We start from the raw sequence: 288,358 nt of genomic DNA on the forward strand, positions 1-288,358 counted from the left end.
GCTGCCGAGAAGAATTACTCAGTATCGGAGAGGGAATGTCTCGGAATCGTGTTCGGCATATCACGGTTCGAGCGATACCTATATGGACGTAAGTTCATATTGGAGACCGACCACCAACCACTCGCCTATCTGGCGCAGGCAAAGTTGTCCAATGGTCGATTGATGCGATGGTCGCTGTTTTTACAGCAGTACCAGATGCAGATCAGATACGTGAAAGGATCTGAAAACGTAGGCGCAGATTTCATGAGTAGAAGCGCCGAAATGATATAGATCATTTGTTATATTTTCGTGTTCATACTCAGTTTAGCATTTAGTTCATTTTGCTGATTTTGTTCTTTATATCGTGTAACACTTTTGCTTTTTTAGTTTGAGTGAATAAAATCCTGATTTTATTCTCAAGCGTGGGGGGATGTGATGTTTTACCCCAACCCCCTGTATTATACATGTATTTATAAGTCTGTAAGTGGAGCCAGGTAAGCTTTGTTTTTCCAAGTACCTAAGTTGGCTGATCCTCTTACGTAACCCAGTCTTTGTTTGAGCTCTTGAGTGGAAATCTGGCGGGAATCTTTGTACATGGGAACACGTGACGTAGACAACTTCAAAGAGCCGGAAGCCGACAATGGTAGGCTGGACAGTACATGGGGACACACAGACTGACATTTTATGATTGACAGTTCGATCAAATGACCAGAGTCCGTCGCCATCCAATCGGGATGCGTTGTAGGTGGGACTTGATTCGAGGAACTGGCATAAGACTTGTACAAGCCTGAAATTCGTCAGTTGGTGTTTAAGAGTCGCAGTGACACACACTCCGTTAGCCATTCGTAAAAATTGGCGGAATTTAGGAAATTCATGAAATAGCTTCGATCAGGTAAGTTTGATGTTACGTTGATTCTGCTTGATACGACTGCTGTTAATTGAAGAGAATTTGTCGTATGTATACATTTTACTTGTATTGAAGTATGAATAGTTAATTATGACCTTAATATTTTGCATTTTTTTCATGACTTTAGCTAGTACTTTTGTTTACGATTGATTACGATGTTGATTCGTTGCATCATTATTCATAATGTTACTATGTACACCTTATTGGTGAGGCGAAAATGTTCTCTTCTTTCGCTAGTAATATGTGTGCATATTATTCCGTGGATTATTACGTTTACGCCCTTTTGAAAGGACGATTTGTATTTGTGAAGAATTGTATTGCTTGCTAGCCGCTATAAGAATTAATATTGTAATTCTTTGCGTAGTTATATTTTGGTAGACAAGAAATTTGTTTTTTTTGCCATTGAGTAACGGATTGCCGTTTATCACCCTTTGAATGTGAATATTGTGGATTTGGTACGCTTGTGTAGGAAATATATATAAATATATATAAATATATAGATAGTCATATTACTAATCGTAGTAATATTTTAGTACAATCATATTTGAAATATTTTGTATGTATATACTGATAGGGCTCAGTATGTAGATATTTGAATCCTTTGTGTGATTGTGTTATGGCGCCATTTTTGTAAGCGGCGGAAGTGTATGGGAATTTCGATGTGTGCGCATGCGCGACCCAAATGTCCCGCCTTAAACTGATGGTTCAGTTCAGTGACGTAGTGTGAGGGAAGATTTTTATAACCCTATGCTAATGCATTATACCTTTCAACAGGAAGCTTTCGGGGGACGAAAGAATTTCAGAGAATTTCGGGGGACGAGAGAAGTTCAGAGAATTTCGGGTGACGGTGAGAGATACCGAGTGAATTTCGGGTGACCTCAAGGGATACCGTCAAGGGTTCCGGATACTAGAAGAGGAACCGGAAGTCAAGATAACGGCAAGGAACAAGGATTATAGAAGAGGAAGCGGAAGTGGAGATCACGAAAGAAGAGAAAGACAAGGGAACGAAGAGATTTAGATGAGTAGCACTCAAGAAGGGAAAAATCTCCTCACACTGTGAACTTAAATGATGATCAAAGGGATCATTGGGTGAAAGAGAGACATTGATTACTTTAAATTCTTTTAAATTTCATTTATTAAATTGTTATTGTTTAAATTTCATCTTTGTATTTCTTTTAATTTAACTGTCGGCATTGCTGACTGGGGGCTCGTAGCCATAAATATATTTAGTCAATAAATAATATAGTGTCCAGAATTAACCTTCTGAATAAGGACCAGGGAACTTCTCATAACTCGTTAAAGTCTATAAGAAGAACCCCACCCCTAGACAACCAGGACACCCCCACAGTGGGCGCTTCGTCCGGGATATGAATTAGACATATATATTATTTTGGGACTTAAAGTTATTGGTAGAAGTATTAGTGAACAGTGTGAGATATTTTCCATTCTTTGTATTTGAAATTTTGTGATTTTCTCATCTTGTATTTTATTGTCATATGTGCAGGCTTTGTAGATCTTCCATTCATAGCAGTACGTGTGAAGCGGATATCGAACAAATATCTTACCTGAACGAAACTAGTTGTTGTCGACAGGTAAGTATTTAAACTGGTATTACAAATATCTGTATATTGTTTGAATTTTGAGACAAGGTATCACTTTACATTAGTATAATGGCTACCGAACGACAAATGATAAAGGAATACCGCGCCATGGGGTCGGAAGATCTGGGATACGAGGGAGATCGCCTGGCAACCTTTATAGAAGAAAGGATCAAGGAATGGAAGGGCGAAAAAGCAGCGGAAAGAGAAGCCCAGAGAGAACTAGCCAAGATAGCAGCGGACCAAGAGCTAGCCAAGATAGCAGCGGACCAAGAGTTAGCCAAGATAGCAGCGGACCAAGAGTTAGCCAAGATAGCAGCGGACCGAGACGCCCAGAAAGAGCTGGAGCTAGCCAGACTCGCTCACACTCTGGAGATGGAAAGGGTCAGAGTTGAAGCTAGGACCAACGGACGGGACGACGCCAGTACAAGCTCTGGAACAACCGGCCGACCTTTCATCGACCACCGGATAGTCCAGATCAACATGTCACGCTTCAATGATAGGGAGGAGGCTATTGACGATTTTCTCGTCCAGTTTGAGAAACTCGCACGCGCTCATCAGGTCCCTGAACAGCACTGGGCCATTAATGTCTCAGCCTTTTTGCAAGGTGCAGCTCGGGAAGTCTACCACGGCTTAACTGCAGAAGAGGCTGATGACTACACTGCCCTCAAGAAGGCGCTTCTCTGCCATTACCGGCTGACCGCCGAGACTTACCGGAAACTTTTCCGGGACTCGGTGAAAAGGGTAACAGAGACCCACTCTCAATTCCACAACCGTGTTCGAGGTTTATTTGAGAAGTGGATGAAAATGGCCGAAGTCGAACGCATGTACGAAGGGCTACGCGAGGTAATACTCAAGGAACATGTCCTTGGTACTTACCGTCGCGAGTTGACAGTTTTCTTAGCAGAAAGAGAACACCGGACGCTCGAAGAGATCGCTAACATGGCGGAGCGATACGAGCAGGCGCACTCGAAGAGTGGAGGTTCCGGGGTTGCTGACCGACCCCGACCCTCTGAGTCGCGTCGTATGGGGGAGGTTGAGCCGGCTGTTCGTAACCGTCAGGGCGACGGGAAGGTCGGAGGGGCACCTACAGGTAGGGCTGCCGCCTATCGACCTGGACAGGCCTCACCCACGAAACCAGGACTTGCAAGTCGGCGAGGGCCGCCGACATGTTTTAATTGCAAGCGCCTGGGGCATTTTGCCAGGGACTGTCCCAAGGGCAGGCAGACCCAGGTGAATGTCGTAGCTAAGAAGGAATGTGTGCCGGAAGCGAGTCGCAACCCAGCCAACCTTGCGGCCGCAACTGTCAATGGTGAAGGCGCCACCATCTTGTATGACACTGGGTGTAGCGTCCCCGCGCTTGTCGACAAGAAATATGTCAAGCCGGAGGACTATACAGGGGAGGTGATAGAAGTTCAGTACGCGAACTGCGCGCGTGACTCATTACCAGTAGCTGTCATTGACCTCGATTCACCATACGTGAAGGGGAAAATTGAAGCTGCTTGCTTGGAGGGGCTATCACATGACGTCATATTGGGTTGCCGTTATGTGTTACCCCAGCCGAACCCCGAAACCTGCACACCTATGCCAGTGAGTGCTGTTGAAACCAGGGCCATGAGTCGACAGCCGAAACAAAAGCCAATCCAAGTTACATCGACACCGGTTAGTAATCTTATTCCAGCGGAGTTAAGGAAGCTGCAACAGGAGGACGCAACTCTGGCGCAGTTGCACAAACACGCAGAAGCGGGAACAGAAAGGGAAACTCCGAACGGCGCGGTGAAGTTTGTCTACAAGAAGGGAATCTTGTATCGCCACGCCAGGAAACACAACGAACACTTCAAGCAAGTCGTCGTGCCAAAGGAAAAGCGTTGCGAAGTACTGAAACTTGCACACGAGAGTCTCATGGGTGGACACATGGGAATTGCTAAGACGCGTGACCGTCTTGTAAAAGAGTTTTACTGGCCAGGGGTCCAGGGAGACGTAAAACGGTTCTGTCTCTCCTGTGACAAATGCCAGAGAATGGCACCGAAAACGGATCAGCGACCCATCCCTTTGGGGAGTACGCCCCTTATCGATGAACCATTTAGACGTGTTGCCATGGATTTAATCGGACCGATAAAACCCGCGTCTGCGCACGAAAATCGATATATTTTAACGGTTGTCGATTATGCTACACGCTATCCGGAGGCCGTTGCGTTGCGTAACATTGACACGGAAACCGTCGCGGAAGCTCTGTTTGCGATCTGGTCAAGAGTCGGAGTGCCCGACGAGATCTTGACCGATCAAGGAACACAATTTATGAGTCGGGTGATGGCGGAGGTGAATCGTCTCATGTCGATTAAACACCTCACGACTACACCGTATCACCCCCAATGTAACGGATTGGTCGAACGGTTTAATGGGACCTTGAAAAACACGCTCAAGAAATTGTGCGAAGGCCGCCCCAAGGATTGGGACCGGTATATTCCGGCCATGCTTTTTGCATACCGGGAAGTACCGCAAGCGAGTTTGGGGTTCTCTCCCTTTGAACTCTTGTACGGGAGAACCGTACGCGGCCCAATCGCCGTACTGAGACAGCTGTGGACAGACGACCACGCTGTAGAGGAAGTACGCACTACCTACCAGTACGTCGCGGACTTGCGCAACAAACTGGAAGAGGTTTGTTCTCTCGCGCAAGAAAATCTCAAACGAGCTAAGGCGCAACAGGCGAAAAATTACAATAAGCGCGCAAAACCACGTCAGTTTGAGGTAGGGGACAAAGTGTTGTTGTTGTTGCCCCAGGAACACAACAAGTTGCAAGTTTCCTGGAGGGGTCCATACGTCGTCACCAAGAAGGTCGGAGGTCAAACCTACCGGATACAGCTACCGACGAAAGAGAAATTGTACCATGCCAATTTGCTCAAGAGGTACCGGGAAAGGGAGACCGCCAGCGATTTTGTTGTCGCAGCAATAGTCACCGAGGATATCGAAGGCGATACGGAAGGTGCTAACACTGTCCCGAGCTGTCCATTAACGAGGGCCGAGACTCCGTCGGACGTGGAGTGTGACCCCATGTTAACTGAAGGGCAGCTGAACGAGATAGAGACCTTGCTGGCCGGATATTCCGACGTGCTAACAGAAAAACCCGGGAGGACGACGCTTGTCGAGTTCGGGTTAAAGATGGTGGACGACCGACCAGTTCAGCGTAAACCCTACCCCTTGCCCCACGCGAAACGACAAGTTGTAAGGGAAGAAATCGAGCAGATGATTGCTCTGGGAGTAATCGAACCTGCCGACTCTCCGTACAGCTCACCAGTAGTCTTAGTGCAGAAGAAGGACGGCACCCATCGGTTCTGCGTCGACTACCGGAAGCTGAATCAGGTGACAGAATTTCAAGTTGAAATGCTACCTGACCCCGAACATATCTTCGCTTCGGTCTCGAAAGCGGAATATTTTTCCAAACTGGATTTGTCCAAGGGGTATTGGCAAATTCCGGTAAGGAAAGAAGACCGACCGAAGCTTGCTTTTGCTACTCCCGACGGGACATACCAATGGTTGGTGATGCCGTTCGGGGTACAAAACGCGCCCAGCGTCTTTACCAGAATGATGCGGAAGTTGTTGGAGCCCTTGCGCGATAGGGGTGTCCACAACTTCATGGATGACCTTTTGTTAGCTACAGAGACATGGGGTGAATACCTCGCTCTGTTAGCTGACGTTTTGGAGCGGCTACGTCAGGAGGGCTTGACAGCCCGCCCTTCCAAATGTCACCTTGGTTTCAGGACATTAGACTATTTAGGACATACCTTGAGCCAAGGCACGCTGTCTCCAGAGAAGTCGAAGGTGGAGCAGTTGAGAAACGCCGCACGCCCCACCACGAAAACGGAAGTGAGGTCATTCCTGGGACTGGCCGGATATTACCGGAGGTATGTCGCTAATTTCAGCGCGATTGCGGGCCCGTTGTCTGACCTAACCAAGAAACGGACCCCGAGTAAGTTCGTTTGAACAGATGCGTGTGAGCACGCATTCCAAACGCTAAAGGATAGACTTACATCCGACGCCGTTGTTCGCCTACCGGACTTGGATAAAGAATTCGTTCTGCGCACCGATGCATGCGACACGGGACTGGGAGCAGTACTGCTCCAGGAGCATGACAAGACGCTTTTTCCTGTCGCATACGGCAGCCGGAAGTTGTCTGCTGCCGAGAAGAATTACTCAGTATCGGAGAGGGAATGTCTCGGAATCGTGTTCGGCATATCACGGTTCGAGCGATACCTATATGGACGTAAGTTCATATTGGAGACCGACCACCAACCACTCGCCTATCTGGCGCAGGCAAAGTTGTCCAATGGTCGATTGATGCGATGGTCGCTGTTTTTACAGCAGTACCAGATGCAGATCAGATACGTGAAAGGATCTGAAAACGTAGGCGCAGATTTCATGAGTAGAAGCGCCGAAATGATATAGATCATTTGTTATATTTTCGTGTTCATACTCAGTTTAGCATTTAGTTCATTTTGCTGATTTTGTTCTTTATATCGTGTAACACTTTTGCTTTTTTAGTTTGAGTGAATAAAATCCTGATTTTATTCTCAAGCGTGGGGGGATGTGATGTTTTACCCCAACCCCCTGTATTATACATGTATTTATAAGTCTGTAAGTGGAGCCAGGTAAGCTTTGTTTTTCCAAGTACCTAAGTTGGCTGATCCTCTTACGTAACCCAGTCTTTGTTTGAGCTCTTGAGTGGAAATCTGGCGGGAATCTTTGTACATGGGAACACGTGACGTAGACAACTTCAAAGAGCCGGAAGCCGACAATGGTAGGCTGGACAGTACATGGGGACACACAGACTGACATTTTATGATTGACAGTTCGATCAAATGACCAGAGTCCGTCGCCATCCAATCGGGATGCGTTGTAGGTGGGACTTGATTCGAGGAACTGGCATAAGACTTGTACAAGCCTGAAATTCGTCAGTTGGTGTTTAAGAGTCGCAGTGACACACACTCCGTTAGCCATTCGTAAAAATTGGCGGAATTTAGGAAATTCATGAAATAGCTTCGATCAGGTAAGTTTGATGTTACGTTGATTCTGCTTGATACGACTGCTGTTAATTGAAGAGAATTTGTCGTATGTATACATTTTACTTGTATTGAAGTATGAATAGTTAATTATGACCTTAATATTTTGCATTTTTTTCATGACTTTAGCTAGTACTTTTGTTTACGATTGATTACGATGTTGATTCGTTGCATCATTATTCATAATGTTACTATGTACACCTTATTGGTGAGGCGAAAATGTTCTCTTCTTTCGCTAGTAATATGTGTGCATATTATTCCGTGGATTATTACGTTTACGCCCTTTTGAAAGGACGATTTGTATTTGTGAAGAATTGTATTGCTTGCTAGCCGCTATAAGAATTAATATTGTAATTCTTTGCGTAGTTATATTTTGGTAGACAAGAAATTTGTTTTTTTGCCATTGAGTAACGGATTGCCGTTTATCACCCTTTGAATGTGAATATTGTGGATTTGGTACGCTTGTGTAGGAAATATATATAAATATATATAAATATATAGATAGTCATATTACTAATCGTAGTAATATTTTAGTACAATCATATTTGAAATATTTTGTATGTATATACTGATAGGGCTCAGTATGTAGATATTTGAATCCTTTGTGTGATTGTGTTATGGCGCCATTTTTGTAAGCGGCGGAAGTGTATGGGAATTTCGATGTGTGCGCATGCGCGACCCAAATGTCCCGCCTTAAACTGATGGTTCAGTTCAGTGACGTAGTGTGAGGGAAGATTTTTATAACCCTATGCTAATGCATTATACCTTTCAACAGGAAGCTTTCGGGGGACGAAAGAATTTCAGAGAATTTCGGGGGACGAGAGAAGTTCAGAGAATTTCGGGTGACGGTGAGAGATACCGAGTGAATTTCGGGTGACCTCAAGGGATACCGTCAAGGGTTCCGGATACTAGAAGAGGAACCGGAAGTCAAGATAACGGCAAGGAACAAGGATTATAGAAGAGGAAGCGGAAGTGGAGATCACGAAAGAAGAGAAAGACAAGGGAACGAAGAGATTTAGATGAGTAGCACTCAAGAAGGGAAAAATCTCCTCACACTGTGAACTTAAATGATGATCAAAGGGATCATTGGGTGAAAGAGAGACATTGATTACTTTAAATTCTTTTAAATTTCATTTATTAAATTGTTATTGTTTAAATTTCATCTTTGTATTTCTTTTAATTTAACTGTCGGCATTGCTGACTGGGGGCTCGTAGCCATAAATATATTTAGTCAATAAATAATATAGTGTCCAGAATTAACCTTCTGAATAAGGACCAGGGGAACTTCTCATAACTCGTTAAAGTCTATAAGAAGAACCCCACCCCTAGACAACCAGGACACCCCCACAGTGGGCGCTTCGTCCGGGATATGAATTAGACATATATATTATTTTGGGACTTAAAGTTATTGGTAGAAGTATTAGTGAACAGTGTGAGATATTTTCCATTCTTTGTATTTGAAATTTTGTGATTTTCTCATCTTGTATTTTATTGTCATATGTGCAGGCTTTGTAGATCTTCCATTCATAGCAGTACGTGTGAAGCGGATATCGAACAAATATCTTACCTGAACGAAACTAGTTGTTGTCGACAGGTAAGTATTTAAACTGGTATTACAAATATCTGTATATTGTTTGAATTTTGAGACAAGGTATCACTTTACATTAGTATAATGGCTACCGAACGACAAATGATAAAGGAATACCGCGCCATGGGGTCGGAAGATCTGGGATACGAGGGAGATCGCCTGGCAACCTTTATAGAAGAAAGGATCAAGGAATGGAAGGGCGAAAAAGCAGCGGAAAGAGAAGCCCAGAGAGAACTAGCCAAGATAGCAGCGGACCAAGAGCTAGCCAAGATAGCAGCGGACCAAGAGTTAGCCAAGATAGCAGCGGACCAAGAGTTAGCCAAGATAGCAGCGGACCGAGACGCCCAGAAAGAGCTGGAGCTAGCCAGACTCGCTCACACTCTGGAGATGGAAAGGGTCAGAGTTGAAGCTAGGACCAACGGACGGGACGACGCCAGTACAAGCTCTGGAACAACCGGCCGACCTTTCATCGACCACCGGATAGTCCAGATCAACATGTCACGCTTCAATGATAGGGAGGAGGCTATTGACGATTTTCTCGTCCAGTTTGAGAAACTCGCACGCGCTCATCAGGTCCCTGAACAGCACTGGGCCATTAATGTCTCAGCCTTTTTGCAAGGTGCAGCTCGGGAAGTCTACCACGGCTTAACTGCAGAAGAGGCTGATGACTACACTGCCCTCAAGAAGGCGCTTCTCTGCCATTACCGGCTGACCGCCGAGACTTACCGGAAACTTTTCCGGGACTCGGTGAAAAGGGTAACAGAGACCCACTCTCAATTCCACAACCGTGTTCGAGGTTTATTTGAGAAGTGGATGAAAATGGCCGAAGTCGAACGCACGTACGAAGGGCTACGCGAGGTAATACTCAAGGAACATGTCCTTGGTACTTACCGTCGCGAGTTGACAGTTTTCTTAGCAGAAAGAGAACACCGGACGCTCGAAGAGATCGCTAACATGGCGGAGCGATACGAGCAGGCGCACTCGAAGAGTGGAGGTTCCGGGGTTGCTGACCGACCCCGACCCTCTGAGTCGCGTCGTATGGGGGAGGTTGAGCCGGCTGTTCGTAACCGTCAGGGCGACGGGAAGGTCGGAGGGGCACCTACAGGTAGGGCTGCCGCCTATCGACCTGGACAGGCCTCACCCACGAAACCAGGACTTGCAAGTCGGCGAGGGCCGCCGACATGTTTTAATTGCAAGCGCCTGGGGCATTTTGCCAGGGACTGTCCCAAGGGCAGGCAGACCCAGGTGAATGTCGTAGCTAAGAAGGAATGTGTGCCGGAAGCGAGTCGCAACCCAGCCAACCTTGCGGCCGCAACTGTCAATGGTGAAGGCGCCACCATCTTGTATGACACTGGGTGTAGCGTCCCCGCGCTTGTCGACAAGAAATATGTCAAGCCGGAGGACTATACAGGGGAGGTGATAGAAGTTCAGTACGCGAACTGCGCGCGTGACTCATTACCAGTAGCTGTCATTGACCTCGATTCACCATACGTGAAGGGGAAAATTGAAGCTGCTTGCTTGGAGGGGCTATCACATGACGTCATATTGGGTTGCCGTTATGTGTTACCCCAGCCGAACCCCGAAACCTGCACACCTATGCCAGTGAGTGCTGTTGAAACCAGGGCCATGAGTCGACAGCCGAAACAAAAGCCAATCCAAGTTACATCGACACCGGTTAGTAATCTTATTCCAGCGGAGTTAAGGAAGCTGCAACAGGAGGACGCAACTCTGGCGCAGTTGCACAAACACGCAGAAGCGGGAACAGAAAGGGAAACTCCGAACGGCGCGGTGAAGTTTGTCTACAAGAAGGGAATCTTGTATCGCCACGCCAGGAAACACAACGAACACTTCAAGCAAGTCGTCGTGCCAAAGGAAAAGCGTTGCGAAGTACTGAAACTTGCACACGAGAGTCTCATGGGTGGACACATGGGAATTGCTAAGACGCGTGACCGTCTTGTAAAAGAGTTTTACTGGCCAGGGGTCCAGGGAGACGTAAAACGGTTCTGTCTCTCCTGTGACAAATGCCAGAGAATGGCACCGAAAACGGATCAGCGACCCATCCCTTTGGGGAGTACGCCCCTTATCGATGAACCATTTAGACGTGTTGCCATGGATTTAATCGGACCGATAAAATCCGCGTCTGCGCACGAAAATCGATATATTTTAACGGTTGTCGATTATGCTACACGCTATCCGGAGGCCGTTGCGTTGCGTAACATTGACACGGAAACCGTCGCGGAAGCTCTGTTTGCGATCTGGTCAAGAGTCGGAGTGCCCGACGAGATCTTGACCGATCAAGGAACACAATTTATGAGTCGGGTGATGGCGGAGGTGAATCGTCTCATGTCGATTAAACACCTCACGACTACACCGTATCACCCCCAATGTAACGGATTGGTCGAACGGTTTAATGGGACCTTGAAAAACACGCTCAAGAAATTGTGCGAAGGCCGCCCCAAGGATTGGGACCGGTATATTCCGGCCATGCTTTTTGCATACCGGGAAGTACCGCAAGCGAGTTTGGGGTTCTCTCCCTTTGAACTCTTGTACGGGAGAACCGTACGCGGCCCAATCGCCGTACTGAGACAGCTGTGGACAGACGACCACGCTGTAGAGGAAGTACGCACTACCTACCAGTACGTCGCGGACTTGCGCAACAAACTGGAAGAGGTTTGTTCTCTCGCGCAAGAAAATCTCAAACGAGCTAAGGCGCAACAGGCGAAAAATTACAATAAGCGCGCAAAACCACGTCAGTTTGAGGTAGGGGACAAAGTGTTGTTGTTGTTGCCCCAGGAACACAACAAGTTGCAAGTTTCCTGGAGGGGTCCATACGTCGTCACCAAGAAGGTCGGAGGTCAAACCTACCGGATACAGCTACCGACGAAAGAGAAATTGTACCATGCCAATTTGCTCAAGAGGTACCGGGAAAGGGAGACCGCCAGCGATTTTGTTGTCGCAGCAATAGTCACCGAGGATATCGAAGGCGATACGGAAGGTGCTAACACTGTCCCGAGCTGTCCATTAACGAGGGCCGAGACTCCGTCGGACGTGGAGTGTGACCCCATGTTAACTGAAGGGCAGCTGAACGAGATAGAGACCTTGCTGGCCGGATATTCCGACGTGCTAACAGAAAAACCCGGGAGGACGACGCTTGTCGAGTTCGGGTTAAAGATGGTGCACGACCGACCAGTTCAGCGTAAACCCTACCCCTTGCCCCACGCGAAACGACAAGTTGTAAGGGAAGAAATCGAGCAGATGATTGCTCTGGGAGTAATCGAACCTGCCGACTCTCCGTACAGCTCACCAGTAGTCTTAGTGCAGAAGAAGGACGGCACCCATCGGTTCTGCGTCGACTACCGGAAGCTGAATCAGGTGACAGAATTTCAAGTTGAAATGCTACCTGACCCCGAACATATCTTCGCTTCGGTCTCGAAAGCGGAATATTTTTCCAAACTGGATTTGTCCAAGGGGTATTGGCAAATTCCGGTAAGGAAAGAAGACCGACCGAAGCTTGCTTTTGCTACTCCCGACGGGACATACCAATGGTTGGTGATGCCGTTCGGGGTACAAAACGCACCCAGCGTCTTTACCAGAATGATGCGGAAGTTGTTGGAGCCCTTGCGCGATAGGGGTGTCCACAACTTCATGGATGACCTCTTGTTAGCTACAGAGACATGGGGTGAATACCTCGCTCTGTTAGCTGACGTTTTGGAGCGGCTACGTCAGGAGGGCTTGACAGCCCGCCCTTCCAAATGTCACCTTGGTTTCAGGACATTAGACTATTTAGGACATACCCTGAGCCAAGGCACGCTGTCTCCAGAGAAGTCGAAGGTGGAGCAGTTGAGAAACGCCGCACGCCCCACCACGAAAACGGAAGGGAGGTCATTCCTGGGACTGGCCGGATATTACCGGAGGTATGTCGCTAATTTCAGCGCGATTGCGGGCCCGTTGTCTGACCTAACCAAGAAACGGACCCCGAGTAAGTTCGTTTGGACAGATGCGTGTGAGCACGCATTCCAAACGCTAAAGGATAGACTTACATCCGACGCCGTTGTTCGTCTACCGGACTTGGATAAAGAATTCGTTCTGCGCACCGATGCATGCGACACGGGACTGGGAGCAGTACTGCTCCAGGAGCATGACAAGACGCCTTTTCCTGTCGCATACGGCAGCCGGAAGTTGTCTGCTGCCGAGAAGAATTACTCAGTATCGGAGAGGGAATGTCTCGGAATCGTGTTCGGCATATCACGGTTCGAGCGATACCTATATGGACGTAAGTTCATATTGGAGACCGACCACCAACCACTCGCCTATCTGGCGCAGGCAAAGTTGTCCAATGGTCGATTGATGCGATGGTCGCTGTTTTTACAGCAGTACCAGATGCAGATCAGATACGTGAAAGGATCTGAAAACGTAGGCGCAGATTTCATGAGTAGAAGCGCCGAAATGATATAGATCATTTGTTATATTTTCGTGTTCATACTCAGTTTAGCATTTAGTTCATTTTGCTGATTTTGTTCTTTATATCGTGTAACACTTTTGCTTTTTTAGTTTGAGTGAATAAAATCCTGATTTTATTCTCAAGCGTGGGGGGATGTGATGTTTTACCCCAACCCCTTGTATTATACATGTATTTATAAGTCTGTAAGTGGAGCCAGGTAAGCTTTGTTTTTCCAAGTACCTAAGTTGGCTGATCCTCTTACGTAACCCAGTCTTTGTTTGAGCTCTTGAGTGGAAATCTGGCGGGAATCTTTGTACATGGGAACACGTGACGTAGACAACTTCAAAGAGCCGGAAGCCGACAATGGTAGGCTGGACAGTACATGGGGACACACAGACTGACATTTTATGATTGACAGTTCGATCAAATGACCAGAGTCCGTCGCCATCCAATCGGGATGCGTTGTAGGTGGGACTTGATTCGAGGAACTGGCATAAGACTTGTACAAGCCTGAAATTCGTCAGTTGGTGTTTAAGAGTCGCAGTGACACACACTCCGTTAGCCATTCGTAAAAATTGGCGGAATTTAGGAAATTCATGAAATAGCTTCGATCAGGTAAGTTTGATGTTACGTTGATTCTGCTTGATACGACTGCTGTTAATTGAAGAGAATTTGTCGTATGTATACATTTTACTTGTATTGAAGTATGAATAGTTAATTATGACCTTAATATTTTGCATTTTTTTCATGACTTTAGCTAGTACTTTTGTTTACGATTGATTACGATGTTGATTCGTTGCATCATTATTCATAATGTTACTATGTACACCTTATTGGTGAGGCGAAAATGTTCTCTTCTTTCGCTAGTAATATGTGTGCAAATTATTTCGTGGATTATTACGTTTACGCCCTTTTGAAAGGACGATTTGTATTTGTGAAGAATTGTATTGCTTGCTAGCCGCTATAAGAATTAATATTGTAATTCTTTGCGTAGTTATATTTTGGTAGACAAGAAATTTGTTTTTTTGCCATTGAGTAACGGATTGCCGTTTATCACCCTTTGAATGTGAATATTGTGGATTTGGTACGCTTGTGTAGGAAATATATATAAATATATATAAATATATAGATAGTCATATTACTAATCGTAGTAATATTTTAGTACAATCATATTTGAAATATTTTGTATGTATATACTGATAGGGCTCAGTATGTAGATATTTGAATCCTTTGTGTGATTGTGTTATGGCGCCATTTTTGTAAGCGGCGGAAGTGTATGGGAATTTCGATGTGTGCGCATGCGCGACCCAAATGTCCCGCCTTAAACTGATGGTTCAGTTCAGTGACGTAGTGTGAGGGAAGATTTTTATAACCCTATGCTAATGCATTATACCTTTCAACAGGAAGCTTTCGGGGGACGAAAGAATTTCAGAGAATTTCGGGGGACGAGAGAAGTTCAGAGAATTTCGGGTGACGGTGAGAGATACCGAGTGAATTTCGGGTGACCTCAAGGGATACCGTCAAGGGTTCCGGATACTAGAAGAGGAACCGGAAGTCAAGATAACGGCAAGGAACAAGGATTATAGAAGAGGAAGCGGAAGTGGAGATCACGAAAGGAGAGAAAGACAAGGGAACGAAGAGATTTAGATGAGTAGCACTCAAGAAGGGAAAAATCTCCTCACACTGTGAACTTAAATGATGATCAAAGGGATCATTGGGTGAAAGAGAGACATTGATTACTTTAAATTCTTTTAAATTTCATTTATTAAATTGTTATTGTTTAAATTTCATCTTTGTATTTCTTTTAATTTAACTGTTGGCATTGCTGACTAGGGGCTCGTAGCCATAAATATATTTAGTCAATAAATAATATAGTGTCCAGAATCAACCTTCTGAATAAGGACCAGGGGAACTTCTCATAAATCGTTAAAGTCTATAAGAAGAACCCCACCCCTAGACAACCAGGACACCCCCACAGTGCTAAACGTCATGTGATACAAACATGGCCGCGCCCTTTAAATATGTAATGGAAAGGGCTACGCAGCAAAATCCGAGACTGACAAACTGACAGAATTTGGATGAGTAGTGCCCCAATCTCAGTCGCTAGAGCATCCGACATTTAATCTAAGGGTCATGGGTGAAAGTCCGAGGGTAGGTGGTTATGATTTAGCTTCCACTGATTTTCAATTGTTGTCAAAATGAATATAGATATACCTGCAAGTATTTCTCTCCTTTCCTAAAATGTCCCTAAATGAGAGCGTATCCACATGTCCATGCGAACGGGATAGAGTACCCAATTTAATCAACTCTAAGATATGTTGATCATTCTGTCAGCATTTCTTCTTGATTCCAGTAAATCTAACGCATCCACTATATCATATGCAAATTGAATGCATTCATATTATGATACGAATATTATTAAAATATACGGACAGAAGCACAAAAGTCAACGCCAGTCTAAAAGCTCCACCTAACAGACAATATGTTTAAAGTAATGAGACACTACCACTGCAAGCTACTATCAGTTGTTTCGTGTTCTAAAGAGTTTACTCAAACGTTGTAACGGAGACAAAACGAAGAATGCACCGTGAAGACGTATAAAGACTTCTCGGTTCAATCAACAATAACTGCATGAGATATGCATGCAGGATGTGTTCACGGTTTTAATGGAGGTACGATCACCGCCTCTCGGACACCTGAATTCGGTGGTCACAACATCGCGGTATAGAATGCGATGATTGTATTGATGAAAATACTAAGTCTTAAAATTAAATTGCTGCCGTCCAGTTTCGGATGCTCAATCTAAATGAATGAAAATATGGATCTTTTTAAAATGATTTATCAATTGCGAGTTTTGATAATAGTTCTCGATTTAAGTAAGCTAAAGAATGCAATGCATCGTTTGAGAATTAAATGCATTAATCTTACGATTCAAACAATAACATAATATATAATTCGCAATGTAACACAAATCTCAAAGGAATTTTAAAATCTGCGACTAAAAGTTAATATGTCTTAAAATGAAGAGAAGAAAAGAGACTAGCACTGCAAGGTACTGTCAGTTCTTTCCTGTTCTGATGAGTTAGATGAAACTTTGCAACGTGGAGAAAATAAAGACTGCACCGTACATATGTGAAAGAAACCTATCTTAGATCAAGTCATGAAGGTTACAATAATGAGTTCACAGTTTTGTGGGAAGTATGATTACAGGCTATCGGACACTCGAAAGCAGTGGCCACAAGGATCTCGCAATCCGGTGCGGTGATATTAATGGTTAAAACACAAAAAAGAAGAATAAAAAAAAATGACCAAAAAAAAAAAGCAAAGAAAGAAAGATGATAGTCCTTAAAATGAATTTTTGCTGACTTACAATTTTAGTTGCTAAATCAAAATGAAGAAATAATTGGGAAGAATTGTTTATCAGTATTTTGGAAATTCCCACAATTGATAATAATACTAATAATAATAATAATAATAATAATAATAATGATAATAATAATAATAATTATGTGGACTTAGTACAGCGCCTAAGACGTAAAAGCGCTAAGAGCTCGAAAATATTAGATAACAAACAAAAATATACACCAGTACAAGGATAGGATAGAAAAATCCCAACACTATTGAATTACAAAACAAAAGGCTTCAATAGAAGTATATAGAATATGTAAATGAACTTACATATTTCATTCACTTTTTATCTGGATGGGTACATACAGGGTCACTACCATAATCAGTACCTTTATGAGGGCTGTGTCGAAACCAGAAAGACATTGACAAGCTAATGAATTTGAAGAAGAGGATATCAAAATTCAACATAAAAATGATTATATGAGAAAAGAAAACGTTTCTGTGGGACATTTACCATCACACCTATTTGTAGCCAAATAGACGCGTGTACAAAGTGTAGTATAAATTTGTAATGGTATTAAAAATTGTACGCCCACCGTGGGACTCGAACTCACGACCCTCAGATTAAAAGTCTGATGCTCTACCGACTGAGCTAGGCGGGCTACTTGTTAATGCATGGTCGAATGTTGGCTCGGGTAGTTATGCGCAACATGGTTAATCGTTATCTCATCAACTTCACATAGCTAGCGTCTAGGATTGATTGGATCTTAGATGTTAGCCCCTTATGGAAACAATAATCCAGTTTATATGGCAATCAACCATTCACGGAGGAATTTAAATTTTGCTGCCTAAGGAAATGCACAAATGTGTCATTAGCCGAGGAAGTTGCTAAAGTTAAGACAAGTCATTGTTTCTTTGTGTTAACAGTTATGATTTTACAGTCCGGACAACACAAACACTATCCTTCTGCTCTTCTCTTAAATCTTCGCATTCTTTCCTTAATTTCTCTCAGTTAATTACACATGTGAAAATCACCTATCTTGAAATTTTTTGTTTCCAGAGAAAGCAATGCTTACACACTACATAATCAATTAAATAGTACCTGTAAGTTGATAAAGTTGATAAACTTGCTTCCAATTAATTGTTCTCTATACATATTTGTGATTTTCTTCTATGGATCGGTACAGGAGAAAATACATAAATACGGAAGGTGTTGTGTTAGATGTGGTGGTTTTATTTCTACGACATGGGAGATTTGTGTGTGTGTGTGTGTGTGTGTGTGTGTGTGTGTGTGTGTGTGTTTGTGTGTGCATGTGATTTGTATTTTTAAGGTAGCTTTTAAGAATTTTTCAGTCATATCGCTACGATGTCTGCAGTGTGGCAGTTTATAGTGATGGCTAGCACTGGGGCATCATGCCGCAGACATGTGGCATGATGTCCCACCCAGTCACTTTATCCTGAGATCCGGCCGACCAGTCCTAACACTAACCTCTTAATGCTGAGCCCCAAGCAAGGCAGCTGTTAGTACCATATTTGTAAGTCTTTGGTATGACTCGGCCGGGGATCGATCCCACGAACTCCCGCATCCGAGGCGTACGCTGTAATTACTAGGCCACCGGAGCTTTTAGGGATATTTGTTCATTGTCACGTAGTGAGTAGTAGCTAATGAGTTTTCACTCCTTATTGTCTTTATTTAAGTACGTGGAGTTGGACTATTTGGTCAGTCATATTTTGTATGTTCTTCTTGTAACATTATTCTTCAGGTATATTTATTGTTGTGTTTAGATATTATTTGGAAGCAAACATTTGTTTGAATTATTCATTGGAGCCACAAAATGCTACGTGGGTTAAAATATTATTTTTGGCCTATTGTGAATTATTTCTAAAGAATTCTTGAAAATGCCATTGTGATATATCAGAACTGTTGGTAGACCAATGCATTTGAGGATGTAGATTTTATTCGGAACATTCTATTCCTTTGGACTTGAAGATAACATTTTGGGATGATTTTGGATGCAATTCATAATGCTGTAAGTCCCTCTTATATTTTCATTTTACAATTTTGTTAACTGAATTATTTGTTCAGTATTAGAAACCGTTTTGGTTTTGCTTATGTTTGTTTTTTAGTGTATGACCATAGATTCGTAATACTATTGGGTAATTATGACTCATTCATTTCTCAGTTAACGAACTAATATGCAGCATTACTGGAAATGCAAATATGATGGCAGCAGTGGGGGACGCATTTACTGAATTTTGTTTTCATAACAAAAAACTCTTAATTCCAAAGACTTGTGCAATTAAATGATATTAACGTGAAATGTAAAGAAAAGCATTTTCGTTTGAACCGAGCTCTGGGCATCTATCTGCACCATAAGTGCTAAACGTCATGTGATACAAACATGGCCGCGCCCTTTAAATATGTAATGGAAAGGGCTACGCAGCAAAATCCGAGACTGACAAACTGACAGAATTTGGATGAGTAGTGCCCCAATCTCAGTCGCTAGAGCATCCGACATTTAATCTAAGGGTCATGGGTGAAAGTCCGAGGGTAGGTGGTTATGATTTAGCTTCCACTGATTTTCAATTGTTGTCAAAATGAATATAGATATACCTGCAAGTATTTCTCTCCTTTCCTAAAATGTCCCTAAATGAGAGCGTATCCACATGTCCATGCGAACGGGATAGAGTACCCAATTTAATCAACTCTAAGATATGTTGATCATTCTGTCAGCATTTCTTCTTGATTCCAGTAAATCTAACGCATCCACTATATCATATGCAAATTGAATGCATTCATATTATGATACGAATATTATTAAAATATACGGACAGAAGCACAAAAGTCAACGCCAGTCTAAAAGCTCCACCTAACAGACAATATGTTTAAAGTAATGAGACACTACCACTGCAAGCTACTATCAGTTGTTTCGTGTTCTAAAGAGTTTACTCAAACGTTGTAACGGAGACAAAACGAAGAATGCACCGTGAAGACGTATAAAGACTTCTCGGTTCAATCAACAATAACTGCATGAGATATGCATGCAGGATGTGTTCACGGTTTTAATGGAGGTACGATCACCGCCTCTCGGACACCTGAATTCGGTGGTCACAACATCGCGGTATAGAATGCGATGATTGTATTGATGAAAATACTAAGTCTTAAAATTAAATTGCTGCCGTCCAGTTTCGGATGCTCAATCTAAATGAATGAAAATATGGATCTTTTTAAAATGATTTATCAATTGCGAGTTTTGATAATAGTTCTCGATTTAAGTAAGCTAAAGAATGCAATGCATCGTTTGAGAATTAAATGCATTAATCTTACGATTCAAACAATAACATAATATATAATTCGCAATGTAACACAAATCTCAAAGGAATTTTAAAATCTGCGACTAAAAGTTAATATGTCTTAAATTGAAGAGAAGAAAAGAGACTAGCACTGCAAGGTACTGTCAGTTCTTTCCTGTTCTGATGAGTTAGATGAAACTTTGCAACGTGGAGAAAATAAAAACTGCACCCTACATATGTGAAAGAAACCTATCTTAGATCAAGTCATGAAGGTTACAATAATGAGTTCACAGTTTTGTGGGAAGTATGATTACGGGCTATCGGACATTCGAAAGCAGTGGCCAAAAGGACCGCGCAATCCGGTGATGTGATATCAATGGTTAAAACAAAAAAAGAAGAACAAAAAAAAAAAAAAATGACCAAAAAAAAAAAAAAGCAAAGAAAGTAATATGTTAGTCCCAAAAATGAATTTTTGCTGACTTACAATTCTGGTTGCAGAATCAAAATGAAGAAATAATTGGGATGAATTATTTATCATTATTTTGGAAATTGCCACAATTGATAATAATAATAATAATAATAATAATAATAATAATAATAATAATTATGTGGATTTAGTACAGCGCCTGAGACGTTAAAGCGCTAAGAGCTCGAAAATATTAGATAACAAACAAAAATATACACCAGTACAAGGATGGGATAGAAAAATCCCAACACTATTGAATTACAAAACAAAAGGCTTCAATAGAAGTATATAGAATATGTAAATGAACTTACATATTTCATTCACTTTTCATCTGGATGGGTACATACAGGGTCACTACCATAATCAGTACCTTTATGAGGGCTGTGTCGAAACCAGAAAGACATTGACAAGCTAATGAATTTGAAGAAGAGGATATCAAAATTCAACATAAAAATGATTATATGAGAAAAGAAAACGTTTCTGTGGGACATTTACCATCACACCTATTTGTAGCCAAATAGACGCGTGTACAAAGTGTAGTATAAATTTGTAATGGTATTAAAAATTGTACGCCCACCGTGGGACTCGAACTCACGACCCTCAGATTAAAAGTCTGATGCTCTACCGACTGAGCTAGGCGGGCTACTTGTTAATGCATGGTCGAATGTTGGCTCGGGTAGTTATGCGCAACATGGTTAATCGTTATCTCATCAACTTCACATAGCTAGCGTCTAGGATTGATTGGATCTTAGATGTTAGCCCCTTATGGAAACAATAATCCAGTTTATATGGCAATCAACCATTCACGGAGGAATTTAAATTTTGCTGCCTAAGGAAATGCACAAATGTGTCATTACCCGAGCAAGTTGCTAAAGTTAAGACAAGTCATTGTTTCTTTGTGTTAACAGTTATGATTTTACAGTCCGGACAACACAAACACTATCCTTCTGCTCTTCTCTTAAATCTTCGCATTCTTTCCTTAATTTCTCTCAGTTAATTACACATGTGAAAATCACCTGTCTTGAAATTTTTTGTTTCCAGAGAAAGCAATGCTTACACACTACATTATCAATTAAATAGTAGCTGTAAGTTGATAAACTTGCTTCCAATTAATTGTTCTCTATACATATTTGTGATTTTCTTCTATGGATCGGTACAGGAGAAAATACATAAATACGGAAGGTGTTGTGTTAGATGTGGTGGTTTTATTTCTACGACATGGGAGATTTGTGTGTGTGTGTGTGTGTGTGTGTGTGTGTGTGTGTGTGCATGTGATTTGTATTTTTAAGGTAGCTTTTAAGAATTTTTCAGTCATATCGCTACGATGTCTGCAGTGTGGCAGTTTATAGTGATGGCTAGCACTGGGGCATCATGCCGCAGACATGTGGCATGATGTCCCACCCAGTCACTTTATCCTGAGATCCGGCCGACCAGTCCTAACACTAACCTCTTAATGCTGAGCCCCAAGCAAGGCAGCTGTTAGTACCATATTTGTAAGTCTTTGGTATGACTCGGCCGGGGATCGATCCCACGAACTGCCGCATCCGAGGCGTACGCTGTAATTACTAGGCCACCGGAGCTTTTAGGGATATTTGTTCATTGTCACGTAGTGAGTAGTAGCTAATGAGTTTTCACTCCTTATTGTCTTTATTTAAGTACGTGGAGTTGGACTATTTGGTCAGTCATATTTTGTATGTTCTTCTTGTAACATTATTCTTCAGGTATATTTATTGTTGTGTTTAGATATTATTTGGAAGCAAACATTTGTTTGAATTATTCATTGGAGCCACAAAATGCTACGTGGGTTAAAATATTATTTTTGGCCTATTGTGAATTATTTCTAAAGAATTCTTGAAAATGCAATTCTGATATATCAGAACTGTTGGTAGACCAATGCATTTGAGGATGTAGATTTTATTCGGAACATTCTATTCCTTTGGACTTGAAGATAACATTTTGGGATGATTTTGGATGCAATTCATAATGCTGTAAGTCCCTCTTATATTTTCATTTTACAATTTTGTTAACTGAATTATTTGTTCAGTATTAGAAACCGTTTTGGTTTTGCTTATGTTTGTTTTTTAGTGTATGACCATAGATTCGTAATACTATTGGGTAATTATGACTCATTCATTTCTCAGTTAACGAACTAATATGCAGCATTACTGGAAATGCAAATATGATGGCAGCAGTGGGGGACGCATTTACTGAATTTTGTTTTCATAACAAAAAACTCTTAATTCCAAAGACTTGTGCAATTAAATGATATTAACGTGAAATGTAAAGAAAAGCATTTTCGTTTGAACCGAGCTCTGGGCATCTATCTGCACCATAAGTGCTAAACGTCATGTGATACAAACATGGCCGCGCCCTTTAAATATGTAATGGAAAGGGCTACGCAGCAAAATCCGAGACTGACAAACTGACAGAATTTGGATGAGTAGTGCCCCAATCTCAGTCGCTAGAGCATCCGACATTTAATCTAAGGGTCATGGGTGAAAGTCCGAGGGTAGGTGGTTATGATTTAGCTTCCACTGATTTTCAATTGTTGTCAAAATGAATATAGATATACCTGCAAGTATTTCTCTCCTTTCCTAAAATGTCCCTAAATGAGAGCGTATCCACATGTCCATGCGAACGGGATAGAGTACCCAATTTAATCAACTCTAAGATATGTTGATCATTCTGTCAGCATTTCTTCTTGATTCCAGTAAATCTAACGCATCCACTATATCATATGCAAATTGAATGCATTCATATTATGATACGAATATTATTAAAATATACGGACAGAAGCACAAAAGTCAACGCCAGTCTAAAAGCTCCACCTAACAGACAATATGTTTAAAGTAATGAGACACTACCACTGCAAGCTACTATCAGTTGTTTCGTGTTCTAAAGAGTTTACTCAAACGTTGTAACGGAGACAAAACGAAGAATGCACCGTGAAGACGTATAAAGACTTCTCGGTTCAATCAACAATAACTGCATGAGATATGCATGCAGGATGTGTTCACGGTTTTAATGGAGGTACGATCACCGCCTCTCGGACACCTGAATTCGGTGGTCACAACATCGCGGTATAGAATGCGATGATTGTATTGATGAAAATACTAAGTCTTAAAATTAAATTGCTGCCGTCCAGTTTCGGATGCTCAATCTAAATGAATGAAAATATGGATTTTTTAAAATGATTTATCAATTGCGAGTTTTGATAATAGTTCTCGATTTAAGTAAGCTAAAGAATGCAATGCATCGTTTGAGAATTAAATGCATTAATCTTACGATTCAAACAATAACATAATATATAATTCGCAATGTAACACAAATCTCAAAGGAATTTTAAAATCTGCGACTAAAAGTTAATATGTCTTAAATTGAAGAGAAGAAAAGAGACTAGCACTGCAAGGTACTGTCAGTTCTTTCCTGTTCTGATGAGTTAGATGAAACTTTGCAACGTGGAGAAAATAAAGACTGCACCGTACATATGTGAAAGAAACCTATCTTAGATCAAGTCAAGAAGGTTACAATAATGAGTTCACAGTTTTGTGGGAAGTATGATTACGGGGTATCGGACATTCGAAAGCAGTGGCCAAAAGGATCGCGCAATCCGGTGAGGTGATATCAATGGTTAAAACACAAAAAAGAAGAAGAAGAAAAAAAAATGACCAAAAAAAAAAAGCAAAGAAAGAAAGATGTTAGTCCTAAAAATGAATTATTGCTGACTTACAATGTTAGTTGCTAAATCAAAATGAAGAAATATTTGGGAAGAATTGTTTATCAGTATTTTGGAAATTCCCACAATTGATAATAATAATGATAATAATAATAATAATAATAATAATAATAATAATAATAATAATAATTATGTGGACTTAGTACAGCGCCTAAGACGTAAAAGCGCTAAGAGCTCGAAAATATTAGATAACAAACAAAAATATACACCAGTATCGGTACAGGAGAAAATACATAAGAGCAGAAGAGCAGGATCAATTATGGGAATTTCCAAAATACTGATAAACAATTCTTCCCAAATATTTCTTCATTTTGATTTAGCAACTAACATTGTAAGTCAGCAATAATTCATTTTTAGGACTAACATCTTTCTTTCTTTGCTTTTTTTTTTGGTCATTTTTTTTTCTTCTTCTTCTTTTTTGTGTTTTATGTGGACTTAGTACAGCGCCTGAGACGTTAAAGCGCTAAGAGCTCGAAAATATTAGATAACAAACAAAAATATACACCAGTACAAGGATGGGATAGAAAAATCCCAACACTATTGAATTACAAAACAAAAGGCTTCAATAGAAGTATATAGAATATGTAAATGAACTTACATTTTTCATTCACTTTTCATCTGGATGGGTACATACAGGGTCACTACCATAATCAGTACCTTTATGAGGGCTGTGTCGAAACCAGAAAGACATTGACAAGCTAATGAATTTGAAGAGGAGGATATCAAAATTCAACATAAAAATGATTATATGAGAAAAGAAAACGTTTCTGTGGGACATTTACCATCACACCTATTTGTAGCCAAATAGACGCGTGTACAAAGTGTAGTATAAATTTGTAATGGTATTAAAAATTGTACGCCCACCGTGGGACTCGAACTCACGACCCTCAGATTAAAAGTCTGATGCTCTACCGACTGAGCTAGGCGGGCTACTTGTTAATGCATGGTCGAATGTTGGCTCGGGTAGTTATGCGCAACATGGTTAATCGTTATCTCATCAATTTCACATAGCTAGCGTCCAGGATTGATTGGATCTTAGATGTTAGCCCCTTATGGAAACAATAATCCAGTTTATATGGCAATCAACCATTCACGGAGGAATTTAAATTTTGCTGCATAAGGAAATGCACAGATGTGTCATTAGCCGAGCAAGTTGCTAAAGTTAAGACTAGTCATTGTTTCTTTGTGTTAACAGTTATGATTTTACAGTCCGGACAACACGAACACTATCCTTCTGCTCTTCTCTTAAATCTTCGCATTCTTTCCTTAATTTCTCTCAGTTAATTACACATGTGAAAATCACCTATCTTGACATTTTTTTGTTTCCAGAGAAAGCAATGCTTACACACTACATAATCAATTAAATAGTACCTGTAAGTTGATAAACTTGCTTCCAATTAATTGTTCTCTATACATATTTGTGATTTTCTTCTATGGATCGGTACAGGAGAAAATACATAAATACGGAAGGTGTTGTGTTAGATGTGGTGGTTTTATTTCTACGACATGGGAGATTTGTGTGTGTGTGTGTGTGTGTGTGTGTGTGTGTGTTTGTGTGTGCATGTGATTTGTATTTTTAAGGTAGCTTTTAAGAATTTTTCAGTCATATCGCTACAATGTCTGCAGTGTGGCAGTTTATAGTGATGGCAAGCACTGGGGCATCATGCCGCAGACATGTGGCATGATGTCCCACCCAGTCACTTTATCCTGAGATCCGGCCGACCAGTCCTAACACTAACCTCTTAATGCTGAGCCCCAAGCAAGGCAGCTGTTAGTACCATATTTGTAAGTCTTTGGTATGACTTGGCCGGGGATCGATCCCACGAACTCCCGCATCCGAGGCGTACGCTGTAATTACTAGGCCACCGGAGCTTTTAGGGATATTTGTTCATTGTCACGTAGTGAGTAGTAGCTAATGAGTTTTCACTCCTTATTGTCTGTATTTAAGTACGTGGAGTTGGACTATTTGGTCAGTCATATTTTGTATGTTCTTCTTGTAACATTATTCTTCAGGTATATTTATTGTTGTGTTTAGATATTATTTGGAAGCAAACATTTGTTTGAATTATTCATTGGAGCCACAAAATGCTACGTGGGTTAAAATATTATTTTTGGCCTATTGTGAATTATTTCTAAAGAATTCTTGAAAATGCCATTGTGATATATCAGAACTGTTGGTAGACCAATGCATTTGAGGATGTAGATTTTATTCGGAACATTCTATTCCTTTGGACTTGAAGATAACATTTTGGGATGATTTTGGATGCAATTCATAATGCTGTAAGTCCCTCTTATATTTTCATTTTACAATTTTGTTAACTGAATTATTTGTTCAGTATTAGAAACCGTTTTGGTTTTGCTTATGTTTGTTTTTTAGTGTATGACCATAGATTCGTAATACTATTGGGTAATTATGACTCATTCATTTCTCAGTTAACGAACTAATATGCAGCATTACTGGAAATGCAAATATGATGGCAGCAGTGGGGGACGCATTTACTGAATTTTGTTTTCATAACAAAAAACTCTTAATTCCAAAGACTTGTGCAATTAAATGATATTAACGTGAAATGTAAAGAAAAGCATTTTCGTTTGAACCGAGCTCTGGGCATCTATCTGCACCATAAGTGCTAAACGTCATGTGATACAAACATGGCCGCGCCCTTTAAATATGTAATGGAAAGGGCTACGCAGCAAAATCCGAGACTGACAAACTGACAGAATTTGGATGAGTAGTGCCCCAATCTCAGTCGCTAGAGCATCCGACATTTAATCTAAGGGTCATGGGTGAAAGTCCGAGGGTAGGTGGTTATGATTTAGCTTCCACTGATTTTCAATTGTTGTCAAAATGAATATAGATATACCTGCAAGTATTTCTCTCCTTTCCTAAAATGTCCCTAAATGAGAGCGTATCCACATGTCCATGCGAACGGGATAGAGTACCCAATTTAATCAACTCTAAGATATGTTGATCATTCTGTCAGCATTTCTTCTTGATTCCAGTAAATCTAACGCATCCACTATATCATATGCAAATTGAATGCATTCATATTATGATACGAATATTATTAAAATATACGGACAGAAGCACAAAAGTCAACGCCAGTCTAAAAGCTCCACCTAACAGACAATATATTTAAAGTAATGAGACACTACCACTGCAAGCTACTATCAGTTGTTTCGTGTTCTAAAGAGTTTACTCAAACGTTGTAACGGAGACAAAACGAAGAATGCACCGTGAAGACGTATAAAGACTTCTCGGTTCAATCAACAATAACTGCATGAGATATGCATGCAGGATGTGTTCACGGTTTTAATGGAGGTACGATCACCGCCTCTCGGACACCTGAATTCGGTGGTCACAACATCGCGGTATAGAATGCGATGATTGTATTGGTGAAAATACTAAGTCTTAAAATTAAATTGCTGCCGTCCAGTTTCGGATGCTCAATCTAAACGAATGAAAATATGGATTTTTTAAAATGATTTATCAATTGCGAGTTTTGATAATAGTTCTCGATTTAAGTAAGCTAAAGAATGCAATGCATCGTTTGAGAATTAAATGCATTAATCTTACGATTCAAACAATAACATAATATATAATTCGCAATGTAACACAAATCTCAAAGGAATTTTAAAATCTGCGACTAAAAGTTAATATGTCTTAAATTGAAGAGAAGAAAAGAGACTAGCACTGCAAGGTACTGTCAGTTCTTTCCTGTTCTGATGAGTTAGATGAAACTTTGCAACGTGGAGAAAATAAAGACTGCACCGTACATATGTGAAAGAAACCTATCTTAGATCAAGTCAAGAAGGTTACAATAATGAGTTCACAGTTTTGTGGGAAGTATGATTACGGGGTATCGGACATTCGAAAGCAGTGGCCAAAAGGATCGCGCAATCCGGTGAGGTGATATCAATGGTTAAAACACAAAAAAGAAGAAGAAGAAAAAAAAATGACCAAAAAAAAAAAAGCAAAGAAAGAAAGATGTTAGTCCTAAAAATGAATTATTGCTGACTTACAATGTTAGTTGCTAAATCAAAATGAAGAAATATTTGGGAAGAATTGTTTATCAGTATTTTGGAAATTCCCACAATTGATAATAATAATAATAATAATAATAATAATAATAATAATAATAATAATAATAATAATTATGTGGACTTAGTACAGCGCCTAAGACGTAAAAGCGCTAAGAGCTCGAAAATATTAGATAACAAACATAAATATACACCAGAACAAGGATAGGATAGAAAAATCCCAACACTATTGAATTACAAAACAAAAGGCTTCAATAGAAGTATATAGAATATGTAAATGAACTTACATATTTCATTCACTTTTTATCTGGATGGGTACATACAGGGTCACTACCATAATCAGTACCTTTATGAGGGCTGTGTCGAAACCAGAAAGACATTGACAAGCTAATGAATTTGAAGAAGAGGATATCAAAATTCAACATAAAAATGATTATATGAGAAAAGAAAACGTTTCTGTGGGACATTTACCATCACACCTATTTGTAGCCAAATAGACGCGTGTACAAAGTGTAGTATAAATTTGTAATGGTATTAAAAATTGTACGCCCACCGTGGGACTCGAACTCACGACCCTCAGATTAAAAGTCTGATGCTCTACCGACTGAGCTAGGCGGGCTACTTGTTAATGCATGGTCGAATGTTGGCTCGGGTAGTTATGCGCAACATGGTTAATCGTTATCTCATCAACTTCACATAGCTAGCGTCTAGGATTGATTGGATCTTAGATGTTAGCCCCTTATGGAAACAATAATCCAGTTTATATGGCAATCAACCATTCACGGAGGAATTTAAATTTTGCTGCCTAAGGAAATGCACAAATGTGTCATTAGCCGAGCAAGTTGCTAAAGTTAAGACAAGTCATTGTTTCTTTGTGTTAACAGTTATGATTTTACAGTCCGGACAACACAAACACTATCCTTCTGCTCTTCTCTTAAATCTTCGCATTCTTTCCTTAATTTCTCTCAGTTAATTACACATGTGAAAATCACCTGTCTTGAAATTTTTTGTTTCCAGAGAAAGCAATGCTTACACACTACATAATCAATTAAATAGTACCTGTAAGTTGATAAACTTGCTTCCAATTAATTGTTCTCTATACATATTTGTGATTTTCTTCTATGGATCGGTACAGGAGAAAATACATAAATACGGAAGGTGTTGTGTTAGATGTGGTGGTTTTATTTCTACGACATGGGAGATTTGTGTGTGTGTGTGTGTGTGTGTGTGTGTGTGTTTGTGTGTGCATGTGATTTGTATTTTTAAGGTAGCTTTTAAGAATTTTTCAGTCATATCGCTACAATGTCTGCAGTGTGGCAGTTTATAGTGATGGCAAGCACTGGGGCATCATGCCGCAGACATGTAGCATGATGTCCCACCCAGTCACTTTATCCTGAGATCCGGCCGACCAGTCCTAACACTAACCTCTTAATGCTGAGCCCCAAGCAAGGCAGCTGTTAGTACCATATTTGTAAGTCTTTGGTATGACTTGGCCGGGGATCGATCCCACGAACTCCCGCATCCGAGGCGTACGCTGTAATTACTAGGCCACCGGAGCTTTTAGGGATATTTGTTCATTGTCACGTAGTGAGTAGTAGCTAATGAGTTTTCACTCCTTATTGTCTGTATTTAAGTACGTGGAGTTGGACTATTTGGTCAGTCATATTTTGTATGTTCTTCTTGTAACATTATTCTTCAGGTATATTTATTGTTGTGTTTAGATATTATTTGGAAGCAAACATTTGTTTGAATTATTCATTGGAGCCACAAAATGCTACGTGGGTGAAAATATTATTTTTGGCCTACTGTGAATTATTTCTAAAGAATTCTTGAAAATGCAATTCTGATATATCAGAACTGTTGGTAGACCAATGCATTTGAGGATGTAGATTTTATTCGGAACATTCTATTCCTTTGGACTTGAAGATAACATTTTGGGATGATTTTGGATGCAATTCATAATGCTGTAAGTCCCTCTTATATTTTCATTTTACAATTTTGTTAACTGAATTATTTGTTCAGTATTAGAAACCGTTTTGGTTTTGCTTATGTTTGTTTTTTAGTGTATGACCATAGATTCGTAATACTATTGGGTAATTATGACTCATTCATTTCTCAGTTAACGAACTAATATGCAGCATTACTGGAAATGCAAATATGATGGCAGCAGTGGGGGACGCATTTACTGAATTTTGTTTTCATAACAAAAAACTCTTAATTCCAAAGACTTGTGCAATTAAATGATATTAACGTGAAATGTAAAGAAAAGCATTTTCGTTTGAACCGAGCTCTGGGCATCTATCTGCACCATAAGTGCTAAACGTCATGTGATACAAACATGGCCGCGCCCTTTAAATATGTAATGGAAAGGGCTACGCAGCAAAATCCGAGACTGACAAACTGACAGAATTTGGATGAGTAGTGCCCCAATCTCAGTCGCTAGAGCATCCGACATTTAATCTAAGGGTCATGGGTGAAAGTCCGAGGGTAGGTGGTTATGATTTAGCTTCCACTGATTTTCAATTGTTGTCAAAATGAATATAGATATACCTGCAAGTATTTCTCTCCTTTCCTAAAATGTCCCTAAATGAGAGCGTATCCACATGTCCATGCGAACGGGATAGAGTACCCAATTTAATCAACTCTAAGATATGTTGATCATTCTGTCAGCATTTCTTCTTGATTCCAGTAAATCTAACGCATCCACTATATCATATGCAAATTGAATGCATTCATATTATGATACGAATATTATTAAAATATACGGACAGAAGCACAAAAGTCAACGCCAGTCTAAAAGCTCCACCTAACAGACAATATATTTAAAGTAATGAGACACTACCACTGCAAGCTACTATCAGTTGTTTCGTGTTCTAAAGAGTTTACTCAAACGTTGTAACGGAGACAAAACGAAGAATGCACCGTGAAGACGTATAAAGACTTCTCGGTTCAATCAACAATAACTGCATGAGATATGCATGCAGGATGTGTTCACGGTTTTAATGGAGGTACGATCACCGCCTCTCGGACACCTGAATTCGGTGGTCACAACATCGCGGTATAGAATGCGATGATTGTATTGGTGAAAATACTAAGTCTTAAAATTAAATTGCTGCCGTCCAGTTTCGGATGCTCAATCTAAACGAATGAAAATATGGATTTTTTAAAATGATTTATCAATTGCGAGTTTTGATAATAGTTCTCGATTTAAGTAAGCTAAAGAATGCAATGCATCGTTTGAGAATTAAATGCATTAATCTTACGATTCAAACAATAACATAATATATAATTCGCAATGTAACACAAATCTCAAAGGAATTTTAAAATCTGCGACTAAAAGTTAATATGTCTTAAATTGAAGAGAAGAAAAGAGACTAGCACTGCAAGGTACTGTCAGTTCTTTCCTGTTCTGATGAGTTAGATGAAACTTTGCAACGTGGAGAAAATAAAGACTGCACCGTACATATGTGAAAGAAACCTATCTTAGATCAAGTCAAGAAGGTTACAATAATGAGTTCACAGTTTTGTGGGAAGTATGATTACGGGGTATCGGACATTCGAAAGCAGTGGCCAAAAGGATCGCGCAATCCGGTGAGGTGATATCAATGGTTAAAACACAAAAAAGAAGAAGAAGAAAAAAAAATGACCAAAAAAAAAAAGCAAAGAAAGAAAGATGTTAGTCCTAAAAATGAATTATTGCTGACTTACAATGTTAGTTGCTAAATCAAAATGAAGAAATATTTGGGAAGAATTGTTTATCAGTATTTTGGAAATTCCCACAATTGATAATAATAATAATAATAATAATAATAATAATAATAATAATAATAATAATAATAATTATGTGGACTTAGTACAGCGCCTAAGACGTAAAAGCGCTAAGAGCTCGAAAATATTAGATAACAAACATAAATATACACCAGAACAAGGATAGGATAGAAAAATCCCAACACTATTGAATTACAAAACAAAAGGCTTCAATAGAAGTATATAGAATATGTAAATGAACTTACATATTTCATTCACTTTTTATCTGGATGGGTACATACAGGGTCACTACCATAATCAGTACCTTTATGAGGGCTGTGTCGAAACCAGAAAGACATTGACAAGCTAATGAATTTGAAGAAGAGGATATCAAAATTCAACATAAAAATGATTATATGAGAAAAGAAAACGTTTCTGTGGGACATTTACCATCACACCTATTTGTAGCCAAATAGACGCGTGTACAAAGTGTAGTATAAATTTGTAATGGTATTAAAAATTGTACGCCCACCGTGGGACTCGAACTCACGACCCTCAGATTAAAAGTCTGATGCTCTACCGACTGAGCTAGGCGGGCTACTTGTTAATGCATGGTCGAATGTTGGCTCGGGTAGTTATGCGCAACATGGTTAATCGTTATCTCATCAACTTCACATAGCTAGCGTCTAGGATTGATTGGATCTTAGATGTTAGCCCCTTATGGAAACAATAATCCAGTTTATATGGCAATCAACCATTCACGGAGGAATTTAAATTTTGCTGCCTAAGGAAATGCACAAATGTGTCATTAGCCGAGCAAGTTGCTAAAGTTAAGACAAGTCATTGTTTCTTTGTGTTAACAGTTATGATTTTACAGTCCGGACAACACAAACACTATCCTTCTGCTCTTCTCTTAAATCTTCGCATTCTTTCCTTAATTTCTCTCAGTTAATTACACATGTGAAAATCACCTGTCTTGAAATTTTTTGTTTCCAGAGAAAGCAATGCTTACACACTACATAATCAATTAAATAGTACCTGTAAGTTGATAAACTTGCTTCCAATTAATTGTTCTCTATACATATTTGTGATTTTCTTCTATGGATCGGTACAGGAGAAAATACATAAATACGGAAGGTGTTGTGTTAGATGTGGTGGTTTTATTTCTACGACATGGGAGATTTGTGTGTGTGTGTGTGTGTGTGTGTGTGTGTGTGTGTGTGTGTGTGTGTGTTTGTGTGTGCATGTGATTTGTATTTTTAAGGTAGCTTTTAAGAATTTTTCAGTCATATCGCTACAATGTCTGCAGTGTGGCAGTTTATAGTGATGGCAAGCACTGGGGCATCATGCCGCAGACATGTAGCATGATGTCCCACCCAGTCACTTTATCCTGAGATCCGGCCGACCAGTCCTAACACTAACCTCTTAATGCTGAGCCCCAAGCAAGGCAGCTGTTAGTACCATATTTGTAAGTCTTTGGTATGACTTGGCCGGGGATCGATCCCACGAACTCCCGCATCCGAGGCGTACGCTGTAATTACTAGGCCACCGGAGCTTTTAGGGATATTTGTTCATTGTCACGTAGTGAGTAGTAGCTAATGAGTTTTCACTCCTTATTGTCTGTATTTAAGTACGTGGAGTTGGACTATTTGGTCAGTCATATTTTGTATGTTCTTCTTGTAACATTATTCTTCAGGTATATTTATTGTTGTGTTTAGATATTATTTGGAAGCAAACATTTGTTTGAATTATTCATTGGAGCCACAAAATGCTACGTGGGTGAAAATATTATTTTTGGCCTACTGTGAATTATTTCTAAAGAATTCTTGAAAATGCAATTCTGATATATCAGAACTGTTGGTAGACCAATGCATTTGAGGATGTAGATTTTATTCGGAACATTCTATTCCTTTGGACTTGAAGATAACATTTTGGGATGATTTTGGATGCAATTCATAATGCTGTAAGTCCCTCTTATATTTTCATTTTACAATTTTGTTAACTGAATTATTTGTTCAGTATTAGAAACCGTTTTGGTTTTGCTTATGTTTGTTTTTTAGTGTATGACCATAGATTCGTAATACTATTGGGTAATTATGACTCATTCATTTCTCAGTTAACGAACTAATATGCAGCATTACTGGAAATGCAAATATGATGGCAGCAGTGGGGGACGCATTTACTGAATTTTGTTTTCATAACAAAAAACTCTTAATTCCAAAGACTTGTGCAATTAAATGATATTAACGTGAAATGTAAAGAAAAGCATTTTCGTTTGAACCGAGCTCTGGGCATCTATCTGCACCATAAGTGCTAAACGTCATGTGATACAAACATGGCCGCGCCCTTTAAATATGTAATGGAAAGGGCTACGCAGCAAAATCCGAGACTGACAAACTGACAGAATTTGGATGAGTAGTGCCCCAATCTCAGTCGCTAGAGCATCCGACATTTAATCTAAGGGTCATGGGTGAAAGTCCGAGGGTAGGTGGTTATGATTTAGCTTCCACTGATTTTCAATTGTTGTCAAAATGAATATAGATATACCTGCAAGTATTTCTCTCCTTTCCTAAAATGTCCCTAAATGAGAGCGTATCCACATGTCCATGCGAACGGGATAGAGTACCCAATTTAATCAACTCTAAGATATGTTGATCATTCTGTCAGCATTTCTTCTTGATTCCAGTAAATCTAACGCATCCACTATATCATATGCAAATTGAATGCATTCATATTATGATACGAATATTATTAAAATATACGGACAGAAGCACAAAAGTCAACGCCAGTCTAAAAGCTCCACCTAACAGACAATATATTTAAAGTAATGAGACACTACCACTGCAAGCTACTATCAGTTGTTTCGTGTTCTAAAGAGTTTACTCAAACGTTGTAACGGAGACAAAACGAAGAATGCACCGTGAAGACGTATAAAGACTTCTCGGTTCAATCAACAATAACTGCATGAGATATGCATGCAGGATGTGTTCACGGTTTTAATGGAGGTACGATCACCGCCTCTCGGACACCTGAATTCGGTGGTCACAACATCGCGGTATAGAATGCGATGATTGTATTGGTGAAAATACTAAGTCTTAAAATTAAATTGCTGCCGTCCAGTTTCGGATGCTCAATCTAAACGAATGAAAATATGGATTTTTTAAAATGATTTATCAATTGCGAGTTTTGATAATAGTTCTCGATTTAAGTAAGCTAAAGAATGCAATGCATCGTTTGAGAATTAAATGCATTAATCTTACGATTCAAACAATAACATAATATATAATTCGCAATGTAACACAAATCTCAAAGGAATTTTAAAATCTGCGACTAAAAGTTAATATGTCTTAAATTGAAGAGAAGAAAAGAGACTAGCACTGCAAGGTACTGTCAGTTCTTTCCTGTTCTGATGAGTTAGATGAAACTTTGCAACGTGGAGAAAATAAAGACTGCACCGTACATATGTGAAAGAAACCTATCTTAGATCAAGTCAAGAAGGTTACAATAATGAGTTCACAGTTTTGTGGGAAGTATGATTACGGGGTATCGGACATTCGAAAGCAGTGGCCAAAAGGATCGCGCAATCCGGTGAGGTGATATCAATGGTTAAAACACAAAAAAGAAGAAGAAGAAAAAAAAATGACCAAAAAAAAAAAAGCAAAGAAAGAAAGATGTTAGTCCTAAAAATGAATTATTGCTGACTTACAATGTTAGTTGCTAAATCAAAATGAAGAAATATTTGGGAAGAATTGTTTATCAGTATTTTGGAAATTCCCACAATTGATAATAATAATAATAATAATAATAATAATAATAATAATAATAATAATAATAATTATGTGGACTTAGTACAGCGCCTAAGACGTAAAAGCGCTAAGAGCTCGAAAATATTAGATAACAAACATAAATATACACCAGAACAAGGATAGGATAGAAAAATCCCAACACTATTGAATTACAAAACAAAAGGCTTCAATAGAAGTATATAGAATATGTAAATGAACTTACATATTTCATTCACTTTTTATCTGGATGGGTACATACAGGGTCACTACCATAATCAGTACCTTTATGAGGGCTGTGTCGAAACCAGAAAGACATTGACAAGCTAATGAATTTGAAGAAGAGGATATCAAAATTCAACATAAAAATGATTATATGAGAAAAGAAAACGTTTCTGTGGGACATTTACCATCACACCTATTTGTAGCCAAATAGACGCGTGTACAAAGTGTAGTATAAATTTGTAATGGTATTAAAAATTGTACGCCCACCGTGGGACTCGAACTCACGACCCTCAGATTAAAAGTCTGATGCTCTACCGACTGAGCTAGGCGGGCTACTTGTTAATGCATGGTCGAATGTTGGCTCGGGTAGTTATGCGCAACATGGTTAATCGTTATCTCATCAACTTCACATAGCTAGCGTCTAGGATTGATTGGATCTTAGATGTTAGCCCCTTATGGAAACAATAATCCAGTTTATATGGCAATCAACCATTCACGGAGGAATTTAAATTTTGCTGCCTAAGGAAATGCACAAATGTGTCATTAGCCGAGCAAGTTGCTAAAGTTAAGACAAGTCATTGTTTCTTTGTGTTAACAGTTATGATTTTACAGTCCGGACAACACAAACACTATCCTTCTGCTCTTCTCTTAAATCTTCGCATTCTTTCCTTAATTTCTCTCAGTTAATTACACATGTGAAAATCACCTGTCTTGAAATTTTTTGTTTCCAGAGAAAGCAATGCTTACACACTACATAATCAATTAAATAGTACCTGTAAGTTGATAAACTTGCTTCCAATTAATTGTTCTCTATACATATTTGTGATTTTCTTCTATGGATCGGTACAGGAGAAAATACATAAATACGGAAGGTGTTGTGTTAGATGTGGTGGTTTTATTTCTACGACATGGGAGATTTGTGTGTGTGTGTGTGTGTGTGTGTGTGTGTGTGTGTGTGTTTGTGTGTGCATGTGATTTGTATTTTTAAGGTAGCTTTTAAGAATTTTTCAGTCATATCGCTACGATGTCTGCAGTGTGGCAGTTTATAGTGATGGCTAGCACTGGGGCATCATGCCGCAGACATGTAGCATGATGTCCCACCCAGTCACTTTATCCTGAGATCCGGCCGACCAGTCCTAACACTAACCTCTTAATGCTGAGCCCCAAGCAAGGCAGCTGTTAGTACCATATTTGTAAGTCTTTGGTATGAGTCGGCCGGGGATCGATCCCACGAACTGCCGCATCCGAGGCGTACGCTGTAATTACTAGGCCACCGGAGCTTTTAGGGATATTTGTTCATTGTCACGTAGTGAGTAGTAGCTAATGAGTTTTCACTCCTTATTGTCTGTATTTAAGTACGTGGAGTTGGACTATTTGGTCAGTCATATTTTGTATGTTCTTCTTGTAACATTATTCTTCAGGTATATTTATTGTTGTGTTTAGATATTATTTGGAAGCAAACATTTGTTTGAATTATTCATTGGAGCCACAAAATGCTACGTGGGTTAAAATATTATTTTTGGCCTATTGTGAATTATTTCTAAAGAATTCTTGAAAATGCCATTGTGATATATCAGAACTGTTGGTAGACCAATGCATTTGAGGATGTAGATTTTATTCGGAACATTCTATTCCTTTGGACTTGAAGATAACATTTTGGGATGATTTTGGATGCAATTCATAATGCTGTAAGTCCCTCTTATATTTTCATTTTACAATTTTGTTAACTGAATTATTTGTTCAGTATTAGAAACCGTTTTGGTTTTGCTTATGTTTGTTTTTTAGTGTATGACCATAGATTCGTAATACTATTGGGTAATTATGACTCATTCATTTCTCAGTTAACGAACTAATATGCAGCATTACTGGAAATGCAAATATGATGGCAGCAGTGGGGGACGCATTTACTGAATTTTGTTTTCATAACAAAAAACTCTTAATTCCAAAGACTTGTGCAATTAAATGATATTAACGTGAAATGTAAAGAAAAGCATTTTCGTTTGAACCGAGCTCTGGGCATCTATCTGCACCATAAGTGCTAAACGTCATGTGATACAAACATGGCCGCGCCCTTTAAATATGTAATGGAAAGGGCTACGCAGCAAAATCCGAGACTGACAAACTGACAGAATTTGGATGAGTAGTGCCCCAATCTCAGTCGCTAGAGCATCCGACATTTAATCTAAGGGTCATGGGTGAAAGTCCGAGGGTAGGTGGTTATGATTTAGCTTCCACTGATTTTCAATTGTTGTCAAAATGAATATAGATATACCTGCAAGTATTTCTCTCCTTTCCTAAAATGTCCCTAAATGAGAGCGTATCCACATGTCCATGCGAACGGGATAGAGTACCCAATTTAATCAACTCTAAGATATGTTGATCATTCTGTCAGCATTTCTTCTTGATTCCAGTAAATCTAACGCATCCACTATATCATATGCAAATTGAATGCATTCATATTATGATACGAATATTATTAAAATATACGGACAGAAGCACAAAAGTCAACGCCAGTCTAAAAGCTCCACCTAACAGACAATATATTTAAAGTAATGAGACACTACCACTGCAAGCTACTATCAGTTGTTTCGTGTTCTAAAGAGTTTACTCAAACGTTGTAACGGAGACAAAACGAAGAATGCACCGTGAAGACGTATAAAGACTTCTCGGTTCAATCAACAATAACTGCATGAGATATGCATGCAGGATGTGTTCACGGTTTTAATGGAGGTACGATCACCGCCTCTCGGACACCTGAATTCGGTGGTCACAACATCGCGGTATAGAATGCGATGATTGTATTGGTGAAAATACTAAGTCTTAAAATTAAATTGCTGCCGTCCAGTTTCGGATGCTCAATCTAAACGAATGAAAATATGGATTTTTTAAAATGATTTATCAATTGCGAGTTTTGATAATAGTTCTCGATTTAAGTAAGCTAAAGAATGCAATGCATCGTTTGAGAATTAAATGCATTAATCTTACGATTCAAACAATAACATAATATATAATTCGCAATGTAACACAAATCTCAAAGGAATTTTAAAATCTGCGACTAAAAGTTAATATGTCTTAAATTGAAGAGAAGAAAAGAGACTAGCACTGCAAGGTACTGTCAGTTCTTTCCTGTTCTGATGAGTTAGATGAAACTTTGCAACGTGGAGAAAATAAAGACTGCACCGTACATATGTGAAAGAAACCTATCTTAGATCAAGTCAAGAAGGTTACAATAATGAGTTCACAGTTTTGTGGGAAGTATGATTACGGGGTATCGGACATTCGAAAGCAGTGGCCAAAAGGATCGCGCAATCCGGTGAGGTGATATCAATGGTTAAAACACAAAAAAGAAGAAGAAGAAAAAAAAATGACCAAAAAAAAAAAGCAAAGAAAGAAAGATGTTAGTCCTAAAAATGAATTATTGCTGACTTACAATGTTAGTTGCTAAATCAAAATGAAGAAATATTTGGGAAGAATTGTTTATCAGTATTTTGGAAATTCCCACAATTGATAATAATAATAATAATAATAATAATAATAATAATAATAATAATAATAATAATTATGTGGACTTAGTACAGCGCCTAAGACGTAAAAGCGCTAAGAGCTCGAAAATATTAGATAACAAACATAAATATACACCAGAACAAGGATAGGATAGAAAAATCCCAACACTATTGAATTACAAAACAAAAGGCTTCAATAGAAGTATATAGAATATGTAAATGAACTTACATATTTCATTCACTTTTTATCTGGATGGGTACATACAGGGTCACTACCATAATCAGTACCTTTATGAGGGCTGTGTCGAAACCAGAAAGACATTGACAAGCTAATGAATTTGAAGAAGAGGATATCAAAATTCAACATAAAAATGATTATATGAGAAAAGAAAACGTTTCTGTGGGACATTTACCATCACACCTATTTGTAGCCAAATAGACGCGTGTACAAAGTGTAGTATAAATTTGTAATGGTATTAAAAATTGTACGCCCACCGTGGGACTCGAACTCACGACCCTCAGATTAAAAGTCTGATGCTCTACCGACTGAGCTAGGCGGGCTACTTGTTAATGCATGGTCGAATGTTGGCTCGGGTAGTTATGCGCAACATGGTTAATCGTTATCTCATCAACTTCACATAGCTAGCGTCTAGGATTGATTGGATCTTAGATGTTAGCCCCTTATGGAAACAATAATCCAGTTTATATGGCAATCAACCATTCACGGAGGAATTTAAATTTTGCTGCCTAAGGAAATGCACAAATGTGTCATTAGCCGAGCAAGTTGCTAAAGTTAAGACAAGTCATTGTTTCTTTGTGTTAACAGTTATGATTTTACAGTCCGGACAACACAAACACTATCCTTCTGCTCTTCTCTTAAATCTTCGCATTCTTTCCTTAATTTCTCTCAGTTAATTACACATGTGAAAATCACCTGTCTTGAAATTTTTTGTTTCCAGAGAAAGCAATGCTTACACACTACATAATCAATTAAATAGTACCTGTAAGTTGATAAACTTGCTTCCAATTAATTGTTCTCTATACATATTTGTGATTTTCTTCTATGGATCGGTACAGGAGAAAATACATAAATACGGAAGGTGTTGTGTTAGATGTGGTGGTTTTATTTCTACGACATGGGAGATTTGTGTGTGTGTGTGTGTGTGTGTGTGTGTGTGTGTGTGTGTGTTTGTGTGTGCATGTGATTTGTATTTTTAAGGTAGCTTTTAAGAATTTTTCAGTCATATCGCTACAATGTCTGCAGTGTGGCAGTTTATAGTGATGGCAAGCACTGGGGCATCATGCCGCAGACATGTAGCATGATGTCCCACCCAGTCACTTTATCCTGAGATCCGGCCGACCAGTCCTAACACTAACCTCTTAATGCTGAGCCCCAAGCAAGGCAGCTGTTAGTACCATATTTGTAAGTCTTTGGTATGACTTGGCCGGGGATCGATCCCACGAACTCCCGCATCCGAGGCGTACGCTGTAATTACTAGGCCACCGGAGCTTTTAGGGATATTTGTTCATTGTCACGTAGTGAGTAGTAGCTAATGAGTTTTCACTCCTTATTGTCTGTATTTAAGTACGTGGAGTTGGACTATTTGGTCAGTCATATTTTGTATGTTCTTCTTGTAACATTATTCTTCAGGTATATTTATTGTTGTGTTTAGATATTATTTGGAAGCAAACATTTGTTTGAATTATTCATTGGAGCCACAAAATGCTACGTGGGTGAAAATATTATTTTTGGCCTACTGTGAATTATTTCTAAAGAATTCTTGAAAATGCAATTCTGATATATCAGAACTGTTGGTAGACCAATGCATTTGAGGATGTAGATTTTATTCGGAACATTCTATTCCTTTGGACTTGAAGATAACATTTTGGGATGATTTTGGATGCAATTCATAATGCTGTAAGTCCCTCTTATATTTTCATTTTACAATTTTGTTAACTGAATTATTTGTTCAGTATTAGAAACCGTTTTGGTTTTGCTTATGTTTGTTTTTTAGTGTATGACCATAGATTCGTAATACTATTGGGTAATTATGACTCATTCATTTCTCAGTTAACGAACTAATATGCAGCATTACTGGAAATGCAAATATGATGGCAGCAGTGGGGGACGCATTTACTGAATTTTGTTTTCATAACAAAAAACTCTTAATTCCAAAGACTTGTGCAATTAAATGATATTAACGTGAAATGTAAAGAAAAGCATTTTCGTTTGAACCGAGCTCTGGGCATCTATCTGCACCATAAGTGCTAAACGTCATGTGATACAAACATGGCCGCGCCCTTTAAATATGTAATGGAAAGGGCTACGCAGCAAAATCCGAGACTGACAAACTGACAGAATTTGGATGAGTAGTGCCCCAATCTCAGTCGCTAGAGCATCCGACATTTAATCTAAGGGTCATGGGTGAAAGTCCGAGGGTAGGTGGTTATGATTTAGCTTCCACTGATTTTCAATTGTTGTCAAAATGAATATAGATATACCTGCAAGTATTTCTCTCCTTTCCTAAAATGTCCCTAAATGAGAGCGTATCCACATGTCCATGCGAACGGGATAGAGTACCCAATTTAATCAACTCTAAGATATGTTGATCATTCTGTCAGCATTTCTTCTTGATTCCAGTAAATCTAACGCATCCACTATATCATATGCAAATTGAATGCATTCATATTATGATACGAATATTATTAAAATATACGGACAGAAGCACAAAAGTCAACGCCAGTCTAAAAGCTCCACCTAACAGACAATATATTTAAAGTAATGAGACACTACCACTGCAAGCTACTATCAGTTGTTTCGTGTTCTAAAGAGTTTACTCAAACGTTGTAACGGAGACAAAACGAAGAATGCACCGTGAAGACGTATAAAGACTTCTCGGTTCAATCAACAATAACTGCATGAGATATGCATGCAGGATGTGTTCACGGTTTTAATGGAGGTACGATCACCGCCTCTCGGACACCTGAATTCGGTGGTCACAACATCGCGGTATAGAATGCGATGATTGTATTGGTGAAAATACTAAGTCTTAAAATTAAATTGCTGCCGTCCAGTTTCGGATGCTCAATCTAAACGAATGAAAATATGGATTTTTTAAAATGATTTATCAATTGCGAGTTTTGATAATAGTTCTCGATTTAAGTAAGCTAAAGAATGCAATGCATCGTTTGAGAATTAAATGCATTAATCTTACGATTCAAACAATAACATAATATATAATTCGCAATGTAACACAAATCTCAAAGGAATTTTAAAATCTGCGACTAAAAGTTAATATGTCTTAAATTGAAGAGAAGAAAAGAGACTAGCACTGCAAGGTACTGTCAGTTCTTTCCTGTTCTGATGAGTTAGATGAAACTTTGCAACGTGGAGAAAATAAAGACTGCACCGTACATATGTGAAAGAAACCTATCTTAGATCAAGTCAAGAAGGTTACAATAATGAGTTCACAGTTTTGTGGGAAGTATGATTACGGGGTATCGGACATTCGAAAGCAGTGGCCAAAAGGATCGCGCAATCCGGTGAGGTGATATCAATGGTTAAAACACAAAAAAGAAGAAGAAGAAAAAAAAATGACCAAAAAAAAAAAAGCAAAGAAAGAAAGATGTTAGTCCTAAAAATGAATTATTGCTGACTTACAATGTTAGTTGCTAAATCAAAATGAAGAAATATTTGGGAAGAATTGTTTATCAGTATTTTGGAAATTCCCACAATTGATAATAATAATAATAATAATAATAATAATAATAATAATAATAATAATAATTATGTGGACTTAGTACAGCGCCTAAGACGTAAAAGCGCTAAGAGCTCGAAAATATTAGATAACAAACATAAATATACACCAGAACAAGGATAGGATAGAAAAATCCCAACACTATTGAATTACAAAACAAAAGGCTTCAATAGAAGTATATAGAATATGTAAATGAACTTACATATTTCATTCACTTTTTATCTGGATGGGTACATACAGGGTCACTACCATAATCAGTACCTTTATGAGGGCTGTGTCGAAACCAGAAAGACATTGACAAGCTAATGAATTTGAAGAAGAGGATATCAAAATTCAACATAAAAATGATTATATGAGAAAAGAAAACGTTTCTGTGGGACATTTACCATCACACCTATTTGTAGCCAAATAGACGCGTGTACAAAGTGTAGTATAAATTTGTAATGGTATTAAAAATTGTACGCCCACCGTGGGACTCGAACTCACGACCCTCAGATTAAAAGTCTGATGCTCTACCGACTGAGCTAGGCGGGCTACTTGTTAATGCATGGTCGAATGTTGGCTCGGGTAGTTATGCGCAACATGGTTAATCGTTATCTCATCAACTTCACATAGCTAGCGTCTAGGATTGATTGGATCTTAGATGTTAGCCCCTTATGGAAACAATAATCCAGTTTATATGGCAATCAACCATTCACGGAGGAATTTAAATTTTGCTGCCTAAGGAAATGCACAAATGTGTCATTAGCCGAGCAAGTTGCTAAAGTTAAGACAAGTCATTGTTTCTTTGTGTTAACAGTTATGATTTTACAGTCCGGACAACACAAACACTATCCTTCTGCTCTTCTCTTAAATCTTCGCATTCTTTCCTTAATTTCTCTCAGTTAATTACACATGTGAAAATCACCTGTCTTGAAATTTTTTGTTTCCAGAGAAAGCAATGCTTACACACTACATAATCAATTAAATAGTACCTGTAAGTTGATAAACTTGCTTCCAATTAATTGTTCTCTATACATATTTGTGATTTTCTTCTATGGATCGGTACAGGAGAAAATACATAAATACGGAAGGTGTTGTGTTAGATGTGGTGGTTTTATTTCTACGACATGGGAGATTTGTGTGTGTGTGTGTGTGTGTGTGTGTGTGTGTGTTTGTGTGTGCATGTGATTTGTATTTTTAAGGTAGCTTTTAAGAATTTTTCAGTCATATCGCTACGATGTCTGCAGTGTGGCAGTTTATAGTGATGGCTAGCACTGGGGCATCATGCCGCAGACATGTAGCATGATGTCCCACCCAGTCACTTTATCCTGAGATCCGGCCGACCAGTCCTAACACTAACCTCTTAATGCTGAGCCCCAAGCAAGGCAGCTGTTAGTACCATATTTGTAAGTCTTTGGTATGAGTCGGCCGGGGATCGATCCCACGAACTGCCGCATCCGAGGCGTACGCTGTAATTACTAGGCCACCGGAGCTTTTAGGGATATTTGTTCATTGTCACGTAGTGAGTAGTAGCTAATGAGTTTTCACTCCTTATTGTCTGTATTTAAGTACGTGGAGTTGGACTATTTGGTCAGTCATATTTTGTATGTTCTTCTTGTAACATTATTCTTCAGGTATATTTATTGTTGTGTTTAGATATTATTTGGAAGCAAACATTTGTTTGAATTATTCATTGGAGCCACAAAATGCTACGTGGGTTAAAATATTATTTTTGGCCTATTGTGAATTATTTCTAAAGAATTCTTGAAAATGCCATTGTGATATATCAGAACTGTTGGTAGACCAATGCATTTGAGGATGTAGATTTTATTCGGAACATTCTATTCCTTTGGACTTGAAGATAACATTTTGGGATGATTTTGGATGCAATTCATAATGCTGTAAGTCCCTCTTATATTTTCATTTTACAATTTTGTTAACTGAATTATTTGTTCAGTATTAGAAACCGTTTTGGTTTTGCTTATGTTTGTTTTTTAGTGTATGACCATAGATTCGTAATACTATTGGGTAATTATGACTCATTCATTTCTCAGTTAACGAACTAATATGCAGCATTACTGGAAATGCAAATATGATGGCAGCAGTGGGGGACGCATTTACTGAATTTTGTTTTCATAACAAAAAACTCTTAATTCCAAAGACTTGTGCAATTAAATGATATTAACGTGAAATGTAAAGAAAAGCATTTTCGTTTGAACCGAGCTCTGGGCATCTATCTGCACCATAAGTGCTAAACGTCATGTGATACAAACATGGCCGCGCCCTTTAAATATGTAATGGAAAGGGCTACGCAGCAAAATCCGAGACTGACAAACTGACAGAATTTGGATGAGTAGTGCCCCAATCTCAGTCGCTAGAGCATCCGACATTTAATCTAAGGGTCATGGGTGAAAGTCCGAGGGTAGGTGGTTATGATTTAGCTTCCACTGATTTTCAATTGTTGTCAAAATGAATATAGATATACCTGCAAGTATTTCTCTCCTTTCCTAAAATGTCCCTAAATGAGAGCGTATCCACATGTCCATGCGAACGGGATAGAGTACCCAATTTAATCAACTCTAAGATATGTTGATCATTCTGTCAGCATTTCTTCTTGATTCCAGTAAATCTAACGCATCCACTATATCATATGCAAATTGAATGCATTCATATTATGATACGAATATTATTAAAATATACGGACAGAAGCACAAAAGTCAACGCCAGTCTAAAAGCTCCACCTAACAGACAATATATTTAAAGTAATGAGACACTACCACTGCAAGCTACTATCAGTTGTTTCGTGTTCTAAAGAGTTTACTCAAACGTTGTAACGGAGACAAAACGAAGAATGCACCGTGAAGACGTATAAAGACTTCTCGGTTCAATCAACAATAACTGCATGAGATATGCATGCAGGATGTGTTCACGGTTTTAATGGAGGTACGATCACCGCCTCTCGGACACCTGAATTCGGTGGTCACAACATCGCGGTATAGAATGCGATGATTGTATTGGTGAAAATACTAAGTCTTAAAATTAAATTGCTGCCGTCCAGTTTCGGATGCTCAATCTAAACGAATGAAAATATGGATTTTTTAAAATGATTTATCAATTGCGAGTTTTGATAATAGTTCTCGATTTAAGTAAGCTAAAGAATGCAATGCATCGTTTGAGAATTAAATGCATTAATCTTACGATTCAAACAATAACATAATATATAATTCGCAATGTAACACAAATCTCAAAGGAATTTTAAAATCTGCGACTAAAAGTTAATATGTCTTAAATTGAAGAGAAGAAAAGAGACTAGCACTGCAAGGTACTGTCAGTTCTTTCCTGTTCTGATGAGTTAGATGAAACTTTGCAACGTGGAGAAAATAAAGACTGCACCGTACATATGTGAAAGAAACCTATCTTAGATCAAGTCAAGAAGGTTACAATAATGAGTTCACAGTTTTGTGGGAAGTATGATTACGGGGTATCGGACATTCGAAAGCAGTGGCCAAAAGGATCGCGCAATCCGGTGAGGTGATATCAATGGTTAAAACACAAAAAAGAAGAAGAAGAAAAAAAAATGACCAAAAAAAAAAAGCAAAGAAAGAAAGATGTTAGTCCTAAAAATGAATTATTGCTGACTTACAATGTTAGTTGCTAAATCAAAATGAAGAAATATTTGGGAAGAATTGTTTATCAGTATTTTGGAAATTCCCACAATTGATAATAATAATAATAATAATAATAATAATAATAATAATAATAATAATAATAATTATGTGGACTTAGTACAGCGCCTAAGACGTAAAAGCGCTAAGAGCTCGAAAATATTAGATAACAAACATAAATATACACCAGAACAAGGATAGGATAGAAAAATCCCAACACTATTGAATTACAAAACAAAAGGCTTCAATAGAAGTATATAGAATATGTAAATGAACTTACATATTTCATTCACTTTTTATCTGGATGGGTACATACAGGGTCACTACCATAATCAGTACCTTTATGAGGGCTGTGTCGAAACCAGAAAGACATTGACAAGCTAATGAATTTGAAGAAGAGGATATCAAAATTCAACATAAAAATGATTATATGAGAAAAGAAAACGTTTCTGTGGGACATTTACCATCACACCTATTTGTAGCCAAATAGACGCGTGTACAAAGTGTAGTATAAATTTGTAATGGTATTAAAAATTGTACGCCCACCGTGGGACTCGAACTCACGACCCTCAGATTAAAAGTCTGATGCTCTACCGACTGAGCTAGGCGGGCTACTTGTTAATGCATGGTCGAATGTTGGCTCGGGTAGTTATGCGCAACATGGTTAATCGTTATCTCATCAACTTCACATAGCTAGCGTCTAGGATTGATTGGATCTTAGATGTTAGCCCCTTATGGAAACAATAATCCAGTTTATATGGCAATCAACCATTCACGGAGGAATTTAAATTTTGCTGCCTAAGGAAATGCACAAATGTGTCATTAGCCGAGCAAGTTGCTAAAGTTAAGACAAGTCATTGTTTCTTTGTGTTAACAGTTATGATTTTACAGTCCGGACAACACAAACACTATCCTTCTGCTCTTCTCTTAAATCTTCGCATTCTTTCCTTAATTTCTCTCAGTTAATTACACATGTGAAAATCACCTGTCTTGAAATTTTTTGTTTCCAGAGAAAGCAATGCTTACACACTACATAATCAATTAAATAGTACCTGTAAGTTGATAAACTTGCTTCCAATTAATTGTTCTCTATACATATTTGTGATTTTCTTCTATGGATCGGTACAGGAGAAAATACATAAATACGGAAGGTGTTGTGTTAGATGTGGTGGTTTTATTTCTACGACATGGGAGATTTGTGTGTGTGTGTGTGTGTGTGTGTGTGTGTGTGTGTGTGTGTGTGTGTGTGCATGTGATTTGTATTTTTAAGGTAGCTTTTAAGAATTTTTCAGTCATATCGCTACAATGTCTGCAGTGTGGCAGTTTATAGTGATGGCAAGCACTGGGGCATCATGCCGCAGACATGTAGCATGATGTCCCACCCAGTCACTTTATCCTGAGATCCGGCCGACCAGTCCTAACACTAACCTCTTAATGCTGAGCCCCAAGCAAGGCAGCTGTTAGTACCATATTTGTAAGTCTTTGGTATGACTTGGCCGGGGATCGATCCCACGAACTGCCGCATCCGAGGCGTACGCTGTAATTACTAGGCCACCGGAGCTTTTAGGGATATTTGTTCATTGTCACGTAGTGAGTAGTAGCTAATGAGTTTTCACTCCTTATTGTCTGTATTTAAGTACGTGGAGTTGGACTATTTGGTCAGTCATATTTTGTATGTTCTTCTTGTAACATTATTCTTCAGGTATATTTATTGTTGTGTTTAGATATTATTTGGAAGCAAACATTTGTTTGAATTATTCATTGGAGCCACAAAATGCTACGTGGGTTAAAATATTATTTTTGGCCTACTGTGAATTATTTCTAAAGAATTCTTGAAAATGCAATTCTGATATATCAGAACTGTTGGTAGACCAATGCATTTGAGGATGTAGATTTTATTCGGAACATTCTATTCCTTTGGACTTGAAGATAACATTTTGGGATGATTTTGGATGCAATTCATAATGCTGTAAGTCCCTCTTATATTTTCATTTTACAATTTTGTTAACTGAATTATTTGTTCAGTATTAGAAACCGTTTTGGTTTTGCTTATGTTTGTTTTTTAGTGTATGACCATAGATTCGTAATACTATTGGGTAATTATGACTCATTCATTTCTCAGTTAACGAACTAATATGCAGCATTACTGGAAATGCAAATATGATGGCAGCAGTGGGGGACGCATTTACTGAATTTTGTTTTCATAACAAAAAACTCTTAATTCCAAAGACTTGTGCAATTAAATGATATTAACGTGAAATGTAAAGAAAAGCATTTTCGTTTGAACCGAGCTCTGGGCATCTATCTGCACCATAAGTGCTAAACGTCATGTGATACAAACATGGCCGCGCCCTTTAAATATGTAATGGAAAGGGCTACGCAGCAAAATCCGAGACTGACAAACTGACAGAATTTGGATGAGTAGTGCCCCAATCTCAGTCGCTAGAGCATCCGACATTTAATCTAAGGGTCATGGGTGAAAGTCCGAGGGTAGGTGGTTATGATTTAGCTTCCACTGATTTTCAATTGTTGTCAAAATGAATATAGATATACCTGCAAGTATTTCTCTCCTTTCCTAAAATGTCCCTAAATGAGAGCGTATCCACATGTCCATGCGAACGGGATAGAGTACCCAATTTAATCAACTCTAAGATATGTTGATCATTCTGTCAGCATTTCTTCTTGATTCCAGTAAATCTAACGCATCCACTATATCATATGCAAATTGAATGCATTCATATTATGATACGAATATTATTAAAATATACGGACAGAAGCACAAAAGTCAACGCCAGTCTAAAAGCTCCACCTAACAGACAATATATTTAAAGTAATGAGACACTACCACTGCAAGCTACTATCAGTTGTTTCGTGTTCTAAAGAGTTTACTCAAACGTTGTAACGGAGACAAAACGAAGAATGCACCGTGAAGACGTATAAAGACTTCTCGGTTCAATCAACAATAACTGCATGAGATATGCATGCAGGATGTGTTCACGGTTTTAATGGAGGTACGATCACCGCCTCTCGGACACCTGAATTCGGTGGTCACAACATCGCGGTATAGAATGCGATGATTGTATTGGTGAAAATACTAAGTCTTAAAATTAAATTGCTGCCGTCCAGTTTCGGATGCTCAATCTAAACGAATGAAAATATGGATTTTTTAAAATGATTTATCAATTGCGAGTTTTGATAATAGTTCTCGATTTAAGTAAGCTAAAGAATGCAATGCATCGTTTGAGAATTAAATGCATTAATCTTACGATTCAAACAATAACATAATATATAATTCGCAATGTAACACAAATCTCAAAGGAATTTTAAAATCTGCGACTAAAAGTTAATATGTCTTAAATTGAAGAGAAGAAAAGAGACTAGCACTGCAAGGTACTGTCAGTTCTTTCCTGTTCTGATGAGTTAGATGAAACTTTGCAACGTGGAGAAAATAAAGACTGCACCGTACATATGTGAAAGAAACCTATCTTAGATCAAGTCAAGAAGGTTACAATAATGAGTTCACAGTTTTGTGGGAAGTATGATTACGGGGTATCGGACATTCGAAAGCAGTGGCCAAAAGGATCGCGCAATCCGGTGAGGTGATATCAATGGTTAAAACACAAAAAAGAAGAAGAAGAAAAAAAAATGACCAAAAAAAAAAAAGCAAAGAAAGAAAGATGTTAGTCCTAAAAATGAATTATTGCTGACTTACAATGTTAGTTGCTAAATCAAAATGAAGAAATATTTGGGAAGAATTGTTTATCAGTATTTTGGAAATTCCCACAATTGATAATAATAATAATAATAATAATAATAATAATAATAATAATAATAATAATTATGTGGACTTAGTACAGCGCCTAATAAGACGTAAAAGCGCTAAGAGCTCGAAAATATTAGATAACAAACATAAATATACACCAGAACAAGGATAGGATAGAAAAATCCCAACACTATTGAATTACAAAACAAAAGGCTTCAATAGAAGTATATAGAATATGTAAATGAACTTACATATTTCATTCACTTTTTATCTGGATGGGTACATACAGGGTCACTACCATAATCAGTACCTTTATGAGGGCTGTGTCGAAACCAGAAAGACATTGACAAGCTAATGAATTTGAAGAAGAGGATATCAAAATTCAACATAAAAATGATTATATGAGAAAAGAAAACGTTTCTGTGGGACATTTACCATCACACCTATTTGTAGCCAAATAGACGCGTGTACAAAGTGTAGTATAAATTTGTAATGGTATTAAAAATTGTACGCCCACCGTGGGACTCGAACTCACGACCCTCAGATTAAAAGTCTGATGCTCTACCGACTGAGCTAGGCGGGCTACTTGTTAATGCATGGTCGAATGTTGGCTCGGGTAGTTATGCGCAACATGGTTAATCGTTATCTCATCAACTTCACATAGCTAGCGTCTAGGATTGATTGGATCTTAGATGTTAGCCCCTTATGGAAACAATAATCCAGTTTATATGGCAATCAACCATTCACGGAGGAATTTAAATTTTGCTGCCTAAGGAAATGCACAAATGTGTCATTAGCCGAGCAAGTTGCTAAAGTTAAGACAAGTCATTGTTTCTTTGTGTTAACAGTTATGATTTTACAGTCCGGACAACACAAACACTATCCTTCTGCTCTTCTCTTAAATCTTCGCATTCTTTCCTTAATTTCTCTCAGTTAATTACACATGTGAAAATCACCTGTCTTGAAATTTTTTGTTTCCAGAGAAAGCAATGCTTACACACTACATAATCAATTAAATAGTACCTGTAAGTTGATAAACTTGCTTCCAATTAATTGTTCTCTATACATATTTGTGATTTTCTTCTATGGATCGGTACAGGAGAAAATACATAAATACGGAAGGTGTTGTGTTAGATGTGGTGGTTTTATTTCTACGACATGGGAGATTTGTGTGTGTGTGTGTGTGTGTGTGTGTGTGTGTGTGTGTGTTTGTGTGTGCATGTGATTTGTATTTTTAAGGTAGCTTTTAAGAATTTTTCAGTCATATCGCTACGATGTCTGCAGTGTGGCAGTTTATAGTGATGGCTAGCACTGGGGCATCATGCCGCAGACATGTAGCATGATGTCCCACCCAGTCACTTTATCCTGAGATCCGGCCGACCAGTCCTAACACTAACCTCTTAATGCTGAGCCCCAAGCAAGGCAGCTGTTAGTACCATATTTGTAAGTCTTTGGTATGAGTCGGCCGGGGATCGATCCCACGAACTGCCGCATCCGAGGCGTACGCTGTAATTACTAGGCCACCGGAGCTTTTAGGGATATTTGTTCATTGTCACGTAGTGAGTAGTAGCTAATGAGTTTTCACTCCTTATTGTCTGTATTTAAGTACGTGGAGTTGGACTATTTGGTCAGTCATATTTTGTATGTTCTTCTTGTAACATTATTCTTCAGGTATATTTATTGTTGTGTTTAGATATTATTTGGAAGCAAACATTTGTTTGAATTATTCATTGGAGCCACAAAATGCTACGTGGGTTAAAATATTATTTTTGGCCTATTGTGAATTATTTCTAAAGAATTCTTGAAAATGCCATTGTGATATATCAGAACTGTTGGTAGACCAATGCATTTGAGGATGTAGATTTTATTCGGAACATTCTATTCCTTTGGACTTGAAGATAACATTTTGGGATGATTTTGGATGCAATTCATAATGCTGTAAGTCCCTCTTATATTTTCATTTTACAATTTTGTTAACTGAATTATTTGTTCAGTATTAGAAACCGTTTTGGTTTTGCTTATGTTTGTTTTTTAGTGTATGACCATAGATTCGTAATACTATTGGGTAATTATGACTCATTCATTTCTCAGTTAACGAACTAATATGCAGCATTACTGGAAATGCAAATATGATGGCAGCAGTGGGGGACGCATTTACTGAATTTTGTTTTCATAACAAAAAACTCTTAATTCCAAAGACTTGTGCAATTAAATGATATTAACGTGAAATGTAAAGAAAAGCATTTTCGTTTGAACCGAGCTCTGGGCATCTATCTGCACCATAAGTGCTAAACGTCATGTGATACAAACATGGCCGCGCCCTTTAAATATGTAATGGAAAGGGCTACGCAGCAAAATCCGAGACTGACAAACTGACAGAATTTGGATGAGTAGTGCCCCAATCTCAGTCGCTAGAGCATCCGACATTTAATCTAAGGGTCATGGGTGAAAGTCCGAGGGTAGGTGGTTATGATTTAGCTTCCACTGATTTTCAATTGTTGTCAAAATGAATATAGATATACCTGCAAGTATTTCTCTCCTTTCCTAAAATGTCCCTAAATGAGAGCGTATCCACATGTCCATGCGAACGGGATAGAGTACCCAATTTAATCAACTCTAAGATATGTTGATCATTCTGTCAGCATTTCTTCTTGATTCCAGTAAATCTAACGCATCCACTATATCATATGCAAATTGAATGCATTCATATTATGATACGAATATTATTAAAATATACGGACAGAAGCACAAAAGTCAACGCCAGTCTAAAAGCTCCACCTAACAGACAATATATTTAAAGTAATGAGACACTACCACTGCAAGCTACTATCAGTTGTTTCGTGTTCTAAAGAGTTTACTCAAACGTTGTAACGGAGACAAAACGAAGAATGCACCGTGAAGACGTATAAAGACTTCTCGGTTCAATCAACAATAACTGCATGAGATATGCATGCAGGATGTGTTCACGGTTTTAATGGAGGTACGATCACCGCCTCTCGGACACCTGAATTCGGTGGTCACAACATCGCGGTATAGAATGCGATGATTGTATTGGTGAAAATACTAAGTCTTAAAATTAAATTGCTGCCGTCCAGTTTCGGATGCTCAATCTAAACGAATGAAAATATGGATTTTTTAAAATGATTTATCAATTGCGAGTTTTGATAATAGTTCTCGATTTAAGTAAGCTAAAGAATGCAATGCATCGTTTGAGAATTAAATGCATTAATCTTACGATTCAAACAATAACATAATATATAATTCGCAATGTAACACAAATCTCAAAGGAATTTTAAAATCTGCGACTAAAAGTTAATATGTCTTAAATTGAAGAGAAGAAAAGAGACTAGCACTGCAAGGTACTGTCAGTTCTTTCCTGTTCTGATGAGTTAGATGAAACTTTGCAACGTGGAGAAAATAAAGACTGCACCGTACATATGTGAAAGAAACCTATCTTAGATCAAGTCAAGAAGGTTACAATAATGAGTTCACAGTTTTGTGGGAAGTATGATTACGGGGTATCGGACATTCGAAAGCAGTGGCCAAAAGGATCGCGCAATCCGGTGAGGTGATATCAATGGTTAAAACACAAAAAAGAAGAAGAAGAAAAAAAAATGACCAAAAAAAAAAAAGCAAAGAAAGAAAGATGTTAGTCCTAAAAATGAATTATTGCTGACTTACAATGTTAGTTGCTAAATCAAAATGAAGAAATATTTGGGAAGAATTGTTTATCAGTATTTTGGAAATTCCCACAATTGATAATAATAATAATAATAATAATAATAATAATAATAATAATAATAATTATGTGGACTTAGTACAGCGCCTAAGACGTAAAAGCGCTAAGAGCTCGAAAATATTAGATAACAAACATAAATATACACCAGAACAAGGATAGGATAGAAAAATCCCAACACTATTGAATTACAAAACAAAAGGCTTCAATAGAAGTATATAGAATATGTAAATGAACTTACATATTTCATTCACTTTTTATCTGGATGGGTACATACAGGGTCACTACCATAATCAGTACCTTTATGAGGGCTGTGTCGAAACCAGAAAGACATTGACAAGCTAATGAATTTGAAGAAGAGGATATCAAAATTCAACATAAAAATGATTATATGAGAAAAGAAAACGTTTCTGTGGGACATTTACCATCACACCTATTTGTAGCCAAATAGACGCGTGTACAAAGTGTAGTATAAATTTGTAATGGTATTAAAAATTGTACGCCCACCGTGGGACTCGAACTCACGACCCTCAGATTAAAAGTCTGATGCTCTACCGACTGAGCTAGGCGGGCTACTTGTTAATGCATGGTCGAATGTTGGCTCGGGTAGTTATGCGCAACATGGTTAATCGTTATCTCATCAACTTCACATAGCTAGCGTCTAGGATTGATTGGATCTTAGATGTTAGCCCCTTATGGAAACAATAATCCAGTTTATATGGCAATCAACCATTCACGGAGGAATTTAAATTTTGCTGCCTAAGGAAATGCACAAATGTGTCATTAGCCGAGCAAGTTGCTAAAGTTAAGACAAGTCATTGTTTCTTTGTGTTAACAGTTATGATTTTACAGTCCGGACAACACAAACACTATCCTTCTGCTCTTCTCTTAAATCTTCGCATTCTTTCCTTAATTTCTCTCAGTTAATTACACATGTGAAAATCACCTGTCTTGAAATTTTTTGTTTCCAGAGAAAGCAATGCTTACACACTACATAATCAATTAAATAGTACCTGTAAGTTGATAAACTTGCTTCCAATTAATTGTTCTCTATACATATTTGTGATTTTCTTCTATGGATCGGTACAGGAGAAAATACATAAATACGGAAGGTGTTGTGTTAGATGTGGTGGTTTTATTTCTACGACATGGGAGATTTGTGTGTGTGTGTGTGTGTGTGTGTGTTTGTGTGTGCATGTGATTTGTATTTTTAAGGTAGCTTTTAAGAATTTTTCAGTCATATCGCTACGATGTCTGCAGTGTGGCAGTTTATAGTGATGGCTAGCACTGGGGCATCATGCCGCAGACATGTAGCATGATGTCCCACCCAGTCACTTTATCCTGAGATCCGGCCGACCAGTCCTAACACTAACCTCTTAATGCTGAGCCCCAAGCAAGGCAGCTGTTAGTACCATATTTGTAAGTCTTTGGTATGAGTCGGCCGGGGATCGATCCCACGAACTGCCGCATCCGAGGCGTACGCTGTAATTACTAGGCCACCGGAGCTTTTAGGGATATTTGTTCATTGTCACGTAGTGAGTAGTAGCTAATGAGTTTTCACTCCTTATTGTCTGTATTTAAGTACGTGGAGTTGGACTATTTGGTCAGTCATATTTTGTATGTTCTTCTTGTAACATTATTCTTCAGGTATATTTATTGTTGTGTTTAGATATTATTTGGAAGCAAACATTTGTTTGAATTATTCATTGGAGCCACAAAATGCTACGTGGGTTAAAATATTATTTTTGGCCTATTGTGAATTATTTCTAAAGAATTCTTGAAAATGCCATTGTGATATATCAGAACTGTTGGTAGACCAATGCATTTGAGGATGTAGATTTTATTCGGAACATTCTATTCCTTTGGACTTGAAGATAACATTTTGGGATGATTTTGGATGCAATTCATAATGCTGTAAGTCCCTCTTATATTTTCATTTTACAATTTTGTTAACTGAATTATTTGTTCAGTATTAGAAACCGTTTTGGTTTTGCTTATGTTTGTTTTTTAGTGTATGACCATAGATTCGTAATACTATTGGGTAATTATGACTCATTCATTTCTCAGTTAACGAACTAATATGCAGCATTACTGGAAATGCAAATATGATGGCAGCAGTGGGGGACGCATTTACTGAATTTTGTTTTCATAACAAAAAACTCTTAATTCCAAAGACTTGTGCAATTAAATGATATTAACGTGAAATGTAAAGAAAAGCATTTTCGTTTGAACCGAGCTCTGGGCATCTATCTGCACCATAAGTGCTAAACGTCATGTGATACAAACATGGCCGCGCCCTTTAAATATGTAATGGAAAGGGCTACGCAGCAAAATCCGAGACTGACAAACTGACAGAATTTGGATGAGTAGTGCCCCAATCTCAGTCGCTAGAGCATCCGACATTTAATCTAAGGGTCATGGGTGAAAGTCCGAGGGTAGGTGGTTATGATTTAGCTTCCACTGATTTTCAATTGTTGTCAAAATGAATATAGATATACCTGCAAGTATTTCTCTCCTTTCCTAAAATGTCCCTAAATGAGAGCGTATCCACATGTCCATGCGAACGGGATAGAGTACCCAATTTAATCAACTCTAAGATATGTTGATCATTCTGTCAGCATTTCTTCTTGATTCCAGTAAATCTAACGCATCCACTATATCATATGCAAATTGAATGCATTCATATTATGATACGAATATTATTAAAATATACGGACAGAAGCACAAAAGTCAACGCCAGTCTAAAAGCTCCACCTAACAGACAATATATTTAAAGTAATGAGACACTACCACTGCAAGCTACTATCAGTTGTTTCGTGTTCTAAAGAGTTTACTCAAACGTTGTAACGGAGACAAAACGAAGAATGCACCGTGAAGACGTATAAAGACTTCTCGGTTCAATCAACAATAACTGCATGAGATATGCATGCAGGATGTGTTCACGGTTTTAATGGAGGTACGATCACCGCCTCTCGGACACCTGAATTCGGTGGTCACAACATCGCGGTATAGAATGCGATGATTGTATTGGTGAAAATACTAAGTCTTAAAATTAAATTGCTGCCGTCCAGTTTCGGATGCTCAATCTAAACGAATGAAAATATGGATTTTTTAAAATGATTTATCAATTGCGAGTTTTGATAATAGTTCTCGATTTAAGTAAGCTAAAGAATGCAATGCATCGTTTGAGAATTAAATGCATTAATCTTACGATTCAAACAATAACATAATATATAATTCGCAATGTAACACAAATCTCAAAGGAATTTTAAAATCTGCGACTAAAAGTTAATATGTCTTAAATTGAAGAGAAGAAAAGAGACTAGCACTGCAAGGTACTGTCAGTTCTTTCCTGTTCTGATGAGTTAGATGAAACTTTGCAACGTGGAGAAAATAAAGACTGCACCGTACATATGTGAAAGAAACCTATCTTAGATCAAGTCAAGAAGGTTACAATAATGAGTTCACAGTTTTGTGGGAAGTATGATTACGGGGTATCGGACATTCGAAAGCAGTGGCCAAAAGGATCGCGCAATCCGGTGAGGTGATATCAATGGTTAAAACACAAAAAAGAAGAAGAAGAAAAAAAAATGACCAAAAAAAAAAAAGCAAAGAAAGAAAGATGTTAGTCCTAAAAATGAATTATTGCTGACTTACAATGTTAGTTGCTAAATCAAAATGAAGAAATATTTGGGAAGAATTGTTTATCAGTATTTTGGAAATTCCCACAATTGATAATAATAATAATAATAATAATAATAATAATAATAATAATAATAATTATGTGGACTTAGTACAGCGCCTAAGACGTAAAAGCGCTAAGAGCTCGAAAATATTAGATAACAAACATAAATATACACCAGAACAAGGATAGGATAGAAAAATCCCAACACTATTGAATTACAAAACAAAAGGCTTCAATAGAAGTATATAGAATATGTAAATGAACTTACATATTTCATTCACTTTTTATCTGGATGGGTACATACAGGGTCACTACCATAATCAGTACCTTTATGAGGGCTGTGTCGAAACCAGAAAGACATTGACAAGCTAATGAATTTGAAGAAGAGGATATCAAAATTCAACATAAAAATGATTATATGAGAAAAGAAAACGTTTCTGTGGGACATTTACCATCACACCTATTTGTAGCCAAATAGACGCGTGTACAAAGTGTAGTATAAATTTGTAATGGTATTAAAAATTGTACGCCCACCGTGGGACTCGAACTCACGACCCTCAGATTAAAAGTCTGATGCTCTACCGACTGAGCTAGGCGGGCTACTTGTTAATGCATGGTCGAATGTTGGCTCGGGTAGTTATGCGCAACATGGTTAATCGTTATCTCATCAACTTCACATAGCTAGCGTCTAGGATTGATTGGATCTTAGATGTTAGCCCCTTATGGAAACAATAATCCAGTTTATATGGCAATCAACCATTCACGGAGGAATTTAAATTTTGCTGCCTAAGGAAATGCACAAATGTGTCATTAGCCGAGCAAGTTGCTAAAGTTAAGACAAGTCATTGTTTCTTTGTGTTAACAGTTATGATTTTACAGTCCGGACAACACAAACACTATCCTTCTGCTCTTCTCTTAAATCTTCGCATTCTTTCCTTAATTTCTCTCAGTTAATTACACATGTGAAAATCACCTGTCTTGAAATTTTTTGTTTCCAGAGAAAGCAATGCTTACACACTACATAATCAATTAAATAGTACCTGTAAGTTGATAAACTTGCTTCCAATTAATTGTTCTCTATACATATTTGTGATTTTCTTCTATGGATCGGTACAGGAGAAAATACATAAATACGGAAGGTGTTGTGTTAGATGTGGTGGTTTTATTTCTACGACATGGGAGATTTGTGTGTGTGTGTGTGTGTGTGTGTGTTTGTGTGTGCATGTGATTTGTATTTTTAAGGTAGCTTTTAAGAATTTTTCAGTCATATCGCTACGATGTCTGCAGTGTGGCAGTTTATAGTGATGGCTAGCACTGGGGCATCATGCCGCAGACATGTAGCATGATGTCCCACCCAGTCACTTTATCCTGAGATCCGGCCGACCAGTCCTAACACTAACCTCTTAATGCTGAGCCCCAAGCAAGGCAGCTGTTAGTACCATATTTGTAAGTCTTTGGTATGAGTCGGCCGGGGATCGATCCCACGAACTGCCGCATCCGAGGCGTACGCTGTAATTACTAGGCCACCGGAGCTTTTAGGGATATTTGTTCATTGTCACGTAGTGAGTAGTAGCTAATGAGTTTTCACTCCTTATTGTCTGTATTTAAGTACGTGGAGTTGGACTATTTGGTCAGTCATATTTTGTATGTTCTTCTTGTAACATTATTCTTCAGGTATATTTATTGTTGTGTTTAGATATTATTTGGAAGCAAACATTTGTTTGAATTATTCATTGGAGCCACAAAATGCTACGTGGGTTAAAATATTATTTTTGGCCTATTGTGAATTATTTCTAAAGAATTCTTGAAAATGCCATTGTGATATATCAGAACTGTTGGTAGACCAATGCATTTGAGGATGTAGATTTTATTCGGAACATTCTATTCCTTTGGACTTGAAGATAACATTTTGGGATGATTTTGGATGCAATTCATAATGCTGTAAGTCCCTCTTATATTTTCATTTTACAATTTTGTTAACTGAATTATTTGTTCAGTATTAGAAACCGTTTTGGTTTTGCTTATGTTTGTTTTTTAGTGTATGACCATAGATTCGTAATACTATTGGGTAATTATGACTCATTCATTTCTCAGTTAACGAACTAATATGCAGCATTACTGGAAATGCAAATATGATGGCAGCAGTGGGGGACGCATTTACTGAATTTTGTTTTCATAGCAAAAAACTCTTAATTCCAAAGACTTGTGCAATTAAATGATATTAACGTGAAATGTAAAGAAAAGCATTTTCGTTTGAACCGAGCTCTGGGCATCTATCTGCACCATAAGTGCTAAACGTCATGTGATACAAACATGGCCGCGCCCTTTAAATATGTAATGGAAAGGGCTACGCAGCAAAATCCGAGACTGACAAACTGACAGAATTTGGATGAGTAGTGCCCCAATCTCAGTCGCTAGAGCATCCGACATTTAATCTAAGGGTCATGGGTGAAAGTCCGAGGGTAGGTGGTTATGATTTAGCTTCCACTGATTTTCAATTGTTGTCAAAATGAATATAGATATACCTGCAAGTATTTCTCTCCTTTCCTAAAATGTCCCTAAATGAGAGCGTATCCACATGTCCATGCGAACGGGATAGAGTACCCAATTTAATCAACTGTAAGATATGTTGATCATTCTGTCAGCATTTCTTCTTGATTCCAGTAAATCTAACGCATCCACTATATCATATGCAAATTGAATGCATTCATATTATGATACGAATATTATTAAAATATACGGACAGAAGCACAAAAGTCAACGCCAGTCTAAAAGCTCCACCTAACAGACAATATATTTAAAGTAATGAGACACTACCACTGCAAGCTACTATCAGTTGATTCGTGTTCTAAAGAGTTTACTCAAACGTTGTAACGGAGACAAAACGAAGAATGCACCGTGAAGACGTATAAAGACTTCTCGGTTCAATCAACAATAACTGCATGAGATATGCATGCAGGATGTGTTCACGGTTTTAATGGAGGTACGATCACCGCCTCTCGGACACCTGAATTCGGTGGTCACAACATCGCGGTATAGAATGCGATGATTGTATTGGTGAAAATACTAAGTCTTAAAATTAAATTGCTGCCGTCCAGTTTCGGATGCTCAATCTAAACGAATGAAAATATGGATTTTTTAAAATGATTTATCAATTGCGAGTTTTGATAATAGTTCTCGATTTAAGTAAGCTAAAGAATGCAATGCATCGTTTGAGAATTAAATGCATTAATCTTACGATTCAAACAATAACATAATATATAATTCGCAATGTAACACAAATCTCAAAGGAATTTTAAAATCTGCGACTAAAAGTTAATATGTCTTAAATTGAAGAGAAGAAAAGAGACTAGCACTGCAAGGTACTGTCAGTTCTTTCCTGTTCTGATGAGTTAGATGAAACTTTGCAACGTGGAGAAAATAAAGACTGCACCGTACATATGTGAAAGAAACCTATCTTAGATCAAGTCAAGAAGGTTACAATAATGAGTTCACAGTTTTGTGGGAAGTATGATTACGGGGTATCGGACATTCGAAAGCAGTGGCCAAAAGGATCGCGCAATCCGGTGAGGTGATATCAATGGTTAAAACACAAAAAAGAAGAAGAAGAAAAAAAAATGACCAAAAAAAAAAAAGCAAAGAAAGAAAGATGTTAGTCCTAAAAATGAATTATTGCTGACTTACAATGTTAGTTGCTAAATCAAAATGAAGAAATATTTGGGAAGAATTGTTTATCAGTATTTTGGAAATTCCCACAATTGATAATAATAATAATAATAATAATAATAATAATAATAATAATAATAATAATTATGTGGACTTAGTACAGCGCCTAAGACGTAAAAGCGCTAAGAGCTCGAAAATATTAGATAACAAACATAAATATACACCAGAACAAGGATAGGATAGAAAAATCCCAACACTATTGAATTACAAAACAAAAGGCTTCAATAGAAGTATATAGAATATGTAAATGAACTTACATATTTCATTCACTTTTTATCTGGATGGGTACATACAGGGTCACTACCATAATCAGTACCTTTATGAGGGCTGTGTCGAAACCAGAAAGACATTGACAAGCTAATGAATTTGAAGAAGAGGATATCAAAATTCAACATAAAAATGATTATATGAGAAAAGAAAACGTTTCTGTGGGACATTTACCATCACACCTATTTGTAGCCAAATAGACGCGTGTACAAAGTGTAGTATAAATTTGTAATGGTATTAAAAATTGTACGCCCACCGTGGGACTCGAACTCACGACCCTCAGATTAAAAGTCTGATGCTCTACCGACTGAGCTAGGCGGGCTACTTGTTAATGCATGGTCGAATGTTGGCTCGGGTAGTTATGCGCAACATGGTTAATCGTTATCTCATCAACTTCACATAGCTAGCGTCTAGGATTGATTGGATCTTAGATGTTAGCCCCTTATGGAAACAATAATCCAGTTTATATGGCAATCAACCATTCACGGAGGAATTTAAATTTTGCTGCCTAAGGAAATGCACAAATGTGTCATTAGCCGAGCAAGTTGCTAAAGTTAAGACAAGTCATTGTTTCTTTGTGTTAACAGTTATGATTTTACAGTCCGGACAACACAAACACTATCCTTCTGCTCTTCTCTTAAATCTTCGCATTCTTTCCTTAATTTCTCTCAGTTAATTACACATGTGAAAATCACCTGTCTTGAAATTTTTTGTTTCCAGAGAAAGCAATGCTTACACACTACATAATCAATTAAATAGTACCTGTAAGTTGATAAACTTGCTTCCAATTAATTGTTCTCTATACATATTTGTGATTTTCTTCTATGGATCGGTACAGGAGAAAATACATAAATACGGAAGGTGTTGTGTTAGATGTGGTGGTTTTATTTCTACGACATGGGAGATTTGTGTGTGTGTGTGTGTGTGTGTGTGTTTGTGTGTGCATGTGATTTGTATTTTTAAGGTAGCTTTTAAGAATTTTTCAGTCATATCGCTACGATGTCTGCAGTGTGGCAGTTTATAGTGATGGCTAGCACTGGGGCATCATGCCGCAGACATGTAGCATGATGTCCCACCCAGTCACTTTATCCTGAGATCCGGCCGACCAGTCCTAACACTAACCTCTTAATGCTGAGCCCCAAGCAAGGCAGCTGTTAGTACCATATTTGTAAGTCTTTGGTATGAGTCGGCCGGGGATCGATCCCACGAACTGCCGCATCCGAGGCGTACGCTGTAATTACTAGGCCACCGGAGCTTTTAGGGATATTTGTTCATTGTCACGTAGTGAGTAGTAGCTAATGAGTTTTCACTCCTTATTGTCTGTATTTAAGTACGTGGAGTTGGACTATTTGGTCAGTCATATTTTGTATGTTCTTCTTGTAACATTATTCTTCAGGTATATTTATTGTTGTGTTTAGATATTATTTGGAAGCAAACATTTGTTTGAATTATTCATTGGAGCCACAAAATGCTACGTGGGTTAAAATATTATTTTTGGCCTATTGTGAATTATTTCTAAAGAATTCTTGAAAATGCCATTGTGATATATCAGAACTGTTGGTAGACCAATGCATTTGAGGATGTAGATTTTATTCGGAACATTCTATTCCTTTGGACTTGAAGATAACATTTTGGGATGATTTTGGATGCAATTCATAATGCTGTAAGTCCCTCTTATATTTTCATTTTACAATTTTGTTAACTGAATTATTTGTTCAGTATTAGAAACCGTTTTGGTTTTGCTTATGTTTGTTTTTTAGTGTATGACCATAGATTCGTAATACTATTGGGTAATTATGACTCATTCATTTCTCAGTTAACGAACTAATATGCAGCATTACTGGAAATGCAAATATGATGGCAGCAGTGGGGGACGCATTTACTGAATTTTGTTTTCATAGCAAAAAACTCTTAATTCCAAAGACTTGTGCAATTAAATGATATTAACGTGAAATGTAAAGAAAAGCATTTTCGTTTGAACCGAGCTCTGGGCATCTATCTGCACCATAAGTGCTAAACGTCATGTGATACAAACATGGCCGCGCCCTTTAAATATGTAATGGAAAGGGCTACGCAGCAAAATCCGAGACTGACAAACTGACAGAATTTGGATGAGTAGTGCCCCAATCTCAGTCGCTAGAGCATCCGACATTTAATCTAAGGGTCATGGGTGAAAGTCCGAGGGTAGGTGGTTATGATTTAGCTTCCACTGATTTTCAATTGTTGTCAAAATGAATATAGATATACCTGCAAGTATTTCTCTCCTTTCCTAAAATGTCCCTAAATGAGAGCGTATCCACATGTCCATGCGAACGGGATAGAGTACCCAATTTAATCAACTGTAAGATATGTTGATCATTCTGTCAGCATTTCTTCTTGATTCCAGTAAATCTAACGCATCCACTATATCATATGCAAATTGAATGCATTCATATTATGATACGAATATTATTAAAATATACGGACAGAAGCACAAAAGTCAACGCCAGTCTAAAAGCTCCACCTAACAGACAATATATTTAAAGTAATGAGACACTACCACTGCAAGCTACTATCAGTTGATTCGTGTTCTAAAGAGTTTACTCAAACGTTGTAACGGAGACAAAACGAAGAATGCACCGTGAAGACGTATAAAGACTTCTCGGTTCAATCAACAATAACTGCATGAGATATGCATGCAGGATGTGTTCACGGTTTTAATGGAGGTACGATCACCGCCTCTCGGACACCTGAATTCGGTGGTCACAACATCGCGGTATAGAATGCGATGATTGTATTGGTGAAAATACTAAGTCTTAAAATTAAATTGCTGCCGTCCAGTTTCGGATGCTCAATCTAAACGAATGAAAATATGGATTTTTTAAAATGATTTATCAATTGCGAGTTTTGATAATAGTTCTCGATTTAAGTAAGCTAAAGAATGCAATGCATCGTTTGAGAATTAAATGCATTAATCTTACGATTCAAACAATAACATAATATATAATTCGCAATGTAACACAAATCTCAAAGGAATTTTAAAATCTGCGACTAAAAGTTAATATGTCTTAAATTGAAGAGAAGAAAAGAGACTAGCACTGCAAGGTACTGTCAGTTCTTTCCTGTTCTGATGAGTTAGATGAAACTTTGCAACGTGGAGAAAATAAAGACTGCACCGTACATATGTGAAAGAAACCTATCTTAGATCAAGTCAAGAAGGTTACAATAATGAGTTCACAGTTTTGTGGGAAGTATGATTACGGGGTATCGGACATTCGAAAGCAGTGGCCAAAAGGATCGCGCAATCCGGTGAGGTGATATCAATGGTTAAAACACAAAAAAGAAGAAGAAGAAAAAAAAATGACCAAAAAAAAAAAAGCAAAGAAAGAAAGATGTTAGTCCTAAAAATGAATTATTGCTGACTTACAATGTTAGTTGCTAAATCAAAATGAAGAAATATTTGGGAAGAATTGTTTATCAGTATTTTGGAAATTCCCACAATTGATAATAATAATAATAATAATAATAATAATAATAATAATAATTATGTGGACTTAGTACAGCGCCTAAGACGTAAAAGCGCTAAGAGCTCGAAAATATTAGATAACAAACAAAAATATACACCAGTACAAGGATAGGATAGAAAAATCCCAACACTATTGAATTACAAAACAAAAGGCTTCAATAGAAGTATATAGAATATGTAAATGAACTTACATATTTCATTCACTTTTTATCTGGATGGGTACATACAGGGTCACTACCATAATCAGTACCTTTATGAGGGCTGTGTCGAAACCAGAAAGACATTGACAAGCTAATGAATTTGAAGAAGAGGATATCAAAATTCAACATAAAAATGATTATATGAGAAAAGAAAACGTTTCTGTGGGACATTTACCATCACACCTATTTGTAGCCAAATAGACGCGTGTACAAAGTGTAGTATAAATTTGTAATGGTATTAAAAATTGTACGCCCACCGTGGGACTCGAACTCACGACCCTCAGATTAAAAGTCTGATGCTCTACCGACTGAGCTAGGCGGGCTACTTGTTAATGCATGGTCGAATGTTGGCTCGGGTAGTTATGCGCAACATGGTTAATCGTTATCTCATCAACTTCACATAGCTAGCGTCTAGGATTGATTGGATCTTAGATGTTAGCCCCTTATGGAAACAATAATCCAGTTTATATGGCAATCAACCATTCACGGAGGAATTTAAATTTTGCTGCCTAAGGAAATGCACAAATGTGTCATTAGCCGAGCAAGTTGCTAAAGTTAAGACAAGTCATTGTTTCTTTGTGTTAACAGTTATGATTTTACAGTCCGGACAACACAAACACTATCCTTCTGCTCTTCTCTTAAATCTTCGCATTCTTTCCTTAATTTCTCTCAGTTAACTACACATGTGAAAATCACCTGTCTTGAAATTTTTTGTTTCCAGAGAAAGCAATGCTTACACACTACATAATCAATTAAATAGTACCTGTAAGTTGATAAACTTGCTTCCAATTAATTGTTCTCTATACATATTTGTGATTTTCTTCTATGGATCGGTACAGGAGAAAATACATAAATACGGAAGGTGTTGTGTTAGATGTGGTGGTTTTATTTCTACGACATGGGAGATGTGTGTGTGTGTGTGTGTGTGTGTGTGTGTGTGTGTGTGTTTGTGTTTGTGTGTGCATGTGATTTGTATTTTTAAGGTAGCTTTTAAGAATTTTTCAGTCATATCGCTACGATGTCTGCAGTGTGGCAGTTTATAGTGATGGCTAGCACTGGGGCATCATGCCGCAGACATGTAGCATGATGTCCCACCCAGTCACTTTATCCTGAGATCCGGCCGACCAGTCCTAACACTAACCTCTTAATGCTGAGCCCCAAGCAAGGCAGCTGTTAGTGCCATATTTGTAAGTCTTTGGTATGAGTCGGCCGGGGATCGATCCCACGAACTGCCGCATCCGAGGCGTACGCTGTAATTAATAGGCCACCGGAGCTTTTAGGGATATTTGTTCATTGTCACGTAGTGAGTAGTAGCTAATGAGTTTTCACTCCTTATTGTCTGTATTTAAGTACGTGGAGTTGGACTATTTGGTCAGTCATATTTTGTATGTTCTTCTTGTAACATTATTCTTCAGGTATATTTATTGTTGTGTTTAGATATTATTTGGAAGCAAACATTTGTTTGAATTATTCATTGGAGCCACAAAATGCTACGTGGGTTAAAATATTATTTTTGGCCTATTGTGAATTATTTCTAAAGAATTCTTGAAAATGCCATTCTGATATATCAAAACTGTTGGTAGACCAATGCATTTGAGGATGTAGATTTTATTCGGAACATTCTATTCCTTTGGACTTGAAGATAACATTTTGGGATGATTTTGGATGCAATTCATAATGCTGTAAGTCCCTCTTATATTTTCATTTTACAATTTTGTTAACTGAATTATTTGTTCAGTATTAGAAACCGTTTTGGTTTTGCTTATGTTTGTTTTTTAGTGTATGACCATAGATTCGTAATACTATTGGGTAATTATGACTCATTCATTTCTCAGTTAACGAACTAATATGCAGCATTACTGGAAATGCAAATATGATGGCAGCAGTGGGGGACGCATTTACTGAATTTTGTTTTCATAACAAAAAACTCTTAATTCCAAAGACTTGTGCAATTAAATGATATTAACGTGAAATGTAAAGAAAAGCATTTTCGTTTGAACCGAGCTCTGGGCATCTATCTGCACCATAAGTGCTAAACGTCATGTGATACAAACATGGCCGCGCCCTTTAAATATGTAATGGAAAGGGCTACGCAGCAAAATCCGAGACTGACAAACTGACAGAATTTGGATGAGTAGTGCCCCAATCTCAGTCGCTAGAGCATCCGACATTTAATCTAAGGGTCATGGGTGAAAGTCCGAGGGTAGGTGGTTATGATTTAGCTTCCACTGATTTTCAATTGTTGTCAAAATGAATATAGATATACCTGCAAGTATTTCTCTCCTTTCCTAAAATGTCCCTAAATGAGAGCGTATCCACATGTCCATGCGAACGGGATAGAGTACCCAATTTAATCAACTCTAAGATATGTTGATCATTCTGTCAGCATTTCTTCTTGATTCCAGTAAATCTAACGCATCCACTATATCATATGCAAATTGAATGCATTCATATTATGATACGAATATTATTAAAAATACGGACAGAAGCACAAAAGTCAACGCCAGTCTAAAAGCTCCACCTAACAGACAATATATTTAAAGTAATGAGACACTACCACTGCAAGCTACTATCAGTTGTTTCGTGTTCTAAAGAGTTTACTCAAACGTTGTAATGGAGACAAAACGAAGAATGCACCGTGAAGACGTATAAAGACTTCTCGGTTCAATCAACAATAACTGCATGAGATATGCATGCAGGATGTGTTCACGGTTTTAATGGAGGTACGATCACCGCCTCTCGGACACCTGAATTCGGTGGTCACAACATCGCGGTATAGAATGCGATGATTGTATTGGTGAAAATACTAAGTCTTAAAATTAAATTGCTGCCGTCCAGTTTCGGATGCTCAATCTAAACGAATGAAAATATGGATTTTTTAAAATGATTTATCAATTGCGAGTTTTGATAATAGTTCTCGATTTAAGTAAGCTAAAGAATGCAATGCATCGTTTGAGAATTAAATGCATTAATCTTACGATTCAAACAATAACATAATATATAATTCGCAATGTAACACAAATCTCAAAGGAATTTTAAAATCTGCGACTAAAAGTTAATATGTCTTAAATTGAAGAGAAGAAAAGAGACTAGCACTGCAAGGTACTGTCAGTTCTTTCCTGTTCTGATGAGTTAGATGAAACTTTGCAACGTGGAGAAAATAAAGACTGCACCGTACATATGTGAAAGAAACCTATCTTAGATCAAGTCAAGAAGGTTACAATAATGAGTTCACAGTTTTGTGGGAAGTATGATTACGGGGTATCGGACATTCGAAAGCAGTGGCCAAAAGGATCGCGCAATCCGGTGAGGTGATATCAATGGTTAAAACACAAAAAAGAAGAAGAAGAAAAAAAAATGACCAAAAAAAAAAAAGCAAAGAAAGAAAGATGTTAGTCCTAAAAATGAATTATTGCTGACTTACAATGTTAGTTGCTAAATCAAAATGAAGAAATATTTGGGAAGAATTGTTTATCAGTATTTTGGAAATTCCCACAATTGATAATAATAATAATAATAATAATAATAATAATAATAATAATAATTATGTGGACTTAGTACAGCGCCTAAGACGTAAAAGCGCTAAGAGCTCGAAAATATTAGATAACAAACAAAAATATACACCAGTACAAGGATAGGATAGAAAAATCCCAACACTATTGAATTACAAAACAAAAGGCTTCAATAGAAGTATATAGAATATGTAAATGAACTTACATATTTCATTCACTTTTTATCTGGATGGGTACATACAGGGTCACTACCATAATCAGTACCTTTATGAGGGCTGTGTCGAAACCAGAAAGACATTGACAAGCTAATGAATTTGAAGAAGAGGATATCAAAATTCAACATAAAAATGATTATATGAGAAAAGAAAACGTTTCTGTGGGACATTTACCATCACACCTATTTGTAGCCAAATAGACGCGTGTACAAAGTGTAGTATAAATTTGTAATGGTATTAAAAATTGTACGCCCACCGTGGGACTCGAACTCACGACCCTCAGATTAAAAGTCTGATGCTCTACCGACTGAGCTAGGCGGGCTACTTGTTAATGCATGGTCGAATGTTGGCTCGGGTAGTTATGCGCAACATGGTTAATCGTTATCTCATCAACTTCACATAGCTAGCGTCTAGGATTGATTGGATCTTAGATGTTAGCCCCTTATGGAAACAATAATCCAGTTTATATGGCAATCAACCATTCACGGAGGAATTTAAATTTTGCTGCCTAAGGAAATGCACAAATGTGTCATTAGCCGAGCAAGTTGCTAAAGTTAAGACAAGTCATTGTTTCTTTGTGTTAACAGTTATGATTTTACAGTCCGGACAACACAAACACTATCCTTCTGCTCTTCTCTTAAATCTTCGCATTCTTTCCTTAATTTCTCTCAGTTAATTACACATGTGAAAATCACCTGTCTTGAAATTTTTTGTTTCCAGAGAAAGCAATGCTTACACACTACATAATCAATTAAATAGTACCTGTAAGTTGATAAACTTGCTTCCAATTAATTGTTCTCTATACATATTTGTGATTTTCTTCTATGGATCGGTACAGGAGAAAATACATAAATACGGAAGGTGTTGTGTTAGATGTGGTGGTTTTATTTCTACGACATGGGAGATTTGTGTGTGTGTGTGTGTGTGTGTGTGTGTGTGTGTGTGTGTGTTTGTGTGTGCATGTGATTTGTATTTTTAAGGTAGCTTTTAAGAATTTTTCAGTCATATCGCTACGATGTCTGCAGTGTGGCAGTTTATAGTGATGGCTAGCACTGGGGCATCATGCCGCAGACATGTAGCATGATGTCCCACCCAGTCACTTTATCCTGAGATCCGGCCGACCAGTCCTAACACTAACCTCTTAATGCTGAGCCCCAAGCAAGGCAGCTGTTAGTACCATATTTGTAAGTCTTTGGTATGAGTCGGCCGGGGATCGATCCCACGAACTGCCGCATCCGAGGCGTACGCTGTAATTACTAGGCCACCGGAGCTTTTAGGGATATTTGTTCATTGTCACGTAGTGAGTAGTAGCTAATGAGTTTTCACTCCTTATTGTCTGTATTTAAGTACGTGGAGTTGGACTATTTGGTCAGTCATATTTTGTATGTTCTTCTTGTAACATTATTCTTCAGGTATATTTATTGTTGTGTTTAGATATTATTTGGAAGCAAACATTTGTTTGAATTATTCATTGGAGCCACAAAATGCTACGTGGGTTAAAATATTATTTTTGGCCTATTGTGAATTATTTCTAAAGAATTCTTGAAAATGCCATTGTGATATATCAGAACTGTTGGTAGACCAATGCATTTGAGGATGTAGATTTTATTCGGAACATTCTATTCCTTTGGACTTGAAGATAACATTTTGGGATGATTTTGGATGCAATTCATAATGCTGTAAGTCCCTCTTATATTTTCATTTTACAATTTTGTTAACTGAATTATTTGTTCAGTATTAGAAACCGTTTTGGTTTTGCTTATGTTTGTTTTTTAGTGTATGACCATAGATTCGTAATACTATTGGGTAATTATGACTCATTCATTTCTCAGTTAACGAACTAATATGCAGCATTACTGGAAATGCAAATATGATGGCAGCAGTGGGGGACGCATTTACTGAATTTTGTTTTCATAACAAAAAACTCTTAATTCCAAAGACTTGTGCAATTAAATGATATTAACGTGAAATGTAAAGAAAAGCATTTTCGTTTGAACCGAGCTCTGGGCATCTATCTGCACCATAAGTGCTAAACGTCATGTGATACAAACATGGCCGCGCCCTTTAAATATGTAATGGAAAGGGCTACGCAGCAAAATCCGAGACTGACAAACTGACAGAATTTGGATGAGTAGTGCCCCAATCTCAGTCGCTAGAGCATCCGACATTTAATCTAAGGGTCATGGGTGAAAGTCCGAGGGTAGGTGGTTATGATTTAGCTTCCACTGATTTTCAATTGTTGTCAAAATGAATATAGATATACCTGCAAGTATTTCTCTCCTTTCCTAAAATGTCCCTAAATGAGAGCGTATCCACATGTCCATGCGAACGGGATAGAGTACCCAATTTAATCAACTGTAAGATATGTTGATCATTCTGTCAGCATTTCTTCTTGATTCCAGTAAATCTAACGCATCCACTATATCATATGCAAATTGAATGCATTCATATTATGATACGAATATTATTAAAATATACGGACAGAAGCACAAAAGTCAACGCCAGTCTAAAAGCTCCACCTAACAGACAATATATTTAAAGTAATGAGACACTACCACTGCAAGCTACTATCAGTTGATTCGTGTTCTAAAGAGTTTACTCAAACGTTGTAACGGAGACAAAACGAAGAATGCACCGTGAAGACGTATAAAGACTTCTCGGTTCAATCAACAATAACTGCATGAGATATGCATGCAGGATGTGTTCACGGTTTTAATGGAGGTACGATCACCGCCTCTCGGACACCTGAATTCGGTGGTCACAACATCGCGGTATAGAATGCGATGATTGTATTGGTGAAAATACTAAGTCTTAAAATTAAATTGCTGCCGTCCAGTTTCGGATGCTCAATCTAAACGAATGAAAATATGGATTTTTTAAAATGATTTATCAATTGCGAGTTTTGATAATAGTTCTCGATTTAAGTAAGCTAAAGAATGCAATGCATCGTTTGAGAATTAAATGCATTAATCTTACGATTCAAACAATAACATAATATATAATTCGCAATGTAACACAAATCTCAAAGGAATTTTAAAATCTGCGACTAAAAGTTAATATGTCTTAAATTGAAGAGAAGAAAAGAGACTAGCACTGCAAGGTACTGTCAGTTCTTTCCTGTTCTGATGAGTTAGATGAAACTTTGCAACGTGGAGAAAATAAAGACTGCACCGTACATATGTGAAAGAAACCTATCTTAGATCAAGTCAAGAAGGTTACAATAATGAGTTCACAGTTTTGTGGGAAGTATGATTACGGGGTATCGGACATTCGAAAGCAGTGGCCAAAAGGATCGCGCAATCCGGTGAGGTGATATCAATGGTTAAAACACAAAAAAGAAGAAGAAGAAAAAAAAATGACCAAAAAAAAAAAAGCAAAGAAAGAAAGATGTTAGTCCTAAAAATGAATTATTGCTGACTTACAATGTTAGTTGCTAAATCAAAATGAAGAAATATTTGGGAAGAATTGTTTATCAGTATTTTGGAAATTCCCACAATTGATAATAATAATAATAATAATAATAATAATAATAATTATGTGGACTTAGTACAGCGCCTAAGACGTAAAAGCGCTAAGAGCTCGAAAATATTAGATAACAAACAAAAATATACACCAGTACAAGGATAGGATAGAAAAATCCCAACACTATTGAATTACAAAACAAAAGGCTTCAATAGAAGTATATAGAATATGTAAATGAACTTACATATTTCATTCACTTTTTATCTGGATGGGTACATACAGGGTCACTACCATAATCAGTACCTTTATGAGGGCTGTGTCGAAACCAGAAAGACATTGACAAGCTAATGAATTTGAAGAAGAGGATATCAAAATTCAACATAAAAATGATTATATGAGAAAAGAAAACGTTTCTGTGGGACATTTACCATCACACCTATTTGTAGCCAAATAGACGCGTGTACAAAGTGTAGTATAAATTTGTAATGGTATTAAAAATTGTACGCCCACCGTGGGACTCGAACTCACGACCCTCAGATTAAAAGTCTGATGCTCTACCGACTGAGCTAGGCGGGCTACTTGTTAATGCATGGTCGAATGTTGGCTCGGGTAGTTATGCGCAACATGGTTAATCGTTATCTCATCAACTTCACATAGCTAGCGTCTAGGATTGATTGGATCTTAGATGTTAGCCCCTTATGGAAACAATAATCCAGTTTATATGGCAATCAACCATTCACGGAGGAATTTAAATTTTGCTGCCTAAGGAAATGCACAAATGTGTCATTAGCCGAGCAAGTTGCTAAAGTTAAGACAAGTCATTGTTTCTTTGTGTTAACAGTTATGATTTTACAGTCCGGACAACACAAACACTATCCTTCTGCTCTTCTCTTAAATCTTCGCATTCTTTCCTTAATTTCTCTCAGTTAATTACACATGTGAAAATCACCTGTCTTGAAATTTTTTGTTTCCAGAGAAAGCAATGCTTACACACTACATAATCAATTAAATAGTACCTGTAAGTTGATAAACTTGCTTCCAATTAATTGTTCTCTATACATATTTGTGATTTTCTTCTATGGATCGGTACAGGAGAAAATACATAAATACGGAAGGTGTTGTGTTAGATGTGGTGGTTTTATTTCTACGACATGGGAGATGTGTGTGTGTGTGTGTGTGTGTGTGTGTGTGTGTGTTTGTGTTTGTGTGTGCATGTGATTTGTATTTTTAAGGTAGCTTTTAAGAATTTTTCAGTCATATCGCTACGATGTCTGCAGTGTGGCAGTTTATAGTGATGGCTAGCACTGGGGCATCATGCCGCAGACATGTAGCATGATGTCCCACCCAGTCACTTTATCCTGAGATCCGGCCGACCAGTCCTAACACTAACCTCTTAATGCTGAGCCCCAAGCAAGGCAGCTGTTAGTGCCATATTTGTAAGTCTTTGGTATGAGTCGGCCGGGGATCGATCCCACGAACTGCCGCATCCGAGGCGTACGCTGTAATTAATAGGCCACCGGAGCTTTTAGGGATATTTGTTCATTGTCACGTAGTGAGTAGTAGCTAATGAGTTTTCACTCCTTATTGTCTGTATTTAAGTACGTGGAGTTGGACTATTTGGTCAGTCATATTTTGTATGTTCTTCTTGTAACATTATTCTTCAGGTATATTTATTGTTGTGTTTAGATATTATTTGGAAGCAAACATTTGTTTGAATTATTCATTGGAGCCACAAAATGCTACGTGGGTTAAAATATTATTTTTGGCCTATTGTGAATTATTTCTAAAGAATTCTTGAAAATGCCATTCTGATATATCAAAACTGTTGGTAGACCAATGCATTTGAGGATGTAGATTTTATTCGGAACATTCTATTCCTTTGGACTTGAAGATAACATTTTGGGATGATTTTGGATGCAATTCATAATGCTGTAAGTCCCTCTTATATTTTCATTTTACAATTTTGTTAACTGAATTATTTGTTCAGTATTAGAAACCGTTTTGGTTTTGCTTATGTTTGTTTTTTAGTGTATGACCATAGATTCGTAATACTATTGGGTAATTATGACTCATTCATTTCTCAGTTAACGAACTAATATGCAGCATTACTGGAAATGCAAATATGATGGCAGCAGTGGGGGACGCATTTACTGAATTTTGTTTTCATAACAAAAAACTCTTAATTCCAAAGACTTGTGCAATTAAATGATATTAACGTGAAATGTAAAGAAAAGCATTTTCGTTTGAACCGAGCTCTGGGCATCTATCTGCACCATAAGTGCTAAACGTCATGTGATACAAACATGGCCGCGCCCTTTAAATATGTAATGGAAAGGGCTACGCAGCAAAATCCGAGACTGACAAACTGACAGAATTTGGATGAGTAGTGCCCCAATCTCAGTCGCTAGAGCATCCGACATTTAATCTAAGGGTCATGGGTGAAAGTCCGAGGGTAGGTGGTTATGATTTAGCTTCCACTGATTTTCAATTGTTGTCAAAATGAATATAGATATACCTGCAAGTATTTCTCTCCTTTCCTAAAATGTCCCTAAATGAGAGCGTATCCACATGTCCATGCGAACGGGATAGAGTACCCAATTTAATCAACTCTAAGATATGTTGATCATTCTGTCAGCATTTCTTCTTGATTCCAGTAAATCTAACGCATCCACTATATCATATGCAAATTGAATGCATTCATATTATGATACGAATATTATTAAAAATACGGACAGAAGCACAAAAGTCAACGCCAGTCTAAAAGCTCCACCTAACAGACAATATATTTAAAGTAATGAGACACTACCACTGCAAGCTACTATCAGTTGTTTCGTGTTCTAAAGAGTTTACTCAAACGTTGTAATGGAGACAAAACGAAGAATGCACCGTGAAGACGTATAAAGACTTCTCGGTTCAATCAACAATAACTGCATGAGATATGCATGCAGGATGTGTTCACGGTTTTAATGGAGGTACGATCACCGCCTCTCGGACACCTGAATTCGGTGGTCACAACATCGCGGTATAGAATGCGATGATTGTATTGGTGAAAATACTAAGTCTTAAAATTAAATTGCTGCCGTCCAGTTTCGGATGCTCAATCTAAACGAATGAAAATATGGATTTTTTAAAATGATTTATCAATTGCGAGTTTTGATAATAGTTCTCGATTTAAGTAAGCTAAAGAATGCAATGCATCGTTTGAGAATTAAATGCATTAATCTTACGATTCAAACAATAACATAATATATAATTCGCAATGTAACACAAATCTCAAAGGAATTTTAAAATCTGCGACTAAAAGTTAATATGTCTTAAATTGAAGAGAAGAAAAGAGACTAGCACTGCAAGGTACTGTCAGTTCTTTCCTGTTCTGATGAGTTAGATGAAACTTTGCAACGTGGAGAAAATAAAGACTGCACCGTACATATGTGAAAGAAACCTATCTTAGATCAAGTCAAGAAGGTTACAATAATGAGTTCACAGTTTTGTGGGAAGTATGATTACGGGGTATCGGACATTCGAAAGCAGTGGCCAAAAGGATCGCGCAATCCGGTGAGGTGATATCAATGGTTAAAACACAAAAAAGAAGAAGAAGAAAAAAAAATGACCAAAAAAAAAAAAGCAAAGAAAGAAAGATGTTAGTCCTAAAAATGAATTATTGCTGACTTACAATGTTAGTTGCTAAATCAAAATGAAGAAATATTTGGGAAGAATTGTTTATCAGTATTTTGGAAATTCCCACAATTGATAATAATAATAATAATAATAATAATAATAATAATAATAATAATTATGTGGACTTAGTACAGCGCCTAAGACGTAAAAGCGCTAAGAGCTCGAAAATATTAGATAACAAACAAAAATATACACCAGTACAAGGATAGGATAGAAAAATCCCAACACTATTGAATTACAAAACAAAAGGCTTCAATAGAAGTATATAGAATATGTAAATGAACTTACATATTTCATTCACTTTTTATCTGGATGGGTACATACAGGGTCACTACCATAATCAGTACCTTTATGAGGGCTGTGTCGAAACCAGAAAGACATTGACAAGCTAATGAATTTGAAGAAGAGGATATCAAAATTCAACATAAAAATGATTATATGAGAAAAGAAAACGTTTCTGTGGGACATTTACCATCACACCTATTTGTAGCCAAATAGACGCGTGTACAAAGTGTAGTATAAATTTGTAATGGTATTAAAAATTGTACGCCCACCGTGGGACTCGAACTCACGACCCTCAGATTAAAAGTCTGATGCTCTACCGACTGAGCTAGGCGGGCTACTTGTTAATGCATGGTCGAATGTTGGCTCGGGTAGTTATGCGCAACATGGTTAATCGTTATCTCATCAACTTCACATAGCTAGCGTCTAGGATTGATTGGATCTTAGATGTTAGCCCCTTATGGAAACAATAATCCAGTTTATATGGCAATCAACCATTCACGGAGGAATTTAAATTTTGCTGCCTAAGGAAATGCACAAATGTGTCATTAGCCGAGCAAGTTGCTAAAGTTAAGACAAGTCATTGTTTCTTTGTGTTAACAGTTATGATTTTACAGTCCGGACAACACAAACACTATCCTTCTGCTCTTCTCTTAAATCTTCGCATTCTTTCCTTAATTTCTCTCAGTTAATTACACATGTGAAAATCACCTGTCTTGAAATTTTTTGTTTCCAGAGAAAGCAATGCTTACACACTACATAATCAATTAAATAGTACCTGTAAGTTGATAAACTTGCTTCCAATTAATTGTTCTCTATACATATTTGTGATTTTCTTCTATGGATCGGTACAGGAGAAAATACATAAATACGGAAGGTGTTGTGTTAGATGTGGTGGTTTTATTTCTACGACATGGGAGATTTGTGTGTGTGTGTGTGTGTGTGTGTGTGTGTGTGTGTGTGTTTGTGTGTGCATGTGATTTGTATTTTTAAGGTAGCTTTTAAGAATTTTTCAGTCATATCGCTACGATGTCTGCAGTGTGGCAGTTTATAGTGATGGCTAGCACTGGGGCATCATGCCGCAGACATGTAGCATGATGTCCCACCCAGTCACTTTATCCTGAGATCCGGCCGACCAGTCCTAACACTAACCTCTTAATGCTGAGCCCCAAGCAAGGCAGCTGTTAGTACCATATTTGTAAGTCTTTGGTATGAGTCGGCCGGGGATCGATCCCACGAACTGCCGCATCCGAGGCGTACGCTGTAATTACTAGGCCACCGGAGCTTTTAGGGATATTTGTTCATTGTCACGTAGTGAGTAGTAGCTAATGAGTTTTCACTCCTTATTGTCTGTATTTAAGTACGTGGAGTTGGACTATTTGGTCAGTCATATTTTGTATGTTCTTCTTGTAACATTATTCTTCAGGTATATTTATTGTTGTGTTTAGATATTATTTGGAAGCAAACATTTGTTTGAATTATTCATTGGAGCCACAAAATGCTACGTGGGTTAAAATATTATTTTTGGCCTATTGTGAATTATTTCTAAAGAATTCTTGAAAATGCCATTGTGATATATCAGAACTGTTGGTAGACCAATGCATTTGAGGATGTAGATTTTATTCGGAACATTCTATTCCTTTGGACTTGAAGATAACATTTTGGGATGATTTTGGATGCAATTCATAATGCTGTAAGTCCCTCTTATATTTTCATTTTACAATTTTGTTAACTGAATTATTTGTTCAGTATTAGAAACCGTTTTGGTTTTGCTTATGTTTGTTTTTTAGTGTATGACCATAGATTCGTAATACTATTGGGTAATTATGACTCATTCATTTCTCAGTTAACGAACTAATATGCAGCATTACTGGAAATGCAAATATGATGGCAGCAGTGGGGGACGCATTTACTGAATTTTGTTTTCATAACAAAAAACTCTTAATTCCAAAGACTTGTGCAATTAAATGATATTAACGTGAAATGTAAAGAAAAGCATTTTCGTTTGAACCGAGCTCTGGGCATCTATCTGCACCATAAGTGCTAAACGTCATGTGATACAAACATGGCCGCGCCCTTTAAATATGTAATGGAAAGGGCTACGCAGCAAAATCCGAGACTGACAAACTGACAGAATTTGGATGAGTAGTGCCCCAATCTCAGTCGCTAGAGCATCCGACATTTAATCTAAGGGTCATGGGTGAAAGTCCGAGGGTAGGTGGTTATGATTTAGCTTCCACTGATTTTCAATTGTTGTCAAAATGAATATAGATATACCTGCAAGTATTTCTCTCCTTTCCTAAAATGTCCCTAAATGAGAGCGTATCCACATGTCCATGCGAACGGGATAGAGTACCCAATTTAATCAACTCTAAGATATGTTGATCATTCTGTCAGCATTTCTTCTTGATTCCAGTAAATCTAACGCATCCACTATATCATATGCAAATTGAATGCATTCATATTATGATACGAATATTATTAAAATATACGGACAGAAGCACAAAAGTCAACGCCAGTCTAAAAGCTCCACCTAACAGACAATATATTTAAAGTAATGAGACACTACCACTGCAAGCTACTATCAGTTGTTTCGTGTTCTAAAGAGTTTACTCAAACGTTGTAACGGAGACAAAACGAAGAATGCACCGTGAAGACGTATAAAGACTTCTCGGTTCAATCAACAATAACTGCATGAGATATGCATGCAGGATGTGTTCACGGTTTTAATGGAGGTACGATCACCGCCTCTCGGACACCTGAATTCGGTGGTCACAACATCGCGGTATAGAATGCGATGATTGTATTGGTGAAAATACTAAGTCTTAAAATTAAATTGCTGCCGTCCAGTTTCGGATGCTCAATCTAAACGAATGAAAATATGGATTTTTTAAAATGATTTATCAATTGCGAGTTTTGATAATAGTTCTCGATTTAAGTAAGCTAAAGAATGCAATGCATCGTTTGAGAATTAAATGCATTAATCTTACGATTCAAACAATAACATAATATATAATTCGCAATGTAACACAAATCTCAAAGGAATTTTAAAATCTGCGACTAAAAGTTAATATGTCTTAAATTGAAGAGAAGAAAAGAGACTAGCACTGCAAGGTACTGTCAGTTCTTTCCTGTTCTGATGAGTTAGATGAAACTTTGCAACGTGGAGAAAATAAAGACTGCACCGTACATATGTGAAAGAAACCTATCTTAGATCAAGTCAAGAAGGTTACAATAATGAGTTCACAGTTTTGTGGGAAGTATGATTACGGGGTATCGGACATTCGAAAGCAGTGGCCAAAAGGATCGCGCAATCCGGTGAGGTGATATCAATGGTTAAAACACAAAAAAGAAGAAGAAGAAAAAAAAATGACCAAAAAAAAAAAAGCAAAGAAAGAAAGATGTTAGTCCTAAAAATGAATTATTGCTGACTTACAATGTTAGTTGCTAAATCAAAATGAAGAAATATTTGGGAAGAATTGTTTATCAGTATTTTGGAAATTCCCACAATTGATAATAATAATAATAATAATAATAATAATAATAATAATAATAATAATAATAATAATTATGTGGACTTAGTACAGCGCCTAAGACGTAAAAGCGCTAAGAGCTCGAAAATATTAGATAACAAACATAAATATACACCAGAACAAGGATAGGATAGAAAAATCCCAACACTATTGAATTACAAAACAAAAGGCTTCAATAGAAGTATATAGAATATGTAAATGAACTTACATATTTCATTCACTTTTTATCTGGATGGGTACATACAGGGTCACTACCATAATCAGTACCTTTATGAGGGCTGTGTCGAAACCAGAAAGACATTGACAAGCTAATGAATTTGAAGAAGAGGATATCAAAATTCAACATAAAAATGATTATATGAGAAAAGAAAACGTTTCTGTGGGACATTTACCATCACACCTATTTGTAGCCAAATAGACGCGTGTACAAAGTGTAGTATAAATTTGTAATGGTATTAAAAATTGTACGCCCACCGTGGGACTCGAACTCACGACCCTCAGATTAAAAGTCTGATGCTCTACCGACTGAGCTAGGCGGGCTACTTGTTAATGCATGGTCGAATGTTGGCTCGGGTAGTTATGCGCAACATGGTTAATCGTTATCTCATCAACTTCACATAGCTAGCGTCTAGGATTGATTGGATCTTAGATGTTAGCCCCTTATGGAAACAATAATCCAGTTTATATGGCAATCAACCATTCACGGAGGAATTTAAATTTTGCTGCCTAAGGAAATGCACAAATGTGTCATTAGCCGAGCAAGTTGCTAAAGTTAAGACAAGTCATTGTTTCTTTGTGTTAACAGTTATGATTTTACAGTCCGGACAACACAAACACTATCCTTCTGCTCTTCTCTTAAATCTTCGCATTCTTTCCTTAATTTCTCTCAGTTAATTACACATGTGAAAATCACCTGTCTTGAAATTTTTTGTTTCCAGAGAAAGCAATGCTTACACACTACATAATCAATTAAATAGTACCTGTAAGTTGATAAACTTGCTTCCAATTAATTGTTCTCTATACATATTTGTGATTTTCTTCTATGGATCGGTACAGGAGAAAATACATAAATACGGAAGGTGTTGTGTTAGATGTGGTGGTTTTATTTCTACGACATGGGAGATTTGTGTGTGTGTGTGTGTGTGTGTGTGTGTGTGTGTGTGTGTGTTTGTGTGTGCATGTGATTTGTATTTTTAAGGTAGCTTTTAAGAATTTTTCAGTCATATCGCTACGATGTCTGCAGTGTGGCAGTTTATAGTGATGGCTAGCACTGGGGCATCATGCCGCAGACATGTAGCATGATGTCCCACCCAGTCACTTTATCCTGAGATCCGGCCGACCAGTCCTAACACTAACCTCTTAATGCTGAGCCCCAAGCAAGGCAGCTGTTAGTACCATATTTGTAAGTCTTTGGTATGAGTCGGCCGGGGATCGATCCCACGAACTGCCGCATCCGAGGCGTACGCTGTAATTACTAGGCCACCGGAGCTTTTAGGGATATTTGTTCATTGTCACGTAGTGAGTAGTAGCTAATGAGTTTTCACTCCTTATTGTCTGTATTTAAGTACGTGGAGTTGGACTATTTGGTCAGTCATATTTTGTATGTTCTTCTTGTAACATTATTCTTCAGGTATATTTATTGTTGTGTTTAGATATTATTTGGAAGCAAACATTTGTTTGAATTATTCATTGGAGCCACAAAATGCTACGTGGGTTAAAATATTATTTTTGGCCTATTGTGAATTATTTCTAAAGAATTCTTGAAAATGCCATTGTGATATATCAGAACTGTTGGTAGACCAATGCATTTGAGGATGTAGATTTTATTCGGAACATTCTATTCCTTTGGACTTGAAGATAACATTTTGGGATGATTTTGGATGCAATTCATAATGCTGTAAGTCCCTCTTATATTTTCATTTTACAATTTTGTTAACTGAATTATTTGTTCAGTATTAGAAACCGTTTTGGTTTTGCTTATGTTTGTTTTTTAGTGTATGACCATAGATTCGTAATACTATTGGGTAATTATGACTCATTCATTTCTCAGTTAACGAACTAATATGCAGCATTACTGGAAATGCAAATATGATGGCAGCAGTGGGGGACGCATTTACTGAATTTTGTTTTCATAACAAAAAACTCTTAATTCCAAAGACTTGTGCAATTAAATGATATTAACGTGAAATGTAAAGAAAAGCATTTTCGTTTGAACCGAGCTCTGGGCATCTATCTGCACCATAAGTGCTAAACGTCATGTGATACAAACATGGCCGCGCCCTTTAAATATGTAATGGAAAGGGCTACGCAGCAAAATCCGAGACTGACAAACTGACAGAATTTGGATGAGTAGTGCCCCAATCTCAGTCGCTAGAGCATCCGACATTTAATCTAAGGGTCATGGGTGAAAGTCCGAGGGTAGGTGGTTATGATTTAGCTTCCACTGATTTTCAATTGTTGTCAAAATGAATATAGATATACCTGCAAGTATTTCTCTCCTTTCCTAAAATGTCCCTAAATGAGAGCGTATCCACATGTCCATGCGAACGGGATAGAGTACCCAATTTAATCAACTCTAAGATATGTTGATCATTCTGTCAGCATTTCTTCTTGATTCCAGTAAATCTAACGCATCCACTATATCATATGCAAATTGAATGCATTCATATTATGATACGAATATTATTAAAATATACGGACAGAAGCACAAAAGTCAACGCCAGTCTAAAAGCTCCACCTAACAGACAATATATTTAAAGTAATGAGACACTACCACTGCAAGCTACTATCAGTTGTTTCGTGTTCTAAAGAGTTTACTCAAACGTTGTAACGGAGACAAAACGAAGAATGCACCGTGAAGACGTATAAAGACTTCTCGGTTCAATCAACAATAACTGCATGAGATATGCATGCAGGATGTGTTCACGGTTTTAATGGAGGTACGATCACCGCCTCTCGGACACCTGAATTCGGTGGTCACAACATCGCGGTATAGAATGCGATGATTGTATTGGTGAAAATACTAAGTCTTAAAATTAAATTGCTGCCGTCCAGTTTCGGATGCTCAATCTAAACGAATGAAAATATGGATTTTTTAAAATGATTTATCAATTGCGAGTTTTGATAATAGTTCTCGATTTAAGTAAGCTAAAGAATGCAATGCATCGTTTGAGAATTAAATGCATTAATCTTACGATTCAAACAATAACATAATATATAATTCGCAATGTAACACAAATCTCAAAGGAATTTTAAAATCTGCGACTAAAAGTTAATATGTCTTAAATTGAAGAGAAGAAAAGAGACTAGCACTGCAAGGTACTGTCAGTTCTTTCCTGTTCTGATGAGTTAGATGAAACTTTGCAACGTGGAGAAAATAAAGACTGCACCGTACATATGTGAAAGAAACCTATCTTAGATCAAGTCAAGAAGGTTACAATAATGAGTTCACAGTTTTGTGGGAAGTATGATTACGGGGTATCGGACATTCGAAAGCAGTGGCCAAAAGGATCGCGCAATCCGGTGAGGTGATATCAATGGTTAAAACACAAAAAAGAAGAAGAAGAAAAAAAAATGACCAAAAAAAAAAAAAGCAAAGAAAGAAAGATGTTAGTCCTAAAAATGAATTATTGCTGACTTACAATGTTAGTTGCTAAATCAAAATGAAGAAATATTTGGGAAGAATTGTTTATCAGTATTTTGGAAATTCCCACAATTGATAATAATAATAATAATAATAATAATAATAATAATAATAATAATAATAATTATGTGGACTTAGTACAGCGCCTAAGACGTAAAAGCGCTAAGAGCTCGAAAATATTAGATAACAAACATAAATATACACCAGAACAAGGATAGGATAGAAAAATCCCAACACTATTGAATTACAAAACAAAAGGCTTCAATAGAAGTATATAGAATATGTAAATGAACTTACATATTTCATTCACTTTTTATCTGGATGGGTACATACAGGGTCACTACCATAATCAGTACCTTTATGAGGGCTGTGTCGAAACCAGAAAGACATTGACAAGCTAATGAATTTGAAGAAGAGGATATCAAAATTCAACATAAAAATGATTATATGAGAAAAGAAAACGTTTCTGTGGGACATTTACCATCACACCTATTTGTAGCCAAATAGACGCGTGTACAAAGTGTAGTATAAATTTGTAATGGTATTAAAAATTGTACGCCCACCGTGGGACTCGAACTCACGACCCTCAGATTAAAAGTCTGATGCTCTACCGACTGAGCTAGGCGGGCTACTTGTTAATGCATGGTCGAATGTTGGCTCGGGTAGTTATGCGCAACATGGTTAATCGTTATCTCATCAACTTCACATAGCTAGCGTCTAGGATTGATTGGATCTTAGATGTTAGCCCCTTATGGAAACAATAATCCAGTTTATATGGCAATCAACCATTCACGGAGGAATTTAAATTTTGCTGCCTAAGGAAATGCACAAATGTGTCATTAGCCGAGCAAGTTGCTAAAGTTAAGACAAGTCATTGTTTCTTTGTGTTAACAGTTATGATTTTACAGTCCGGACAACACAAACACTATCCTTCTGCTCTTCTCTTAAATCTTCGCATTCTTTCCTTAATTTCTCTCAGTTAATTACACATGTGAAAATCACCTGTCTTGAAATTTTTTGTTTCCAGAGAAAGCAATGCTTACACACTACATAATCAATTAAATAGTACCTGTAAGTTGATAAACTTGCTTCCAATTAATTGTTCTCTATACATATTTGTGATTTTCTTCTATGGATCGGTACAGGAGAAAATACATAAATACGGAAGGTGTTGTGTTAGATGTGGTGGTTTTATTTCTACGACATGGGAGATTTGTGTGTGTGTGTGTGTGTGTGTGTGTGTGTGTGTGTGTGTGTGTTTGTGTGTGCATGTGATTTGTATTTTTAAGGTAGCTTTTAAGAATTTTTCAGTCATATCGCTACGATGTCTGCAGTGTGGCAGTTTATAGTGATGGCTAGCACTGGGGCATCATGCCGCAGACATGTAGCATGATGTCCCACCCAGTCACTTTATCCTGAGATCCGGCCGACCAGTCCTAACACTAACCTCTTAATGCTGAGCCCCAAGCAAGGCAGCTGTTAGTACCATATTTGTAAGTCTTTGGTATGAGTCGGCCGGGGATCGATCCCACGAACTGCCGCATCCGAGGCGTACGCTGTAATTACTAGGCCACCGGAGCTTTTAGGGATATTTGTTCATTGTCACGTAGTGAGTAGTAGCTAATGAGTTTTCACTCCTTATTGTCTGTATTTAAGTACGTGGAGTTGGACTATTTGGTCAGTCATATTTTGTATGTTCTTCTTGTAACATTATTCTTCAGGTATATTTATTGTTGTGTTTAGATATTATTTGGAAGCAAACATTTGTTTGAATTATTCATTGGAGCCACAAAATGCTACGTGGGTTAAAATATTATTTTTGGCCTATTGTGAATTATTTCTAAAGAATTCTTGAAAATGCCATTGTGATATATCAGAACTGTTGGTAGACCAATGCATTTGAGGATGTAGATTTTATTCGGAACATTCTATTCCTTTGGACTTGAAGATAACATTTTGGGATGATTTTGGATGCAATTCATAATGCTGTAAGTCCCTCTTATATTTTCATTTTACAATTTTGTTAACTGAATTATTTGTTCAGTATTAGAAACCGTTTTGGTTTTGCTTATGTTTGTTTTTTAGTGTATGACCATAGATTCGTAATACTATTGGGTAATTATGACTCATTCATTTCTCAGTTAACGAACTAATATGCAGCATTACTGGAAATGCAAATATGATGGCAGCAGTGGGGGACGCATTTACTGAATTTTGTTTTCATAACAAAAAACTCTTAATTCCAAAGACTTGTGCAATTAAATGATATTAACGTGAAATGTAAAGAAAAGCATTTTCGTTTGAACCGAGCTCTGGGCATCTATCTGCACCATAAGTGCTAAACGTCATGTGATACAAACATGGCCGCGCCCTTTAAATATGTAATGGAAAGGGCTACGCAGCAAAATCCGAGACTGACAAACTGACAGAATTTGGATGAGTAGTGCCCCAATCTCAGTCGCTAGAGCATCCGACATTTAATCTAAGGGTCATGGGTGAAAGTCCGAGGGTAGGTGGTTATGATTTAGCTTCCACTGATTTTCAATTGTTGTCAAAATGAATATAGATATACCTGCAAGTATTTCTCTCCTTTCCTAAAATGTCCCTAAATGAGAGCGTATCCACATGTCCATGCGAACGGGATAGAGTACCCAATTTAATCAACTCTAAGATATGTTGATCATTCTGTCAGCATTTCTTCTTGATTCCAGTAAATCTAACGCATCCACTATATCATATGCAAATTGAATGCATTCATATTATGATACGAATATTATTAAAATATACGGACAGAAGCACAAAAGTCAACGCCAGTCTAAAAGCTCCACCTAACAGACAATATATTTAAAGTAATGAGACACTACCACTGCAAGCTACTATCAGTTGTTTCGTGTTCTAAAGAGTTTACTCAAACGTTGTAACGGAGACAAAACGAAGAATGCACCGTGAAGACGTATAAAGACTTCTCGGTTCAATCAACAATAACTGCATGAGATATGCATGCAGGATGTGTTCACGGTTTTAATGGAGGTACGATCACCGCCTCTCGGACACCTGAATTCGGTGGTCACAACATCGCGGTATAGAATGCGATGATTGTATTGGTGAAAATACTAAGTCTTAAAATTAAATTGCTGCCGTCCAGTTTCGGATGCTCAATCTAAACGAATGAAAATATGGATCTTTTTAAAATGATTTATCAATTGCGAGTTTTGATAATAGTTCTCGATTTAAGTAAGCTAAAGAATGCAATGCATCGTTTGAGAATTAAATGCATTAATCTTACGATTCAAACAATAACATAATATATAATTCGCAATGTAACACAAATCTCAAAGGAATTTTAAAATCTGCGACTAAAAGTTAATATGTCTTAAATTGAAGAGAAGAAAAGAGACTAGCACTGCAAGGTACTGTCAGTTCTTTCCTGTTCTGATGAGTTAGATGAAACTTTGCAACGTGGAGAAAATAAAGACTGCACCGTACATATGTGAAAGAAACCTATCTTAGATCAAGTCAAGAAGGTTACAATAATGAGTTCACAGTTTTGTGGGAAGTATGATTACGGGGTATCGGACATTCGAAAGCAGTGGCCAAAAGGATCGCGCAATCCGGTGAGGTGATATCAATGGTTAAAACACAAGAAAGAAGAAGAAGAAAAAAAAATGACCAAAAAAAAAAAAGCAAAGAAAGAAAGATGTTAGTCCTAAAAATGAATTATTGCTGACTTACAATGTTAGTTGCTAAATCAAAATGAAGAAATATTTGGGAAGAATTGTTTATCAGTATTTTGGAAATTCCCACAATTGATAATAATAATAATAATAATAATAATAATAATAATAATAATAATAATAATAATAATAATTATGTGGACTTAGTACAGCGCCTAAGACGTAAAAGCGCTAAGAGCTCGAAAATATTAGATAACAAACATAAATATACACCAGAACAAGGATAGGATAGAAAAATCCCAACACTATTGAATTACAAAACAAAAGGCTTCAATAGAAGTATATAGAATATGTAAATGAACTTACATATTTCATTCACTTTTTATCTGGATGGGTACATACAGGGTCACTACCATAATCAGTACCTTTATGAGGGCTGTGTCGAAACCAGAAAGACATTGACAAGCTAATGAATTTGAAGAAGAGGATATCAAAATTCAACATAAAAATGATTATATGAGAAAAGAAAACGTTTCTGTGGGACATTTACCATCACACCTATTTGTAGCCAAATAGACGCGTGTACAAAGTGTAGTATAAATTTGTAATGGTATTAAAAATTGTACGCCCACCGTGGGACTCGAACTCACGACCCTCAGATTAAAAGTCTGATGCTCTACCGACTGAGCTAGGCGGGCTACTTGTTAATGCATGGTCGAATGTTGGCTCGGGTAGTTATGCGCAACATGGTTAATCGTTATCTCATCAACTTCACATAGCTAGCGTCTAGGATTGATTGGATCTTAGATGTTAGCCCCTTATGGAAACAATAATCCAGTTTATATGGCAATCAACCATTCACGGAGGAATTTAAATTTTGCTGCCTAAGGAAATGCACAAATGTGTCATTAGCCGAGCAAGTTGCTAAAGTTAAGACAAGTCATTGTTTCTTTGTGTTAACAGTTATGATTTTACAGTCCGGACAACACAAACACTATCCTTCTGCTCTTCTCTTAAATCTTCGCATTCTTTCCTTAATTTCTCTCAGTTAATTACACATGTGAAAATCACCTGTCTTGAAATTTTTTGTTTCCAGAGAAAGCAATGCTTACACACTACATAATCAATTAAATAGTACCTGTAAGTTGATAAACTTGCTTCCAATTAATTGTTCTCTATACATATTTGTGATTTTCTTCTATGGATCGGTACAGGAGAAAATACATAAATACGGAAGGTGTTGTGTTAGATGTGGTGGTTTTATTTCTACGACATGGGAGATTTGTGTGTGTGTGTGTGTGTGTGTGTGTGTGTGTGTGTGTGTGTGTGTTTGTGTGTGCATGTGATTTGTATTTTTAAGGTAGCTTTTAAGAATTTTTCAGTCATATCGCTACGATGTCTGCAGTGTGGCAGTTTATAGTGATGGCTAGCACTGGGGCATCATGCCGCAGACATGTAGCATGATGTCCCACCCAATCACTTTATCCTGAGATCCGGCCGACCAGTCCTAACACTAACCTCTTAATGCTGAGCCCCAAGCAAGGCAGCTGTTAGTACCATATTTGTAAGTCTTTGGTATGAGTCGGCCGGGGATCGATCCCACGAACTGCCGCATCCGAGGCGTACGCTGTAATTACTAGGCCACCGGAGCTTTTAGGGATATTTGTTCATTGTCACGTAGTGAGTAGTAGCTAATGAGTTTTCACTCCTTATTGTCTGTATTTAAGTACGTGGAGTTGGACTATTTGGTCAGTCATATTTTGTATGTTCTTCTTGTAACATTATTCTTCAGGTATATTTATTGTTGTGTTTAGATATTATTTGGAAGCAAACATTTGTTTGAATTATTCATTGGAGCCACAAAATGCTACGTGGGTTAAAATATTATTTTTGGCCTATTGTGAATTATTTCTAAAGAATTCTTGAAAATGCCATTGTGATATATCAGAACTGTTGGTAGACCAATGCATTTGAGGATGTAGATTTTATTCGGAACATTCTATTCCTTTGGACTTGAAGATAACATTTTGGGATGATTTTGGATGCAATTCATAATGCTGTAAGTCCCTCTTATATTTTCATTTTACAATTTTGTTAACTGAATTATTTGTTCAGTATTAGAAACCGTTTTGGTTTTGCTTATGTTTGTTTTTTAGTGTATGACCATAGATTCGTAATACTATTGGGTAATTATGACTCATTCATTTCTCAGTTAACGAACTAATATGCAGCATTACTGGAAATGCAAATATGATGGCAGCAGTGGGGGACGCATTTACTGAATTTTGTTTTCATAACAAAAAACTCTTAATTCCAAAGACTTGTGCAATTAAATGATATTAACGTGAAATGTAAAGAAAAGCATTTTCGTTTGAACCGAGCTCTGGGCATCTATCTGCACCATAAGTGCTAAACGTCATGTGATACAAACATGGCCGCGCCCTTTAAATATGTAATGGAAAGGGCTACGCAGCAAAATCCGAGACTGACAAACTGACAGAATTTGGATGAGTAGTGCCCCAATCTCAGTCGCTAGAGCATCCGACATTTAATCTAAGGGTCATGGGTGAAAGTCCGAGGGTAGGTGGTTATGATTTAGCTTCCACTGATTTTCAATTGTTGTCAAAATGAATATAGATATACCTGCAAGTATTTCTCTCCTTTCCTAAAATGTCCCTAAATGAGAGCGTATCCACATGTCCATGCGAACGGGATAGAGTACCCAATTTAATCAACTCTAAGATATGTTGATCATTCTGTCAGCATTTCTTCTTGATTCCAGTAAATCTAACGCATCCACTATATCATATGCAAATTGAATGCATTCATATTATGATACGAATATTATTAAAATATACGGACAGAAGCACAAAAGTCAACGCCAGTCTAAAAGCTCCACCTAACAGACAATATATTTAAAGTAATGAGACACTACCACTGCAAGCTACTATCAGTTGTTTCGTGTTCTAAAGAGTTTACTCAAACGTTGTAACGGAGACAAAACGAAGAATGCACCGTGAAGACGTATAAAGACTTCTCGGTTCAATCAACAATAACTGCATGAGATATGCATGCAGGATGTGTTCACGGTTTTAATGGAGGTACGATCACCGCCTCTCGGACACCTGAATTCGGTGGTCACAACATCGCGGTATAGAATGCGATGATTGTATTGGTGAAAATACTAAGTCTTAAAATTAAATTGCTGCCGTCCAGTTTCGGATGCTCAATCTAAACGAATGAAAATATGGATTTTTTAAAATGATTTATCAATTGCGAGTTTTGATAATAGTTCTCGATTTAAGTAAGCTAAAGAATGCAATGCATCGTTTGAGAATTAAATGCATTAATCTTACGATTCAAACAATAACATAATATATAATTCGCAATGTAACACAAATCTCAAAGGAATTTTAAAATCTGCGACCAAAAGTTAATATGTCTTAAATTGAAGAGAAGAAAAGAGACTAGCACTGCAAGGTACTGTCAGTTCTTTCCTGTTCTGATGAGTTAGATGAAACTTTGCAACGTGGAGAAAATAAAGACTGCACCGTACATATGTGAAAGAAACCTATCTTAGATCAAGTCAAGAAGGTTACAATAATGAGTTCACAGTTTTGTGGGAAGTATGATTACGGGGTATCGGACATTCGAAAGCAGTGGCCAAAAGGATCGCGCAATCCGGTGAGGTGATATCAATGGTTAAAACACAAAAAAGAAGAAGAAGAAAAAAAAATGACCAAAAAAAAAAAAGCAAAGAAAGAAAGATGTTAGTCCTAAAAATGAATTATTGCTGACTTACAATGTTAGTTGCTAAATCAAAATGAAGAAATATTTGGGAAGAATTGTTTATCAGTATTTTGGAAATTCCCACAATTGATAATAATAATAATAATAATAATAATAATAATTATGTGGACTTAGTACAGCGCCTAAGACGTAAAAGCGCTAAGAGCTCGAAAATATTAGATAACAAACAAAAATATACACCAGTACAAGGATAGGATAGAAAAATCCCAACACTATTGAATTACAAAACAAAAGGCTTCAATAGAAGTATATAGAATATGTAAATGAACTTACATATTTCATTCACTTTTTATCTGGATGGGTACATACAGGGTCACTACCATAATCAGTACCTTTATGAGGGCTGTGTCGAAACCAGAAAGACATTGACAAGCTAATGAATTTGAAGAAGAGGATATCAAAATTCAACATAAAAATGATTATATGAGAAAAGAAAACGTTTCTGTGGGACATTTACCATCACACCTATTTGTAGCCAAATAGACGCGTGTACAAAGTGTAGTATAAATTTGTAATGGTATTAAAAATTGTACGCCCACCGTGGGACTCGAACTCACGACCCTCAGATTAAAAGTCTGATGCTCTACCGACTGAGCTAGGCGGGCTACTTGTTAATGCATGGTCGAATGTTGGCTCGGGTAGTTATGCGCAACATGGTTAATCGTTATCTCATCAACTTCACATAGCTAGCGTCTAGGATTGATTGGATCTTAGATGTTAGCCCCTTATGGAAACAATAATCCAGTTTATATGGCAATCAACCATTCACGGAGGAATTTAAATTTTGCTGCCTAAGGAAATGCACAAATGTGTCATTAGCCGAGCAAGTTGCTAAAGTTAAGACAAGTCATTGTTTCTTTGTGTTAACAGTTATGATTTTACAGTCCGGACAACACAAACACTATCCTTCTGCTCTTCTCTTAAATCTTCGCATTCTTTCCTTAATTTCTCTCAGTTAATTACACATGTGAAAATCACCTGTCTTGAAATTTTTTGTTTCCAGAGAAAGCAATGCTTACACACTACATAATCAATTAAATAGTACCTGTAAGTTGATAAACTTGCTTCCAATTAATTGTTCTCTATACATATTTGTGATTTTCTTCTATGGATCGGTACAGGAGAAAATACATAAATACGGAAGGTGTTGTGTTAGATGTGGTGGTTTTATTTCTACGACATGGGAGATTTGTGTGTGTGTGTGTGTGTGTGTGTGTGTGTGTGTGTTTGTGTGTGCATGTGATTTGTATTTTTAAGGTAGCTTTTAAGAATTTTTCAGTCATATCGCTACGATGTCTGCAGTGTGGCAGTTTATAGTGATGGCTAGCACTGGGGCATCATGCCGCAGACATGTAGCATGATGTCCCACCCAGTCACTTTATCCTGAGATCCGGCCGACCAGTCCTAACACTAACCTCTTAATGCTGAGCCCCAAGCAAGGCAGCTGTTAGTACCATATTTGTAAGTCTTTGGTATGAGTCGGCCGGGGATCGATCCCACGAACTGCGCATCCGAGGGGTACGCTGTAATTAATAGGCCACCGGAGCTTTTAGGGATATTTGTTCATTGTCACGTAGTGAGTAGTAGCTAATGAGTTTTCACTCCTTATTGTCTGTATTTAAGTACGTGGAGTTGGACTATTTGGTCAGTCATATTTTGTATGTTCTTCTTGTAACATTATTCTTCAGGTATATTTATTGTTGTGTTTAGATATTATTTGGAAGCAAACATTTGTTTGAATTATTCATTGGAGCCACAAAATGCTACGTGGGTTAAAATATTATTTTTGGCCTATTGTGAATTATTTCTAAAGAATTCTTGAAAATGCCATTGTGATATATCAGAACTGTTGGTAGACCAATGCATTTGAGGATGTAGATTTTATTCGGAACATTCTATTCCTTTGGACTTGAAGATAACATTTTGGGATGATTTTGGATGCAATTCATAATGCTGTAAGTCCCTCTTATATTTTCATTTTACAATTTTGTTAACTGAATTATTTGTTCAGTATTAGAAACCGTTTTGGTTTTGCTTATGTTTGTTTTTTAGTGTATGACCATAGATTCGTAATACTATTGGGTAATTATGACTCATTCATTTCTCAGTTAACGAACTAATATGCAGCATTACTGGAAATGCAAATATGATGGCAGCAGTGGGGGACGCATTTACTGAATTTTGTTTTCATAACAAAAAACTCTTAATTCCAAAGACTTGTGCAATTAAATGATATTAACGTGAAATATAAAGAAAAGCATTTTCGTTTGAACCGAGCTCTGGGCATCTATCTGCACCATAAGTGCTAAACGTCATGTGATACAAACATGGCCGCGCCCTTTAAATATGTAATGGAAAGGGCTACGCAGCAAAATCCGAGACTGACAAACTGACAGAATTTGGATGAGTAGTGCCCCAATCTCAGTCGCTAGAGCATCCGACATTTAATCTAAGGGTCATGGGTGAAAGTCCGAGGGTAGGTGGTTATGATTTAGCTTCCACTGATTTTCAATTGTTGTCAAAATGAATATAGATATACCTGCAAGTATTTCTCTCCTTTCCTAAAATGTCCCTAAATGAGAGCGTATCCACATGTCCATGCGAACGGGATAGAGTACCCAATTTAATCAACTCTAAGATATGTTGATCATTCTGTCAGCATTTCTTCTTGATTCCAGTAAATCTAACGCATCCACTATATCATATGCAAATTGAATGCATTCATATTATGATACGAATATTATTAAAATATACGGACAGAAGCACAAAAGTCAACGCCAGTCTAAAAGCTCCACCTAACAGACAATATGTTTAAAGTAATGAGACACTACCACTGCAAGCTACTATCAGTTGTTTCGTGTTCTAAAGAGTTTACTCAAACGTTGTAACGGAGACAAAACGAAGAATGCACCGTGAAGACGTATAAAGACTTCTCGGTTCAATCAACAATAACTGCATGAGATATGCATGCAGGATGTGTTCACGGTTTTAATGGAGGTACGATCACCGCCTCTCGGACACCTGAATTCGGTGGTCACAACATCGCGGTATAGAATGCGATGATTGTATTGATGAAAATACTAAGTCTTAAAATTAAATTGCTGCCGTCCAGTTTCGGATGCTCAATCTAAATGAATGAAAATATGGATCTTTTTAAAATGATTTATCAATTGCGAGTTTTGATAATAGTTCTCGATTTAAGTAAGCTAAAGAATGCAATGCATCGTTTGAGAATTAAATGCATTAATCTTACGATTCAAACAATAACATAATATATAATTCGCAATGTAACACAAATCTCAAAGGAATTTTAAAATCTGCGACTAAAAGTTAATATGTCTTAAATTGAAGAGAAGAAAAGAGACTAGCACTGCAAGGTACTGTCAGTTCTTTCCTGTTCTGATGAGTTAGATGAAACTTTGCAACGTGGAGAAAATAAAGACTGCACCGTACATATGTGAAAGAAACCTATCTTAGATCAAGTCAAGAAGGTTACAATAATGAGTTCACAGTTTTGTGGGAAGTATGATTACGGGGTACCGGACATTCGAAAGCAGTGGCCAAAAGGATTGCGCAATCCGGTGAGGTGATATCAATGGTTAAAACACAAAAAAGAAGAAGAAGAAAAAAAAATGACCAAAAAAAAACGCAAAGAAAGAAAGATGTTAGTCCTAAAAATGAATTATTGCTGACTTACAATGTTAGTTGCTAAATCAAAATGAAGAAATATTTGGGAAGAATTGTTTATCAGTATTTTGGAAATTCCCACAATTGATAATAATAATAATAATAATAATAATAATAATAATAATAATAATTATGTGGACTTAGTACAGCGCCTAAGACGTAAAAGCGCTAAGAGCTCGAAAATATTAGATAACAAACAAAAATATACACCAGTACAAGGATAGGATAGAAAAATCCCAACACTATTGAATTACAAAACAAAAGGCTTCAATAGAAGTATATAGAATATGTAAATGAACTTACATATTTCATTCACTTTTTATCTGGATGGGTACATACAGGGTCACTACCATAATCAGTACCTTTATGAGGGCTGTGTCGAAACCAGAAAGACATTGACAAGCTAATGAATTTGAAGAAGAGGATATCAAAATTCAACATAAAAATGATTATATGAGAAAAGAAAACGTTTCTGTGGGACATTTACCATCACACCTATTTGTAGCCAAACAGACGCGTGTACAAAGTGTAGTATAAATTTGTAATGGTATTAAAAATTGTACGCCCACCGTGGGACTCGAACTCACGACCCTCAGATTAAAAGTCTGATGCTCTACCGACTGAGCTAGGCGGGCTACTTGTTAATGCATGGTCGAATGTTGGCTCGGGTAGTTATGCGCAACATGGTTAATCGTTATCTCATCAACTTCACATAGCTAGCGTCTAGGATTGATTGGATCTTAGATGTTAGCCCCTTATGGAAACAATAATCCAGTTTATATGGCAATCAACCATTCACGGAGGAATTTAAATTTTGCTGCCTAAGGAAATGCACAAATGTGTCATTAGCCGAGCAAGTTGCTAAAGTTAAGACAAGTCATTGTTTCTTTGTGTTAACAGTTATGATTTTACAGTCCGGACAACACAAACACTATCCTTCTGCTCTTCTCTTAAATCTGCGCATTCTTTCCTTAATTTCTCTCAGTTAATTACACATGTGAAAATCACCTGTCTTGAAATTTTTTGTTTCCAGAGAAAGCAATGCTTACACACTACATAATCAATTAAATAGTACCTGTAAGTTGATAAACTTGCTTCCAATTAATTGTTCTCTATACATATTTGTGATTTTCTTCTATGGATCGGTACAGGAGAAAATACATAAATACGGAAGGTGTTGTGTTAGATGTGGTGGTTTTATTTCTACGACATGGGAGATTTGTGTGTGTGTGTGTGTGTGTGTGTGTGTGTGTGTTTGTGTGTGCATGTGATTTGTATTTTTAAGGTAGCTTTTAAGAATTTTTCAGTCATATCGCTACGATGTCTGCAGTGTGGCAGTTTATAGTGATGGCTAGCACTGGGGCATCATGCCGCAGACATGTGGCATGATGTCCCACCCAGTCACTTTATCCTGAGATCCGGCCGACCAGTCCTAACACTAACCTCTTAATGCTGAGCCCCAAGCAAGGCAGCTGTTAGTACCATATTTGTAAGTGTTTGGTATGACTCAGCCGGGGATCGATCCCACGAACTCCCGCATCCGAGGCGTACGCTGTAATTACTAGGCCACCGGAGCTTTTAGGGATATTTGTTCATTGTCACGTAGTGAGTAGTAGCTAATGAGTTTTCACTCCTTATTGTCTTTATTTAAGTACGTGGAGTTGGACTATTTGGTCAGTCATATTTTGTATGTTCTTCTTGTAACATTATTCTTCAGGTATATTTATTGTTGTGTTTAGATATTATTTGGAAGCAAACATTTGTTTGAATTATTCATTGGAGCCACAAAATGCTACGTGGGTTAAAATATTATTTTTGGCCTATTGTGAATTATTTCTAAAGAATTCTTGAAAATGCCATTGTGATATATCAGAACTGTTGGTAGACCAATGCATTTGAGGATGTAGATTTTATTCGGAACATTCTATTCCTTTGGACTTGAAGATAACATTTTGGGATGATTTTGGATGCAATTCATAATGCTGTAAGTCCCTCTTATATTTTCATTTTACAATTTTGTTAACTGAATTATTTGTTCAGTATTAGAAACCGTTTTGGTTTTGCTTATGTTTGTTTTTTAGTGTATGACCATAGATTCGTAATACTATTGGGTAATTATGACTCATTCATTTCTCAGTTAACGAACTAATATGCAGCATTACTGGAAATGCAAATATGATGGCAGCAGTGGGGGACGCATTTACTGAATTTTGTTTTCATAACAAAAAACTCTTAATTCCAAAGACTTGTGCAATTAAATGATATTAACGTGAAATGTAAAGAAAAGCATTTTCGTTTGAACCGAGCTCTGGGCATCTATCTGCACCATAAGTGCTAAACGTCATGTGATACAAACATGGCCGCGCCCTTTAAATATGTAATGGAAAGGGCTACGCAGCAAAATCCGAGACTGACAAACTGACAGAATTTGGATGAGTAGTGCCCCAATCTCAGTCGCTAGAGCATCCGACATTTAATCTAAGGGTCATGGGTGAAAGTCCGAGGGTAGGTGGTTATGATTTAGCTTCCACTGATTTTCAATTGTTGTCAAAATGAATATAGATATACCTGCAAGTATTTCTCTCCTTTCCTAAAATGTCCCTAAATGAGAGCGTATCCACATGTCCATGCGAACGGGATAGAGTACCCAATTTAATCAACTCTAAGATATGTTGATCATTCTGTCAGCATTTCTTCTTGATTCCAGTAAATCTAACGCATCCACTATATCATATGCAAATTGAATGCATTCATATTATGATACGAATATTATTAAAATATACGGACAGAAGCACAAAAGTCAACGCCAGTCTAAAAGCTCCACCTAACAGACAATATGTTTAAAGTAATGAGACACTACCACTGCAAGCTACTATCAGTTGTTTCGTGTTCTAAAGAGTTTACTCAAACGTTGTAACGGAGACAAAACGAAGAATGCACCGTGAAGACGTATAAAGACTTCTCGGTTCAATCAACAATAACTGCATGAGATATGCATGCAGGATGTGTTCACGGTTTTAATGGAGGTACGATCACCGCCTCTCGGACACCTGAATTCGGTGGTCACAACATCGCGGTATAGAATGCGATGATTGTATTGATGAAAATACTAAGTCTTAAAATTAAATTGCTGCCGTCCAGTTTCGGATGCTCAATCTAAATGAATGAAAATATGGATCTTTTTAAAATGATTTATCAATTGCGAGTTTTGATAATAGTTCTCGATTTAAGTAAGCTAAAGAATGCAATGCATCGTTTGAGAATTAAATGCATTAATCTTACGATTCAAACAATAACATAATATATAATTCGCAATGTAACACAAATCTCAAAGGAATTTTAAAATCTGCGACTAAAAGTTAATATGTCTTAAATTGAAGAGAAGAAAAGAGACTAGCACTGCAAGGTACTGTCAGTTCTTTCCTGTTCTGATGAGTTAGATGAAACTTTGCAACGTGGAGAAAATAAAGACTGCACCGTACATATGTGAAAGAAACCTATCTTAGATCAAGTCAAGAAGGTTACAATAATGAGTTCACAGTTTTGTGGGAAGTATGATTACGGGGTATCGGACATTCGAAAGCAGTGGCCAAAAGGATCGCGCAATCCGGTGAGGTGATATCAATGGTTAAAACACAAAAAAGAAGAAGAAGAAAAAAAAATGACCAAAAAAAAAAAAAAGCAAAGAAAGAAAGATGTTAGTCCTAAAAATGAATTATTGCTGACTTACAATGTTAGTTGCTAAATCAAAATGAAGAAATATTTGGGAAGAATTGTTTATCAGTATTTTGGAAATTGCCACAATTGATAATAATAATAATAATAATAATAATAATAATAATTATGTGGACTTAGTACAGCGCCTAAGACGTAAAAGCGCTAAGAGCTCGAAAATATTAGATAACAAACAAAAATATACACCAGTACAAGGATAGGATAGAAAAATCCCAACACTATTGAATTACAAAACAAAAGGCTTCAATAGAAGTATATAGAATATGTAAATGAACTTACATATTTCATTCACTTTTTATCTGGATGGGTACATACAGGGTCACTACCATAATCAGTACCTTTATGAGGGCTGTGTCGAAACCAGAAAGACATTGACAAGCTAATGAATTTGAAGAGGAGGATATCAAAATTCAACATAAAAATGATTATATGAGAAAAGAAAACGTTTCTGTGGGACATTTACCATCACACCTATTTGTAGCCAAATAGACGCGTGTACAAAGTGTAGTATAAATTTGTAATGGTATTAAAAATTGTACGCCCACCGTGGGACTCGAACTCACGACCCTCAGATTAAAAGTCTGATGCTCTTTTTTTTTTTTTTTTTTTTTTTTTTTTTTTTCTTTCTTTATTTAAAAAAAGCTTTGTACAGTATATAAGTTAAAAATATACAGTCAGTATGTACATAGTAGTTTGTAATGCTATATTACAAAACAATGATTCTACAATAGTATTTTATTAAGCTATATTACAGAACAATGATTCTAAAAATTTTTTTTGTAATGCTATAGTACAAAACAATGATTCTACAATGTAATAAACACTTTATCCTCTTCTATTCTCATTAAAGGATTATCTTTTACAAAATACTTCGTAATCAAAGTCTGATTTTTGTCTTTGTAATGTTGATACGCATATAATATATATTTTCTAGTCAAATATTGGAACAATCTTTCGATGTCTATTTGTTTCCCTAATAAAGACATAATGTTTCTTCTTTTGTAAATGCACAATCGAGCAATGCTCAGAATGTAGTTCAAAAAATAACTATTTACTGATTTTGTTTCTTTGTTATATCCTATCATGAGCATTTGTTCAAAAGAAGTGCTATTGAGAACACCAACTCTACAATTTTTAAAAAGAATCTCAACTATATATACAATATAATTCTTAAAAGAGCTTAATTCAGGACATTTCAAAAACATGTGAAATAAATCCTCTGTTTCCAATTGGCACACTGGACATAAGTCATTATCAATTTTGCCATAGTATTTTAGTCTCTCTTTTGTAAATATTCGATTGTGCATTATTCTGTAATCCAAATCTATACAATCTGGGGTCTTGAAAGGTAGGTGTATCAATTTCCAGTATTTATGCTTTTCCAAACTAAATATCTTACTCCAAAAGGAAACAGAAGCTGGTTCTTGAAAAATCAACGTACATAAAAGCTTGTAAAATAGTTGTGTTGTACATAAACAGAGGTCATATAATTTTGTATCAACTCTGAGAAACATATTATTTCTCCCATTGGTTACAGTGGGTTTTGACTCTGTTGCAACAATATTTCTCCAGCCTAATGGTATACTTTCTATTATGCAATTATAGTCTTTTTTTATCTTATCTGTTTTGATCTCAGAATTTGATTTGTATATCATTTCTTGAATAGCTCTATAAGGTAGTATTCCAGGTACAAATTCATATGTAATATCCTGAACACGAACAATTCCTGCTTCTATAAATTCTGCGAAAAACAACGTTTTACCAGCACATGTAATATTAGGATTTAAAAAGAGAGGTTGTTCAAAAACATTCCTCACATCAATATTTGTATCGATATTATTTCTAAGTTTTTCCCATGCATGAAACATTTCTCTGTAAAATATAGGTAGGGTATTCAATTGTTGCTTATTTAAAGACATGAGAAACAACTCTTTGGTCAACCTCATGTTCAGGACAGTAGATAAAAAGTGATCAAAGGTATTTTTCCACATAGCATGGCAATTCACATCAAAGTATCTTTTTAAAAATTTTAGTCTGAATGCATACATTTTCATCTTTATATCAGTTAACTGTAGTCCGCCATTTCGCTTATCACCAATTATTGTATAATAGTGAACCAAATGGGACTTTCCTGACCAGATAAATCTGAGAAATAATTGCTTCAATTCATCAGCAATCATATCAGGAAGAGGCTGAACTGACACTATGTACAATACTCTAGAAACTAATAAGTTATTAACAACTGTTACTTTTCCTTGTATTGTCAAATATCTCTGTGACCACAGTTGCAATAAGTTTTTAATTTTAGACAATCTATCATTCCAGTTCAGTTGCTCACATAACTTTGCACATTTTCCCACATAAGCTCCCAAAATTAAGATGACTTGATCACACATTTGAATTTGTAATTGTTTGCAATAATCATCAGTAAGTTTACCAGATCCAATACACAGAAGTTCTGTCTTTTCCTTGTTCACCTTTGCACCAGATCCTTTACAATACAAGTCAAGTACATTAAAAGATTGATTAATGGATTGTGTGTCCGCTAATGTCAAGGTTGTATCATCTGCATGTTGAAAAACTTTACTTGTATTACTAGACAGTGGGAGTGGAATACCTTTGATAGTGGGATTTGCTTTGATAGCGAGTCCTAAGGGTTCTGCTGCTAATACATATAACATTGCTGATATAGGACAACCTTGTCTGACTGAATTTTTAATTAAAAAGGGTTTCGTTAGATGACCATTGCATTTAACACTACTTTTAATTTCATTATAAAATATCTTTATCCACTGAATAAAATTGTCACCAAAACCGAACTTTCGTAAAACAGAAATCAAATATGAGTGGCAAACTCTGTCAAACGCTTTTTCTTGATCAATTTTTAAGATATATCCCTCAAGATTGTCTCTCTCAACCATATCTATAATATCTCTTACAGTGACTATAGTATCAGCAATATCTCTCCCAACTATACAACATGTCTGAGTTTGAGAAATAATTTTGGGTAATACCATTTTTAAACGTGTAGACAAAATCCTTGCCAAAATTTTATAATCTACATTAAGTAAACTGATAGGACGCCAATTTTGCAATCTTCTATTATCCCCCTTATTTTTATAAATAAGTGATATAACCCCAAATCTCATTGATCTCGACATAATATTGTCATTCTTAACACTCTGAAAGATGTGCAACAGAATATCATATATACAATCATAAAATTTACAATACCACTCTACTGTCAATCCGTCCGGGCCGGGGCTTTTATTTTTAGCCATCCCTTTTATAGCTGTATGTATTTCATCAACTGTTATTATGGCATCACACATATCTTTATCCTCATCAGATACAGAACAGTTTACAAAATTTAAAAGTGAATCAGTACAATTATCATCAACAGTTACCGAAGAATATAAATGACTATAAAACTGATGTATTTCATCTAAGATTCCGCTTGTATTTGAAATAATTACACCATCATCATCAATCAATTCATTGATTACATTTTTGTTGTGTCGATATTTCTCAAGATTTAGAAAATATTTAGTATTTCTATCGCTTTCAATTGCCCATTTGGCCTTAGATCTCAATATAGCACCCCGACAAAAATCAGTTTCATAGTCACTTAGCTGATGTTTTAGTTCTTCATATTTGTTAATGTCATATGGTTCTTTATTTGCGACTTTTTCTGAAAATGATTTTAATTTATTTTGCAATGTAAAGTATTCTTGTAATCTTTCCTTATTTCTTCTTGTACAGTATACTTGGGAAAATTTTTTAATTTTGTATTTTACATTATCCCACCAAATGAGTGGTTCACTGAAATACATTTGGTCAGTTTTTCCCTCGGTAAGAATTGATTTCCAGTCTGATGCTCTACCGACTGAGCTAGGCGGGCTACTTGTTAATGCATGGTCGAATGTTGGCTCGGGTAGTTATGCGCAACATGGTTAATCGTTATCTCATCAACTTCACATAGCTAGCGTCTAGGATTGATTGGATCTTAGATGTTAGCCCCTTATGGAAACAATAATCCAGTTTATATGGCAATCAACCATTCACGGAGGAATTTAAATTTTGCTGCCTAAGGAAATGCACAAATGTGTCATTAGCCGAGCAAGTTGCTAAAGTTAAGACAAGTCATTGTTTCTTTGTGTTAACAGTTATGATTTTACAGTCCGGACAACACAAACACTATCCTTCTGCTCTTCTCTTAAATCTTCGCATTCTTTCCTTAATTTCTCTCAGTTAATTACACATGTGAAAATCACCTGTCTTGAAATTTTTTGTTTCCAGAGAAAGCAATGCTTACACACTACATAATCAATTAAATAGTACCTGTAAGTTGATAAACTTGCTTCCAATTAATTGTTCTCTATACATATTTGTGATTTTCTTCTATGGATCGGTACAGGAGAAAATACATAAATACGGAAGGTGTTGTGTTAGATGTGGTGGTTTTATTTCTACGACATGGGAGATTTGTGTGTGTGTGTGTGTGTGTGTGTGTGTGTGTGTGTGTGTTTGTGTGTGCATGTGATTTGTATTTTTAAGGTAGCTTTTAAGAATTTTTCAGTCATATCGCTACGATGTCTGCAGTGTGGCAGTTTATAGTGATGGCTAGCACTGGGGCATCATGCCGCAGACATGTAGCATGATGTCCCACCCAGTCACTTTATCCTGAGATCCGGCCGACCAGTCCTAACACTAACCTCTTAATGCTGAGCCCCAAGCAAGGCAGCTGTTAGTACCATATTTGTAAGTCTTTGGTATGAGTCGGCCGGGGATCGATCCCACGAACTGCCGCATCCGAGGCGTACGCTGTAATTACTAGGCCACCGGAGCTTTTAGGGATATTTGTTCATTGTCACGTAGTGAGTAGTAGCTAATGAGTTTTCACTCCTTATTGTCTGTATTTAAGTACGTGGAGTTGGACTATTTGGTCAGTCATATTTTGTATGTTCTTCTTGTAACATTATTCTTCAGGTATATTTATTGTTGTGTTTAGATATTATTTGGAAGCAAACATTTGTTTGAATTATTCATTGGAGCCACAAAATGCTACGTGGGTTAAAATATTATTTTTGGCCTACTGTGAATTATTTCTAAAGAATTCTTGAAAATGCCATTGTGATATATCAGAACTGTTGGTAGACCAATGCATTTGAGGATGTAGATTTTATTCGGAACATTCTATTCCTTTGGACTTGAAGATAACATTTTGGGATGATTTTGGATGCAATTCATAATGCTGTAAGTCCCTCTTATATTTTCATTTTACAATTTTGTTAACTGAATTATTTGTTCAGTATTAGAAACCGTTTTGGTTTTGCTTATGTTTGTTTTTTAGTGTATGACCATAGATTCGTAATACTATTGGGTAATTATGACTCATTCATTTCTCAGTTAACGAACTAATATGCAGCATTACTGGAAATGCAAATATGATGGCAGCAGTGGGGGACGCATTTACTGAATTTTGTTTTCATAACAAAAAACTCTTAATTCCAAAGACTTGTGCAATTAAATGATATTAACGTGAAATGTAAAGAAAAGCATTTTCGTTTGAACCGAGCTCTGGGCATCTATCTGCACCATAAGTGCTAAACGTCATGTGATACAAACATGGCCGCGCCCTTTAAATATGTAATGGAAAGGGCTACGCAGCAAAATCCGAGACTGACAAACTGACAGAATTTGGATGAGTAGTGCCCCAATCTCAGTCGCTAGAGCATCCGACATTTAATCTAAGGGTCATGGGTGAAAGTCCGAGGGTAGGTGGTTATGATTTAGCTTCCACTGATTTTCAATTGTTGTCAAAATGAATATAGATATACCTGCAAGTATTTCTCTCCTTTCCTAAAATGTCCCTAAATGAGAGCGTATCCACATGTCCATGCGAACGGGATAGAGTACCCAATTTAATCAACTCTAAGATATGTTGATCATTCTGTCAGCATTTCTTCTTGATTCCAGTAAATCTAACGCATCCACTATATCATATGCAAATTGAATGCATTCATATTATGATACGAATATTATTAAAATATACGGACAGAAGCACAAAAGTCAACGCCAGTCTAAAAGCTCCACCTAACAGACAATATATTTAAAGTAATGAGACACTACCACTGCAAGCTACTATCAGTTGTTTCGTGTTCTAAAGAGTTTACTCAAACGTTGTAACGGAGACAAAACGAAGAATGCACCGTGAAGACGTATAAAGACTTCTCGGTTCAATCAACAATAACTGCATGAGATATGCATGCAGGATGTGTTCACGGTTTTAATGGAGGTACGATCACCGCCTCTCGGACACCTGAATTCGGTGGTCACAACATCGCGGTATAGAATGCGATGATTGTATTGGTGAAAATACTAAGTCTTAAAATTAAATTGCTGCCGTCCAGTTTCGGATGCTCAATCTAAACGAATGAAAATATGGATTTTTTAAAATGATTTATCAATTGCGAGTTTTGATAATAGTTCTCGATTTAAGTAAGCTAAAGAATGCAATGCATCGTTTGAGAATTAAATGCATTAATCTTACGATTCAAACAATAACATAATATATAATTCGCAATGTAACACAAATCTCAAAGGAATTTTAAAATCTGCGACTAAAAGTTAATATGTCTTAAATTGAAGAGAAGAAAAGAGACTAGCACTGCAAGGTACTGTCAGTTCTTTCCTGTTCTGATGAGTTAGATGAAACTTTGCAACGTGGAGAAAATAAAGACTGCACCGTACATATGTGAAAGAAACCTATCTTAGATCAAGTCAAGAAGGTTACAATAATGAGTTCACAGTTTTGTGGGAAGTATGATTACGGGGTATCGGACATTCGAAAGCAGTGGCCAAAAGGATCGCGCAATCCGGTGAGGTGATATCAATGGTTAAAACACAAAAAAGAAGAAGAAGAAAAAAAAATGACCAAAAAAAAAAAAGCAAAGAAAGAAAGATGTTAGTCCTAAAAATGAATTATTGCTGACTTACAATGTTAGTTGCTAAATCAAAATGAAGAAATATTTGGGAAGAATTGTTTATCAGTATTTTGGAAATTCCCACAATTGATAATAATAATAATAATAATAATAATAATAATAATAATAATAATAATTATGTGGACTTAGTACAGCGCCTAAGACGTAAAAGCGCTAAGAGCTCGAAAATATTAGATAACAAACATAAATATACACCAGAACAAGGATAGGATAGAAAAATCCCAACACTATTGAATTACAAAACAAAAGGCTTCAATAGAAGTATATAGAATATGTAAATGAACTTACATATTTCATTCACTTTTTATCTGGATGGGTACATACAGGGTCACTACCATAATCAGTACCTTTATGAGGGCTGTGTCGAAACCAGAAAGACATTGACAAGCTAATGAATTTGAAGAAGAGGATATCAAAATTCAACATAAAAATGATTATATGAGAAAAGAAAACGTTTCTGTGGGACATTTACCATCACACCTATTTGTAGCCAAATAGACGCGTGTACAAAGTGTAGTATAAATTTGTAATGGTATTAAAAATTGTACGCCCACCGTGGGACTCGAACTCACGACCCTCAGATTAAAAGTCTGATGCTCTACCGACTGAGCTAGGCGGGCTACTTGTTAATGCATGGTCGAATGTTGGCTCGGGTAGTTATGCGCAACATGGTTAATCGTTATCTCATCAACTTCACATAGCTAGCGTCTAGGATTGATTGGATCTTAGATGTTAGCCCCTTATGGAAACAATAATCCAGTTTATATGGCAATCAACCATTCACGGAGGAATTTAAATTTTGCTGCCTAAGGAAATGCACAAATGTGTCATTAGCCGAGCAAGTTGCTAAAGTTAAGACAAGTCATTGTTTCTTTGTGTTAACAGTTATGATTTTACAGTCCGGACAACACAAACACTATCCTTCTGCTCTTCTCTTAAATCTTCGCATTCTTTCCTTAATTTCTCTCAGTTAATTACACATGTGAAAATCACCTGTCTTGAAATTTTTTGTTTCCAGAGAAAGCAATGCTTACACACTACATAATCAATTAAATAGTACCTGTAAGTTGATAAACTTGCTTCCAATTAATTGTTCTCTATACATATTTGTGATTTTCTTCTATGGATCGGTACAGGAGAAAATACATAAATACGGAAGGTGTTGTGTTAGATGTGGTGGTTTTATTTCTACGACATGGGAGATTTGTGTGTGTGTGTGTGTGTGTGTGTGTGTGTGTGTGTGTGTGTTTGTGTGTGCATGTGATTTGTATTTTTAAGGTAGCTTTTAAGAATTTTTCAGTCATATCGCTACAATGTCTGCAGTGTGGCAGTTTATAGTGATGGCAAGCACTGGGGCATCATGCCGCAGACATGTGGCATGATGTCCCACCCAGTCACTTTATCCTGAGATCCGGCCGACCAGTCCTAACACTAACCTCTTAATGCTGAGCCCCAAGCAAGGCAGCTGTTAGTACCATATTTGTAAGTCTTTGGTATGACTTGGCTGGGGATCGATCCCACGAACTCCCGCATCCGAGGCGTACGCTGTAATTACTAGGCCACCGGAGCTTTTAGGGATATTTGTTCATTGTCACGTAGTGAGTAGTAGCTAATGAGTTTTCACTCCTTATTGTCTGTATTTAAGTACGTGGAGTTGGACTATTTGGTCAGTCATATTTTGTATGTTCTTCTTGTAACATTATTCTTCAGGTATATTTATTGTTGTGTTTAGATATTATTTGGAAGCAAACATTTGTTTGAATTATTCATTGGAGCCACAAAATGCTACGTGGGTTAAAATATTATTTTTGGCCTACTGTGAATTATTTCTAAAGAATTCTTGAAAATGCAATTCTGATATATCAGAACTGTTGGTAGACCAATGCATTTGAGGATGTAGATTTTATTCGGAACATTCTATTCCTTTGGACTTGAAGATAACATTTTGGGATGATTTTGGATGCAATTCATAATGCTGTAAGTCCCTCTTATATTTTCATTTTACAATTTTGTTAACTGAATTATTTGTTCAGTATTAGAAACCGTTTTGGTTTTGCTTATGTTTGTTTTTTAGTGTATGACCATAGATTCGTAATACTATTGGGTAATTATGACTCATTCATTTCTCAGTTAACGAACTAATATGCAGCATTACTGGAAATGCAAATATGATGGCAGCAGTGGGGGACGCATTTACTGAATTTTGTTTTCATAACAAAAAACTCTTAATTCCAAAGACTTGTGCAATTAAATGATATTAACGTGAAATGTAAAGAAAAGCATTTTCGTTTGAACCGAGCTCTGGGCATCTATCTGCACCATAAGTGCTAAACGTCATGTGATACAAACATGGCCGCGCCCTTTAAATATGTAATGGAAAGGGCTACGCAGCAAAATCCGAGACTGACAAACTGACAGAATTTGGATGAGTAGTGCCCCAATCTCAGTCGCTAGAGCATCCGACATTTAATCTAAGGGTCATGGGTGAAAGTCCGAGGGTAGGTGGTTATGATTTAGCTTCCACTGATTTTCAATTGTTGTCAAAATGAATATAGATATACCTGCAAGTATTTCTCTCCTTTCCTAAAATGTCCCTAAATGAGAGCGTATCCACATGTCCATGCGAACGGGATAGAGTACCCAATTTAATCAACTGTAAGATATGTTGATCATTCTGTCAGCATTTCTTCTTGATTCCAGTAAATCTAACGCATCCACTATATCATATGCAAATTGAATGCATTCATATTATGATACGAATATTATTAAAATATACGGACAGAAGCACAAAAGTCAACGCCAGTCTAAAAGCTCCACCTAACAGACAATATATTTAAAGTAATGAGACACTACCACTGCAAGCTACTATCAGTTGTTTCGTGTTCTAAAGAGTTTACTCAAACGTTGTAACGGAGACAAAACGAAGAATGCACCGTGAAGACGTATAAAGACTTCTCGGTTCAATCAACAATAACTGCATGAGATATGCATGCAGGATGTGTTCACGGTTTTAATGGAGGTACGATCACCGCCTCTCGGACACCTGAATTCGGTGGTCACAACATCGCGGTATAGAATGCGATGATTGTATTGGTGAAAATACTAAGTCTTAAAATTAAATTGCTGCCGTCCAGTTTCGGATGCTCAATCTAAACGAATGAAAATATGGATTTTTTAAAATGATTTATCAATTGCGAGTTTTGATAATAGTTCTCGATTTAAGTAAGCTAAAGAATGCAATGCATCGTTTGAGAATTAAATGCATTAATCTTACGATTCAAACAATAACATAATATATAATTCGCAATGTAACACAAATCTCAAAGGAATTTTAAAATCTGCGACTAAAAGTTAATATGTCTTAAATTGAAGAGAAGAAAAGAGACTAGCACTGCAAGGTACTGTCAGTTCTTTCCTGTTCTGATGAGTTAGATGAAACTTTGCAACGTGGAGAAAATAAAGACTGCACCGTACATATGTGAAAGAAACCTATCTTAGATCAAGTCAAGAAGGTTACAATAATGAGTTCACAGTTTTGTGGGAAGTATGATTACGGGGTATCGGACATTCGAAAGCAGTGGCCAAAAGGATCGCGCAATCCGGTGAGGTGATATCAATGGTTAAAACACAAAAAAGAAGAAGAAGAAAAAAAAATGACCAAAAAAAAAAAAGCAAAGAAAGAAAGATGTTAGTCCTAAAAATGAATTATTGCTGACTTACAATGTTAGTTGCTAAATCAAAATGAAGAAATATTTGGGAAGAATTGTTTATCAGTATTTTGGAAATTCCCACAATTGATAATAATAATAATAATAATAATAATAATAATAATAATAATAATAATAATAATTATGTGGACTTAGTACAGCGCCTAAGACGTAAAAGCGCTAAGAGCTCGAAAATATTAGATAACAAACATAAATATACACCAGAACAAGGATAGGATAGAAAAATCCCAACACTATTGAATTACAAAACAAAAGGCTTCAATAGAAGTATATAGAATATGTAAATGAACTTACATATTTCATTCACTTTTTATCTGGATGGGTACATACAGGGTCACTACCATAATCAGTACCTTTATGAGGGCTGTGTCGAAACCAGAAAGACATTGACAAGCTAATGAATTTGAAGAAGAGGATATCAAAATTCAACATAAAAATGATTATATGAGAAAAGAAAACGTTTCTGTGGGACATTTACCATCACACCTATTTGTAGCCAAATAGACGCGTGTACAAAGTGTAGTATAAATTTGTAATGGTATTAAAAATTGTACGCCCACCGTGGGACTCGAACTCACGACCCTCAGATTAAAAGTCTGATGCTCTACCGACTGAGCTAGGCGGGCTACTTGTTAATGCATGGTCGAATGTTGGCTCGGGTAGTTATGCGCAACATGGTTAATCGTTATCTCATCAACTTCACATAGCTAGCGTCTAGGATTGATTGGATCTTAGATGTTAGCCCCTTATGGAAACAATAATCCAGTTTATATGGCAATCAACCATTCACGGAGGAATTTAAATTTTGCTGCCTAAGGAAATGCACAAATGTGTCATTAGCCGAGCAAGTTGCTAAAGTTAAGACAAGTCATTGTTTCTTTGTGTTAACAGTTATGATTTTACAGTCCGGACAACACAAACACTATCCTTCTGCTCTTCTCTTAAATCTTCGCATTCTTTCCTTAATTTCTCTCAGTTAATTACACATGTGAAAATCACCTGTCTTGAAATTTTTTGTTTCCAGAGAAAGCAATGCTTACACACTACATAATCAATTAAATAGTACCTGTAAGTTGATAAACTTGCTTCCAATTAATTGTTCTCTATACATATTTGTGATTTTCTTCTATGGATCGGTACAGGAGAAAATACATAAATACGGAAGGTGTTGTGTTAGATGTGGTGGTTTTATTTCTACGACATGGGAGATTTGTGTGTGTGTGTGTGTGTGTGTGTGTGTGTGTGTGTGTGTGTTTGTGTGTGCATGTGATTTGTATTTTTAAGGTAGCTTTTAAGAATTTTTCAGTCATATCGCTACGATGTCTGCAGTGTGGCAGTTTATAGTGATGGCTAGCACTGGGGCATCATGCCGCAGACATGTAGCATGATGTCCCACCCAGTCACTTTATCCTGAGATCCGGCCGACCAGTCCTAACACTAACCTCTTAATGCTGAGCCCCAAGCAAGGCAGCTGTTAGTACCATATTTGTAAGTCTTTGGTATGAGTCGGCCGGGGATCGATCCCACGAACTGCCGCATCCGAGGCGTACGCTGTAATTACTAGGCCACCGGAGCTTTTAGGGATATTTGTTCATTGTCACGTAGTGAGTAGTAGCTAATGAGTTTTCACTCCTTATTGTCTGTATTTAAGTACGTGGAGTTGGACTATTTGGTCAGTCATATTTTGTATGTTCTTCTTGTAACATTATTCTTCAGGTATATTTATTGTTGTGTTTAGATATTATTTGGAAGCAAACATTTGTTTGAATTATTCATTGGAGCCACAAAATGCTACGTGGGTTAAAATATTATTTTTGGCCTATTGTGAATTATTTCTAAAGAATTCTTGAAAATGCCATTGTGATATATCAGAACTGTTGGTAGACCAATGCATTTGAGGATGTAGATTTTATTCGGAACATTCTATTCCTTTGGACTTGAAGATAACATTTTGGGATGATTTTGGATGCAATTCATAATGCTGTAAGTCCCTCTTATATTTTCATTTTACAATTTTGTTAACTGAATTATTTGTTCAGTATTAGAAACCGTTTTGGTTTTGCTTATGTTTGTTTTTTAGTGTATGACCATAGATTCGTAATACTATTGGGTAATTATGACTCATTCATTTCTCAGTTAACGAACTAATATGCAGCATTACTGGAAATGCAAATATGATGGCAGCAGTGGGGGACGCATTTACTGAATTTTGTTTTCATAACAAAAAACTCTTAATTCCAAAGACTTGTGCAATTAAATGATATTAACGTGAAATGTAAAGAAAAGCATTTTCGTTTGAACCGAGCTCTGGGCATCTATCTGCACCATAAGTGCTAAACGTCATGTGATACAAACATGGCCGCGCCCTTTAAATATGTAATGGAAAGGGCTACGCAGCAAAATCCGAGACTGACAAACTGACAGAATTTGGATGAGTAGTGCCCCAATCTCAGTCGCTAGAGCATCCGACATTTAATCTAAGGGTCATGGGTGAAAGTCCGAGGGTAGGTGGTTATGATTTAGCTTCCACTGATTTTCAATTGTTGTCAAAATGAATATAGATATACCTGCAAGTATTTCTCTCCTTTCCTAAAATGTCCCTAAATGAGAGCGTATCCACATGTCCATGCGAACGGGATAGAGTACCCAATTTAATCAACTCTAAGATATGTTGATCATTCTGTCAGCATTTCTTCTTGATTCCAGTAAATCTAACGCATCCACTATATCATATGCAAATTGAATGCATTCATATTATGATACGAATATTATTAAAATATACGGACAGAAGCACAAAAGTCAACGCCAGTCTAAAAGCTCCACCTAACAGACAATATATTTAAAGTAATGAGACACTACCACTGCAAGCTACTATCAGTTGTTTCGTGTTCTAAAGAGTTTACTCAAACGTTGTAACGGAGACAAAACGAAGAATGCACCGTGAAGACGTATAAAGACTTCTCGGTTCAATCAACAATAACTGCATGAGATATGCATGCAGGATGTGTTCACGGTTTTAATGGAGGTACGATCACCGCCTCTCGGACACCTGAATTCGGTGGTCACAACATCGCGGTATAGAATGCGATGATTGTATTGGTGAAAATACTAAGTCTTAAAATTAAATTGCTGCCGTCCAGTTTCGGATGCTCAATCTAAACGAATGAAAATATGGATTTTTTAAAATGATTTATCAATTGCGAGTTTTGATAATAGTTCTCGATTTAAGTAAGCTAAAGAATGCAATGCATCGTTTGAGAATTAAATGCATTAATCTTACGATTCAAACAATAACATAATATATAATTCGCAATGTAACACAAATCTCAAAGGAATTTTAAAATCTGCGACTAAAAGTTAATATGTCTTAAATTGAAGAGAAGAAAAGAGACTAGCACTGCAAGGTACTGTCAGTTCTTTCCTGTTCTGATGAGTTAGATGAAACTTTGCAACGTGGAGAAAATAAAGACTGCACCGTACATATGTGAAAGAAACCTATCTTAGATCAAGTCAAGAAGGTTACAATAATGAGTTCACAGTTTTGTGGGAAGTATGATTACGGGGTATCGGACATTCGAAAGCAGTGGCCAAAAGGATCGCGCAATCCGGTGAGGTGATATCAATGGTTAAAACACAAAAAAGAAGAAGAAGAAAAAAAAATGACCAAAAAAAAAAAAGCAAAGAAAGAAAGATGTTAGTCCTAAAAATGAATTATTGCTGACTTACAATGTTAGTTGCTAAATCAAAATGAAGAAATATTTGGGAAGAATTGTTTATCAGTATTTTGGAAATTCCCACAATTGATAATAATAATAATAATAATAATAATAATAATAATAATAATAATAATTATGTGGACTTAGTACAGCGCCTAAGACGTAAAAGCGCTAAGAGCTCGAAAATATTAGATAACAAACATAAATATACACCAGAACAAGGATAGGATAGAAAAATCCCAACACTATTGAATTACAAAACAAAAGGCTTCAATAGAAGTATATAGAATATGTAAATGAACTTACATATTTCATTCACTTTTTATCTGGATGGGTACATACAGGGTCACTACCATAATCAGTACCTTTATGAGGGCTGTGTCGAAACCAGAAAGACATTGACAAGCTAATGAATTTGAAGAAGAGGATATCAAAATTCAACATAAAAATGATTATATGAGAAAAGAAAACGTTTCTGTGGGACATTTACCATCACACCTATTTGTAGCCAAATAGACGCGTGTACAAAGTGTAGTATAAATTTGTAATGGTATTAAAAATTGTACGCCCACCGTGGGACTCGAACTCACGACCCTCAGATTAAAAGTCTGATGCTCTACCGACTGAGCTAGGCGGGCTACTTGTTAATGCATGGTCGAATGTTGGCTCGGGTAGTTATGCGCAACATGGTTAATCGTTATCTCATCAACTTCACATAGCTAGCGTCTAGGATTGATTGGATCTTAGATGTTAGCCCCTTATGGAAACAATAATCCAGTTTATATGGCAATCAACCATTCACGGAGGAATTTAAATTTTGCTGCCTAAGGAAATGCACAAATGTGTCATTAGCCGAGCAAGTTGCTAAAGTTAAGACAAGTCATTGTTTCTTTGTGTTAACAGTTATGATTTTACAGTCCGGACAACACAAACACTATCCTTCTGCTCTTCTCTTAAATCTTCGCATTCTTTCCTTAATTTCTCTCAGTTAATTACACATGTGAAAATCACCTGTCTTGAAATTTTTTGTTTCCAGAGAAAGCAATGCTTACACACTACATAATCAATTAAATAGTACCTGTAAGTTGATAAACTTGCTTCCAATTAATTGTTCTCTATACATATTTGTGATTTTCTTCTATGGATCGGTACAGGAGAAAATACATAAATACGGAAGGTGTTGTGTTAGATGTGGTGGTTTTATTTCTACGACATGGGAGATTTGTGTGTGTGTGTGTGTGTGTGTGTGTGTGTGTTTGTGTGTGCATGTGATTTGTATTTTTAAGGTAGCTTTTAAGAATTTTTCAGTCATATCGCTACGATGTCTGCAGTGTGGCAGTTTATAGTGATGGCTAGCACTGGGGCATCATGCCGCAGACATGTAGCATGATGTCCCACCCAGTCACTTTATCCTGAGATCCGGCCGACCAGTCCTAACACTAACCTCTTAATGCTGAGCCCCAAGCAAGGCAGCTGTTAGTACCATATTTGTAAGTCTTTGGTATGAGTCGGCCGGGGATCGATCCCACGAACTGCCGCATCCGAGGCGTACGCTGTAATTAATAGGCCACCGGAGCTTTTAGGGATATTTGTTCATTGTCACGTAGTGAGTAGTAGCTAATGAGTTTTCACTCCTTATTGTCTGTATTTAAGTACGTGGAGTTGGACTATTTGGTCAGTCATATTTTGTATGTTCTTCTTGTAACATTATTCTTCAGGTATATTTATTGTTGTGTTTAGATATTATTTGGAAGCAAACATTTGTTTGAATTATTCATTGGAGCCACAAAATGCTACGTGGGTTAAAATATTATTTTTGGCCTATTGTGAATTATTTCTAAAGAATTCTTGAAAATGCCATTGTGATATATCAGAACTGTTGGTAGACCAATGCATTTGAGGATGTAGATTTTATTCGGAACATTCTATTCCTTTGGACTTGAAGATAACATTTTGGGATGATTTTGGATGCAATTCATAATGCTGTAAGTCCCTCTTATATTTTCATTTTACAATTTTGTTAACTGAATTATTTGTTCAGTATTAGAAACCGTTTTGGTTTTGCTTATGTTTGTTTTTTAGTGTATGACCATAGATTCGTAATACTATTGGGTAATTATGACTCATTCATTTCTCAGTTAACGAACTAATATGCAGCATTACTGGAAATGCAAATATGATGGCAGCAGTGGGGGACGCATTTACTGAATTTTGTTTTCATAACAAAAAACTCTTAATTCCAAAGACTTGTGCAATTAAATGATATTAACGTGAAATGTAAAGAAAAGCATTTTCGTTTGAACCGAGCTCTGGGCATCTATCTGCACCATAAGTGCTAAACGTCATGTGATACAAACATGGCCGCGCCCTTTAAATATGTAATGGAAAGGGCTACGCAGCAAAATCCGAGACTGACAAACTGACAGAATTTGGATGAGTAGTGCCCCAATCTCAGTCGCTAGAGCATCCGACATTTAATCTAAGGGTCATGGGTGAAAGTCCGAGGGTAGGTGGTTATGATTTAGCTTCCACTGATTTTCAATTGTTGTCAAAATGAATATAGATATACCTGCAAGTATTTCTCTCCTTTCCTAAAATGTCCCTAAATGAGAGCGTATCCACATGTCCATGCGAACGGGATAGAGTACCCAATTTAATCAACTCTAAGATATGTTGATCATTCTGTCAGCATTTCTTCTTGATTCCAGTAAATCTAACGCATCCACTATATCATATGCAAATTGAATGCATTCATATTATGATACGAATATTATTAAAATATACGGACAGAAGCACAAAAGTCAACGCCAGTCTAAAAGCTCCACCTAACAGACAATATATTTAAAGTAATGAGACACTACCACTGCAAGCTACTATCAGTTGTTTCGTGTTCTAAAGAGTTTACTCAAACGTTGTAACGGAGACAAAACGAAGAATGCACCGTGAAGACGTATAAAGACTTCTCGGTTCAATCAACAATAACTGCATGAGATATGCATGCAGGATGTGTTCACGGTTTTAATGGAGGTACGATCACCGCCTCTCGGACACCTGAATTCGGTGGTCACAACATCGCGGTATAGAATGCGATGATTGTATTGGTGAAAATACTAAGTCTTAAAATTAAATTGCTGCCGTCCAGTTTCGGATGCTCAATCTAAACGAATGAAAATATGGATTTTTTAAAATGATTTATCAATTGCGAGTTTTGATAATAGTTCTCGATTTAAGTAAGCTAAAGAATGCAATGCATCGTTTGAGAATTAAATGCATTAATCTTACGATTCAAACAATAACATAATATATAATTCGCAATGTAACACAAATCTCAAAGGAATTTTAAAATCTGCGACTAAAAGTTAATATGTCTTAAATTGAAGAGAAGAAAAGAGACTAGCACTGCAAGGTACTGTCAGTTCTTTCCTGTTCTGATGAGTTAGATGAAACTTTGCAACGTGGAGAAAATAAAGACTGCACCGTACATATGTGAAAGAAACCTATCTTAGATCAAGTCAAGAAGGTTACAATAATGAGTTCACAGTTTTGTGGGAAGTATGATTACGGGGTATCGGACATTCGAAAGCAGTGGCCAAAAGGATCGCGCAATCCGGTGAGGTGATATCAATGGTTAAAACACAAAAAAGAAGAAGAAGAAAAAAAAATGACCAAAAAAAAAAAAGCAAAGAAAGAAAGATGTTAGTCCTAAAAATGAATTATTGCTGACTTACAATGTTAGTTGCTAAATCAAAATGAAGAAATATTTGGGAAGAATTGTTTATCAGTATTTTGGAAATTCCCACAATTGATAATAATAATAATAATAATAATAATAATAATTATGTGGACTTAGTACAGCGCCTAAGACGTAAAAGCGCTAAGAGCTCGAAAATATTAGATAACAAACAAAAATATACACCAGTACAAGGATAGGATAGAAAAATCCCAACACTATTGAATTACAAAACAAAAGGCTTCAATAGAAGTATATAGAATATGTAAATGAACTTACATATTTCATTCACTTTTTATCTGGATGGGTACATACAGGGTCACTACCATAATCAGTACCTTTATGAGGGCTGTGTCGAAACCAGAAAGACATTGACAAGCTAATGAATTTGAAGAAGAGGATATCAAAATTCAACATAAAAATGATTATATGAGAAAAGAAAACGTTTCTGTGGGACATTTACCATCACACCTATTTGTAGCCAAATAGACGCGTGTACAAAGTGTAGTATAAATTTGTAATGGTATTAAAAATTGTACGCCCACCGTGGGACTCGAACTCACGACCCTCAGATTAAAAGTCTGATGCTCTACCGACTGAGCTAGGCGGGCTACTTGTTAATGCATGGTCGAATGTTGGCTCGGGTAGTTATGCGCAACATGGTTAATCGTTATCTCATCAACTTCACATAGCTAGCGTCTAGGATTGATTGGATCTTAGATGTTAGCCCCTTATGGAAACAATAATCCAGTTTATATGGCAATCAACCATTCACGGAGGAATTTAAATTTTGCTGCCTAAGGAAATGCACAAATGTGTCATTAGCCGAGCAAGTTGCTAAAGTTAAGACAAGTCATTGTTTCTTTGTGTTAACAGTTATGATTTTACAGTCCGGACAACACAAACACTATCCTTCTGCTCTTCTCTTAAATCTTCGCATTCTTTCCTTAATTTCTCTCAGTTAATTACACATGTGAAAATCACCTGTCTTGAAATTTTTTGTTTCCAGAGAAAGCAATGCTTACACACTACATAATCAATTAAATAGTACCTGTAAGTTGATAAACTTGCTTCCAATTAATTGTTCTCTATACATATTTGTGATTTTCTTCTATGGATCGGTACAGGAGAAAATACATAAATACGGAAGGTGTTGTGTTAGATGTGGTGGTTTTATTTCTACGACATGGGAGATTTGTGTGTGTGTGTGTGTGTGTGTGTGTGTGTGTGTGTGTGTGTTTGTGTTTGTGTGTGCATGTGATTTGTATTTTTAAGGTAGCTTTTAAGAATTTTTCAGTCATATCGCTAAGATGTCTGCAGTGTGGCAGTTTATAGTGATGGCTAGCACTGGGGCATCATGACGCAGACATGTAGCATGATGTCCCACCCAGTCACTTTATCCTGAGATCCGGCCGACCAGTCCTAACACTAACCTCTTAATGCTGAGCCCCAAGCAAGGCAGCTGTTAGTACCATATTTGTAAGTCTTTGGTATGACTTGGCCGGGGATCGATCCCACGAACTGCCGCATCCGAGGCGTACGCTGTAATTACTAGGCCACCGGAGCTTTTAGGGATATTTGTTCATTGTCACGTAGTGAGTAGTAGCTAATGAGTTTTCACTCCTTATTGTCTGTATTTAAGTACGTGGAGTTGGACTATTTGGTCAGTCATATTTTGTATGTTCTTCTTGTAACATTATTCTTCAGGTATATTTATTGTTGTGTTTAGATATTATTTGGAAGCAAACATTTGTTTGAATTATTCATTGGAGCCACAAAATGCTACGTGGGTTAAAATATTATTTTTGGCCTATTGTGAATTATTTCTAAAGAATTCTTGAAAATGCAATTCTGATATATCAGAACTGTTGGTAGACCAATGCATTTGAGGATGTAGATTTTATTCGGAACATTCTATTCCTTTGGACTTGAAGATAACATTTTGGGATGATTTTGGATGCAATTCATAATGCTGTAAGTCCCTCTTATATTTTCATTTTACAATTTTGTTAACTGAATTATTTGTTCAGTATTAGAAACCGTTTTGGTTTTGCTTATGTTTGTTTTTTAGTGTATGACCATAGATTCGTAATACTATTGGGTAATTATGACTCATTCATTTCTCAGTTAACGAACTAATATGCAGCATTACTGGAAATGCAAATATGATGGCAGCAGTGGGGGACGCATTTACTGAATTTTGTTTTCATAACAAAAAACTCTTAATTCCAAAGACTTGTGCAATTAAATGATATTAACGTGAAATGTAAAGAAAAGCATTTTCGTTTGAACCGAGCTCTGGGCATCTATCTGCACCATAAGTGCTAAACGTCATGTGATACAAACATGGCCGCGCCCTTTAAATATGTAATGGAAAGGGCTACGCAGCAAAATCCGAGACTGACAAACTGACAGAATTTGGATGAGTAGTGCCCCAATCTCAGTCGCTAGAGCATCCGACATTTAATCTAAGGGTCATGGGTGAAAGTCCGAGGGTAGGTGGTTATGATTTAGCTTCCACTGATTTTCAATTGTTGTCAAAATGAATATAGATATACCTGCAAGTATTTCTCTCCTTTCCTAAAATGTCCCTAAATGAGAGCGTATCCACATGTCCATGCGAACGGGATAGAGTACCCAATTTAATCAACTGTAAGATATGTTGATCATTCTGTCAGCATTTCTTCTTGATTCCAGTAAATCTAACGCATCCACTATATCATATGCAAATTGAATGCATTCATATTATGATACGAATATTATTAAAATATACGGACAGAAGCACAAAAGTCAACGCCAGTCTAAAAGCTCCACCTAACAGACAATATATTTAAAGTAATGAGACACTACCACTGCAAGCTACTATCAGTTGTTTCGTGTTCTAAAGAGTTTACTCAAACGTTGTAACGGAGACAAAACGAAGAATGCACCGTGAAGACGTATAAAGACTTCTCGGTTCAATCAACAATAACTGCATGAGATATGCATGCAGGATGTGTTCACGGTTTTAATGGAGGTACGATCACCGCCTCTCGGACACCTGAATTCGGTGGTCACAACATCGCGGTATAGAATGCGATGATTGTATTGGTGAAAATACTAAGTCTTAAAATTAAATTGCTGCCGTCCAGTTTCGGATGCTCAATCTAAACGAATGAAAATATGGATTTTTTAAAATGATTTATCAATTGCGAGTTTTGATAATAGTTCTCGATTTAAGTAAGCTAAAGAATGCAATGCATCGTTTGAGAATTAAATGCATTAATCTTACGATTCAAACAATAACATAATATATAATTCGCAATGTAACACAAATCTCAAAGGAATTTTAAAATCTGCGACTAAAAGTTAATATGTCTTAAATTGAAGAGAAGAAAAGAGACTAGCACTGCAAGGTACTGTCAGTTCTTTCCTGTTCTGATGAGTTAGATGAAACTTTGCAACGTGGAGAAAATAAAGACTGCACCGTACATATGTGAAAGAAACCTATCTTAGATCAAGTCAAGAAGGTTACAATAATGAGTTCACAGTTTTGTGGGAAGTATGATTACGGGGTATCGGACATTCGAAAGCAGTGGCCAAAAGGATCGCGCAATCCGGTGAGGTGATATCAATGGTTAAAACACAAAAAAGAAGAAGAAGAAAAAAAAATGACCAAAAAAAAAAAAGCAAAGAAAGAAAGATGTTAGTCCTAAAAATGAATTATTGCTGACTTACAATGTTAGTTGCTAAATCAAAATGAAGAAATATTTGGGAAGAATTGTTTATCAGTATTTTGGAAATTCCCACAATTGATAATAATAATAATAATAATAATAATAATAATAATAATAATAATTATGTGGACTTAGTACAGCGCCTAAGACGTAAAAGCGCTAAGAGCTCGAAAATATTAGATAACAAACATAAATATACACCAGAACAAGGATAGGATAGAAAAATCCCAACACTATTGAATTACAAAACAAAAGGCTTCAATAGAAGTATATAGAATATGTAAATGAACTTACATATTTCATTCACTTTTTATCTGGATGGGTACATACAGGGTCACTACCATAATCAGTACCTTTATGAGGGCTGTGTCGAAACCAGAAAGACATTGACAAGCTAATGAATTTGAAGAAGAGGATATCAAAATTCAACATAAAAATGATTATATGAGAAAAGAAAACGTTTCTGTGGGACATTTACCATCACACCTATTTGTAGCCAAATAGACGCGTGTACAAAGTGTAGTATAAATTTGTAATGGTATTAAAAATTGTACGCCCACCGTGGGACTCGAACTCACGACCCTCAGATTAAAAGTCTGATGCTCTACCGACTGAGCTAGGCGGGCTACTTGTTAATGCATGGTCGAATGTTGGCTCGGGTAGTTATGCGCAACATGGTTAATCGTTATCTCATCAACTTCACATAGCTAGCGTCTAGGATTGATTGGATCTTAGATGTTAGCCCCTTATGGAAACAATAATCCAGTTTATATGGCAATCAACCATTCACGGAGGAATTTAAATTTTGCTGCCTAAGGAAATGCACAAATGTGTCATTAGCCGAGCAAGTTGCTAAAGTTAAGACAAGTCATTGTTTCTTTGTGTTAACAGTTATGATTTTACAGTCCGGACAACACAAACACTATCCTTCTGCTCTTCTCTTAAATCTTCGCATTCTTTCCTTAATTTCTCTCAGTTAATTACACATGTGAAAATCACCTGTCTTGAAATTTTTTGTTTCCAGAGAAAGCAATGCTTACACACTACATAATCAATTAAATAGTACCTGTAAGTTGATAAACTTGCTTCCAATTAATTGTTCTCTATACATATTTGTGATTTTCTTCTATGGATCGGTACAGGAGAAAATACATAAATACGGAAGGTGTTGTGTTAGATGTGGTGGTTTTATTTCTACGACATGGGAGATTTGTGTGTGTGTGTGTGTGTGTGTGTGTGTGTGTGTGTGTGTGTGTTTGTGTGTGCATGTGATTTGTATTTTTAAGGTAGCTTTTAAGAATTTTTCAGTCATATCGCTACGATGTCTGCAGTGTGGCAGTTTATAGTGATGGCTAGCACTGGGGCATCATGCCGCAGACATGTAGCATGATGTCCCACCCAGTCACTTTATCCTGAGATCCGGCCGACCAGTCCTAACACTAACCTCTTAATGCTGAGCCCCAAGCAAGGCAGCTGTTAGTACCATATTTGTAAGTCTTTGGTATGAGTCGGCCGGGGATCGATCCCACGAACTGCCGCATCCGAGGCGTACGCTGTAATTACTAGGCCACCGGAGCTTTTAGGGATATTTGTTCATTGTCACGTAGTGAGTAGTAGCTAATGAGTTTTCACTCCTTATTGTCTGTATTTAAGTACGTGGAGTTGGACTATTTGGTCAGTCATATTTTGTATGTTCTTCTTGTAACATTATTCTTCAGGTATATTTATTGTTGTGTTTAGATATTATTTGGAAGCAAACATTTGTTTGAATTATTCATTGGAGCCACAAAATGCTACGTGGGTTAAAATATTATTTTTGGCCTATTGTGAATTATTTCTAAAGAATTCTTGAAAATGCCATTGTGATATATCAGAACTGTTGGTAGACCAATGCATTTGAGGATGTAGATTTTATTCGGAACATTCTATTCCTTTGGACTTGAAGATAACATTTTGGGATGATTTTGGATGCAATTCATAATGCTGTAAGTCCCTCTTATATTTTCATTTTACAATTTTGTTAACTGAATTATTAGTTCAGTATTAGAAACCGTTTTGGTTTTGCTTATGTTTGTTTTTTAGTGTATGACCATAGATTCGTAATACTATTGGGTAATTATGACTCATTCATTTCTCAGTTAACGAACTAATATGCAGCATTACTGGAAATGCAAATATGATGGCAGCAGTGGGGGACGCATTTACTGAATTTTGTTTTCATAACAAAAAACTCTTAATTCCAAAGACTTGTGCAATTAAATGATATTAACGTGAAATGTAAAGAAAAGCATTTTCGTTTGAACCGAGCTCTGGGCATCTATCTGCACCATAAGTGCTAAACGTCATGTGATACAAACATGGCCGCGCCCTTTAAATATGTAATGGAAAGGGCTACGCAGCAAAATCCGAGACTGACAAACTGACAGAATTTGGATGAGTAGTGCCCCAATCTCAGTCGCTAGAGCATCCGACATTTAATCTAAGGGTCATGGGTGAAAGTCCGAGGGTAGGTGGTTATGATTTAGCTTCCACTGATTTTCAATTGTTGTCAAAATGAATATAGATATACCTGCAAGTATTTCTCTCCTTTCCTAAAATGTCCCTAAATGAGAGCGTATCCACATGTCCATGCGAACGGGATAGAGTACCCAATTTAATCAACTCTAAGATATGTTGATCATTCTGTCAGCATTTCTTCTTGATTCCAGTAAATCTAACGCATCCACTATATCATATGCAAATTGAATGCATTCATATTATGATACGAATATTATTAAAATATACGGACAGAAGCACAAAAGTCAACGCCAGTCTAAAAGCTCCACCTAACAGACAATATGTTTAAAGTAATGAGACACTACCACTGCAAGCTACTATCAGTTGTTTCGTGTTCTAAAGAGTTTACTCAAACGTTGTAACGGAGACAAAACGAAGAATGCACCGTGAAGACGTATAAAGACTTCTCGGTTCAATCAACAATAACTGCATGAGATATGCATGCAGGATGTGTTCACGGTTTTAATGGAGGTACGATCACCGCCTCTCGGACACCTGAATTCGGTGGTCACAACATCGCGGTATAGAATGCGATGATTGTATTGGTGAAAATACTAAGTCTTAAAATTAAATTGCTGCCGTCCAGTTTCGGATGCTCAATCTAAACGAATGAAAATATGGATTTTTTAAAATGATTTATCAATTGCGAGTTTTGATAATAGTTCTCGATTTAAGTAAGCTAAAGAATGCAATGCATCGTTTGAGAATTAAATGCATTAATCTTACGATTCAAACAATAACATAATATATAATTCGCAATGTAACACAAATCTCAAAGGAATTTTAAAATCTGCGACTAAAAGTTAATATGTCTTAAATTGAAGAGAAGAAAAGAGACTAGCACTGCAAGGTACTGTCAGTTCTTTCCTGTTCTGATGAGTTAGATGAAACTTTGCAACGTGGAGAAAATAAAGACTGCACCGTACATATGTGAAAGAAACCTATCTTAGATCAAGTCAAGAAGGTTACAATAATGAGTTCACAGTTTTGTGGGAAGTATGATTACGGGGTATCGGACATTCGAAAGCAGTGGCCAAAAGGATCGCGCAATCCGGTGAGGTGATATCAATGGTTAAAACACAAAAAAGAAGAAGAAGAAAAAAAAATGACCAAAAAAAAAAAAGCAAAGAAAGAAAGATGTTAGTCCTAAAAATGAATTATTGCTGACTTACAATGTTAGTTGCTAAATCAAAATGAAGAAATATTTGGGAAGAATTGTTTATCAGTATTTTGGAAATTCCCACAATTGATAATAATAATAATAATAATAATAATAATAATAATAATAATAATAATAATTATGTGGACTTAGTACAGCGCCTAAGACGTAAAAGCGCTAAGAGCTCGAAAATATTAGATAACAAACATAAATATACACCAGAACAAGGATAGGATAGAAAAATCCCAACACTATTGAATTACAAAACAAAAGGCTTCAATAGAAGTATATAGAATATGTAAATGAACTTACATATTTCATTCACTTTTTATCTGGATGGGTACATACAGGGTCACTACCATAATCAGTACCTTTATGAGGGCTGTGTCGAAACCAGAAAGACATTGACAAGCTAATGAATTTGAAGAAGAGGATATCAAAATTCAACATAAAAATGATTATATGAGAAAAGAAAACGTTTCTGTGGGACATTTACCATCACACCTATTTGTAGCCAAATAGACGCGTGTACAAAGTGTAGTATAAATTTGTAATGGTATTAAAAATTGTACGCCCACCGTGGGACTCGAACTCACGACCCTCAGATTAAAAGTCTGATGCTCTACCGACTGAGCTAGGCGGGCTACTTGTTAATGCATGGTCGAATGTTGGCTCGGGTAGTTATGCGCAACATGGTTAATCGTTATCTCATCAACTTCACATAGCTAGCGTCTAGGATTGATTGGATCTTAGATGTTAGCCCCTTATGGAAACAATAATCCAGTTTATATGGCAATCAACCATTCACGGAGGAATTTAAATTTTGCTGCCTAAGGAAATGCACAAATGTGTCATTAGCCGAGCAAGTTGCTAAAGTTAAGACAAGTCATTGTTTCTTTGTGTTAACAGTTATGATTTTACAGTCCGGACAACACAAACACTATCCTTCTGCTCTTCTCTTAAATCTTCGCATTCTTTCCTTAATTTCTCTCAGTTAATTACACATGTGAAAATCACCTGTCTTGAAATTTTTTGTTTCCAGAGAAAGCAATGCTTACACACTACATAATCAATTAAATAGTACCTGTAAGTTGATAAACTTGCTTCCAATTAATTGTTCTCTATACATATTTGTGATTTTCTTCTATGGATCGGTACAGGAGAAAATACATAAATACGGAAGGTGTTGTGTTAGATGTGGTGGTTTTATTTCTACGACATGGGAGATTTGTGTGTGTGTGTGTGTGTGTGTGTGTGTGTGTGTGTGTGTGTGTGTTTGTGTGTGCATGTGATTTGTATTTTTAAGGTAGCTTTTAAGAATTTTTCAGTCATATCGCTACGATGTCTGCAGTGTGGCAGTTTATAGTGATGGCTAGCACTGGGGCATCATGCCGCAGACATGTAGCATGATGTCCCACCCAGTCACTTTATCCTGAGATCCGGCCGACCAGTCCTAACACTAACCTCTTAATGCTGAGCCCCAAGCAAGGCAGCTGTTAGTACCATATTTGTAAGTCTTTGGTATGAGTCGGCCGGGGATCGATCCCACGAACTGCCGCATCCGAGGCGTACGCTGTAATTACTAGGCCACCGGAGCTTTTAGGGATATTTGTTCATTGTCACGTAGTGAGTAGTAGCTAATGAGTTTTCACTCCTTATTGTCTGTATTTAAGTACGTGGAGTTGGACTATTTGGTCAGTCATATTTTGTATGTTCTTCTTGTAACATTATTCTTCAGGTATATTTATTGTTGTGTTTAGATATTATTTGGAAGCAAACATTTGTTTGAATTATTCATTGGAGCCACAAAATGCTACGTGGGTTAAAATATTATTTTTGGCCTATTGTGAATTATTTCTAAAGAATTCTTGAAAATGCCATTGTGATATATCAGAACTGTTGGTAGACCAATGCATTTGAGGATGTAGATTTTATTCGGAACATTCTATTCCTTTGGACTTGAAGATAACATTTTGGGATGATTTTGGATGCAATTCATAATGCTGTAAGTCCCTCTTATATTTTCATTTTACAATTTTGTTAACTGAATTATTTGTTCAGTATTAGAAACCGTTTTGGTTTTGCTTATGTTTGTTTTTTAGTGTATGACCATAGATTCGTAATACTATTGGGTAATTATGACTCATTCATTTCTCAGTTAACGAACTAATATGCAGCATTACTGGAAATGCAAATATGATGGCAGCAGTGGGGGACGCATTTACTGAATTTTGTTTTCATAACAAAAAACTCTTAATTCCAAAGACTTGTGCAATTAAATGATATTAACGTGAAATGTAAAGAAAAGCATTTTCGTTTGAACCGAGCTCTGGGCATCTATCTGCACCATAAGTGCTAAACGTCATGTGATACAAACATGGCCGCGCCCTTTAAATATGTAATGGAAAGGGCTACGCAGCAAAATCCGAGACTGACAAACTGACAGAATTTGGATGAGTAGTGCCCCAATCTCAGTCGCTAGAGCATCCGACATTTAATCTAAGGGTCATGGGTGAAAGTCCGAGGGTAGGTGGTTATGATTTAGCTTCCACTGATTTTCAATTGTTGTCAAAATGAATATAGATATACCTGCAAGTATTTCTCTCCTTTCCTAAAATGTCCCTAAATGAGAGCGTATCCACATGTCCATGCGAACGGGATAGAGTACCCAATTTAATCAACTGTAAGATATGTTGATCATTCTGTCAGCATTTCTTCTTGATTCCAGTAAATCTAACGCATCCACTATATCATATGCAAATTGAATGCATTCATATTATGATACGAATATTATTAAAATATACGGACAGAAGCACAAAAGTCAACGCCAGTCTAAAAGCTCCACCTAACAGACAATATATTTAAAGTAATGAGACACTACCACTGCAAGCTACTATCAGTTGATTCGTGTTCTAAAGAGTTTACTCAAACGTTGTAACGGAGACAAAACGAAGAATGCACCGTGAAGACGTATAAAGACTTCTCGGTTCAATCAACAATAACTGCATGAGATATGCATGCAGGATGTGTTCACGGTTTTAATGGAGGTACGATCACCGCCTCTCGGACACCTGAATTCGGTGGTCACAACATCGCGGTATAGAATGCGATGATTGTATTGGTGAAAATACTAAGTCTTAAAATTAAATTGCTGCCGTCCAGTTTCGGATGCTCAATCTAAACGAATGAAAATATGGATTTTTTAAAATGATTTATCAATTGCGAGTTTTGATAATAGTTCTCGATTTAAGTAAGCTAAAGAATGCAATGCATCGTTTGAGAATTAAATGCATTAATCTTACGATTCAAACAATAACATAATATATAATTCGCAATGTAACACAAATCTCAAAGGAATTTTAAAATCTGCGACTAAAAGTTAATATGTCTTAAATTGAAGAGAAGAAAAGAGACTAGCACTGCAAGGTACTGTCAGTTCTTTCCTGTTCTGATGAGTTAGATGAAACTTTGCAACGTGGAGAAAATAAAGACTGCACCGTACATATGTGAAAGAAACCTATCTTAGATCAAGTCAAGAAGGTTACAATAATGAGTTCACAGTTTTGTGGGAAGTATGATTACGGGGTATCGGACATTCGAAAGCAGTGGCCAAAAGGATCGCGCAATCCGGTGAGGTGATATCAATGGTTAAAACACAAAAAAGAAGAAGAAGAAAAAAAAATGACCAAAAAAAAAAAAGCAAAGAAAGAAAGATGTTAGTCCTAAAAATGAATTATTGCTGACTTACAATGTTAGTTGCTAAATCAAAATGAAGAAATATTTGGGAAGAATTGTTTATCAGTATTTTGGAAATTCCCACAATTGATAATAATAATAATAATAATAATAATAATAATAATAATAATAATTATGTGGACTTAGTACAGCGCCTAAGACGTAAAAGCGCTAAGAGCTCGAAAATATTAGATAACAAACAAAAATATACACCAGTACAAGGATAGGATAGAAAAATCCCAACACTATTGAATTACAAAACAAAAGGCTTCAATAGAAGTATATAGAATATGTAAATGAACTTACATATTTCATTCACTTTTTATCTGGATGGGTACATACAGGGTCACTACCATAATCAGTACCTTTATGAGGGCTGTGTCGAAACCAGAAAGACATTGACAAGCTAATGAATTTGAAGAAGAGGATATCAAAATTCAACATAAAAATGATTATATGAGAAAAGAAAACGTTTCTGTGGGACATTTACCATCACACCTATTTGTAGCCAAATAGACGCGTGTACAAAGTGTAGTATAAATTTGTAATGGTATTAAAAATTGTACGCCCACCGTGGGACTCGAACTCACGACCCTCAGATTAAAAGTCTGATGCTCTACCGACTGAGCTAGGCGGGCTACTTGTTAATGCATGGTCGAATGTTGGCTCGGGTAGTTATGCGCAACATGGTTAATCGTTATCTCATCAACTTCACATAGCTAGCGTCTAGGATTGATTGGATCTTAGATGTTAGCCCCTTATGGAAACAATAATCCAGTTTATATGGCAATCAACCATTCACGGAGGAATTTAAATTTTGCTGCCTAAGGAAATGCACAAATGTGTCATTAGCCGAGCAAGTTGCTAAAGTTAAGACAAGTCATTGTTTCTTTGTGTTAACAGTTATGATTTTACAGTCCGGACAACACAAACACTATCCTTCTGCTCTTCTCTTAAATCTTCGCATTCTTTCCTTAATTTCTCTCAGTTAATTACACATGTGAAAATCACCTGTCTTGAAATTTTTTGTTTCCAGAGAAAGCAATGCTTACACACTACATAATCAATTAAATAGTACCTGTAAGTTGATAAACTTGCTTCCAATTAATTGTTCTCTATACATATTTGTGATTTTCTTCTATGGATCGGTACAGGAGAAAATACATAAATACGGAAGGTGTTGTGTTAGATGTGGTGGTTTTATTTCTACGACATGGGAGATTTGAGTGTGTGTGTGTGTGTGTGTGTGTGTGTGTGTTTGTGTTTGTGTGTGCATGTGATTTGTATTTTTAAGGTAGCTTTTAAGAATTTTTCAGTCATATCGCTACGATGTCTGCAGTGTGGCAGTTTATAGTGATGGCTAGCACTGGGGCATCATGCCGCAGACATGTAGCATGATGTCCCACCCAGTCACTTTATCCTGAGATCCGGCCGACCAGTCCTAACACTAACCTCTTAATGCTGAGCCCCAAGCAAGGCAGCTGTTAGTGCCATATTTGTAAGTCTTTGGTATGAGTCGGCCGGGGATCGATCCCACGAACTGCCGCATCCGAGGCGTACGCTGTAATTAATAGGCCACCGGAGCTTTTAGGGATATTTGTTCATTGTCACGTAGTGAGTAGTAGCTAATGAGTTTTCACTCCTTATTGTCTGTATTTAAGTACGTGGAGTTGGACTATTTGGTCAGTCATATTTTGTATGTTCTTCTTGTAACATTATTCTTCAGGTATATTTATTGTTGTGTTTAGATATTATTTGGAAGCAAACATTTGTTTGAATTATTCATTGGAGCCACAAAATGCTACGTGGGTTAAAATATTATTTTTGGCCTATTGTGAATTATTTCTAAAGAATTCTTGAAAATGCCATTCTGATATATCAAAACTGTTGGTAGACCAATGCATTTGAGGATGTAGATTTTATTCGGAACATTCTATTCCTTTGGACTTGAAGATAACATTTTGGGATGAGTTTGGATGCAATTCATAATGCTGTAAGTCCCTCTTATATTTTCATTTTACAATTTTGTTAACTGAATTATTTGTTCAGTATTAGAAACCGTTTTGGTTTTGCTTATGTTTGTTTTTTAGTGTATGACCATAGATTCGTAATACTATTGGGTAATTATGACTCATTCATTTCTCAGTTAACGAACTAATATGCAGCATTACTGGAAATGCAAATATGATGGCAGCAGTGGGGGACGCATTTACTGAATTTTGTTTTCATAACAAAAAACTCTTAATTCCAAAGACTTGTGCAATTAAATGATATTAACGTGAAATGTAAAGAAAAGCATTTTCGTTTGAACCGAGCTCTGGGCATCTATCTGCACCATAAGTGCTAAACGTCATGTGATACAAACATGGCCGCGCCCTTTAAATATGTAATGGAAAGGGCTACGCAGCAAAATCCGAGACTGACAAACTGACAGAATTTGGATGAGTAGTGCCCCAATCTCAGTCGCTAGAGCATCCGACATTTAATCTAAGGGTCATGGGTGAAAGTCCGAGGGTAGGTGGTTATGATTTAGCTTCCACTGATTTTCAATTGTTGTCAAAATGAATATAGATATACCTGCAAGTATTTCTCTCCTTTCCTAAAATGTCCCTAAATGAGAGCGTATCCACATGTCCATGCGAACGGGATAGAGTACCCAATTTAATCAACTCTAAGATATGTTGATCATTCTGTCAGCATTTCTTCTTGATTCCAGTAAATCTAACGCATCCACTATATCATATGCAAATTGAATGCATTCATATTATGATACGAATATTATTAAAATATACGGACAGAAGCACAAAAGTCAACGCCAGTCTAAAAGCTCCACCTAACAGACAATATATTTAAAGTAATGAGACACTACCACTGCAAGCTACTATCAGTTGTTTCGTGTTCTAAAGAGTTTACTCAAACGTTGTAATGGAGACAAAACGAAGAATGCACCGTGAAGACGTATAAAGACTTCTCGGTTCAATCAACAATAACTGCATGAGATATGCATGCAGGATGTGTTCACGGTTTTAATGGAGGTACGATCACCGCCTCTCGGACACCTGAATTCGGTGGTCACAACATCGCGGTATAGAATGCGATGATTGTATTGGTGAAAATACTAAGTCTTAAAATTAAATTGCTGCCGTCCAGTTTCGGATGCTCAATCTAAACGAATGAAAATATGGATTTTTTAAAATGATTTATCAATTGCGAGTTTTGATAATAGTTCTCGATTTAAGTAAGCTAAAGAATGCAATGCATCGTTTGAGAATTAAATGCATTAATCTTACGATTCAAACAATAACATAATATATAATTCGCAATGTAACACAAATCTCAAAGGAATTTTAAAATCTGCGACTAAAAGTTAATATGTCTTAAATTGAAGAGAAGAAAAGAGACTAGCACTGCAAGGTACTGTCAGTTCTTTCCTGTTCTGATGAGTTAGATGAAACTTTGCAACGTGGAGAAAATAAAGACTGCACCGTACATATGTGAAAGAAACCTATCTTAGATCAAGTCAAGAAGGTTACAATAATGAGTTCACAGTTTTGTGGGAAGTATGATTACGGGGTATCGGACATTCGAAAGCAGTGGCCAAAAGGATCGCGCAATCCGGTGAGGTGATATCAATGGTTAAAACACAAAAAAGAAGAAGAAGAAAAAAAAATGACCAAAAAAAAAAAAGCAAAGAAAGAAAGATGTTAGTCCTAAAAATGAATTATTGCTGACTTACAATGTTAGTTGCTAAATCAAAATGAAGAAATATTTGGGAAGAATTGTTTATCAGTATTTTGGAAATTCCCACAATTGATAATAATAATAATAATAATAATAATAATAATAATAATAATTATGTGGACTTAGTACAGCGCCTGAGACGTAAAAGCGCTAAGAGCTCGAAAATATTAGATAACAAACATAAATATACACCAGTACAAGGATAGGATAGAAAAATCCCAACACTATTGAATTACAAAACAAAAGGCTTCAATAGAAGTATATAGAATATGTAAATGAACTTACATATTTCATTCACTTTTTATCTGGATGGGTACATACAGGGTCACTACCATAATCAGTACCTTTATGAGGGCTGTGTCGAAACCAGAAAGACATTGACAAGCTAATGAATTTGAAGAAGAGGATATCAAAATTCAACATAAAAATGATTATATGAGAAAAGAAAACGTTTCTGTGGGACATTTACCATCACACCTATTTGTAGCCAAATAGACGCGTGTACAAAGTGTAGTATAAATTTGTAATGGTATTAAAAATTGTACGCCCACCGTGGGACTCGAACTCACGACCCTCAGATTAAAAGTCTGATGCTCTACCGACTGAGCTAGGCGGGCTACTTGTTAATGCATGGTCGAATGTTGGCTCGGGTAGTTATGCGCAACATGGTTAATCGTTATCTCATCAACTTCACATAGCTAGCGTCTAGGATTGATTGGATCTTAGATGTTAGCCCCTTATGGAAACAATAATCCAGTTTATATGGCAATCAACCATTCACGGAGGAATTTAAATTTTGCTGCCTAAGGAAATGCACAAATGTGTCATTAGCCGAGCAAGTTGCTAAAGTTAAGACAAGTCATTGTTTCTTTGTGTTAACAGTTATGATTTTACAGTCCGGACAACACAAACACTATCCTTCTGCTCTTCTCTTAAATCTTCGCATTCTTTCCTTAATTTCTCTCAGTTAATTACACATGTGAAAATCACCTGTCTTGAAATTTTTTGTTTCCAGAGAAAGCAATGCTTACACACTACATAATCAATTAAATAGTACCTGTAAGTTGATAAACTTGCTTCCAATTAATTGTTCTCTATACATATTTGTGATTTTCTTCTATGGATCGGTACAGGAGAAAATACATAAATACGGAAGGTGTTGTGTTAGATGTGGTGGTTTTATTTCTACGACATGGGAGATTTGTGTGTGTGTGTGTGTGTGTGTGTGTGTGTGTGTGTGTTTGTGTGTGCATGTGATTTGTATTTTTAAGGTAGCTTTTAAGAATTTTTCAGTCATATCGCTACGATGTCTGCAGTGTGGCAGTTTATAGTGATGGCTAGCACTGGGGCATCATGCCGCAGACATGTAGCATGATGTCCCACCCAGTCACTTTATCCTGAGATCCGGCCGACCAGTCCTAACACTAACGTCTTAATGCTGAGCCCCAAGCAAGGCAGCTGTTAGTACCATATTTGTAAGTCTTTGGTATGAGTCGGCCGGGGATCGATCCCACGAACTGCGCATCCGAGGGGTACGCTGTAATTAATAGGCCACCGGAGCTTTTAGGGATATTTGTTCATTGTCACGTAGTGAGTAGTAGCTAATGAGTTTTCACTCCTTATTGTCTGTATTTAAGTACGTGGAGTTGGACTATTTGGTCAGTCATATTTTGTATGTTCTTCTTGTAACATTATTCTTCAGGTATATTTATTGTTGTGTTTAGATATTATTTGGAAGCAAACATTTGTTTGAATTATTCATTGGAGCCACAAAATGCTACGTGGGTTAAAATATTATTTTTGGCCTATTGTGAATTATTTCTAAAGAATTCTTGAAAATGCCATTGTGATATATCAGAACTGTTGGTAGACCAATGCATTTGAGGATGTAGATTTTATTCGGAACATTCTATTCCTTTGGACTTGAAGATAACATTTTGGGATGATTTTGGATGCAATTCATAATGCTGTAAGTCCCTCTTATATTTTCATTTTACAATTTTGTTAACTGAATTATTTGTTCAGTATTAGAAACCGTTTTGGTTTTGCTTATGTTTGTTTTTTAGTGTATGACCATAGATTCGTAATACTATTGGGTAATTATGACTCATTCATTTCTCAGTTAACGAACTAATATGCAGCATTACTGGAAATGCAAATATGATGGCAGCAGTGGGGGACGCATTTACTGAATTTTGTTTTCATAACAAAAAACTCTTAATTCCAAAGACTTGTGCAATTAAATGATATTAACGTGAAATGTAAAGAAAAGCATTTTCGTTTGAACCGAGCTCTGGGCATCTATCTGCACCCATAAGTGCTAAACGTCATGTGATACAAACATGGCCGCGCCCTTTAAATATGTAATGGAAAGGGCTACGCAGCAAAATCCGAGACTGACAAACTGACAGAATTTGGATGAGTAGTGCCCCAATCTCAGTCGCTAGAGCATCCGACATTTAATCTAAGGGTCATGGGTGAAAGTCCGAGGGTAGGTGGTTATGATTTAGCTTCCACTGATTTTCAATTGTTGTCAAAATGAATATAGATATACCTGCAAGTATTTCTCTCCTTTCCTAAAATGTCCCTAAATGAGAGCGTATCCACATGTCCATGCGAACGGGATAGAGTACCCAATTTAATCAACTCTAAGATATGTTGATCATTCTGTCAGCATTTCTTCTTGATTCCAGTAAATCTAACGCATCCACTATATCATATGCAAATTGAATGCATTCATATTATGATACGAATATTATTAAAATATACGGACAGAAGCACAAAAGTCAACGCCAGTCTAAAAGCTCCACCTAACAGACAATATGTTTAAAGTAATGAGACACTACCACTGCAAGCTACTATCAGTTGTTTCGTGTTCTAAAGAGTTTACTCAAACGTTGTAACGGAGACAAAACGAAGAATGCACCGTGAAGACGTATAAAGACTTCTCGGTTCAATCAACAATAACTGCATGAGATATGCATGCAGGATGTGTTCACGGTTTTAATGGAGGCACGATCACCGCCTCTCGGACACCTGAATTCGGTGGTCACAACATCGCGGTATAGAATGCGATGATTGTATTGATGAAAATACTAAGTCTTAAAATTAAATTGCTGCCGTCCAGTTTCGGATGCTCAATCTAAATGAATGAAAATATGGATTTTTTAAAATGATTTATCAATTGCGAGTTTTGATAATAGTTCTCGATTTAAGTAAGCTAAAGAATGCAATGCATCGTTTGAGAATTAAATGCATTAATCTTACGATTCAAACAATAACATAATATATAATTCGCAATGTAACACAAATCTCAAAGGAATTTTAAAATCTGCGACTAAAAGTTAATATGTCTTAAATTGAAGAGAAGAAAAGAGACTAGCACTGCAAGGTACTGTCAGTTCTTTCCTGTTCTGATGAGTTAGATGAAACTTTGCAACGTGGAGAAAATAAAGACTGCACCGTACATATGTGAAAGAAACCTATCTTAGATCAAGTCAAGAAGGTTACAATAATGAGTTCACAGTTTTGTGGGAAGTATGATTACGGGGTATCGGACATTCGAAAGCAGTGGCCAAAAGGATCGCGCAATCCGGTGAGGTGATATCAATGGTTAAAACACAAAAAAGAAGAAGAAGAAAAAAAAATGACCAAAAAAAAAAAAAAGCAAAGAAAGAAAGATGTTAGTCCTAAAAATGAATTATTGCTGACTTACAATGTTAGTTGCTAAATCAAAATGAAGAAATATTTGGGAAGAATTGTTTATCAGTATTTTGGAAATTGCCACAATTGATAATAATAATAATAATAATAATAATAATAATAATAATAATAATAATTATGTGGACTTAGTACAGCGCCTAAGACGTAAAAGCGCTAAGAGCTCGAAAATATTAGATAACAAACAAAAATATACACCAGTACAAGGATAGGATAGAAAAATCCCAACACTATTGAATTACAAAACAAAAGGCTTCAATAGAAGTATATAGAATATGTAAATGAACTTACATATTTCATTCACTTTTTATCTGGATGGGTACATACAGGGTCACTAGCATAATCAGTACCTTTATGAGGGCTGTGTCGAAACCAGAAAGACATTGACAAGCTAATGAATTTGAAGAGGAGGATATCAAAATTCAACATAAAAATGATTATATGAGAAAAGAAAACGTTTCTGTGGGACATTTACCATCACACCTATTTGTAGCCAAATAGACGCGTGTACAAAGTGTAGTATAAATTTGTAATGGTATTAAAAATTGTACGCCCACCGTGGGACTCGAACTCACGACCCTCAGATTAAAAGTCTGATGCTCTTTTTTTTTTTTTTTTTTTTTTTTTTTTTTTTTCTTTCTTTATTTAAAAAAAGCTTTGTACAGTATATAAGTTAAAAATATACAGTCAGTATGTACATAGTAGTTTGTAATGCTATATTACAAAACAATGATTCTACAATAGTATTTTATTAAGCTATATTACAGAACAATGATTCTAAAAATTTTTTTTGTAATGCTATAGTACAAAACAATGATTCTACAATGTAATAAACACTTTATCCTCTTCTATTCTCATTAAAGGATTATCTTTTACAAAATACTTCGTAATCAAAGTCTGATTTTTGTCTTTGTAATGTTGATACGCATATAATATATATTTTCTAGTCAAATATTGGAACAATCTTTCGATGTCTATTTGTTTCCCTAATAAAGACATAATGTTTCTTCTTTTGTAAATGCACAATCGAGCAATGCTCAGAATGTAGTTCAAAAAATAACTATTTACTGATTTTGTTTCTTTGTTATATCCTATCATGAGCATTTGCTCAAAAGAAGTGCTATTGAGAACACCAACTCTACAATTTTTAAAAAGAATCTCAACTATATATACAATATAATTCTTAAAAGAGCTTAATTCAGGACATTTCAAAAACATGTGAAATAAATCCTCTGTTTCCAATTGGCACACTGGACATAAGTCATGATCAATTTTGCCATAGTATTTTAGTCTCTCTTTTGTAAATATTCGATTGTGCATTATTCTGTAATCCAAATCTATACAATCTGGGGTCTTGAAAGGTAGGTGTATCAATTTCCAGTATTTATGCTTTTCCAAACTAAATATCTTACTCCAAAAGGAAACAGAAGCTGGTTCTTGAAAAATCAACGTACATAAAAGCTTGTAAAATAGTTGTGTTGTACATAAACAGAGGTCATATAATTTTGTATCAACTCTGAGAAACATATTATTTCTCCCATTGGTTACAGTGGGTTTTGACTCTGTTGCAACAATATTTCTCCAGCCTAATGGTATACTTTCTATTATGCAATTATAGTCTTTTTTTATCTTATCTGTTTTGATCTCAGAATTTGATTTGTATATCATTTCTTGAATAGCTCTATAAGGTAGTATTCCAGGTACAAATTCATATGTAATATCCTGAACACGAACAATTCCTGCTTCTATAAATTCTGCGAAAAACAACGTTTTACCAGCACATGTAATATTAGGATTTAAAAAGAGAGGTTGTTCAAAAACATTCCTCACATCAATATTTGTATCGATATTATTTCTAAGTTTTTCCCATGCATGAAACATTTCTCTGTAAAATATAGGTAGGGTATTCAATTGTTGCTTATTTAAAGACATGAGAAACAACTCTTTGGTCAACCTCATGTTCAGGACAGTAGATAAAAAGTGATCAAAGGTATTTTTCCACATAGCATGGCAATTCACATCAAAGTATCTTTTTAAAAATTTTAGTCTGAATGCATACATTTTCATCTTTATATCAGTTAACTGTAGTCCGCCATTTCGCTTATCACCAATTATTGTATAATAGTGAACCAAATGGGACTTTCCTGACCAGATAAATCTGAGAAATAATTGCTTCAATTCATCAGCAATCATATCAGGAAGAGGCTGAACTGACACTATGTACAATACTCTAGAAACTAATAAGTTATTAACAACTGTTACTTTTCCTTGTATTGTCAAATATCTCTGTGACCACAGTTGCAATAAGTTTTTAATTTTAGACAATCTATCATTCCAGTTCAGTTGCTCACATAACTTTGCACATTTTCCCACATAAGCTCCCAAAATTAAGATGACTTGATCACACATTTGAATTTGTAATTGTTTGCAATAATCATCAGTAAGTTTACCAGATCCAATACACAGAAGTTCTGTCTTTTCCTTGTTCACCTTTGCACCAGATCCTTTACAATACAAGTCAAGTACATTAAAAGATTGATTAATGGATTGTGTGTCCGCTAATGTCAAGGTTGTATCATCTGCATGTTGAAAAACTTTACTTGTATTACTAGACAGTGGGAGTGGAATACCTTTGATAGTGGGATTTGCTTTGATAGCGAGTCCTAAGGGTTCTGCTGCTAATACATATAACATTGCTGATATAGGACAACCTTGTCTGACTGAATTTTTAATTAAAAAGGGTTTCGTTAGATGACCATTGCATTTAACACTACTTTTAATTTCATTATAAAATATCTTTATCCACTGAATAAAATTGTCACCAAAACCGAACTTTCGTAAAACAGAAATCAAATATGAGTGGCAAACTCTGTCAAACGCTTTTTCTTGATCAATTTTTAAGATATATCCCTCAAGATTGTCTCTCTCAACCATATCTATAATATCTCTTACAGTGACTATAGTATCAGCAATATCTCTCCCAACTATACAACATGTCTGAGTTTGAGAAATAATTTTGGGTAATACCATTTTTAAACGTGTAGACAAAATCCTTGCCAAAATTTTATAATCTACATTAAGTAAACTGATAGGACGCCAATTTTGCAATCTTCTATTATCCCCCTTATTTTTATAAATAAGTGATATAACCCCAAATCTCATTGATCTCGACATAATATTGTCATTCTTAACACTCTGAAAGATGTGCAACAGAATATCATATATACAATCATAAAATTTACAATACCACTCTACTGTCAATCCGTCCGGGCCGGGGCTTTTATTTTTAGCCATCCCTTTTATAGCTGTATGTATTTCATCAACTGTTATTATGGCATCACACATATCTTTATCCTCATCAGATACAGAACAGTTTACAAAATTTAAAAGTGAATCAGTACAATTATCATCAACAGTTACCGAAGAATATAAATGACTATAAAACTGATGTATTTCATCTAAGATTCCGCTTGTATTTGAAATAATTACACCATCATCATCAATCAATTCATTGATTACATTTTTGTTGTGTCGATATTTCTCAAGATTTAGAAAATATTTAGTATTTCTATCGCTTTCAATTGCCCATTTGGCCTTAGATCTCAATATAGCACCCCGACAAAAATCAGTTTCATAGTCACTTAGCTGATGTTTTAGTTCTTCATATTTGTTAATGTCATATGGTTCTTTATTTGCGACTTTTTCTGAAAATGATTTTAATTTATTTTGCAATGTAAAGTATTCTTGTAATCTTTCCTTATTTCTTCTTGTACAGTATACTTGGGAAAATTTTTTAATTTTGTATTTTACATTATCCCACCAAATGAGTGGTTCACTGAAATACATTTCGTCAGTTTTTCCCTCGGTAAGAATTGATTTCCAGTCTGATGCTCTACCGACTGAGCTAGGCGGGCTACTTGTTAATGCATGGTCGAATGTTGGCTCGGGTAGTTATGCGCAACATGGTTAATCGTTATCTCATCAACTTCACATAGCTAGCGTCTAGGATTGATTGGATCTTAGATGTTAGCCCCTTATGGAAACAATAATCCAGTTTATATGGCAATCAACCATTCACGGAGGAATTTAAATTTTGCTGCCTAAGGAAATGCACAAATGTGTCATTAGCCGAGCAAGTTGCTAAAGTTAAGACAAGTCATTGTTTCTTTGTGTTAACAGTTATGATTTTACAGTCCGGACAACACAAACACTATCCTTCTGCTCTTCTCTTAAATCTTCGCATTCTTTCCTTAATTTCTCTCAGTTAATTACACATGTGAAAAATCACCTATCTTGAAATTCTTTGTTTCCAGAGAAAGCAATGCTTACACACTACATAATCAATTAAATAGTACCTGTAAGTTGATAAACTTGCTTCCAATTAATTGTTCTCTATACATATTTGTGATTTTCTTCTATGGATCGGTACAGGAGAAAATACATAAATACGGAAGGTGTTGTGTTAGATGTGGTGGTTTTATTTCTACGACATGGGAGATTTGTGTGTGTGTGTGTGTGTGTGTGTGTGTGTGTGTGTGTGTGTGTTTGTGTGTGCATGTGATTTGTATTTTTAAGGTAGCTTTTAAGAATTTTTCAGTCATATCGCTACGATGTCTGCAGTGTGGCAGTTTATAGTGATGGCTAGCACTGGGGCATCATGCCGCAGACATGTGGCATGATGTCCCACCCAGTCACTTTATCCTGAGATCCGGCCGACCAGTCCTAACACTAACCTCTTAATGCTGAGCCCCAAGCAAGGCAGCTGTTAGTACCATATTTGTAAGTCTTTGGTATGACTCAGCCGGGGATCGATCCCACGAACTCCCGCATCCGAGGCGTACGCTGTAATTACTAGGCCACCGGAGCTTTTAGGGATATTTGTTCATTGTCACGTAGTGAGTAGTAGCTAATGAGTTTTCACTCCTTATTGTCTTTATTTAAGTACGTGGAGTTGGACTATTTGGTCAGTCATATTTTGTATGTTCTTCTTGTAACATTATTCTTCAGGTATATTTATTGTTGTGTTTAGATATTATTTGGAAGCAAACATTTGTTTGAATTATTCATTGGAGCCACAAAATGCTACGTGGGTTAAAATATTATTTTTGGCCTATTGTGAATTATTTCTAAAGAATTCTTGAAAATGCCATTGTGATATATCAGAACTGTTGGTAGACCAATGCATTTGAGGATGTAGATTTTATTCGGAACATTCTATTCCTTTGGACTTGAAGATAACATTTTGCGATGATTTTGGATGCAATTCATAATGCTGTAAGTCCCTCTTATATTTTCATTTTACAATTTTGTTAACTGAATTATTTGTTCAGTATTAGAAACCGTTTTGGTTTTGCTTATGTTTGTTTTTTAGTGTATGACCATAGATTCGTAATACTATTGGGTAATTATGACTCATTCATTTCTCAGTTAACGAACTAATATGCAGCATTACTGGAAATGCAAATATGATGGCAGCAGTGGGGGACGCATTTACTGAATTTTGTTTTCATAACAAAAAACTCTTAATTCCAAAGACTTGTGCAATTAAATGATATTAACGTGAAATGTAAAGAAAAGCATTTTCGTTTGAACCGAGCTCTGGGCATCTATCTGCACCATAAGTGCTAAACGTCATGTGATACAAACATGGCCGCGCCCTTTAAATATGTAATGGAAAGGGCTACGCAGCAAAATCCGAGACTGACAAACTGACAGAATTTGGATGAGTAGTGCCCCAATCTCAGTCGCTAGAGCATCCGACATTTAATCTAAGGGTCATGGGTGAAAGTCCGAGGGTAGGTGGTTATGATTTAGCTTCCACTGATTTTCAATTGTTGTCAAAATGAATATAGATATACCTGCAAGTATTTCTCTCCTTTCCTAAAATGTCCCTAAATGAGAGCGTATCCACATGTCCATGCGAACGGGATAGAGTACCCAATTTAATCAACTCTAAGATATGTTGATCATTCTGTCAGCATTTCTTCTTGATTCCAGTAAATCTAACGCATCCACTATATCATATGCAAATTGAATGCATTCATATTATGATACGAATATTATTAAAATATACGGACAGAAGCACAAAAGTCAACGCCAGTCTAAAAGCTCCACCTAACAGACAATATGTTTAAAGTAATGAGACACTACCACTGCAAGCTACTATCAGTTGTTTCGTGTTCTAAAGAGTTTACTCAAACGTTGTAACGGAGACAAAACGAAGAATGCACCGTGAAGACGTATAAAGACTTCTCGGTTCAATCAACAATAACTGCATGAGATATGCATGCAGGATGTGTTCACGGTTTTAATGGAGGCACGATCACCGCCTCTCGGACACCTGAATTCGGTGGTCACAACATCGCGGTATAGAATGCGATGATTGTATTGATGAAAATACTAAGTCTTAAAATTAAATTGCTGCCGTCCAGTTTCGGATGCTCAATCTAAATGAATGAAAATATGGATTTTTTAAAATGATTTATCAATTGCGAGTTTTGATAATAGTTCTCGATTTAAGTAAGCTAAAGAATGCAATGCATCGTTTGAGAATTAAATGCATTAATCTTACGATTCAAACAATAACATAATATATAATTCGCAATGTAACACAAATCTCAAAGGAATTTTAAAATCTGCGACTAAAAGTTAATATGTCTCAAATTGAAGAGAAGAAAAGAGACTAGCACTGCAAGGTACTGTCAGTTCTTTCCTGTTCTGATGAGTTAGATGAAACTTTGCAACGTGGAGAAAATAAAGACTGCACCGTACATATGTGAAAGAAACCTATCTTAGATCAAGTCAAGAAGGTTACAATAATGAGTTCACAGTTTTGTGGGAAGTATGATTACGGGGTATCGGACATTCGAAAGCAGTGGCCAAAAGGATCGCGCAATCCGGTGAGGTGATATCAATGGTTAAAACACAAAAAAGAAGAAGAAGAAAAAAAAATGACCAAAAAAAAAAAAAGCAAAGAAAGAAAGATGTTAGTCCTAAAAATGAATTATTGCTGACTTACAATGTTAGTTGCTAAATCAAAATGAAGAAATATTTGGGAAGAATTGTTTATCAGTATTTTGGAAATTGCCACAATTGATAATAATAATAATAATAATAATAATAATAATAATAATAATAATAATTATGTGGACTTAGTACAGCGCCTAAGACGTAAAAGCGCTAAGAGCTCGAAAATATTAGATAACAAACAAAAATATACACCAGTACAAGGATAGGATAGAAAAATCCCAACACTATTGAATTAGAAAACAAAAGGCTTCAATAGAAGTATATAGAATATGTAAATGAACTTACATATTTCATTCACTTTTTATCTGGATGGGTACATACAGGGTCACTACCATAATCAGTACCTTTATGAGGGCTGTGTCGAAACCAGAAAGACATTGACAAGCTAATGAATTTGAAGAAGAGGATCTCAAAATTCAACATAAAAATGATTATATGAGAAAAGAAAACGTTTCTGTGGGACATTTACCATCACACCTATTTGTAGCCAAACAGACGCGTGTACAAAGTGTAGTATAAATTTGTAATGGTATTAAAAATTGTACGCCCACCGTGGGACTCGAACTCACGACCCTCAGATTAAAAGTCTGATGCTCTACCGACTGAGCTAGGCGGGCTACTTGTTAATGCATGGTCGAATGTTGGCTCGGGTAGTTATGCGCAACATGGTTAATCGTTATCTCATCAACTTCACATAGCTAGCGTCTAGGATTGATTGGATCTTAGATGTTAGCCCCTTATGGAAACAATAATCCAGTTTATATGGCAATCAACCATTCACGGAGGAATTTAAATTTTGCTGCCTAAGGAAATGCACAAATGTGTCATTAGCCGAGCAAGTTGCTAAAGTTAAGACAAGTCATTGTTTCTTTGTGTTAACAGTTATGATTTTACAGTCCGGACAACACAAACACTATCCTTCTGCTCTTCTCTTAAATCTTCGCATTCTTTCCTTAATTTCTCTCAGTTAATTACACATGTGAAAATCACCTATCTTGAAATTTTTTGTTTCCAGAGAAAGCAATGCTTACACACTACATAATCAATTAAATAGTACCTGTAAGTTGATAAACTTGCTTCCAATTAATTGTTCTCTATACATATTTGTGATTTTCTTCTATGGATCGGTACAGGAGAAAATACATAAATACGGAAGGTGTTGTGTTAGATGTGGTGGTTTTATTTCTACGACATGGGAGATTTGTGTGTGTGTGTGTGTGTGTGTGTGTGTTTGTGTGTGCATGTGATTTGTATTTTTAAGGTAGCTTTTAAGAATTTTTCAGTCATATCGCTACGATGTCTGCAGTGTGGCAGTTTATAGTGATGGCTAGCACTGGGGCATCATGCCGCAGACATGTGGCATGATGTCCCACCCAGTCACTTTATCCTGAGATCCGGCCGACCAGTCCTAACACTAACCTCTTAATGCTGAGCCCCAAGCAAGGCAGCTGTTAGTACCATATTTGTAAGTGTTTGGTATGACTCAGCCGGGGATCGATCCCACGAACTGCCGCATCCGAGGCGTACGCTGTAATTACTAGGCCACCGGAGCTTTTAGGGATATTTGTTCATTGTCACGTAGTGAGTAGTAGCTAATGAGTTTTCACTCCTTATTGTCTTTATTTAAGTACGTGGAGTTGGACTATTTGGTCAGTCATATTTTGTATGTTCTTCTTGTAACATTATTCTTCAGGTATATTTATTGTTGTGTTTAGATATTATTTGGAAGCAAACATTTGTTTGAATTATTCATTGGAGCCAGAAAATGCTACGTGGGTTAAAATATTATTTTTGGCCTATTGTGAATTATTTCTAAAGAATTCTTGAAAATGCCATTGTGATATATCAGAACTGTTGGTAGACCAATGCATTTGAGGATGTAGATTTTATTCGGAACATTCTATTCCTTTGGACTTGAAGATAACATTTTGGGATGATTTTGGATGCAATTCATAATGCTGTAAGTCCCTCTTATATTTTCATTTTACAATTTTGTTAACTGAATTATTTGTTCAGTATTAGAAACCGTTTTGGTTTTGCTTATGTTTGTTTTTTAGTGTATGACCATAGATTCGTAATACTATTGGGTAATTATGACTCATTCATTTCTCAGTTAACGAACTAATATGCAGCATTACTGGAAATGCAAATATGATGGCAGCAGTGGGGGACGCATTTACTGAATTTTGTTTTCATAACAAAAAACTCTTAATTCCAAAGACTTGTGCAATTAAATGATATTAACGTGAAATGTAAAGAAAAGCATTTTCGTTTGAACCGAGCTCTGGGCATCTATCTGCACCATAAGTGCTAAACGTCATGTGATACAAACATGGCCGCGCCCTTTAAATATGTAATGGAAAGGGCTACGCAGCAAAATCCGAGACTGACAAACTGACAGAATTTGGATGAGTAGTGCCCCAATCTCAGTCGCTAGAGCATCCGACATTTAATCTAAGGGTCATGGGTGAAAGTCCGAGGGTAGGTGGTTATGATTTAGCTTCCACTGATTTTCAATTGTTGTCAAAATGAATATAGATATACCTGCAAGTATTTCTCTCCTTTCCTAAAATGTCCCTAAATGAGAGCGTATCCACATGTCCATGCGAACGGGATAGAGTACCCAATTTAATCAACTCTAAGATATGTTGATCATTCTGTCAGCATTTCTTCTTGATTCCAGTAAATCTAACGCATCCACTATATCATATGCAAATTGAATGCATTCATATTATGATACGAATATTATTAAAATATACGGACAGAAGCACAAAAGTCAACGCCAGTCTAAAAGCTCCACCTAACAGACAATATGTTTAAAGTAATGAGACACTACCACTGCAAGCTACTATCAGTTGTTTCGTGTTCTAAAGAGTTTACTCAAACGTTGTAACGGAGACAAAACGAAGAATGCACCGTGAAGACGTATAAAGACTTCTCGGTTCAATCAACAATAACTGCATGAGATATGCATGCAGGATGTGTTCACGGTTTTAATGGAGGTACGATCACCGCCTCTCGGACACCTGAATTCGGTGGTCACAACATCGCGGTATAGAATGCGATGATTGTATTGATGAAAATACTAAGTCTTAAAATTAAATTGCTGCCGTCCAGTTTCGGATGCTCAATCTAAATGAATGAAAATATGGATTTTTTAAAATGATTTATCAATTGCGAGTTTTGATAATAGTTCTCGATTTAAGTAAGCTAAAGAATGCAATGCATCGTTTGAGAATTAAATGCATTAATCTTACGATTCAAACAATAACATAATATATAATTCGCAATGTAACACAAATCTCAAAGGAATTTTAAAATCTGCGACTAAAAGTTAATATGTCTTAAATTGAAGAGAAGAAAAGAGACTAGCACTGCAAGGTACTGTCAGTTCTTTCCTGTTCTGATGAGTTAGATGAAACTTTGCAACGTGGAGAAAATAAAGACTGCACCGTACATATGTGAAAGAAACCTATCTTAGATCAAGTCAAGAAGGTTACAATAATGAGTTCACAGTTTTGTGGGAAGTATGATTACGGGGTATCGGACATTCGAAAGCAGTGGCCAAAAGGATCGCGCAATCCGGTGAGGTGATATCAATGGTTAAAACACAAAAAAGAAGAAGAAGAAAAAAAAATGACCAAAAAAAAAAAAAGCAAAGAAAGAAAGATGTTAGTCCTAAAAATGAATTATTGCTGACTTACAATGTTAGTTGCTAAATCAAAATGAAGAAATATTTGGGAAGAATTGTTTATCAGTATTTTGGAAATTCCCACAATTGATAATAATAATAATAATAATAATAATAATAATAATAATAATAATAATTATGTGGATTTAGTACAGCGCCTGAGACGTAAAAGCGCTAAGAGCTCAAAAATATTAGATAACAAACATAAATATACACCAGTACAAGGATAGGATAGAAAAATCCCAACACTATTGAATTACAAAACAAAAGGCTTCAATAGAAGTATATAGAATATGTAAATGAACTTACATATTTCATTCACTTTTTATCTGGATGGGTACATACAGGGTCACTACCATAATCAGTACCTTTATGAGGGCTGTGTCGAAACCAGAAAGACATTGACAAGCTAATGAATTTGAAGAAGAGGATATCAAAATTCAACATAAAAATGATTATATGAGAAAAGAAAACGTTTCTGTGGGACATTTACCATCACACCTATTTGTAGCCAAATAGACGCGTGTACAAAGTGTAGTATAAATTTGTAATGGTATTAAAAATTGTACGCCCACCGTGGGACTCGAACTCACGACCCTCAGATTAAAAGTCTGATGCTCTACCGACTGAGCTAGGCGGGCTACTTGTTAATGCATGGTCGAATGTTGGCTCGGGTAGTTATGCGCAACATGGTTAATCGTTATCTCATCAACTTCACATAGCTAGCGTCTAGGATTGATTGGATCTTAGATGTTAGCCCCTTATGGAAACAATAATCCAGTTTATATGGCAATCAACCATTCACGGAGGAATTTAAATTTTGCTGCCTAAGGAAATGCACAAATGTGTCATTAGCCGAGCAAGTTGCTAGGGTTAAGACAAGTCATTGTTTCTTTGTGTTAACAGTTATGATTTTACAGTCCGGACAACACAAACACTATCCTTCTGCTCTTCTCTTAAATCTTCGCATTCTTTCCTTAATTTCTCTCAGTTAATTACACATGTGAAAATCACCTGTCTTGAAATTTTTTGTTTCCAGAGAAAGCAATGCTTACACACTACATAATCAATTAAATAGTACCTGTAAGTTGATAAACTTGCTTCCAATTAATTGTTCTCTATACATATTTGTGATTTTCTTCTATGGATCGGTACAGGAGAAAATACATAAATACGGAAGGTGTTGTGTTAGATGTGGTGGTTTTATTTCTACGACATGGGAGATTTGTGTGTGTGTGTGTGTGTGTGTGTGTGTGTGTGTGTGTGTTTGTGTGTGCATGTGATTTGTATTTTTAAGGTAGCTTTTAAGAATTTTTCAGTCATATCGCTACGATGTCTGCAGTGTGGCAGTTTATAGTGATGGCTAGCACTGGGGCATCATGCCGCAGACATGTAGCATGATGTCCCACCCAGTCACTTTATCCTGAGATCCGGCCGACCAGTCCTAACACTAACCTCTTAATGCTGAGCCCCAAGCAAGGCAGCTGTTAGTACCATATTTGTAAGTCTTTGGTATGAGTCGGCCGGGGATCGATCCCACGAACTGCCGCATCCGAGGCGTACGCTGTAATTACTAGGCCACCGGAGCTTTTAGGGATATTTGTTCATTGTCACGTAGTGAGTAGTAGCTAATGAGTTTTCACTCCTTATTGTCTGTATTTAAGTACGTGGAGTTGGACTATTTGGTCAGTCATATTTTGTATGTTCTTCTTGTAACATTATTCTTCAGGTATATTTATTGTTGTGTTTAGATATTATTTGGAAGCAAACATTTGTTTGAATTATTCATTGGAGCCACAAAATGCTACGTGGGTTAAAATATTATTTTTGGCCTATTGTGAATTATTTCTAAAGAATTCTTGAAAATGCCATTGTGATATATCAGAACTGTTGGTAGACCAATGCATTTGAGGATGTAGATTTTATTCGGAACATTCTATTCCTTTGGACTTGAAGATAACATTTTGGGATGATTTTGGATGCAATTCATAATGCTGTAAGTCCCTCTTATATTTTCATTTTACAATTTTGTTAACTGAATTATTTGTTCAGTATTAGAAACCGTTTTGGTTTTGCTTATGTTTGTTTTTTAGTGTATGACCATAGATTCGTAATACTATTGGGTAATTATGACTCATTCATTTCTCAGTTAACGAACTAATATGCAGCATTACTGGAAATGCAAATATGATGGCAGCAGTGGGGGACGCATTTACTGAATTTTGTTTTCATAACAAAAAACTCTTAATTCCAAAGACTTGTGCAATTAAATGATATTAACGTGAAATGTAAAGAAAAGCATTTTCGTTTGAACCGAGCTCTGGGCATCTATCTGCACCATAAGTGCTAAACGTCATGTGATACAAACATGGCCGCGCCCTTTAAATATGTAATGGAAAGGGCTACGCAGCAAAATCCGAGACTGACAAACTGACAGAATTTGGATGAGTAGTGCCCCAATCTCAGTCGCTAGAGCATCCGACATTTAATCTAAGGGTCATGGGTGAAAGTCCGAGGGTAGGTGGTTATGATTTAGCTTCCACTGATTTTCAATTGTTGTCAAAATGAATATAGATATACCTGCAAGTATTTCTCTCCTTTCCTAAAATGTCCCTAAATGAGAGCGTATCCACATGTCCATGCGAACGGGATAGAGTACCCAATTTAATCAACTCTAAGATATGTTGATCATTCTGTCAGCATTTCTTCTTGATTCCAGTAAATCTAACGCATCCACTATATCATATGCAAATTGAATGCATTCATATTATGATACGAATATTATTAAAATATACGGACAGAAGCACAAAAGTCAACGCCAGTCTAAAAGCTCCACCTAACAGACAATATGTTTAAAGTAATGAGACACTACCACTGCAAGCTACTATCAGTTGTTTCGTGTTCTAAAGAGTTTACTCAAACGTTGTAACGGAGACAAAACGAAGAATGCACCGTGAAGACGTATAAAGACTTCTCGGTTCAATCAACAATAACTGCATGAGATATGCATGCAGGATGTGTTCACGGTTTTAATGGAGGTACGATCACCGCCTCTCGGACACCTGAATTCGGTGGTCACAACATCGCGGTATAGAATGCGATGATTGTATTGGTGAAAATACTAAGTCTTAAAATTAAATTGCTGCCGTCCAGTTTCGGATGCTCAATCTAAACGAATGAAAATATGGATTTTTTAAAATGATTTATCAATTGCGAGTTTTGATAATAGTTCTCGATTTAAGTAAGCTAAAGAATGCAATGCATCGTTTGAGAATTAAATGCATTAATCTTACGATTCAAACAATAACATAATATATAATTCGCAATGTAACACAAATCTCAAAGGAATTTTAAAATCTGCGACTAAAAGTTAATATGTCTTAAATTGAAGAGAAGAAAAGAGACTAGCACTGCAAGGTACTGTCAGTTCTTTCCTGTTCTGATGAGTTAGATGAAACTTTGCAACGTGGAGAAAATAAAGACTGCACCGTACATATGTGAAAGAAACCTATCTTAGATCAAGTCAAGAAGGTTACAATAATGAGTTCACAGTTTTGTGGGAAGTATGATTACGGGGTATCGGACATTCGAAAGCAGTGGCCAAAAGGATCGCGCAATCCGGTGAGGTGATATCAATGGTTAAAACACAAAAAAGAAGAAGAAGAAAAAAAAATGACCAAAAAAAAAAAAGCAAAGAAAGAAAGATGTTAGTCCTAAAAATGAATTATTGCTGACTTACAATGTTAGTTGCTAAATCAAAATGAAGAAATATTTGGGAAGAATTGTTTATCAGTATTTTGGAAATTCCCACAATTGATAATAATAATAATAATAATAATAATAATAATAATAATAATAATTATGTGGACTTAGTACAGCGCCTGAGACGTAAAAGCGCTAAGAGCTCGAAAATATTAGATAACAAACATAAATATACACCAGTACAAGGATAGGATAGAAAAATCCCAACACTATTGAATTACAAAACAAAAGGCTTCAATAGAAGTATATAGAATATGTAAATGAACTTACATATTTCATTCACTTTTTATCTGGATGGGTACATACAGGGTCACTACCATAATCAGTACCTTTATGAGGGCTGTGTCGAAACCAGAAAGACATTGACAAGCTAATGAATTTGAAGAAGAGGATATCAAAATTCAACATAAAAATGATTATATGAGAAAAGAAAACGTTTCTGTGGGACATTTACCATCACACCTATTTGTAGCCAAATAGACGCGTGTACAAAGTGTAGTATAAATTTGTAATGGTATTAAAAATTGTACGCCCACCGTGGGACTCGAACTCACGACCCTCAGATTAAAAGTCTGATGCTCTACCGACTGAGCTAGGCGGGCTACTTGTTAATGCATGGTCGAATGTTGGCTCGGGTAGTTATGCGCAACATGGTTAATCGTTATCTCATCAACTTCACATAGCTAGCGTCTAGGATTGATTGGATCTTAGATGTTAGCCCCTTATGGAAACAATAATCCAGTTTATATGGCAATCAACCATTCACGGAGGAATTTAAATTTTGCTGCCTAAGGAAATGCACAAATGTGTCATTAGCCGAGCAAGTTGCTAAAGTTAAGACAAGTCATTGTTTCTTTGTGTTAACAGTTATGATTTTACAGTCCGGACAACACAAACACTATCCTTCTGCTCTTCTCTTAAATCTTCGCATTCTTTCCTTAATTTCTCTCAGTTAATTACACATGTGAAAATCACCTGTCTTGAAATTTTTTGTTTCCAGAGAAAGCAATGCTTACACACTACATAATCAATTAAATAGTACCTGTAAGTTGATAAACTTGCTTCCAATTAATTGTTCTCTATACATATTTGTGATTTTCTTCTATGGATCGGTACAGGAGAAAATACATAAATACGGAAGGTGTTGTGTTAGATGTGGTGGTTTTATTTCTACGACATGGGAGATTTGTGTGTGTGTGTGTGTGTGTGTGTGTGTGTGTGTGTGTTTGTGTGTGCATGTGATTTGTATTTTTAAGGTAGCTTTTAAGAATTTTTCAGTCATATCGCTACGATGTCTGCAGTGTGGCAGTTTATAGTGATGGCTAGCACTGGGGCATCATGCCGCAGACATGTAGCATGATGTCCCACCCAGTCACTTTATCCTGAGATCCGGCCGACCAGTCCTAACACTAACGTCTTAATGCTGAGCCCCAAGCAAGGCAGCTGTTAGTACCATATTTGTAAGTCTTTGGTATGAGTCGGCCGGGGATCGATCCCACGAACTGCGCATCCGAGGGGTACGCTGTAATTAATAGGCCACCGGAGCTTTTAGGGATATTTGTTCATTGTCACGTAGTGAGTAGTAGCTAATGAGTTTTCACTCCTTATTGTCTGTATTTAAGTACGTGGAGTTGGACTATTTGGTCAGTCATATTTTGTATGTTCTTCTTGTAACATTATTCTTCAGGTATATTTATTGTTGTGTTTAGATATTATTTGGAAGCAAACATTTGTTTGAATTATTCATTGGAGCCACAAAATGCTACGTGGGTTAAAATATTATTTTTGGCCTATTGTGAATTATTTCTAAAGAATTCTTGAAAATGCCATTGTGATATATCAGAACTGTTGGTAGACCAATGCATTTGAGGATGTAGATTTTATTCGGAACATTCTATTCCTTTGGACTTGAAGATAACATTTTGGGATGATTTTGGATGCAATTCATAATGCTGTAAGTCCCTCTTATATTTTCATTTTACAATTTTGTTAACTGAATTATTTGTTCAGTATTAGAAACCGTTTTGGTTTTGCTTATGTTTGTTTTTTAGTGTATGACCATAGATTCGTAATACTATTGGGTAATTATGACTCATTCATTTCTCAGTTAACGAACTAATATGCAGCATTACTGGAAATGCAAATATGATGGCAGCAGTGGGGGACGCATTTACTGAATTTTGTTTTCATAACAAAAAACTCTTAATTCCAAAGACTTGTGCAATTAAATGATATTAACGTGAAATGTAAAGAAAAGCATTTTCGTTTGAACCGAGCTCTGGGCATCTATCTGCACCATAAGTGCTAAACGTCATGTGATACAAACATGGCCGCGCCCTTTAAATATGTAATGGAAAGGGCTACGCAGCAAAATCCGAGACTGACAAACTGACAGAATTTGGATGAGTAGTGCCCCAATCTCAGTCGCTAGAGCATCCGACATTTAATCTAAGGGTCATGGGTGAAAGTCCGAGGGTAGGTGGTTATGATTTAGCTTCCACTGATTTTCAATTGTTGTCAAAATGAATATAGATATACCTGCAAGTATTTCTCTCCTTTCCTAAAATGTCCCTAAATGAGAGCGTATCCACATGTCCATGCGAACGGGATAGAGTACCCAATTTAATCAACTCTAAGATATGTTGATCATTCTGTCAGCATTTCTTCTTGATTCCAGTAAATCTAACGCATCCACTATATCATATGCAAATTGAATGCATTCATATTATGATACGAATATTATTAAAATATACGGACAGAAGCACAAAAGTCAACGCCAGTCTAAAAGCTCCACCTAACAGACAATATGTTTAAAGTAATGAGACACTACCACTGCAAGCTACTATCAGTTGTTTCGTGTTCTAAAGAGTTTACTCAAACGTTGTAACGGAGACAAAACGAAGAATGCACCGTGAAGACGTATAAAGACTTCTCGGTTCAATCAACAATAACTGCATGAGATATGCATGCAGGATGTGTTCACGGTTTTAATGGAGGCACGATCACCGCCTCTCGGACACCTGAATTCGGTGGTCACAACATCGCGGTATAGAATGCGATGATTGTATTGATGAAAATACTAAGTCTTAAAATTAAATTGCTGCCGTCCAGTTTCGGATGCTCAATCTAAATGAATGAAAATATGGATTTTTTAAAATGATTTATCAATTGCGAGTTTTGATAATAGTTCTCGATTTAAGTAAGCTAAAGAATGCAATGCATCGTTTGAGAATTAAATGCATTAATCTTACGATTCAAACAATAACATAATATATAATTCGCAATGTAACACAAATCTCAAAGGAATTTTAAAATCTGCGACTAAAAGTTAATATGTCTTAAATTGAAGAGAAGAAAAGAGACTAGCACTGCAAGGTACTGTCAGTTCTTTCCTGTTCTGATGAGTTAGATGAAACTTTGCAACGTGGAGAAAATAAAGACTGCACCGTACATATGTGAAAGAAACCTATCTTAGATCAAGTCAAGAAGGTTACAATAATGAGTTCACAGTTTTGTGGGAAGTATGATTACGGGGTATCGGACATTCGAAAGCAGTGGCCAAAAGGATCGCGCAATCCGGTGAGGTGATATCAATGGTTAAAACACAAAAAAGAAGAAGAAGAAAAAAAAATGACCAAAAAAAAAAAAAAGCAAAGAAAGAAAGATGTTAGTCCTAAAAATGAATTATTGCTGACTTACAATGTTAGTTGCTAAATCAAAATGAAGAAATATTTGGGAAGAATTGTTTATCAGTATTTTGGAAATTGCCACAATTGATAATAATAATAATAATAATAATAATAATAATAATAATAATTATGTGGACTTAGTACAGCGCCTAAGACGTAAAAGCGCTAAGAGCTCGAAAATATTAGATAACAAACATAAATATACACCAGTACAAGGATAGGATAGAAAAATCCCAACACTATTGAATTACAAAACAAAAGGCTTCAATAGAAGTATATAGAATATGTAAATGAACTTACATATTTCATTCACTTTTTATCTGGATGGGTACATACAGGGTCACTAGCATAATCAGTACCTTTATGAGGGCTGTGTCGAAACCAGAAAGACATTGACAAGCTAATGAATTTGAAGAGGAGGATATCAAAATTCAACATAAAAATGATTATATGAGAAAAGAAAACGTTTCTGTGGGACATTTACCATCACACCTATTTGTAGCCAAATAGACGCGTGTACAAAGTGTAGTATAAATTTGTAATGGTATTAAAAATTGTACGCCCACCGTGGGACTCGAACTCACGACCCTCAGATTAAAAGTCTGATGCTCTTTTTTTTTTTTTTTTTTTTTTTTTTTTTTTTCTTTCTTTATTTAAAAAAAGCTTTGTACAGTATATAAGTTAAAAATATACAGTCAGTATGTACATAGTAGTTTGTAATGCTATATTACAAAACAATGATTCTACAATAGTATTTTATTAAGCTATATTACAGAACAATGATTCTAAAAAATTTTTTTGTAATGCTATAGTACAAAACAATGATTCTACAATGTAATAAACACTTTATCCTCTTCTATTCTCATTAAAGGATTATCTTTTACAAAATACTTCGTAATCAAAGTCTGATTTTTGTCTTTGTAATGTTGATACGCATATAATATATATTTTCTAGTCAAATATTGGAACAATCTTTCGATGTCTATTTGTTTCCCTAATAAAGACATAATGTTTCTTCTTTTGTAAATGCACAATCGAGCAATGCTCAGAATGTAGTTCAAAAAATAACTATTTACTGATTTTGTTTCTTTGTTATATCCTATCATGAGCATTTGCTCAAAAGAAGTGCTATTGAGAACACCAACTCTACAATTTTTAAAAAGAATCTCAACTATATATACAATATAATTCTTAAAAGAGCTTAATTCAGGACATTTCAAAAACATGTGAAATAAATCCTCTGTTTCCAATTGGCACACTGGACATAAGTCATGATCAATTTTGCCATAGTATTTTAGTCTCTCTTTTGTAAATATTCGATTGTGCATTATTCTGTAATCCAAATCTATACAATCTGGGGTCTTGAAAGGTAGGTGTATCAATTTCCAGTATTTATGCTTTTCCAAACTAAATATCTTACTCCAAAAGGAAACAGAAGCTGGTTCTTGAAAAATCAACGTACATAAAAGCTTGTAAAATAGTTGTGTTGTACATAAACAGAGGTCATATAATTTTGTATCAACTCTGAGAAACATATTATTTCTCCCATTGGTTACAGTGGGTTTTGACTCTGTTGCAACAATATTTCTCCAGCCTAATGGTATACTTTCTATTATGCAATTATAGTCTTTTTTTATCTTATCTGTTTTGATCTCAGAATTTGATTTGTATATCATTTCTTGAATAGCTCTATAAGGTAGTATTCCAGGTACAAATTCATATGTAATATCCTGAACACGAACAATTCCTGCTTCTATAAATTCTGCGAAAAACAACGTTTTACCAGCACATGTAATATTAGGATTTAAAAAGAGAGGTTGTTCAAAAACATTCCTCACATCAATATTTGTATCGATATTATTTCTAAGTTTTTCCCATGCATGAAACATTTCTCTGTAAAATATAGGTAGGGTATTCAATTGTTGCTTATTTAAAGACATGAGAAACAACTCTTTGGTCAACCTCATGTTCAGGACAGTAGATAAAAAGTGATCAAAGGTATTTTTCCACATAGCATGGCAATTCACATCAAAGTATCTTTTTAAAAATTTTAGTCTGAATGCATACATTTTCATCTTTATATCAGTTAACTGTAGTCCGCCATTTCGCTTATCACCAATTATTGTATAATAGTGAACCAAATGGGACTTTCCTGACCAGATAAATCTGAGAAATAATTGCTTCAATTCATCAGCAATCATATCAGGAAGAGGCTGAACTGACACTATGTACAATACTCTAGAAACTAATAAGTTATTAACAACTGTTACTTTTCCTTGTATTGTCAAATATCTCTGTGACCACAGTTGCAATAAGTTTTTAATTTTAGACAATCTATCATTCCAGTTCAGTTGCTCACATAACTTTGCACATTTTCCCACATAAGCTCCCAAAATTAAGATGACTTGATCACACATTTGAATTTGTAATTGTTTGCAATAATCATCAGTAAGTTTACCAGATCCAATACACAGAAGTTCTGTCTTTTCCTTGTTCACCTTTGCACCAGATCCTTTACAATACAAGTCAAGTACATTAAAAGATTGATTAATGGATTGTGTGTCCGCTAATGTCAAGGTTGTATCATCTGCATGTTGAAAAACTTTACTTGTATTACTAGACAGTGGGAGTGGAATACCTTTGATAGTGGGATTTGCTTTGATAGCGAGTCCTAAGGGTTCTGCTGCTAATACATATAACATTGCTGATATAGGACAACCTTGTCTGACTGAATTTTTAATTAAAAAGGGTTTCGTTAGATGACCATTGCATTTAACACTACTTTTAATTTCATTATAAAATATCTTTATCCACTGAATAAAATTGTCACCAAAACCGAACTTTCGTAAAACAGAAATCAAATATGAGTGGCAAACTCTGTCAAACGCTTTTTCTTGATCAATTTTTAAGATATATCCCTCAAGATTGTCTCTCTCAACCATATCTATAATATCTCTTACAGTGACTATAGTATCAGCAATATCTCTCCCAACTATACAACATGTCTGAGTTTGAGAAATAATTTTGGGTAATACCATTTTTAAACGTGTAGACAAAATCCTTGCCAAAATTTTATAATCTACATTAAGTAAACTGATAGGACGCCAATTTTGCAATCTTCTATTATCCCCCTTATTTTTATAAATAAGTGATATAACCCCAAATCTCATTGATCTCGACATAATATTGTCATTCTTAACACTCTGAAAGATGTGCAACAGAATATCATATATACAATCATAAAATTTACAATACCACTCTACTGTCAATCCGTCCGGGCCGGGGCTTTTATTTTTAGCCATCCCTTTTATAGCTGTATGTATTTCATCAACTGTTATTATGGCATCACACATATCTTTATCCTCATCAGATACAGAACAGTTTACAAAATTTAAAAGTGAATCAGTACAATTATCATCAACAGTTACCGAAGAATATAAATGACTATAAAACTGATGTATTTCATCTAAGATTCCGCTTGTATTTGAAATAATTACACCATCATCATCAATCAATTCATTGATTACATTTTTGTTGTGTCGATATTTCTCAAGATTTAGAAAATATTTAGTATTTCTATCGCTTTCAATTGCCCATTTGGCCTTAGATCTCAATATAGCACCCCGACAAAAATCAGTTTCATAGTCACTTAGCTGATGTTTTAGTTCTTCATATTTGTTAATGTCATATGGTTCTTTATTTGCGACTTTTTCTGAAAATGATTTTAATTTATTTTGCAATGTAAAGTATTCTTGTAATCTTTCCTTATTTCTTCTTGTACAGTATACTTGGGAAAATTTTTTAATTTTGTATTTTACATTATCCCACCAAATGAGTGGTTCACTGAAATACATTTCGTCAGTTTTTCCCTCGGTAAGAATTGATTTCCAGTCTGATGCTCTACCGACTGAGCTAGGCGGGCTACTTGTTAATGCATGGTCGAATGTTGGCTCGGGTAGTTATGCGCAACATGGTTAATCGTTATCTCATCAACTTCACATAGCTAGCGTCTAGGATTGATTGGATCTTAGATGTTAGCCCCTTATGGAAACAATAATCCAGTTTATATGGCAATCAACCATTCACGGAGGAATTTAAATTTTGCTGCCTAAGGAAATGCACAAATGTGTCATTAGCCGAGCAAGTTGCTAAAGTTAAGACAAGTCATTGTTTCTTTGTGTTAACAGTTATGATTTTACAGTCCGGACAACACAAACACTATCCTTCTGCTCTTCTCTTAAATCTTCGCATTCTTTCCTTAATTTCTCTCAGTTAATTACACATGTGAAAAATCACCTATCTTGAAATTCTTTGTTTCCAGAGAAAGCAATGCTTACACACTACATAATCAATTAAATAGTACCTGTAAGTTGATAAACTTGCTTCCAATTAATTGTTCTCTATACATATTTGTGATTTTCTTCTATGGATCGGTACAGGAGAAAATACATAAATACGGAAGGTGTTGTGTTAGATGTGGTGGTTTTATTTCTACGACATGGGAGATTTGTGTGTGTGTGTGTGTGTGTGTGTGTGTGTGTGTGTGTGTTTGTGTGTGCATGTGATTTGTATTTTTAAGGTAGCTTTTAAGAATTTTTCAGTCATATCGCTACGATGTCTGCAGTGTGGCAGTTTATAGTGATGGCTAGCACTGGGGCATCATGCCGCAGACATGTGGCATGATGTCCCACCCAGTCACTTTATCCTGAGATCCGGCCGACCAGTCCTAACACTAACCTCTTAATGCTGAGCCCCAAGCAAGGCAGCTGTTAGTACCATATTTGTAAGTCTTTGGTATGACTCAGCCGGGGATCGATCCCACGAACTCCCGCATCCGAGGCGTACGCTGTAATTACTAGGCCACCGGAGCTTTTAGGGATATTTGTTCATTGTCACGTAGTGAGTAGTAGCTAATGAGTTTTCACTCCTTATTGTCTTTATTTAAGTACGTGGAGTTGGACTATTTGGTCAGTCATATTTTGTATGTTCTTCTTGTAACATTATTCTTCAGGTATATTTATTGTTGTGTTTAGATATTATTTGGAAGCAAACATTTGTTTGAATTATTCATTGGAGCCACAAAATGCTACGTGGGTTAAAATATTATTTTTGGCCTATTGTGAATTATTTCTAAAGAATTCTTGAAAATGCCATTGTGATATATCAGAACTGTTGGTAGACCAATGCATTTGAGGATGTAGATTTTATTCGGAACATTCTATTCCTTTGGACTTGAAGATAACATTTTGCGATGATTTTGGATGCAATTCATAATGCTGTAAGTCCCTCTTATATTTTCATTTTACAATTTTGTTAACTGAATTATTTGTTCAGTATTAGAAACCGTTTTGGTTTTGCTTATGTTTGTTTTTTAGTGTATGACCATAGATTCGTAATACTATTGGGTAATTATGACTCATTCATTTCTCAGTTAACGAACTAATATGCAGCATTACTGGAAATGCAAATATGATGGCAGCAGTGGGGGACGCATTTACTGAATTTTGTTTTCATAACAAAAAACTCTTAATTCCAAAGACTTGTGCAATTAAATGATATTAACGTGAAATGTAAAGAAAAGCATTTTCGTTTGAACCGAGCTCTGGGCATCTATCTGCACCATAAGTGCTAAACGTCATGTGATACAAACATGGCCGCGCCCTTTAAATATGTAATGGAAAGGGCTACGCAGCAAAATCCGAGACTGACAAACTGACAGAATTTGGATGAGTAGTGCCCCAATCTCAGTCGCTAGAGCATCCGACATTTAATCTAAGGGTCATGGGTGAAAGTCCGAGGGTAGGTGGTTATGATTTAGCTTCCACTGATTTTCAATTGTTGTCAAAATGAATATAGATATACCTGCAAGTATTTCTCTCCTTTCCTAAAATGTCCCTAAATGAGAGCGTATCCACATGTCCATGCGAACGGGATAGAGTACCCAATTTAATCAACTCTAAGATATGTTGATCATTCTGTCAGCATTTCTTCTTGATTCCAGTAAATCTAACGCATCCACTATATCATATGCAAATTGAATGCATTCATATTATGATACGAATATTATTAAAATATACGGACAGAAGCACAAAAGTCAACGCCAGTCTAAAAGCTCCACCTAACAGACAATATGTTTAAAGTAATGAGACACTACCACTGCAAGCTACTATCAGTTGTTTCGTGTTCTAAAGAGTTTACTCAAACGTTGTAACGGAGACAAAACGAAGAATGCACCGTGAAGACGTATAAAGACTTCTCGGTTCAATCAACAATAACTGCATGAGATATGCATGCAGGATGTGTTCACGGTTTTAATGGAGGCACGATCACCGCCTCTCGGACACCTGAATTCGGTGGTCACAACATCGCGGTATAGAATGCGATGATTGTATTGATGAAAATACTAAGTCTTAAAATTAAATTGCTGCCGTCCAGTTTCGGATGCTCAATCTAAATGAATGAAAATATGGATTTTTTAAAATGATTTATCAATTGCGAGTTTTGATAATAGTTCTCGATTTAAGTAAGCTAAAGAATGCAATGCATCGTTTGAGAATTAAATGCATTAATCTTACGATTCAAACAATAACATAATATATAATTCGCAATGTAACACAAATCTCAAAGGAATTTTAAAATCTGCGACTAAAAGTTAATATGTCTCAAATTGAAGAGAAGAAAAGAGACTAGCACTGCAAGGTACTGTCAGTTCTTTCCTGTTCTGATGAGTTAGATGAAACTTTGCAACGTGGAGAAAATAAAGACTGCACCGTACATATGTGAAAGAAACCTATCTTAGATCAAGTCAAGAAGGTTACAATAATGAGTTCACAGTTTTGTGGGAAGTATGATTACGGGGTATCGGACATTCGAAAGCAGTGGCCAAAAGGATCGCGCAATCCGGTGAGGTGATATCAATGGTTAAAACACAAAAAAGAAGAAGAAGAAAAAAAAATGACCTAAAAAAAAAAAAGCAAAGAAAGAAAGATGTTAGTCCTAAAAATGAATTATTGCTGACTTACAATGTTAGTTGCTAAATCAAAATGAAGAAATATTTGGGAAGAATTGTTTATCAGTATTTTGGAAATTCCCACAATTGATAATAATAATAATAATAATAATAATAATAATAATAATAATAATAATAATTATGTGGACTTAGTACAGCGCCTAAGACGTAAAAGCGCTAAGAGCTCGAAAATATTAGATAACAAACAAAAATATACACCAGTACAAGGATAGGATAGAAAAATCCCAACACTATTGAATTAGAAAACAAAAGGCTTCAATAGAAGTATATAGAATATGTAAATGAACTTACATATTTCATTCACTTTTTATCTGGATGGGTACATACAGGGTGACTACCATAATCAGTACCTTTATGAGGGCTGTGTCGAAACCAGAAAGACATTGACAAGCTAATGAATTTGAAGAAGAGGATCTCAAAATTCAACATAAAAATGATTATATGAGAAAAGAAAACGTTTCTGTGGGACATTTACCATCACACCTATTTGTAGCCAAACAGACGCGTGTACAAAGTGTAGTATAAATTTGTAATGGTATTAAAAATTGTACGCCCACCGTGGGACTCGAACTCACGACCCTCAGATTAAAAGTCTGATGCTCTACCGACTGAGCTAGGCGGGCTACTTGTTAATGCATGGTCGAATGTTGGCTCGGGTAGTTATGCGCAACATGGTTAATCGTTATCTCATCAACTTCACATAGCTAGCGTCTAGGATTGATTGGATCTTAGATGTTAGCCCCTTATGGAAACAATAATCCAGTTTATATGGCAATCAACCATTCACGGAGGAATTTAAATTTTGCTGCCTAAGGAAATGCACAAATGTGTCATTAGCCGAGCAAGTTGCTAAAGTTAAGACAAGTCATTGTTTCTTTGTGTTAACAGTTATGATTTTACAGTCCGGACAACACAAACACTATCCTTCTGCTCTTCTCTTAAATCTTCGCATTCTTTCCTTAATTTCTCTCAGTTAATTACACATGTGAAAATCACCTATCTTGAAATTTTTTGTTTCCAGAGAAAGCAATGCTTACACACTACATAATCAATTAAATAGTACCTGTAAGTTGATAAACTTGCTTCCAATTAATTGTTCTCTATACATATTTGTGATTTTCTTCTATGGATCGGTACAGGAGAAAATACATAAATACGGAAGGTGTTGTGTTAGATGTGGTGGTTTTATTTCTACGACATGGGAGATTTGTGTGTGTGTGTGTGTGTGTGTGTGTGTTTGTGTGTGCATGTGATTTGTATTTTTAAGGTAGCTTTTAAGAATTTTTCAGTCATATCGCTACGATGTCTGCAGTGTGGCAGTTTATAGTGATGGCTAGCACTGGGGCATCATGCCGCAGACATGTGGCATGATGTCCCACCCAGTCACTTTATCCTGAGATCCGGCCGACCAGTCCTAACACTAACCTCTTAATGCTGAGCCCCAAGCAAGGCAGCTGTTAGTACCATATTTGTAAGTGTTTGGTATGACTCAGCCGGGGATCGATCCCACGAACTGCCGCATCCGAGGCGTACGCTGTAATTACTAGGCCACCGGAGCTTTTAGGGATATTTGTTCATTGTCACGTAGTGAGTAGTAGCTAATGAGTTTTCACTCCTTATTGTCTTTATTTAAGTACGTGGAGTTGGACTATTTGGTCAGTCATATTTTGTATGTTCTTCTTGTAACATTATTCTTCAGGTATATTTATTGTTGTGTTTAGATATTATTTGGAAGCAAACATTTGTTTGAATTATTCATTGGAGCCAGAAAATGCTACGTGGGTTAAAATATTATTTTTGGCCTATTGTGAATTATTTCTAAAGAATTCTTGAAAATGCCATTGTGATATATCAGAACTGTTGGTAGACCAATGCATTTGAGGATGTAGATTTTATTCGGAACATTCTATTCCTTTGGACTTGAAGATAACATTTTGGGATGATTTTGGATGCAATTCATAATGCTGTAAGTCCCTCTTATATTTTCATTTTACAATTTTGTTAACTGAATTATTTGTTCAGTATTAGAAACCGTTTTGGTTTTGCTTATGTTTGTTTTTTAGTGTATGACCATAGATTCGTAATACTATTGGGTAATTATGACTCATTCATTTCTCAGTTAACGAACTAATATGCAGCATTACTGGAAATGCAAATATGATGGCAGCAGTGGGGGACGCATTTACTGAATTTTGTTTTCATAACAAAAAACTCTTAATTCCAAAGACTTGTGCAATTAAATGATATTAACGTGAAATGTAAAGAAAAGCATTTTCGTTTGAACCGAGCTCTGGGCATCTATCTGCACCATAAGTGCTAAACGTCATGTGATACAAACATGGCCGCGCCCTTTAAATATGTAATGGAAAGGGCTACGCAGCAAAATCCGAGACTGACAAACTGACAGAATTTGGATGAGTAGTGCCCCAATCTCAGTCGCTAGAGCATCCGACATTTAATCTAAGGGTCATGGGTGAAAGTCCGAGGGTAGGTGGTTATGATTTAGCTTCCACTGATTTTCAATTGTTGTCAAAATGAATATAGATATACCTGCAAGTATTTCTCTCCTTTCCTAAAATGTCCCTAAATGAGAGCGTATCCACATGTCCATGCGAACGGGATAGAGTACCCAATTTAATCAACTCTAAGATATGTTGATCATTCTGTCAGCATTTCTTCTTGATTCCAGTAAATCTAACGCATCCACTATATCATATGCAAATTGAATGCATTCATATTATGATACGAATATTATTAAAATATACGGACAGAAGCACAAAAGTCAACGCCAGTCTAAAAGCTCCACCTAACAGACAATATGTTTAAAGTAATGAGACACTACCACTGCAAGCTACTATCAGTTGTTTCGTGTTCTAAAGAGTTTACTCAAACGTTGTAACGGAGACAAAACGAAGAATGCACCGTGAAGACGTATAAAGACTTCTCGGTTCAATCAACAATAACTGCATGAGATATGCATGCAGGATGTGTTCACGGTTTTAATGGAGGTACGATCACCGCCTCTCGGACACCTGAATTCGGTGGTCACAACATCGCGGTATAGAATGCGATGATTGTATTGATGAAAATACTAAGTCTTAAAATTAAATTGCTGCCGTCCAGTTTCGGATGCTCAATCTAAATGAATGAAAATATGGATTTTTTAAAATGATTTATCAATTGCGAGTTTTGATAATAGTTCTCGATTTAAGTAAGCTAAAGAATGCAATGCATCGTTTGAGAATTAAATGCATTAATCTTACGATTCAAACAATAACATAATATATAATTCGCAATGTAACACAAATCTCAAAGGAATTTTAAAATCTGCGACTAAAAGTTAATATGTCTTAAATTGAAGAGAAGAAAAGAGACTAGCACTGCAAGGTACTGTCAGTTCTTTCCTGTTCTGATGAGTTAGATGAAACTTTGCAACGTGGAGAAAATAAAGACTGCACCGTACATATGTGAAAGAAACCTATCTTAGATCAAGTCAAGAAGGTTACAATAATGAGTTCACAGTTTTGTGGGAAGTATGATTACGGGGTATCGGACATTCGAAAGCAGTGGCCAAAAGGATCGCGCAATCCGGTGAGGTGATATCAATGGTTAAAACACAAAAAAGAAGAAGAAGAAAAAAAAATGACCAAAAAAAAAAAAAGCAAAGAAAGAAAGATGTTAGTCCTAAAAATGAATTATTGCTGACTTACAATGTTAGTTGCTAAATCAAAATGAAGAAATATTTGGGAAGAATTGTTTATCAGTATTTTGGAAATTCCCACAATTGATAATAATAATAATAATAATAATAATAATAATAATAATAATAATAATTATGTGGATTTAGTACAGCGCCTGAGACGTAAAAGCGCTAAGAGCTCAAAAATATTAGATAACAAACATAAATATACACCAGTACAAGGATAGGATAGAAAAATCCCAACACTATTGAATTACAAAACAAAAGGCTTCAATAGAAGTATATAGAATATGTAAATGAACTTACATATTTCATTCACTTTTTATCTGGATGGGTACATACAGGGTCACTACCATAATCAGTACCTTTATGAGGGCTGTGTCGAAACCAGAAAGACATTGACAAGCTAATGAATTTGAAGAAGAGGATATCAAAATTCAACATAAAAATGATTATATGAGAAAAGAAAACGTTTCTGTGGGACATTTACCATCACACCTATTTGTAGCCAAATAGACGCGTGTACAAAGTGTAGTATAAATTTGTAATGGTATTAAAAATTGTACGCCCACCGTGGGACTCGAACTCACGACCCTCAGATTAAAAGTCTGATGCTCTACCGACTGAGCTAGGCGGGCTACTTGTTAATGCATGGTCGAATGTTGGCTCGGGTAGTTATGCGCAACATGGTTAATCGTTATCTCATCAACTTCACATAGCTAGCGTCTAGGATTGATTGGATCTTAGATGTTAGCCCCTTATGGAAACAATAATCCAGTTTATATGGCAATCAACCATTCACGGAGGAATTTAAATTTTGCTGCCTAAGGAAATGCACAAATGTGTCATTAGCCGAGCAAGTTGCTAGGGTTAAGACAAGTCATTGTTTCTTTGTGTTAACAGTTATGATTTTACAGTCCGGACAACACAAACACTATCCTTCTGCTCTTCTCTTAAATCTTCGCATTCTTTCCTTAATTTCTCTCAGTTAATTACACATGTGAAAATCACCTGTCTTGAAATTTTTTGTTTCCAGAGAAAGCAATGCTTACACACTACATAATCAATTAAATAGTACCTGTAAGTTGATAAACTTGCTTCCAATTAATTGTTCTCTATACATATTTGTGATTTTCTTCTATGGATCGGTACAGGAGAAAATACATAAATACGGAAGGTGTTGTGTTAGATGTGGTGGTTTTATTTCTACGACATGGGAGATTTGTGTGTGTGTGTGTGTGTGTGTGTGTGTGTGTGTGTGTGTGTGTTTGTGTGTGCATGTGATTTGTATTTTTAAGGTAGCTTTTAAGAATTTTTCAGTCATATCGCTACGATGTCTGCAGTGTGGCAGTTTATAGTGATGGCTAGCACTGGGGCATCATGCCGCAGACATGTAGCATGATGTCCCACCCAGTCACTTTATCCTGAGATCCGGCCGACCAGTCCTAACACTAACCTCTTAATGCTGAGCCCCAAGCAAGGCAGCTGTTAGTACCATATTTGTAAGTCTTTGGTATGAGTCGGCCGGGGATCGATCCCACGAACTGCCGCATCCGAGGCGTACGCTGTAATTACTAGGCCACCGGAGCTTTTAGGGATATTTGTTCATTGTCACGTAGTGAGTAGTAGCTAATGAGTTTTCACTCCTTATTGTCTGTATTTAAGTACGTGGAGTTGGACTATTTGGTCAGTCATATTTTGTATGTTCTTCTTGTAACATTATTCTTCAGGTATATTTATTGTTGTGTTTAGATATTATTTGGAAGCAAACATTTGTTTGAATTATTCATTGGAGCCACAAAATGCTACGTGGGTTAAAATATTATTTTTGGCCTATTGTGAATTATTTCTAAAGAATTCTTGAAAATGCCATTGTGATATATCAGAACTGTTGGTAGACCAATGCATTTGAGGATGTAGATTTTATTCGGAACATTCTATTCCTTTGGACTTGAAGATAACATTTTGGGATGATTTTGGATGCAATTCATAATGCTGTAAGTCCCTCTTATATTTTCATTTTACAATTTTGTTAACTGAATTATTTGTTCAGTATTAGAAACCGTTTTGGTTTTGCTTATGTTTGTTTTTTAGTGTATGACCATAGATTCGTAATACTATTGGGTAATTATGACTCATTCATTTCTCAGTTAACGAACTAATATGCAGCATTACTGGAAATGCAAATATGATGGCAGCAGTGGGGGACGCATTTACTGAATTTTGTTTTCATAACAAAAAACTCTTAATTCCAAAGACTTGTGCAATTAAATGATATTAACGTGAAATGTAAAGAAAAGCATTTTCGTTTGAACCGAGCTCTGGGCATCTATCTGCACCATAAGTGCTAAACGTCATGTGATACAAACATGGCCGCGCCCTTTAAATATGTAATGGAAAGGGCTACGCAGCAAAATCCGAGACTGACAAACTGACAGAATTTGGATGAGTAGTGCCCCAATCTCAGTCGCTAGAGCATCCGACATTTAATCTAAGGGTCATGGGTGAAAGTCCGAGGGTAGGTGGTTATGATTTAGCTTCCACTGATTTTCAATTGTTGTCAAAATGAATATAGATATACCTGCAAGTATTTCTCTCCTTTCCTAAAATGTCCCTAAATGAGAGCGTATCCACATGTCCATGCGAACGGGATAGAGTACCCAATTTAATCAACTCTAAGATATGTTGATCATTCTGTCAGCATTTCTTCTTGATTCCAGTAAATCTAACGCATCCACTATATCATATGCAAATTGAATGCATTCATATTATGATACGAATATTATTAAAATATACGGACAGAAGCACAAAAGTCAACGCCAGTCTAAAAGCTCCACCTAACAGACAATATATTTAAAGTAATGAGACACTACCACTGCAAGCTACTATCAGTTGTTTCGTGTTCTAAAGAGTTTACTCAAACGTTGTAACGGAGACAAAACGAAGAATGCACCGTGAAGACGTATAAAGACTTCTCGGTTCAATCAACAATAACTGCATGAGATATGCATGCAGGATGTGTTCACGGTTTTAATGGAGGTACGATCACCGCCTCTCGGACACCTGAATTCGGTGGTCACAACATCGCGGTATAGAATGCGATGATTGTATTGGTGAAAATACTAAGTCTTAAAATTAAATTGCTGCCGTCCAGTTTCGGATGCTCAATCTAAACGAATGAAAATATGGATTTTTTAAAATGATTTATCAATTGCGAGTTTTGATAATAGTTCTCGATTTAAGTAAGCTAAAGAATGCAATGCATCGTTTGAGAATTAAATGCATTAATCTTACGATTCAAACAATAACATAATATATAATTCGCAATGTAACACAAATCTCAAAGGAATTTTAAAATCTGCGACTAAAAGTTAATATGTCTTAAATTGAAGAGAAGAAAAGAGACTAGCACTGCAAGGTACTGTCAGTTCTTTCCTGTTCTGATGAGTTAGATGAAACTTTGCAACGTGGAGAAAATAAAGACTGCACCGTACATATGTGAAAGAAACCTATCTTAGATCAAGTCAAGAAGGTTACAATAATGAGTTCACAGTTTTGTGGGAAGTATGATTACGGGGTATCGGACATTCGAAAGCAGTGGCCAAAAGGATCGCGCAATCCGGTGAGGTGATATCAATGGTTAAAACACAAAAAAGAAGAAGAAGAAAAAAAAATGACCAAAAAAAAAAAAGCAAAGAAAGAAAGATGTTAGTCCTAAAAATGAATTATTGCTGACTTACAATGTTAGTTGCTAAATCAAAATGAAGAAATATTTGGGAAGAATTGTTTATCAGTATTTTGGAAATTCCCACAATTGATAATAATAATAATAATAATAATAATAATAATAATAATAATAATAATAATTATGTGGACTTAGTACAGCGCCTAAGACGTAAAAGCGCTAAGAGCTCGAAAATATTAGATAACAAACATAAATATACACCAGAACAAGGATAGGATAGAAAAATCCCAACACTATTGAATTACAAAACAAAAGGCTTCAATAGAAGTATATAGAATATGTAAATGAACTTACATATTTCATTCACTTTTTATCTGGATGGGTACATACAGGGTCACTACCATAATCAGTACCTTTATGAGGGCTGTGTCGAAACCAGAAAGACATTGACAAGCTAATGAATTTGAAGAAGAGGATATCAAAATTCAACATAAAAATGATTATATGAGAAAAGAAAACGTTTCTGTGGGACATTTACCATCACACCTATTTGTAGCCAAATAGACGCGTGTACAAAGTGTAGTATAAATTTGTAATGGTATTAAAAATTGTACGCCCACCGTGGGACTCGAACTCACGACCCTCAGATTAAAAGTCTGATGCTCTACCGACTGAGCTAGGCGGGCTACTTGTTAATGCATGGTCGAATGTTGGCTCGGGTAGTTATGCGCAACATGGTTAATCGTTATCTCATCAACTTCACATAGCTAGCGTCTAGGATTGATTGGATCTTAGATGTTAGCCCCTTATGGAAACAATAATCCAGTTTATATGGCAATCAACCATTCACGGAGGAATTTAAATTTTGCTGCCTAAGGAAATGCACAAATGTGTCATTAGCCGAGCAAGTTGCTAAAGTTAAGACAAGTCATTGTTTCTTTGTGTTAACAGTTATGATTTTACAGTCCGGACAACACAAACACTATCCTTCTGCTCTTCTCTTAAATCTTCGCATTCTTTCCTTAATTTCTCTCAGTTAATTACACATGTGAAAATCACCTGTCTTGAAATTTTTTGTTTCCAGAGAAAGCAATGCTTACACACTACATAATCAATTAAATAGTACCTGTAAGTTGATAAACTTGCTTCCAATTAATTGTTCTCTATACATATTTGTGATTTTCTTCTATGGATCGGTACAGGAGAAAATACATAAATACGGAAGGTGTTGTGTTAGATGTGGTGGTTTTATTTCTACGACATGGGAGATTTGTGTGTGTGTGTGTGTGTGTGTGTGTGTGTGTGTGTGTGTTTGTGTGTGCATGTGATTTGTATTTTTAAGGTAGCTTTTAAGAATTTTTCAGTCATATCGCTACGATGTCTGCAGTGTGGCAGTTTATAGTGATGGCTAGCACTGGGGCATCATGCCGCAGACATGTAGCATGATGTCCCACCCAGTCACTTTATCCTGAGATCCGGCCGACCAGTCCTAACACTAACCTCTTAATGCTGAGCCCCAAGCAAGGCAGCTGTTAGTACCATATTTGTAAGTCTTTGGTATGAGTCGGCCGGGGATCGATCCCACGAACTGCCGCATCCGAGGCGTACGCTGTAATTACTAGGCCACCGGAGCTTTTAGGGATATTTGTTCATTGTCACGTAGTGAGTAGTAGCTAATGAGTTTTCACTCCTTATTGTCTGTATTTAAGTACGTGGAGTTGGACTATTTGGTCAGTCATATTTTGTATGTTCTTCTTGTAACATTATTCTTCAGGTATATTTATTGTTGTGTTTAGATATTATTTGGAAGCAAACATTTGTTTGAATTATTCATTGGAGCCACAAAATGCTACGTGGGTTAAAATATTATTTTTGGCCTATTGTGAATTATTTCTAAAGAATTCTTGAAAATGCCATTGTGATATATCAGAACTGTTGGTAGACCAATGCATTTGAGGATGTAGATTTTATTCGGAACATTCTATTCCTTTGGACTTGAAGATAACATTTTGGGATGATTTTGGATGCAATTCATAATGCTGTAAGTCCCTCTTATATTTTCATTTTACAATTTTGTTAACTGAATTATTTGTTCAGTATTAGAAACCGTTTTGGTTTTGCTTATGTTTGTTTTTTAGTGTATGACCATAGATTCGTAATACTATTGGGTAATTATGACTCATTCATTTCTCAGTTAACGAACTAATATGCAGCATTACTGGAAATGCAAATATGATGGCAGCAGTGGGGGACGCATTTACTGAATTTTGTTTTCATAACAAAAAACTCTTAATTCCAAAGACTTGTGCAATTAAATGATATTAACGTGAAATGTAAAGAAAAGCATTTTCGTTTGAACCGAGCTCTGGGCATCTATCTGCACCATAAGTGCTAAACGTCATGTGATACAAACATGGCCGCGCCCTTTAAATATGTAATGGAAAGGGCTACGCAGCAAAATCCGAGACTGACAAACTGACAGAATTTGGATGAGTAGTGCCCCAATCTCAGTCGCTAGAGCATCCGACATTTAATCTAAGGGTCATGGGTGAAAGTCCGAGGGTAGGTGGTTATGATTTAGCTTCCACTGATTTTCAATTGTTGTCAAAATGAATATAGATATACCTGCAAGTATTTCTCTCCTTTCCTAAAATGTCCCTAAATGAGAGCGTATCCACATGTCCATGCGAACGGGATAGAGTACCCAATTTAATCAACTCTAAGATATGTTGATCATTCTGTCAGCATTTCTTCTTGATTCCAGTAAATCTAACGCATCCACTATATCATATGCAAATTGAATGCATTCATATTATGATACGAATATTATTAAAATATACGGACAGAAGCACAAAAGTCAACGCCAGTCTAAAAGCTCCACCTAACAGACAATATATTTAAAGTAATGAGACACTACCACTGCAAGCTACTATCAGTTGTTTCGTGTTCTAAAGAGTTTACTCAAACGTTGTAACGGAGACAAAACGAAGAATGCACCGTGAAGACGTATAAAGACTTCTCGGTTCAATCAACAATAACTGCATGAGATATGCATGCAGGATGTGTTCACGGTTTTAATGGAGGTACGATCACCGCCTCTCGGACACCTGAATTCGGTGGTCACAACATCGCGGTATAGAATGCGATGATTGTATTGGTGAAAATACTAAGTCTTAAAATTAAATTGCTGCCGTCCAGTTTCGGATGCTCAATCTAAACGAATGAAAATATGGATTTTTTAAAATGATTTATCAATTGCGAGTTTTGATAATAGTTCTCGATTTAAGTAAGCTAAAGAATGCAATGCATCGTTTGAGAATTAAATGCATTAATCTTACGATTCAAACAATAACATAATATATAATTCGCAATGTAACACAAATCTCAAAGGAATTTTAAAATCTGCGACTAAAAGTTAATATGTCTTAAATTGCAGAGAAGAAAAGAGACTAGCACTGCAAGGTACTGTCAGTTCTTTCCTGTTCTGATGAGTTAGATGAAACTTTGCAACGTGGAGAAAATAAAGACTGCACCGTACATATGTGAAAGAAACCTATCTTAGATCAAGTCAAGAAGGTTACAATAATGAGTTCACAGTTTTGTGGGAAGTATGATTACGGGGTATCGGACATTCGAAAGCAGTGGCCAAAAGGATCGCGCAATCCGGTGAGGTGATATCAATGGTTAAAACACAAAAAAGAAGAAGAAGAAAAAAAAATGACCAAAAAAAAAAAAGCAAAGAAAGAAAGATGTTAGTCCTAAAAATGAATTATTGCTGACTTACAATGTTAGTTGCTAAATCAAAATGAAGAAATATTTGGGAAGAATTGTTTATCAGTATTTTGGAAATTCCCACAATTGATAATAATAATAATAATAATAATAATAATAATAATAATAATAATAATAATAATAATTATGTGGACTTAGTACAGCGCCTAAGACGTAAAAGCGCTAAGAGCTCGAAAATATTAGATAACAAACATAAATATACACCAGAACAAGGATAGGATAGAAAAATCCCAACACTATTGAATTACAAAACAAAAGGCTTCAATAGAAGTATATAGAATATGTAAATGAACTTACATATTTCATTCACTTTTTATCTGGATGGGTACATACAGGGTCACTACCATAATCAGTACCTTTATGAGGGCTGTGTCGAAACCAGAAAGACATTGACAAGCTAATGAATTTGAAGAAGAGGATATCAAAATTCAACATAAAAATGATTATATGAGAAAAGAAAACGTTTCTGTGGGACATTTACCATCACACCTATTTGTAGCCAAATAGACGCGTGTACAAAGTGTAGTATAAATTTGTAATGGTATTAAAAATTGTACGCCCACCGTGGGACTCGAACTCACGACCCTCAGATTAAAAGTCTGATGCTCTACCGACTGAGCTAGGCGGGCTACTTGTTAATGCATGGTCGAATGTTGGCTCGGGTAGTTATGCGCAACATGGTTAATCGTTATCTCATCAACTTCACATAGCTAGCGTCTAGGATTGATTGGATCTTAGATGTTAGCCCCTTATGGAAACAATAATCCAGTTTATATGGCAATCAACCATTCACGGAGGAATTTAAATTTTGCTGCCTAAGGAAATGCACAAATGTGTCATTAGCCGAGCAAGTTGCTAAAGTTAAGACAAGTCATTGTTTCTTTGTGTTAACAGTTATGATTTTACAGTCCGGACAACACAAACACTATCCTTCTGCTCTTCTCTTAAATCTTCGCATTCTTTCCTTAATTTCTCTCAGTTAATTACACATGTGAAAATCACCTGTCTTGAAATTTTTTGTTTCCAGAGAAAGCAATGCTTACACACTACATAATCAATTAAATAGTACCTGTAAGTTGATAAACTTGCTTCCAATTAATTGTTCTCTATACATATTTGTGATTTTCTTCTATGGATCGGTACAGGAGAAAATACATAAATACGGAAGGTGTTGTGTTAGATGTGGTGGTTTTATTTCTACGACATGGGAGATTTGTGTGTGTGTGTGTGTGTGTGTGTGTGTGTGTGTGTGTGTGTGTTTGTGTGTGCATGTGATTTGTATTTTTAAGGTAGCTTTTAAGAATTTTTCAGTCATATCGCTACGATGTCTGCAGTGTGGCAGTTTATAGTGATGGCTAGCACTGGGGCATCATGCCGCAGACATGTAGCATGATGTCCCACCCAGTCACTTTATCCTGAGATCCGGCCGACCAGTCCTAACACTAACCTCTTAATGCTGAGCCCCAAGCAAGGCAGCTGTTAGTACCATATTTGTAAGTCTTTGGTATGAGTCGGCCGGGGATCGATCCCACGAACTGCCGCATCCGAGGCGTACGCTGTAATTACTAGGCCACCGGAGCTTTTAGGGATATTTGTTCATTGTCACGTAGTGAGTAGTAGCTAATGAGTTTTCACTCCTTATTGTCTGTATTTAAGTACGTGGAGTTGGACTATTTGGTCAGTCATATTTTGTATGTTCTTCTTGTAACATTATTCTTCAGGTATATTTATTGTTGTGTTTAGATATTATTTGGAAGCAAACATTTGTTTGAATTATTCATTGGAGCCACAAAATGCTACGTGGGTTAAAATATTATTTTTGGCCTATTGTGAATTATTTCTAAAGAATTCTTGAAAATGCCATTGTGATATATCAGAACTGTTGGTAGACCAATGCATTTGAGGATGTAGATTTTATTCGGAACATTCTATTCCTTTGGACTTGAAGATAACATTTTGGGATGATTTTGGATGCAATTCATAATGCTGTAAGTCCCTCTTATATTTTCATTTTACAATTTTGTTAACTGAATTATTTGTTCAGTATTAGAAACCGTTTTGGTTTTGCTTATGTTTGTTTTTTAGTGTATGACCATAGATTCGTAATACTATTGGGTAATTATGACTCATTCATTTCTCAGTTAACGAACTAATATGCAGCATTACTGGAAATGCAAATATGATGGCAGCAGTGGGGGACGCATTTACTGAATTTTGTTTTCATAACAAAAAACTCTTAATTCCAAAGACTTGTGCAATTAAATGATATTAACGTGAAATGTAAAGAAAAGCATTTTCGTTTGAACCGAGCTCTGGGCATCTATCTGCACCATAAGTGCTAAACGTCATGTGATACAAACATGGCCGCGCCCTTTAAATATGTAATGGAAAGGGCTACGCAGCAAAATCCGAGACTGACAAACTGACAGAATTTGGATGAGTAGTGCCCCAATCTCAGTCGCTAGAGCATCCGACATTTAATCTAAGGGTCATGGGTGAAAGTCCGAGGGTAGGTGGTTATGATTTAGCTTCCACTGATTTTCAATTGTTGTCAAAATGAATATAGATATACCTGCAAGTATTTCTCTCCTTTCCTAAAATGTCCCTAAATGAGAGCGTATCCACATGTCCATGCGAACGGGATAGAGTACCCAATTTAATCAACTCTAAGATATGTTGATCATTCTGTCAGCATTTCTTCTTGATTCCAGTAAATCTAACGCATCCACTATATCATATGCAAATTGAATGCATTCATATTATGATACGAATATTATTAAAATATACGGACAGAAGCACAAAAGTCAACGCCAGTCTAAAAGCTCCACCTAACAGACAATATATTTAAAGTAATGAGACACTACCACTGCAAGCTACTATCAGTTGTTTCGTGTTCTAAAGAGTTTACTCAAACGTTGTAACGGAGACAAAACGAAGAATGCACCGTGAAGACGTATAAAGACTTCTCGGTTCAATCAACAATAACTGCATGAGATATGCATGCAGGATGTGTTCACGGTTTTAATGGAGGTACGATCACCGCCTCTCGGACACCTGAATTCGGTGGTCACAACATCGCGGTATAGAATGCGATGATTGTATTGGTGAAAATACTAAGTCTTAAAATTAAATTGCTGCCGTCCAGTTTCGGATGCTCAATCTAAACGAATGAAAATATGGATTTTTTAAAATGATTTATCAATTGCGAGTTTTGATAATAGTTCTCGATTTAAGTAAGCTAAAGAATGCAATGCATCGTTTGAGAATTAAATGCATTAATCTTACGATTCAAACAATAACATAATATATAATTCGCAATGTAACACAAATCTCAAAGGAATTTTAAAATCTGCGACTAAAAGTTAATATGTCTTAAATTGAAGAGAAGAAAAGAGACTAGCACTGCAAGGTACTGTCAGTTCTTTCCTGTTCTGATGAGTTAGATGAAACTTTGCAACGTGGAGAAAATAAAGACTGCACCGTACATATGTGAAAGAAACCTATCTTAGATCAAGTCAAGAAGGTTACAATAATGAGTTCACAGTTTTGTGGGAAGTATGATTACGGGGTATCGGACATTCGAAAGCAGTGGCCAAAAGGATCGCGCAATCCGGTGAGGTGATATCAATGGTTAAAACACAAAAAAGAAGAAGAAGAAAAAAAAATGACCAAAAAAAAAAAAGCAAAGAAAGAAAGATGTTAGTCCTAAAAATGAATTATTGCTGACTTACAATGTTAGTTGCTAAATCAAAATGAAGAAATATTTGGGAAGAATTGTTTATCAGTATTTTGGAAATTCCCACAATTGATAATAATAATAATAATAATAATAATAATAATAATAATAATAATAATAATTATGTGGACTTAGTACAGCGCCTAAGACGTAAAAGCGCTAAGAGCTCGAAAATATTAGATAACAAACATAAATATACACCAGAACAAGGATAGGATAGAAAAATCCCAACACTATTGAATTACAAAACAAAAGGCTTCAATAGAAGTATATAGAATATGTAAATGAACTTACATATTTCATTCACTTTTTATCTGGATGGGTACATACAGGGTCACTACCATAATCAGTACCTTTATGAGGGCTGTGTCGAAACCAGAAAGACATTGACAAGCTAATGAATTTGAAGAAGAGGATATCAAAATTCAACATAAAAATGATTATATGAGAAAAGAAAACGTTTCTGTGGGACATTTACCATCACACCTATTTGTAGCCAAATAGACGCGTGTACAAAGTGTAGTATAAATTTGTAATGGTATTAAAAATTGTACGCCCACCGTGGGACTCGAACTCACGACCCTCAGATTAAAAGTCTGATGCTCTACCGACTGAGCTAGGCGGGCTACTTGTTAATGCATGGTCGAATGTTGGCTCGGGTAGTTATGCGCAACATGGTTAATCGTTATCTCATCAACTTCACATAGCTAGCGTCTAGGATTGATTGGATCTTAGATGTTAGCCCCTTATGGAAACAATAATCCAGTTTATATGGCAATCAACCATTCACGGAGGAATTTAAATTTTGCTGCCTAAGGAAATGCACAAATGTGTCATTAGCCGAGCAAGTTGCTAAAGTTAAGACAAGTCATTGTTTCTTTGTGTTAACAGTTATGATTTTACAGTCCGGACAACACAAACACTATCCTTCTGCTCTTCTCTTAAATCTTCGCATTCTTTCCTTAATTTCTCTCAGTTAATTACACATGTGAAAATCACCTGTCTTGAAATTTTTTGTTTCCAGAGAAAGCAATGCTTACACACTACATAATCAATTAAATAGTACCTGTAAGTTGATAAACTTGCTTCCAATTAATTGTTCTCTATACATATTTGTGATTTTCTTCTATGGATCGGTACAGGAGAAAATACATAAATACGGAAGGTGTTGTGTTAGATGTGGTGGTTTTATTTCTACGACATGGGAGATTTGTGTGTGTGTGTGTGTGTGTGTGTGTGTGTGTGTGTGTGTGTTTGTGTGTGCATGTGATTTGTATTTTTAAGGTAGCTTTTAAGAATTTTTCAGTCATATCGCTACGATGTCTGCAGTGTGGCAGTTTATAGTGATGGCTAGCACTGGGGCATCATGCCGCAGACATGTAGCATGATGTCCCACCCAGTCACTTTATCCTGAGATCCGGCCGACCAGTCCTAACACTAACCTCTTAATGCTGAGCCCCAAGCAAGGCAGCTGTTAGTACCATATTTGTAAGTCTTTGGTATGAGTCGGCCGGGGATCGATCCCACGAACTGCCGCATCCGAGGCGTACGCTGTAATTACTAGGCCACCGGAGCTTTTAGGGATATTTGTTCATTGTCACGTAGTGAGTAGTAGCTAATGAGTTTTCACTCCTTATTGTCTGTATTTAAGTACGTGGAGTTGGACTATTTGGTCAGTCATATTTTGTATGTTCTTCTTGTAACATTATTCTTCAGGTATATTTATTGTTGTGTTTAGATATTATTTGGAAGCAAACATTTGTTTGAATTATTCATTGGAGCCACAAAATGCTACGTGGGTTAAAATATTATTTTTGGCCTATTGTGAATTATTTCTAAAGAATTCTTGAAAATGCCATTGTGATATATCAGAACTGTTGGTAGACCAATGCATTTGAGGATGTAGATTTTATTCGGAACATTCTATTCCTTTGGACTTGAAGATAACATTTTGGGATGATTTTGGATGCAATTCATAATGCTGTAAGTCCCTCTTATATTTTCATTTTACAATTTTGTTAACTGAATTATTTGTTCAGTATTAGAAACCGTTTTGGTTTTGCTTATGTTTGTTTTTTAGTGTATGACCATAGATTCGTAATACTATTGGGTAATTATGACTCATTCATTTCTCAGTTAACGAACTAATATGCAGCATTACTGGAAATGCAAATATGATGGCAGCAGTGGGGGACGCATTTACTGAATTTTGTTTTCATAACAAAAAACTCTTAATTCCAAAGACTTGTGCAATTAAATGATATTAACGTGAAATGTAAAGAAAAGCATTTTCGTTTGAACCGAGCTCTGGGCATCTATCTGCACCATAAGTGCTAAACGTCATGTGATACAAACATGGCCGCGCCCTTTAAATATGTAATGGAAAGGGCTACGCAGCAAAATCCGAGACTGACAAACTGACAGAATTTGGATGAGTAGTGCCCCAATCTCAGTCGCTAGAGCATCCGACATTTAATCTAAGGGTCATGGGTGAAAGTCCGAGGGTAGGTGGTTATGATTTAGCTTCCACTGATTTTCAATTGTTGTCAAAATGAATATAGATATACCTGCAAGTATTTCTCTCCTTTCCTAAAATGTCCCTAAATGAGAGCGTATCCACATGTCCATGCGAACGGGATAGAGTACCCAATTTAATCAACTCTAAGATATGTTGATCATTCTGTCAGCATTTCTTCTTGATTCCAGTAAATCTAACGCATCCACTATATCATATGCAAATTGAATGCATTCATATTATGATACGAATATTATTAAAATATACGGACAGAAGCACAAAAGTCAACGCCAGTCTAAAAGCTCCACCTAACAGACAATATATTTAAAGTAATGAGACACTACCACTGCAAGCTACTATCAGTTGTTTCGTGTTCTAAAGAGTTTACTCAAACGTTGTAACGGAGACAAAACGAAGAATGCACCGTGAAGACGTATAAAGACTTCTCGGTTCAATCAACAATAACTGCATGAGATATGCATGCAGGATGTGTTCACGGTTTTAATGGAGGTACGATCACCGCCTCTCGGACACCTGAATTCGGTGGTCACAACATCGCGGTATAGAATGCGATGATTGTATTGGTGAAAATACTAAGTCTTAAAATTAAATTGCTGCCGTCCAGTTTCGGATGCTCAATCTAAACGAATGAAAATATGGATTTTTTAAAATGATTTATCAATTGCGAGTTTTGATAATAGTTCTCGATTTAAGTAAGCTAAAGAATGCAATGCATCGTTTGAGAATTAAATGCATTAATCTTACGATTCAAACAATAACATAATATATAATTCGCAATGTAACACAAATCTCAAAGGAATTTTAAAATCTGCGACTAAAAGTTAATATGTCTTAAATTGAAGAGAAGAAAAGAGACTAGCACTGCAAGGTACTGTCAGTTCTTTCCTGTTCTGATGAGTTAGATGAAACTTTGCAACGTGGAGAAAATAAAGACTGCACCGTACATATGTGAAAGAAACCTATCTTAGATCAAGTCAAGAAGGTTACAATAATGAGTTCACAGTTTTGTGGGAAGTATGATTACGGGGTATCGGACATTCGAAAGCAGTGGCCAAAAGGATCGCGCAATCCGGTGAGGTGATATCAATGGTTAAAACACAAAAAAGAAGAAGAAGAAAAAAAAATGACCAAAAAAAAAAAAGCAAAGAAAGAAAGATGTTAGTCCTAAAAATGAATTATTGCTGACTTACAATGTTAGTTGCTAAATCAAAATGAAGAAATATTTGGGAAGAATTGTTTATCAGTATTTTGGAAATTCCCACAATTGATAATAATAATAATAATAATAATAATAATAATTATGTGGACTTAGTACAGCGCCTAAGACGTAAAAGCGCTAAGAGCTCGAAAATATTAGATAACAAACAAAAATATACACCAGTACAAGGATAGGATAGAAAAATCCCAACACTATTGAATTACAAAACAAAAGGCTTCAATAGAAGTATATAGAATATGTAAATGAACTTACATATTTCATTCACTTTTTATCTGGATGGGTACATACAGGGTCACTACCATAATCAGTACCTTTATGAGGGCTGTGTCGAAACCAGAAAGACATTGACAAGCTAATGAATTTGAAGAAGAGGATATCAAAATTCAACATAAAAATGATTATATGAGAAAAGAAAACGTTTCTGTGGGACATTTACCATCACACCTATTTGTAGCCAAATAGACGCGTGTACAAAGTGTAGTATAAATTTGTAATGGTATTAAAAATTGTACGCCCACCGTGGGACTCGAACTCACGACCCTCAGATTAAAAGTCTGATGCTCTACCGACTGAGCTAGGCGGGCTACTTGTTAATGCATGGTCGAATGTTGGCTCGGGTAGTTATGCGCAACATGGTTAATCGTTATCTCATCAACTTCACATAGCTAGCGTCTAGGATTGATTGGATCTTAGATGTTAGCCCCTTATGGAAACAATAATCCAGTTTATATGGCAATCAACCATTCACGGAGGAATTTAAATTTTGCTGCCTAAGGAAATGCACAAATGTGTCATTAGCCGAGCAAGTTGCTAAAGTTAAGACAAGTCATTGTTTCTTTGTGTTAACAGTTATGATTTTACAGTCCGGACAACACAAACACTATCCTTCTGCTCTTCTCTTAAATCTTCGCATTCTTTCCTTAATTTCTCTCAGTTAATTACACATGTGAAAATCACCTGTCTTGAAATTTTTTGTTTCCAGAGAAAGCAATGCTTACACACTACATAATCAATTAAATAGTACCTGTAAGTTGATAAACTTGCTTCCAATTAATTGTTCTCTATACATATTTGTGATTTTCTTCTATGGATCGGTACAGGAGAAAATACATAAATACGGAAGGTGTTGTGTTAGATGTGGTGGTTTTATTTCTACGACATGGGAGATTTGTGTGTGTGTGTGTGTGTGTGTGTGTGTGTGTGTGTTTGTGTGTGCATGTGATTTGTATTTTTAAGGTAGCTTTTAAGAATTTTTCAGTCATATCGCTACGATGTCTGCAGTGTGGCAGTTTATAGTGATGGCTAGCACTGGGGCATCATGCCGCAGACATGTAGCATGATGTCCCACCCAGTCACTTTATCCTGAGATCCGGCCGACCAGTCCTAACACTAACCTCTTAATGCTGAGCCCCAAGCAAGGCAGCTGTTAGTACCATATTTGTAAGTCTTTGGTATGAGTCGGCCGGGGATCGATCCCACGAACTGCGCATCCGAGGGGTACGCTGTAATTAATAGGCCACCGGAGCTTTTAGGGATATTTGTTCATTGTCACGTAGTGAGTAGTAGCTAATGAGTTTTCACTCCTTATTGTCTGTATTTAAGTACGTGGAGTTGGACTATTTGGTCAGTCATATTTTGTATGTTCTTCTTGTAACATTATTCTTCAGGTATATTTATTGTTGTGTTTAGATATTATTTGGAAGCAAACATTTGTTTGAATTATTCATTGGAGCCAGAAAATGCTACGTGGGTTAAAATATTATTTTTGGCCTATTGTGAATTATTTCTAAAGAATTCTTGAAAATGCCATTGTGATATATCAGAACTGTTGGTAGACCAATGCATTTGAGGATGTAGATTTTATTCGGAACATTCTATTCCTTTGGACTTGAAGATAACATTTTGGGATGATTTTGGATGCAATTCATAATGCTGTAAGTCCCTCTTATATTTTCATTTTACAATTTTGTTAACTGAATTATTTGTTCAGTATTAGAAACCGTTTTGGTTTTGCTTATGTTTGTTTTTTAGTGTATGACCATAGATTCGTAATACTATTGGGTAATTATGACTCATTCATTTCTCAGTTAACGAACTAATATGCAGCATTACTGGAAATGCAAATATGATGGCAGCAGTGGGGGACGCATTTACTGAATTTTGTTTTCATAACAAAAAACTCTTAATTCCAAAGACTTGTGCAATTAAATGATATTAACGTGAAATATAAAGAAAAGCATTTTCGTTTGAACCGAGCTCTGGGCATCTATCTGCACCATAAGTGCTAAACGTCATGTGATACAAACATGGCCGCGCCCTTTAAATATGTAATGGAAAGGGCTACGCAGCAAAATCCGAGACTGACAAACTGACAGAATTTGGATGAGTAGTGCCCCAATCTCAGTCGCTAGAGCATCCGACATTTAATCTAAGGGTCATGGGTGAAAGTCCGAGGGTAGGTGGTTATGATTTAGCTTCCACTGATTTTCAATTGTTGTCAAAATGAATATAGATATACCTGCAAGTATTTCTCTCCTTTCCTAAAATGTCCCTAAATGAGAGCGTATCCACATGTCCATGCGAACGGGATAGAGTACCCAATTTAATCAACTCTAAGATATGTTGATCATTCTGTCAGCATTTCTTCTTGATTCCAGTAAATCTAACGCATCCACTATATCATATGCAAATTGAATGCATTCATATTATGATACGAATATTATTAAAATATACGGACAGAAGCACAAAAGTCAACGCCAGTCTAAAAGCTCCACCTAACAGACAATATGTTTAAAGTAATGAGACACTACCACTGCAAGCTACTATCAGTTGTTTCGTGTTCTAAAGAGTTTACTCAAACGTTGTAACGGAGAAAAAACGAAGAATGCACCGTGAAGACGTATAAAGACTTCTCGGTTCAATCAACAATAACTGCATGAGATATGCATGCAGGATGTGTTCACGGTTTTAATGGAGGTACGATCACCGCCTCTCGGACACCTGAATTCGGTGGTCACAACATCGCGGTATAGAATGCGATGATTGTATTGATGAAAATACTAAGTCTTAAAATTAAATTGCTGCCGTCCAGTTTCGGATGCTCAATCTAAATGAATGAAAATATGGATCTTTTTAAAATGATTTATCAATTGCGAGTTTTGATAATAGTTCTCGATTTAAGTAAGCTAAAGAATGCAATGCATCGTTTGAGAATTAAATGCATTAATCTTACGATTCAAACAATAACATAATATATAATTCGCAATGTAACACAAATCTCAAAGGAATTTTAAAATCTGCGACTAAAAGTTAATATGTCTTAAATTGAAGAGAAGAAAAGAGACTAGCACTGCAAGGTACTGTCAGTTCTTTCCTGTTCTGATGAGTTAGATGAAACTTTGCAACGTGGAGAAAATAAAGACTGCACCGTACATATGTGAAAGAAACCTATCTTAGATCAAGTCAAGAAGGTTACAATAATGAGTTCACAGTTTTGTGGGAAGTATGATTACGGGGTACCGGACATTCGAAAGCAGTGGCCAAAAGGATTGCGCAATCCGGTGAGGTGATATCAATGGTTAAAACACAAAAAAGAAGAAGAAGAAAAAAAAATGACCAAAAAAAAACGCAAAGAAAGAAAGATGTTAGTCCTAAAAATGAATTATTGCTGACTTACAATGTTAGTTGCTAAATCAAAATGAAGAAATATTTGGGAAGAATTGTTTATCAGTATTTTGGAAATTCCCACAATTGATAATAATAATAATAATAATAATAATAATAATAATAATAATAATAATAATTATGTGGACTTAGTACAGCGCCTAAGACGTAAAAGCGCTAAGAGCTCGAAAATATTAGATAACAAACAAAAATATACACCAGTACAAGGATAGGATAGAAAAATCCCAACACTATTGAATTACAAAACAAAAGGCTTCAATAGAAGTATATAGAATATGTAAATGAACTTACATATTTCATTCACTTTTTATCTGGATGGGTACATACAGGGTCACTACCATAATCAGTACCTTTATGAGGGCTGTGTCGAAACCAGAAAGACATTGACAAGCTAATGAATTTGAAGAAGAGGATATCAAAATTCAACATAAAAATGATTATATGAGAAAAGAAAACGTTTCTGTGGGACATTTACCATCACACCTATTTGTAGCCAAACAGACGCGTGTACAAAGTGTAGTATAAATTTGTAATGGTATTAAAAATTGTACGCCCACCGTGGGACTCGAACTCACGACCCTCAGATTAAAAGTCTGATGCTCTACCGACTGAGCTAGGCGGGCTACTTGTTAATGCATGGTCGAATGTTGGCTCGGGTAGTTATGCGCAACATGGTTAATCGTTATCTCATCAACTTCACATAGCTAGCGTCTAGGATTGATTGGATCTTAGATGTTAGCCCCTTATGGAAACAATAATCCAGTTTATATGGCAATCAACCATTCACGGAGGAATTTAAATTTTGCTGCCTAAGGAAATGCACAAATGTGTCATTAGCCGAGCAAGTTGCTAAAGTTAAGACAAGTCATTGTTTCTTTGTGTTAACAGTTATGATTTTACAGTCCGGACAACACAAACACTATCCTTCTGCTCTTCTCTTAAATCTGCGCATTCTTTCCTTAATTTCTCTCAGTTAATTACACATGTGAAAATCACCTATCTTGAAATTTTTTGTTTCCAGAGAAAGCAATGCTTACACACTACATAATCAATTAAATAGTACCTGTAAGTTGATAAACTTGCTTCCAATTAATTGTTCTCTATACATATTTGTGATTTTCTTCTATGGATCGGTACAGGAGAAAATACATAAATACGGAAGGTGTTGTGTTAGATGTGGTGGTTTTATTTCTACGACATGGGAGATTTGTGTGTGTGTGTGTGTGTGTGTGTGTGTGTGTTTGTGTGTGCATGTGATTTGTATTTTTAAGGTAGCTTTTAAGAATTTTTCAGTCATATCGCTACGATGTCTGCAGTGTGGCAGTTTATAGTGATGGCTAGCACTGGGGCATCATGCCGCAGACATGTGGCATGATGTCCCACCCAGTCACTTTATCCTGAGATCCGGCCGACCAGTCCTAACACTAACCTCTTAATGCTGAGCCCCAAGCAAGGCAGCTGTTAGTACCATATTTGTAAGTGTTTGGTATGACTCAGCCGGGGATCGATCCCACGAACTCCCGCATCCGAGGCGTACGCTGTAATTACTAGGCCACCGGAGCTTTTAGGGATATTTGTTCATTGTCACGTAGTGAGTAGTAGCTAATGAGTTTTCACTCCTTATTGTCTTTATTTAAGTACGTGGAGTTGGACTATTTGGTCAGTCATATTTTGTATGTTCTTCTTGTAACATTATTCTTCAGGTATATTTATTGTTGTGTTTAGATATTATTTGGAAGCAAACATTTGTTTGAATTATTCATTGGAGCCACAAAATGCTACGTGGGTTAAAATATTATTTTTGGCCTATTGTGAATTATTTCTAAAGAATTCTTGAAAATGCCATTGTGATATATCAGAACTGTTGGTAGACCAATGCATTTGAGGATGTAGATTTTATTCGGAACATTCTATTCCTTTGGACTTGAAGATAACATTTTGGGATGATTTTGGATGCAATTCATAATGCTGTAAGTCCCTCTTATATTTTCATTTTACAATTTTGTTAACTGAATTATTTGTTCAGTATTAGAAACCGTTTTGGTTTTGCTTATGTTTGTTTTTTAGTGTATGACCATAGATTCGTAATACTATTGGGTAATTATGACTCATTCATTTCTCAGTTAACGAACTAATATGCAGCATTACTGGAAATGCAAATATGATGGCAGCAGTGGGGGACGCATTTACTGAATTTTGTTTTCATAACAAAAAACTCTTAATTCCAAAGACTTGTGCAATTAAATGATATTAACGTGAAATGTAAAGAAAAGCATTTTCGTTTGAACCGAGCTCTGGGCATCTATCTGCACCATAAGTGCTAAACGTCATGTGATACAAACATGGCCGCGCCCTTTAAATATGTAATGGAAAGGGCTACGCAGCAAAATCCGAGACTGACAAACTGACAGAATTTGGATGAGTAGTGCCCCAATCTCAGTCGCTAGAGCATCCGACATTTAATCTAAGGGTCATGGGTGAAAGTCCGAGGGTAGGTGGTTATGATTTAGCTTCCACTGATTTTCAATTGTTGTCAAAATGAATATAGATATACCTGCAAGTATTTCTCTCCTTTCCTAAAATGTCCCTAAATGAGAGCGTATCCACATGTCCATGCGAACGGGATAGAGTACCCAATTTAATCAACTCTAAGATATGTTGATCATTCTGTCAGCATTTCTTCTTGATTCCAGTAAATCTAACGCATCCACTATATCATATGCAAATTGAATGCATTCATATTATGATACGAATATTATTAAAATATACGGACAGAAGCACAAAAGTCAACGCCAGTCTAAAAGCTCCACCTAACAGACAATATGTTTAAAGTAATGAGACACTACCACTGCAAGCTACTATCAGTTGTTTCGTGTTCTAAAGAGTTTACTCAAACGTTGTAACGGAGACAAAACGAAGAATGCACCGTGAAGACGTATAAAGACTTCTCGGTTCAATCAACAATAACTGCATGAGATATGCATGCAGGATGTGTTCACGGTTTTAATGGAGGTACGATCACCGCCTCTCGGACACCTGAATTCGGTGGTCACAACATCGCGGTATAGAATGCGATGATTGTATTGATGAAAATACTAAGTCTTAAAATTAAATTGCTGCCGTCCAGTTTCGGATGCTCAATCTAAATGAATGAAAATATGGATTTTTTAAAATGATTTATCAATTGCGAGTTTTGATAATAGTTCTCGATTTAAGTAAGCTAAAGAATGCAATGCATCGTTTGAGAATTAAATGCATTAATCTTACGATTCAAACAATAACATAATATATAATTCGCAATGTAACACAAATCTCAAAGGAATTTTAAAATCTGCGACTAAAAGTTAATATGTCTTAAATTGAAGAGAAGAAAAGAGACTAGCACTGCAAGGTACTGTCAGTTCTTTCCTGTTCTGATGAGTTAGATGAAACTTTGCAACGTGGAGAAAATAAAGACTGCACCGTACATATGTGAAAGAAACCTATCTTAGATCAAGTCAAGAAGGTTACAATAATGAGTTCACAGTTTTGTGGGAAGTATGATTACGGGGTATCGGACATTCGAAAGCAGTGGCCAAAAGGATCGCGCAATCCGGTGAGGTGATATCAATGGTTAAAACACAAAAAAGAAGAAGAAGAAAAAAAAATGACCAAAAAAAAAAAAAAGCAAAGAAAGAAAGATGTTAGTCCTAAAAATGAATTATTGCTGACTTACAATGTTAGTTGCTAAATCAAAATGAAGAAATATTTGGGAAGAATTGTTTATCAGTATTTTGGAAATTGCCACAATTGATAATAATAATAATAATAATAATAATAATAATAATTATGTGGACTTAGTACAGCGCCTAAGACGTAAAAGCGCTAAGAGCTCGAAAATATTAGATAACAAACAAAAATATACACCAGTACAAGGATAGGATAGAAAAATCCCAACACTATTGAATTACAAAACAAAAGGCTTCAATAGAAGTATATAGAATATGTAAATGAACTTACATATTTCATTCACTTTTTATCTGGATGGGTACATACAGGGTCACTACCATAATCAGTACCTTTATGAGGGCTGTGTCGAAACCAGAAAGACATTGACAAGCTAATGAATTTGAAGAGGAGGATATCAAAATTCAACATAAAAATGATTATATGAGAAAAGAAAACGTTTCTGTGGGACATTTACCATCACACCTATTTGTAGCCAAATAGACGCGTGTACAAAGTGTAGTATAAATTTGTAATGGTATTAAAAATTGTACGCCCACCGTGGGACTCGAACTCACGACCCTCAGATTAAAAGTCTGATGCTCTTTTTTTTTTTTTTTTTTTTTTTTTTTTTTTTCTTTCTTTATTTAAAAAAAGCTTTGTACAGTATATAAGTTAAAAATATACAGTCAGTATGTACATAGTAGTTTGTAATGCTATATTACAAAACAATGATTCTACAATAGTATTTTATTAAGCTATATTACAGAACAATGATTCTAAAAATTTTTTTTGTAATGCTATAGTACAAAACAATGATTCTACAATGTAATAAACACTTTATCCTCTTCTATTCTCATTAAAGGATTATCTTTTACAAAATACTTCGTAATCAAAGTCTGATTTTTGTCTTTGTAATGTTGATACGCATATAATATATATTTTCTAGTCAAATATTGGAACAATCTTTCGATGTCTATTTGTTTCCCTAATAAAGACATAATGTTTCTTCTTTTGTAAATGCACAATCGAGCAATGCTCAGAATGTAGTTCAAAAAATAACTATTTACTGATTTTGTTTCTTTGTTATATCCTATCATGAGCATTTGTTCAAAAGAAGTGCTATTGAGAACACCAACTCTACAATTTTTAAAAAGAATCTCAACTATATATACAATATAATTCTTAAAAGAGCTTAATTCAGGACATTTCAAAAACATGTGAAATAAATCCTCTGTTTCCAATTGGCACACTGGACATAAGTCATTATCAATTTTGCCATAGTATTTTAGTCTCTCTTTTGTAAATATTCGATTGTGCATTATTCTGTAATCCAAATCTATACAATCTGGGGTCTTGAAAGGTAGGTGTATCAATTTCCAGTATTTATGCTTTTCCAAACTAAATATCTTACTCCAAAAGGAAACAGAAGCTGGTTCTTGAAAAATCAACGTACATAAAAGCTTGTAAAATAGTTGTGTTGTACATAAACAGAGGTCATATAATTTTGTATCAACTCTGAGAAACATATTATTTCTCCCATTGGTTACAGTGGGTTTTGACTCTGTTGCAACAATATTTCTCCAGCCTAATGGTATACTTTCTATTATGCAATTATAGTCTTTTTTTATCTTATCTGTTTTGATCTCAGAATTTGATTTGTATATCATTTCTTGAATAGCTCTATAAGGTAGTATTCCAGGTACAAATTCATATGTAATATCCTGAACACGAACAATTCCTGCTTCTATAAATTCTGCGAAAAACAACGTTTTACCAGCACATGTAATATTAGGATTTAAAAAGAGAGGTTGTTCAAAAACATTCCTCACATCAATATTTGTATCGATATTATTTCTAAGTTTTTCCCATGCATGAAACATTTCTCTGTAAAATATAGGTAGGGTATTCAATTGTTGCTTATTTAAAGACATGAGAAACAACTCTTTGGTCAACCTCATGTTCAGGACAGTAGATAAAAAGTGATCAAAGGTATTTTTCCACATAGCATGGCAATTCACATCAAAGTATCTTTTTAAAAATTTTAGTCTGAATGCATACATTTTCATCTTTATATCAGTTAACTGTAGTCCGCCATTTCGCTTATCACCAATTATTGTATAATAGTGAACCAAATGGGACTTTCCTGACCAGATAAATCTGAGAAATAATTGCTTCAATTCATCAGCAATCATATCAGGAAGAGGCTGAACTGACACTATGTACAATACTCTAGAAACTAATAAGTTATTAACAACTGTTAATTTTCCTTGTATTGTCAAATATCTCTGTGACCACAGTTGCAATAAGTTTTTAATTTTAGACAATCTATCATTCCAGTTCAGTTGCTCACATAACTTTGCACATTTTCCCACATAAGCTCCCAAAATTAAGATGACTTGATCACACATTTGAATTTGTAATTGTTTGCAATAATCATCAGTAAGTTTACCAGATCCAATACACAGAAGTTCTGTCTTTTCCTTGTTCACCTTTGCACCAGATCCTTTACAATACAAGTCAAGTACATTAAAAGATTGATTAATGGATTGTGTGTCCGCTAATGTCAAGGTTGTATCATCTGCATGTTGAAAAACTTTACTTGTATTACTAGACAGTGGGAGTGGAATACCTTTGATAGTGGGATTTGCTTTGATAGCGAGTCCTAAGGGTTCTGCTGCTAATACATATAACATTGCTGATATAGGACAACCTTGTCTGACTGAATTTTTAATTAAAAAGGGTTTCGTTAGATGACCATTGCATTTAACACTACTTTTAATTTCATTATAAAATATCTTTATCCACTGAATAAAATTGTCACCAAAACCGAACTTTCGTAAAACAGAAATCAAATATGAGTGGCAAACTCTGTCAAACGCTTTTTCTTGATCAATTTTTAAGATATATCCCTCAAGATTGTCTCTCTCAACCATATCTATAATATCTCTTACAGTGACTATAGTATCAGCAATATCTCTCCCAACTATACAACATGTCTGAGTTTGAGAAATAATTTTGGGTAATACCATTTTTAAACGTGTAGACAAAATCCTTGCCAAAATTTTATAATCTACATTAAGTAAACTGATAGGACGCCAATTTTGCAATCTTCTATTATCCCCCTTATTTTTATAAATAAGTGATATAACCCCAAATCTCATTGATCTCGACATAATATTGTCATTCTTAACACTCTGAAAGATGTGCAACAGAATATCATATATACAATCATAAAATTTACAATACCACTCTACTGTCAATCCGTCCGGGCCGGGGCTTTTATTTTTAGCCATCCCTTTTATAGCTGTATGTATTTCATCAACTGTTATTATGGCATCACACATATCTTTATCCTCATCAGATACAGAACAGTTTACAAAATTTAAAAGTGAATCAGTACAATTATCATCAACAGTTACCGAAGAATATAAATGACTATAAAACTGATGTATTTCATCTAAGATTCCGCTTGTATTTGAAATAATTACACCATCATCATCAATCAATTCATTGATTACATTTTTGTTGTGTCGATATTTCTCAAGATTTAGAAAATATTTAGTATTTCTATCGCTTTCAATTGCCCATTTGGCCTTAGATCTCAATATAGCACCCCGACAAAAATCAGTTTCATAGTCACTTAGCTGATGTTTTAGTTCTTCATATTTGTTAATGTCATATGGTTCTTTATTTGCGACTTTTTCTGAAAATGATTTTAATTTATTTTGCAATGTAAAGTATTCTTGTAATCTTTCCTTATTTCTTCTTGTACAGTATACTTGGGAAAATTTTTTAATTTTGTATTTTACATTATCCCACCAAATGAGTGGTTCACTGAAATACATTTCGTCAGTTTTTCCCTCGGTAAGAATTGATTTCCAGTCTGATGCTCTACCGACTGAGCTAGGCGGGCTACTTGTTAATGCATGGTCGAATGTTGGCTCGGGTAGTTATGCGCAACATGGTTAATCGTTATCTCATCAACTTCACATAGCTAGCGTCTAGGATTGATTGGATCTTAGATGTTAGCCCCTTATGGAAACAATAATCCAGTTTATATGGCAATCAACCATTCACGGAGGAATTTAAATTTTGCTGCCTAAGGAAATGCACAAATGTGTCATTAGCCGAGCAAGTTGCTAAAGTTAAGACAAGTCATTGTTTCTTTGTGTTAACAGTTATGATTTTACAGTCCGGACAACACAAACACTATCCTTCTGCTCTTCTCTTAAATCTTCGCATTCTTTCCTTAATTTCTCTCAGTTAATTACACATGTGAAAATCACCTGTCTTGAAATTTTTTGTTTCCAGAGAAAGCAATGCTTACACACTACATAATCAATTAAATAGTACCTGTAAGTTGATAAACTTGCTTCCAATTAATTGTTCTCTATACATATTTGTGATTTTCTTCTATGGATCGGTACAGGAGAAAATACATAAATACGGAAGGTGTTGTGTTAGATGTGGTGGTTTTATTTCTACGACATGGGAGATTTGTGTGTGTGTGTGTGTGTGTGTGTGTGTGTGTGTGTGTGTGTTTGTGTGTGCATGTGATTTGTATTTTTAAGGTAGCTTTTAAGAATTTTTCAGTCATATCGCTACGATGTCTGCAGTGTGGCAGTTTATAGTGATGGCTAGCACTGGGGCATCATGCCGCAGACATGTAGCATGATGTCCCACCCAGTCACTTTATCCTGAGATCCGGCCGACCAGTCCTAACACTAACCTCTTAATGCTGAGCCCCAAGCAAGGCAGCTGTTAGTACCATATTTGTAAGTCTTTGGTATGAGTCGGCCGGGGATCGATCCCACGAACTGCCGCATCCGAGGCGTACGCTGTAATTACTAGGCCACCGGAGCTTTTAGGGATATTTGTTCATTGTCACGTAGTGAGTAGTAGCTAATGAGTTTTCACTCCTTATTGTCTGTATTTAAGTACGTGGAGTTGGACTATTTGGTCAGTCATATTTTGTATGTTCTTCTTGTAACATTATTCTTCAGGTATATTTATTGTTGTGTTTAGATATTATTTGGAAGCAAACATTTGTTTGAATTATTCATTGGAGCCACAAAATGCTACGTGGGTTAAAATATTATTTTTGGCCTACTGTGAATTATTTCTAAAGAATTCTTGAAAATGCCATTGTGATATATCAGAACTGTTGGTAGACCAATGCATTTGAGGATGTAGATTTTATTCGGAACATTCTATTCCTTTGGACTTGAAGATAACATTTTGGGATGATTTTGGATGCAATTCATAATGCTGTAAGTCCCTCTTATATTTTCATTTTACAATTTTGTTAACTGAATTATTTGTTCAGTATTAGAAACCGTTTTGGTTTTGCTTATGTTTGTTTTTTAGTGTATGACCATAGATTCGTAATACTATTGGGTAATTATGACTCATTCATTTCTCAGTTAACGAACTAATATGCAGCATTACTGGAAATGCAAATATGATGGCAGCAGTGGGGGACGCATTTACTGAATTTTGTTTTCATAACAAAAAACTCTTAATTCCAAAGACTTGTGCAATTAAATGATATTAACGTGAAATGTAAAGAAAAGCATTTTCGTTTGAACCGAGCTCTGGGCATCTATCTGCACCATAAGTGCTAAACGTCATGTGATACAAACATGGCCGCGCCCTTTAAATATGTAATGGAAAGGGCTACGCAGCAAAATCCGAGACTGACAAACTGACAGAATTTGGATGAGTAGTGCCCCAATCTCAGTCGCTAGAGCATCCGACATTTAATCTAAGGGTCATGGGTGAAAGTCCGAGGGTAGGTGGTTATGATTTAGCTTCCACTGATTTTCAATTGTTGTCAAAATGAATATAGATATACCTGCAAGTATTTCTCTCCTTTCCTAAAATGTCCCTAAATGAGAGCGTATCCACATGTCCATGCGAACGGGATAGAGTACCCAATTTAATCAACTCTAAGATATGTTGATCATTCTGTCAGCATTTCTTCTTGATTCCAGTAAATCTAACGCATCCACTATATCATATGCAAATTGAATGCATTCATATTATGATACGAATATTATTAAAATATACGGACAGAAGCACAAAAGTCAACGCCAGTCTAAAAGCTCCACCTAACAGACAATATATTTAAAGTAATGAGACACTACCACTGCAAGCTACTATCAGTTGTTTCGTGTTCTAAAGAGTTTACTCAAACGTTGTAACGGAGACAAAACGAAGAATGCACCGTGAAGACGTATAAAGACTTCTCGGTTCAATCAACAATAACTGCATGAGATATGCATGCAGGATGTGTTCACGGTTTTAATGGAGGTACGATCACCGCCTCTCGGACACCTGAATTCGGTGGTCACAACATCGCGGTATAGAATGCGATGATTGTATTGGTGAAAATACTAAGTCTTAAAATTAAATTGCTGCCGTCCAGTTTCGGATGCTCAATCTAAACGAATGAAAATATGGATTTTTTAAAATGATTTATCAATTGCGAGTTTTGATAATAGTTCTCGATTTAAGTAAGCTAAAGAATGCAATGCATCGTTTGAGAATTAAATGCATTAATCTTACGATTCAAACAATAACATAATATATAATTCGCAATGTAACACAAATCTCAAAGGAATTTTAAAATCTGCGACTAAAAGTTAATATGTCTTAAATTGAAGAGAAGAAAAGAGACTAGCACTGCAAGGTACTGTCAGTTCTTTCCTGTTCTGATGAGTTAGATGAAACTTTGCAACGTGGAGAAAATAAAGACTGCACCGTACATATGTGAAAGAAACCTATCTTAGATCAAGTCAAGAAGGTTACAATAATGAGTTCACAGTTTTGTGGGAAGTATGATTACGGGGTATCGGACATTCGAAAGCAGTGGCCAAAAGGATCGCGCAATCCGGTGAGGTGATATCAATGGTTAAAACACAAAAAAGAAGAAGAAGAAAAAAAAATGACCAAAAAAAAAAAAGCAAAGAAAGAAAGATGTTAGTCCTAAAAATGAATTATTGCTGACTTACAATGTTAGTTGCTAAATCAAAATGAAGAAATATTTGGGAAGAATTGTTTATCAGTATTTTGGAAATTCCCACAATTGATAATAATAATAATAATAATAATAATAATAATAATAATAATAATTATGTGGACTTAGTACAGCGCCTAAGACGTAAAAGCGCTAAGAGCTCGAAAATATTAGATAACAAACATAAATATACACCAGAACAAGGATAGGATAGAAAAATCCCAACACTATTGAATTACAAAACAAAAGGCTTCAATAGAAGTATATAGAATATGTAAATGAACTTACATATTTCATTCACTTTTTATCTGGATGGGTACATACAGGGTCACTACCATAATCAGTACCTTTATGAGGGCTGTGTCGAAACCAGAAAGACATTGACAAGCTAATGAATTTGAAGAAGAGGATATCAAAATTCAACATAAAAATGATTATATGAGAAAAGAAAACGTTTCTGTGGGACATTTACCATCACACCTATTTGTAGCCAAATAGACGCGTGTACAAAGTGTAGTATAAATTTGTAATGGTATTAAAAATTGTACGCCCACCGTGGGACTCGAACTCACGACCCTCAGATTAAAAGTCTGATGCTCTACCGACTGAGCTAGGCGGGCTACTTGTTAATGCATGGTCGAATGTTGGCTCGGGTAGTTATGCGCAACATGGTTAATCGTTATCTCATCAACTTCACATAGCTAGCGTCTAGGATTGATTGGATCTTAGATGTTAGCCCCTTATGGAAACAATAATCCAGTTTATATGGCAATCAACCATTCACGGAGGAATTTAAATTTTGCTGCCTAAGGAAATGCACAAATGTGTCATTAGCCGAGCAAGTTGCTAAAGTTAAGACAAGTCATTGTTTCTTTGTGTTAACAGTTATGATTTTACAGTCCGGACAACACAAACACTATCCTTCTGCTCTTCTCTTAAATCTTCGCATTCTTTCCTTAATTTCTCTCAGTTAATTACACATGTGAAAATCACCTGTCTTGAAATTTTTTGTTTCCAGAGAAAGCAATGCTTACACACTACATAATCAATTAAATAGTACCTGTAAGTTGATAAACTTGCTTCCAATTAATTGTTCTCTATACATATTTGTGATTTTCTTCTATGGATCGGTACAGGAGAAAATACATAAATACGGAAGGTGTTGTGTTAGATGTGGTGGTTTTATTTCTACGACATGGGAGATTTGTGTGTGTGTGTGTGTGTGTGTGTGTGTGTGTGTGTGTGTGTGTGTTTGTGTGTGCATGTGATTTGTATTTTTAAGGTAGCTTTTAAGAATTTTTCAGTCATATCGCTACAATGTCTGCAGTGTGGCAGTTTATAGTGATGGCAAGCACTGGGGCATCATGCCGCAGACATGTGGCATGATGTCCCACCCAGTCACTTTATCCTGAGATCCGGCCGACCAGTCCTAACACTAACCTCTTAATGCTGAGCCCCAAGCAAGGCAGCTGTTAGTACCATATTTGTAAGTCTTTGGTATGACTTGGCCGGGGATCGATCCCACGAACTCCCGCATCCGAGGCGTACGCTGTAATTACTAGGCCACCGGAGCTTTTAGGGATATTTGTTCATTGTCACGTAGTGAGTAGTAGCTAATGAGTTTTCACTCCTTATTGTCTGTATTTAAGTACGTGGAGTTGGACTATTTGGTCAGTCATATTTTGTATGTTCTTCTTGTAACATTATTCTTCAGGTATATTTATTGTTGTGTTTAGATATTATTTGGAAGCAAACATTTGTTTGAATTATTCATTGGAGCCACAAAATGCTACGTGGGTTAAAATATTATTTTTGGCCTACTGTGAATTATTTCTAAAGAATTCTTGAAAATGCCATTGTGATATATCAGAACTGTTGGTAGACCAATGCATTTGAGGATGTAGATTTTATTCGGAACATTCTATTCCTTTGGACTTGAAGATAACATTTTGGGATGATTTTGGATGCAATTCATAATGCTGTAAGTCCCTCTTATATTTTCATTTTACAATTTTGTTAACTGAATTATTTGTTCAGTATTAGAAACCGTTTTGGTTTTGCTTATGTTTGTTTTTTAGTGTATGACCATAGATTCGTAATACTATTGGGTAATTATGACTCATTCATTTCTCAGTTAACGAACTAATATGCAGCATTACTGGAAATGCAAATATGATGGCAGCAGTGGGGGACGCATTTACTGAATTTTGTTTTCATAACAAAAAACTCTTAATTCCAAAGACTTGTGCAATTAAATGATATTAACGTGAAATGTAAAGAAAAGCATTTTCGTTTGAACCGAGCTCTGGGCATCTATCTGCACCATAAGTGCTAAACGTCATGTGATACAAACATGGCCGCGCCCTTTAAATATGTAATGGAAAGGGCTACGCAGCAAAATCCGAGACTGACAAACTGACAGAATTTGGATGAGTAGTGCCCCAATCTCAGTCGCTAGAGCATCCGACATTTAATCTAAGGGTCATGGGTGAAAGTCCGAGGGTAGGTGGTTATGATTTAGCTTCCACTGATTTTCAATTGTTGTCAAAATGAATATAGATATACCTGCAAGTATTTCTCTCCTTTCCTAAAATGTCCCTAAATGAGAGCGTATCCACATGTCCATGCGAACGGGATAGAGTACCCAATTTAATCAACTCTAAGATATGTTGATCATTCTGTCAGCATTTCTTCTTGATTCCAGTAAATCTAACGCATCCACTATATCATATGCAAATTGAATGCATTCATATTATGATACGAATATTATTAAAATATACGGACAGAAGCACAAAAGTCAACGCCAGTCTAAAAGCTCCACCTAACAGACAATATATTTAAAGTAATGAGACACTACCACTGCAAGCTACTATCAGTTGTTTCGTGTTCTAAAGAGTTTACTCAAACGTTGTAACGGAGACAAAACGAAGAATGCACCGTGAAGACGTATAAAGACTTCTCGGTTCAATCAACAATAACTGCATGAGATATGCATGCAGGATGTGTTCACGGTTTTAATGGAGGTACGATCACCGCCTCTCGGACACCTGAATTCGGTGGTCACAACATCGCGGTATAGAATGCGATGATTGTATTGGTGAAAATACTAAGTCTTAAAATTAAATTGCTGCCGTCCAGTTTCGGATGCTCAATCTAAACGAATGAAAATATGGATTTTTTAAAATGATTTATCAATTGCGAGTTTTGATAATAGTTCTCGATTTAAGTAAGCTAAAGAATGCAATGCATCGTTTGAGAATTAAATGCATTAATCTTACGATTCAAACAATAACATAATATATAATTCGCAATGTAACACAAATCTCAAAGGAATTTTAAAATCTGCGACTAAAAGTTAATATGTCTTAAATTGAAGAGAAGAAAAGAGACTAGCACTGCAAGGTACTGTCAGTTCTTTCCTGTTCTGATGAGTTAGATGAAACTTTGCAACGTGGAGAAAATAAAGACTGCACCGTACATATGTGAAAGAAACCTATCTTAGATCAAGTCAAGAAGGTTACAATAATGAGTTCACAGTTTTGTGGGAAGTATGATTACGGGGTATCGGACATTCGAAAGCAGTGGCCAAAAGGATCGCGCAATCCGGTGAGGTGATATCAATGGTTAAAACACAAAAAAGAAGAAGAAGAAAAAAAAATGACCAAAAAAAAAAAAGCAAAGAAAGAAAGATGTTAGTCCTAAAAATGAATTATTGCTGACTTACAATGTTAGTTGCTAAATCAAAATGAAGAAATATTTGGGAAGAATTGTTTATCAGTATTTTGGAAATTCCCACAATTGATAATAATAATAATAATAATAATAATAATAATAATAATAATAATAATAATTATGTGGACTTAGTACAGCGCCTAAGACGTAAAAGCGCTAAGAGCTCGAAAATATTAGATAACAAACATAAATATACACCAGAACAAGGATAGGATAGAAAAATCCCAACACTATTGAATTACAAAACAAAAGGCTTCAATAGAAGTATATAGAATATGTAAATGAACTTACATATTTCATTCACTTTTTATCTGGATGGGTACATACAGGGTCACTACCATAATCAGTACCTTTATGAGGGCTGTGTCGAAACCAGAAAGACATTGACAAGCTAATGAATTTGAAGAAGAGGATATCAAAATTCAACATAAAAATGATTATATGAGAAAAGAAAACGTTTCTGTGGGACATTTACCATCACACCTATTTGTAGCCAAATAGACGCGTGTACAAAGTGTAGTATAAATTTGTAATGGTATTAAAAATTGTACGCCCACCGTGGGACTCGAACTCACGACCCTCAGATTAAAAGTCTGATGCTCTACCGACTGAGCTAGGCGGGCTACTTGTTAATGCATGGTCGAATGTTGGCTCGGGTAGTTATGCGCAACATGGTTAATCGTTATCTCATCAACTTCACATAGCTAGCGTCTAGGATTGATTGGATCTTAGATGTTAGCCCCTTATGGAAACAATAATCCAGTTTATATGGCAATCAACCATTCACGGAGGAATTTAAATTTTGCTGCCTAAGGAAATGCACAAATGTGTCATTAGCCGAGCAAGTTGCTAAAGTTAAGACAAGTCATTGTTTCTTTGTGTTAACAGTTATGATTTTACAGTCCGGACAACACAAACACTATCCTTCTGCTCTTCTCTTAAATCTTCGCATTCTTTCCTTAATTTCTCTCAGTTAATTACACATGTGAAAATCACCTGTCTTGAAATTTTTTGTTTCCAGAGAAAGCAATGCTTACACACTACATAATCAATTAAATAGTACCTGTAAGTTGATAAACTTGCTTCCAATTAATTGTTCTCTATACATATTTGTGATTTTCTTCTATGGATCGGTACAGGAGAAAATACATAAATACGGAAGGTGTTGTGTTAGATGTGGTGGTTTTATTTCTACGACATGGGAGATTTGTGTGTGTGTGTGTGTGTGTGTGTGTGTGTGTGTTTGTGTGTGCATGTGATTTGTATTTTTAAGGTAGCTTTTAAGAATTTTTCAGTCATATCGCTACGATGTCTGCAGTGTGGCAGTTTATAGTGATGGCTAGCACTGGGGCATCATGCCGCAGACATGTAGCATGATGTCCCACCCAGTCACTTTATCCTGAGATCCGGCCGACCAGTCCTAACACTAACCTCTTAATGCTGAGCCCCAAGCAAGGCAGCTGTTAGTACCATATTTGTAAGTCTTTGGTATGAGTCGGCCGGGGATCGATCCCACGAACTGCCGCATCCGAGGCGTACGCTGTAATTACTAGGCCACCGGAGCTTTTAGGGATATTTGTTCATTGTCACGTAGTGAGTAGTAGCTAATGAGTTTTCACTCCTTATTGTCTGTATTTAAGTACGTGGAGTTGGACTATTTGGTCAGTCATATTTTGTATGTTCTTCTTGTAACATTATTCTTCAGGTATATTTATTGTTGTGTTTAGATATTATTTGGAAGCAAACATTTGTTTGAATTATTCATTGGAGCCACAAAATGCTACGTGGGTTAAAATATTATTTTTGGCCTATTGTGAATTATTTCTAAAGAATTCTTGAAAATGCCATTGTGATATATCAGAACTGTTGGTAGACCAATGCATTTGAGGATGTAGATTTTATTCGGAACATTCTATTCCTTTGGACTTGAAGATAACATTTTGGGATGATTTTGGATGCAATTCATAATGCTGTAAGTCCCTCTTATATTTTCATTTTACAATTTTGTTAACTGAATTATTTGTTCAGTATTAGAAACCGTTTTGGTTTTGCTTATGTTTGTTTTTTAGTGTATGACCATAGATTCGTAATACTATTGGGTAATTATGACTCATTCATTTCTCAGTTAACGAACTAATATGCAGCATTACTGGAAATGCAAATATGATGGCAGCAGTGGGGGACGCATTTACTGAATTTTGTTTTCATAACAAAAAACTCTTAATTCCAAAGACTTGTGCAATTAAATGATATTAACGTGAAATGTAAAGAAAAGCATTTTCGTTTGAACCGAGCTCTGGGCATCTATCTGCACCATAAGTGCTAAACGTCATGTGATACAAACATGGCCGCGCCCTTTAAATATGTAATGGAAAGGGCTACGCAGCAAAATCCGAGACTGACAAACTGACAGAATTTGGATGAGTAGTGCCCCAATCTCAGTCGCTAGAGCATCCGACATTTAATCTAAGGGTCATGGGTGAAAGTCCGAGGGTAGGTGGTTATGATTTAGCTTCCACTGATTTTCAATTGTTGTCAAAATGAATATAGATATACCTGCAAGTATTTCTCTCCTTTCCTAAAATGTCCCTAAATGAGAGCGTATCCACATGTCCATGCGAACGGGATAGAGTACCCAATTTAATCAACTCTAAGATATGTTGATCATTCTGTCAGCATTTCTTCTTGATTCCAGTAAATCTAACGCATCCACTATATCATATGCAAATTGAATGCATTCATATTATGATACGAATATTATTAAAATATACGGACAGAAGCACAAAAGTCAACGCCAGTCTAAAAGCTCCACCTAACAGACAATATATTTAAAGTAATGAGACACTACCACTGCAAGCTACTATCAGTTGTTTCGTGTTCTAAAGAGTTTACTCAAACGTTGTAACGGAGACAAAACGAAGAATGCACCGTGAAGACGTATAAAGACTTCTCGGTTCAATCAACAATAACTGCATGAGATATGCATGCAGGATGTGTTCACGGTTTTAATGGAGGTACGATCACCGCCTCTCGGACACCTGAATTCGGTGGTCACAACATCGCGGTATAGAATGCGATGATTGTATTGGTGAAAATACTAAGTCTTAAAATTAAATTGCTGCCGTCCAGTTTCGGATGCTCAATCTAAACGAATGAAAATATGGATTTTTTAAAATGATTTATCAATTGCGAGTTTTGATAATAGTTCTCGATTTAAGTAAGCTAAAGAATGCAATGCATCGTTTGAGAATTAAATGCATTAATCTTACGATTCAAACAATAACATAATATATAATTCGCAATGTAACACAAATCTCAAAGGAATTTTAAAATCTGCGACTAAAAGTTAATATGTCTTAAATTGAAGAGAAGAAAAGAGACTAGCACTGCAAGGTACTGTCAGTTCTTTCCTGTTCTGATGAGTTAGATGAAACTTTGCAACGTGGAGAAAATAAAGACTGCACCGTACATATGTGAAAGAAACCTATCTTAGATCAAGTCAAGAAGGTTACAATAATGAGTTCACAGTTTTGTGGGAAGTATGATTACGGGGTATCGGACATTCGAAAGCAGTGGCCAAAAGGATCGCGCAATCCGGTGAGGTGATATCAATGGTTAAAACACAAAAAAGAAGAAGAAGAAAAAAAAATGACCAAAAAAAAAAAAGCAAAGAAAGAAAGATGTTAGTCCTAAAAATGAATTATTGCTGACTTACAATGTTAGTTGCTAAATCAAAATGAAGAAATATTTGGGAAGAATTGTTTATCAGTATTTTGGAAATTCCCACAATTGATAATAATAATAATAATAATAATAATAATAATAATAATAATAATAATAATAATAATTATGTGGACTTAGTACAGCGCCTAAGACGTAAAAGCGCTAAGAGCTCGAAAATATTAGATAACAAACATAAATATACACCAGAACAAGGATAGGATAGAAAAATCCCAACACTATTGAATTACAAAACAAAAGGCTTCAATAGAAGTATATAGAATATGTAAATGAACTTACATATTTCATTCACTTTTTATCTGGATGGGTACATACAGGGTCACTACCATAATCAGTACCTTTATGAGGGCTGTGTCGAAACCAGAAAGACATTGACAAGCTAATGAATTTGAAGAAGAGGATATCAAAATTCAACATAAAAATGATTATATGAGAAAAGAAAACGTTTCTGTGGGACATTTACCATCACACCTATTTGTAGCCAAATAGACGCGTGTACAAAGTGTAGTATAAATTTGTAATGGTATTAAAAATTGTACGCCCACCGTGGGACTCGAACTCACGACCCTCAGATTAAAAGTCTGATGCTCTACCGACTGAGCTAGGCGGGCTACTTGTTAATGCATGGTCGAATGTTGGCTCGGGTAGTTATGCGCAACATGGTTAATCGTTATCTCATCAACTTCACATAGCTAGCGTCTAGGATTGATTGGATCTTAGATGTTAGCCCCTTATGGAAACAATAATCCAGTTTATATGGCAATCAACCATTCACGGAGGAATTTAAATTTTGCTGCCTAAGGAAATGCACAAATGTGTCATTAGCCGAGCAAGTTGCTAAAGTTAAGACAAGTCATTGTTTCTTTGTGTTAACAGTTATGATTTTACAGTCCGGACAACACAAACACTATCCTTCTGCTCTTCTCTTAAATCTTCGCATTCTTTCCTTAATTTCTCTCAGTTAATTACACATGTGAAAATCACCTGTCTTGAAATTTTTTGTTTCCAGAGAAAGCAATGCTTACACACTACATAATCAATTAAATAGTACCTGTAAGTTGATAAACTTGCTTCCAATTAATTGTTCTCTATACATATTTGTGATTTTCTTCTATGGATCGGTACAGGAGAAAATACATAAATACGGAAGGTGTTGTGTTAGATGTGGTGGTTTTATTTCTACGACATGGGAGATTTGTGTGTGTGTGTGTGTGTGTGTGTGTGTGTGTGTGTTTGTGTGTGCATGTGATTTGTATTTTTAAGGTAGCTTTTAAGAATTTTTCAGTCATATCGCTACGATGTCTGCAGTGTGGCAGTTTATAGTGATGGCTAGCACTGGGGCATCATGCCGCAGACATGTAGCATGATGTCCCACCCAGTCACTTTATCCTGAGATCCGGCCGACCAGTCCTAACACTAACCTCTTAATGCTGAGCCCCAAGCAAGGCAGCTGTTAGTACCATATTTGTAAGTCTTTGGTATGAGTCGGCCGGGGATCGATCCCACGAACTGCCGCATCCGAGGCGTACGCTGTAATTAATAGGCCACCGGAGCTTTTAGGGATATTTGTTCATTGTCACGTAGTGAGTAGTAGCTAATGAGTTTTCACTCCTTATTGTCTGTATTTAAGTACGTGGAGTTGGACTATTTGGTCAGTCATATTTTGTATGTTCTTCTTGTAACATTATTCTTCAGGTATATTTATTGTTGTGTTTAGATATTATTTGGAAGCAAACATTTGTTTGAATTATTCATTGGAGCCACAAAATGCTACGTGGGTTAAAATATTATTTTTGGCCTATTGTGAATTATTTCTAAAGAATTCTTGAAAATGCCATTGTGATATATCAGAACTGTTGGTAGACCAATGCATTTGAGGATGTAGATTTTATTCGGAACATTCTATTCCTTTGGACTTGAAGATAACATTTTGGGATGATTTTGGATGCAATTCATAATGCTGTAAGTCCCTCTTATATTTTCATTTTACAATTTTGTTAACTGAATTATTTGTTCAGTATTAGAAACCGTTTTGGTTTTGCTTATGTTTGTTTTTTAGTGTATGACCATAGATTCGTAATACTATTGGGTAATTATGACTCATTCATTTCTCAGTTAACGAACTAATATGCAGCATTACTGGAAATGCAAATATGATGGCAGCAGTGGGGGACGCATTTACTGAATTTTGTTTTCATAACAAAAAACTCTTAATTCCAAAGACTTGTGCAATTAAATGATATTAACGTGAAATGTAAAGAAAAGCATTTTCGTTTGAACCGAGCTCTGGGCATCTATCTGCACCATAAGTGCTAAACGTCATGTGATACAAACATGGCCGCGCCCTTTAAATATGTAATGGAAAGGGCTACGCAGCAAAATCCGAGACTGACAAACTGACAGAATTTGGATGAGTAGTGCCCCAATCTCAGTCGCTAGAGCATCCGACATTTAATCTAAGGGTCATGGGTGAAAGTCCGAGGGTAGGTGGTTATGATTTAGCTTCCACTGATTTTCAATTGTTGTCAAAATGAATATAGATATACCTGCAAGTATTTCTCTCCTTTCCTAAAATGTCCCTAAATGAGAGCGTATCCACATGTCCATGCGAACGGGATAGAGTACCCAATTTAATCAACTCTAAGATATGTTGATCATTCTGTCAGCATTTCTTCTTGATTCCAGTAAATCTAACGCATCCACTATATCATATGCAAATTGAATGCATTCATATTATGATACGAATATTATTAAAATATACGGACAGAAGCACAAAAGTCAATGCCAGTCTAAAAGCTCCACCTAACAGACAATATATTTAAAGTAATGAGACACTACCACTGCAAGCTACTATCAGTTGTTTCGTGTTCTAAAGAGTTTACTCAAACGTTGTAACGGAGACAAAACGAAGAATGCACCGTGAAGACGTATAAAGACTTCTCGGTTCAATCAACAATAACTGCATGAGATATGCATGCAGGATGTGTTCACGGTTTTAATGGAGGTACGATCACCGCCTCTCGGACACCTGAATTCGGTGGTCACAACATCGCGGTATAGAATGCGATGATTGTATTGGTGAAAATACTAAGTCTTAAAATTAAATTGCTGCCGTCCAGTTTCGGATGCTCAATCTAAACGAATGAAAATATGGATTTTTTAAAATGATTTATCAATTGCGAGTTTTGATAATAGTTCTCGATTTAAGTAAGCTAAAGAATGCAATGCATCGTTTGAGAATTAAATGCATTAATCTTACGATTCAAACAATAACATAATATATAATTCGCAATGTAACACAAATCTCAAAGGAATTTTAAAATCTGCGACTAAAAGTTAATATGTCTTAAATTGAAGAGAAGAAAAGAGACTAGCACTGCAAGGTACTGTCAGTTCTTTCCTGTTCTGATGAGTTAGATGAAACTTTGCAACGTGGAGAAAATAAAGACTGCACCGTACATATGTGAAAGAAACCTATCTTAGATCAAGTCAAGAAGGTTACAATAATGAGTTCACAGTTTTGTGGGAAGTATGATTACGGGGTATCGGACATTCGAAAGCAGTGGCCAAAAGGATCGCGCAATCCGGTGAGGTGATATCAATGGTTAAAACACAAAAAAGAAGAAGAAGAAAAAAAAATGACCAAAAAAAAAAAAGCAAAGAAAGAAAGATGTTAGTCCTAAAAATGAATTATTGCTGACTTACAATGTTAGTTGCTAAATCAAAATGAAGAAATATTTGGGAAGAATTGTTTATCAGTATTTTGGAAATTCCCACAATTGATAATAATAATAATAATAATAATAATAATAATTATGTGGACTTAGTACAGCGCCTAAGACGTAAAAGCGCTAAGAGCTCGAAAATATTAGATAACAAACATAAATATACACCAGAACAAGGATAGGATAGAAAAATCCCAACACTATTGAATTACAAAACAAAAGGCTTCAATAGAAGTATATAGAATATGTAAATGAACTTACATATTTCATTCACTTTTTATCTGGATGGGTACATACAGGGTCACTACCATAATCAGTACCTTTATGAGGGCTGTGTCGAAACCAGAAAGACATTGACAAGCTAATGAATTTGAAGAAGAGGATATCAAAATTCAACATAAAAATGATTATATGAGAAAAGAAAACGTTTCTGTGGGACATTTACCATCACACCTATTTGTAGCCAAATAGACGCGTGTACAAAGTGTAGTATAAATTTGTAATGGTATTAAAAATTGTACGCCCACCGTGGGACTCGAACTCACGACCCTCAGATTAAAAGTCTGATGCTCTACCGACTGAGCTAGGCGGGCTACTTGTTAATGCATGGTCGAATGTTGGCTCGGGTAGTTATGCGCAACATGGTTAATCGTTATCTCATCAACTTCACATAGCTAGCGTCTAGGATTGATTGGATCTTAGATGTTAGCCCCTTATGGAAACAATAATCCAGTTTATATGGCAATCAACCATTCACGGAGGAATTTAAATTTTGCTGCCTAAGGAAATGCACAAATGTGTCATTAGCCGAGCAAGTTGCTAAAGTTAAGACAAGTCATTGTTTCTTTGTGTTAACAGTTATGATTTTACAGTCCGGACAACACAAACACTATCCTTCTGCTCTTCTCTTAAATCTTCGCATTCTTTCCTTAATTTCTCTCAGTTAATTACACATGTGAAAATCACCTGTCTTGAAATTTTTTGTTTCCAGAGAAAGCAATGCTTACACACTACATAATCAATTAAATAGTACCTGTAAGTTGATAAACTTGCTTCCAATTAATTGTTCTCTATACATATTTGTGATTTTCTTCTATGGATCGGTACAGGAGAAAATACATAAATACGGAAGGTGTTGTGTTAGATGTGGTGGTTTTATTTCTACGACATGGGAGATTTGTGTGTGTGTGTGTGTGTGTGTGTGTGTGTGTGTGTGTTTGTGTGTGCATGTGATTTGTATTTTTAAGGTAGCTTTTAAGAATTTTTCAGTCATATCGCTACGATGTCTGCAGTGTGGCAGTTTATAGTGATGGCTAGCACTGGGGCATCATGCCGCAGACATGTAGCATGATGTCCCACCCAGTCACTTTATCCTGAGATCCGGCCGACCAGTCCTAACACTAACCTCTTAATGCTGAGCCCCAAGCAAGGCAGCTGTTAGTACCATATTTGTAAGTCTTTGGTATGAGTCGGCCGGGGATCGATCCCACGAACTGCCGCATCCGAGGCGTACGCTGTAATTAATAGGCCACCGGAGCTTTTAGGGATATTTGTTCATTGTCACGTAGTGAGTAGTAGCTAATGAGTTTTCACTCCTTATTGTCTGTATTTAAGTACGTGGAGTTGGACTATTTGGTCAGTCATATTTTGTATGTTCTTCTTGTAACATTATTCTTCAGGTATATTTATTGTTGTGTTTAGATATTATTTGGAAGCAAACATTTGTTTGAATTATTCATTGGAGCCACAAAATGCTACGTGGGTTAAAATATTATTTTTGGCCTATTGTGAATTATTTCTAAAGAATTCTTGAAAATGCCATTGTGATATATCAGAACTGTTGGTAGACCAATGCATTTGAGGATGTAGATTTTATTCGGAACATTCTATTCCTTTGGACTTGAAGATAACATTTTGGGATGATTTTGGATGCAATTCATAATGCTGTAAGTCCCTCTTATATTTTCATTTTACAATTTTGTTAACTGAATTATTTGTTCAGTATTAGAAACCGTTTTGGTTTTGCTTATGTTTGTTTTTTAGTGTATGACCATAGATTCGTAATACTATTGGGTAATTATGACTCATTCATTTCTCAGTTAACGAACTAATATGCAGCATTACTGGAAATGCAAATATGATGGCAGCAGTGGGGGACGCATTTACTGAATTTTGTTTTCATAACAAAAAACTCTTAATTCCAAAGACTTGTGCAATTAAATGATATTAACGTGAAATGTAAAGAAAAGCATTTTCGTTTGAACCGAGCTCTGGGCATCTATCTGCACCATAAGTGCTAAACGTCATGTGATACAAACATGGCCGCGCCCTTTAAATATGTAATGGAAAGGGCTACGCAGCAAAATCCGAGACTGACAAACTGACAGAATTTGGATGAGTAGTGCCCCAATCTCAGTCGCTAGAGCATCCGACATTTAATCTAAGGGTCATGGGTGAAAGTCCGAGGGTAGGTGGTTATGATTTAGCTTCCACTGATTTTCAATTGTTGTCAAAATGAATATAGATATACCTGCAAGTATTTCTCTCCTTTCCTAAAATGTCCCTAAATGAGAGCGTATCCACATGTCCATGCGAACGGGATAGAGTACCCAATTTAATCAACTCTAAGATATGTTGATCATTCTGTCAGCATTTCTTCTTGATTCCAGTAAATCTAACGCATCCACTATATCATATGCAAATTGAATGCATTCATATTATGATACGAATATTATTAAAATATACGGACAGAAGCACAAAAGTCAATGCCAGTCTAAAAGCTCCACCTAACAGACAATATATTTAAAGTAATGAGACACTACCACTGCAAGCTACTATCAGTTGTTTCGTGTTCTAAAGAGTTTACTCAAACGTTGTAACGGAGACAAAACGAAGAATGCACCGTGAAGACGTATAAAGACTTCTCGGTTCAATCAACAATAACTGCATGAGATATGCATGCAGGATGTGTTCACGGTTTTAATGGAGGTACGATCACCGCCTCTCGGACACCTGAATTCGGTGGTCACAACATCGCGGTATAGAATGCGATGATTGTATTGGTGAAAATACTAAGTCTTAAAATTAAATTGCTGCCGTCCAGTTTCGGATGCTCAATCTAAACGAATGAAAATATGGATTTTTTAAAATGATTTATCAATTGCGAGTTTTGATAATAGTTCTCGATTTAAGTAAGCTAAAGAATGCAATGCATCGTTTGAGAATTAAATGCATTAATCTTACGATTCAAACAATAACATAATATATAATTCGCAATGTAACACAAATCTCAAAGGAATTTTAAAATCTGCGACTAAAAGTTAATATGTCTTAAATTGAAGAGAAGAAAAGAGACTAGCACTGCAAGGTACTGTCAGTTCTTTCCTGTTCTGATGAGTTAGATGAAACTTTGCAACGTGGAGAAAATAAAGACTGCACCGTACATATGTGAAAGAAACCTATCTTAGATCAAGTCAAGAAGGTTACAATAATGAGTTCACAGTTTTGTGGGAAGTATGATTACGGGGTATCGGACATTCGAAAGCAGTGGCCAAAAGGATCGCGCAATCCGGTGAGGTGATATCAATGGTTAAAACACAAAAAAGAAGAAGAAGAAAAAAAAATGACCAAAAAAAAAAAAGCAAAGAAAGAAAGATGTTAGTCCTAAAAATGAATTATTGCTGACTTACAATGTTAGTTGCTAAATCAAAATGAAGAAATATTTGGGAAGAATTGTTTATCAGTATTTTGGAAATTCCCACAATTGATAATAATAATAATAATAATAATAATAATAATTATGTGGACTTAGTACAGCGCCTAAGACGTAAAAGCGCTAAGAGCTCGAAAATATTAGATAACAAACAAAAATATACACCAGTACAAGGATAGGATAGAAAAATCCCAACACTATTGAATTACAAAACAAAAGGCTTCAATAGAAGTATATAGAATATGTAAATGAACTTACATATTTCATTCACTTTTTATCTGGATGGGTACATACAGGGTCACTACCATAATCAGTACCTTTATGAGGGCTGTGTCGAAACCAGAAAGACATTGACAAGCTAATGAATTTGAAGAAGAGGATATCAAAATTCAACATAAAAATGATTATATGAGAAAAGAAAACGTTTCTGTGGGACATTTACCATCACACCTATTTGTAGCCAAATAGACGCGTGTACAAAGTGTAGTATAAATTTGTAATGGTATTAAAAATTGTACGCCCACCGTGGGACTCGAACTCACGACCCTCAGATTAAAAGTCTGATGCTCTACCGACTGAGCTAGGCGGGCTACTTGTTAATGCATGGTCGAATGTTGGCTCGGGTAGTTATGCGCAACATGGTTAATCGTTATCTCATCAACTTCACATAGCTAGCGTCTAGGATTGATTGGATCTTAGATGTTAGCCCCTTATGGAAACAATAATCCAGTTTATATGGCAATCAACCATTCACGGAGGAATTTAAATTTTGCTGCCTAAGGAAATGCACAAATGTGTCATTAGCCGAGCAAGTTGCTAAAGTTAAGACAAGTCATTGTTTCTTTGTGTTAACAGTTATGATTTTACAGTCCGGACAACACAAACACTATCCTTCTGCTCTTCTCTTAAATCTTCGCATTCTTTCCTTAATTTCTCTCAGTTAATTACACATGTGAAAATCACCTGTCTTGAAATTTTTTGTTTCCAGAGAAAGCAATGCTTACACACTACATAATCAATTAAATAGTACCTGTAAGTTGATAAACTTGCTTCCAATTAATTGTTCTCTATACATATTTGTGATTTTCTTCTATGGATCGGTACAGGAGAAAATACATAAATACGGAAGGTGTTGTGTTAGATGTGGTGGTTTTATTTCTACGACATGGGAGATTTGTGTGTGTGTGTGTGTGTGTGTGTGTGTGTGTGTGTGTGTGTGTTTGTGTTTGTGTGTGCATGTGATTTGTATTTTTAAGGTAGCTTTTAAGAATTTTTCAGTCATATCGCTAAGATGTCTGCAGTGTGGCAGTTTATAGTGATGGCTAGCACTGGGGCATCATGCCGCAGACATGTAGCATGATGTCCCACCCAGTCACTTTATCCTGAGATCCGGCCGACCAGTCCTAACACTAACCTCTTAATGCTGAGCCCCAAGCAAGGCAGCTGTTAGTACCATATTTGTAAGTCTTTGGTATGACTTGGCCGGGGATCGATCCCACGAACTGCCGCATCCGAGGCGTACGCTGTAATTACTAGGCCACCGGAGCTTTTAGGGATATTTGTTCATTGTCACGTAGTGAGTAGTAGCTAATGAGTTTTCACTCCTTATTGTCTGTATTTAAGTACGTGGAGTTGGACTATTTGGTCAGTCATATTTTGTATGTTCTTCTTGTAACATTATTCTTCAGGTATATTTATTGTTGTGTTTAGATATTATTTGGAAGCAAACATTTGTTTGAATTATTCATTGGAGCCACAAAATGCTACGTGGGTTAAAATATTATTTTTGGCCTATTGTGAATTATTTCTAAAGAATTCTTGAAAATGCCATTGTGATATATCAGAACTGTTGGTAGACCAATGCATTTGAGGATGTAGATTTTATTCGGAACATTCTATTCCTTTGGACTTGAAGATAACATTTTGGGATGATTTTGGATGCAATTCATAATGCTGTAAGTCCCTCTTATATTTTCATTTTACAATTTTGTTAACTGAATTATTTGTTCAGTATTAGAAACCGTTTTGGTTTTGCTTATGTTTGTTTTTTAGTGTATGACCATAGATTCGTAATACTATTGGGTAATTATGACTCATTCATTTCTCAGTTAACGAACTAATATGCAGCATTACTGGAAATGCAAATATGATGGCAGCAGTGGGGGACGCATTTACTGAATTTTGTTTTCATAACAAAAAACTCTTAATTCCAAAGACTTGTGCAATTAAATGATATTAACGTGAAATGTAAAGAAAAGCATTTTCGTTTGAACCGAGCTCTGGGCATCTATCTGCACCATAAGTGCTAAACGTCATGTGATACAAACATGGCCGCGCCCTTTAAATATGTAATGGAAAGGGCTACGCAGCAAAATCCGAGACTGACAAACTGACAGAATTTGGATGAGTAGTGCCCCAATCTCAGTCGCTAGAGCATCCGACATTTAATCTAAGGGTCATGGGTGAAAGTCCGAGGGTAGGTGGTTATGATTTAGCTTCCACTGATTTTCAATTGTTGTCAAAATGAATATAGATATACCTGCAAGTATTTCTCTCCTTTCCTAAAATGTCCCTAAATGAGAGCGTATCCACATGTCCATGCGAACGGGATAGAGTACCCAATTTAATCAACTGTAAGATATGTTGATCATTCTGTCAGCATTTCTTCTTGATTCCAGTAAATCTAACGCATCCACTATATCATATGCAAATTGAATGCATTCATATTATGATACGAATATTATTAAAATATACGGACAGAAGCACAAAAGTCAACGCCAGTCTAAAAGCTCCACCTAACAGACAATATATTTAAAGTAATGAGACACTACCACTGCAAGCTACTATCAGTTGTTTCGTGTTCTAAAGAGTTTACTCAAACGTTGTAACGGAGACAAAACGAAGAATGCACCGTGAAGACGTATAAAGACTTCTCGGTTCAATCAACAATAACTGCATGAGATATGCATGCAGGATGTGTTCACGGTTTTAATGGAGGTACGATCACCGCCTCTCGGACACCTGAATTCGGTGGTCACAACATCGCGGTATAGAATGCGATGATTGTATTGGTGAAAATACTAAGTCTTAAAATTAAATTGCTGCCGTCCAGTTTCGGATGCTCAATCTAAACGAATGAAAATATGGATTTTTTAAAATGATTTATCAATTGCGAGTTTTGATAATAGTTCTCGATTTAAGTAAGCTAAAGAATGCAATGCATCGTTTGAGAATTAAATGCATTAATCTTACGATTCAAACAATAACATAATATATAATTCGCAATGTAACACAAATCTCAAAGGAATTTTAAAATCTGCGACTAAAAGTTAATATGTCTTAAATTGAAGAGAAGAAAAGAGACTAGCACTGCAAGGTACTGTCAGTTCTTTCCTGTTCTGATGAGTTAGATGAAACTTTGCAACGTGGAGAAAATAAAGACTGCACCGTACATATGTGAAAGAAACCTATCTTAGATCAAGTCAAGAAGGTTACAATAATGAGTTCACAGTTTTGTGGGAAGTATGATTACGGGGTATCGGACATTCGAAAGCAGTGGCCAAAAGGATCGCGCAATCCGGTGAGGTGATATCAATGGTTAAAACACAAAAAAGAAGAAGAAGAAAAAAAAATGACCAAAAAAAAAAAAGCAAAGAAAGAAAGATGTTAGTCCTAAAAATGAATTATTGCTGACTTACAATGTTAGTTGCTAAATCAAAATGAAGAAATATTTGGGAAGAATTGTTTATCAGTATTTTGGAAATTCCCACAATTGATAATAATAATAATAATAATAATAATAATAATAATAATAATAATAATAATAATTATGTGGACTTAGTACAGCGCCTAAGACGTAAAAGCGCTAAGAGCTCGAAAATATTAGATAACAAACATAAATATACACCAGAACAAGGATAGGATAGAAAAATCCCAACACTATTGAATTACAAAACAAAAGGCTTCAATAGAAGTATATAGAATATGTAAATGAACTTACATATTTCATTCACTTTTTATCTGGATGGGTACATACAGGGTCACTACCATAATCAGTACCTTTATGAGGGCTGTGTCGAAACCAGAAAGACATTGACAAGCTAATGAATTTGAAGAAGAGGATATCAAAATTCAACATAAAAATGATTATATGAGAAAAGAAAACGTTTCTGTGGGACATTTACCATCACACCTATTTGTAGCCAAATAGACGCGTGTACAAAGTGTAGTATAAATTTGTAATGGTATTAAAAATTGTACGCCCACCGTGGGACTCGAACTCACGACCCTCAGATTAAAAGTCTGATGCTCTACCGACTGAGCTAGGCGGGCTACTTGTTAATGCATGGTCGAATGTTGGCTCGGGTAGTTATGCGCAACATGGTTAATCGTTATCTCATCAACTTCACATAGCTAGCGTCTAGGATTGATTGGATCTTAGATGTTAGCCCCTTATGGAAACAATAATCCAGTTTATATGGCAATCAACCATTCACGGAGGAATTTAAATTTTGCTGCCTAAGGAAATGCACAAATGTGTCATTAGCCGAGCAAGTTGCTAAAGTTAAGACAAGTCATTGTTTCTTTGTGTTAACAGTTATGATTTTACAGTCCGGACAACACAAACACTATCCTTCTGCTCTTCTCTTAAATCTTCGCATTCTTTCCTTAATTTCTCTCAGTTAATTACACATGTGAAAATCACCTGTCTTGAAATTTTTTGTTTCCAGAGAAAGCAATGCTTACACACTACATAATCAATTAAATAGTACCTGTAAGTTGATAAACTTGCTTCCAATTAATTGTTCTCTATACATATTTGTGATTTTCTTCTATGGATCGGTACAGGAGAAAATACATAAATACGGAAGGTGTTGTGTTAGATGTGGTGGTTTTATTTCTACGACATGGGAGATTTGTGTGTGTGTGTGTGTGTGTGTGTGTGTGTGTTTGTGTGTGCATGTGATTTGTATTTTTAAGGTAGCTTTTAAGAATTTTTCAGTCATATCGCTACGATGTCTGCAGTGTGGCAGTTTATAGTGATGGCTAGCACTGGGGCATCATGCCGCAGACATGTAGCATGATGTCCCACCCAGTCACTTTATCCTGAGATCCGGCCGACCAGTCCTAACACTAACCTCTTAATGCTGAGCCCCAAGCAAGGCAGCTGTTAGTACCATATTTGTAAGTCTTTGGTATGAGTCGGCCGGGGATCGATCCCACGAACTGCCGCATCCGAGGCGTACGCTGTAATTAATAGGCCACCGGAGCTTTTAGGGATATTTGTTCATTGTCACGTAGTGAGTAGTAGCTAATGAGTTTTCACTCCTTATTGTCTGTATTTAAGTACGTGGAGTTGGACTATTTGGTCAGTCATATTTTGTATGTTCTTCTTGTAACATTATTCTTCAGGTATATTTATTGTTGTGTTTAGATATTATTTGGAAGCAAACATTTGTTTGAATTATTCATTGGAGCCACAAAATGCTACGTGGGTTAAAATATTATTTTTGGCCTATTGTGAATTATTTCTAAAGAATTCTTGAAAATGCCATTGTGATATATCAGAACTGTTGGTAGACCAATGCATTTGAGGATGTAGATTTTATTCGGAACATTCTATTCCTTTGGACTTGAAGATAACATTTTGGGATGATTTTGGATGCAATTCATAATGCTGTAAGTCCCTCTTATATTTTCATTTTACAATTTTGTTAACTGAATTATTTGTTCAGTATTAGAAACCGTTTTGGTTTTGCTTATGTTTGTTTTTTAGTGTATGACCATAGATTCGTAATACTATTGGGTAATTATGACTCATTCATTTCTCAGTTAACGAACTAATATGCAGCATTACTGGAAATGCAAATATGATGGCAGCAGTGGGGGACGCATTTACTGAATTTTGTTTTCATAACAAAAAACTCTTAATTCCAAAGACTTGTGCAATTAAATGATATTAACGTGAAATGTAAAGAAAAGCATTTTCGTTTGAACCGAGCTCTGGGCATCTATCTGCACCATAAGTGCTAAACGTCATGTGATACAAACATGGCCGCGCCCTTTAAATATGTAATGGAAAGGGCTACGCAGCAAAATCCGAGACTGACAAACTGACAGAATTTGGATGAGTAGTGCCCCAATCTCAGTCGCTAGAGCATCCGACATTTAATCTAAGGGTCATGGGTGAAAGTCCGAGGGTAGGTGGTTATGATTTAGCTTCCACTGATTTTCAATTGTTGTCAAAATGAATATAGATATACCTGCAAGTATTTCTCTCCTTTCCTAAAATGTCCCTAAATGAGAGCGTATCCACATGTCCATGCGAACGGGATAGAGTACCCAATTTAATCAACTGTAAGATATGTTGATCATTCTGTCAGCATTTCTTCTTGATTCCAGTAAATCTAACGCATCCACTATATCATATGCAAATTGAATGCATTCATATTATGATACGAATATTATTAAAATATACGGACAGAAGCACAAAAGTCAACGCCAGTCTAAAAGCTCCACCTAACAGACAATATATTTAAAGTAATGAGACACTACCACTGCAAGCTACTATCAGTTGTTTCGTGTTCTAAAGAGTTTACTCAAACGTTGTAACGGAGACAAAACGAAGAATGCACCGTGAAGACGTATAAAGACTTCTCGGTTCAATCAACAATAACTGCATGAGATATGCATGCAGGATGTGTTCACGGTTTTAATGGAGGTACGATCACCGCCTCTCGGACACCTGAATTCGGTGGTCACAACATCGCGGTATAGAATGCGATGATTGTATTGGTGAAAATACTAAGTCTTAAAATTAAATTGCTGCCGTCCAGTTTCGGATGCTCAATCTAAACGAATGAAAATATGGATTTTTTAAAATGATTTATCAATTGCGAGTTTTGATAATAGTTCTCGATTTAAGTAAGCTAAAGAATGCAATGCATCGTTTGAGAATTAAATGCATTAATCTTACGATTCAAACAATAACATAATATATAATTCGCAATGTAACACAAATCTCAAAGGAATTTTAAAATCTGCGACTAAAAGTTAATATGTCTTAAATTGAAGAGAAGAAAAGAGACTAGCACTGCAAGGTACTGTCAGTTCTTTCCTGTTCTGATGAGTTAGATGAAACTTTGCAACGTGGAGAAAATAAAGACTGCACCGTACATATGTGAAAGAAACCTATCTTAGATCAAGTCAAGAAGGTTACAATAATGAGTTCACAGTTTTGTGGGAAGTATGATTACGGGGTATCGGACATTCGAAAGCAGTGGCCAAAAGGATCGCGCAATCCGGTGAGGTGATATCAATGGTTAAAACACAAAAAAGAAGAAGAAGAAAAAAAAATGACCAAAAAAAAAAAAGCAAAGAAAGAAAGATGTTAGTCCTAAAAATGAATTATTGCTGACTTACAATGTTAGTTGCTAAATCAAAATGAAGAAATATTTGGGAAGAATTGTTTATCAGTATTTTGGAAATTCCCACAATTGATAATAATAATAATAATAATAATAATAATAATAATAATAATAATAATAATAATTATGTGGACTTAGTACAGCGCCTAAGACGTAAAAGCGCTAAGAGCTCGAAAATATTAGATAACAAACATAAATATACACCAGAACAAGGATAGGATAGAAAAATCCCAACACTATTGAATTACAAAACAAAAGGCTTCAATAGAAGTATATAGAATATGTAAATGAACTTACATATTTCATTCACTTTTTATCTGGATGGGTACATACAGGGTCACTACCATAATCAGTACCTTTATGAGGGCTGTGTCGAAACCAGAAAGACATTGACAAGCTAATGAATTTGAAGAAGAGGATATCAAAATTCAACATAAAAATGATTATATGAGAAAAGAAAACGTTTCTGTGGGACATTTACCATCACACCTATTTGTAGCCAAATAGACGCGTGTACAAAGTGTAGTATAAATTTGTAATGGTATTAAAAATTGTACGCCCACCGTGGGACTCGAACTCACGACCCTCAGATTAAAAGTCTGATGCTCTACCGACTGAGCTAGGCGGGCTACTTGTTAATGCATGGTCGAATGTTGGCTCGGGTAGTTATGCGCAACATGGTTAATCGTTATCTCATCAACTTCACATAGCTAGCGTCTAGGATTGATTGGATCTTAGATGTTAGCCCCTTATGGAAACAATAATCCAGTTTATATGGCAATCAACCATTCACGGAGGAATTTAAATTTTGCTGCCTAAGGAAATGCACAAATGTGTCATTAGCCGAGCAAGTTGCTAAAGTTAAGACAAGTCATTGTTTCTTTGTGTTAACAGTTATGATTTTACAGTCCGGACAACACAAACACTATCCTTCTGCTCTTCTCTTAAATCTTCGCATTCTTTCCTTAATTTCTCTCAGTTAATTACACATGTGAAAATCACCTGTCTTGAAATTTTTTGTTTCCAGAGAAAGCAATGCTTACACACTACATAATCAATTAAATAGTACCTGTAAGTTGATAAACTTGCTTCCAATTAATTGTTCTCTATACATATTTGTGATTTTCTTCTATGGATCGGTACAGGAGAAAATACATAAATACGGAAGGTGTTGTGTTAGATGTGGTGGTTTTATTTCTACGACATGGGAGATTTGTGTGTGTGTGTGTGTGTGTGTGTGTGTGTGTGTGTGTGTGTGTGTGTGTGTTTGTGTGTGCATGTGATTTGTATTTTTAAGGTAGCTTTTAAGAATTTTTCAGTCATATCGCTACGATGTCTGCAGTGTGGCAGTTTATAGTGATGGCTAGCACTGGGGCATCATGCCGCAGACATGTAGCATGATGTCCCACCCAGTCACTTTATCCTGAGATCCGGCCGACCAGTCCTAACACTAACCTCTTAATGCTGAGCCCCAAGCAAGGCAGCTGTTAGTACCATATTTGTAAGTCTTTGGTATGAGTCGGCCGGGGATCGATCCCACGAACTGCCGCATCCGAGGCGTACGCTGTAATTACTAGGCCACCGGAGCTTTTAGGGATATTTGTTCATTGTCACGTAGTGAGTAGTAGCTAATGAGTTTTCACTCCTTATTGTCTGTATTTAAGTACGTGGAGTTGGACTATTTGGTCAGTCATATTTTGTATGTTCTTCTTGTAACATTATTCTTCAGGTATATTTATTGTTGTGTTTAGATATTATTTGGAAGCAAACATTTGTTTGAATTATTCATTGGAGCCACAAAATGCTACGTGGGTTAAAATATTATTTTTGGCCTATTGTGAATTATTTCTAAAGAATTCTTGAAAATGCCATTGTGATATATCAGAACTGTTGGTAGACCAATGCATTTGAGGATGTAGATTTTATTCGGAACATTCTATTCCTTTGGACTTGAAGATAACATTTTGGGATGATTTTGGATGCAATTCATAATGCTGTAAGTCCCTCTTATATTTTCATTTTACAATTTTGTTAACTGAATTATTTGTTCAGTATTAGAAACCGTTTTGGTTTTGCTTATGTTTGTTTTTTAGTGTATGACCATAGATTCGTAATACTATTGGGTAATTATGACTCATTCATTTCTCAGTTAACGAACTAATATGCAGCATTACTGGAAATGCAAATATGATGGCAGCAGTGGGGGACGCATTTACTGAATTTTGTTTTCATAACAAAAAACTCTTAATTCCAAAGACTTGTGCAATTAAATGATATTAACGTGAAATGTAAAGAAAAGCATTTTCGTTTGAACCGAGCTCTGGGCATCTATCTGCACCATAAGTGCTAAACGTCATGTGATACAAACATGGCCGCGCCCTTTAAATATGTAATGGAAAGGGCTACGCAGCAAAATCCGAGACTGACAAACTGACAGAATTTGGATGAGTAGTGCCCCAATCTCAGTCGCTAGAGCATCCGACATTTAATCTAAGGGTCATGGGTGAAAGTCCGAGGGTAGGTGGTTATGATTTAGCTTCCACTGATTTTCAATTGTTGTCAAAATGAATATAGATATACCTGCAAGTATTTCTCTCCTTTCCTAAAATGTCCCTAAATGAGAGCGTATCCACATGTCCATGCGAACGGGATAGAGTACCCAATTTAATCAACTGTAAGATATGTTGATCATTCTGTCAGCATTTCTTCTTGATTCCAGTAAATCTAACGCATCCACTATATCATATGCAAATTGAATGCATTCATATTATGATACGAATATTATTAAAATATACGGACAGAAGCACAAAAGTCAACGCCAGTCTAAAAGCTCCACCTAACAGACAATATATTTAAAGTAATGAGACACTACCACTGCAAGCTACTATCAGTTGTTTCGTGTTCTAAAGAGTTTACTCAAACGTTGTAACGGAGACAAAACGAAGAATGCACCGTGAAGACGTATAAAGACTTCTCGGTTCAATCAACAATAACTGCATGAGATATGCATGCAGGATGTGTTCACGGTTTTAATGGAGGTACGATCACCGCCTCTCGGACACCTGAATTCGGTGGTCACAACATCGCGGTATAGAATGCGATGATTGTATTGGTGAAAATACTAAGTCTTAAAATTAAATTGCTGCCGTCCAGTTTCGGATGCTCAATCTAAACGAATGAAAATATGGATTTTTTAAAATGATTTATCAATTGCGAGTTTTGATAATAGTTCTCGATTTAAGTAAGCTAAAGAATGCAATGCATCGTTTGAGAATTAAATGCATTAATCTTACGATTCAAACAATAACATAATATATAATTCGCAATGTAACACAAATCTCAAAGGAATTTTAAAATCTGCGACTAAAAGTTAATATGTCTTAAATTGAAGAGAAGAAAAGAGACTAGCACTGCAAGGTACTGTCAGTTCTTTCCTGTTCTGATGAGTTAGATGAAACTTTGCAACGTGGAGAAAATAAAGACTGCACCGTACATATGTGAAAGAAACCTATCTTAGATCAAGTCAAGAAGGTTACAATAATGAGTTCACAGTTTTGTGGGAAGTATGATTACGGGGTATCGGACATTCGAAAGCAGTGGCCAAAAGGATCGCGCAATCCGGTGAGGTGATATCAATGGTTAAAACACAAAAAAGAAGAAGAAGAAAAAAAAATGACCAAAAAAAAAAAAGCAAAGAAAGAAAGATGTTAGTCCTAAAAATGAATTATTGCTGACTTACAATGTTAGTTGCTAAATCAAAATGAAGAAATATTTGGGAAGAATTGTTTATCAGTATTTTGGAAATTCCCACAATTGATAATAATAATAATAATAATAATAATAATAATAATAATAATAATAATAATTATGTGGACTTAGTACAGCGCCTAAGACGTAAAAGCGCTAAGAGCTCGAAAATATTAGATAACAAACATAAATATACACCAGAACAAGGATAGGATAGAAAAATCCCAACACTATTGAATTACAAAACAAAAGGCTTCAATAGAAGTATATAGAATATGTAAATGAACTTACATATTTCATTCACTTTTTATCTGGATGGGTACATACAGGGTCACTACCATAATCAGTACCTTTATGAGGGCTGTGTCGAAACCAGAAAGACATTGACAAGCTAATGAATTTGAAGAAGAGGATATCAAAATTCAACATAAAAATGATTATATGAGAAAAGAAAACGTTTCTGTGGGACATTTACCATCACACCTATTTGTAGCCAAATAGACGCGTGTACAAAGTGTAGTATAAATTTGTAATGGTATTAAAAATTGTACGCCCACCGTGGGACTCGAACTCACGACCCTCAGATTAAAAGTCTGATGCTCTACCGACTGAGCTAGGCGGGCTACTTGTTAATGCATGGTCGAATGTTGGCTCGGGTAGTTATGCGCAACATGGTTAATCGTTATCTCATCAACTTCACATAGCTAGCGTCTAGGATTGATTGGATCTTAGATGTTAGCCCCTTATGGAAACAATAATCCAGTTTATATGGCAATCAACCATTCACGGAGGAATTTAAATTTTGCTGCCTAAGGAAATGCACAAATGTGTCATTAGCCGAGCAAGTTGCTAAAGTTAAGACAAGTCATTGTTTCTTTGTGTTAACAGTTATGATTTTACAGTCCGGACAACACAAACACTATCCTTCTGCTCTTCTCTTAAATCTTCGCATTCTTTCCTTAATTTCTCTCAGTTAATTACACATGTGAAAATCACCTGTCTTGAAATTTTTTGTTTCCAGAGAAAGCAATGCTTACACACTACATAATCAATTAAATAGTACCTGTAAGTTGATAAACTTGCTTCCAATTAATTGTTCTCTATACATATTTGTGATTTTCTTCTATGGATCGGTACAGGAGAAAATACATAAATACGGAAGGTGTTGTGTTAGATGTGGTGGTTTTATTTCTACGACATGGGAGATTTGTGTGTGTGTGTGTGTGTGTGTGTGTGTGTGTGTGTGTGTGTGTGTTTGTGTGTGCATGTGATTTGTATTTTTAAGGTAGCTTTTAAGAATTTTTCAGTCATATCGCTACGATGTCTGCAGTGTGGCAGTTTATAGTGATGGCTAGCACTGGGGCATCATGCCGCAGACATGTAGCATGATGTCCCACCCAGTCACTTTATCCTGAGATCCGGCCGACCAGTCCTAACACTAACCTCTTAATGCTGAGCCCCAAGCAAGGCAGCTGTTAGTACCATATTTGTAAGTCTTTGGTATGAGTCGGCCGGGGATCGATCCCACGAACTGCCGCATCCGAGGCGTACGCTGTAATTACTAGGCCACCGGAGCTTTTAGGGATATTTGTTCATTGTCACGTAGTGAGTAGTAGCTAATGAGTTTTCACTCCTTATTGTCTGTATTTAAGTACGTGGAGTTGGACTATTTGGTCAGTCATATTTTGTATGTTCTTCTTGTAACATTATTCTTCAGGTATATTTATTGTTGTGTTTAGATATTATTTGGAAGCAAACATTTGTTTGAATTATTCATTGGAGCCACAAAATGCTACGTGGGTTAAAATATTATTTTTGGCCTATTGTGAATTATTTCTAAAGAATTCTTGAAAATGCCATTGTGATATATCAGAACTGTTGGTAGACCAATGCATTTGAGGATGTAGATTTTATTCGGAACATTCTATTCCTTTGGACTTGAAGATAACATTTTGGGATGATTTTGGATGCAATTCATAATGCTGTAAGTCCCTCTTATATTTTCATTTTACAATTTTGTTAACTGAATTATTAGTTCAGTATTAGAAACCGTTTTGGTTTTGCTTATGTTTGTTTTTTAGTGTATGACCATAGATTCGTAATACTATTGGGTAATTATGACTCATTCATTTCTCAGTTAACGAACTAATATGCAGCATTACTGGAAATGCAAATATGATGGCAGCAGTGGGGGACGCATTTACTGAATTTTGTTTTCATAACAAAAAACTCTTAATTCCAAAGACTTGTGCAATTAAATGATATTAACGTGAAATGTAAAGAAAAGCATTTTCGTTTGAACCGAGCTCTGGGCATCTATCTGCACCATAAGTGCTAAACGTCATGTGATACAAACATGGCCGCGCCCTTTAAATATGTAATGGAAAGGGCTACGCAGCAAAATCCGAGACTGACAAACTGACAGAATTTGGATGAGTAGTGCCCCAATCTCAGTCGCTAGAGCATCCGACATTTAATCTAAGGGTCATGGGTGAAAGTCCGAGGGTAGGTGGTTATGATTTAGCTTCCACTGATTTTCAATTGTTGTCAAAATGAATATAGATATACCTGCAAGTATTTCTCTCCTTTCCTAAAATGTCCCTAAATGAGAGCGTATCCACATGTCCATGCGAACGGGATAGAGTACCCAATTTAATCAACTGTAAGATATGTTGATCATTCTGTCAGCATTTCTTCTTGATTCCAGTAAATCTAACGCATCCACTATATCATATGCAAATTGAATGCATTCATATTATGATACGAATATTATTAAAATATACGGACAGAAGCACAAAAGTCAACGCCAGTCTAAAAGCTCCACCTAACAGACAATATGTTTAAAGTAATGAGACACTACCACTGCAAGCTACTATCAGTTGTTTCGTGTTCTAAAGAGTTTACTCAAACGTTGTAACGGAGACAAAACGAAGAATGCACCGTGAAGACGTATAAAGACTTCTCGGTTCAATCAACAATAACTGCATGAGATATGCATGCAGGATGTGTTCACGGTTTTAATGGAGGTACGATCACCGCCTCTCGGACACCTGAATTCGGTGGTCACAACATCGCGGTATAGAATGCGATGATTGTATTGGTGAAAATACTAAGTCTTAAAATTAAATTGCTGCCGTCCAGTTTCGGATGCTCAATCTAAACGAATGAAAATATGGATTTTTTAAAATGATTTATCAATTGCGAGTTTTGATAATAGTTCTCGATTTAAGTAAGCTAAAGAATGCAATGCATCGTTTGAGAATTAAATGCATTAATCTTACGATTCAAACAATAACATAATATATAATTCGCAATGTAACACAAATCTCAAAGGAATTTTAAAATCTGCGACTAAAAGTTAATATGTCTTAAATTGAAGAGAAGAAAAGAGACTAGCACTGCAAGGTACTGTCAGTTCTTTCCTGTTCTGATGAGTTAGATGAAACTTTGCAACGTGGAGAAAATAAAGACTGCACCGTACATATGTGAAAGAAACCTATCTTAGATCAAGTCAAGAAGGTTACAATAATGAGTTCACAGTTTTGTGGGAAGTATGATTACGGGGTATCGGACATTCGAAAGCAGTGGCCAAAAGGATCGCGCAATCCGGTGAGGTGATATCAATGGTTAAAACACAAAAAAGAAGAAGAAGAAAAAAAAATGACCAAAAAAAAAAAAGCAAAGAAAGAAAGATGTTAGTCCTAAAAATGAATTATTGCTGACTTACAATGTTAGTTGCTAAATCAAAATGAAGAAATATTTGGGAAGAATTGTTTATCAGTATTTTGGAAATTCCCACAATTGATAATAATAATAATAATAATAATAATAATAATAATAATAATAATAATAATAATAATTATGTGGACTTAGTACAGCGCCTAAGACGTAAAAGCGCTAAGAGCTCGAAAATATTAGATAACAAACATAAATATACACCAGAACAAGGATAGGATAGAAAAATCCCAACACTATTGAATTACAAAACAAAAGGCTTCAATAGAAGTATATAGAATATGTAAATGAACTTACATATTTCATTCACTTTTTATCTGGATGGGTACATACAGGGTCACTACCATAATCAGTACCTTTATGAGGGCTGTGTCGAAACCAGAAAGACATTGACAAGCTAATGAATTTGAAGAAGAGGATATCAAAATTCAACATAAAAATGATTATATGAGAAAAGAAAACGTTTCTGTGGGACATTTACCATCACACCTATTTGTAGCCAAATAGACGCGTGTACAAAGTGTAGTATAAATTTGTAATGGTATTAAAAATTTTACGCCCACCGTGGGACTCGAACTCACGACCCTCAGATTAAAAGTCTGATGCTCTACCGACTGAGCTAGGCGGGCTACTTGTTAATGCATGGTCGAATGTTGGCTCGGGTAGTTATGCGCAACATGGTTAATCGTTATCTCATCAACTTCACATAGCTAGCGTCTAGGATTGATTGGATCTTAGATGTTAGCCCCTTATGGAAACAATAATCCAGTTTATATGGCAATCAACCATTCACGGAGGAATTTAAATTTTGCTGCCTAAGGAAATGCACAAATGTGTCATTAGCCGAGCAAGTTGCTAAAGTTAAGACAAGTCATTGTTTCTTTGTGTTAACAGTTATGATTTTACAGTCCGGACAACACAAACACTATCCTTCTGCTCTTCTCTTAAATCTTCGCATTCTTTCCTTAATTTCTCTCAGTTAATTACACATGTGAAAATCACCTGTCTTGAAATTTTTTGTTTCCAGAGAAAGCAATGCTTACACACTACATAATCAATTAAATAGTACCTGTAAGTTGATAAACTTGCTTCCAATTAATTGTTCTCTATACATATTTGTGATTTTCTTCTATGGATCGGTACAGGAGAAAATACATAAATACGGAAGGTGTTGTGTTAGATGTGGTGGTTTTATTTCTACGACATGGGAGATTTGTGTGTGTGTGTGTGTGTGTGTGTGTGTGTGTGTGTGTTTGTGTGTGCATGTGATTTGTATTTTTAAGGTAGCTTTTAAGAATTTTTCAGTCATATCGCTACGATGTCTGCAGTGTGGCAGTTTATAGTGATGGCTAGCACTGGGGCATCATGCCGCAGACATGTAGCATGATGTCCCACCCAGTCACTTTATCCTGAGATCCGGCCGACCAGTCCTAACACTAACCTCTTAATGCTGAGCCCCAAGCAAGGCAGCTGTTAGTACCATATTTGTAAGTCTTTGGTATGAGTCGGCCGGGGATCGATCCCACGAACTGCCGCATCCGAGGCGTACGCTGTAATTACTAGGCCACCGGAGCTTTTAGGGATATTTGTTCATTGTCACGTAGTGAGTAGTAGCTAATGAGTTTTCACTCCTTATTGTCTGTATTTAAGTACGTGGAGTTGGACTATTTGGTCAGTCATATTTTGTATGTTCTTCTTGTAACATTATTCTTCAGGTATATTTATTGTTGTGTTTAGATATTATTTGGAAGCAAACATTTGTTTGAATTATTCATTGGAGCCACAAAATGCTACGTGGGTTAAAATATTATTTTTGGCCTATTGTGAATTATTTCTAAAGAATTCTTGAAAATGCCATTGTGATATATCAGAACTGTTGGTAGACCAATGCATTTGAGGATGTAGATTTTATTCGGAACATTCTATTCCTTTGGACTTGAAGATAACATTTTGGGATGATTTTGGATGCAATTCATAATGCTGTAAGTCCCTCTTATATTTTCATTTTACAATTTTGTTAACTGAATTATTTGTTCAGTATTAGAAACCGTTTTGGTTTTGCTTATGTTTGTTTTTTAGTGTATGACCATAGATTCGTAATACTATTGGGTAATTATGACTCATTCATTTCTCAGTTAACGAACTAATATGCAGCATTACTGGAAATGCAAATATGATGGCAGCAGTGGGGGACGCATTTACTGAATTTTGTTTTCATAACAAAAAACTCTTAATTCCAAAGACTTGTGCAATTAAATGATATTAACGTGAAATGTAAAGAAAAGCATTTTCGTTTGAACCGAGCTCTGGGCATCTATCTGCACCATAAGTGCTAAACGTCATGTGATACAAACATGGCCGCGCCCTTTAAATATGTAATGGAAAGGGCTACGCAGCAAAATCCGAGACTGACAAACTGACAGAATTTGGATGAGTAGTGCCCCAATCTCAGTCGCTAGAGCATCCGACATTTAATCTAAGGGTCATGGGTGAAAGTCCGAGGGTAGGTGGTTATGATTTAGCTTCCACTGATTTTCAATTGTTGTCAAAATGAATATAGATATACCTGCAAGTATTTCTCTCCTTTCCTAAAATGTCCCTAAATGAGAGCGTATCCACATGTCCATGCGAACGGGATAGAGTACCCAATTTAATCAACTGTAAGATATGTTGATCATTCTGTCAGCATTTCTTCTTGATTCCAGTAAATCTAACGCATCCACTATATCATATGCAAATTGAATGCATTCATATTATGATACGAATATTATTAAAATATACGGACAGAAGCACAAAAGTCAACGCCAGTCTAAAAGCTCCACCTAACAGACAATATATTTAAAGTAATGAGACACTACCACTGCAAGCTACTATCAGTTGATTCGTGTTCTAAAGAGTTTACTCAAACGTTGTAACGGAGACAAAACGAAGAATGCACCGTGAAGACGTATAAAGACTTCTCGGTTCAATCAACAATAACTGCATGAGATATGCATGCAGGATGTGTTCACGGTTTTAATGGAGGTACGATCACCGCCTCTCGGACACCTGAATTCGGTGGTCACAACATCGCGGTATAGAATGCGATGATTGTATTGGTGAAAATACTAAGTCTTAAAATTAAATTGCTGCCGTCCAGTTTCGGATGCTCAATCTAAACGAATGAAAATATGGATTTTTTAAAATGATTTATCAATTGCGAGTTTTGATAATAGTTCTCGATTTAAGTAAGCTAAAGAATGCAATGCATCGTTTGAGAATTAAATGCATTAATCTTACGATTCAAACAATAACATAATATATAATTCGCAATGTAACACAAATCTCAAAGGAATTTTAAAATCTGCGACTAAAAGTTAATATGTCTTAAATTGAAGAGAAGAAAAGAGACTAGCACTGCAAGGTACTGTCAGTTCTTTCCTGTTCTGATGAGTTAGATGAAACTTTGCAACGTGGAGAAAATAAAGACTGCACCGTACATATGTGAAAGAAACCTATCTTAGATCAAGTCAAGAAGGTTACAATAATGAGTTCACAGTTTTGTGGGAAGTATGATTACGGGGTATCGGACATTCGAAAGCAGTGGCCAAAAGGATCGCGCAATCCGGTGAGGTGATATCAATGGTTAAAACACAAAAAAGAAGAAGAAGAAAAAAAAATGACCAAAAAAAAAAAAGCAAAGAAAGAAAGATGTTAGTCCTAAAAATGAATTATTGCTGACTTACAATGTTAGTTGCTAAATCAAAATGAAGAAATATTTGGGAAGAATTGTTTATCAGTATTTTGGAAATTCCCACAATTGATAATAATAATAATAATAATAATAATAATAATAATAATAATAATTATGTGGACTTAGTACAGCGCCTAAGACGTAAAAGCGCTAAGAGCTCGAAAATATTAGATAACAAACAAAAATATACACCAGTACAAGGATAGGATAGAAAAATCCCAACACTATTGAATTACAAAACAAAAGGCTTCAATAGAAGTATATAGAATATGTAAATGAACTTACATATTTCATTCACTTTTTATCTGGATGGGTACATACAGGGTCACTACCATAATCAGTACCTTTATGAGGGCTGTGTCGAAACCAGAAAGACATTGACAAGCTAATGAATTTGAAGAAGAGGATATCAAAATTCAACATAAAAATGATTATATGAGAAAAGAAAACGTTTCTGTGGGACATTTACCATCACACCTATTTGTAGCCAAATAGACGCGTGTACAAAGTGTAGTATAAATTTGTAATGGTATTAAAAATTGTACGCCCACCGTGGGACTCGAACTCACGACCCTCAGATTAAAAGTCTGATGCTCTACCGACTGAGCTAGGCGGGCTACTTGTTAATGCATGGTCGAATGTTGGCTCGGGTAGTTATGCGCAACATGGTTAATCGTTATCTCATCAACTTCACATAGCTAGCGTCTAGGATTGATTGGATCTTAGATGTTAGCCCCTTATGGAAACAATAATCCAGTTTATATGGCAATCAACCATTCACGGAGGAATTTAAATTTTGCTGCCTAAGGAAATGCACAAATGTGTCATTAGCCGAGCAAGTTGCTAAAGTTAAGACAAGTCATTGTTTCTTTGTGTTAACAGTTATGATTTTACAGTCCGGACAACACAAACACTATCCTTCTGCTCTTCTCTTAAATCTTCGCATTCTTTCCTTAATTTCTCTCAGTTAATTACACATGTGAAAATCACCTGTCTTGAAATTTTTTGTTTCCAGAGAAAGCAATGCTTACACACTACATAATCAATTAAATAGTACCTGTAAGTTGATAAACTTGCTTCCAATTAATTGTTCTCTATACATATTTGTGATTTTCTTCTATGGATCGGTACAGGAGAAAATACATAAATACGGAAGGTGTTGTGTTAGATGTGGTGGTTTTATTTCTACGACATGGGAGATTTGAGTGTGTGTGTGTGTGTGTGTGTGTGTGTGTGTTTGTGTTTGTGTGTGCATGTGATTTGTATTTTTAAGGTAGCTTTTAAGAATTTTTCAGTCATATCGCTACGATGTCTGCAGTGTGGCAGTTTATAGTGATGGCTAGCACTGGGGCATCATGCCGCAGACATGTAGCATGATGTCCCACCCAGTCACTTTATCCTGAGATCCGGCCGACCAGTCCTAACACTAACCTCTTAATGCTGAGCCCCAAGCAAGGCAGCTGTTAGTGCCATATTTGTAAGTCTTTGGTATGAGTCGGCCGGGGATCGATCCCACGAACTGCCGCATCCGAGGCGTACGCTGTAATTAATAGGCCACCGGAGCTTTTAGGGATATTTGTTCATTGTCACGTAGTGAGTAGTAGCTAATGAGTTTTCACTCCTTATTGTCTGTATTTAAGTACGTGGAGTTGGACTATTTGGTCAGTCATATTTTGTATGTTCTTCTTGTAACATTATTCTTCAGGTATATTTATTGTTGTGTTTAGATATTATTTGGAAGCAAACATTTGTTTGAATTATTCATTGGAGCCACAAAATGCTACGTGGGTTAAAATATTATTTTTGGCCTATTGTGAATTATTTCTAAAGAATTCTTGAAAATGCCATTCTGATATATCAAAACTGTTGGTAGACCAATGCATTTGAGGATGTAGATTTTATTCGGAACATTCTATTCCTTTGGACTTGAAGATAACATTTTGGGATGAGTTTGGATGCAATTCATAATGCTGTAAGTCCCTCTTATATTTTCATTTTACAATTTTGTTAACTGAATTATTTGTTCAGTATTAGAAACCGTTTTGGTTTTGCTTATGTTTGTTTTTTAGTGTATGACCATAGATTCGTAATACTATTGGGTAATTATGACTCATTCATTTCTCAGTTAACGAACTAATATGCAGCATTACTGGAAATGCAAATATGATGGCAGCAGTGGGGGACGCATTTACTGAATTTTGTTTTCATAACAAAAAACTCTTAATTCCAAAGACTTGTGCAATTAAATGATATTAACGTGAAATGTAAAGAAAAGCATTTTCGTTTGAACCGAGCTCTGGGCATCTATCTGCACCATAAGTGCTAAACGTCATGTGATACAAACATGGCCGCGCCCTTTAAATATGTAATGGAAAGGGCTACGCAGCAAAATCCGAGACTGACAAACTGACAGAATTTGGATGAGTAGTGCCCCAATCTCAGTCGCTAGAGCATCCGACATTTAATCTAAGGGTCATGGGTGAAAGTCCGAGGGTAGGTGGTTATGATTTAGCTTCCACTGATTTTCAATTGTTGTCAAAATGAATATAGATATACCTGCAAGTATTTCTCTCCTTTCCTAAAATGTCCCTAAATGAGAGCGTATCCACATGTCCATGCGAACGGGATAGAGTACCCAATTTAATCAACTCTAAGATATGTTGATCATTCTGTCAGCATTTCTTCTTGATTCCAGTAAATCTAACGCATCCACTATATCATATGCAAATTGAATGCATTCATATTATGATACGAATATTATTAAAATATACGGACAGAAGCACAAAAGTCAACGCCAGTCTAAAAGCTCCACCTAACAGACAATATATTTAAAGTAATGAGACACTACCACTGCAAGCTACTATCAGTTGTTTCGTGTTCTAAAGAGTTTACTCAAACGTTGTAATGGAGACAAAACGAAGAATGCACCGTGAAGACGTATAAAGACTTCTCGGTTCAATCAACAATAACTGCATGAGATATGCATGCAGGATGTGTTCACGGTTTTAATGGAGGTACGATCACCGCCTCTCGGACACCTGAATTCGGTGGTCACAACATCGCGGTATAGAATGCGATGATTGTATTGGTGAAAATACTAAGTCTTAAAATTAAATTGCTGCCGTCCAGTTTCGGATGCTCAATCTAAACGAATGAAAATATGGATTTTTTAAAATGATTTATCAATTGCGAGTTTTGATAATAGTTCTCGATTTAAGTAAGCTAAAGAATGCAATGCATCGTTTGAGAATTAAATGCATTAATCTTACGATTCAAACAATAACATAATATATAATTCGCAATGTAACACAAATCTCAAAGGAATTTTAAAATCTGCGACTAAAAGTTAATATGTCTTAAATTGAAGAGAAGAAAAGAGACTAGCACTGCAAGGTACTGTCAGTTCTTTCCTGTTCTGATGAGTTAGATGAAACTTTGCAACGTGGAGAAAATAAAGACTGCACCGTACATATGTGAAAGAAACCTATCTTAGATCAAGTCAAGAAGGTTACAATAATGAGTTCACAGTTTTGTGGGAAGTATGATTACGGGGTATCGGACATTCGAAAGCAGTGGCCAAAAGGATCGCGCAATCCGGTGAGGTGATATCAATGGTTAAAACACAAAAAAGAAGAAGAAGAAAAAAAAATGACCAAAAAAAAAAAAGCAAAGAAAGAAAGATGTTAGTCCTAAAAATGAATTATTGCTGACTTACAATGTTAGTTGCTAAATCAAAATGAAGAAATATTTGGGAAGAATTGTTTATCAGTATTTTGGAAATTCCCACAATTGATAATAATAATAATAATAATAATAATAATAATAATAATAATAATAATTATGTGGACTTAGTACAGCGCCTGAGACGTAAAAGCGCTAAGAGCTCGAAAATATTAGATAACAAACATAAATATACACCAGTACAAGGATAGGATAGAAAAATCCCAACACTATTGAATTACAAAACAAAAGGCTTCAATAGAAGTATATAGAATATGTAAATGAACTTACATATTTCATTCACTTTTTATCTGGATGGGTACATACAGGGTCACTACCATAATCAGTACCTTTATGAGGGCTGTGTCGAAACCAGAAAGACATTGACAAGCTAATGAATTTGAAGAAGAGGATATCAAAATTCAACATAAAAATGATTATATGAGAAAAGAAAACGTTTCTGTGGGACATTTACCATCACACCTATTTGTAGCCAAATAGACGCGTGTACAAAGTGTAGTATAAATTTGTAATGGTATTAAAAATTGTACGCCCACCGTGGGACTCGAACTCACGACCCTCAGATTAAAAGTCTGATGCTCTACCGACTGAGCTAGGCGGGCTACTTGTTAATGCATGGTCGAATGTTGGCTCGGGTAGTTATGCGCAACATGGTTAATCGTTATCTCATCAACTTCACATAGCTAGCGTCTAGGATTGATTGGATCTTAGATGTTAGCCCCTTATGGAAACAATAATCCAGTTTATATGGCAATCAACCATTCACGGAGGAATTTAAATTTTGCTGCCTAAGGAAATGCACAAATGTGTCATTAGCCGAGCAAGTTGCTAAAGTTAAGACAAGTCATTGTTTCTTTGTGTTAACAGTTATGATTTTACAGTCCGGACAACACAAACACTATCCTTCTGCTCTTCTCTTAAATCTTCGCATTCTTTCCTTAATTTCTCTCAGTTAATTACACATGTGAAAATCACCTGTCTTGAAATTTTTTGTTTCCAGAGAAAGCAATGCTTACACACTACATAATCAATTAAATAGTACCTGTAAGTTGATAAACTTGCTTCCAATTAATTGTTCTCTATACATATTTGTGATTTTCTTCTATGGATCGGTACAGGAGAAAATACATAAATACGGAAGGTGTTGTGTTAGATGTGGTGGTTTTATTTCTACGACATGGGAGATTTGTGTGTGTGTGTGTGTGTGTGTGTGTGTGTGTGTGTGTGTTTGTGTGTGCATGTGATTTGTATTTTTAAGGTAGCTTTTAAGAATTTTTCAGTCATATCGCTACGATGTCTGCAGTGTGGCAGTTTATAGTGATGGCTAGCACTGGGGCATCATGCCGCAGACATGTAGCATGATGTCCCACCCAGTCACTTTATCCTGAGATCCGGCCGACCAGTCCTAACACTAACGTCTTAATGCTGAGCCCCAAGCAAGGCAGCTGTTAGTACCATATTTGTAAGTCTTTGGTATGAGTCGGCCGGGGATCGATCCCACGAACTGCGCATCCGAGGGGTACGCTGTAATTAATAGGCCACCGGAGCTTTTAGGGATATTTGTTCATTGTCACGTAGTGAGTAGTAGCTAATGAGTTTTCACTCCTTATTGTCTGTATTTAAGTACGTGGAGTTGGACTATTTGGTCAGTCATATTTTGTATGTTCTTCTTGTAACATTATTCTTCAGGTATATTTATTGTTGTGTTTAGATATTATTTGGAAGCAAACATTTGTTTGAATTATTCATTGGAGCCACAAAATGCTACGTGGGTTAAAATATTATTTTTGGCCTATTGTGAATTATTTCTAAAGAATTCTTGAAAATGCCATTGTGATATATCAGAACTGTTGGTAGACCAATGCATTTGAGGATGTAGATTTTATTCGGAACATTCTATTCCTTTGGACTTGAAGATAACATTTTGGGATGATTTTGGATGCAATTCATAATGCTGTAAGTCCCTCTTATATTTTCATTTTACAATTTTGTTAACTGAATTATTTGTTCAGTATTAGAAACCGTTTTGGTTTTGCTTATGTTTGTTTTTTAGTGTATGACCATAGATTCGTAATACTATTGGGTAATTATGACTCATTCATTTCTCAGTTAACGAACTAATATGCAGCATTACTGGAAATGCAAATATGATGGCAGCAGTGGGGGACGCATTTACTGAATTTTGTTTTCATAACAAAAAACTCTTAATTCCAAAGACTTGTGCAATTAAATGATATTAACGTGAAATGTAAAGAAAAGCATTTTCGTTTGAACCGAGCTCTGGGCATCTATCTGCACCATAAGTGCTAAACGTCATGTGATACAAACATGGCCGCGCCCTTTAAATATGTAATGGAAAGGGCTACGCAGCAAAATCCGAGACTGACAAACTGACAGAATTTGGATGAGTAGTGCCCCAATCTCAGTCGCTAGAGCATCCGACATTTAATCTAAGGGTCATGGGTGAAAGTCCGAGGGTAGGTGGTTATGATTTAGCTTCCACTGATTTTCAATTGTTGTCAAAATGAATATAGATATACCTGCAAGTATTTCTCTCCTTTCCTAAAATGTCCCTAAATGAGAGCGTATCCACATGTCCATGCGAACGGGATAGAGTACCCAATTTAATCAACTCTAAGATATGTTGATCATTCTGTCAGCATTTCTTCTTGATTCCAGTAAATCTAACGCATCCACTATATCATATGCAAATTGAATGCATTCATATTATGATACGAATATTATTAAAATATACGGACAGAAGCACAAAAGTCAACGCCAGTCTAAAAGCTCCACCTAACAGACAATATGTTTAAAGTAATGAGACACTACCACTGCAAGCTACTATCAGTTGTTTCGTGTTCTAAAGAGTTTACTCAAACGTTGTAACGGAGACAAAACGAAGAATGCACCGTGAAGACGTATAAAGACTTCTCGGTTCAATCAACAATAACTGCATGAGATATGCATGCAGGATGTGTTCACGGTTTTAATGGAGGCACGATCACCGCCTCTCGGACACCTGAATTCGGTGGTCACAACATCGCGGTATAGAATGCGATGATTGTATTGATGAAAATACTAAGTCTTAAAATTAAATTGCTGCCGTCCAGTTTCGGATGCTCAATCTAAATGAATGAAAATATGGATTTTTTAAAATGATTTATCAATTGCGAGTTTTGATAATAGTTCTCGATTTAAGTAAGCTAAAGAATGCAATGCATCGTTTGAGAATTAAATGCATTAATCTTACGATTCAAACAATAACATAATATATAATTCGCAATGTAACACAAATCTCAAAGGAATTTTAAAATCTGCGACTAAAAGTTAATATGTCTTAAATTGAAGAGAAGAAAAGAGACTAGCACTGCAAGGTACTGTCAGTTCTTTCCTGTTCTGATGAGTTAGATGAAACTTTGCAACGTGGAGAAAATAAAGACTGCACCGTACATATGTGAAAGAAACCTATCTTAGATCAAGTCAAGAAGGTTACAATAATGAGTTCACAGTTTTGTGGGAAGTATGATTACGGGGTATCGGACATTCGAAAGCAGTGGCCAAAAGGATCGCGCAATCCGGTGAGGTGATATCAATGGTTAAAACACAAAAAAGAAGAAGAAGAAAAAAAAATGACCAAAAAAAAAAAAAAGCAAAGAAAGAAAGATGTTAGTCCTAAAAATGAATTATTGCTGACTTACAATGTTAGTTGCTAAATCAAAATGAAGAAATATTTGGGAAGAATTGTTTATCAGTATTTTGGAAATTGCCACAATTGATAATAATAATAATAATAATAATAATAATAATAATTATGTGGACTTAGTACAGCGCCTAAGACGTAAAAGCGCTAAGAGCTCGAAAATATTAGATAACAAACAAAAATATACACCAGTACAAGGATAGGATAGAAAAATCCCAACACTATTGAATTACAAAACAAAAGGCTTCAATAGAAGTATATAGAATATGTAAATGAACTTACATATTTCATTCACTTTTTATCTGGATGGGTACATACAGGGTCACTACCATAATCAGTACCTTTATGAGGGCTGTGTCGAAACCAGAAAGACATTGACAAGCTAATGAATTTGAAGAGGAGGATATCAAAATTCAACATAAAAATGATTATATGAGAAAAGAAAACGTTTCTGTGGGACATTTACCATCACACCTATTTGTAGCCAAATAGACGCGTGTACAAAGTGTAGTATAAATTTGTAATGGTATTAAAAATTGTACGCCCACCGTGGGACTCGAACTCACGACCCTCAGATTAAAAGTCTGATGCTCTTTTTTTTTTTTTTTTTTTTTTTTTTTTTTTTCTTTCTTTATTTAAAAAAAGCTTTGTACAGTATATAAGTTAAAAATATACAGTCAGTATGTACATAGTAGTTTGTAATGCTATATTACAAAACAATGATTCTACAATAGTATTTTATTAAGCTATATTACAGAACAATGATTCTAAAAATTTTTTTTGTAATGCTATAGTACAAAACAATGATTCTACAATGTAATAAACACTTTATCCTCTTCTATTCTCATTAAAGGATTATCTTTTACAAAATACTTCGTAATCAAAGTCTGATTTTTGTCTTTGTAATGTTGATACGCATATAATATATATTTTCTAGTCAAATATTGGAACAATCTTTCGATGTCTATTTGTTTCCCTAATAAAGACATAATGTTTCTTCTTTTGTAAATGCACAATCGAGCAATGCTCAGAATGTAGTTCAAAAAATAACTATTTACTGATTTTGTTTCTTTGTTATATCCTATCATGAGCATTTGTTCAAAAGAAGTGCTATTGAGAACACCAACTCTACAATTTTTAAAAAGAATCTCAACTATATATACAATATAATTCTTAAAAGAGCTTAATTCAGGACATTTCAAAAACATGTGAAATAAATCCTCTGTTTCCAATTGGCACACTGGACATAAGTCATTATCAATTTTGCCATAGTATTTTAGTCTCTCTTTTGTAAATATTCGATTGTGCATTATTCTGTAATCCAAATCTATACAATCTGGGGTCTTGAAAGGTAGGTGTATCAATTTCCAGTATTTATGCTTTTCCAAACTAAATATCTTACTCCAAAAGGAAACAGAAGCTGGTTCTTGAAAAATCAACGTACATAAAAGCTTGTAAAATAGTTGTGTTGTACATAAACAGAGGTCATATAATTTTGTATCAACTCTGAGAAACATATTATTTCTCCCATTGGTTACAGTGGGTTTTGACTCTGTTGCAACAATATTTCTCCAGCCTAATGGTATACTTTCTATTATGCAATTATAGTCTTTTTTTATCTTATCTGTTTTGATCTCAGAATTTGATTTGTATATCATTTCTTGAATAGCTCTATAAGGTAGTATTCCAGGTACAAATTCATATGTAATATCCTGAACACGAACAATTCCTGCTTCTATAAATTCTGCGAAAAACAACGTTTTACCAGCACATGTAATATTAGGATTTAAAAAGAGAGGTTGTTCAAAAACATTCCTCACATCAATATTTGTATCGATATTATTTCTAAGTTTTTCCCATGCATGAAACATTTCTCTGTAAAATATAGGTAGGGTATTCAATTGTTGCTTATTTAAAGACATGAGAAACAACTCTTTGGTCAACCTCATGTTCAGGACAGTAGATAAAAAGTGATCAAAGGTATTTTTCCACATAGCATGGCAATTCACATCAAAGTATCTTTTTAAAAATTTTAGTCTGAATGCATACATTTTCATCTTTATATCAGTTAACTGTAGTCCGCCATTTCGCTTATCACCAATTATTGTATAATAGTGAACCAAATGGGACTTTCCTGACCAGATAAATCTGAGAAATAATTGCTTCAATTCATCAGCAATCATATCAGGAAGAGGCTGAACTGACACTATGTACAATACTCTAGAAACTAATAAGTTATTAACAACTGTTACTTTTCCTTGTATTGTCAAATATCTCTGTGACCACAGTTGCAATAAGTTTTTAATTTTAGACAATCTATCATTCCAGTTCAGTTGCTCACATAACTTTGCACATTTTCCCACATAAGCTCCCAAAATTAAGATGACTTGATCACACATTTGAATTTGTAATTGTTTGCAATAATCATCAGTAAGTTTACCAGATCCAATACACAGAAGTTCTGTCTTTTCCTTGTTCACCTTTGCACCAGATCCTTTACAATACAAGTCAAGTACATTAAAAGATTGATTAATGGATTGTGTGTCCGCTAATGTCAAGGTTGTATCATCTGCATGTTGAAAAACTTTACTTGTATTACTAGACAGTGGGAGTGGAATACCTTTGATAGTGGGATTTGCTTTGATAGCGAGTCCTAAGGGTTCTGCTGCTAATACATATAACATTGCTGATATAGGACAACCTTGTCTGACTGAATTTTTAATTAAAAAGGGTTTCGTTAGATGACCATTGCATTTAACACTACTTTTAATTTCATTATAAAATATCTTTATCCACTGAATAAAATTGTCACCAAAACCGAACTTTCGTAAAACAGAAATCAAATATGAGTGGCAAACTCTGTCAAACGCTTTTTCTTGATCAATTTTTAAGATATATCCCTCAAGATTGTCTCTCTCAACCATATCTATAATATCTCTTACAGTGACTATAGTATCAGCAATATCTCTCCCAACTATACAACATGTCTGAGTTTGAGAAATAATTTTGGGTAATACCATTTTTAAACGTGTAGACAAAATCCTTGCCAAAATTTTATAATCTACATTAAGTAAACTGATAGGACGCCAATTTTGCAATCTTCTATTATCCCCCTTATTTTTATAAATAAGTGATATAACCCCAAATCTCATTGATCTCGACATAATATTGTCATTCTTAACACTCTGAAAGATGTGCAACAGAATATCATATATACAATCATAAAATTTACAATACCACTCTACTGTCAATCCGTCCGGGCCGGGGCTTTTATTTTTAGCCATCCCTTTTATAGCTGTATGTATTTCATCAACTGTTATTATGGCATCACACATATCTTTATCCTCATCAGATACAGAACAGTTTACAAAATTTAAAAGTGAATCAGTACAATTATCATCAACAGTTACCGAAGAATATAAATGACTATAAAACTGATGTATTTCATCTAAGATTCCGCTTGTATTTGAAATAATTACACCATCATCATCAATCAATTCATTGATTACATTTTTGTTGTGTCGATATTTCTCAAGATTTAGAAAATATTTAGTATTTCTATCGCTTTCAATTGCCCATTTGGCCTTAGATCTCAATATAGCACCCCGACAAAAATCAGTTTCATAGTCACTTAGCTGATGTTTTAGTTCTTCATATTTGTTAATGTCATATGGTTCTTTATTTGCGACTTTTTCTGAAAATGATTTTAATTTATTTTGCAATGTAAAGTATTCTTGTAATCTTTCCTTATTTCTTCTTGTACAGTATACTTGGGAAAATTTTTTAATTTTGTATTTTACATTATCCCACCAAATGAGTGGTTCACTGAAATACATTTCGTCAGTTTTTCCCTCGGTAAGAATTGATTTCCAGTCTGATGCTCTACCGACTGAGCTAGGCGGGCTACTTGTTAATGCATGGTCGAATGTTGGCTCGGGTAGTTATGCGCAACATGGTTAATCGTTATCTCATCAACTTCACATAGCTAGCGTCTAGGATTGATTGGATCTTAGATGTTAGCCCCTTATGGAAACAATAATCCAGTTTATATGGCAATCAACCATTCACGGAGGAATTTAAATTTTGCTGCCTAAGGAAATGCACAAATGTGTCATTAGCCGAGCAAGTTGCTAAAGTTAAGACAAGTCATTGTTTCTTTGTGTTAACAGTTATGATTTTACAGTCCGGACAACACAAACACTATCCTTCTGCTCTTCTCTTAAATCTTCGCATTCTTTCCTTAATTTCTCTCAGTTAATTACACATGTCAAAAATCACCTATCTTGAAATTCTTTGTTTCCAGAGAAAGCAATGCTTACACACTACATAATCAATTAAATAGTACCTGTAAGTTGATAAACTTGCTTCCAATTAATTGTTCTCTATACATATTTGTGATTTTCTTCTATGGATCGGTACAGGAGAAAATACATAAATACGGAAGGTGTTGTGTTAGATGTGGTGGTTTTATTTCTACGACATGGGAGATTTGTGTGTGTGTGTGTGTGTGTGTGTGTGTGTGTGTGTGTGTGTTTGTGTGTGCATGTGATTTGTATTTTTAAGGTAGCTTTTAAGAATTTTTCAGTCATATCGCTACGATGTCTGCAGTGTGGCAGTTTATAGTGATGGCTAGCACTGGGGCATCATGCCGCAGACATGTGGCATGATGTCCCACCCAGTCACTTTATCCTGAGATCCGGCCGACCAGTCCTAACACTAACCTCTTAATGCTGAGCCCCAAGCAAGGCAGCTGTTAGTACCATATTTGTAAGTCTTTGGTATGACTCAGCCGGGGATCGATCCCACGAACTCCCGCATCCGAGGCGTACGCTGTAATTACTAGGCCACCGGAGCTTTTAGGGATATTTGTTCATTGTCACGTAGTGAGTAGTAGCTAATGAGTTTTCACTCCTTATTGTCTTTATTTAAGTACGTGGAGTTGGACTATTTGGTCAGTCATATTTTGTATGTTCTTCTTGTAACATTATTCTTCAGGTATATTTATTGTTGTGTTTAGATATTATTTGGAAGCAAACATTTGTTTGAATTATTCATTGGAGCCAGAAAATGCTACGTGGGTTAAAATATTATTTTTGGCCTATTGTGAATTATTTCTAAAGAATTCTTGAAAATGCCATTGTGATATATCAGAACTGTTGGTAGACCAATGCATTTGAGGATGTAGATTTTATTCGGAACATTCTATTCCTTTGGACTTGAAGATAACATTTTGGGATGATTTTGGATGCAATTCATAATGCTGTAAGTCCCTCTTATATTTTCATTTTACAATTTTGTTAACTGAATTATTTGTTCAGTATTAGAAACCGTTTTGGTTTTGCTTATGTTTGTTTTTTAGTGTATGACCATAGATTCGTAATACTATTGGGTAATTATGACTCATTCATTTCTCAGTTAACGAACTAATATGCAGCATTACTGGAAATGCAAATATGATGGCAGCAGTGGGGGACGCATTTACTGAATTTTGTTTTCATAACAAAAAACTCTTAATTCCAAAGACTTGTGCAATTAAATGATATTAACGTGAAATGTAAAGAAAAGCATTTTCGTTTGAACCGAGCTCTGGGCATCTATCTGCACCATAAGTGCTAAACGTCATGTGATACAAACATGGCCGCGCCCTTTAAATATGTAATGGAAAGGGCTACGCAGCAAAATCCGAGACTGACAAACTGACAGAATTTGGATGAGTAGTGCCCCAATCTCAGTCGCTAGAGCATCCGACATTTAATCTAAGGGTCATGGGTGAAAGTCCGAGGGTAGGTGGTTATGATTTAGCTTCCACTGATTTTCAATTGTTGTCAAAATGAATATAGATATACCTGCAAGTATTTCTCTCCTTTCCTAAAATGTCCCTAAATGAGAGCGTATCCACATGTCCATACGAACGGGATAGAGTACCCAATTTAATCAACTCTAAGATATGTTGATCATTCTGTCAGCATTTCTTCTTGATTCCAGTAAATCTAACGCATCCACTATATCATATGCAAATTGAATGCATTCATATTATGATACGAATATTATTAAAATATACGGACAGAAGCACAAAAGTCAACGCCAGTCTAAAAGCTCCACCTAACAGACAATATGTTTAAAGTAATGAGACACTACCACTGCAAGCTACTATCAGTTGTTTCGTGTTCTAAAGAGTTTACTCAAACGTTGTAACGGAGACAAAACGAAGAATGCACCGTGAAGACGTATAAAGACTTCTCGGTTCAATCAACAATAACTGCATGAGATATGCATGCAGGATGTGTTCACGGTTTTAATGGAGGCACGATCACCGCCTCTCGGACACCTGAATTCGGTGGTCACAACATCGCGGTATAGAATGCGATGATTGTATTGATGAAAATACTAAGTCTTAAAATTAAATTGCTGCCGTCCAGTTTCGGATGCTCAATCTAAATGAATGAAAATATGGATTTTTTAAAATGATTTATCAATTGCGAGTTTTGATAATAGTTCTCGATTTAAGTAAGCTAAAGAATGCAATGCATCGTTTGAGAATTAAATGCATTAATCTTACGATTCAAACAATAACATAATATATAATTCGCAATGTAACACAAATCTCAAAGGAATTTTAAAATCTGCGACTAAAAGTTAATATGTCTCAAATTGAAGAGAAGAAAAGAGACTAGCACTGCAAGGTACTGTCAGTTCTTTCCTGTTCTGATGAGTTAGATGAAACTTTGCAACGTGGAGAAAATAAAGACTGCACCGTACATATGTGAAAGAAACCTATCTTAGATCAAGTCAAGAAGGTTACAATAATGAGTTCACAGTTTTGTGGGAAGTATGATTACGGGGTATCGGACATTCGAAAGCAGTGGCCAAAAGGATCGCGCAATCCGGTGAGGTGATATCAATGGTTAAAACACAAAAAAGAAGAAGAAGAAAAAAAAATGACCAAAAAAAAAAAAAGCAAAGAAAGAAAGATGTTAGTCCTAAAAATGAATTATTGCTGACTTACAATGTTAGTTGCTAAATCAAAATGAAGAAATATTTGGGAAGAATTGTTTATCAGTATTTTGGAAATTGCCACAATTGATAATAATAATAATAATAATAATAATAATAATAATAATAATAATAATAATAATTATGTGGACTTAGTACAGCGCCTAAGACGTAAAAGCGCTAAGAGCTCGAAAATATTAGATAACAAACAAAAATATACACCAGTACAAGGATAGGATAGAAAAATCCCAACACTATTGAATTAGAAAACAAAAGGCTTCAATAGAAGTATATAGAATATGTAAATGAACTTACATATTTCATTCACTTTTTATCTGGATGGGTACATACAGGGTCACTACCATAATCAGTACCTTTATGAGGGCTGTGTCGAAACCAGAAAGACATTGACAAGCTAATGAATTTGAAGAAGAGGATCTCAAAATTCAACATAAAAATGATTATATGAGAAAAGAAAACGTTTCTGTGGGACATTTACCATCACACCTATTTGTAGCCAAACAGACGCGTGTACAAAGTGTAGTATAAATTTGTAATGGTATTAAAAATTGTACGCCCACCGTGGGACTCGAACTCACGACCCTCAGATTAAAAGTCTGATGCTCTACCGACTGAGCTAGGCGGGCTACTTGTTAATGCATGGTCGAATGTTGGCTCGGGTAGTTATGCGCAACATGGTTAATCGTTATCTCATCAACTTCACATAGCTAGCGTCTAGGATTGATTGGATCTTAGATGTTAGCCCCTTATGGAAACAATAATCCAGTTTATATGGCAATCAACCATTCACGGAGGAATTTAAATTTTGCTGCCTAAGGAAATGCACAAATGTGTCATTAGCCGAGCAAGTTGCTAAAGTTAAGACAAGTCATTGTTTCTTTGTGTTAACAGTTATGATTTTACAGTCCGGACAACACAAACACTATCCTTCTGCTCTTCTCTTAAATCTTCGCATTCTTTCCTTAATTTCTCTCAGTTAATTACACATGTGAAAATCACCTATCTTGAAATTTTTTGTTTCCAGAGAAAGCAATGCTTACACACTACATAATCAATTAAATAGTACCTGTAAGTTGATAAACTTGCTTCCAATTAATTGTTCTCTATACATATTTGTGATTTTCTTCTATGGATCGGTACAGGAGAAAATACATAAATACGGAAGGTGTTGTGTTAGATGTGGTGGTTTTATTTCTACGACATGGGAGATTTGTGTGTGTGTGTGTGTGTGTGTGTGTGTTTGTGTGTGCATGTGATTTGTATTTTTAAGGTAGCTTTTAAGAATTTTTCAGTCATATCGCTACGATGTCTGCAGTGTGGCAGTTTATAGTGATGGCTAGCACTGGGGCATCATGCCGCAGACATGTGGCATGATGTCCCACCCAGTCACTTTATCCTGAGATCCGGCCGACCAGTCCTAACACTAACCTCTTAATGCTGAGCCCCAAGCAAGGCAGCTGTTAGTACCATATTTGTAAGTCTTTGGTATGACTCAGCCGGGGATCGATCCCACGAACTCCCGCATCCGAGGCGTACGCTGTAATTACTAGGCCACCGGAGCTTTTAGGGATATTTGTTCATTGTCACGTAGTGAGTAGTAGCTAATGAGTTTTCACTCCTTATTGTCTGCATTTAAGTACGTGGAGTTGGACTATTTGGTCAGTCATATTTTGTATGTTCTTCTTGTAACATTATTCTTCAGGTATATTTATTGTTGTGTTTAGATATTATTTGGAAGCAAACATTTGTTTGAATTATTCATTGGAGCCACAAAATGCTACGTGGGTTAAAATATTATTTTTGGCCTATTGTGAATTATTTCTAAAGAATTCTTGAAAATGCCATTGTGATATATCAGAACTGTTGGTAGACCAATGCATTTGAGGATGTAGATTTTATTCGGAACATTCTATTCCTTTGGACTTGAAGATAACATTTTGGGATGATTTTGGATGCAATTCATAATGCTGTAAGTCCCTCTTATATTTTCATTTTACAATTTTGTTAACTGAATTATTTGTTCAGTATTAGAAACCGTTTTGGTTTTGCTTATGTTTGTTTTTTAGTGTATGACCATAGATTCGTAATACTATTGGGTAATTATGACTCATTCATTTCTCAGTTAACGAACTAATATGCAGCATTACTGGAAATGCAAATATGATGGCAGCAGTGGGGGACGCATTTACTGAATTTTGTTTTCATAACAAAAAACTCTTAATTCCAAAGACTTGTGCAATTAAATGATATTAACGTGAAATGTAAAGAAAAGCATTTTCGTTTGAACCGAGCTCTGGGCATCTATCTGCACCATAAGTGCTAAACGTCATGTGATACAAACATGGCCGCGCCCTTTAAATATGTAATGGAAAGGGCTACGCAGCAAAATCCGAGACTGACAAACTGACAGAATTTGGATGAGTAGTGCCCCAATCTCAGTCGCTAGAGCATCCGACATTTAATCTAAGGGTCATGGGTGAAAGTCCGAGGGTAGGTGGTTATGATTTAGCTTCCACTGATTTTCAATTGTTGTCAAAATGAATATAGATATACCTGCAAGTATTTCTCTCCTTTCCTAAAATGTCCCTAAATGAGAGCGTATCCACATGTCCATGCGAACGGGATAGAGTACCCAATTTAATCAACTCTAAGATATGTTGATCATTCTGTCAGCATTTCTTCTTGATTCCAGTAAATCTAACGCATCCACTATATCATATGCAAATTGAATGCATTCATATTATGATACGAATATTATTAAAATATACGGACAGAAGCACAAAAGTCAACGCCAGTCTAAAAGCTCCACCTAACAGACAATATGTTTAAAGTAATGAGACACTACCACTGCAAGCTACTATCAGTTGTTTCGTGTTCTAAAGAGTTTACTCAAACGTTGTAACGGAGACAAAACGAAGAATGCACCGTGAAGACGTATAAAGACTTCTCGGTTCAATCAACAATAACTGCATGAGATATGCATGCAGGATGTGTTCACGGTTTTAATGGAGGTACGATCACCGCCTCTCGGACACCTGAATTCGGTGGTCACAACATCGCGGTATAGAATGCGATGATTGTATTGATGAAAATACTAAGTCTTAAAATTAAATTGCTGCCGTCCAGTTTCGGATGCTCAATCTAAATGAATGAAAATATGGATTTTTTAAAATGATTTATCAATTGCGAGTTTTGATAATAGTTCTCGATTTAAGTAAGCTAAAGAATGCAATGCATCGTTTGAGAATTAAATGCATTAATCTTACGATTCAAACAATAACATAATATATAATTCGCAATGTAACACAAATCTCAAAGGAATTTTAAAATCTGCGACTAAAAGTTAATATGTCTTAAATTGAAGAGAAGAAAAGAGACTAGCACTGCAAGGTACTGTCAGTTCTTTCCTGTTCTGATGAGTTAGATGAAACTTTGCAACGTGGAGAAAATAAAGACTGCACCGTACATATGTGAAAGAAACCTATCTTAGATCAAGTCAAGAAGGTTACAATAATGAGTTCACAGTTTTGTGGGAAGTATGATTACGGGGTATCGGACATTCGAAAGCAGTGGCCAAAAGGATCGCGCAATCCGGTGAGGTGATATCAATGGTTAAAACACAAAAAAGAAGAAGAAGAAAAAAAAATGACCAAAAAAAAAAAAAGCAAAGAAAGAAAGATGTTAGTCCTAAAAATGAATTATTGCTGACTTACAATGTTAGTTGCTAAATCAAAATGAAGAAATATTTGGGAAGAATTGTTTATCAGTATTTTGGAAATTCCCACAATTGATAATAATAATAATAATAATAATAATAATAATAATAATAATAATAATTATGTGGACTTAGTACAGCGCCTGAGACGTAAAAGCGCTAAGAGCTCAAAAATATTAGATAACAAACATAAATATACACCAGTACAAGGATAGGATAGAAAAATCCCAACACTATTGAATTACAAAACAAAAGGCTTCAATAGAAGTATATAGAATATGTAAATGAACTTACATATTTCATTCACTTTTTATCTGGATGGGTACATACAGGGTCACTACCATAATCAGTACCTTTATGAGGGCTGTGTCGAAACCAGAAAGACATTGACAAGCTAATGAATTTGAAGAAGAGGATATCAAAATTCAACATAAAAATGATTATATGAGAAAAGAAAACGTTTCTGTGGGACATTTACCATCACACCTATTTGTAGCCAAATAGACGCGTGTACAAAGTGTAGTATAAATTTGTAATGGTATTAAAAATTGTACGCCCACCGTGGGACTCGAACTCACGACCCTCAGATTAAAAGTCTGATGCTCTACCGACTGAGCTAGGCGGGCTACTTGTTAATGCATGGTCGAATGTTGGCTCGGGTAGTTATGCGCAACATGGTTAATCGTTATCTCATCAACTTCACATAGCTAGCGTCTAGGATTGATTGGATCTTAGATGTTAGCCCCTTATGGAAACAATAATCCAGTTTATATGGCAATCAACCATTCACGGAGGAATTTAAATTTTGCTGCCTAAGGAAATGCACAAATGTGTCATTAGCCGAGCAAGTTGCTAGGGTTAAGACAAGTCATTGTTTCTTTGTGTTAACAGTTATGATTTTACAGTCCGGACAACACAAACACTATCCTTCTGCTCTTCTCTTAAATCTTCGCATTCTTTCCTTAATTTCTCTCAGTTAATTACACATGTGAAAATCACCTGTCTTGAAATTTTTTGTTTCCAGAGAAAGCAATGCTTACACACTACATAATCAATTAAATAGTACCTGTAAGTTGATAAACTTGCTTCCAATTAATTGTTCTCTATACATATTTGTGATTTTCTTCTATGGATCGGTACAGGAGAAAATACATAAATACGGAAGGTGTTGTGTTAGATGTGGTGGTTTTATTTCTACGACATGGGAGATTTGTGTGTGTGTGTGTGTGTGTGTGTGTGTGTGTGTGTGTGTGTGTGTGTGTGTGTGTTTGTGTGTGCATGTGATTTGTATTTTTAAGGTAGCTTTTAAGAATTTTTCAGTCATATCGCTACGATGTCTGCAGTGTGGCAGTTTATAGTGATGGCTAGCACTGGGGCATCATGCCGCAGACATGTAGCATGATGTCCCACCCAGTCACTTTATCCTGAGATCCGGCCGACCAGTCCTAACACTAACCTCTTAATGCTGAGCCCCAAGCAAGGCAGCTGTTAGTACCATATTTGTAAGTCTTTGGTATGAGTCGGCCGGGGATCGATCCCACGAACTGCGCATCCGAGGCGTACGCTGTAATTAATAGGCCACCGGAGCTTTTAGGGATATTTGTTCATTGTCACGTAGTGAGTAGTAGCTAATGAGTTTTCACTCCTTATTGTCTGTATTTAAGTACGTGGAGTTGGACTATTTGGTCAGTCATATTTTGTATGTTCTTCTTGTAACATTATTCTTCAGGTATATTTATTGTTGTGTTTAGATATTATTTGGAAGCAAACATTTGTTTGAATTATTCATTGGAGCCACAAAATGCTACGTGGGTTAAAATATTATTTTTGGCCTATTGTGAATTATTTCTAAAGAATTCTTGAAAATGCCATTCTGATATATCAAAACTGTTGGTAGACCAATGCATTTGAGGATGTAGATTTTATTCGGAACATTCTATTCCTTTGGACTTGAAGATAACATTTTGGGATGATTTTGGATGCAATTCATAATGCTGTAAGTCCCTCTTATATTTTCATTTTACAATTTTGTTAACTGAATTATTTGTTCAGTATTAGAAACCGTTTTGGTTTTGCTTATGTTTGTTTTTTAGTGTATGACCATAGATTCGTAATACTATTGGGTAATTATGACTCATTCATTTCTCAGTTAACGAACTAATATGCAGCATTACTGGAAATGCAAATATGATGGCAGCAGTGGGGGACGCATTTACTGAATTTTGTTTTCATAACAAAAAACTCTTAATTCCAAAGACTTGTGCAATTAAATGATATTAACGTGAAATATAAAGAAAAGCATTTTCGTTTGAACCGAGCTCTGGGCATCTATCTGCACCATAAGTGCTAAACGTCATGTGATACAAACATGGCCGCGCCCTTTAAATATGTAATGGAAAGGGCTACGCAGCAAAATCCGAGACTGACAAACTGACAGAATTTGGATGAGTAGTGCCCCAATCTCAGTCGCTAGAGCATCCGACATTTAATCTAAGGGTCATGGGTGAAAGTCCGAGGGTAGGTGGTTATGATTTAGCTTCCACTGATTTTCAATTGTTGTCAAAATGAATATAGATATACCTGCAAGTATTTCTCTCCTTTCCTAAAATGTCCCTAAATGAGAGCGTATCCACATGTCCATGCGAACGGGATAGAGTACCCAATTTAATCAACTCTAAGATATGTTGATCATTCTGTCAGCATTTCTTCTTGATTCCAGTAAATCTAACGCATCCACTATATCATATGCAAATTGAATGCATTCATATTATGATACGAATATTATTAAAATATACGGACAGAAGCACAAAAGTCAACGCCAGTCTAAAAGCTCCACCTAACAGACAATATGTTTAAAGTAATGAGACACTACCACTGCAAGCTACTATCAGTTGTTTCGTGTTCTAAAGAGTTTACTCAAACGTTGTAACGGAGACAAAACGAAGAATGCACCGTGAAGACGTATAAAGACTTCTCGGTTCAATCAACAATAACTGCATGAGATATGCATGCAGGATGTGTTCACGGTTTTAATGGAGGTACGATCACCGCCTCTCGGACACCTGAATTCGGTGGTCACAACATCGCGGTATAGAATGCGATGATTGTATTGATGAAAATACTAAGTCTTAAAATTAAATTGCTGCCGTCCAGTTTCGGATGCTCAATCTAAATGAATGAAAATATGGATCTTTTTAAAATGATTTATCAATTGCGAGTTTTGATAATAGTTCTCGATTTAAGTAAGCTAAAGAATGCAATGCATCGTTTGAGAATTAAATGCATTAATCTTACGATTCAAACAATAACATAATATATAATTCGCAATGTAACACAAATCTCAAAGGAATTTTAAAATCTGCGACTAAAAGTTAATATGTCTTAAATTGAAGAGAAGAAAAGAGACTAGCACTGCAAGGTACTGTCAGTTCTTTCCTGTTCTGATGAGTTAGATGAAACTTTGCAACGTGGAGAAAATAAAGACTGCACCGTACATATGTGAAAGAAACCTATCTTAGATCAAGTCAAGAAGGTTACAATAATGAGTTCACAGTTTTGTGGGAAGTATGATTACGGGGTACCGGACATTCGAAAGCAGTGGCCAAAAGGATCGCGCAATCCGGTGAGGTGATATCAATGGTTAAAACACAAAAAAGAAGAAGAAGAAAAAAAAAATGACCAAAAAAAAAGCAAAGAAAGAAAGATGTTAGTCCTAAAAATGAATTATTGCTGACTTACAATGTTAGTTGCTAAATCAAAATGAAGAAATATTTGGGAAGAATTGTTTATCAGTATTTTGGAAATTCCCACAATTGATAATAATAATAATAATAATAATAATAATAATAATAATAATAATGATAATAATAATAATTATGTGGACTTAGTACAGCGCCTAAGACGTAAAAGCGCTAAGAGGTCGAAAATATTAGATAACAAACAAAAATATACACCAGTACAAGGATAGGATAGAAAAATCCCAACACTATTGAATTAGAAAACAAAAGGCTTCAATAGAAGTATATAGAATATGTAAATGAACTTACATATTTCATTCACTTTTTATCTGGATGGGTACATACAGGGTCACTACCATAATCAGTACCTTTATGAGGGCTGTGTCGAAACCAGAAAGACATTGACAAGCTAATGAATTTGAAGAAGAGGATATCAAAATTCAACATAAAAATGATTATATGAGAAAAGAAAACGTTTCTGTGGGACATTTACCATCACACCTATTTGTAGCCAAACAGACGCGTGTACAAAGTGTAGTATAAATTTGTAATGGTATTAAAAATTGTACGCCCACCGTGGGACTCGAACTCACGACCCTCAGATTAAAAGTCTGATGCTCTACCGACTGAGCTAGGCGGGCTACTTGTTAATGCATGGTCGAATGTTGGCTCGGGTAGTTATGCGCAACATGGTTAATCGTTATCTCATCAACTTCACATAGCTAGCGTCTAGGATTGATTGGATCTTAGATGTTAGCCCCTTATGGAAACAATAATCCAGTTTATATGGCAATCAACCATTCACGGAGGAATTTAAATTTTGCTGCCTAAGGAAATGCACAAATGTGTCATTAGCCGAGCAAGTTGCTAAAGTTAAGACAAGTCATTGTTTCTTTGTGTTAACAGTTATGATTTTACAGTCCGGACAACACAAACACTATCCTTCTGCTCTTCTCTTAAATCCTCGCATTCTTTCCTTAATTTCTCTCAGTTAATTACACATGTGAAAATCACCTATCTTGAAATTTTTTGTTTCCAGAGAAAGCAATGCTTACACACTACATAATCAATTAAATAGTACCTGTAAGTTGATAAACTTGCTTCCAATTAATTGTTCTCTATACATATTTGTGATTTTCTTCTATGGATCGGTACAGGAGAAAATACATAAATACGGAAGGTGTTGTGTTAGATGTGGTGGTTTTATTTCTACGACATGGGAGATTTGTGTGTGTGTGTGTGTGTGTGTGTTTGTGTGTGCATGTGATTTGTATTTTTAAGGTAGCTTTTAAGAATTTTTCAGTCATATCGCTACGATGTCTGCAGTGTGGCAGTTTATAGTGATGGCTAGCACTGGGGCATCTTGCCGCAGACATGTGGCATGATGTCCCACCCAGTCACTTTATCCTGAGATCCGGCCGACCAGTCCTAACACTAACCTCTTAATGCTGAGCCCCAAGCAAGGCAGCTGTTAGTACCATATTTGTAAGTCTTTGGTATGAGTCGGCCGGGGATCGATCCCACGAACTCCCGCATCCGAGGCGTACGCTGTAATTACTAGGCCACCGGAGCTTTTAGGGATATTTGTTCATTGTCACGTAGTGAGTAGTAGCTAATGAGTTTTCACTCCTTATTGTCTTTATTTAAGTACGTGGAGTTGGACTATTTGGTCAGTCATATTTTGTATGTTCTTCTTGTAACATTATTCTTCAGGTATATTTATTGTTGTGTTTAGATATTATTTGGAAGCAAACATTTGTTTGAATTATTCATTGGAGCCACAAAATGCTACGTGGGTTAAAATATTATTTTTGGCCTATTGTGAATTATTTCTAAAGAATTCTTGAAAATGCCATTGTGATATATCAGAACTGTTGGTAGACCAATGCATTTGAGGATGTAGATTTTATTCGGAACATTCTATTCCTTTGGACTTGAAGATAACATTTTGGGATGATTTTGGATGCAATTCATAATGCTGTAAGTCCCTCTTATATTTTCATTTTACAATTTTGTTAACTGAATTATTTGTTCAGTATTAGAAACCGTTTTGGTTTTGCTTATGTTTGTTTTTTAGTGTATGACCATAGATTCGTAATACTATTGGGTAATTATGACTCATTCATTTCTCAGTTAACGAACTAATATGCAGCATTACTGGAAATGCAAATATGATGGCAGCAGTGGGGGACGCATTTACTGAATTTTGTTTTCATAACAAAAAACTCTTAATTCCAAAGACTTGTGCAATTAAATGATATTAACGTGAAATGTAAAGAAAAGCATTTTCGTTTGAACCGAGCTCTGGGCATCTATCTGCACCATAAGTGCTAAACGTCATGTGATACAAACATGGCCGCGCCCTTTAAATATGTAATGGAAAGGGCTACGCAGCAAAATCCGAGACTGACAAACTGACAGAATTTGGATGAGTAGTGCCCCAATCTCAGTCGCTAGAGCATCCGACATTTAATCTAAGGGTCATGGGTGAAAGTCCGAGGGTAGGTGGTTATGATTTAGCTTCCACTGATTTTCAATTGTTGTCAAAATGAATATAGATATACCTGCAAGTATTTCTCTCCTTTCCTAAAATGTCCCTAAATGAGAGCGTATCCACATGTCCATGCGAACGGGATAGAGTACCCAATTTAATCAACTGTAAGATATGTTGATCATTCTGTCAGCATTTCTTCTTGATTCCAGTAAATCTAACGCATCCACTATATCATATGCAAATTGAATGCATTCATATTATGATACGAATATTATTAAAATATACGGACAGAAGCACAAAAGTCAACGCCAGTCTAAAAGCTCCACCTAACAGACAATATGTTTAAAGTAATGAGACACTACCACTGCAAGCTACTATCAGTTGTTTCGTGTTCTAAAGAGTTTACTCAAACGTTGTAACGGAGACAAAACGAAGAATGCACCGTGAAGACGTATAAAGACTTCTCGGTTCAATCAACAATAACTGCATGAGATATGCATGCAGGATGTGTTCACGGTTTTAATGGAGGTACGATCACCGCCTCTCGGACACCTGAATTCGGTGGTCACAACATCGCGGTATAGAATGCGATGATTGTATTGGTGAAAATACTAAGTCTTAAAATTAAATTGCTGCCGTCCAGTTTCGGATGCTCAATCTAAATGAATGAAAATATGGATTTTTTAAAATGATTTATCAATTGCGAGTTTTGATAATAGTTCTCGATTTAAGTAAGCTAAAGAATGCAATGCATCGTTTGAGAATTAAATGCATTAATCTTACGATTCAAACAATAACATAATATATAATTCGCAATGTAACACAAATCTCAAAGGAATTTTAAAATCTGCGACTAAAAGTTAATATGTCTTAAATTGAAGAGAAGAAAAGAGACTAGCACTGCAAGGTACTGTCAGTTCTTTCCTGTTCTGATGAGTTAGATGAAACTTTGCAACGTGGAGAAAATAAAGACTGCACCGTACATATGTGAAAGAAACCTATCTTAGATCAAGTCAAGAAGGTTACAATAATGAGTTCACAGTTTTGTGGGAAGTATGATTACGGGGTATCGGACATTCGAAAGCAGTGGCCAAAAGGATCGCGCAATCCGGTGAGGTGATATCAATGGTTAAAACACAAAAAAGAAGAAGAAGAAAAAAAAATGACCAAAAAAAAAAAAGCAAAGAAAGAAAGATGTTAGTCCTAAAAATGAATTATTGCTGACTTACAATGTTAGTTGCTAAATCAAAATGAAGAAATATTTGGGAAGAATTGTTTATCAGTATTTTGGAAATTCCCACAATTGATAATAATAATAATAATAATAATAATAATAATAATAATAATAATAATTATGTGGACTTAGTACAGCGCCTAAGACGTAAAAGCGCTAAGAGCTCGAAAATATTAGATAACAAACAAAAATATACACCAGTACAAGGATAGGATAGAAAAATCCCAACACTATTGAATTACAAAACAAAAGGCTTCAATAGAAGTATATAGAATATGTAAATGAACTTACATATTTCATTCACTTTTTATCTGGATGGGTACATACAGGGTCACTACCATAATCAGTACCTTTATGAGGGCTGTGTCGAAACCAGAAAGACATTGACAAGCTAATGAATTTGAAGAAGAGGCTAACAAAATTCAACATAAAAATGATTATATGAGAAAAGAAAACGTTTCTGTGGGACATTTACCATCACACCTATTTGTAGCCAAACAGACGCGTGTACAAAGTGTAGTATAAATTTGTAATGGTATTAAAAATTGTACGCCCACCGTGGGACTCGAACTCACGACCCTCAGATTAAAAGTCTGATGCTCCACCGACTGAGCTAGGCGGGCTACTTGTTAATGCATGGTCGAATGTTGGCTCGGGTAGTTATGCGCAACATGGTTAATCGTTATCTCATCAACTTCACATAGCTAGCGTCTAGGATTGATTGGATCTTAGATGTTAGCCCCTTATGGAAACAATAATCCAGTTTATATGGCAATCAACCATTCACGGAGGAATTTAAATTTTGCTGCCTAAGGAAATGCACAAATGTGTCATTAGCCGAGCAAGTTGCTAAAGTTAAGACAAGTCATTGTTTCTTTATGTTAACAGTTATGATTTTACAGTCCGGACAACACAAACACTATCCTTCTGCTCTTCTCTTAAATCTTCGCATTCTTTCCTTAATTTCTCTCAGTTAATTACACATGTGAAAATCACCTGTCTTGAAATTTTTTGTTTCCAGAGAAAGCAATGCTTACACACTACATAATCAATTAAATAGTACCTGTAAGTTGATAAACTTGCTTCCAATTAATTGTTCTCTATACATATTTGTGATTTTCTTCTATGGATCGGTACAGGAGAAAATACATAAATACGGAAGGTGTTGTGTTAGATGTGGTGGTTTTATTTCTACGACATGGGAGATTTGTGTGTGTGTGTGTGTGTGTGTGTGTTTGTGTGTGCATGTGATTTGTATTTTTAAGGTAGCTTTTAAGAATTTTTCAGTCATATCGCTACGATGTCTGCAGTGTGGCAGTTTATAGTGATGGCTAGCACTGGGGAATCATGCCGCAGACATGTGGCATGATGTCCCACCCAGTCACTTTATCCTGAGATCCGGCCGACCAGTCCTAACACTAACCTCTTAATGCTGAGCCCCAAGCAAGGCAGCTGTTAGTACCATATTTGTAAGTCTTTGGTATGACTCGGCCGGGGATCGATCCCACGAACTGCCGCATCCGAGGCGTACGCTGTAATTACTAGGCCACCGGAGCTTTTAGGGATATTTGTTCATTGTCACGTAGTGAGTAGTAGCTAATGAGTTTTCACTCCTTATTGTCTTTATTTAAGTACGTGGAGTTGGACTATTTGGTCAGTCATATTTTGTATGTTCTTCTTGTAACATTATTCTTCAGGTATATTTATTGTTGTGTTTAGATATTATTTGGAAGCAAACATTTGTTTGAATTATTCATTGGAGCCACAAAATGCTACGTGGGTTAAAATATTATTTTTGGCCTATTGTGAATTATTTCTAAAGAATTCTTGAAAATGCCATTGTGATATATCAGAACTGTTGGTAGACCAATGCATTTGAGGATGTAGATTTTATTCGGAACATTCTATTCCTTTGGACTTGAAGATAACATTTTGGGATGATTTTGGATGCAATTCATAATGCTGTAAGTCCCTCTTATATTTTCATTTTACAATTTTGTTAACTGAATTATTTGTTCAGTATTAGAAACCGTTTTGGTTTTGCTTATGTTTGTTTTTTAGTGTATGACCATAGATTCGTAATACTATTGGGTAATTATGACTCATTCATTTCTCAGTTAACGAACTAATATGCAGCATTACTGGAAATGCAAATATGATGGCAGCAGTGGGGGACGCATTTACTGAATTTTGTTTTCATAACAAAAAACTCTTAATTCCAAAGACTTGTGCAATTAAATGATATTAACGTGAAATGTAAAGAAAAGCATTTTCGTTTGAACCGAGCTCTGGGCATCTATCTGCACCATAAGTGCTAAACGTCATGTGATACAAACATGGCCGCGCCCTTTAAATATGTAATGGAAAGGGCTACGCAGCAAAATCCGAGACTGACAAACTGACAGAATTTGGATGAGTAGTGCCCCAATCTCAGTCGCTAGAGCATCCGACATTTAATCTAAGGGTCATGGGTGAAAGTCCGAGGGTAGGTGGTTATGATTTAGCTTCCACTGATTTTCAATTGTTGTCAAAATGAATATAGATATACCTGCAAGTATTTCTCTCCTTTCCTAAAATGTCCCTAAATGAGAACGTATCCACACGTCCATGCGAACGGGATAGAGTACCCAATTTAATCAACTCTAAGATATGTTGATCATTCTGTCAGCATTTCTTCTTGATTCCAGTAAATCTAACGCATCCACTATATCATATGCAAATTGAATGCATTCATATTATGATACGAATATTATTAAAATATACGGACAGAAGCACAAAAGTCAACGCCAGTCTAAAAGCTCCACCTAACAGACAATATGTTTAAAGTAATGAGACACTACCACTGCAAGCTACTATCAGTTGTTTCGTGTTCTAAAGAGTTTACTCAAACGTTGTAACGGAGACAAAACGAAGAATGCACCGTGAAGACGTATAAAGACTTCTCGGTTCAATCAACAATAACTGCATGAGATATGCATGCAGGATGTGTTCACGGTTTTAATGGAGGTACGATCACCGCCTCTCGGACACCTGAATTCGGTGGTCACAACATCGCGGTATAGAATGCGATGATTGTATTGGTGAAAATACTAAGTCTTAAAATTAAAATACTAAGTCTTAAAATTGCCGTCCAGTTTCGGATGCTCAGTCTAAATGAATGAAAATATGGATCTTTTTAAAATGATTTATCAATTGCGAGTTTTGATAATAGTTCTCGATTTAAGTAAGCTAAAGAATGCAATGCATCGTTTGAGAATTAAATGCATTAATCTTACGATTCAAACAATAACATAATATATAATTCGCAATGTAACACAAATCTCAAAGGAATTTTAAAATCTGCGACTAAAAGTTAATATGTCTTAAATTGAAGAGAAGAAAAGAGACTAGCACTGCAAGGTACTGTCAGTTCTTTCCTGTTCTGATGAGTTAGATGAAACTTTGCAAAGTGGAGAAAATAAAAACTGCACCGTACATATGTGAAAGAAACCTATCTTAGATCAAGTCATGAAGGTTACAATAATGAGTTCACAGTTTTGTGGGAAGTATTATTACGGGCTATCGGACATTCGAAAGCAGTGGCCAAAAGGATCGCGCAATCCGGTGAGGTGATATCAATGGTTAAAACAAAAAAAGAAGAACAAAAAAAAAAAAAAAAAAATGACCAAAAAAAAAAAAAGCAAAGAAAGAAATATGTTAGTCCCAAAAATGAATTTTTGCTGACTTACAATTCTGGTTGCAAAATCAAAATGAAGAAATAATTGGGATGAATTATTTATCATTATTTTGGAAATTGCCACAATTGATAATAATAATAATAATAATAATAATAATAATAATAATAATAATAATAATTATGTGGATTTAGTACAGCGCCTGAGACGTTAAAGCGCTAAGTACTCGAAAATATTAGATAACAAACAAAAATATACACCAGTACAAGGATAGGATAGAAAAATCCCAACACTATTGAATTACAAAACAAAAGGCTTCAATAGAAGTATATAGAATATGTAAATGAACTTACATATTTCATTCACTTTTTATCTGGATGGGTACATACAGGGTCACTACCATAATCAGTGTCTTTATGAGGGCTGTGTCGAAACCAGAAAGACATTGACAAGCTAATGAATTTGAAGAGGAGGATATCAAAATTCAACATAAAAATGATTATATGAGAAAAGAAAACGTTTCTGTGGGACATTTAGCATCACACCTATTTGTAGCCAAATAGACGCGTGTACAAAGTGTAGTATAAATTTGTAATGGTATTAAAAATTGTACGCCCACCGTGGGACTCGAACTCACGACCCTCAGATTAAAAGTCTGATGCTCTACCGACTGAGCTAGGCGGGCTACTTGTTAATGCATGGTCGAATGTTGGCTCGGGTAGTTATGCGCAACATGGTTAATCGTTATCTCATCAATTTCACATAGCTAGCGTCCAGGATTGATTGGATCTTAGATGTTAGCCCCTTATGGAAACAATAATCCAGTTTATATGGCAATCAACCATTCACGGAGGAATTTAAATTTTGCTGCATAAGGAAATGCACAAATGTGTCATTAGCCGAGCAAGTTGCTAAAGTTAAGACTAGTCATTGTTTCTTTGTGTTAACAGTTATGATTTTACAGCCCGGACAACACAAACACTATCCTTCTGCTCTTCTCTTAAATCTTCGCATTCTTTCCTTAATTTCTCTCAGTTAATTACACATGTGAAAATCACCTATCTTGACATTTTTTTGTTTCCAGAGAAAGCAATGCTTACACACTACATAATCAATTAAATAGTACCTGTAAGTTGATAAACTTGCTTCCAATTAATTGTTCTCTATACATATTTGTGATTTTCTTCTATGGATCGGTACAGGAGAAAATACATAAATACGGAAGGTGTTGTGTTAGATGTGGTGGTTTTATTTCTACGACATGGGAGATTTGTGTGTGTGTGTGTGTGTGTGTGTTTGTGTGTGCATGTGATTTGTATTTTTAAGGTAGCTTTTAAGAATTTTTCAGTCATATCGCTACAATGTCTGCAGTGTGGCAGTTTATAGTGATGGCTAGCACTGGGGCATCATGCCGCAGACATGTGGCATGATGTCCCACCCAGTCACTTTATCCTGAGATCCGGCCGACCAGTCCTAACACTAACCTCTTAATGCTGAGCCCCAAGCAAGGCAGCTGTTAGTACCATATTTGTAAGTCTTTGGTAGGACTTGGCCGGGGATCGATCCCACGAACTGCCGCATCCGAGGCGTACGCTGTAATTACTAGGCCACCGGAGGTTTTAGGGATATTTGTTCATTGTCACGTAGTGAGTAGTAGCTAATGAGTTTTCACTCCTTATTGTCTGTATTTAAGTACGTGGAGTTGGACTATTTGGTCAGTCATATTTTGTATGTTCTTCTTGTAACATTATTCTTCAGGTATATTTATTGTTGTGTTTAGATATTATTTGGAAGCAAACATTTGTTTGAATTATTCATTGGAGCCACAAAATGCTACGTGGGTTAAAATATTATTTTTGGCCTATTGTGAATTATTTCTAAAGAATTCTTGAAAATGCAATTCTGATATATCAGAACTGTTGGTAGACCAATGCATTTGAGGATGTAGATTTTATTCGGAACATTCTATTCCTTTGGACTTGAAGATAACATTTTGGGATGATTTTGGATGCAATTCATAATGCTGTAAGTCCCTCTTATATTTTCATTTTACAATTTTGTTAACTGAATTATTTGTTCAGTATTAGAAACCGTTTTGGTTTTGCTTATGTTTGTTTTTTAGTGTATGACCATAGATTCGTAATACTATTGGGTAATTATGACTCATTCATTTCTCAGTTAACGAACTAATATGCAGCATTACTGGAAATGCAAATATGATGGCAGCAGTGGGGGACGCATTTACTGAATTTTGTTTTCATAACAAAAAACTCTTAATTCCAAAGACTTGTGCAATTAAATGATATTAACGTGAAATGTAAAGAAAAGCATTTTCGTTTGAACCGAGCTCTGGGCATCTATCTGCACCATAAGTGCTAAACGTCATGTGATACAAACATGGCCGCGCCCTTTAAATATGTAATGGAAAGGGCTACGCAGCAAAATCCGAGACTGACAAACTGACAGAATTTGGATGAGTAGTGCCCCAATCTCAGTCGCTAGAGCATCCGACATTTAATCTAAGGGTCATGGGTGAAAGTCCGAGGGTAGGTGGTTATGATTTAGCTTCCACTGATTTTCAATTGTTGTCAAAATGAATATAGATATACCTGCAAGTATTTCTCTCCTTTCCTAAAATGTCCCTAAATGAGAGCGTATCCACATGTCCATGCGAACGGGATAGAGTACCCAATTTAATCAACTCTAAGATATGTTGATCATTCTGTCAGCATTTCTTCTTGATTCCAGTAAATCTAACGCATCCACTATATCATATGCAAATTGAATGCATTCATATTATGATACGAATATTATTAAAAATACGGACAGAAGCACAAAAGTCAACGCCAGTCTAAAAGCTCCACCTAACAGACAATATGTTTAAAGTAATGAGACACTACCACTGCAAGCTACTATCAGTTGTTTCGTGTTCTAAAGAGTTTACTCAAACGTTGTAACGGAGACAAAACGAAGAATGCACCGTGAAGACGTATAAAGACTTCTCGGTTCAATCAACAATAACTGCATGAGATATGCATGCAGGATGTGTTCACGGTTTTAATGGAGGTACGATCACCGCCTCTCGGACACCTGAATTCGGTGGTCACAACATCGCGGTATAGAATGCAATGATTGTATTGGTGAAAATACTAAGTCTTAAAATTAAAATACTAAGTCTTAAAATTGCCGTCCAGTTTCGGATGCTCAATCTAAATGAATGAAAATATGGATCTTTTTAAAATGATTTATCAATTGCGAGTTTTGATAATAGTTCTCGATTTAAGTAAGCTAAAGAATGCAATGCATCGTTTGAGAATTAAATGCATTAATCTTACGATTCAAACAATAACATAATATATAATTCGCAATGTAACACAAATCTCAAAGGAATTTTAAAATCTGCGACTAAAAGTTAATATGTCTTAAATTGAAGAGAAGAAAAGAGACTAGCACTGCAAGGTACTGTCAGTTCTTTCCTGTTCTGATGAGTTAGATGAAACTTTGCAACGTGGAGAAAATAAAAACTGCACCGTACATATGTGAAAGAAACCTATCTTAGATCAAGTCATGAAGGTTACAATAATGGGTTCACAGTTTTGTGGGAAGTATGATTACGGGCTATCGGACATTCGAAAGCAGTGGCCAAAAGGATCGCGCAATCCGGTGAGGTGATATCAATGGTTAAAAGAAAAAAAAAAAAGAACATAAAAAAAAAAAATGACCAAAAAAAAAAAAAGCAAAGAAAGAAATATGTTAGTCCTAAAAATGAATTTTTGCTGACTTACAAGTCTGGTTGCAAAATCAAAATGAAGAAATAATTGGGATGAATTATTTATCATTATTTTGGAAATTGCCACAATTGATAATAATAATAATAATAATAATAATAATAATAATAATAATAATAATAATTATGTGGATTTAGTACAGCGACTGAGACGTTAAAGCGCTTAGAGCTCGAAAATATTAGATAACAAACAAAAATATACACCAGTACAAGGATAGGATAGAAAAATCCCAACACTATTGAATTACAAAACAAAAGGCTTCAATAGAAGTATATAGAATATGTAAATGAACTTACATATTTCATTCACTTTTTATCTGGATGGGTACATACAGGGTCACTACCATAATCAGTACCTTTATGAGGGCTGTGTCGAAACCAGAAAGACATTGACAAGCTAATGAATTTGAAGAAGAGGATATCAAAATTCAACATAAAAATGATTATATGAGAAAAGAAAACGTTTCTGTGGGACATTTACCATCACACCTATTTGTAGCCAAATAGACGCGTGTACAAAGTGTAGTATAAATTTGTAATGGTATTAAAAATTGTACGCCCACCGTGGGACTCGAACTCACGACCCTCAGATTAAAAGTCTGATGCTCTACCGACTGAGCTAGGCGGGCTACTTGTTAATGCATGGTCGAATGTTGGCTCGGGTAGTTATGCGCAACATGGTTAATCGTTATCTCATCAATTTCACATAGCTAGCGTCCAGGATTGATTGGATCTTAGATGTTAGCCCCTTATGGAAACAATAATCCAGTTTATATGGCAATCAACCATTCACGGAGGAATTTAAATTTTGCTGCATAAGGAAATGCACAAATGTGTCATTAGCCGAGCAAGTTGCTAAAGTTAAGACTAGTCATTGTTTCTTTGTGTTAACAGTTATGATTTTACAGTCCGGACAACACAAACACTATCCTTCTGCTCTTCTCTTAAATCTTGGCATTCTTTCCTTAATTTCTCTCAGTTAATTACACATGTGAAAATCACCTATCTTGACATTTTTTTGTTTCCAGAGAAAGCAATGCTTACACACTACATAATCAATTAAATAGTACCTGTAAGTTGATAAACTTGCTTCCAATTAATTGTTCTCTATACATATTTGTGATTTTCTTCTATGGATCGGTACAGGAGAAAATACATAAATACGGAAGGTGTTGTGTTAGATGTGGTGGTTTTACTTCTACGACATGGGAGATTTGTGTGTGTGTGTGTGTGTGTGTGTGTGTGTTTGTGTGTGCATGTGATTTGTATTTTTAAGGTAGCTTTTAAGAATTTTTCAGTCATATCGCTACAATGTCTGCAGTGTGGCAGTTTATAGTGATGGCTAGCACTGGGGCATCATGCCGCAGACATGTGGCATGATGTCCCACCCAGTCACTTTATCCTGAGATCCGGCCGACCAGTGCTAACACTAACGTCTTAATGCTGAGCCCCAAGCAAGGCAGCTGTTAGTACCATATTTGTAAGTCTTTGGTATGACTCGGCCGGGGATGGATCCCACGAACTCCCGCATCCGAGGCGTACGCTGTAATTACTAGGCCACCGGAGCTTTTAGGGATATTTGTTCATTGTCACGTAGTGAGTAGTAGCTAATGAGTTTTCACTCCTTATTGTCTGTATTTAAGTACGTGGAGTTGGACTATTTGGTCAGTCATATTTTGTATGTTCTTCTTGTAACATTATTCTTCAGGTATATTTATTGTTGTGTTTAGATATTATTTGGAAGCAAACATTTGTTTGAATTATTCATTGGAGCCACAAAATGCTACGTGGGTTAAAATATTATTTTTGGCCTATTGTGAATTATTTCTAAAGAATTCTTGAAAATGCCATTGTGATATATCAGAACTGTTGGTAGACCAATGCATTTGAGGATGTAGATTTTATTCGGAACATTCTATTCCTTTGGACTTGAAGATAACATTTTGGGATGATTTTGGATGCAATTCATAATGCTGTAAGTCCCTCTTATATTTTCATTTTACAATTTTGTTAACTGAATTATTTGTTCAGTATTAGAAACCGTTTTGGTTTTGCTTATGTTTGTTTTTTAGTGTATGACCATAGATTCGTAATACTATTGGGTAATTATGACTCATTCATTTCTCAGTTAACGAACTAATATGCAGCATTACTGGAAATGCAAATATGATGGCAGCAGTGGGGGACGCATTTACTGAATTTTGTTTTCATAACAAAAAACTCTTAATTCCAAAGACTTGTGCAATTAAATGATATTAACGTGAAATGTAAAGAAAAGCATTTTCGTTTGAACCGAGCTCTGGGCATCTATCTGCACCATAAGTGCTAAACGTCATGTGATACAAACATGGCCGCGCCCTTTAAATATGTAATGGAAAGGGCTACGCAGCAAAATCCGAGACTGACAAACTGACAGAATTTGGATGAGTAGTGCCCCAATCTCAGTCGCTAGAGCATCCGACATTTAATCTAAGGGTCATGGGTGAAAGTCCGAGGGTAGGTGGTTATGATTTAGCTTCCACTGATTTTCAATTGTTGTCAAAATGAATATAGATATACCTGCAAGTATTTCTCTCCTTTCCTAAAATGTCCCTAAATGAGAGCGTATCCACATGTCCATGCGAACGGGATAGAGTACCCAATTTAATCAACTCTAAGATATGTTGATCATTCTGTCAGCATTTCTTCTTGATTCCAGTAAATCTAACGCATCCACTATATCATATGCAAATTGAATGCATTCATATTATGATACGAATATTATTAAAAATACGGACAGAAGCACAAAAGTCAACGCCAGTCTAAAAGCTCCACCTAACAGACAATATGTTTAAAGTAATGAGACACTACCACTGCAAGCTACTATCAGTTGTTTCGTGTTCTAAAGAGTTTACTCAAACGTTGTAACGGAGACAAAACGAAGAATGCACCGTGAAGACGTATAAAGACTTCTCGGTTCAATCAACAATAACTGCATGAGATATGCATGCAGGATGTGTTCACGGTTTTAATGGAGGTACGATCACCGCCTCTCGGACACCTGAATTCGGTGGTCACAACATCGCGGTATAGAATGCGATGATTGTATTGGTGAAAATACTAAGTCTTAAAATTAAAATACTAAGTCTTAAAATTGCCGTCCAGTTTCGGATGCTCAATCTAAATGAATGAAAATATGGATTTTTTAAAAATGATTTATCAATTGCGAGTTTTGATAATAGTTCTCGATTTAAGTAAGCTAAAGAATGCAATGCATCGTTTGAGAATTAAATGCATTAATCTTACGATTCAAACAATAACATAATATATAATTCGCAATGTAACACAAATCTCAAAGGAATTTTAAAATCTGCGACTAAAAGTTAATATGTCTTAAATTGAAGAGAAGAAAAGAGACTAGCACTGCAAGGTACTGTCAGTTCTTTCCTGTTCTGATGAGTTAGATGAAACTTTGCAACGTGGAGAAAATAAAAACTGCACCGTACATATGTGAAAGAAACCTATCTTAGATCAAGTCATGAAGGTTACAATAATGAGTTCACAGTTTTGTGGGAAGTATGATTACGGGCTATCGGACATTCGAAAGCAGTGGCCAAAAGGATCGCGCAATCCGGTGAGGTGATATCAATGGTTAAAAGAAAAAAAGAAGAACAAAAAAAAAAAAATGACCAAAAAAAAAAAAAGCAAAGAAAGAAATATGTTAGTCCTAAAAATGAATTTTTGCTGACTTATAATTCTGGTTGCAAAATCAAAATGAAGAAATAATTGGGATGAATTATTTATCATTATTTTGGAAATTGCCACAATTGATAATAATAATAATAATAATAATAATAATAATAATAATAATAATAATAATAATTATGTGGATTTAGTACAGCGACTGAGACGTTAAAGCGCTTAGAGCTCGAAAATATTAGATAACAAACAAAAATATACACCAGTACAAGGATAGGATAGAAAAATCCCAACACTATTGAATTACAAAACAAAAGGCTTCAATAGAAGTATATAGAATATGTAAATGAACTTACATATTTCATTCACTTTTTATCTGGATGGGTACATACAGGGTCACTACCATAATCAGTACCTTTATGAGGGCTGTGTCGAAACCAGAAAGACATTGACAAGCTAATGAATTTGAAGAAGAGGATATCAAAATTCAACATAAAAATGATTATATGAGAAAAGAAAACGTTTCTGTGGGACATTTACCATCACACCTATTTGTAGCCAAATAGACGCGTGTACAAAGTGTAGTATAAATTTGTAATGGTATTAAAAATTGTACGCCCACCGTGGGACTCGAACTCACGACCCTCAGATTAAAAGTCTGATGCTCTACCGACTGAGCTAGGCGGGCTACTTGTTAATGCATGGTCGAATGTTGGCTCGGGTAGTTATGCGCAACATGGTTAATCGTTATCTCATCAATTTCACATAGCTAGCGTCCAGGATTGATTGGATCTTAGATGTTAGCCCCTTATGGAAACAATAATCCAGTTTATATGGCAATCAACCATTCACGGAGGAATTTAAATTTTGCTGCATTAGGAAATGCACAAATGTGTCATTAGCCGAGCAAGTTGCTAAAGTTAAGACTAGTCATTGTTTCTTTGTGTTAACAGTTATGATTTTACAGTCCGGACAACACAAACACTATCCTTCCTCTCTTCTCTTAAATCTTCGCATTCTTTCCTTAATTTCTCTCAGTTAATTAAACATGTGAAAATCACCTATTTTGACATTTTTTTGTTTCCAGAGAAAGCAATGCTTACACACTACATAATCAATTAAATAGTACCTGTAAGTTGATAAACTTGCTTCCAATTAATTGTTCTCTATACATATTTGTGATTTTCTTCTATGGATCGGTACAGGAGAAAATACATAAATACGGAAGGTGTTGTGTTAGATGTGGTGGTTTTATTTCTACGACATGGGAGATTTGTGTGTGTGTGTGTGTGTGTGTGTGTGTGTGTTTGTGTGTGCATGTGATTTGTATTTTTAAGGTAGCTTTTAAGAATTTTTCAGTCATATCGCTACAATGTCTGCAGTGTGGCAGTTTATAGTGATGGCTAGCACTGGGGCATCATGCCGCAGACATGTGGCATGATGTCCCACCCAGTCACTTTATCCTGAGATCCGGCCGACCAGTCCTAACACTAACCTCTTAATGCTGAGCCCCAAGCAAGGCAGCTGTTAGTACCATATTTGTAAGTCTTTGGTATGACTTGGCCGGGGATCGATCCCACGAACTCCCGCATCCGAGGCGTACGCTGTAATTACTAGGCCACCGGAGCTTTTAGGGATATTTGTTCATTGTCACGTAGTGAGTAGTAGCTAATGAGTTTTCACTCCTTATTGTCTGTATTTAAGTACGTGGAGTTGGACTATTTGGTCAGTCATATTTTGTATGTTCTTCTTGTAACATTATTCTTCACGTATATTTATTGTTGTGTTTAGATATTATTTGGAAGCAAACATTTGTTTGAATTATTCATTGGAGCCACAAAATGCTACGTGGGTTAAAATATTATTTTTGGCCTATTGTGAATTATTTCTAAAGAATTCTTGAAAATGCCATTGTGATATATCAGAACTGTTGGTAGACCAATGCATTTGAGGATGTAGATTTTATTCGGAACATTCTATTCCTTTGGACTTGAAGATAACATTTTGGGATGATTTTGGATGCAATTCATAATGCTGTAAGTCCCTCTTATATTTTCATTTTACAATTTTGTTAACTGAATTATTTGTTCAGTATTAGAAACCGTTTTGGTTTTGCTTATGTTTGTTTTTTAGTGTATGACCATAGATTCGTAATACTATTGGGTAATTATGACTCATTCATTTCTCAGTTAACGAACTAATATGCAGCATTACTGGAAATGCAAATATGATGGCAGCAGTGGGGGACGCATTTACTGAATTTTGTTTTCATAACAAAAAACTCTTAATTCCAAAGACTTGTGCAATTAAATGATATTAACGTGAAATGTAAAGAAAAGCATTTTCGTTTGAACCGAGCTCTGGGCATCTATCTGCACCATAAGTGCTAAACGTCATGTGATACAAACATGGCCGCGCCCTTTAAATATGTAATGGAAAGGGCTACGCAGCAAAATCCGAGACTGACAAACTGACAGAATTTGGATGAGTAGTGCCCCAATCTCAGTCGCTAGAGCATCCGACATTTAATCTAAGGGTCATGGGTGAAAGTCCGAGGGTAGGTGGTTATGATTTAGCTTCCACTGATTTTCAATTGTTGTCAAAATGAATATAGATATACCTGCAAGTATTTCTCTCCTTTCCTAAAATGTCCCTAAATGAGAGCGTATCCACATGTCCATGCGAACGGGATAGAGTACCCAATTTAATCAACTCTAAGATATGTTGATCATTCTGTCAGCATTTCTTCTTGATTCCAGTAAATCTAACGCATCCACTATATCATATGCAAATTGAATGCATTCATATTATGATACGAATATTATTAAAAATACGGACAGAAGCACAAAAGTCAACGCCAGTCTAAAAGCTCCACCTAACAGACAATATGTTTAAAGTAATGAGACACTACCACTGCAAGCTACTATCAGTTGTTTCGTGTTCTAAAGAGTTTACTCAAACGTTGTAACGGAGACAAAACGAAGAATGCACCGTGAAGACGTATAAAGACTTCTCGGTTCAATCAACAATAACTGCATGAGATATGCATGCAGGATGTGTTCACGGTTTTAATGGAGGTACGATCACCGCCTCTCGGACACCTGAATTCGGTGGTCACAACATCGCGGTATAGAATGCGATGATTGTATTGGTGAAAATACTAAGTCTTAAAATTAAAATACTAAGTCTTAAAATTGCCGTCCAGTTTCGGATGCTCAATCTAAATGAATGAAAATATGGATTTTTTTAAAATGATTTATCAATTGCGAGTTTTGATAATAGTTCTCGATTTAAGTAAGCTAAAGAATGCAATGCATCGTTTGAGAATTAAATGCATTAATCTTACGATTCAAACAATAACATAATATATAATTCGCAATGTAACACAAATCTCAAAGGAATTTTAAAATCTGCGACTAAAAGTTAATATGTCTTAAATTGAAGAGAAGAAAAGAGACTAGCACTGCAAGGTACTGTCAGTTCTTTCCTGTTCTGATGAGTTAGATGAAACTTTGCAACGTGGAGAAAATAAAAACTGCACCGTACATATGTGAAAGAAACCTATCTTAGATCAAGTCATGAAGGTTACAATAATGAGTTCACAGTTTTGTGGGAAGTATGATTACGGGCTATCGGACATTCGAAAGCAGTGGCCAAAAGGATCGCGCAATCCGGTGAGGTGATATCAATGGTTAAAAGAAAAAAAGAAGAACAAAAAAAAAAAAAAATGACCAAAAAAAAAAAAAGTAAAGAAAGAAATATGTTAGTCCTAAAAATGAATTTTTGCTGACTTACAATTCTGGTTGCAAAATCAAAATGAAGAAATAATTGGGATGAATTATTTATCATTATTTTGGAAATTGCCACGATTGATAATAATAATAATAATAATAATAATAATAATAATAATAATAATAATAATTATGTGGATTTAGTACAGCGCCTGAGACGTTAAAGCGCTTAGAGCTCGAAAATATTAGATAACAAACAAAAATATACACCAGTACAAGGATAGGATAGAAAAATCCCAACACTATTGAATTACAAAACAAAAGGCTTCAATAGAAGTATATAGAATATGTAAATGAACTTACATATTTCATTCACTTTTTATCTGGATGGGTACATACAGGGTCACTACCATAATCAGTACCTTTATGAGGGCTGTGTCGAAACCAGAAAGACATTGACAAGCTAATGAATTTGAAGAGGAGGATATCAAAATTCAACATAAAAATGATTATATGAGAAAAGAAAACGTTTCTGTGGGACATTTACCATCACACCTATTTGTAGCCAAATAGACGCGTGTACAAAGTGTAGTATAAATTTGTAATGGTATTAAAAATTGTACGCCCACCGTGGGACTCGAACTCACGACCCTCAGATTAAAAGTCTGATGCTCTACCGACTGAGCTAGGCGGGCTACTTGTTAATGCATGGTCGAATGTTGGCTCGGGTAGTTATGCGCAACATGGTTAATCGTTATCTCATCAATTTCACATAGCTAGCGTCCAGGATTGATTGGATCTTAGATGTTAGCCCCTTATGGAAACAATAATCCAGTTTATATGGCAATCAACCATTCACGGAGGAATTTAAATTTTGCTGCATTAGGAAATGCACAAATGTGTCATTAGCCGAGCAAGTTGCTAAAGTTAAGACTAGTCATTGTTTCTTTGTGTTAACAGTTATGATTTTACAGTCCGGACAACACAAACACTATCCTTCCTCTCTTCTCTTAAATCTTCGCATTCTTTCCTTAATTTCTCTCAGTTAATTAAACATGTGAAAATCACCTATTTTGACATTTTTTTGTTTCCAGAGAAAGCAATGCTTACACACTACATAATCAATTAAATAGTACCTGTAAGTTGATAAACTTGCTTCCAATTAATTGTTTTCTATACATATGTGTGATTTTCTTCTATGGATCGGTACAGGAGAAAATACATAAATACGGAAGGTGTTGTGTTAGATGTGGTGGTTTTATTTCTACGACATGGGAGATTTGTGTGTGTGTGTGTGTGTGTGTGTGTGTGTTTGTGTGTGCATGTGATTTGTATTTTTAAGGTAGCTTTTAAGAATTTTTCAGTCATATCGCTACAATGTCTGCAGTGTGGCAGTTTATAGTGATGGCTAGCACTGGGGCATCATGCCGCAGACATGTGGCATGATGTCCCACCCAGTCACTTTATCCTGAGATCCGGCCGACCAGTCCTAACACTAACCTCTTAATGCTGAGCCCCAAGCAAGGCAGCTGTTAGTACCATATTTGTAAGTCTTTGGTATGACTTGGCCGGGGATCGATCCCACGAACTCCCGCATCCGAGGCGTACGCTGTAATTACTAGGCCACCGGAGCTTTTAGGGATATTTGTTCATTGTCACGTAGTGAGTAGTAGCTAATGAGTTTTCACTCCTTATTGTCTGTATTTAAGTACGTGGAGTTGGACTATTTGGTCAGTCATATTTTGTATGTTCTTCTTGTAACATTATTCTTCAGGTATATTTATTGTTGTGTTTAGATATTATTTGGAAGCAAACATTTGTTTGAATTATTCATTGGAGCCACAAAATGCTACGTGGGTTAAAATATTATTTTTGGCCTATTGTGAATTATTTCTAAAGAATTCTTGAAAATGCCATTGCGATATATCAGAACTGTTGGTAGACCAATGCATTTGAGGATGTAGATTTTATTCGGAACATTCTATTCCTTTGGACTTGAAGATAACATTTTGGGATGATTTTGGATGCAATTCATAATGCTGTAAGTCCCTCTTATATTTTCATTTTACAATTTTGTTAACTGAATTATTTGTTCAGTATTAGAAACCGTTTTGGTTTTGCTTATGTTTGTTTTTTAGTGCATGACCATAGATTCGTAATACTATTGGGTAATTATGACTCATTCATTTCTCAGTTAACGAACTAATATGCAGCATTACTGGAAATGCAAATATGATGGCAGCAGTGGGGGACGCATTTACTGAATTTTGTTTTCATAACAAAAAACTCTTAATTCCAAAGACTTGTGCAATTAAATGATATTAACGTGAAATGTAAAGAAAAGCATTTTCGTTTGAACCGAGCTCTGGGCATCTATCTGCACCATAAGTGCTAAACGTCATGTGATACAAACATGGCCGCGCCCTTTAAATATGTAATGGAAAGGGCTACGTAGCAAAATCCGAGACTGACAAACTGACAGAATTTGGATGAGTAGTGCCCCAATCTCAGTCGCTAGAGCATCCGACATTTAATCTAAGGGTCATGGGTGAAAGTCCGAGGGTAGGTGGTTATGATTTAGCTTCCACTGATTTTCAATTGTTGTCAAAATGAATATAGATATACCTGCAAGTATTTCTCTCCTTTCCTAAAATGTCCCTAAATGAGAGCGTATCCACATGTCCATGCGAACGGGATAGAGTACCCAATTTAATCAACTCTAAGATATGTTGATCATTCTGTCAGCATTTCTTCTTGATTCCAGTAAATCTAACGCATCCACTATATCATATGCAAATTGAATGCATTCATATTATGATACGAATATTATTAAAAATACGGACAGAAGCACAAAAGTCAACGCCAGTCTAAAAGCTCCACCTAACAGACAATATGTTTAAAGTAATGAGACACTACCACTGCAAGCTACTATCAGTTGTTTCGTGTTCTAAAGAGTTTACTCAAACGTTGTAACGGAGACAAAACGAAGAATGCACCGTGAAGACGTATAAAGACTTCTCGGTTCAATCAACAATAACTGCTTGAGATATGCATGCAGGATGTGTTCACGGTTTTAATGGAGGTACGATCACCGCCTCTCGGACACCTGAATTCGGTGGTCACAACATCGCGGTATAGAATGCGATGATTGTATTGGTGAAAATACTAAGTCTTAAAATTAAAATACTAAGTCTTAAAATTGCCGTCCAGTTTCGGATGCTCAATCTAAATGAATGAAAATATGGATCTTTTTAAAATGATTTATCAATTGCGAGTTTTGATAATAGTTCTCGATTTAAGTAAGCTAAAGAATGCAATGCATCGTTTGAGAATTAAATGCATGAATCTTACGATTCAAACAATAACATAATATATAATTCGCAATGTAACACAAATCTCAAAGGAATTTTAAAATCTGCGACTAAAAGTTAATATGTCTTAAATTGAAGAGAAGAAAAGAGACTAGCACTGCAAGGTACTGTCAGTTCTTTCCTGTTCTGATGAGTTAGATGAAACTTTGCAACGTGGAGAAAATAAAAACTGCACCGTACATATGTGAAAGAAACCTATCTTAGATCAAGTCATGAAGGTTACAATAATGAGTTCACAGTTTTGTGGGAAGTATGATTACGGGCTATCGGACATTCGAAAGCAGTGGCCAAAAGGATCGCGCAATCCGGTGAGGTGATATCAATGGTTAAAACAAAAAAAGAAGAACAAAAAAAAAAAAAATGACCAAAAAAAAAAAAAAGCAAAGAAAGAAATATGTTAGTCCTAAGAATGAATTTTTGCTGACTTACAATTTTAGTTGCAAAATCAAAATGAAGAAATAATTGGGATGAATTATTTATCATTATTTTGGAAATTGCCACAATTGATAATAATAAAAATAATAATAATAATAATAATAATAATAATAATAATAATAATTATGTGGACTTAGTACAGCGCCTGAGACGTTAAAGCGCTAAGAGCTCGAAAATATTAGATGACAAACAAAAATATACACCAGTACAAGGATAGGATAGAAAAATCCCAACACTATTGAATTACAAAACAAAAGGCTTCAATAGAAGTATATAGAATATGTAAATGAACTTACATATTTCATTCACTTTTTATCTGGATGGGTACATACAGGGTCACTAGCATAATCAGTACCTTTATGAGGGCTGTGTCGAAACCAGAAAGACATTGACAAGCTAATGAATTTGAAGAAGAGGATATCAAAATTCAACATAAAAATGATTATATGAGAAAAGAAAACGTTTATGTGGGACATTTACCATCACACCTATTTGTAGCCAAATAGACGCGTGTACAAAGTGTAGTATAAATTTGTAATGGTATTAAAAATTGTACGCCCACCGTGGGACTCGAACTCACGACCCTCAGATTAAAAGTCTGATGCTCTACCGACTGAGCTAGGCGGGCTACTTGTTAATGCATGGTCGAATGTTGGCTCGGGTAGTTATGCGCAACATGGTTAATCGTTATCTCATCAATTTCACATAGCTAGCGTCTAGGATTGATTGGATCTTAGATGTTAGCCCCTTATGGAAACAATAATCCAGTTTACATGGCAGTCAACCATTCACGGAGGAATTTAAATTTTGCTGCCTAAGGAAATGCACAAATGTGTCATTAGCCGAGGAAGTTGCTAAAGTTAAGACTACTCATTGTTTCTTTGTGTTAACAGTTATGACTTTACAGTCCGGACAACACAAACACTATCCTTCTGCTGTTCTCTTAAATCTTCGCATTCTTTCCTTAATTTCTCTCAGTTAAGTACACATGTGAAAATCACCTATCTTGAATTTTTTTGTTTCCAGAGAAAGCAATGCTTACACACTACATGATCAATTAAATAGTACCTGTAAGTTGATAAACTTGCTTCCAATTAATTGTTCTCTATACATATTTGTGATTTTCTTCTATGGATCGGTACAGGAGAAAATACATAAATACGGAAGGTGTTGTGTTAGATGTGGTGGTTTTATTTCTACGACATGGGAGATTTTTGTGTGTGTGTGTGTGTGTGTGTGTGTGTGTGTGTTTGTGTGTGCATGTGATTTGTATTTTTAAGGTAGCTTTTAAGAATTTTTCAGTCATATCGCTACGATGTCTGCTGTGTGGCAGTTTATAGTGATGGCTAGCACTGGGGCATCATGCCGCAGACATGTGGCATGATGTCCCACCCAGTCACTTTATCCTGAGATCCGGCCGACCAGTCCTAACACTAACCTCTTAATGCTGAGCCCCAAGCAAGGCAGCTGTTAGTACCATATTTGTAAGTCTTTGGTATGACTCGGCCGGGGATCGATCCCACGAACTCCCGCATCCGAGGCGTACGCTGTAATTACTAGGCCACCGGAGCTTTTAGGGATATTTGTTCATTGTCACGTAGTGAGTAGTAGCTAATGAGTTTTCACTCCTTATTGTCTGTATTTAAGTACGTGGAGTTGGACTATTTGGTCAGTCATATTTTGTATGTTCTTCTTGTAACATTATTCTTCAGGTATATTTATTGTTGTGTTTAGATATTATTTGGAAGCAAACATTTGTTTGAATTATTCATTGGAGCCACAAAATGCTACGTGGGTTAAAATATTATTTTTGGCCTATTGTGAATTATTTTTTAAAGAATTCTTGAAAATGCCATTGTGATATATCAGAACTGTTGGTAGACCAATGCATTTGAGGATGTAGATTTTATTCGGAACATTCTATTCCTTTGGACTTGAAGATAACATTTTGGGATGATTTTGGATGCAATTCATAATGCTGTAAGTCCCTCTTATATTTTCATTTTACAATTTTGTTAACTGAATTATTTGTTCAGTATTAGAAACCGTTTTGGTTTTGCTTATGTTTGTTTTTTAGTGTATGACCATAGATTCGTAATACTATTGGGTAATTATGACTCATTCATTTCTCAGTTAACGAACTAATATGCAGCATTACTGGAAATGCAAATATGATGGCAGCAGTGGGGGACGCATTTACTGAATTTTGTTTTCATAACAAAAAACTCTTAATTCCAAAGACTTGTGCAATTAAATGATATTAACGTGAAATGTAAAGAAAAGCATTTTCGTTTGAACCGAGCTCTGGGCATCTATCTGCACCATAAGTGCTAAACGTCATGTGATACAAACATGGCCGCGCCCTTTAAATATGTAATGGAAAGGGCTACGTAGCAAAATCCGAGACTGACAAACTGACAGAATTTGGATGAGTAGTGCCCCAATCTCAGTCGCTAGAGCATCCGACATTTAATCTAAGGGTCATGGGTGAAAGTCCGAGGGTAGGTGGTTATGATTTAGCTTCCACTGATTTTCAATTGTTGTCAAAATGAATATAGATATACCTGCAAGTATTTCTCTCCTTTCCTAAAATGTCCCTAAATGAGAGCGTATCCACATGTCCATGCGAACGGGATAGAGTACCCAATTTAATCAACTCTAAGATATGTTGATCATTCTGTCAGCATTTCTTCTTGATTCCAGTAAATCTAACGCATCCACTATATCATATGCAAATTGAATGCATTCATATTATGATACGAATATTATTAAAAATACGGACAGAAGCACAAAAGTCAACGCCAGTCTAAAAGCTCCACCTAACAGACAATATGTTTAAAGTAATGAGACACTACCACTGCAAGCTACTATCAGTTGTTTCGTGTTCTAAAGAGTTTACTCAAACGTTGTAACGGAGACAAAACGAAGAATGCACCGTGAAGACGTATAAAGACTTCTCGGTTCAATCAACAATAACTGCATGAGATATGCATGCAGGATGTGTTCACGGTTTTAATGGAGGTACGATCACCGCCTCTCGGACACCTGAATTCGGTGGTCACAACATCGCGGTATAGAATGCGATGATTGTATTGGTGAAAATACTAAGTCTTAAAATTAAAATACTAAGTCTTAAAATTGCCGTCCAATTTCGGATGCTCAATCTAAATGAATGAAAATATGGATCTTTTTAAAATGATTTATCAATTGCGAGTTTTGATAATAGTTCTCGATTTAAGTAAGCTAAAGAATGCAATGCATCGTTTGAGAATTAAATGCATTAATCTTACGATTCAAACAATAACATAATATATAATTCGCAATGTAACACAAATCTCAAAGGAATTTTAAAATCTGCGACTAAAAGTTAATATGTCTTAAATTGAAGAGAAGAAAAGAGACTAGCACTGCAAGGTACTGTCAGTTCTTTCCTGTTCTGATGAGTTAGATGAAACTTTGCAACGTGGAGAAAATAAAAACTGCACCGTACATATGTGAAAGAAACCTATCTTAGATCAAGTCATGAAGGTTACAATAATGAGTTCACAGTTTTGTGGGAAGTATGATTACGGGCTATCGGACATTCGAAAGCAGTGGCCAAAAGGATCGCGCAATCCGGTGAGGTGATATCAATGGTTAAAACAAAAAAAGAAGAACAAAAAAAAAAAAATGACCAAAAAAAAAAAAAAGCAAAGAAAGAAATATGTTAGTCCTAAAAATGAATTTTTGCTGACTTACAATTTTAGTTGCAAAATGAAAATGAAGAAATAATTGGGATGAATTATTTATCATTATTTTGGAAATTGCCACAATTGATAATAATAATAATAATAATAATAATAATAATAATAATAATAATAATAATAATAATAATTATGTGGACTTAGTACAGCGCCTGAGACGTTAAAGCGCTAAGAGCTCGAAAATATTAGATGACAAACAAAAATATACACCAGTACAAGGATAGGATAGAAAAATCCCAACACTATTGAATTACAAAACAAAAGGCTTCAATAGAAGTATATAGAATATGTAAATGAACTTACATATTTCATTCACTTTTTATCTGGATGGGTACATACAGGGTCACTAGCATAATCAGTACCTTTATGAGGGCTGTGTCGAAACCAGAAAGACATTGACAAGCTAATGAATTTGAAGAAGAGGATATCAAAATTCAACATAAAAATGATTATATGAGAAAAGAAAACGTTTATGTGGGACATTTACCATCACACCTATTTGTAGCCAAATAGACGCGTGTACAAAGTGTAGTATAAATTTGTAATGGTATTAAAAATTGTACGCCCACCGTGGGACTCGAACTCACGACCCTCAGATTAAAAGTCTGATGCTCTACCGACTGAGCTAGGCGGGCTACTTGTTAATGCATGGTCGAATGTTGGCTCGGGTAGTTATGCGCAACATGGTTAATCGTTATCTCATCAATTTCACATAGCTAGCGTCTAGGATTGATTGGATCTTAGATGTTAGCCCCTTATGGAAACAATAATCCAGTTTACATGGCAGTCAACCATTCACGGAGGAATTTAAATTTTGCTGCCTAAGGAAATGCACAAATGTGTCATTAGCCGAGGAAGTTGCTAAAGTTAAGACTACTCATTGTTTCTTTGTGTTAACAGTTATGACTTTACAGTCCGGACAACACAAACACTATCCTTCTGCTGTTCTCTTAAATCTTCGCATTCTTTCCTTAATTTCTCTCAGTTAAGTACACATGTGAAAATCACCTATCTTGAATTTTTTTGTTTCCAGAGAAAGCAATGCTTACACACTACATGATCAATTAAATAGTACCTGTAAGTTGATAAACTTGCTTCCAATTAATTGTTCTCTATACATATTTGTGATTTTCTTCTATGGATCGGTACAGGAGAAAATACATAAATACGGAAGGTGTTGTGTTAGATGTGGTGGTTTTATTTCTACGACATGGGAGATTTGTGTGTGTGTGTGTGTGTGTGTGTGTGTGTGTGTTTGTGTGTGCATGTGATTTGTATTTTTAAGGTAGCTCTTAAGAATTTTTCAGTCATATCGCTACGATGTCTGCTGTGTGGCAGTTTATAGTGATGGCTAGCACTGGGGCATCATGCCGCAGACATGTGGCATGATGTCCCACCCAGTCACTTTATCCTGAGATCCGGCCGACCAGTCCTAACACTAACCTCTTAATGCTGAGCCCCAAGCAAGGCAGCTGTTAGTACCATATTTGTAAGTCTTTGGTATGACTCGGCCGGGGATCGATCCCACGAACTCCCGCATCCGAGGCGTACGCTGTAATTACTAGGCCACCGGAGCTTTTAGGGATATTTGTTCATTGTCACGTAGTGAGTAGTAGCTAATGAGTTTTCACTCCTTATTGTCTGTATTTAAGTACGTGGAGTTGGACTATTTGGTCAGTCATATTTTGTATGTTCTTCTTGTAACATTATTCTTCAGGTATATTTATTGTTGTGTTTAGATATCATTTGGAAGCAAACATTTGTTTGAATTATTCATTGGAGCCACAAAATGCTACGTGGGTTAAAATATTATTTTTGGCCTATTGTGAATTATTTTTTAAAGAATTCTTGAAAATGCCATTGTGATATATCAGAACTGTTGGTAGACCAATGCATTTGAGGATGTAGATTTTATTCGGAACATTCTATTCCTTTGGACTTGAAGATAACATTTTGGGATGATTTTGGATGCAATTCATAATGCTGTAAGTCCCTCTTATATTTTCATTTTACAATTTTGTTAACTGAATTATTTGTTCAGTATTAGAAACCGTTTTGGTTTTGCTTATGTTTGTTTTTTAGTGTATGACCATAGATTCGTAATACTATTGGGTAATTATGACTCATTCATTTCTCAGTTAACGAACTAATATGCAGCATTACTGGAAATGCAAATATGATGGCAGCAGTGGGGGACGCATTTACTGAATTTTGTTTTCATAACAAAAAACTCTTAATTCCAAAGACTTGTGCAATTAAATGATATTAACGTGAAATGTAAAGAAAAGCATTTTCGTTTGAACCGAGCTCTGGGCATCTATCTGCACCATAAGTGCTAAACGTCATGTGATACAAACATGGCCGCGCCCTTTAAATATGTAATGGAAAGGGCTACGCAGCAAAATCCGAGACTGACAAACTGACAGAATTTGGATGAGTAGTGCCCCAATCTCAGTCGCTAGAGCATCCGACATTTAATCTAAGGGTCATGGGTGAAAGTCCGAGGGTAGGTGGTTATGATTTAGCTTCCACTGATTTTCAATTGTTGTCAAAATGAATATAGATATACCTGCAAGTATTTCTCTCCTTTCCTAAAATGTCCCTAAATGAGAACGTATCCACATGTCCATGCGAACGGGATAGAGTACCCAATTTAATCAAGTCTAAGATATGTTGATCATTCTGTCAGCATTTCTTCTTGATTCCAGTAAATCTAACGCATCCACTATATCATATGCAAATTGAATGCATTCATATTATGATACGAATATTATTAAAATATACGACAGAAGCAGAAAAGTCAACGCCAGTCTAAAAGCTCCACCTAACAGACAATATGTTTAAAGTAATGAGACACTACCACTGCAAGCTACTATCAGTTGTTTCGTGTTCTAAAGAGTTTACTCAAACGTTGTAACGGAGACAAAACGAAGAATGCACCGTGAAGACGTATAAAGACTTCTCGGTTCAATCAACAATAACTGCATGAGATATGCATGCAGGATGTGTTCACGGTTTTAATGGAGGTACGATCACCGCCTCTCGGACACCTGAATTCGGTGGTCACAACATCGCGGTATAGAATGCGATGATTGTATTGGTGAAAATACTAAGTCTTAAAATTAAATTGCTGCCGTCCAGTCTCGGATGCTCAATCTAAATGAATGAAAATATGGATTTTTTTAAAATGATTTATCAATTGCGAGTTTTGATAATAGTTCTCAATTTAAGTAAGCTAAAGAATGCAATTCATCGTTTGAGAATTAAATGCATTAATCTTACGATTCAAACAATAACATAATATATAATTCGCAATGTAACACAAATCTCAAAGGAATTTTAAAATCTGCGACTAAAAGTTAATATGTCTTAAATTGAAGAGAAGAAAAGAGACTAGCACTGCAAGGTACTGTCAGTTCTTTCCTGTTCTGATGAGTTAGATGAAACTTTGCAACGTGGAGAAAATAAAAACTGCACCGTACATATGTGAAAGAAACCTATCTTAGATCAAGTCATGAAGGTTACAATAATGAGTTCACAGTTTTGTGGGAAGTATGATTACGGGCTATCGGACATTCGAAAGCAGTGGCCAAAAGGATCGCGCAATCCGGTGAGGTGATATCAATGGTTAAAACACAAAAAAGAAGAACAAAAAAAAAATGACCAATAAAAAAGGAAAGAAAGAAATATGTTAGTCCTAAAAATGAATTTTTGCTGACTTACAATTTTAGTTGCAAAATGAAAATGAAAAAATAATTGGGAAGAATTATTTATCAGTATTTTGGAAATTCCCACAATTGATAATAATAATAATAATAATAATAATAATAATAATAATAATAATAATAATAATTATGTGGACATACTACAGCGCCTAAGACGTTAAAGCGCTAAGAGCTCGAAAATATTAGATAACAAACAAAAATATACACCAGTACAAGGATAGGATAGAAAAATCCCAACACTATTGAATTACAAAACAAAAGGCTTCAATAGAAGTATATAGAATATGTAAATGAACTTACATATTTCATTCACTTTTTATCTGGATGGGTACATACAGGGTCACTACCATAATCAGTACCTTTATGAGGGCTGTGTCGAAACCAGAAAGACATTGACAAGCTAATGAATTTGAAGAAGAGGATATCAAAATTCAACATAAAAATGATTATATGAGAAAAGAAAACGTTTCTGTGGGACATTTACCATCACACCTATTTGTAGCCAAATAGACGCGTGTACAAAGTGTAGTATAAATTTGTAATGGTATTAAAAATTGTACGCCCACCGTGGGACTCGAACTCACGACCCTCAGATTAAAAGTCTGATGCTTTTTTTTTTTTTTTTTTTTTTCTTTTTTTAAAAAACGCTTTGTACAGTATATAAGTTAAAAATATACAGTCAGTATGTACATAGTAGTTTGTAATGCTATATTACAAAATAATGGTTCTACAATAGTATTTTGTAATTCTATATTACAAAACAATGATTCTACAATAGTATTTTGTTAAGCTATATTACAGAACAATGATTCTAAAATTTTATTTTGTAATGCTATAGTACAAAACAATGATTCTACAAAGTAATAAACACTTTATCCTCTTCTATTCTCATTAAAGGATTATCTTTTACAAAATACTTCGTAATCAAAGTCTGATTTTTGTCTTTGTAATGTTGATACGCATATAATATATATTTTCTAGTCAAATATTGGAACAATCTTTCTATGTCTATTTTTTTCCCTAATAAAGACATAATGTTTCTTCTTTTGTAAATGCACAATCGAGCAATGCTCAGAATGTAGTTCAAAAAATAACTATTTACTGATTTTGTTTCTTTGTTATATCCTATCATGAGCATTTGTTCAAAAGAAGTGCTATTGAGAACACCAACTCTACAATTTTTAAAAAGAATCTCAACTATATATACAATATAATTCTTAAAAGAGCTTAATTCAGGACATTTCAAAAACATGTGAAATAAATCTTCTGTTTCCAACTGGCACACTGGACATAAGTCATTATCAATTTTGCCATAGTATTTTAGTCTCTCTTTTGTAAATATTCGATTGTGCATTATTCTGTAATCCAAATCTATACAATCTGGGGTCTTGAAAGGTAGGTGTATCAATTTCCAGTATTTATGCTTTTCCAAACTAAATATCTTACTCCAAAAGGAAACAGAAGCTGGTTCTTGAAAAATCAACGTACATAAAAGCTTGTAAAATAGTTGTGTTGTACATAAACAAAGGTCATATAATTTTGTATCAACTCTGAGAAACATATTATTTCTCCCATTGGTTACAGTGGGTTTTGACTCTGTTGCAACAATATTTCTCCAGCCTAATGGTATACTTTCTATTATGCAATCATAGTCTTTTTTTATCTTATCTGTTTTGATCTCAGAATTTGATTTGTATATCATTTCTTGAATAGCTCTATAAGGTAGTATTCCAGGTACAAATTCATATGTAATATCCTGAACACGAACAATTCCTGCTTCTATAAATTCTGCGAAAAACAACGTTTTACCAGCACATGTAATATTAGGATTTAAAAAGAGAGGTTGTTCAAAAACATTCCTCACATCAATATTTGTATCGATATTATTTCTACGTTTTTCCCATGCATGAAACATTTCTCTGTAAAATATAGGTAGGGTATTCAATTGTTGCTTATTTAAAGACATGAGAAACAACTCTTTGGTCAACCTCATGTTCAGGACAGTAGATAAAAAGTGATCAAAGGTATTTTTCCACATAGCATGGCAATTCACATCAAAGTATCTTTTTAAAAATTTTAGTCTGAATGCATACATTTTCATCTTTATATCAGTTAACTGTAGTCCGCCATTTCGCTTATCACCAATTATTGTATAATAGTGAACCAAATGGGACTTTCCTGACCAGATAAATCTGAGAAATAATTGCTTCAATTCATCAGCAATCATATCAGGAAGAGGCTGAACTGACACTATGTACAATACTCTAGAAACTAATAAGTTATTAACAACTGTTACTTTTCCTTGTATTGTCAAATATCTCTGTGACCACAGTTGCAATAAGTTTTTAATTTTAGACAATCTATCATTCCAGTTCAGTTGCTCACATAACTTTGCACATTTTCCCACATAAGCTCCCAAAATTAAGATGACTTGATCACACATTTGAATTTGTAATTGTTTGCAATAATCATCAGTAAGTTTACCAGATCCAATACACAGAAGTTCTGTCTTTTCCTTGTTCACCTTTGCACCAGATCCTTTACAATACAAGTCAAGTACATTAAAAGATTGATTAATGGATTGTGTATCCGCTAATGTCAAGGTTGTATCATCTGCATGTTGAAAAACTTTACTTGTATTACTAGACAGTGGGAGTGGAATACCTTTGATAGTGGGATTTGCTTTGATAGCGAGTCCTAAGGGTTCTGCTGCTAATACATATAACATTGCTGATATAGGACAACCTTGTCTGACTGAATTTTTAATTAAAAAGGGTTTCGTTAGATGACCATTGCATTTAACACTACTTTTAATTTCATTATAAAATATCTTTATCCACTGAATAAAATTGTCACCAAAACCGAACTTTCGTAACACAGAAATCAAATATGAGTGGCAAACTCTGTCAAACGCTTTTTCTTGATCAATTTTTAAGATATATCCCTCAAGATTGTCTCTCTCAACCATATCTATAATATCTCTTACAGTGACTATAGTATCAGCAATATCTCTCCCAACTATACAACATGTCTGAGTTTGAGAAATAATTTTGGGTAATACCATTTTTAAACGTGTAGACAAAATCCTTGCCAAAATTTTATAATCTACATTAAGTAAACTGATAGGACGCCAATTTTGCAATCTTCTATTATCCCCCTTATTTTTATAAATAAGTGATATAACCCCAAATCTCATTGATCTCGACATAATATTGTCATTCTTAACACTCTGAAAGATGTGCAACAGAATATCATATATACAGTCATAAAATTTACAATACCACTCTACTGTCAATCCGTCCGGGCCGGGGCTTTTATTTTTAGCCATCGCTTTTATAGCTGTATGTATTTCATCAACTGTTATTATGGCATCACACATATCTTTATCCTCATCAGATACAGAACAGTTTACAAAATTTAAAAGTGAATCAGTACAATTATCATCAACAGTTACCGAAGAATATAAATGACTATAAAACTGATGTATTTCATCTAAGATTCCGCTTGTATTTGAAATAATTACACCATCATCATCAATCAATTCATTGATTACATTTTTGTTGTGTCGATATTTCTCAAGATTTAGAAAATATTTAGTATTTCTATCGCTTTCAATTGCCCATTTGGCCTTAGATCTCAATATAGCACCCCGACAAAAATCAGTTTCATAGTCACTTAGCTGATGTTTTAGTTCTTCATATTTGTTAATGTCATATGGTTCTTTATTTGCGACTTTTTCTGAAAATGATTTTAATTTATTTTGCAATGTAAAGTATTCTTGTAATCTTTCCTTATTTCTTCTTGTACAGTATACTTGGGAAAATTTTTTAATTTTGTATTTTACATTATCCCACCAAATGAGTGGTTCACTGAAATACATTTCGTCAGTTTTTCCTTCGGTAAGAATTGATTTCACTCTTTGTACATATTTTTCCTCAAAAAGAACATTGTTATTTAATATCCATAATCCGGGCCCTGTTTCCACTTTGCAGGTATTTAGTTTAAGGTATACAAAAGAATGATCACTAAAGGATGTATCTGCATAATAAATATTTTGCACATTGGAGTGCAATTTTGAGGAAATCAAAAAATAATCTATTCTACTCTGCTTCATTTCTCCTAGTACAACTTGTTTTCTGGAGAAACTACGAGTACTAGGATTTCGTGATCTCCATAAATCGGTAATATTCCTATCATGAATAATTTTATAAAGTTCACGCATTGCTACATCATCAATATGTAAGGCTTTGTTATGTCGATCAATACCTGCTAAAGTTGTATTAAAATCACCAGCCAGGATAGTGCTATCACTAGTACTGTTATGTAAATATGTATTTAGCTTCATGAAAAAGTTAAACTTTTCCTTCACAACATTTGGAGCATAAATATTGATTAAATCAATCACTTTATCATCAATAGCTATTTTAAGATGTAAAATCCTACCCTTTTCAATCATTTCTTGTGTCACCTGATTTCTCAATTCTCTCACTACTAAAACAGCAACACCTGCCCTCCTATTGTCAGCATTACTATAAAATATGTCACCATTCCAAATCTCATTTTCTCTAATACTTTCAACAAACTCATCATCCCAAAAGGTTTCTTGCAATAATAAAATATGGCCTCTTTTCTCTTTAAATATTTCTAAAACAGACTTTAGTTTATTCAAATTACGCAAGCCATTTACATTTAGAGATACAATATTTAAAGCCATGATTATGATGAGTGTATTGAAAGTATTAAAAAATGTTGAGTGTTTGATCATTTCTTCATAGGTGTTCGTCGCATGCTATTCATCTTCATATTAGGTACTGGATTAAACCTTCTCCTTCTCCTTTGTACTACTTTGAAATTTTCGATATTAGTACCGTTTTCTTGACATGTACGTGATTCGTTTGATCTTTCAACAACGTCTGCAGCCATCTTCCTGTCATCATCTGAATCTGTCCCCGATCCATCTCCAATTGTATGATTGTTGTTTACTTCCTCAGATTCTATTTCTACATTGGTCATATCAACTCCAATTCTTTCTTTTTCTTCCCCACTTTCTCCACTCTCATTATCTTTTTTTTCATTCTCAATTTCTTCTTTATCATCTTCGTCACTCTGTAACTCCAATATGTCTTCCCTCATATCATCATCAACTTGCGAATGAATGCCTGCAATGGCCTCTCTGTAACACATACATGTTTGCGCCTCTTTGTGGCATTTGTCGCATATCCTGCATGTACACATAAGAGGAAAACTTCCACAACTTTCACATCTTTGCCTTGTGCAATTTTTTGCTACATGGCCTTGCTCCCCACACTTGTAGCATACAAAATCAGGGCAGTCTTTTATAACATGTCCCGGATCAAGACATCTAGAACATACCTTAACTTGATTATTGTGTAATACTCTAAAGTATTGTTGACCATTGACAGTCTGAAATTTCAGACTGTAAGGCAAGGATTTTACCTGCTGTGGAAATTTACATTTGACATAACGAGTCCCATCAGCCACACTAGTTCCAGGATAATATCTGCGTTGAATGGGAGAAAGAAGTTCTACTCCGTATTCACCGAGCTTCATACTTATATCATCATCTGTGATGTATGCTGGTAAATGAAGAATTGACACAATAATAGTGTCTGAATATAAAAGAGTACAATCAAAGTGTTCACTTCCAATATCAATTCCACACAAGGTATTATATGCTACTTCCTTCCTCGGTAGTGTGACCTCATACAAATTTGCACCTTTGGGCACAACTGCATAGACCGACATATCTCCGGTTAATTCTTCTACACTTCTAACAATATCACTTGCCTTTATTTTCTTCACATCCTTTACATCAATCACCACGGAACATTCTTTCCCAAAACGACGAGAAGCTCCTGTCTGTCTATCGATGTTACTCGACATGCCATTCTTATTGTTAGCTATTCCACTGGTGTCATTAGAGTGTGAGTCAGCACCTTGTGCTGCACGTGCAGCACGACCAGGCTTTGTATTCATTGTCACAGAAAAAAATTTTTTGTGTGGTGGATAAAGTTATCCACACACTCAAAATATATCTCACTTATATATGAATGCGATCAAACAAATCTTATCAACGTACCTGTAACAAATTAAAACAGCAAAAATGTCTATTAAAGGAAAAAAACTTGAAAATTCACGGAGCGATCATCAAACGTGTTTTCCTTCTGATCTACCCTCAGATTAAAAGTCTGATGCTCTACCGACTGAGCTAGGCGGGCTACTTGTTAATGCATGGTCGAATGTTGGCTCGGGTAGTTATGCGCAACATGGTTAATCGTTATCTCATCAATTTCACATAGCTAGCGTCTAGGATTGATTGGATCTTAGATGTTAGCCCCTTATGGAAACAATAATCCAGTTTATATGGCAATCAACCATTCACGGAGGAATTTAAATTTTGCTGCATAAGGAAATGCACAAATGTGTCATTAGCCGAGCAAGTTGCTAAAGTTAAGACTAGTCATTGTTTCTTTGTGTTAACAGTTATGATTTTACAGTCCGGACAACACAAACACTATCCTTCTGCTCTTCTCTTAAATCTTCGCATTCTTTCCTTAATTTCTCTCAGTTAATTACACATGTGAAAATCACCTATCTTGAAATTTTTTGTTTCCAGAGAAAGCAATGCTTACACACTACATAATCAATTAAATAGTACCTGTAAGTTGATAAACTTGCTTCCAATTAATTGTTCTCTATACATATTTGTAATTTTCTTCTATGGATCGGTACAGGAGAAAATACATAAATACGGAAGGTGTTGTGTTAGATGTGGTGGTTTTATTTCTACGACATGGGAGATTTGTGTGTGTGTGTGTGTGTGTGTTTGTGTGTGCATGTGATTTGTATTTTTAAGGTAGCTTTTAAGAATTTTTCAGTCATATCGCTACGATGTCTGCAGTGTGGCAGTTTATAGTGATGGCTAGCACTGGGGCATCATGCCGCAGACATGTGGCATGATGTCCCACCCAGTCACTTTATCCTGAGATCCGGCCGACCAGTCCTAACACTAACGTCTTAATGCTGAGCCCCAAGCAAGGCAGCTGTTAGTACCATATTTGTAAGTCTTTGGTATGACTCGGCCGGGGATCGATCCCACGAACTCCCGCATCCGAGGCGTACGCTGTAATTACTAGGCCACCGGAGCTTTTAGGGATATTTGTTCATTGTCACGTAGTGAGTAGTAGCTAATGAGTTTTCACTCCTTATTGTCTGTATTTAAGTACGTGGAGTTGGACTATTTGGTCAGTCATATTTTGTATGTTCTTCTTGTAACATTATTCTTCAGGTATATTTATTGTTGTGTTTAGATATTATTTGGAAGCAAACATTTGTTTGAATTATTCATTGGAGCCACAAAATGCTACGTGGGTTAAAATATTATTTTTGGCCTATTGTGAATTATTTCTAAAGAATTCTTGAAAATGCCATTGTGATATATCAGAACTGTTGGTAGACCAATGCATTTGAGGATGTAGATTTTATTCGGAACATTCTATTCCTTTGGACTTGAAGATAACATTTTGGGATGATTTTGGATGCAATTCATAATGCTGTAAGTCCCTCTTATATTTTCATTTTACAATTTTGTTAACTGAATTATTTGTTCAGTATTAGAAACCGTTTTGGTTTTGCTTATGTTTGTTTTTTAGTGTATGACCATAGATTCGTAATACTATTGGGTAATTATGACTCATTCATTTCTCAGTTAACGAACTAATATGCAGCATTACTGGAAATGCAAATATGATGGCAGCAGTGGGGGACGCATTTACTGAATTTTGTTTTCATAACAAAAAACTCTTAATTCCAAAGACTTGTGCAATTAAATGATATTAACGTGAAATGTAAAGAAAAGCATTTTCGTTTGAACCGAGCTCTGGGCATCTATCTGCACCATAAGTGCTAAACGTCATGTGATACAAACATGGCCGCGCCCTTTAAATATGTAATGGAAAGGGCTACGCAGCAAAATCCGAGACTGACAAACTGACAGAATTTGGATGAGTAGTGCCCCAATCTCAGTCGCTAGAGCATCCGACATTTAATCTAAGGGTCATGGGTGAAAGTCCGAGGGTAGGTGGTTATGATTTAGCTTCCACTGATTTTCAATTGTTGTCAAAATGAATATAGATATACCTGCAAGTATTTCTCTCCTTTCCTAAAATGTCCCTAAATGAGAGCGTATCCACATGTCCATGCGAACGGGATAGAGTACCCAATTTAATCAACTCTAAGATATGTTGATCATTCTGTCAGCATTTCTTCTTGATTCCAGTAAATCTAACGCATCCACTATATCATATGCAAATTGAATGCATTCATATTATGATACGAATATTATTAAAAATACGGACAGAAGCACAAAAGTCAACGCCAGTCTAAAAGCTCCACCTAACAGACAATATGTTTAAAGTAATGAGACACTACCACTGCAAGCTACTATCAGTTGTTTCGTGTTCTAAAGAGTTTACTCAAACGTTGTAACGGAGACAAAACGAAGAATGCACCGTGAAGACGTATAAAGACTTCTCGGTTCAATCAACAATAACTGCATGAGATATGCATGCAGGATGTGTTCACGGTTTTAATGGAGGTACGATCACCGCCTCTCGGACACCTGAATTCGGTGGTCACAATATCGCGGTATAGAATGCGATGATTGTATTGGTGAAAATACTAAGTC

At 36.0% G+C, this 288,358-nt stretch overlaps 60 non-coding genes across 60 annotated transcripts; all 60 read right to left on the reverse strand.

Annotated features, from left to right (window-relative positions):
• Window positions 1–17,507: 17,507 nt before the first annotated feature.
• Window positions 17,508–17,580, reverse strand: Trnak-uuu (transfer RNA lysine (anticodon UUU)). The gene has a single exon. It is a non-coding gene; the product is annotated as a tRNA-Lys (tRNA).
• Window positions 17,581–21,248: 3,668 nt separating this feature from the next.
• Trnak-uuu (transfer RNA lysine (anticodon UUU)) lies at window positions 21,249–21,321 on the reverse strand. Its single transcript has one exon. It is a non-coding gene; the product is annotated as a tRNA-Lys (tRNA).
• A 3,950-nt stretch (window positions 21,322–25,271) lies between these two features.
• On the reverse strand, window positions 25,272–25,344 carry Trnak-uuu (transfer RNA lysine (anticodon UUU)). The gene has a single exon. It is a non-coding gene; the product is annotated as a tRNA-Lys (tRNA).
• A 3,657-nt stretch (window positions 25,345–29,001) lies between these two features.
• On the reverse strand, window positions 29,002–29,074 carry Trnak-uuu (transfer RNA lysine (anticodon UUU)). The gene has a single exon. It is a non-coding gene; the product is annotated as a tRNA-Lys (tRNA).
• A 3,653-nt stretch (window positions 29,075–32,727) lies between these two features.
• Window positions 32,728–32,800, reverse strand: Trnak-uuu (transfer RNA lysine (anticodon UUU)). The gene has a single exon. It is a non-coding gene; the product is annotated as a tRNA-Lys (tRNA).
• A 3,669-nt stretch (window positions 32,801–36,469) lies between these two features.
• On the reverse strand, window positions 36,470–36,542 carry Trnak-uuu (transfer RNA lysine (anticodon UUU)). Its single transcript has one exon. It is a non-coding gene; the product is annotated as a tRNA-Lys (tRNA).
• A 3,658-nt stretch (window positions 36,543–40,200) lies between these two features.
• Window positions 40,201–40,273, reverse strand: Trnak-uuu (transfer RNA lysine (anticodon UUU)). Its single transcript has one exon. It is a non-coding gene; the product is annotated as a tRNA-Lys (tRNA).
• Window positions 40,274–43,931: 3,658 nt separating this feature from the next.
• On the reverse strand, window positions 43,932–44,004 carry Trnak-uuu (transfer RNA lysine (anticodon UUU)). Its single transcript has one exon. It is a non-coding gene; the product is annotated as a tRNA-Lys (tRNA).
• A 3,652-nt stretch (window positions 44,005–47,656) lies between these two features.
• Trnak-uuu (transfer RNA lysine (anticodon UUU)) lies at window positions 47,657–47,729 on the reverse strand. The gene has a single exon. It is a non-coding gene; the product is annotated as a tRNA-Lys (tRNA).
• Window positions 47,730–51,390: 3,661 nt separating this feature from the next.
• Window positions 51,391–51,463, reverse strand: Trnak-uuu (transfer RNA lysine (anticodon UUU)). The gene has a single exon. It is a non-coding gene; the product is annotated as a tRNA-Lys (tRNA).
• A 3,653-nt stretch (window positions 51,464–55,116) lies between these two features.
• On the reverse strand, window positions 55,117–55,189 carry Trnak-uuu (transfer RNA lysine (anticodon UUU)). The gene has a single exon. It is a non-coding gene; the product is annotated as a tRNA-Lys (tRNA).
• A 3,639-nt stretch (window positions 55,190–58,828) lies between these two features.
• Window positions 58,829–58,901, reverse strand: Trnak-uuu (transfer RNA lysine (anticodon UUU)). Its single transcript has one exon. It is a non-coding gene; the product is annotated as a tRNA-Lys (tRNA).
• A 3,642-nt stretch (window positions 58,902–62,543) lies between these two features.
• Trnak-uuu (transfer RNA lysine (anticodon UUU)) lies at window positions 62,544–62,616 on the reverse strand. The gene has a single exon. It is a non-coding gene; the product is annotated as a tRNA-Lys (tRNA).
• A 3,633-nt stretch (window positions 62,617–66,249) lies between these two features.
• Window positions 66,250–66,322, reverse strand: Trnak-uuu (transfer RNA lysine (anticodon UUU)). Its single transcript has one exon. It is a non-coding gene; the product is annotated as a tRNA-Lys (tRNA).
• Window positions 66,323–69,975: 3,653 nt separating this feature from the next.
• Trnak-uuu (transfer RNA lysine (anticodon UUU)) lies at window positions 69,976–70,048 on the reverse strand. Its single transcript has one exon. It is a non-coding gene; the product is annotated as a tRNA-Lys (tRNA).
• A 3,643-nt stretch (window positions 70,049–73,691) lies between these two features.
• Window positions 73,692–73,764, reverse strand: Trnak-uuu (transfer RNA lysine (anticodon UUU)). Its single transcript has one exon. It is a non-coding gene; the product is annotated as a tRNA-Lys (tRNA).
• Window positions 73,765–77,413: 3,649 nt separating this feature from the next.
• Window positions 77,414–77,486, reverse strand: Trnak-uuu (transfer RNA lysine (anticodon UUU)). The gene has a single exon. It is a non-coding gene; the product is annotated as a tRNA-Lys (tRNA).
• A 3,662-nt stretch (window positions 77,487–81,148) lies between these two features.
• On the reverse strand, window positions 81,149–81,221 carry Trnak-uuu (transfer RNA lysine (anticodon UUU)). Its single transcript has one exon. It is a non-coding gene; the product is annotated as a tRNA-Lys (tRNA).
• Window positions 81,222–84,880: 3,659 nt separating this feature from the next.
• Window positions 84,881–84,953, reverse strand: Trnak-uuu (transfer RNA lysine (anticodon UUU)). The gene has a single exon. It is a non-coding gene; the product is annotated as a tRNA-Lys (tRNA).
• A 3,670-nt stretch (window positions 84,954–88,623) lies between these two features.
• On the reverse strand, window positions 88,624–88,696 carry Trnak-uuu (transfer RNA lysine (anticodon UUU)). The gene has a single exon. It is a non-coding gene; the product is annotated as a tRNA-Lys (tRNA).
• Window positions 88,697–92,340: 3,644 nt separating this feature from the next.
• On the reverse strand, window positions 92,341–92,413 carry Trnak-uuu (transfer RNA lysine (anticodon UUU)). The gene has a single exon. It is a non-coding gene; the product is annotated as a tRNA-Lys (tRNA).
• A 3,644-nt stretch (window positions 92,414–96,057) lies between these two features.
• Window positions 96,058–96,130, reverse strand: Trnak-uuu (transfer RNA lysine (anticodon UUU)). Its single transcript has one exon. It is a non-coding gene; the product is annotated as a tRNA-Lys (tRNA).
• A 10,654-nt stretch (window positions 96,131–106,784) lies between these two features.
• Trnak-uuu (transfer RNA lysine (anticodon UUU)) lies at window positions 106,785–106,857 on the reverse strand. The gene has a single exon. It is a non-coding gene; the product is annotated as a tRNA-Lys (tRNA).
• A 3,661-nt stretch (window positions 106,858–110,518) lies between these two features.
• Window positions 110,519–110,591, reverse strand: Trnak-uuu (transfer RNA lysine (anticodon UUU)). The gene has a single exon. It is a non-coding gene; the product is annotated as a tRNA-Lys (tRNA).
• A 3,655-nt stretch (window positions 110,592–114,246) lies between these two features.
• Trnak-uuu (transfer RNA lysine (anticodon UUU)) lies at window positions 114,247–114,319 on the reverse strand. Its single transcript has one exon. It is a non-coding gene; the product is annotated as a tRNA-Lys (tRNA).
• Window positions 114,320–117,949: 3,630 nt separating this feature from the next.
• Window positions 117,950–118,022, reverse strand: Trnak-uuu (transfer RNA lysine (anticodon UUU)). Its single transcript has one exon. It is a non-coding gene; the product is annotated as a tRNA-Lys (tRNA).
• Window positions 118,023–121,680: 3,658 nt separating this feature from the next.
• Trnak-uuu (transfer RNA lysine (anticodon UUU)) lies at window positions 121,681–121,753 on the reverse strand. The gene has a single exon. It is a non-coding gene; the product is annotated as a tRNA-Lys (tRNA).
• A 3,660-nt stretch (window positions 121,754–125,413) lies between these two features.
• Trnak-uuu (transfer RNA lysine (anticodon UUU)) lies at window positions 125,414–125,486 on the reverse strand. The gene has a single exon. It is a non-coding gene; the product is annotated as a tRNA-Lys (tRNA).
• Window positions 125,487–129,142: 3,656 nt separating this feature from the next.
• On the reverse strand, window positions 129,143–129,215 carry Trnak-uuu (transfer RNA lysine (anticodon UUU)). The gene has a single exon. It is a non-coding gene; the product is annotated as a tRNA-Lys (tRNA).
• A 3,647-nt stretch (window positions 129,216–132,862) lies between these two features.
• On the reverse strand, window positions 132,863–132,935 carry Trnak-uuu (transfer RNA lysine (anticodon UUU)). Its single transcript has one exon. It is a non-coding gene; the product is annotated as a tRNA-Lys (tRNA).
• A 10,676-nt stretch (window positions 132,936–143,611) lies between these two features.
• Window positions 143,612–143,684, reverse strand: Trnak-uuu (transfer RNA lysine (anticodon UUU)). Its single transcript has one exon. It is a non-coding gene; the product is annotated as a tRNA-Lys (tRNA).
• Window positions 143,685–147,326: 3,642 nt separating this feature from the next.
• On the reverse strand, window positions 147,327–147,399 carry Trnak-uuu (transfer RNA lysine (anticodon UUU)). The gene has a single exon. It is a non-coding gene; the product is annotated as a tRNA-Lys (tRNA).
• A 3,650-nt stretch (window positions 147,400–151,049) lies between these two features.
• Window positions 151,050–151,122, reverse strand: Trnak-uuu (transfer RNA lysine (anticodon UUU)). Its single transcript has one exon. It is a non-coding gene; the product is annotated as a tRNA-Lys (tRNA).
• Window positions 151,123–161,789: 10,667 nt separating this feature from the next.
• On the reverse strand, window positions 161,790–161,862 carry Trnak-uuu (transfer RNA lysine (anticodon UUU)). Its single transcript has one exon. It is a non-coding gene; the product is annotated as a tRNA-Lys (tRNA).
• Window positions 161,863–165,504: 3,642 nt separating this feature from the next.
• Trnak-uuu (transfer RNA lysine (anticodon UUU)) lies at window positions 165,505–165,577 on the reverse strand. Its single transcript has one exon. It is a non-coding gene; the product is annotated as a tRNA-Lys (tRNA).
• Window positions 165,578–169,237: 3,660 nt separating this feature from the next.
• On the reverse strand, window positions 169,238–169,310 carry Trnak-uuu (transfer RNA lysine (anticodon UUU)). Its single transcript has one exon. It is a non-coding gene; the product is annotated as a tRNA-Lys (tRNA).
• A 3,662-nt stretch (window positions 169,311–172,972) lies between these two features.
• On the reverse strand, window positions 172,973–173,045 carry Trnak-uuu (transfer RNA lysine (anticodon UUU)). The gene has a single exon. It is a non-coding gene; the product is annotated as a tRNA-Lys (tRNA).
• A 3,660-nt stretch (window positions 173,046–176,705) lies between these two features.
• On the reverse strand, window positions 176,706–176,778 carry Trnak-uuu (transfer RNA lysine (anticodon UUU)). Its single transcript has one exon. It is a non-coding gene; the product is annotated as a tRNA-Lys (tRNA).
• A 3,640-nt stretch (window positions 176,779–180,418) lies between these two features.
• Trnak-uuu (transfer RNA lysine (anticodon UUU)) lies at window positions 180,419–180,491 on the reverse strand. Its single transcript has one exon. It is a non-coding gene; the product is annotated as a tRNA-Lys (tRNA).
• A 3,650-nt stretch (window positions 180,492–184,141) lies between these two features.
• Trnak-uuu (transfer RNA lysine (anticodon UUU)) lies at window positions 184,142–184,214 on the reverse strand. The gene has a single exon. It is a non-coding gene; the product is annotated as a tRNA-Lys (tRNA).
• Window positions 184,215–194,864: 10,650 nt separating this feature from the next.
• Trnak-uuu (transfer RNA lysine (anticodon UUU)) lies at window positions 194,865–194,937 on the reverse strand. Its single transcript has one exon. It is a non-coding gene; the product is annotated as a tRNA-Lys (tRNA).
• Window positions 194,938–198,599: 3,662 nt separating this feature from the next.
• On the reverse strand, window positions 198,600–198,672 carry Trnak-uuu (transfer RNA lysine (anticodon UUU)). The gene has a single exon. It is a non-coding gene; the product is annotated as a tRNA-Lys (tRNA).
• A 3,656-nt stretch (window positions 198,673–202,328) lies between these two features.
• On the reverse strand, window positions 202,329–202,401 carry Trnak-uuu (transfer RNA lysine (anticodon UUU)). The gene has a single exon. It is a non-coding gene; the product is annotated as a tRNA-Lys (tRNA).
• Window positions 202,402–206,035: 3,634 nt separating this feature from the next.
• On the reverse strand, window positions 206,036–206,108 carry Trnak-uuu (transfer RNA lysine (anticodon UUU)). The gene has a single exon. It is a non-coding gene; the product is annotated as a tRNA-Lys (tRNA).
• A 3,636-nt stretch (window positions 206,109–209,744) lies between these two features.
• On the reverse strand, window positions 209,745–209,817 carry Trnak-uuu (transfer RNA lysine (anticodon UUU)). Its single transcript has one exon. It is a non-coding gene; the product is annotated as a tRNA-Lys (tRNA).
• A 3,669-nt stretch (window positions 209,818–213,486) lies between these two features.
• On the reverse strand, window positions 213,487–213,559 carry Trnak-uuu (transfer RNA lysine (anticodon UUU)). Its single transcript has one exon. It is a non-coding gene; the product is annotated as a tRNA-Lys (tRNA).
• A 3,651-nt stretch (window positions 213,560–217,210) lies between these two features.
• Window positions 217,211–217,283, reverse strand: Trnak-uuu (transfer RNA lysine (anticodon UUU)). Its single transcript has one exon. It is a non-coding gene; the product is annotated as a tRNA-Lys (tRNA).
• Window positions 217,284–220,951: 3,668 nt separating this feature from the next.
• Trnak-uuu (transfer RNA lysine (anticodon UUU)) lies at window positions 220,952–221,024 on the reverse strand. Its single transcript has one exon. It is a non-coding gene; the product is annotated as a tRNA-Lys (tRNA).
• Window positions 221,025–224,692: 3,668 nt separating this feature from the next.
• Trnak-uuu (transfer RNA lysine (anticodon UUU)) lies at window positions 224,693–224,765 on the reverse strand. The gene has a single exon. It is a non-coding gene; the product is annotated as a tRNA-Lys (tRNA).
• A 3,648-nt stretch (window positions 224,766–228,413) lies between these two features.
• On the reverse strand, window positions 228,414–228,486 carry Trnak-uuu (transfer RNA lysine (anticodon UUU)). The gene has a single exon. It is a non-coding gene; the product is annotated as a tRNA-Lys (tRNA).
• Window positions 228,487–232,139: 3,653 nt separating this feature from the next.
• On the reverse strand, window positions 232,140–232,212 carry Trnak-uuu (transfer RNA lysine (anticodon UUU)). Its single transcript has one exon. It is a non-coding gene; the product is annotated as a tRNA-Lys (tRNA).
• A 10,668-nt stretch (window positions 232,213–242,880) lies between these two features.
• On the reverse strand, window positions 242,881–242,953 carry Trnak-uuu (transfer RNA lysine (anticodon UUU)). The gene has a single exon. It is a non-coding gene; the product is annotated as a tRNA-Lys (tRNA).
• Window positions 242,954–246,595: 3,642 nt separating this feature from the next.
• Window positions 246,596–246,668, reverse strand: Trnak-uuu (transfer RNA lysine (anticodon UUU)). Its single transcript has one exon. It is a non-coding gene; the product is annotated as a tRNA-Lys (tRNA).
• Window positions 246,669–250,347: 3,679 nt separating this feature from the next.
• Window positions 250,348–250,420, reverse strand: Trnak-uuu (transfer RNA lysine (anticodon UUU)). Its single transcript has one exon. It is a non-coding gene; the product is annotated as a tRNA-Lys (tRNA).
• Window positions 250,421–257,793: 7,373 nt separating this feature from the next.
• Window positions 257,794–257,866, reverse strand: Trnak-uuu (transfer RNA lysine (anticodon UUU)). The gene has a single exon. It is a non-coding gene; the product is annotated as a tRNA-Lys (tRNA).
• A 3,658-nt stretch (window positions 257,867–261,524) lies between these two features.
• On the reverse strand, window positions 261,525–261,597 carry Trnak-uuu (transfer RNA lysine (anticodon UUU)). The gene has a single exon. It is a non-coding gene; the product is annotated as a tRNA-Lys (tRNA).
• A 3,664-nt stretch (window positions 261,598–265,261) lies between these two features.
• Window positions 265,262–265,334, reverse strand: Trnak-uuu (transfer RNA lysine (anticodon UUU)). The gene has a single exon. It is a non-coding gene; the product is annotated as a tRNA-Lys (tRNA).
• Window positions 265,335–268,999: 3,665 nt separating this feature from the next.
• Trnak-uuu (transfer RNA lysine (anticodon UUU)) lies at window positions 269,000–269,072 on the reverse strand. The gene has a single exon. It is a non-coding gene; the product is annotated as a tRNA-Lys (tRNA).
• A 3,666-nt stretch (window positions 269,073–272,738) lies between these two features.
• On the reverse strand, window positions 272,739–272,811 carry Trnak-uuu (transfer RNA lysine (anticodon UUU)). Its single transcript has one exon. It is a non-coding gene; the product is annotated as a tRNA-Lys (tRNA).
• A 3,677-nt stretch (window positions 272,812–276,488) lies between these two features.
• Window positions 276,489–276,561, reverse strand: Trnak-uuu (transfer RNA lysine (anticodon UUU)). The gene has a single exon. It is a non-coding gene; the product is annotated as a tRNA-Lys (tRNA).
• Between the last annotated feature and the right edge of the window lie 11,797 nt (window positions 276,562–288,358).

Source organism: Sinohyriopsis cumingii, chromosome 11 (genome assembly GCF_028554795.1).
Source record: "Sinohyriopsis cumingii isolate HCF-2022 chromosome 11, ASM2855479v2, whole genome shotgun sequence".
NCBI classification, from domain to species: Eukaryota; Metazoa; Mollusca; class Bivalvia; order Unionida; family Unionidae; genus Sinohyriopsis; species Sinohyriopsis cumingii.